This window comes from Labeo rohita, chromosome 19 (assembly GCF_022985175.1).
Source record: "Labeo rohita strain BAU-BD-2019 chromosome 19, IGBB_LRoh.1.0, whole genome shotgun sequence".
NCBI classification, from domain to species: domain Eukaryota; kingdom Metazoa; phylum Chordata; class Actinopteri; order Cypriniformes; family Cyprinidae; genus Labeo; species Labeo rohita.
The window spans coordinates 17,193,530-17,416,052 of NC_066887.1; the positions used below are offsets into that span (position 1 = coordinate 17,193,530).

The following is a 222,523-nucleotide window of genomic DNA, read 5'->3' on the forward strand; positions in this document are numbered from 1 at the left end:
TTTTATCTTTTGTTTATTCACAGGACAAGTCTAAGAAGAAAAAGAAAAAGAAGAAGCATAAGAAACACAGCAAAAAGAAAAAGAGGAAGACGTCCGGCTCGGAGTTGGACTGAAGGGCTAGTGAGTGTTGCGTCCTGCACAACAGGCAGCTGGAAATTGGACTGGGAATGGAGATGGAGCTCCTGCCAGACTGTGGGGGGGAAAACCCCATTAGATATTTGTCCAAGTGACTCTTAAAAGTGGGTGCTTCTTAGCACCGTGCGGCTTTGTGGCCGACTTGGATGAGAGGATCATGTGGCCGGGGAGTTGAAAGGGGTGTTGGGGGGTTCATTATGTCAGGTTTGTGTTTGTTTTTTAAGCTGATGATTCTCAGTCCAAATAAAGGTCATTTACACTAGAGGCGGCCCTGCGTACAGTATGTTTGTGCTGATGTGGATCTGCATGAGAAATGCTGGTTTACGGGTTGTAAAGGTGGCTGATTTGCATTAAATATTTTAAGAAAATTCACGCTTCTGTTTTTCCCAGTGAAGCTGACAATGGTCTTCTTTCTGTGATGTGAACCAGTGTTTCCTGCACTCTTCTTCAGCGCCATGGTAAAACAACATTTTACTTAAGTTCTGAATGTGAGTTCACAGTTTGTTGAATGTAATGGAAAAAAACCATAAAAAAGAAGGCAAAACTGCACAAAATTTAAATATACACTACTGTACAAACGTTTGGGTTGGTAAGATTTTTATTTAATCAAAAATACAGTAAAAACATTTGTGTAAAATGTTACAACCATTTAAAATCACTGTTTTCTGTTTTAATGTATTTAAAAAATATATATTTTTCAATTCAATTCAAGTACTCGATTTTGAAAAATCCTCGACCGTGTCCATTCAGTGGCAAAATACCGGAAGTGGCGAATTCCACCGCCCAGAATCCATGAAATTATTATTAGACCGTTTGCCAAGGCTGCATGATATAATAAACCAATTTAAAAACCATAAGCATAATGCTGTTGTGAATTCACAAACGTTACAATTAAATTAAACAAATATATGCGATGCAGGCATATATTGTAGGTTATGAACCAAACTGGTTCTTTTCGGACAGTTCGGCTCAATGAACCGGTTCAAAAAAAGCAGTCCCCATCGGATCGTTCCCTGATGTCAACATCAACGATTTCCCTATGCATTTCTTTTTCTTTTTCTTGTAGTTGGACGTGCTACCTCGGCTGTGCGTCTTGTGTCGTCAACCCAGAACTAAAGTTTGATTGGGTTCGTTTTTGTGAACCGACTCAAAAGAACGATTCTTTCAAGAATCGAACATCACTAGTACGTGCGTGTCAGAGCATCTCCCTTCATAGTAAATACTGCTCCACACGAACTGTTGTCATCATTTACATATGTGGAGCCCCTCAAACTCCATCTCTGCATATTATTTTGAGTTTTGGCTTATTTTAACATTAATCTGGGGACGCAACGTTCCCCATTTCATCAGATTAGTCAGGTAAATCATTTATAAACCTAAGCAAGCACAGGAGAATACAGTATTTTCCTCAGTATGCTTACTGTTCATTGCGATTTCAATATAAAGGTTCAAACCCTCACTCTGAGTTTACTCGTTTTGAAGAAATGGCAGTGGCTGCAGCATTTCTGTTGTAAAGAAATGGCCAAATATTAAAGATTAAGTAGACATATGAATTATGTGTTGTTTAGTCAATATTAAACAAGGTTTAGATCGCTCTGTAATGTGTAAAAACAATTGTCTGGCTGTTGATGTACATAAGCTCTATGGTTTATAATACATAATACATAAGATTCTCATATAATGTATTCACCCCTACGTCATCCAAGATGTTTAAGTCTTTCTTTCTTCAGTTGTAAAGAAATTATGTTTTTTGAGGAAAACATTTCAGCATTCTTCATATAATGGACTGATATGGTGCCCCGATTTTGAACTTCCAAAATGCAGTTTAAATGCAGCTTCAAGTAATTCCAAATGCGGTTGTAAATGATCCCAGCCGAAGAAGGGTCTTATCTAGCGAAATGATCAGCTATTTTAATAAAGATAATACAATATACTTTTTAATGCCAAACGCTTGTCTTGTCTTACTCTGCCTGAACTGTTTTTCTTCCCTGTTCATGACAGTTACGACAGTCATGACAGGGTATGTCGAAAAGCTTCTCATGTTCTCCCTCAACTTCAAAATTGTCCTATAATGCTGTTTTACCTTTCTTGTTAAGGGTGTTTGATCTTGTTTGCATGTTCACTTTGCAAAGACTGGGTCGGTACTTCTGCAGTGATGTAGGATGATTTTGAAATGATTTTTGAAGTTGAGGGAGAAAATACGATCAGAGTTTTTCAACATACCCTAACTGTTTTGAGTCATGATACACAGAGTTCAGGGAGGGAAAGACAAGCTGAGCATTTGAGATTAAAAAGTATTTAAATTGTATTTTTTTAATGAAAATAACCGATTGTTTCACTAGATAAGACCCTTCTTTTTCGGCTGAGATCATTTACAACCCATTTGGGATCGTTTGAAGCCGCATTTAAACTGAATTTAGGAAGTTCAAAATCGGGGGAACCACATCAGTCTATTATATGAAGAAAAATGCTGAAATGTTTTCCTCAAAAAACGTAATTTCTTTACAACTGACGAAAGAAAGACATGAACATCTTGGATGATAAGGGGGGTGAGTACATTATATGTGAATCTATGTTTTGGAAATGGACTCCTCCTTTAAGTAAAACCATATGATTACTTACGGTTTGAAGTAATTTTAAAGGCTATTGGGTCTGTTTTTATTACCACATTGTATAATTATCCAATTACTCGATTAATCGTCAGAATAATCAACCAATTACTTGATTAACAAAATAATCAAAAAAAAAGTGGCAGTGGTTTATGAACACCATTGTTAGTTCTTCTGTACATGACTTTTGGAAGTGCTATTTTAATACTAGCTTTGGAAAATTTTAACGTCAGTTCTGGCTATTTATCTCAAGCTTTGCTCCGAGTTTGTGTGTGATGATTCTTGAAAACATTGTTTTGTGTCCTAAGTCATGCATGGATTCAGGCGAAACTTTGCATGTTCGTGAATTGAATGACCCTGTGTCTGTCTGGGACTTAAATATCAGCTTGCACTGGTTTCACACCTGTAGCAGTGTGTGTGTGTGTGTGTGCGTACCACAACTGTTCAAGATAACTTTCCTTCTGTGATCTGTCACTGTGTGCTTAAGCGGTGTATATCTGCAGTGAATGTGTATCGGTGAGACTGCCTCTGGCCCTCAGGGTGACAGCAGTGTTTTGGAAGCTCGGCCAGGTGTATGTATCTAAATGGCACGTGGGAGGGGCCTCGACTAGCTTCTCTCATTTCCCTGGCAAATACTGTCACCAGTTCCCTTTTCTTGTCACACAGCTTCTAGAGATTATATAGCAGAAATGGAATGTGTTGGAGTCACCATGTTTCTGCTTATGTTCACCTTATTTCAAATAATTCCCGGTAAGATGCTTTTTATTTATTTGTGAATGAATTTCAGCAGTGATGTTACACACTAAAACTTTAAATAGAATTTTATTTATTTTTTGGCCAAAAATGTGTGGTTAAGCCAATGAGAGATAGGACGTCAGCTGTTTAAATACATTTCTAGCATTTAAAATTTACGGTAAAATAAATGTTTATTATTTAGTCAGAAATGTCATTCGAAGATATTTACATATGTAAGGAATAAAATGGAGGGATACTCTGGGAAAAAAACGTCAATTAAATGTTTTGGGTACATATTGTTTTTCCTGTTGACCACTATTGACTTTAAGCAAAAACAACCTTCTTTGCACATTAAGATTAATTTAAGTAGCAAAGTGGTTCAAAAATTGAAAGAGCAGAATTGTGGTTTGGTTTTAATTCTGTAACCCTACTTCCTATATTTGGACATTTTCACTTCCATTTTGAAGTTTTCAATAGAATATATTCCCACTGTAAAATTAGTTAGCAAACAAAAATATATATAGATATTTTAAAAACCTTAAAATGTAAAGAAATCATACATTATTATTTATTTTTAAATTAAATATTTTTATTATTTTTTTTAAATATATTTGTAATACTTCAATAAGCATTTTTTATATAAACGTGTGTGTGTGTGTGTGTGTATGTATATATATATATATATATATATATATATATATATATATATATATATATATGCATTTTTAATTTTTAAAACGTTTTTAAATAATACAAATATGTAAAACATTAATACATTTCGAGAATATATATATTTGCATTTTTATTTTTGAAACATTTTTAATTAATAGAATTATGAAAAATATATCGTAATATATATTGTATTAAATATGTAATTTTGCATTTTATGTATTTGTATTATATTAAATATATTGTATTGTATTAAATATATGTATTTGCATTTTTTTTTTATTGTTAAAACTTTTTTACTTAGTACAAATTTGTCATATACTTCATATATTTATATATTTTATGTATTTTAATATATATATGTATTATATTAATACATATATATATATATATATATATATATATAATATTTTTACCTTTTAAAATGTTAAGTCACTGTTGTTAAAACCTATTTAGCTAATACAAATATGTAATAAATTTCAAGATCAAGATCATGACAAGACATATATTACTCATAGTCTTATGGCAGACGCGTCCCACATTTAGCTTTCCGTGTCACATGATGCTTTAAAAATACACAAACAAACATTCAAGGCTTAGTGCATTATTCACGGTCAGGGTTTTGTTCATTTCCCAGTCCATACATTTGTATGTGCATTTAGGTTGCAGCATAAATGGCCGTAGTGGATTACCATGGGGTGTGAATAGTCTAATGTTTGTTTGTGTTTGGGGACGCATAAGGAGGTGATCGTTTGCTTGGTGGTATGAATAGCTCAATTCCTATTGTCGTGGGTGGTATGAGTGCACTGTTGCTATCTCTGCAATAATCCTTACCTTGTTTGGAGACAATAAGACCAGAACAGGCCAAGCACACTTACAAGTGATGCATTCACAGCTAAGTGTGGCGTAAACACAGGCACACTTTTAGCTTTCACCGAATCTGCCCTCTGGTCTTTTGTGCGTGCAATAGGGGTGTCTTTATTTATTATTTAGCGCACAACACGAGCCACGCAGTCATCTATTGTAATGCACAACACTGGCTGTCAGCAGGCCGGCAGAAGCGAGTAAAGGGGGTGGAGATGGCCGTGTCCGGGTAGTTAAGTTGCCTGAGAGCGATAAAGAGGGAGGAGTGTGTGACTGTTTACCTGCTTACTGCCTACCTGCCTTCTGCCACACGGCCTTGCCTAGCAACGTAATGCAGATTAACAGCTGTCAGTTAAAGCAGGGCCTCCACGGCCTACGTTCATTTCATCCATGCAAAAGAAATCTTATCCTTAAGTAAATGAGATACATCAAGAGTTCAGTTGAGTCCAGTATGTTATCTTCACAGCATTATTCTTGGGATCAGGTCTCCATGACTTCATGCAATACGTGCGATGCCTGAGTGTTTGCTCATGGACCTGTTCAGACAAATTAGAGAGAACTTGATGTTTGATTACTATCATTCTGAGAAGCTGGTCAATATTTGTTCAGGCAGGTATAGGATCAAGCAGCGAGGGCAAAGGCAGTGGTGATTAAACTGCAGATCTGTGTATGAACTTATTAATGATGCAGTGTCATGCTGGAATTGCACATTATGTGAGGGTAAGGGATGTCTTATTCTGCAAATTTCCTTTTGTACAGTTAAAAGAGAAGTCCACTTCCAGAACAAAAATTGACAGATGTAGTACTTAGCCCCTTGTCCTCCAAGATGTTCATGTCTTTGTTTCTTCAGTCGTAAAGAAAGTATGTTTTTTGAGGAAAGCATTTCAAGATTTTTTTCCATATAGTGGACTTATATGGTGCCCCGATTCTGAACTTCCAAAATGCAGTTTAAATGCGGCTTCAAACGATCCCAGATGCGGTTGTAAACAATCTAGCAAAACGATCAGTTATTTTCATAAAAATAATACAGTTATACTTTTTATTGTCAAACACTCATCTTGTCTCGCTCTGCCTGAACTGCTTTTTTTTTTTTTACAGTTCATGACAGTTAAGGTATGTCGAAAAATTCCCATCTCATGTTCTCCCTTCAAAATCGTCCTATATCCCTGTTTCACCTTTTTTTGTTAAGGATGTTTGATCTTCTTTGCATGTTCACTTTGCAAAGACTGGGTCGGTATTCCTGCAGCGATGTAGGATGATTTTGAAATGATTTTTGAAGGTGAGGGAGAAAATACAATTGGAGTTTTTTAACTATCTTGAATCATAATACACAGACTTTAGGGAGAGCAAGACGAGCATTTGAGATTAAAAAGTATTTAAATTGTATTTTTTAAATGAAAAAACTGATCGTTTTGCTAGATAATACCCTTCTTCTTGGCTGGGATCATTTATAACCACATTTGGGATCGTTTGAAGCCGCATTTAAACTGCATTTTGAAAGTTCAAAATCGGGGCACCATACCAGTCCATTATATGGAGCAAAAATCCTAAAATGTTTTCTTCAAAAACACAATTTCTTTATGACTGAAGAAAGAAAGACATGAACATCTTGGATGACAAGGGGGCGAGTACATTGTCAACTTTTGTTCTGGAAGTGTCCAAGTGAACCGGAGGAGAAGGAAAATTGTTCAGATTAGCAACGGCTTTAGATGAATGTTTTAATCAGCAATGTCACTGTTGATGAGAAACATTGCAGGTTCTTACACAGCACCGTTCTGCACAAATGACCAAAAACATTCATATTGAGCATTTGAGGCCTGGAATGGTTTGATGGTGCACATACACATGATCTTCCCTGCTTTATGGACAAGTCTGTGTGTGTAGTCCCTTGTGACAATGTAGTGTGCTTAATTGTATTGAAAGTGCACTTATAGTGTACTTCAAATATTAAATGTATATTTTTAAAAGCCTGTACTTGCAGATAATGTAATATTAAGGAAATGAAAGACTGTGTTTTCTACCACATAATATACTCACCCATTTTACATCCAAGATGTTCATATCTTTCTTTCTTCAGTCGTAAAGAAATTATGTTTTTTGAGGAAAACATTTCAGCATTTCCCTCCATACAATGGACTTCTATGGTGCCCCTGAGTTTGAATTTCCAAAATGCAGTTTAAATGCCGCTTCAAAGGACTGTAAATGATCACAGCTGAGAAAGAAGGGTCTTATCAAGTTAAACGATAAGTTATTTTCTAATAAAATGTACAATTTATATACCTTTTATTTTTGTAAATTAACTCTTCATATTTAATATAAAACTTTAGTAGTCATTTTGCATTTTTGTTAAAGTGTTTTTTTTTTTAAAAGGGGTGTGAATCTAATAAAAACTGCACCTCAAAAATAACTTTTTTTTTTTCAAGTTCACACAAGATCAAGTACAACACCAGAGACAATAGAGCTGTTTACTGTATTCCTAAAACCTAAATAATAGATATAATGGTGTGTCAACTTGTAGTTGTACTCCTTACATAGCAAATTTTTAGCATCAAGCATGTGTTAATCAGTTCAAATAAAAATGACAATTCTGTCATTAATCACTCACCCTCATGTCGTTACAAACCCGTAAGACCTTCGTTCACCTTTAGAAGACAAATTAAGGTATTTTTGATCAAATCTGCGTGCTTTCTGTCCCTGCATAGACAGCAACGCAACTGACACGTTCAAGACCCAGAAAGATAGTAAGGGCATCGTATGCGTCGGTACTCTCGTGAAAGAATGGCGAAGACTGACACGGAAGAGAAGAAATTGTTGAATAAAGTCGTTATTTTTGTTTTCTTTGCACACAAAAAGTATTCATGCAGCTTTGTAAAATTAAGGTTGAACCACTGATGTCACATGGACTAGTTTAACAATATCCTTACCACCTTTCTGGGCCTTGAACGTGTCAGTTGCATTGCTGTCTATGCAGGGTCAGAAAGCTTATCTTAATTTGTGTTTCCAAGAAGAATAAAGGTGATTAATGACAGAATTTTTATTTTTCGGATGAACTATCCCTTCAACTATGACTGAGTGCAAAGTCCAGTGACCTTTTTTAACCATAAATCAAAAAACACTATCCTAAAAAAAACATTTGAACTTGCTGAGAGAATCCATGGTGACTTTTGGCCGTTTGGCCTACAAATGGATGTCATGACTGAGTAGCTCTTTTAGCATTGTTTATATGTGTATATTTTATTTGTATTTTTTGAGAGTACGTTTTGAGAGTCATTAAACACATTTTTAACTCTCTTTTGAACAGGTACGGACTCTGAATGTACTGAATGTATTTCGCTGCAGCCCACACAGCATGGGAAAGTGGGGGACTCGATGCTCCTTAAAGTTGAGACTCATTTCAATGTCCGGAATGTGACGTTCCAGGGGTCCTGGTTAAAGACTAATCCTAATAACACTCTTTTGGTTACTTTCGACAACAACAATGCCATCCGAAATCTGCGCCTAAAGAACAGTCCGGAGCTCAGTTTGCCTGATGTCTCACTATATTTTAAGTATCTGGATGAAGACACACAGGGGGAATATGAGCTGCAGATTAACATCATCTTCCCAGGAATTCGCAGTCCAGTTGCTGTGACAAAAAGAGTGACAGTCACAGTCAGCGGTAAGAGTATTTGAGTGTTTTGAGTGATCTCAGCTATTGATGTAGTGTTAGTTACTAATGCATTTAACATCTTGTGAAACAGTCAACTGTTGCAAAGGTGAGCTATTTTCTGTGAATGTGCAAGACTTCTGATTAATTAATCATTATCAGTAAATAACTAGAAAAATAACAGCGAGCAGTTTAGTAAACAGCAAAACTATTTGTGCTATAACCAGTGCGTTTATGATTATGATAATATATTGAAAAAATTATGATAACAAATACCAGTTTCTAATATTAAGCAGCATAACTGACGGTTTTTACACAGCTAAATGTGAACCTGGACCACAAAACCAGTCTTAAGTAGCATGAGTATGTTTGTAGCTATAGCCATAAATACATTGCATGGCTCAAAATGATAGATTTTTATTTTATGCCAAAAATCTGTAGGATATTAAGTAAAGATCATGTTCCTATAAAGATATTTGATACATTTTCTACCATAAATATTTCAAACTTATTTTTTGATTAGTAATAAGCATTGCTAAAACTTTATTTGGACAATTTTAAAGGTGATTTTCTCAATATTTAGATTTTTTTTTTGCACCCTCAGATTCCAGATTTTCAAATAATTGTATCTCGGCCAAATATTGTCCTAATAAACCATACATCAATGGAAAGCTTATTTATCCAGCTTTCAGATAACGTATACATTTCGAATTAAAAAAAAATTGACCTTATGACTGGTTTTGTGGTCCAGGGTCACAAATTAACTAAAAGCGAATGACACAGTACATTCAAGTTACAAATGGCCGCTCCCACTCTTACTTTAAAAAATGTAAGAATGTTTTTTTTCTTCTTCTCTGAGACATAAGTGGGATTTACATACATCTCTTTTCTTGTAAGTACTTAATTTAATGTCTTTTCTGCTCCCAGTGCCTGTGTCCATCCCTGTTATTAGTAAGACCCCAGAATCAGAACTGGTGGAAGACAGGGACAATGTGACGCTGACTTGTTCTGTTGAACATGGGACAAATGTTCAGTTCAAGTGGCTAAGAAATAACATAATGGTCGGTCCAAGTGAGCGGCATACATTCTCGCAAGATTATGGGACGCTTGTTATAAGCCCTGTCAAGAAAGAAGACATTGGTCAATACATTTGTAAGGCCCAAAACCACATCAGCAGCAATCTAAGCAAACCGACTGAACTCATTGTGTTCTGTGAGTATCTATTGTACTTTTCTGACTTCAAGCTTGTTTATCATCTGTTATCATCCCTTGTGTAAATCATTGCAGCGTTATTGCACACTGTCTAGCCGGTTCCTCCTGCAGTCTGAGAATTACCTGCTGTTTGCATTGTAACTCAGATGTTAAACAAGATCTGTCCTGACGTATTATTTATATAAAAACAGAAGTCGATCTGAAATATGAATGTGGATTAAGCTATTATAAAGGTGCAGAATGTAATTTTCCCCCTCACTAAAAAAGCTGTAAAGAAATGAATAGTATTTTTTTAAAAAAGGTTTAAAATCATATACATTTAAAGGATTAGTTCACTTCCAGAATAAAAAAATCCTCATAATTTACTCACCCCCATGCCATCCAACATGTTCATATCTTTCTTTCTTCAGTCAAAAAGAAATTAAGGGTTTTTTTTTTATAGTGGACGTCAATGGGAACCAACGGGTTGAGCTAAATACACATGACCTTTTCAATGTGATTACGCAATGTGTGAAGTAGTAGACGTGCATCGCAGAGAATATCTGGGATCGTGTAGAGCCCTCTGGAGCTGCATTGAAACTGCAATTTGGACCTTTAACCCGTTGGTTCCCAATGAAGTCCACTATGTGAAGAAAAAAGGAATGTTTTTCTCAAAAAACTTAATCTCTTTTTGACTGAGTAAATTATGAAGAAATTTTAATTCTGAAAGTGAACTAATTCTCTAGCATGTTATCAGTAGCCTAATAGAAGCTGATTTATTTTATATAAAAATGGTTGTCTTATTGAGGCTGCAATTTTGAAATCACATGACCACCTGAAAAATCACTCCTTAACTTTTCTATTGTTGTACAATATCACTGACGTAATTTATAGTGATAAAACTATTTATAGTAATTAATAGTAATAAAACAAAAATAAAGCAATAGGAAATTGCAATGAAATTTAATTTAAATTTATGTTGAAAAAGAAACGACAAATAATGTTTTTTTAACATTACATTTTTCAGACGGGCCTTATAATTTGGCAGTAAATTCTGATCAAGGTCGAAAAACCGAAGGGATGTTCATAGTGAACCCAGAGGAACTGGTCTTTTTTGAGTGTATTGCAGACTCCAACCCTCCCAACACCTGCGTCTGGATCTCTAAGACAAAGAACGGCACAGAGGTTCTCATGACTGGACCACGGTTTGAAGTGAAACCCTATGAGTTACCCCAGGGTAAAGAGTTCTTGTGTAGGGCATTCAACAATATGACTAAGAAGCAGGACGAGACCAAATTCACTCTGGTGATGGCCAGGCTTGACACAGGTATGTTTGCGGTCACTCTTTTAGATCTGTATATTAGTACTCATGTCAAAATAATGACAGTAATTTTGTTCATTTCATTCAACTTTTCATGTTCAACACCACACCCTTCAGTGACAGCAGTTTAAATAGATTCTCATTTTTATGAACCAATATTGATTCATAAATGTCAATCAATTGGTCAATGCTGTTTTCAGTTGATGAATTAACAGAACATAGTGGGCCTCTCATTCAATAAATCGCAATATGCTGAACTTTGTGTTACTTTTGATATAAAACAAAGTCTCAGATTTGAAATTCTGTCAATTTCAGTAGAAAATTCCAGCAGTAAATACTGTTTCGGCACTCTTTAATGTGGCGTGAAAGATCATTGTAACTCCTGGGTACTCGCCTGTGTGTAATCAAATGCATAGTAAAACATTCGTGACAGTTTCATTTTTGTTCTGGATCCAGGGCTCTGTTGCTACACTGGTGCGCACTCGCCACCGACTGGACATGGGTGGGATTAAAGTTAGAAGTTACAATGGATCACCCTCAGGTTAATCTGTCAAAGTGATGGATGGCTTTCAGATTTTTCCGTCACTGATAAAAAAAAAAAATTCAGGTTAACGCGACCTCTGATCTTAAAATGACCAGTAGTTTTATTGTGCCATCTCAGGCAATGTAATTTATTATTTTGCGACTATTTTTCTACCTCATACTATATATTATAGTTCATTTTAGTCCTTTTACTCTTTTCACTGGGATTGTTTCACATTTTATATTTTATTTTATAGTTTTATATTTGTCATTAAGATGACCAAGAATATCTTAATTTTGGACGGCGACCACATGTCAATTAGGAAAAATATATATTTTTACAAGTGAGATATTAAAAAAGGGCTTACTCCAAATTAAAATACAGTTAAAGTTACAATGGAAAAACCTGGAAGACTGTATCAAATATCATTTGTACAATTTTTATGAAATTAATGACAGTAACAGGATTGATGTCATAGTCACAGGACTGACCAGAGTAACAGGCATGACAGAGGGCACACATTCTTCAGCAAACTGCACATGTTCATTTACATAATACTGTAAAGTTTTGCCATTTTAAATTGCATTATATTGTTTTGCAGTTACTTGGCATAGTTTTATTAGTCAAGTCAAGTCACCTTTATTTATTTAGTGCTTTATACAATACACAATGTGTTCAAGCAGATTTACAATGTTAAACAGGAAAATTGTGCAGATAATGTCGAAGGACATTAGTAAACAGTTAATTTCTCATTTAAATACAGTTCATTGTTGATTTAGCATATTGCATTTCTAAAAGATCTAATGTTTAAAGGTATTGTAATTAGATCATGCATCCATCTGTTTGTCCTTGTGAGTGTGTACCCTCAGAGAACTTAAAATACCCTCACAAAATTTAAAATATACTGTTCCGGTTCAATTATTAGGCAAGGAAGATGATCAGAACTTGGTCTTTCTGTGATTATCTGAAACTAGACGAAGATCTTGATTCTGAAATATGAACTTGAACATTGCAAGACTAGGGCGGGGGTCTGCAGTCACCTTGCTGCTCTTGTTTGTTATGGAAAACAATGTGTTTTATTGAGATTGATCATCTTATTCTGGTCATTAACAACAACAGTAATAGTAACAATACCAACAATATTAATTAAAAACGTAACTGATGCTCATATGCCAACCACACTGAATGATATAGGCATTAGCTCAATAATATACAGTGTGACCTGTAAAATGAAAAAAAAAAAAAAAAAACCCTGTTACTCTGAAAAGTAACAGGGCTGACAGTAACAGGTTTGATGATTTCAAACTAATTTGTTAATTACTAGCTAATAGTCAAGTTCACAAAAGCTCATGTTGTACACTTTAAAAGGATGTTACTTGTAGATATTGATTATATTAAATGTAATAAATAATTGTTTAAATTTACATGTTAAAAGTGGTAACAGTGTTGACATTGCATGATGTCATCAGTCAAGCTTCATAAATCATCAAAAACAAAACATTATAGAGGAGTGAGAGAAACACGTTTGTGTTTTAAGTGTTGGAATCCTGGTTGAGAGATGATGTAACCTCCTAGAAATTATGTCACTTGAATGTACCATTATTTTAAAAGGGTTTTTTGATGAAGGTAACAGGGCTGAAATTAAATCAGGGGACACCAATAAAATGATTTATATTTTATAGAAAAAATGTATACTTATGCCAAAAACACTGCTTAACAATATTTAGAACAATATGCAAAAGTGATTTTTGTATCATTTTGTCTTCTTTTGCAAATTAAAAGTCTTGCTAAAAAAGAAAAAAACATAGTGAGGGACAGGCCAAAAACCTTATCCTTATCAGTATAAATGCATTTTAAATTATTTTTAATAATATTTAATTGACTTTAATTTGATGTAATATTGGTAAAAGAATACACAGTATTGTTATGTTTTTAAATCACAATGTTATATTAATTCTATGTTTGACTATTTTTTAGAAATGCAAATGGCACAGATTTAATGGAATGACCCATTAAATCTTGGACCAACCATATATATATATATATATATATATATATATATATGTATATATGTGTGTGTATATATATATAAACGGCCAATTCTAGAGAAAACTTTAATTAGTTGAAGGACCCCATTCATTTTCATGTTACTGAAGCCCCCTGTCAAGCCCACGACATGTGCACTTGGTCAATTTTTTTTTCAGAATTGTTCAAATATTTCACTTATTTGGAACCACTTCAAAAGTGTTACGTTTTGTTGTCCTTTGGTGTGACACCCTTAAATTAAACCCTTTAATTAAAAACTGTATGTTAAACCACATAATCATGGAAAATTATGCAAATGTGTCTATCTAACCACTAATGACAGGTTAGCTTGGAATAGAAAGATCATTAATTGACACAAAAGGCTGAAACGTCCTATGGTGTGACAGAAAATGTCCTCCGGTGTAACGACTGTACTGTCATACCACAGGACAAAGATGTCACGTCAGAGGACAAGGTCTCTTTAAGAAGCATTTAAAATAATAATAATTATTAATTATTTAAATAATAATTAAATAAGACTTTAACTGATGTTTAACTGCCTTTTATTCTTTTTTGATCTAAGTGCAATAGTTACATTAATTAAACTATTTTCTGATTTTCCTTTTGCAGAAAACATGTACTGTTATAAATTGTCATGAAAATATGTATAAGATGTGATACTTTGTTTTTGAAACAGAAAGAACTGAGGGAGAGAAATTAGTGGAAGAGAGGACATGGAAATATAGACAAAAATGGTCCACCTGAAGGGAGAAGATCCTAAGAGAATTAAGCTAAAAGTAAAAAGAATCAAAATGCTGCCTTAAAAAGAGTAGACATTTAGTTTTAAAAAATTAATTCACATCTTAATGAATATAGTTTGAATATCAATCATATTTAGCTGTGCCTCACATGCAGCAGGGGGACTAGAAGAGTTTCGCTAACATACTGAGAGACTGAGTTTTGTTGATAAATATGATTCTGTTTTGTGTAAAAAAAAAAAAAAAACGTTAATATTGTCTGCATCAAAATTATTATTTTTTTTCTCGTTTGAAATGTTCCAGATTAAATAGAAATACTTTAATAACTACCATCTCTGTCCTTTAGTGTGACACAATGTCCTATGGTATGACGTTATGTCCTATGGTGTGACACATATAAAAGAACCACAGATTTGTTTTTATCTCAACATATCTTAAAAAACAGTTTAAATGGATGACAGTCTTGTTGTCAAAGTTTGCCTTGAAACTGTCCAACAAGTCATGGGGAAAAATGATGTTTATTATAATTTCATATTAAATAAAAAAAAAACTATATGAAAATAAGTGTCTAACAGTGAAGATAAATCTCTCTAATGCTATATTATTAAGAGTTTTTTTCTTACTTTTTGGTCACACCATAGGACAAACTTATGGTACATTTCAGTAAAAATAAAAAAAAAACAATGAAAGAACTGACGAAGCTAGTGACACTTTATATTTTCTCAAAGATCAGACTTTACAGTACATAAATATATGCATTTCTTCTTCAAAAACTGTCTTTTACAAAATACACATTTTTTTACTGCCTATTTGTCAACTACCCATATATATATATATATATATATATATATATATATATATATATATATATATACATATATATATATAATGACAAAACAGTAATAATAACAAAAACGGTTACTGGCTTTAGTATTTTAAGTTAATCTATCCCATTGTTATTCCTTTGTTCCATCCATTGTGAGTCTGCATGGTCATGGCAAGCTGTTTCTTTTTTTCTCATCAGTTGCTAAGTGCAAATCTGTCCCACCTGTGATTAAGTCTCGCTGTTCCACTGGAAAGTAAATAGGGGCTGGCACCTGTCCTTATTGTTTACGTTGTTACAGGCAGTGAATTTTGGTTTAGTGTGTATGCAGAATAAAAAAATGCAAGCATGTAGTGCAGGTTCTTGGTTGTTTAAAGATGAAGATCACATCAGAATTTTTTTTGTTTTAAAATATAACACGTACGTAACTGATATCGATCTGTTTCCAGGAAAAGCAAAATATAGCCAGGAAGGGAGTGCGCTATCTCCATTGACTTTCATTACAATCTCTTCAGTCGTCATCATAGCGTGTATGATGTTTGTGCTCCTAAGGAAGAGCTGCCATCCAAGAAGAAGTATGATATCATTTTGATTTTTAAATATAATCAGGCATCACAGTAATAATGTGTAATTTTAATAAAATCAGTGGTTTATTACATCATTTATTTAAAGACCCCAAAAATTTAAGATTTTAAGAATTTAAGAGATGTGGCTTTTAGTCTGTGAGTGCTTTGTGGATTTAACCAAAATCTGTTTGCTTTAAATAAATATTAATAAACACAGAATGCCGTTTAAAAGTTTGGGATCAGTAATTGCAAACATTATTGCAATTTAAAATAACACTTTTCTATATTAATATACTTTAAAATAGAATTTATTTCTGTGATGAAAAGCTGAATTTTCATCAGCCATTACTGCCCTTACGAAAACTAACCATGGTTTTACTACAAATAAAACCAAAAAACCATGGTTACTATAGTTAAACCATGATAACCACAAATTAACCATGGTCTTGCTACACTAAGTTGCTACATAGTTTAACCATGGTATTTCTAGTAAAACTATGGTTATACAAATGGTAATCAATGTGCTAAAAAACCATGGTTACTACACTTTTACTGTAATAAAACATGGTTAATTTTCGTAAGGGTGCAGAAATCATTCTGATATGCTGATTTATTATCAATGATTGAAATCAATGAGTTGTTTTACCTAATATTTTTGGAACCTGTGATACTTTTTTCAGGATTTTTGATGAATAAAGATTTAAAAAGAACAGATTTGAAAAAAAAAAAATGTTAAAAAAATCAATTTAACACATCCTTGCTGAATAAAAGTGTACATTTATTTCAAAGAAGAAAAAAAAAAAACTGACCACAAACTTTAAATAGTAGTGTATATTTCTACAAAATATTTCTGTTTTAAATAAATGCTGTTTTTTTAAACATTTTATTAATCAAAGAATCATGAAAAAATGTCACAGGTTCCAAAAAAATATTAAGCAGCACAACTTTCAACATTGATAATAAATCAGCATATTAGAATGATTTCAGAAGAATCATGTGACACTGAATACTGGATTAATGATGCTGAAAATTCAGCTTTATGTCACAGGAATGAATTCTATTTTAAAGTATATTAAAATAGAAAACCACTATTTTAAATTGCAATAATATTTCACAATATAACAGCTTTTCTGTACTTTGAATCAAATAAATACAGCCTTGATGAGCTGTAGTGTTGTGTTTATCAGGCCTTATTTAAATCAGTTTATATTTAAATTAATTCATTTCATTATCATCAGCGATAATTGTAATATATTTTCTATCTTTTTCCACAGTGATGAAGACAATCTACAGGCGGTAAGACGATATTTCTAATCTATACAAACATCTGAGAAATGTGACACGTTTATTTACTTAAGTGACATCATTGATGGATTGATCCTGTCTTCCAGGCCAATGACAGAGCAGAGAGGACTGCACCGCTCCGGTAGGTTTACTGCAAGTCTCGGACTATAATATACCTGTGTTGTTAAGCAGCAATGTGTACACTGCCTCTCTGTACAAACAAACTCCCCAACCCCATTAACATTACAACTACTATAATCATATCGGCTTGGTTTCTGTCAGCATACGCTATAAACATATTTTCCACCTTACTGGTGTGGCTTTAGTTGGCTACGCACACAATCACTCCCATTGGAAAATAAATAGGATAATACCAACGACTAACAGTCGAAAACAATCTACTTGGGTGCTACTTGTTCTCACTCCCAGCTCGTCACATATTGACGCTTGGTCAGGACCCTTTGGCGTCGCTTTTTGACGCTCAAGGTACCCCTTTAGCGTCACTTTTGTACGTGCAGGGTCCTCCATTGATTTCAGTTGTTTGCCTTAATTGAATGGCTTGCATGCATTTGTAAAAATATTAATAATTTTATACAAAATCATACCTTAATTGAAGCACCTAAACACACCCTTACCCTAAACTTACCCAATTCTGAACGATATAAAACACATAACAGGCAAATATAAGTGCAGTCACAGGTATTTATTGCAGAAACTGACCATAAACAAGCAGTATAAAAACATTACAAACAAGTCATGTTGCATTCCGAGTCTTCTGAAGCCATACAATATCTTTATGCGAAGAAGAAAGTAAAACACTAGGTTTTAAACGCTGAAAATGATCCTGCTCAGTTAAAGGAGAAGTCCACTTCCAGAACAACAATTTACAAATAATTTACTCACCCCCTCGTCATCCACAATGTTAATGTCTTTCTTTCTTTAGTTGTAAAGAAATTATGTTTTTTGAGGAAAACATTTCAGCATTTTTCCCCATATAATGGACTGATATGGTGCCCCGATTTTGAACTTCCAAAATTCAGTTTAAATGCGGCTTCAAACGATCCCAGCCGAGAAAGAAGGGTCTTATCTAGCGCAACGATTGGTTATTTTAATAAAAATAATACAATTTATACACTTTTTAATGCCAAACGCTCCTCTTGTCTTACTCTGCCTGGACTGTTATTGTGACTGTTCATGATGGTTATGGTATGTTGAAAAACTCCCATCTCATGTTCTCCCTCAACTTCAAAATCGTCCTACATCGCTGTATTACCTTTGTTCACTTTGCAAAGACTGGGTCGGTACTTCTGCAGCAATGTAAGATGATTTTGAAATGATTTTTGAAGTTGAGGGAGAAAATACGCTCAGAGTTTTTCGACATACCCTAACTGTCTTGAATCAGAATACACAGAGTTCAAGGACTGCAAGGCAAGATGAGTGTTTGAGAATAAAAAGTATTTAAATTGTATTTTTTTTTAATGTAAATAACTGATCATTTCGCTATAACCCATCCTCCTCGGCTGGGTTCGTTTACAACCGCATTTGGGATCGTTTGAAGCCGCATTAAACTGCATTTTGGAAGTTCAGAATTGGGGCACCATATCAGTCCATTATATGAAGAAAAATTTTCCTCAAAAAACATAATTTCTTTACGACTGAAGAAAGAAAGACATGAACATCTTGGATGACAAGGGGGTGAGTACATTACATGTGAATCTTTGGAAGTTTTGGAAGTGGACTTCTCTTTTAACGTGCTCAGATCTCATTCAAAAAAGATACTCCCAAACATTAGCATGATGCAATTGGTCACAAGACACACAAGAGCCATTATGACTGTAGCTGAATCTGCCGGTTATATCTTGTGTTTTATTGACGAATGGTAGGTTTAGGGGCAGGGGTTCGGTTACCTGCTGGTAAATGTGTAAATAATGAAACGTAAATAAAACTTGTGACTGTTTACATTCAAAAACCACACCCCAACATATATGCAACAATGGCAATATTATTACCCAATGTATAATTTAATCATGACGATAACATTCTCAGTGCCTTTTGCGTCAGCATTATGATGCCAAGGGTTTATTATTTAAAGCAATGACGGACCCTACACGTCGAAAAATGACTCTAAAGGGGTACCCTGTGCGTCAAAAAGGGACGTCAGTATATGACGAGTTGCTAGTGAACTAAAAAGGGTGGATTAAAATGATTCATACATTGTTTGATTATTAGCGTGGGAACAAATATGGATCTCAATAGTTGTTTTATTACAAATAAAATAAATAAATTGATAAAAATGCATACAGTAATCTGATTAATATACTTGCAGGTCATGAGGATGCAACTGAAGACTTTGGCATTTATGAATTTGTCTCTGTACCTGGGAAAATGGACTCAACACAGGTAAAAACATCATAAATAATAATTACTTACTCTTTTGCATGAGCAGTTTTGCCCCAGAACAGTTTGATATTTCTTCTCTGTGTTTTCCAGGCATCCTGCAGGTCTTTGGCACGGCTGGATTCAGTCAAAGATTTGCATACCACCATCTATGATGTCATCAGACATGTACCTGAAACTCCAACACTGAGTCTTTTGAAATGAGAGAGAGGAGAATAGTCATGTGTGCCCGGATGTAAAGATGAAAAACGTTTCACTGTTTTTTTTCTGCCAATTTTTCTCTCTACAATCACAGATTTAAGCACTTCTTTTGTTTTACAATTCTTCATTTTTATACTACTTATGGTCTCACACGTTTATAAACTTGTGCTGCGCACTGAAGTTTTTATTGTCTTAAAAAGAATATATGAGAGAGCTATGAGATTTTTTTTGTCTGTAGCAACATGCTTAAAATGAAAAGCTGAGAGTATTTATATACAAATACAGTCGTCATCTAATGTTGTTGTTGTTCCCGCATTATAAATGTAAATATGATGTATGCATTTTGTACTTTAAATGTATTTTTTTTGCACACTGCAGTGTATTCTGTAATATTGCTTATTACATTTTCAAGATGCCACATACCTGTTCCATACAATTCACGGGTAGCAGTTTGTTGAATGTAAAACAGACGTCTTCTGTCTGTTTTGTTTTCTATGTGTTGCACCTGCACCTGTTCACATTTTAAATACAGATGGATGCTCTGTAATTTGCAAATAAAGGTTTTAGAAATATTTTTGCATTCTTTTATTTTTTAATTAAATATAAGATGTAAGTTACAGTTGAGTTACTTTTTAGAGTTTAGCTTTCTGACTTTATTATATTGATAAAAATGCAGTCTCTTGTTTAAATATTTAGATTTTCTAAAAGGTAAATATTAGAATTTTGGTAAGTATTGCCTGATAATTTACACTTTTGGTAAGCACTGTTTGGTATTTCAACCAGAGGGATTCTTTGGTATAACCTGCAATAATGTTGGAACAAACACAGTGTTTACTGAAAGGAAGATTTATAATATGTCTATGTGTTTATTTTGTCTGTTTCAAAGGAAGAGCAGGAGCATTATATCAACAGCTGAGCTGCCTGGAGGGAGGCACCACTCCCTTATTTGACAGGGAAATTTTCAGTGATATCAGCGGCGCTTTATTGACGAGAAACACTTGCTCTCTTATGTGTGCTCACACCAGCATGAACAGCCAGTTGGAAGGGTTCTTCTTTAACACCCACGCTAGAATATTTTTGTCAGGTAGCAGATATTTTGCTGTAAACTTTTCTCTTAACTGTGAGGTTTTTTTGGGCCTTTTCCAAGAATCAATGAGTCATCTGTCTGTTGCACCTCAAGTGTGTGTTTTGTGTGTGTGTGTGTACTTGTTTTTGCTACATTGTGGGGAACAAATGTCCCCACACGGATAGTAAAACCTGAAATTTTTGACATTGTGGGGACCGGCCTGTTAAAAAATGATTAAAAATAGTGAATGATGTTTATCTGAAAGTGTAACGATGCAAACATGTTTTCTGTAAGGGGTATGTTTAGGGTTAGGGTTGGGTTAGGGGATAAACAATATCGTTTGGTCAGTATAAAAACTATAGAAGTCTATGGAAAGTCCCCACAATTCACAAAAACAAACAAATGCGTGTGTGTGTGTGTGTGTAGTCAGGGGTTGGCTAGGAATTGTTAGAAAAGTCAGGAGACAGCTTACAGCTTTCGTTTTTAATTATCTCTCAAAAAGCTAGGAGGAAAAATATGGAAATATTTAATAATGGTCTCTACACCCCATTATACAAATATAATTGCTTTCTCAGAGGCATGCCAGATTTTTAAGTTGCTTTAAATGTAAAAACAAATAAGCATGAGAACCATATATTTGTCTTCAGAGAGTGCCAAAAAAAAGTATATATATAGAAAAGTGGGGTTTTGGACAATATTGGCACGAATCCTTTTTAATTTGTGATCACTTTGCACTGATAAGGGACAACACAAACTACAAAAACATACTTTATTACATAAACAGTTTATACATAGAAAAAACATACATTTTCGATTAATCAAAATATCCACCATTAGCAGCTATTACAGCTCTGCATAATCTGGGCCTAAATTCATTGTATTCTAAACTTAATTGCCAATCAGTTGTTGAAGCTGTTAAGGTGTGCTGACCCAAAAATCTTTTAAAAACCTGGGCCAAGTTTAAACCAGTAACCAGGCATCACAGCTGGCAAAGAGGCATGTCTGACTTTGACATGTATATAATTGCATTATAATGAAATCAAAATGAAAATTATTATTGCTGGTCTTCAATGATAATGTCAAGTTACTTTAATGTATTTGCACCAAAAAATGATAAGGATTTATGCTGATATTGTCCAAAACCACACTTTGCCAGGGGTGTTTCCAAAGTTTCAGAGGGCAGTATATATATATATAAATATATATATATATATATATAGAAGGAATATTATACAGAAGGAATTAGTAAATTAATAAAAAGTTATAGCTAAGACTAATATTGTTAGAAAATATTTATATTTTGGATAAATGCTGTTCTTTTTTACTTTTTATTCATCAAAGCATCCCGAACAGGTTCCTAAAAAAACAAAAAACAAAAAAAAAATAGCAGCAGAATTGTTTTCAACACTGATAATTCTAAAAATAAATTAGCATATTAGAATGTATATATATGCGTATATGAAGTATATAAAACTGCGTATATAAAACTGTATATATAAAGCATATATGCGGACCAGTGGGAATTATGACATAAAAAACAGGTTTATGATCTTAAAGTCGAAATTATGAAAAAAAAAAAAAAAAATATATATATATATATATATATATATATATATATGGCATGAAAACAATTATGACAAAAAAGCGCTTTTCTGTAACCTAATGATTTTATGTCATCATTTTGATGGCGGAACAGGGCTTCAATGTTAATACATTTTTGTCTACTTCTCTTTACTAATTGTACCATATAACGAAAGCAGTATGCTGATATGCTATTCACAGGAACTACATATCCCATGTTGCACTGGCCGCCTGTCACGTGAGTCTTACAGTGAAACATGGCACCTGTCTAGCAGTGCAAGAACTGAATCGCTGTTTGACAGAAAAAGACCCTAGGATACATCGCGTTTACTGCTTAGTGTTTTCAACTATACGATGCAGAAAATCAAGTCTTTGATGGCCCGTCAGGTGGGTTATTTCTCATCTTACCTCAATCTGCTTGTTGATTTCATTGACGAATCCGGAAGCATTTTATTGGGCTAGCCTGCTAGCTAAAATAAAAATAAACAGAAAAACAGCTTATCTTTTCTAGTGCACTGGACATTTACATATGTATCCTAACGCATTTAATCAATGCATTTGGAACAATTAACGGACATATCTGAATGATAAATAAAAAGATAGTGAGCTGTTGGACAATTGCTGAAGATCATAATTCATACTTCATCATGCTGAGATGTACTTAATCAATGAAGAAACTCCCTTTTAAACCTGTTATAAATAGACTAAAGGCAGGCAATGTGTTGTTAACCATTATTTTTGTCGTTGGGCAATATAGTCCTCTGTATTGCCAGGTGGGTTATTGCACAATATTGTTATTTGTCAAAATACGAGTTATACACTCATTTCGTGGGTTGACGTTTTAAGACATTTTTGTTTTTTGTTTGTTTTTTGGGGTGTGATCTTTTAAAAGTTAATCTCTCACAGTGTAAATTGGCACCCCCGCCAAATGTGTTGTTTCATATAAACCTATAGTACAATGCAGTAGTAGTGTCGATTAATCACTGTTTTATATTTTCGATATTTTAAAGAACCTAAAAAAAAAGTGCACGAGCTGTTGCTATGGTTACATCTGCAAGGGAACGCGATTTTTTTCTTATTCTCGAAAGAGTCTGTTTTCAGCAAGGGAAGAATACGCCCTCTCTACTTGCTTGTAATCTAACTTTTGTGGTTGCTAAAACATTTGAACCCCTAATTGTAACATAATCTGCTCAAATGTAAAACGAATGTATTCCCTAGTAGTGGGTTACAACCAGGGGTCTGGGGACCCCCAGGGGGCAGCAAGGGAGTGCTATGGGATCTGTGTAAAAGTTTAAAGAAATAATGCTGTAAACTATAGAAATAAATAATTTAGGATTAAATTGATTAAAAAATCATTATAATTAATGCTTTTTTAAAATTGACGTTAAAATTGAAAATACATCTTACAGTATTATAGCAAAATAAAATAAAAGTAATATTTTTACACACATTTATAACAGAGAAATATATATATATATATACACACACATGCATGCATGCCTACACACTGCTGTTCAAAAGTTTGGGATCAGTCCAATTTTTTTGTATTTATTTAATCAAAAATGCAGAAAAAAAAAGTAATATTGTGAAATATTATCAAAGCTGGAAACAGCTGCTTTTGGATCCTGTGATACTTTTTTCAGGATTCTTTGTTTAATAAAACGTTAAAAAGAGCAGCATTTATTTAAAATAGAAATAATAAATTGGGACTTTATACTGTATATTGGGCCTCTGGCATTAGGAAAGTCATGTTTGGAGGTCTGATACATCTGAAAGATTGCAAACCCCTGGTTTAAGGATCCCAACATGCCCATCCCCAAATATTGCTGCTTAATATTAATAGTTTACTGTTTATTTTTCTCTGCCAGGGTCTGAAGAGTCCTCAGGAGAGTGTGGTTGACATGAGCCCTGTGGAGAGCTTCAGGACCCCCAGCAAGGTGACTAATGTATTAATTTATGTTCTCAAACCAAATCTGTACTGTTTCTGCCTTAAAATTTCAAGGATGTCATGTAGATTTTTTTTTATGCAACTTAGCACTCGCTTGAAGGTTGTCAAATGTTTTTATTGGCTAAATGAATCAATCCTCCTCATATAATACAGTCTAGGTCTGGATTACATGATAACTACAGTGATGTTTTTTCTGTGAAATTTTATGATGTGTCTGACTTGAAAACAGAAATGTGTCTTATGTTGAATTTAGTGAAATGTCATTTTAGCTATAAAACACACAATCAGACATGCCTTTATATTCACATGTCACATGTTTCTGAAATATTTAGAAATAAATTAGAGAGTATAAAAAGTCAATCCAACTTTAACTGAGCCTTTAACTGGGCACTGGGTGGTATTATGACCTTAATTCAGTGAGCTATGTAAGTTGTTCATGGTCCAGTGCATTGGTTCTAGCGCTACCTCACAGGTCCATTAAATCAGCAGGACCGTTTGTTATTAGGCCTCTTTCAGATGTTCTGTCTGCAGGTTTCTAAAGTAATTTTAGTGCTGGATGGACCCTGCTGACGCTTTTTACTTTTATTTTAATCCCTGCTTATTGCAGACATAAATAACCCAAATCAAGGAGACTCATTCCCACCGGCGGAGAGTGTTTGTTGCTATTCTGTATCATTTTTTATGTTACAAGCACTTCAGAACCATCTGGCCAGGATCCCCAGTGGGATTTGTTTCAGCACTTTTAAAAAATTTTCCTGAAACGACTGAGGTGGTGAGAAAGTGTTTGATCATTGAAACGAACTATCTGTCCATACCGTGTACAGGAAATTGATGGATTAGCCCTTTCAAATGGCAACCAAGTGCTTCTGTGCCATTAATGAGGACATTGTGCAGGAAAAATTGCTTTTGTTATAAAGTCTTTGTCTGCAAATGATCATTAAAGTTAAAGGGATAGTTCACCTGAAAATGAAAATTCTGTTATTAATTACTCACCCTCATGTCGTTCCAAACCCGTAAGCCCTTCATTCATCTTCAGAGCACAAATTATAATATTTTTGATGAAATCTGAGAGCTTTCTGACCTTGCATAGACAGCAACGCATCTGACACGTTCAAGGCCCAGAAAGGTAGTAAGCACGTCGGTTAAACAGTCCATGTGACATAAGTGGTTCAACCTTAATTTTATGAAGCTACTTTATAAATCTTAATTTTACGCTCAACGTGTCAGTTGCATTGCTCTCAGATTTCATCAAAAATATCTTTGTTTTCCAAAGATGAACAAGGTCTTATGGGTTTGGAACAACATGAGAGTGAGTAATAAATGACAGAATTTTCATTTTTGGGTGAACTGTCCCTTTAAATTTTAAAACATGAGAAGAGATGACATTTTTTGTGTGTTCCAGGCAGTGAGTTTTATTTAGTGTGTTTGAATTTGTCAGATAAAACAAATGAGGTTCAAGTATCACTTTTATATTGTGATTTAAACCATGTGCTTTATATTGTCACAAGCCAACTGGCCAATCACTTTTTCATTTTCTAAGGCCAGCTATTACTCTAATTTAGCTCTTGGCTAGTGTTCATTTTGGGGCTTGTGTACTAGACAAATGTTCTGTCATTTCCGCTGTATGGCTTTGTGATTTGCACTGCAGAAGTTTTGTCATTTTACCTTGTCAAACGTCAAATAACAAGATGAATATTAAATATGGAAAATATTCTTTTGGGATGTTTTGTGTCTCCAGAACTCCTGAAAGGACCCAATTTTCTTGCACGGTCTCATGTGTCCTCTGGATGGCACTATAAGCTCATAACTAAGATATTATTGAATGCCTCTTAAAAAATTAATGAATGTTTATACGGTTTATTTACATCATTAGATTAATGTTGTCATTGCCCACATCATATTATGCAGAACGTACATTGTAATATGTAATATATTTTATTAATAAGATGACTAATTCTTAAGCGTGGGTTTGTTTTTGGAGGCTACAACCACGTAAATTCATCAGCAACTTTTCTGTTTTCTCTCCCTCCTATATGATGCATATTGCAGCCTGAAAGAATTAGATTATTTTTAATGCAGTCTGTTATTTTTAAAGATCTCACAAATTATTACATAGTATTGCGAGTCTGGTTCACTCAGTCAGCAGCAGCTGTCCATCTATTCTTTCTCATCTCAGTCCTTGTGAACAATATGCTCATTGTTATTTTTAATCTAATTCTAAATCAGATTCTCTCCTGTTTTTGATCAGTATTATTCAGTAACACTTCAGTTCACTCATCCTAAGCTTTGATTGATGTATAGCACATCGAGTCACACTTTTATGTGCAAATAGGCTCACGTTCGTCTCCGTCTGCGCACAGGGAATAAAAGGACGAGAGGTGTTAATTTTGGTAAACATTGGCGGTCTACATGGGATGGAAAGATAATTGAACAAAGGCTTGGCGATCATTTTAATTAGAGTGGCAGAGTTTTTGCTTTATTTTTCGAGTGACCGTTTGGGTGGGAAATGATTGATGTTTTCTGTCTCCTCCAATCGAATCGTGGACTTCGCTCACACCTAATTTGTTGCAGTACTTTACATTCTCACCTAATTTGTTGCTATTTAAGAAAGCTGATTAAAGGGGCTGTTACCTGTACTTTTTCATTTCATTGACTTCCTTTCATATGCATACAAATGTTGGAGACCAGAAACGGAAACTCTTGTAAGGAAGTTTTGCGTTTTGCTGCATTACGGGATTCATATCACAAATTCATATCACGTGAAGATGTGTGACCAATAGAAGATTGATATGTAATAGCGTGACCTCCTAGCTGAATGAAAAGAACGCAAGCCTTTTATGTTCTTTGCATTATAAGTGCAGTGCTATTGTTGATTTTTTTTTTTTTAATAAGTAAAAAAAAATGGGGGAAGAAAGTAATAAAGGAACACAAACTTTAAAGCTTCACAATTGCAGTTTTGCAGGAAAGTGGAGTGAATTTAAAAGTAACAAGTGTAATAAACTACCAGTCAAAAGTTTTTGAACAGTAAGATTTTTAATGTTTTAAATGCAAGCCTGCATTTATTTGATCCAAAGTACAGCAAAAAAAAAATGTGAAATATTTTTACTGTTTAAAATAACTGTTTTCTATTTAAATATATTTCAAAATGTAATTTATTACTGTGATCAAATCAAAATTTTCAGCAACATTACACCTGATCCTTCAGAAATCATTCTAATATGCTGATTTGCTGTTCAAGAAACATTTATTAAATTACTCAATTTACTGTTTAAATATTAATAATATTATTAATATTTAAACAGTAAATTGAGTTTTTTTTTCAGGATTCTTTGATGAATAGAAAGATCCAAAGATCAGCATTTATCTGAAATAAGCTTTTTATACACTATATTATTCAAAAGCTTAGAGTCAGTATCATTTTTTGGGGGGTGGGGGAAGAAATTATAGAAATTAATACTTTCATTTAGCAGGGATGTTTTAACTGAATGATTGTGATGATAAAAACATTTATAATGTTACAAAAAATTCTATTTCTGATAAATGTAGTTCTTCTGAAGAGTAACCTAAAAATTTCTGCTCAGCTGTTTTCAACATAACAATAATGGTAAATGTTTTTTGAGCAGCAAATCAGAATATTAGAATGATTTCTGAAGGATCATGTGACTGGAGTGATGATGTTAAAAATTCAGCTTTGAAATGACAGGAATAAATGATATTTTAAAATATATTTCAAATAGAAAATGGTAAAAATATTTCAAAATTACTCTTTTAGCTGTACTTCGGATCAAATAAATGCAGGCTTGGTGAGCAGAAAAGACTTCTTTAAAAACATTACAAATCTTACTGTTCAAAAACTTTTTAATGATAGTGTAAGTGAAGCATTTAGTAGAAAAGTAGGCCTTTTTTATCGAGCATGTGGTAGAAAGTTGCAAAATCAATCAATCTGAGAAGTTGTTTTTTACTAGTACTCGAGTTACTTATGTTCATACCTAGATTTCAGTAAAGAAAATGTAATAAACGCCACATAGTTTATAGTTTTTGCATAAACTGTTTTACAGAAACACCCATTGAAAAAAAAAAAAAAAGTTAGACCTATATCTGTGAAACTGTATTTTTAGGACAAATTATGGTCTTTCACTTTTGGCCTTTCAGGATGTTATGCAGCTTTTAGTAAATCAATAAATCAAATTTGACCCAGAAATATGTGACATTTTTTAAGATTTAGCCCCTTACACATTCTGTTCCGCAACCCCCTGGGAACGATCTCTCCCACAGAGTGGATATTTTCCCTGTCAAGCAGGGTGCACACACACACATTCACATGCCCACACACTCCAAGACTATATAAATATATATGTAATCCCCGAGGTGGAAAAAAAAGGCCTAATAAAACCACTGCAGCACTTACTTAAACACCTGTAGTACTGTTTGCTATAACAAGGGTGAAATGGATTTTCTGTGATTATATGTGAAAATTATTTTATACTAAACTCTGATGTATACTGTTCTACAGAAGTAGATATGAAATAAGTTATTTTCAAGTGCAAAATTAGTAACAGTGATTAGTAAATGAGAAAAACTTTGGAGTAGTTGATATATTGAACTATCCCTTTAATGTTTTAATTTTTATTATTAGTTTTTTTTTTAATGAAATGATACTCTAAATAAGAAACCAAATCTGCCAGCAGATGGCGGTAAATGTCTTTGAGTCATTCATTCATTCATTTGATTCGTTCAAACAGCTGATTCCTTCAGGAATAAATTAAATGACTCTTTTTATGAATGGGCCTTTGAGTCACTGGTTCACAAGATTCGTTCAAAACGCGGATTCATTCAGAAACTAAACATTGTTTTGTTGCTCTGAGACACGTAACAATTCTGCTATGGCTTCAAAGGTAATATGTTCTCTGCAAAATTGATCAAATACATATAATATTGTGTTAAAAATAACACAATATCAACTTCTTATTTACTGAACTCTTGTATAAAATCACATTTAAGCACGTGAAGAGTGGGGCAAAACATTTTTTACACCAATATCATGAATTTTAGGGCATAACTGCATTAATGGAGTTGTTGCCCTGCATCATATTTGTCAGCAGTCAACTATATGAAATATAAGATGATGTACGGGTCTGGGGGCGGGGCTAGTGCGTTAACTGCGTTAAAATATTTTAACCACATTATTTTTTCATAACTAATTAAGTTAACGCATTAAACTGACAGCCCTAAAAATTACTTTAAGTGACAGAAAAGTTTCCCCAATTAAAGAATTAGTTCATTTTGTTCATTTTGTCACCGTTTACAAGCACACTTTATAATGTATTTATGACCCCAAGGTCATTAATTAAATTAGATAAAAAGCCTCAAAAGTCCGGATTTAATTTCAAGGTGTCTTTAGGGCCTAATGGTAACCAGTGAGCCCCAGGATTTTGCCTTTTGTTCTTGCTGCGCGTGTACCAGCGGAGAATGACTCATACCACCCCACCCCCATGCGGATGCTGATGCTGGTGCTGTCCCTCAACGAGTTCACCCACGCTCCCTCACACACTACTGCCTACATCAGACTGCACGGCGTACACGCCGCATCATGTGTCTTTGAGGAGATTGAAAGAAAGGCTTTCAGGCCAAAATCATTCCTTGGCTTCTATCTCAATGACATCAAATTGCAGCCTGTATAGGAAGATCCATCATATATTACCAAGTGTCCAACTCTGAGTTCTTTCAGTAGTGTCAAACATGAATAAGTGGTTTATTGATTTGGATCGCTTTCTGTGAATTTGGCTGATGGCTGTAATTAAAGAGTTTTTAAACGTTGCCTCCACATCTGTTCTTGTAATTCAGTATGACTTAGTAGGTTTATCTCGGTCTTGGTCACGAAGCTGTTTTAACCACATTGCATCACGTCATGTGAATCATGTGTAATGAGCCTCTCAGCACCCCTCTTCAAAGAAAAGAGGACGACTTTGTTTCTTTCTTCAAGTCGTTTTGAGTGAAATTGATGCTCCTGTGCTGATCCTCATTAAGGTTCATGAAGGGTGTTCCTCAGGGATGGGTGCTAAGACCACTTAATCTTTGCACTCGGCTTGGCTATGAGCCAGACGTGAGAAGTAATCGATGTTCAAACCCCGTTTTTAGGTGCGCGGCAAGCTTCCCCATGACGGTGTCCCAGAAGTAGTGAGATTTCCCTGTCAATAATCATTCTCATTTCTCTTTTTCTCCCCACAGGAGGAGCTGCGGGAATTGAGAGAACAACCCACGGATCCACAGGCAGAACAGGAAATCATTGATAGTATAGAGGAAGTGTACTTCTCCAGTGATTCCTTTGACATGGTGCAATACGAGCTTGAGGTGTGTGTTTGAGAAAGTCATAATGTGTTCTTATTATCTTACATGTCAACTTATATGCTAGTAATATGAATGCTTATAAGCAACTAGTTAATAGTGAAAATTGGTTCCTAAATTAAAGTGTTGCTTTTTTTTTTAGTTGTAGAAGATTTCTTTTAGAAACGTTAAAAAGGATGCCAAACTTTTGTGTCTTTTGTGTGTGTGTGTCAAAAGTTTACATACACCTTACAGAATCTGCAAAATGTTAATTATTTTACCAAAATAAGTAGGAACATACAAAATACATGTTATTTTTTTATTTAGTACTGACCTGAATAAGATATTTTACATAAAAGATGTTTACATATAGTCAACAAGGAAAAAAAAAAAATAGTTGAGTTTATAAAAACCCATTCAAAAGTTAAAATATGCTTAATTCTTAATACTGTGTTGTTACCTGAATGATCCACAGCTGTGTTTTTTTTAGTTAGTGATTGTTGTTCATGAGTCCCTTGTTTGTCCTGAGCAGTTAAACTGCCTGCAGAAAAATCCTTCAGGTCCCACAAATTCTTTGGTTTTTCAGCATCTTTGTGTGTTTGAAGATTTTGAGATCCATCTTTTCACAATGAGGACAACTGAGGGACTCACATGCAACTATTGCAGAAGGTTCAAATGCTCACTGATGCTCCAGAAGGAAAAACAATGTACACAAAGCCATGAAAGCCAGAAAAGCCAAAAAAACACAGAATTTGTGGGACCTGAAGGATTTTTCTAAAAAACAGTGGGCAGTTTAACTAACTCATGAACAACTATCACTAAACAGAAAAACACAGCTGTGGATCATTCAGGTAACAACACAGTATTAAGAATCAAGTGTATGTAAACCTTTGAACGGGGTCATTTTTATAAATTCAACTATTATTTACTCTTGTGGACTAATCAGGTCAGTGCTAAATAAAATGTAACATGCATTTTATATGATCCCTCTTATTTTGGTAAAATATTTAACATTTTGCTGATTCTACACTTCAGCTGTGCGTGTGTTTGAAAACTAGATATATATATACTTACACTACAGCCAGGGGTCTTTGCACAGGTTGCAGCCAACACCGATTGATGGATTATTCACATACTGCAAATGTGAAATCTCATTAGATGTGGTGGTGTTTTGCAAAATTTGCATGGAATAAGAATTTTAGCCAAGAGGAAAGCATCTACTCTTATTTGAGTCCGGGCTTCTGAGTTTTCGTTGTTTCTCTGTTTGGGCAAAGGGCATTGGGTCTTACTTGTTTATTCCTCTGTAATGAAATTGGGACTTCATCCCAAGTAAAAGTTTGTTCGAGCTTTTCAGCTGCTGTCGTTTAGAGAGTTTTTCAGAGCTGGAGATGATTTGGCCGTGACTGTGTGAGGACTATCTGTCACATTGTTAAAACTTGTGAACTTAAATATAGTACCATTAGAATAAAAGAAATTCTCAAATTTAAATTTTTTTCTGTATTTGTGCATGTTTGCTCAACAGAAACTCCCTCCGGATTTGAACCTTCTGGAGCTTGAGGAATACAGAGATAAGCTGAAGAGACAACAAGCAGCCGTAAGTAAAACATTTAGAGTAGTCTTTAAAAGAAACATTACTTCACTCCTCAAAGGCTGTTTGCTATGGAAATTGTGAGACATGAACTCGCAATTGTGAGTCACAAAGTCAGAACTCGCAAATCTGACTTTTTTCTCAGAATTGCATGATATGAACTCGCAGTTGCATGTTATAAAGTACATAAACTCAATTTTGAGAAATAAACTCACAATTCTGCAATTGTACATTTTTTTTTTTTTTGTTGTTTTTTTTTTTTTTTTTTTACAGAACTGCGAATTTATTGCTTGCAATTCTGACTTTATAACACACAATTGGGAATTAAGTCATAATTTTGAGATATAAACTCGCAATTCTGAGAACATATCAGTCTTTTTTTTTCCCCTCAAAGTTGGACTTTATAACTCGCAATTGACACGACGCAAACAGCTTGATTGACAGGCGATCTGACCAATCATAACGCCAAATCTGACATTTTGTTGACCAAACAAATCAAACAAATCAGACAGGATAGTAGATTAACTGTGGTGGACTTAAACTTGAAGAAATAGTGTTTTGACATCTTTCTGTGATTAAAATACAATACGTTCTGATGGTCATTCGTGTTTATTTTGTGCTTTAAGTAAATTAGATCGGTTCATTTTAATTGATCTAATAAGACAGTGATCTTTTAAGACACATTAAAGAGCCACAAAACAGTATTTATTGTTTGAATTTCTTAAAAAAAAAATTGCATTTTAAAGCTGAGACCTTGTTTCATACCAGAAGTAAACTGCTCTGTCTTGTCTGTCGGTGTGTTGTCAGTTTCATGTGTGAGAACATGATGTGTAGTGTGAGAGCGGCATTGTTTTTTCGGACATAGCAACAGTAACTAAGGAGGGCAGGTTTTTGCGAAGGGTCAATTGTGAGTTTATATCTCACAATTCTGAGAAAAAACATCAGAATTGCGGGAATACAGTCAGAATTGCAAAAGATAAAATAAACTGCAAGATATAAACTTTTTTTTTCAAAAAATTCCGACTTTTATTTCTCGCAATTTTGAGTTTAAGTAAAGACTTTATAACTGACAAGATCATGCAATTCTGACATTATAACTCACAATTGTGAGTTTATATTACACAATTCTGGGGGGAAAAAAGTCACAATTGTGAGATTTTAAAAAAATTAAATAACCTGTTTTTATTTTTTATTCAGTGGCAGAAATGGGCTTCCATAGTTTGCAGTACCCATCTGTGACATGATATCACTACTAGTTCTGTATCATAACTGATACTTTTGTTTATGGGTTATAGATAGATGAAATGCTTGACTTTGTGACTTGAAATGATGATTTGAATTCAGTTCAGTTAAATTTCCTCTCATAAAAGCTAATCATTAGTATATATCTTTGTTAGACATTGTTAGTAGTGAAGAAGCACAACTTTACTGGACAGTCTTTCTTTGTTTATTTTATTTTATGTGATATTCTCTTTCAAAAAAAAAAAATCTTTATCTCAAAACTTGTTAATCAGACTAAAATCAATAAACAGTACGGTTTTAATGAAACCCTTTAACATGAATTTGAACAGTAATGAAATGAAAGATAAATTAGAACTTTTTCGATGTGGTGAACAGTCTTATTTTTTTGCTGAACTTTGGAAATGGTTTTCAAAAACTTTTGTACTGTCAAAGTTCTCATTTTTAATATTGATAACACTATTGAAAGGAAATGAGGGGACAAAGGTTTATTTTTATTTTATTTTATTTTATTTTATTTTTGCATGTGTTAGACCAAGCAGTTACACTTTTAGAAAAAGACTAGAAAAAGACATAAATACATGTAAATGTCTTCAATTTTATGCTAGATGAAACTGTTAAGGGAATTTTCTGGCATTTCGCAAATTTAAATAATAATAGAAAACAGTGCAACAATATTCGAATCATGTCATATTATAGTTTATTACTTTTTAAAATCATTTATGTCTTTTATGTGGTATTTTAAAAACGATTTAATGTTTTCCATGACTGACAAGTCAAGGGAATTATTAATCCCATACTTTGACCCATTTCCAAGCTTGTCTCAGATCATCCTGCTGCGAACATCACGGTTTTATTAGTGTTTTTACCACTTTCCAGTGCATGGTGTAGCGTGCCTTTCAACGCGTGAGTACATTCTGTCTTGATCCGGGGTGATTCACAGTTCACTGCTGGCTGCAGCCTTAGTTAAAAAAATCATCATTCTCTGTCTTTGTTGTTTCTTGCTTAAGATGCTTGCTTATGCACAGCTGTCCTATCAGCTTTAGGGTGAAAGATGAGGTCCTTGGGATCCTTGGGGGTGCCCAATGACTCAGTCTGACGTTATCTGTTGTGGCCTGCCACGAGTAGACTCTTCGCTGGCAGCGCAGCAGCCCTGGAGTCACTGCAGGGGCCCTGTCCCCAAACGCTGATCCCGGGTCATGACAGACAGCTGCAGGCATCAGAGGAAGGAGTTGTGTGAGGCGAACTTCCTGCTGAATGCCATTAATTCTCACTAAGCACGCTCACATGGTGTGGTATTTTATTCATGATTTATGCTCCTCCAGTGTCATTTACATAAAAGAACGTGGCCTTATTGACAGTAATGATGCGCTTTCTCTCTCAGCCCATCTGAAATGATTTTGGAGATGGCTCTCTCTGGAATGCCCATATGCACAGTCTCTGAATGTGTCGCTGGCAGATGTAGGTTATTGTGGATTCGACGGGTCAGTGGGAGAGAAACCCATCTGGTCTATTGGAGGTGGCAGCGTATTCTTCTGCTAACACACAGTTCTGACACTTCTTTGGCAGGAACTCATCACTGGGCTAATTGCTTGTCTGCGGTGCAAGTGCGTTTCAGAATAAGCCTGTTTCTTTATCTCTTCTGGAGGGCGCAAGGAGGTTTTCAGTGCTGACAACATTCTCAGAAGGCATTTCCCACTAGGATTGGTTGCTGAATTGGGCGTGTTACCTTTTAAGCACTGTTTTTATACAAAAAGAGTTATGGATATGAAAATTGATTGATTTTGAGGTATTAGTTGGGGGCAGTAAGATTTTTTTTTTTTTAAATATATATACTTTTATTCAGTAAGTATGCATTAAAATGATCAAAAGTGACAGTAAAGACATTTGTAACAAAAAAGCTTTTCAAATTAATGCTGTTTTTTTTTTAGAATGTTCATCTGTTCATCAAAATATTCTGAAAATCAGTTTCCACAGAAATATTAAGCAGCACAACTGTTTTAAATATTGATGGTAATATGAAATCTTTCTTGAGAATCAGATCAGAATGTTTTCTGAAGGATCATGCGACGCTACTGCAGAGAATTCAGCATTGCCATCACAGAAATAAATTACATTTTAAAATGTATTCAAATAGAAAACAAATTGTTATTAAATTGTAATATTTTACAGTATTACAGTTTTGACTGTATTTTTGATCAACTAAATGCAGAAAAAGAGACTTATTTTTAAAAAGAAATCATACTAACCCTGTATGATGAAGTGTAAATGGTATTATTATTATTATTATTATTTTTCCTAAATGTCGAGATGTTTTCTGAATCAGTTTGCCTCCCCCAAAACACACTGCTGGTTGCTGCAAGGATGAAGTTACGTGAAAAAAATGTTTGAAATTGACAGTTTTTGCACTTTACTTCTGGAATTTATTCAGTGAATGACTTATGAACAGGAATTTTTTTTTTTTGTTTGTTTGTTTTTTTTAAACTTTGCACAAATTACCCCCATTTCACATAAACATAAACCTTGCAGACTCTGCATAATGTTCATTATGTTACCAAAATAAGAGGGATCATACAAAATGCATGTTATTTTTTGTTTAGTACAGACCTGAATAAGATATTTAACGTAAAAGACATTTTACATACAGTCCACAAGAGAAAATAATAGTTGAATTTATAAAAATGACCCCGTTCAAAAGTTTACATACACTTGATTCTTAATATTGTGTTGTTACCTGAATGATCCACAGCGTTTTTTTTGTTTGTTTGTTTGTTTTATTTTTACGAGTCCCCGGTTTGTCCTGAACAGTTAAACTGCCCGCTGTTCTTCAGAAAAATCCTTCAGGTCCAACATATTTCAGCATTTTTGTGTATTTAAACTCTTTCCAGCGACTGTATGATTTTGAGATCCATCTTTTCACACCGAGGACAACTGAGGGACTCACATGCAACTATTACAGAAGGTTCAAACACTCACTGATGCTTCAGAAGTAAACATTAAGAGCCGGGGTGTGAAAACTTTTGAACAGAATGAAGATGTGTACATTTTTCATATTTTTCCTAAATATCATATTTTTTTTTCAGAAGCTGCAGAAGATACTTGCATGTTTCCCTGACAAAATAAATCAAATTTACCTTGATCTTCAAATTCCAAAAGTTTTCACCCCCCGTCTTGTAATGCACAACATAGAGTTAAGAATCAAGTGTATGTAAACTTTTGAATGCGGTCATTTTAATAAATTCAACTATTATTTTCTCTTGTGGACTATATGTAAACGTCTTTTATGTGGAATATTTTATTCAGGTCAGTACTAAAAAAAACACAACAGGGATTTTGTATGAACCCCTTTTATTTTGGTAAAATAATTAAGATTTTGCAGATTATGCAAGGTGTATGTAAACTTTTGACTGTAACAACACAATATGGCACAAAAGCATCTTAAATGTGTTCTTTTAAATTAGCCTTTTTTTGGTTTGTTGTATGTAGCAATGAATGTCAGTCCATTTATTTGTAATATGAATAAAACCGTATTGACCAGAGCCTAACGGATATCGCATTTACTGCTGGCCTTTGTGTTCACTGTAGCCTAATGGAGTTTTTCTTTTCAGTCCTAATTAAATATATTGCTGTATTAGCTGATTAGATGAATAGGGAGAAGTCTTTGCTTGTAGTCATTAGCTGAAGTGAACAATGTTAACGCTGAATTTTATTAATTAAGTAGTATTCGTTTGTGTCCTTAGGAAAGATTGTCGTAATTGGAAAATAAGGTGGAATTATAAGTTATTCTGAATCTGAACGCAGGTCCTCCCTGCTGTAATTTGGATTTGTAGAACCAGTGGTAGAGAAAATTGCAGGCTGTTTACTGCTCTGGTGCAAGCACTGGTTAATAGATTTCTAATTAGAGTTATTACCCATGCAGGAATCACTCACAGTTGGCTGCCGGAAGGCATACAGAGTCTTGTGCCTCACTGACAGACAGCTTTGCCGTTTGCCATCGTGTTCGGCCTGTCGAAGTCAGAAAAGAGTGAATTGGCAACCTGTTTTTAAAGTCTCTGTCTTTTTAGTTTTTGGAAATAGTGCACCGGAAGGCTCCTCACAGGTTGTTTTCTTATTCTGGCGTCGATCCGTTCTGTGGGGTCTTTTATAAAAATTAATGACCAATAGGTGGAGCAATGAGCTTTGTGAAAATCACAGGCCTTCCTCCTGAGTCGAGGTCTCCTTTGGTCATCATGTGAAAAATGCCTTCAGTCATTCCGTAGGTAAATTGCAGGTTTGCTTGTCGTCAATAACAGTCTTTCGGTTTTTACAGCTGGTGATTTTAATAATCGGTTAGAAAATTGTGGCTTAAATGGGTAGTTCAACCAAAAATGGCAACTCTGTCTTTTACTCACACTCATATCTTTGTAAACCTGTATCAGTGTTATTTTAGTATCATTGTGATGCTGCTTAAATTTTTTATCAGTTTGAATTAGATTTTATTTTTATATTTTAACTGTAGTAAAAGTTGTAGTAATTTTGTTGTATTTTTGTCATTTTTTTGTATGTCTGTATAGTTTATATTCATTTTAATTCAGTTTTAGTTACTTTCTTACATTAATTTAAACAATAAAAATAAGAAATAAGCTGAAATAAATTAAGTTTAAGTTTCTAAATATATATTTTATTTCAGGTAACATTTATTTTATTTGAAGTAACAATTTTTATGTTTTGTATTATTTTTGTTAGCTTAAATAATCCTGACCTGTTTCTTTTTTCTATGGAAACACAAAAGAAAAAATAAATAAATAAAAAATGTGTTTTTGTTTGTTTGCTTGTTTTTTTGGTACAGTGAAAGTCAGGGGGGTCTAATGTAGTTTTGTACCTCATTAATTTTCATTAATGATAATATTTTGTTATTACATTTTTGTATTTTGAACAACATGAGGATGAGTAAATGGTGACAAAATTGTCATTTTTGGGTGAACTATTCCTTTAAGAGCCAAGAGCTGATGCATATGTAAGAGCAAGTTGAGGTGCTCTTGAAAATGTCTCTTTCAGTTGTGTTTATCACACATACACACACAAAACCCAGCGCTCTCCTGCCAGTCGGTCTCAGCTTTTCGCACAGTGAGATTTGCTAACATACGCCGCTGCTCAGCTGAGTCTGCCATCTGTTCAGCTCTCACCGACACGCCAACACTTCACATCCGTCCCGCCCTTTCGTTCCTGACAGCCCCACCATGTGACGCACATATCGATCGGAGCGTGCCACAGTTTGCCTTATATTTATGCCTTGACCTTCCATGGAGCCATTATTACCCACTGAATGTTTTAGTGCACCAAGAAAACATTTATTATGTTGTTACAGAGTCATTGTTGCAGGTGTGGAAGACACGAAAAGCCTAATATAGACTTCAATTCGATTTTAGAGTCTCAAGTTGTTCTTTTTTACTACTTTTAAAGCCTCAGCTAATGGCACAAATGATTAAAACAAGGTGTTAAATGCACAAACAGATTATGTAGTCTTGTAAAGCTTGGACATGTTGAACAGATGTTAACCTTTAGCTTGTGTTCTCATCTTACAGGTATCAAAAAGAGTGGCAGACCTCATTTTGGAGAAACAGCCTTCGTATGTTAAGGTAAGCAGTCTCACATCTGGGAAAATTGGGTCTGCAGGATAAATTCAATCAACACATAAGTGCCAGCTTGTTCCATTTTCATCAAGATCAGGGAAGCAATTTGAGATTTACAGTATTTATGATAGTTTTTTGTGATAATCAGCATTATATTTAGTAGAGGTCAACCGATGTATTGGTTTTGCCGATTAATCGGCACTGATGGTTAATTGGCGGAACTATCGGTTATCTACAAAAATCCATGCCAATAGTTTTTTCTGGGTTTGGTCCGTTGCTGGAGCAGCTGAGAAGGTCGTCATTATATAGTAAAGTCCCTATTGTCTTTGTTATACGGCACGAGAGCGGCTTCTTGTGGCGTAAATTACTGATAGCACATGCCGTTTGTTTAGACACGTGGCACCGCGTGCTGCACAGAGCGGGACACTTAAAAGGCAGACACAAAACGGGTGTACAGTATACTGTAGTGCTTGATTTCATGTCATTACTAAGCGATACATTTGTTGACTAGATGCTGCATTAGTGGAGAAAGGACAGCAGTATACTTTTGCCTGTTTGGTGATCAAATAAAGTCTTGTAGACCGCCGCTTGAATTAAACACGACGCATCCAGTGTGTGTGATACCGGATAGCTGCGATTTCTTCTAGACGTGGCGTGCACTTTTGCCCATTGTGAGACTAACATATTTTTATATTTTGATTAGATAACCTCAAATGTTGTAGAATAAAAGCAGTTAAATTGTGAAAGTACACAATATCCATATGTATGCAATTTCAATACTGTGGCCTTTGTGTATATATTTAAAGATGGCCATCTTTAGCTTGATTGTTGATGTAATTGTAGCACTTTACAATATGAGTCCATTTGTAACATTAAGATTGATAAAAGCTGTAGAATAGAAGTATTGTTCCTTGTTAGAGTGTGTTAATTTCAGCATTTACAGATATTTTAAAAAATTGTAGTTGCTTTTGTAAACATTAATGAACAATAAACTAACTGTGATGATCAATATATAATTAATATTAATACTTTTATTCATTTACAAAGTATGGTTCAGTAGGGTACTTTTTTAAAAAATAGTTTTTAAATAGTTTCTGTTCAGTATCCATTTTAAAAACTATCGGTTGATTAATCGGTATCGGCCACTGTGGTCCAGCCTAGTTATCGGTATCGGTAAAATCCGATATCAGTCGACCTCTAATATTTAGGGCCAGCGCACTGGTGGTGCAAGGACCCTGTTGGAATTGTTGAGATTCTTCTTCTTTTTTTTTTTGCATTTTTGAGGGCCTAAACATGCTTGAAAACTCATGAAATTTTGCACACGTGCCAGAAGTGGTGAAAATTTACATCTGAAATGGTTTTCAGAAGTTGGTGTGGCAAAATGGCTTGAGAGCACCATCTATAAAATTTCGAAAAAAGTGCCTCTTGAGCTATAACACATTTAACACCAATACCTACAAAAAAGTCCGGTATGACGTTCGAAACCCAACAGGAAGTCTCTTACTTTGAATTTTCTCAGCAAGTTTTATGTAGTTTTTGCCATTTTCATGCATTGTATGTAAATGAACTCCTCCTAGAGATTTACACAGATCAACACCAAGTGGTGAGTGTAATCTAAAGCCATTTGTGATGTTAAATTGTGAAAATCTAGAGTTTTCGTTTGGAGGGTGTGTCCTTGGCAGCCTGACAAACTTCGATGTTTTGCCATGACAAAGGAAGTTGTTATAATTCAGGCAATACACCAAAATTCACATGTTTGATAAGAGTCCTGTCTTGAACACATGCCCATGACCGTATTCACTTATAGCCATCTTGAGTTTTCGTTAAAGGGTGTGTCCCATGTTTCACCATGGGAATAGCAGTTTATTTACTGTAGTTTTAACTTAACCATACAATGTCTGATCTGCCCCAACTTCACACATTCAATAAGAGTCCTGTCTGAACACATCTAAAGGCCAATATTCAGATATTATCATAGCGCCACCTGCTGGCAACAGGAAATGACTTGTTTTACACTAACTTAAACATACAATGTCCGATCTGCACCATACTTCTCATGTTTGGTAAGAGTCCTGGCCTGAAGGCCAATATTCAGGTATAATAATAGCGCCATCTGTTGGCAACAGGAAATGTCATGCTTTACACTAAATCAAACTTGTTCAGTCTGCACCAAACTTCACGTTTGATGAAAGTCCTGGCCTGAGGACACCTGCATGCCAATTTTCAGGTACAGTCATAGCGCCACCAGCTGGCAGAAGGAAGTTTGGCAGATATTAATGACTTTGACATATTCCATGCTCGCAGTTTGCTGTTTAAATTAGAGCCCTGGTGCGAGAGCCCTTTCAACGTTGCTTGCAGCTTTAGTTTCAGTTGTTCCACCTTTTCATTAAAAAAAATGGGGTTACATTTACAATGTAACAGAATGGGACCAGTCTGTAAATGCCACAAGATGTAAAAACAATGTTTATGTTAATATGATTTTAGTTTGAAAAAAGAATCAAATCTTTTATGTGCAAAGTCTTTGTTGCCATGTCAAGGGAACACCATGAACCATAAACAGGGCTTCAGCAGATCCTAAAAGAGCCTTCATTTTCCCCTCCCACAAATAAAGCCTTAAATGATTAGTTCACTTCCAGAATAAAAATGTCTTGATAATTTACTCTCCCCCTACAAGTCATCCAAGATGTTTATGTCTTTCTTTCTCGCAAAGACATTAAGTTCTTGAGGAAAACATTCCTGGATTTTTCTCCATATAGTGGACTTCAGTGGGAGCCAGTGAGTTGAAGGTTTCAGTGCAGCTTCAAAGGGTGATCTCAGCCGAGGAATAAGGGTTTTGTCTAGCGAAACGGGCACTTTCTAAAAAAAAAAAGTTCTTTAAATGTACTTTTTGAACACAAATGCTCATCTTGCACTAGCTCTGCATTGTGCGTCTACAACTTCATGCATTACGTAATCATGTTGGAAAGGTCACGTGTAGGTAGGGTAGGACAAAAAACTCCACCTCATCTCATCTCTTTTCTCCTCCAACTTCAAAATCATCCAACATCGTTGTTTTACCTTTTTTTTGTAGAGGGTGTTTGACTGTCTTTGCTTGTTTACTTTGTAAACACTGGTTTGGTTTATCTACGTCACGCATGACCTTTCCAACGTAACTACGTAATGCATGAGATCGAGCTAGTGCAAGACGATCTGTCAGTGGAGGATAAAACTTTTCCTTTTGAATTAAGTTGATTTTTTTTTTTTTTTTTTTTTTCCTTCAAAAATGGTTCCCATTCAATTCCACTGAAAGTGCCTCATCATAACCTTGACATTTTTTTTTTTTTAATGACGACTGTAACTGCGTCCTAGTTACCTTGGTGATTAAACCGTTAAACTCTCTAAATATGTATTTGTTAAAATGAGATTTGTGCAGTGTGTTTTTAGATGAGGCTGACGTGTGATTTTTATCTCAAATGAGTATTTCCATGCAATTTGGGATCAAAGCAGAAGTAGAAGACTGAGCCAAGGCTCTGTGTCCTCTTGCCTCTGGTCTTATTTCTCTCACATCCTTAAAAATCACTGTGAATCCCTTTGAAAGTGGATCACTTTGGATCACTTTGAAATTGCTCTTAAAGAAATTCACAGCCTGAAATGCTTAGCTTTGATCCTGTGCCAGGGTTTTGACCTCTCAGTCGATGTGTGGAAGTGTTTGGTGTGTTCGATTCCCTCTCGATGAAGCCTGTTTGACTGAATGACGCATCATGTTCATTGATGGATGCAGTAGTCTGTTTTTGTCTTTATAATGTCTTGTTTTATTTTAACATCAGAGGGCCAAATGTCAGTGCCTTTTGTTGTTCAAAAGTTGTATTGGACAAAAGCCTTAAGAAAATAGGCTCCTTTCGTGATTTCCATGAAATCGTATTTTACAAAGGATGTTTTACTTTTTCTGAGTTGGTGGAAAAGAAGACTGTTGTTAAGGAAATCACAACTGTTGTCAAATGTGATGCGTCAATGTGTCAAATTCTGCATCCCATCTTGGATGCAGTCTGTTTAGGTTTTGTATCTCAAGCATTGCCTGAGTTTTCTTTTCTGTTCACTTTTACAGTTTAGCTGTATATGTCATACCAGACAACAGCTCAGCAAACGAACATGTTCTAATGTGCCCTCCCTAAAGAAACGCTGTCCATCTTACTTTGTGACGTGTGTGTATTGAGGGCTAGGATGGAAGAGATAGAAATACATTACAGCTATGGAACACCCCGGAGTGCCTTTAAATACACAATACCAAAAAAAAAAATCGTATCATAATTAAGGCTGCTTTTTTTGGTCAGTAATACAATAAAAACTAATATTCTGAAATGTTAATGCAATTTAAATTTAAATACATTATTTATTATTATATAATAAGATTATACATTTTTTTTGATGGGAAGCTGAATTTGCTCTGGTGTCTTAGGTGTCTCATAATCCTTTAAAAATCATATTTACCAGCTGATTTGGTGTTCAAGAAACATTTCTTTTCAACGTTGCACAAAAAGTTCTGCTGCTTGTAGAAACTGTAATTAATTTTATTTGGATTTTTTTGAATAGAAAGTTAAAAAAAAACAGCATTTATCCTTGCTGAATAAAAATATTAATAAAAAAACCTTCCTGACTTCTTTTAAATAGTAGTATGGTAGTACACATTTTGGTGTTGTCTTACATAATAAAGATAACGCATTGTACGAAATACAGTTGAAGTCAAAAGTTTACATACACCTTGCAGAATTTGCAAAATGTTAATTATTTTATCAAAATAAGAGGAGTCATACATAGATTGTACTGACTTGAATAAGATATTTCACATAAAATATATTTACATATAGTCCATAAAAGAAAATAAAATAATAATAAATAATAATAAAATATAATAAAAAATGGCCCTGTTCAAAAGTTTACATACACTTGATTCTTAATACTATGTTGGCTACTACCTGAATGGTCCACAGCTGTGGTCTTGTTTTGTTTAATGATAGTTGTTTATGAGTCCCTTGTTTTTCCTGAACAGTTAAACTGCCTGCTGTTCTTCATAAAAATCGTTCATGTCCCACAGATTCTTTGGTTTTTTAGCGTCTTTGTGTATTTGAACCCTTTTCAACAATGACTGTATGATTTTGAGATCCATCTTTTCGCACTGAGGACAACTGAGAAACTCATATGCAACTATTACAGAGGTTCAAAGGCTCACTGATGCTCCAGAAGGAAAAACGATGCATAAAGAGCTGGGGGGTGTAAACTTTTGAGATTAATGGAGATGTGTACATTTATCTTATTTTGCCTAAATATCATATTTTTTTCATTTAGTACTGCCGTTCAGAGGCTAGAAAAGTTATTTACGTGTTTCCTAGAAGACTAAATAAGTTAAATATCCCCCCGCCCCCCGGCTCTCAGTGCATGGTGTTTTCTCCTGGAGCATCAGTGAGCGTTTGAACCTTCTGTAATAGTTGTATATGAATCCATCAGTTGACCTTTGAAGAACTAAAAAAATCATTCAGGTAACAACACAGTATTAAGAATCATGCGTACAGTATATAAACTTTTGAACAGGGTCATTTTTTATTAATTATTTTCTCTTGTTGACTATAAGTAAACATCTTTATGTGAAATATCTTATTCAGGTCAGTACTAAAAAAAACCAAATAACATGCATTTTGTATGATCCCTGTTATTTTGGTAAAATAATTAACATTTTGCAGATTCTGCAAGGTGTATGTAAACTTTTGACTTCAACTGTATATTCAGAGATGAAGAATATATTTTTGGTAATGATAAAATAATGATTAAAAATGGCTTAAATTAAATGACCTATTTACAATATATTTACGAAAAATTAATTAAGAAAGAAATCAGAAATAGTTTATTGCCTATTGAATACCACAGAATTTGATACTGGTTCAACCCTCGTTTAATCACATAAAGTCAATATTGATGCTGATAAAGTCAAAATTGTCAGATAATGGCTAAATAATAAAACTTGCTGATATATCACTAAAGAACTGTTTATCAAGAATTGGCTAGTTTGTCCAAACAATGGGAGATATACAGTTATACAGTTCCATTTGGTGATGCTAGTGGCTTTGAAACGACTTGCTTTACCCATCACATGTCTTCATCCAAAACGGAATGAAGATATTCATCTTCTGACCCCAATCTCAGTCTTTGTAATGGACAGCGGAACAGAAAACATTTAGAGATTACTGCTACAGTCATGTCACAGCAAATTGCCCTTGAGTCATTGTAAACCAACACAAAAAGCATTGGGTATTCTTCTTGCATTAGTCACTGAGTAGCACAATACCATATTTCATGCCCTCTCAGATGCTTTTATACAATATCAAGAATGCACACTGAATAAAATACATTCACGTCACTAAAATAATTCCTTTTAGCTATTTATAGCTGAGGTTGATGCTTTGAAGTTCTAATTTTAGACCAGCCTTGTAACAAGAGAATGCTTCAGGAAAACCATAAAGTCATACATAGGCAAGTTTATGGGTCACCAAAGCACACGTGAATAGAAAAAGTGCTATTTTTAAACCCTTGCTGTCTTAAACATCTTAAACATTAACTCTTAAGAAGTGTTCGCCAAAAGGATGTATTTGTGTTCATCCATTTGAAGAGCTTTTAAGTCTGCTGGTGCTTTGCCACAAGCCATTTTACACCTCGGCAGCCTGCATTTGTCCCAAGCCTTTCAGAAGTAAGATGGGATTTCAGCCATGCTTTTGAGCTGTATTATAAGCCGCCCATGCTTTTAGATATCTTCTGATACATCACATAAATAGTCAAAGAGTGGTACATCATGTCACTTGGACACTTTTCCAAATGATTGCTGTGTACAGCATGCACAGACAGCTTATATCACCTTCTAAGACATTGTCCTGACTGCAGTGAAATCTCTGTATAGGCTGTAACTCTATTTACAAGAATTTCAGTAAAGTTTGACATCAGTGTGTTGGTAAGCTAAGAGTGCCATTCTGGTACATTAGACTTTGTACCAGATGCAATGCTTTTCTTAAAAGGTGGTCACATAGGATGTAGATTCCTGTGATTAAAAAAACATCAGGATAGACGCCTTATGTAATTTAATTTAATTAATAATATGTGGATGAAAATGAGGCTATGAAGGATAGACCTGAGGCGTGTTTACACCATGATAACTATATTAGCGTAGATAATGTTTTGTTTTTTATAAGTATGTTCTGCAGTTATATTGTTGGTCGCTTTAAGTGTATGGAGTTTTCAAAACTCACAACATAAAAACATTTTTGGTCATGTTTGTGTTTACTGAAATGTTATGTGGGAAGATATTTAGCTAACTAAATAAATAGGGATTTGTTGTTAAAGAACAGTGTGATCCAGTGAACACACTGAACTTCCCTCATAGCCTTGTTTTCTTTCCTGTCAAAAACGTACTGCTAACTTGGCTAAAAGTGTGGCCACATAAGTGACGTTTTTTTGGCAAAAGGTCCATTGTTTGTTAATAGTGTGGCAATGTATGAACCACAGCTCATACTGAAGTCTCTTTCAAAACAAGCAGCTTTCTGTTGGTCAATGCAGTGAGTTAGCATGACCAACTTGAACCTGTTGCATCAAAGGGTTCACCCAAAAACGAAAATTCTGTCATAAATTACTTTCAAGCCCGTAAGACCTTTGTTCATCTACAGAGCACAAATTAAGAAATGAGAATGTGCCCTTGAATATGAGAATACTGTTTGTGTGCAAAGAAAACAAAAATAATGACTTTATTTAATATATACAGTTGAAGACAAAAGTGTACATGCACCTTGCAGAATCTGCACAGTGTTAATTATTTTACCAAAATAAGAGGCATCATACAAAATGCATGATTTTATTTTATGTAGTACTGACCTGAAAAAGATATTTCACATAAAAGATGTTTACAAATAGTCCACAAGAGTGAATAATAGTTGAATTTATAAAAATGATCAAAAGTTCAAAAGTTTACATTTACATTTACATTACACTTGATTCTTAATACTGTGTTGTTACTTTGTTTGTTTGTTTGTTTGTTTGTTTTACTTATAGTTGTTCATGAGTCCCTTTCCTGAGCATTTAAACTGCCTGCTGTTCTTTAGAAAAGTCCTTCAGGTCCCACAAATTCTTTGGTTTTTCAGCATTTTTTGGTATTTGATCCCTTTCCACCAATGACTATAATTTTGAGATCCATCTTTTCACACTGAGGACAACTGAGGGACTCATATGCAATTATTACAGAAGGTTCAAACACTCACTGATGCTTCAGAAGAAAACACAATGCATTAAGAGCCTGAGGGTGAACTTTTGTTTTTGAGATCCATCCATGTTACCTGAATGATCCACAGCTGTTTTTTTTTTTTTTTTTTAAATATGTATTTTAATTTGATACTGCCCTTCAGAAGATACTTACATTTTTGTCAGAAGACAAAATAAGTTACATTTCAAATACACAAAAAGCTGAAACCCAAATTCGTAGGACCTGAAGGATTTTTCTGAAGAACAGTGGGCAGTTTAACTGACTCAAGAACAACTATCATTAAACAAAAAACACAGCTGTGGATCATTCAGGTAACAACACAGTATTAAGAATCAATTACATTTAAACTATTGAACGGGGTCTTTTTTATAAATTCAACTATTATTTTCTCTCGTGGACTATATGTAAATGCCTTTTATGTGAAATATCTTATTCATGCATTTTATTTTGGTAAAATAATTATTATTTTGCAGATTCTGCAAGGTGTATGTAAACGTTTGACTTTAATTGTATATTTATTTAGCTTCTTTGCATACATCAAGTATTTTCACAGCTTCACAACATTATGGTTGAACCACTCATGGACTATTTTATCAATGTCCTTACTACCTTTCTGGGTCATAAAGTGTTTCAGTTGTGTTGCTGTCTATGCAGGGTCAGAAAGCTTTCGGATTTCATCAAAAATGTGTGTTCTGAAAATGAACGAAGGTCTTACGGGTTTGGAATGACATGAGGGTGAGTCATTAATGACAGAATTTTCATTTAAGAAATCTTTCATCCTCAGGAATCTAATGAATTTTGCAGATCAACAGGAAATGTGTCTGTGGACTAAGGTTTATGAAACCCAATATAGGAGTCACACGACATGTTTTTTTAAAAGTTTAACTATTTTTAAATTGACATGCATGACACTTAAAACCATGGAACCTGAAATCTGCTTAAAAAAAACAAGACAAATTCAGTTGAAATTACTTGTGTAATTCTGGGAAGCTAAATACTGATTACCAAGATGGTGTTTTGCAGTGGTTAAATTATTACATTGATCGTCATTGGCAGTTATATGTCTTGGTTATATTTAAGAGTGAATTCAGTTGTAGAATGTGTTTTGAATAAACAAATTTTTGTGTACCGAATAGGATTTAGCTCTCAAAACAGGAGTGGCAACCATTTTTTTTGGCTACGGTGTGTATGTGGAAGTAGTGAGTCACTCTTGCTTGAGCTCCGAAGCCCACTGGATCCCTTAAGGACCCTATGACTCAGCGGGGCTATGGCTCGGTTCAGCTTCCTTTTCTAGAGAGGGCAAATCCAAGGGCACTTCAAAAGCTCTGTGTCGCACAGAGAAATAGATTTCGCCGAATAAATCGCACAGATTTATTCTACAGATGCCGGGCTAAACGAGTAGCCTGTGTTCCCTAAGCAAAGACACTCTGTTAACCTCACGCCCTCCATGTGTTTGTCAGTAGACTGAACGGCAGAACAAATCAAACACTACACTTTTTGTTTTATTCCTATTTGTACAGTCATCTATTAGACGGTACTTTAGAGTCTTCAGGATGTTCTCCAGGCACCCAACTTTAAGCTCAATACGGTCTGTTCATCTCCCAGAAGCCTTCTAGGATTCTTCCGGGTATTTGCTACTGATGGCCTTCTGAAGAATGAACGGTTTTCCTTGTGATGCTTCGCATAAGGAGCCTCTGTTTCTTCTGCCCCTCTCTGTGGAATCAATTTTTTCCACCTCGTATTCTTTGGCCAAATAATTATCTTTAACGTGACACTGGGATGATGTTTCGGCGCTGAAGGCTGGCTCTGTGTTGGCCAGACCTAATGTGCATTGAAAGACTGGGTCACTCAGTGTGAGCTCACCTCAGGCTGTGACAGCTGCGCTCTTCAAAACCGAGAATGCTGTGAAGGGGGGCCTCGCATAGGAAAAACCTCGCAAAAAGCCCTGAACTTTAACTGTCTATTAGTTAGTGGACGTGTCTGTGTGGGCTAAGGGTGTGTGTTCTTTTTCATTGTGCTGCTTTTCTCATTCCTATAATGTAAGCTTGTCACCATTATCATCTCTCTCACTTTATTGTTCATAACGGGCCTGAAAAAATTGCCTAATAGAAGAGAACATCTCTGGTCTGAACCCATTAAGCATAGAGGTTAGAATCGCAGTTATCCGTGAGAGGTAATATCCTGCTATATGGAAGGAAGGTCATAGCCATTGTCTCATTTGTCTTGTCTACTTCAAAGGATACCAAAGCTGTGCTTGCCTAATGTTTTGAATAAACTCTTGTCATAAAACTTGAAAATCATTGTTGTGTTGCAGGAGCTGGAGAGAGTGACGTCTCTGCAGACCAACTTGCAGCTGGCTGCGGTCATCTGCACTAATGCACGAAGGTCAGAGAGCTTTTATCACTGTCACATTTTGAAAATCGGGTTTAAAGAAATAGCACAGCTAATAAATGAAAGCTGTGTTATCATTTTTCACCCATATGTTGTTCCAAGCTCACAAAAAAAAGAGAACATTGATATGTGGAAAGTTCGCTTGTTTCAAAAAGAATACAGAAGATCATAAAAGTATAAAAAAATGGTCTGGATGCCTTTTATACTGCACTCTAAAAAATGTTGGGTTAAAAATAACCCAACTTGGGTTATTTGGCAACCCAGCGCTGGGTAAATATTGTACAGAACACATGCTGGGTTGTTTTATTTAAGGCAACTATTGTTTAAAAATGATTATATTGCTGGCTTAAAATGGGGTGGAAATTAAAAATCACACACAGAATTATATAGGCAACAGCAATGAAAGATGAACATTTATTATTAAGCATGAACACCCATATGGACAAAAATATTGAAGACAAATTGAACTTATTTGGGTGAATACAGCATAGTTTACAACATACATTTAAACTCCTTTAACAAGCATTTTTGGAAAGAAAAAAACGTTTACACTTCAACGTAATTTAAGTGTATTCAACCATCCTCTGTCATCACTTTTCACCGAAATAGTGCTGTTTGCCGGGGGAACTACGAGCCTCAGACCGCCACCTTGCGTTTCACTCATAGCTGAAAGATCCTGTGACATACTCCATAACCTGGCCATAAACAGTGCTGAGTTTAGAGAACATATTTTAACATCAAATTAAATTAAATTTAGTTTTATAATGGATAAAATTAATTTATGTTATGCAAGACAAAAGGCGTTTCTGTCATGCGAAATGACCGCTGCTGACGCAGATAAGTGAAGTCTTGTCCTTGTATGTTGCGTTGTGTAAAATAATGTAATTTACAGCACAGTAAAGACTTTCTAAATTAAATAAAATGTATGCATACATTTATTTAGCTTAAGAAGCGCACCAAATCATCTGCGCTGAGAACGCAAAAAGCCTGCGCTCTGACTGTAACTCAGCAGCAAATAGCCCAATATTTAATAACCCATTAAAAGTGGGCCAGCAGCTAAGTTACAGAAAAACTACCCAACACCTGGGTAAAAAATATTACAAAACCCCAATTAAATGACCCAACAAGCTGAACCCAGAATTTGGGTTAAAAAAATAACCCAGCATTTTTTCGAGTGCAGAAAAACTACCCAGGACCTGGGTAAAAATATTAAAAACAACCCAATAAATGACACACCATTTGGGTTAAAAAAAAATACAAATAAATAACCCAGCATTTTTAAGAGGGTAAGTTCTAAGGCTTCTGAAGTCGCATTTTAGCTTTGTGTGAGAAACAGACATGCAAGAGATTTACAGCATTATTCATTCCAGTCAGCTGTTTTATCAGTGAGCTGAACTTTTGAACTAGATCAATCAGGACAAATCTTTTGGACAAGTTCCATAAAAGAATCAAATGAATCATTTCTTCAAGAAGTTAACATCTTCCCTGCCCTCATAAACTCTCAAGAATCTGCCAAAGAACTGCATTTTTGTAGTGTATGAAAATTGAGAGGAAATTAAGCAAAAATTAAATCTTGAGAAAGTGTCCCACAACAGGGCAAAGCAATATTTACGCTTAAGATATTTAAAGCTTCAGGAACTCATTACTAAAATTTAGTTGTATTATACTAGAATGTTATGTTTACTATATGTAATAATATGTATGATATACTATAATACAATTAGTTCTGACTGACAGTTATTAGAAATATGAAGAAAGAAAGAGTTTGCTACTACCACAATTTGCTATGGGAGAATACTGTACTGTAGAGATGGTGTTAAATGTGTCATGAACTGAAAAATGAAAAATTCCCTTGATCTTTTGCCATCTTTTGTCCTTTTGTACTATAAAAAAAACTTCTTGTAAGTTTCAGAACTCAAAACTTTCTTGTCAGTCTAAAAACAGCTTATGTTGAAGCAAATCTGCCAAAACGACAGGTTGTGGAATGTGCCAATTTATGATGTAATAGTGTGGCTAAACTCTGCCTCCACAGAAGATCAACGCCTGCTTCTACATCACTGCCTGTTTAGCCCCACCTACATTTCACACATGTAGTGTAGATTAACTATAGAGGTAAATGCAGGTCTACGCAGAAACTAAACTAACAAAAGTCATCTCTAATGTAATCACGCCCACAAGTGTCTCTGCTTTTAAAATTTTAAACATCCACGTAAGACCAATGTTGGGGAAAGTTACTTTTAAAAGTAATCCATTACAATATTGAGTTACTCCCTAAAAAAGTAACTAATTACATTACTTAGTTACTTTTTATGGAAAGTAATGCATTACTTTACTTTTGCGTTACTTTTTAAATCTGGGCAGGGCTTGCTTGTTTGTTTTTAATATAAAAAGTTTTATTTTTGGCAAATGTAAAAGGCTTTTCACAGCAAAAACCTCAGGCTTTGAGAAAAGTACATTCATGTATGTACAGTGGAACGCAGAAGAAAAAAATGTCAACTCTTCAGCAATAAAAAGAGGAAAACAAATGTTAGATTATCTTTAGCAATTTTTGCTTATGAGTATGGTTGAATTGGATCGGCAGCAAAGAGATAATTTAATAAAACAGGATTAAATGCATATATTTGTATTATTTAACATATTTAATTATTGCAGGTTTGCATTATATTCTGAGTTGAATTTCACTGCTTTTATGCATTTTGAGGAATACTGAATCTGTTTTTAGTGAGTGAGATGAATTAATGCATGTTCACATTTATTGTAGAACTAACATCTTACTCCCGATTTCTCTCAACATGGGGACAGGAAAGCTTTAATTAATAAATGGGGGGGAAAGTAACTGGCGTTACTTATTTTTAAAAAAGTAACTCAGATATTTTCTTGTCAATTAAAAAGTAATGCGTTACTTTACTAGTTACTTGAAAAAAGTAATAATATTACGTAACTTGCATTACTTGTAATGCGTTACCCCCAACACTGCGTAAGACGTGTGGACACGTAGGTAAACACCCACATTACCTCCATAAACAAACGTGAACATTCATCAAGTTCATCTCGACTATTTTTTTCATTTCTGGAAGAAGACGCACTGAAAGGAATAAGCCAGAATTTACCTCAGAAGAATGCAACACAAAACTTATAGTAACGGCACATTTTATTGTCAGTAATGTTAACGGCATTGTAACGGGGGTAACAGTAATTCATTTGATTACTTGTTAATGAAAAAAGTAACGTCGTTAGTAACGCCGTTTATTATAACGCCGTTATTCCCATCACTGCTCAGAAGATAACGAGATGCTAATCAGTGCCAAGTTGTGGAAAAGCAGTCTTTGCATTGCCTTCCTTCTCATCCCAATGATAGGAAAGAGTGGATGAACTTTACTTTTTATAGAAGTTCCAGATCACGTCAGTAAGAACTTGGTCCTTTGTTCACTTATAATACCATGAGTTTGTTTAAAAACAAGACACAATTCAGTGGAGACTGAAACTAATAGACAATGCTATTTGGACTATATACTAATGTCAAACCATAAAAGTGTGAGTAACTGTTTTTATTATATGGTCACTGTTGCTTTGTCTGTGATTATAGATCGTTTGATATGTACTGCTATTTATTAGTTTTTGACCTAAATCACAACATTGACCATCAGTGAAGGATGTATGCTGTCAAACATACACAAGTGTTAACCAATCATACCAGTGGTTGTTTACTTCCAAGTCTACAGTCCTCCACAAACAGAGTGTTCTGATGAGGGGTTAAAACAGGACAGAAAATAGCCTATTACTTCTAAATTATGATGTTTTTTAATTTAAAATAATGATCGCATTAAAAGTGGACCTCAAAGAACAGTACAAAATAATAAAAAAAGGCAGTTCATAACCCCTTTAAGGTTTTTTTGTGAATAACAACTTGCATCTCTCCTGTTTATTTTTCTCTCAAAAGCTATCATATGACGTCAGACGAACTAGAATACAGCACACAAGTTGTATGGACTATGTTAAATATACTAATGTTGATTGTCCTTTGGATGCTTCAATCCCTACACATTGTAATTCTTTGAAAAAGAACAGAACAGTCCTTTTGTTTTTGTATTCATTGAAAGAATAAGTCAAATAGGTTTAAAACAACATGAGTAAATGAATGTTTTCATTTTCATTTAAGGCCAGCTATTGCTGAAAGTTTTGATAAGCAGTATAATAGGCACAAATGCTGTAATTCTGCTTTCAGACAGCTTCGTTCTGCTAAAGAAGGCTTCACCGAAGCCAGTCTGGGGCTGTTAGCCAATCAGAAACGACGACAGCTGTTGACAGGATTGTTGAAATCTTTGAGGACCATAAAAACGCTGGTAATCACTTCATTAACATTGTTAATAGCTAAACAGAAAGTTTCTGTCCTCTGTTCATGTTAATTTCCTTCAGCCCAGTTTCACAGACACTCTGTCCTTCTTTCTTTTGCTTCTTCCACAGCAAAGAACTGATGTTCGACTGAGTGAAATGCTGGAGGTAAGTTGGCAGAGAAATCTGCCCTAATGTGCAATACACAAACACGCCATATTTGAAAGATAGCCAAAAGACAACTTACAAACAATCGAACAGATATTAGCTGGATGAAGATGCTTTGGACTGAGATTGTCTCTCACACCCTCTAACTGTGGTGTTTAATCTGTTTACGTCTTCTAAATATAAACTTCACCTGTAACACGAGATTGTTCTGTCATTGCGAGGGTAATGATAGAAATCTAACATCATTCTTTAAACTATTAGCTCAGATGTTCTAGTTGGGTTCTATAAAAACATCTACTGAGATTCAGGTAAAACTGAGCATTTAAATTTACAGGAGGAAGACTATCCAGGCGCCATCCAGCTGTGTTTAGAATGCCAGAAGGCTGCCAGCACTTTTAAACACTACAACTGTATAAGGTGGGTGGAAAACCGCTAACTGGATTGGTGAGACGTCAAGATCCCAAAGTTCAATATAAAAAGAATATTGAATTTCTAAACTGCGTTTTTAAATCTCTTTAGTCTTTTCACAAGCTGATTACATTTGTAACATAGCCATTAATTTAAATTAGTGTCTTTAGGGTTGTATATAGTCCATATCCATACAGCATCTTTCTTTGCTGACAGCCGTTCAGGTGTTGCTTGCAAAAATGCTTTGTCCTATTTTCACAAGTAAGTTTTTTTAAAACATTTAATTTGTGCAAATTCTGACACTGTGAGAATGTAAAATCTGTTACTGTAAGAATTGTAAAGTAGGTACTTACTGCACTAATGTATACAGTAATGCCATTTTCTGGTATTGTTGTACTAAATATCCAACAGATTTAGCCTCTGGGAAAAATGCTGTTCATGTTCAATATACTGTAACTGAATTTATTCTATAGTTGACCTTTTCAGATTTGCTGAGTTACATTTAATTTGACAGGCTCTGCCAAGGTAAGGCCACTGTTTATCACATGGCATACTGTATAATGATGTCCGAGACTTTATTTGATACAGCAGCAGGCATTACTTAAATTATGTAAGATGAAAAGTATGTGTAGATGTAAAACTTATGAGGTGCCGTGAAAAAACTTTTGGAGCCTTTTATAAATAGCAGTTGTTTAAAAAAATAGGCATTTTTGTGAGATTTGAAAAATCCCCACTGGTAAAATATCAAATACCAAATCATTGATAAATCTGTTTTGCAAGCCACATCTGAATGCCTTTCAATAAAGAAAGGTTCTTTTACAGCAAGTTATCTTAACATCTACTAATGCACTCGTTTTTCTTTCCTCTGGCAAAGTTTTTTCACTTCGACTCAGTGGGAACATAAACTATAGCAAGTTCTAAAAATAGCAGTATGAATTTGTACTCATGTTGCCTCTTAATGACATTACGTCGCTTTTATTACTCAAGATGTTCTCAGTCTGGCGTAAAACAATCTGCAATCTGTGTTGAAGGATATGGTACTTAAGCTGTGAAGTTTCATCAGAGAGTATGTTGGTGAGGAACAAATGCACCTGTTTGCTGTCCTGTGATCAATATGTCACGACCCGCTCTAATGGAATGTCTTTATTTCATTAGGATGTGGCCTAACAGACAGGGAAAATGCCGTCAGAGTGGTTCATGTAAAGGCTACTAGCGATTGTTCAGCAGTCTTTAGCTCTTTCTCTCTTTTTGTGACTCTGTTTAAGCTGGCACAGAAAGTTTTTGCTATCTGATCAGCCTTCAGTCAGCCTGCTCTGCATGGAGTGCATGGAAACCTGACCAATGTGATTTCCTTCTGTTTAAAGTCTCAGTCTTTGAAGGAGAAATGGAATGAAAATTCATTTTTCAAATTTTCTGAACAGCTATTTGAGGTACTGAGGTCAGTTTGGATAGTAAGGTCCTGTTGGTAGGTGCCGTAACTACATTTATTAGGGGTTCAGTCGCGTAGCACTGAAACTCTATTGTAATTATTAGAGTGGCCAAGTATCAGCAAATTCCACGTAAAACTGATCAGGCAGACCAGACCGTAAGTCGTAGAGACTTGAAACTTGGAGGGATGTGACCAAGGCTCGCCCCAATTGGCCTGGCGGGGGCGCTACAGCCATCAAAAGTATGAAATTGCTCATAAGTCCTTAACCGTTTGGCTCAAGTATATAATGTCGTTGGAATACTTGGCTCATGACAGACAAAACGCACACCTCGGATTCGTCTGTCACTCTGGGTGATTTTGCATCTTTTGAAAAATGTACTTTGGTGAACTAGTCCTAGATTTTTCACCTGATTGGAACCAAGCCAATGCAGGAAGATTCTCTGGAGAGTGAATATTAATAATTATTTAAAAAAAATGTAATTTTCGACTCTCTGTTGCAAAGGGATGCCAAAATGTTCAAAAGTGGCAGGCTATAACTTTTGAATGAGATATATTTGCCAAACTCACAGTGCGTACATAAGAGCTGAATCTCAGGTCATGTGAAAAAGTTGCTGAGCTTGGCCACTTGGTGGTGCTATAAGGGGGAAAAAAACATAAAAATGGCCATAACTATGCAGCTGTTTGTCGTATTGATATAAAAATCCATGTGCACAGTCTTGGTCCAAAGTGCCACAAGCATCAATAAGGGCATTTGCGTATCTAAAAAAAACATGGCCACCATTGACCAATGAACTTTGAGCACCTATTAGACAAAGTTAACAGAGGCTGATCAGAACAAAACTCGGGGTCCTGTTTGACTCACGGCCCTAAACGTCTGTGAGAAATTTGAAAGAAACCAGCCACTGGGGGGCAATATTTTTTTTCTAGTTTACAGCTTAAATTTTGCATTGTAGTATAATAAAGTTAATAAAGGAGAGTAGCTCTAATTTATTAACTCGCAAAAAAGTTTACTCCCGTTTAGCCATTGGCGAGTGTTATTTTTGGACGCTGCCTCTGTTTGAGCATTTCAGAATGCTGCGCAGCCACAAAAGCCTGCAATGAAGGAGATGTAATTTAAAAAAGGAATCAGCCCCATTTTCCCTGTCGAATTTTACACTCTGGCACCTTACAATTATTAGGGGGTGAGATTGGATAGATCGATTGATAGATAGAGAGACAGACCTCGCTCCATAAGGCACTGTCATTTCTGCAGCAGAAGTAATAAGACCTGCAGCGGGAACATTTGCGAAGCCAGGCTGTCTTGATAAAGGCATAGCTGTGATATATGTGAGCCGGAGACAATATGGAGCTGATTGGCCGCTTGCTCTCCCTCCTCATTTACTTGTTTATGTAACGATGCATAATGTGGTCTCATATGTTTGTGAGTTACTCTGATACCCAGTGAATATCAAAGGCATTTTAGGCTTTGCCTACTGGGGTTTTAACACGCTGGCAGTGATGTATTCTACAGGATGTAACAGCTATGTGTTTTGTCATGTTGTTTTTCCACCTTGCCTTATGTTTTTTTCAAGCAATTAGTCTCCAACAAGCAGTGAGGTAGTTGACAACGGCTGTCTGTGGGAAGTGTGACGTCAGCCTCTGCATTACTCACGAGTCAGGTTGAATGGTGCTTGAAATTTGGACAGAGGTGTGAGAAATAAGGGCTGTAATTTTCCCCCTAATTTGCCAACATCTGCTTAGCATCATGGGCTGGGATGCAAATAGAATTGAACAGTGTTTTACAGATGCAGCACTAGTTTTAGATCACGTGTCAGTCTTTGACGCCCATTCAGAAGAGTGCCGTGATGTATGTCACGAACTGACACGGAAGAGCAGAAGTTATTAAATGAAGTCGTTATTTTTGTTTTCTTTGCACGCAAAAAGTATTCTCATAGCTTCGTAACATTACAGTTGAACCACTGATGTCACGTTGACTATTTTAACAATATCCTTACTAGCTTTCTGGGCCTTGAACGTGGTAGTTGCATTGCTGTCTAAGCAGGGTCAGAAAGCTCTTGGATTTCATCAAAAATATCTTAATTTGTGCTCTGAAGATGATTGAAGGTCTAACAGAATTGTGAATTTTTTTTTTTTTTTTTTTTTTTTTTTTTTTTTTTTTTTTTTGGGGGGGGGTGGACTATCCCTTTAAAAACGTATGTGCCCAAAATTACATAAAGCCGATAACGGTCTTCAGGTGTTGTAGACCTCTTTGGTCAGGATTCAACTGCAAACCATTATCTTTCCACTTGAACTTTGTTGCTGGTTTTGTCCCTTGACTTTAATAAGGCTGTGTGCATCTGGATCGAGCCACTGCCAGTTGAACCGCTAAAACTTTCCTTTTGACTGCAAATTCATCCACCTGTTTTACAATTCAGCACACTCTTTCCGGAGAGTGAAGTACTATTCAAGAGTCACAACCCTTGTTAATAAAAGCATGTTTGATGGAATCTCACGATTTTTATAGTGATAGCACTGCGGTTTGCTCATTTCGATCCCTGCAGGGAAAAGTGATAAGATGTATAATTGGATGCATTGAGATTCTAAGCTATGAGGCGTTTGTGTGGCAGGTATTGATGTCACTGTGGGGGAATGTTGCTTGAATCTGAGCATCGGGGTTTCAGCAGAGACGTACTCCTTGTCTGAGTTTAGGGAGTCTAGGAATACCTGCGGTCAATATCACGGAGTGAAGTGTCACTTGGTTATTTCCTTGCTTCTGAAGGAAATGCCTTTGAGATAGAAATTTTTAAGGTTTTATTATACTCCGATTTCAGATCTGTCTCTCTCTGTGCTTTTTTAAATGCAAACGCTTTTAACACACCTACAGAGAATGAGAATTGACAGGGATGCCGTAAAGAAGCATACCCACTGATTTGTGAACGCAGGCAATTGCAAAGTGACTCATACTGTCTGTGGGGAGACTGTCAAAAGCTGGATTGCTGTTGGTGTGCTTGTCAAAGTGACTGCTAACTGACCTTCAAAACAGGTATTTCTGAAGTTTGAGAGTAGAAAATGTAAAGAAAGTCTTATATTTTTATCGTTTTTTGAGGTACACTTACAATACATTGCATTCAAAGCTTGGGATAAGGCTTTTTTTTTTAAATAAAAATAATAATATTAATAATAAGCCATGGCCTAATGGTTAGGGAGTTGGGCTTGTAACCGATAGGTTGCGGGTTCAAGTCCCAGGTCCGGCAGGGATTCTCCGAGTATGTGTTCACTACTGTGTGTGTGCACTTGGATGGGTTAAATGCAGAGCACAAATTCCGAGTATGGGTCACCATACTTGGCCACACGTCACGTCCTTTCCTTTCCTTTCTTTTCCTTTTCAAAGAATCCTGAAAAATGTAAAAAGTAGCAGTATTTCCACAGCTGTTTTCAGCATTGATAATAAGTTTCTTGAGCACCAAATCAGAATATTTGTATGATTTCTGAAGTATCATGCGACACTGAGGCCGCCATCACAGAAATGAATTACATTTTAAAATGTATTCAAATTTGTGATTGTAATAATATTTTTTACTGTATTTTTGGCTACATAAATGCAGCCTTGCATAAGAGAATTTTTTTCAAAAATGTTTTTCAAATAAATGACAAATGAAAAACAGATTTCTCACAAAAAACCTGAAATAAGCACACTGCATAAATATTTAGTCCTTAGCTGAAACACATTTTTGGCTTTTCGGTATAATGCCCAGTTTTGCATCTGCATTTGGCAATTTTCTGCCATTCTTCTCCTCACCTCTTCACCTCTTAAGCTCTGTCAGGTTGGATGGGGGCAGATGCACATTTTCAGGTTTCTTCAAAAATGTTTAATTGGGTTCAAGTCCAGGCTCTGGCTGGATCACTCAAGGACATACATTTGTCTTTAAGCCATTGCTATGTGCCTAGGGTCATTGTCCTGTTGGAAGTTCAACCTTCAGCCCAGTTTGAGGTTTTGAATGCTCTGGACTGGGTTTTCATTAAGGCTATCTCTATATTTTGGTGCATTAACCATTAACCTTTTTTTTTCTACTCTGACAAGTCTCTTAGTCCCTGCTGTTGAAAAACAGCCCCACAGCGTGAGGCTGCTACCAGCATACTATTCTTTTGGGATGGTACTCTTCTGGTGATGAGCAGTGCCTGGTTTCCTTCAAACATGATGCTTGGAATTGAGGATCATCAGACCAGAGAATCTTGTTTTTTTCATTTTTTTCAGAATCATTTTTTTTTTTTTTTGCAAATTCTAGGTGTGTTTTTATGTGTCTTTACTGAGAAGAGGATTAAGTTTGGCCACACTGCCATAAAGCCCAGATTGGTGGATGTTTGTCCGTCTGGAGGTTTCTCCTATCTCCTCTTATGATCAACTAGAGTGACCATCACCACTCTAACCAAAGCCCTTCTCCATCAATTGCTCAGGAAGATTCCTGGTTGTTTCAGAGTTCTCCCATTTTGGATAATGGAGGTTACATGCTTCTGTGAATCTTCAATGCAGCAGATTTTTCTGAACTCTTCCCAAGATGTGAGGCTTGATGCAGTCCTGTTTCTGAGTTCTACAAGCATTTTTTTTTTTTTTACCTCAAGGCTTGGTTTTTGCTCTGATATGCAGACCTTATATTAAGACGTGTGCCTTTCCAAATCATACCCGTTCAATTGAATTTGCCACAGGTTAACTCCACTCGAAGTGTAATAACGTCTACAATCAGTATGAATGCTCCTGAGCAAAATTTCAAATGTCCCAGATAAGGGTATGAATAGTTATGCAATGGAATCATTTAACCTTTTTTATTTTAATAAATTTGCGAAGATGTTAAAAACTTGTCATTTGCTTTGCCGTTACGGTGTATGGAATGTGGATTGATGTGGAAAAAATTAAATTTAAAGCAGTTTAACATAAGGCAGCAACATCATAAAATGTGAAAAAGGGGTATGAATACTTTCGCAAGGCACCGTATCTATTGCTAGAGAGTTGCAGAAGTTCAAAACCAGTCGCTCTTTTTGAATGGGAAGTTTCACGTTTAAGCTTTCTAGTACGTCAAACTCCTATCTCAAAAGATCAAAGGAAATTTGGTTTCTCATGATATGTCAACTTTAAAATCAAAGCAGATGTCTGTCAGTCACTTTCTTGGCATGAACTATGTGCTGTTGCAACATAAAGAAATTGTGATTCACATGTTGCTTCATCCCAAAAACTTTCACAGATACACCTGTTCTGGATTATGAGGACATCTTCGAAACTTTTTCAAGTAATTGTTTTTCCTTCAGCTAGTTATAGACTATATATCAGCACTTATTCTACCAGTAATGAATACTTCAGTTGTCTGCTTGCTCAGGTGCAAGAAAGCTGACTTAATTGGAGAGAGATGTAAGCCGTGAAAGTGCCCAGCGGTGTGGTTTTACATCCTGGCACACTCAACTTTTAAAAACACTGTGCACAAATCCAGCTACATCCTTTAATTTAATTACATCTAACACCATTGGCCCCATGCTATTAGCAAAGGATTTTATTTTTCGAAACTGAAATGGGGGAAAAAAAAAGAAAGTCTTGGTCTTTCCTCTCTGCACTTTCTTGCCTAATGGCATCATAATGATAAGAGACCGTTTCAATGGAAATGTTTTTATTGTGCGACAGATCCTGTCGTGAAAGCTCATTAAAATGTGATTTCGTGTGGGCTTCCCGAAGGAAACGGCGAGGCTCCGAGAGGCAAAGTGGTGACGAGCTGTGAGTCGGAAGTAATTGATCAGCTCAACGTGATGCTGGGTTTCCTCTAAGGGCCCTGAAGCAAAAGGGGGGGACCCACATTGAGTCAAAGCCCATTGTGATGGATTGAGGCAGACTAAAGGACTTCTGCATCCTCCCATCAGCCTTTGCAAGAACCCGTCCAGGACACCAGCACTCAGAATCATTTGTCTGAAGGAATCAGCTTTTTCCTGAAAGGTCACATCCTCTCCTGCTGTTTTTTTACAACAAAATAGAACGTTGCATATTAAAACACCTCCTGTTTTTGCACACCAGCTGGGCGGTGGTATACATACGCAGATCCTCGTGACAAGAATCATGCATTGTGGCAGAATTAGAGCATTGATAGGAACAGTTTTCTGGAAAACCTTTTTTTTGCATCCAGTGCCTTCAAGGAGAAGGAAAAAGGGAAGGATGAGGAAAAGGAATAAGCAGTTTAATTAAAGTTTTATGCATTCCGTCTAATCTTTCAACAACACTGGCCCACAGGGACCGGGCAATCCCTCATGTCAAGTTGAGTTAGCTTGTGAAATGAAATACAGTTGTTCTTAATTGTCAGATCATGATTATGTGTGGCCACCGGCAAAGTTGCTGCTAGTATCATGTTGCTTCAAGTCTCAGCTGGCTCCTCATAGCAGCCCCTAAGGTTTGCTTTTCTAAAGACTAATGGGATCAGATGGGTCAGTTTTTTTTTTTTGTACTCTAATTTTTGTTTTGCTTCAGTGTTTTTACTGGCAGGTCTTTAAAGGAATACATTTAGAGATGCTGCTTGCCCATTCCATTTAAAGCACTACTATTAAAGCCATCAAAGCAGCACTTGTATAACAAATCCACTGTAACATTTCAACATTTGCTGTCAGATCCTCCTCTGTGAGCGATATTATTATTATTATATATATACACAAGGTTACTTTTTTGTGTATGCTTTTCAATTTGACATTTAAACTGAGTTAAAGGAGGAGTCCACTTCCAAAGCAAAGATTTACTTATAATGTACTCACCCCCTTGTCATCCAAGATGTTCATGTCTTTCTTCCTTCAGTCGTAAAGAAATTGTTTTTTGAGAAAAAAAACAAGCCGAGAAAGGGGTCTTATCTAGTGAAACGATCGGTTATTTTCATAAAAATAATACAATTTATATACTTTTTAATGTCAAACGCTCGTCTTGTCTTACTCTGCCTGGACTGTTTTTTTCGGGTTCATGACAGTTAGGGTATGCCGAAAAATCTGTGTCAGTACTTCTGCAGCGATGTAGGACGATTTTTAAATGATTTTTACAGTTGAGGGAGAAAATACGATTGGAGTTTTTTGACATACCCTAACTGTCTTGAGTCAGAAAACACAGAGTTCAGGGAGAGCAAGACAAGTCGAGCGTTTGAGATTAAAAGTATTTAAATTGTATTTTTAAAATGAAAATAACTGATCGTTTCACTAGATAAGACCCTTCTTCCTCGGCTAGGATTGTTTACAACTGCATTTGGGAACCTTTGCATGGTTGAAGTTTTGAGTTTTCCTTTAGGCTTTATAGGATTTTGGGTAAATTTTTCTAAATGACCCCGTTATATCTTCCCAAAGTTTAAATTTCAACATTTTATTGATAATCATTGGCCTAGGGAGTCTAGAGAATTGTACTGCAGTGTTTTTTTTTTTTTTTTTTTTTTTTTTTTTCCAGACTGAGCGAAAAGGACTAGTTCACAAAAGTAGTTTTTTTACATCATCTCAATCATTTAATAAAAGTTTGATTGACAGCATCTATCGTATGGATATGAATATTGCGCACATGTGAAAAAAAAAAACAAAGTGCAACGTACAACCGTTTACACCAGGGGTGCTCAACCCTGGTCCTGGAGGTTGACTTTCCTGCAGCGTTCAGCTCTAACCCTGACCAAACACACCTGAACCAGCTAATTAGGATCTCAAGGAGCACTTGAAAATTACAGACAGGTGTGTTTGATTGGGTTGGAACTAAACTCTGCATGAAAGTCGATCTCCAGGAACAGGGTTGGGCACCCCTGGTTTACACCCTTTAGAAATGTGGTATCGCCCCTAGTGGCCATTTTCTTTCAAATTTCTATCAGACCTTTGGCACCGTGAGGAAGGCCCACCGGGTTTCATTCTGATCGGCCTCTGTTAACCTTGTCAGTCAGGTGTTTGTGGCACTTTGGACCAAGACCATGCACACTGATTTTCATGTTGATAGGAAATGGTTAAACAATTATAGCCATTTTAATGTTTTTCTTTCCCAAGAAAGAAAATTTTTTATGTTTTTCTTTTGGCCAAGCTCCGTGATTTTTGTGATTTGACCTCAGATAGAGTTCCTACATAAGTGTTCTGACTTTGGAGATATCTATTTCACTAGATTTGGTTCAGGAGTTATAAGCATTTTACAATGCTTATAAAATTTTAGTGATATTTGGGCATCCGCCATGACGCTCGCTGTGAGAAATACCGCGAACAGAGTGATACAAACAATGAAACGATTCATATATACATTATTCATTTTATCATGGTGAAGAATTTGAGAGTAACATCTGCTCCAGATTCAAAAATTCTGTGTGGCTGCCATTAGGGCCGAAACAGTGGAAAGCCAGCCTTACAATTGAGCTTCACACGTCTGATTGGTTTGTGATTGACATGACCCTATCAGCCTTATTATTCATGGCTTCGTAAGACAGACTAGTCTTTTTATTCCCCCTCCCTCCTTGAGAAAACCGACTGACTAGGTTAGCACACCCCTCTCGACACTAACAACACACATCAGTCTTGTTCCAGCTGCATAAGATAAGCAAGAAGGCACGCTTGGTAAAAATACATCCCTGTTTTTCAAATGTCAGTGCCTGTTTTTCTTCCACAGAAATGTCACAGTCTATGAGGCTGGTTTTGTGTTATTTAATGCTCTCTCTCCCTCCGACGGCCCATTTCTCAGTGAATTCTAGCTGTTTTTCCTCCAACAGGTTACTGTAATGTTTTTGGTGGTTTGTGTTACTCTGCAAACAGAATACAATGCTTACTTATGCTTCACAGTGAACCAGCATTTTTGTTGTTTAGCACTCTCTTTCACCATCCTTGTCTCTTTTTTTTTTTTTTCCTCAGCGAGTTGAATTCCAAACTGCAAGACACTCTGGAGCAAATCGAGGTATGTGACTTTTAGAAATCTTTTTTTGTTTTCATTTTTGTCCATAGGCAAGAATCTAGTATGGTGACCTTCTTCTTCATTGAATCAGACATTCAATCTTAGATCACCCTATTCCCTTCAGAAACACTCATGCACCCTTGACAGATTTAACAACAGGAGTTGCCCTGATGTAGTGCATCAACATTATATGAATTAAACAGATCGGAAGGAACACTTGACCATGCGTTTGTACGTCTAACAGTGGAGCCCAGGGTGTCAGTCTGCCAGCATTTGGTCTCTCAGGCCCCGAGGCAGATGGACTGTGTTTTATTAAATAAATTGCTGTCTTTCAGGACTTGGTAGCTTCGTTCAAGCTTATAGCACCACAAAACACGCATAGCCACACACACAGTTTCCCATGTCATCTACAATATTACGCGGAGATCTCTATGTGGCAAATGTAGTTGGATGGCATCCAACCTTGCATAAAACTCCTTTACTCATTGACTTGCTTTTTTTTCCCCCTGTTCTTTCATGGTTCTCTTTTAATATCTGTCTCTCGCTTTTTCTTCTCCCTTCCTCCCCGTCTTTTTATCTCGTTCGCTGTCTCATCACACGCATTAGCGAAAAGCACGGTGCCTGTGCCAACGCAGAGCGCTGCTACCAAAATTACACTGATTCATCCCACTTTTCTATTTCTGTAGCAGCGCACGTCCCAACTCATTAAGAATGTGAACGCTTATCTTTGAGCTCAAAATGAAGTTGTGCGTTCAGTATCATCAGTGATTTAAACCATTGATTATTATGGCCCTCGTTCATTTGTGGTAATTGTAGATTTCAGCAGCATAAAATGAGGCTTCTAAGTTCTCCTTGCCTGTTTTACTTTCGATATGCACTCAAATTATGCCATTGAACTTCCTTTGCTGATTTTGCTGATTTCATGCTCGTCTTTGCAGGAACAGCTAGATGTGGCGCTGTCCAAAACCTGCAAGCACTTTGATGTTTCTCACTACACCAAAGTTCAACTGGCATATAAGCTGCTGGGAAAGACACAGGTGAGTCATCGCTGCTAGAGCTGTCACGATCTTGACATTTTGGCTGATGATGAATTGTCATTCAAATAACTGTGATTAACCTTTTTTCTATTTGTTTTGTTACGTAGTGTAAGCTTAATACACATACATCTTAGTGGTGTTCTGAAATGAAGAGGGAAAGTCCTCAAAATGTAATAAATTCTTGTCCTAGTTTCATTTTCATGGTTACATAAACATTGGGTGTGGGATTGGGAAAGGGGCGGGATTCGATCTTGGGACACCCGAGGTGCTGACATATTTTATATTTTTACATTAACAGTATAATCAATATTCTATTTATTAAAGCCAAGTATGAATCTCATCAAGTTACACAAGTACACAAGAGAATGCGCATGTAAGCAGGAGGTGGGATTTATCGCAATAACCAATCACAGCCAATCATAACCAGTCATATCCAATCATATCGCAGTGGACACATTGCCTCATTACACGTGGCTTTCCCCAATTATTTCTCAGTTACCCTCCACTAAACTCACTGCATGCATTAGTGGGTCTGTTAAAACTCAGTGGGCTCAGGGGAGGCGAGAGAGATGTGGACTCCCCACTGTAACATTACCTGCTAGTGTCAGTATTGGACAATGTTTTTTTTTTAGAGTTTTATGCACTTTTTAATGTTATATTTTGTAACATTCAAGTTTTATTTTTGTACTGTGAATTTTTTTCTCATCCAATATTTTGACACTGCCTCCCTTGGCTCCTCAAAGGAAATGCCCATGATACACCTCATGAAGCAGTCATTTATTTCTCCAGAATGCATCGGAGACATTTGTACTTTTTATTTTTACCAGTATTAAACAATATTCTGTTTATTAAAGCCAAGTATGAATCTCATCAAGTTAGTGTTTCAAAATAACAACTTAAGGCAGTAACAGTTTAAACTAGGGATACACTAGAGTATTGGAATTTTGCCCGATATTTTTCAGTTCATTTTGGCTGGTAGCTGATGCAGATACGGATGTATTTCCTTTTGTTTGGAAACAATGCCACGTCTCTCCTGTGCGGAAATTATAAGCAAATTATTTTTAATCTTGGTTAGTTTTTAACAAGAACTGTCTTGTTAGAATTAAATAAACAATAATGACTTTCTTTTATAATGACAGTACATTGAAACTATATATATACAAACTATATATCAGTGCTGCCACTGCACGTGCTAATATTGTTTACTCTATCACACACCAAACGCATCATTCTGTATGTGAATTCTCAGATTACATGCAGCGACTCAAAACAGTGAATCTTATCGCTAGCACACTCTGAGCACATGTGAGCTATTCCTCTTATCGGCAAGGCATATCGGCTTAATTTTTCATATCGGGCCAACGCCGATATTTGCATTTAAAGCTATTATCGGCCAATTCCAATATTGGTCTGATAATATTGTGGATCCCTTTATAATAGTTAACTTCTTTCCGATTTCATGACGAAAATGTACCTGTGATGTACCTACCTTTTCGCAATTTATTGCAATAACGGTATCGATGACGATAATTCAGGGAATCCTGTTTCTTTAGAGAAAATGATTATCTTTGCTATTTTTACCCAAAATAGAGCATAACTGAGTACACATGTACAATGTAATGACTGTTTAATTTACTGGAAGCCAGAGGGTGCCTTTGCGCAGAAACTCCACATATGCTTTATAGCAGAAGTAATGTTAATAGTACTGACAACGCTCCAGGAAATCAACAATCCAGTTATCGCTGTAGCTGAATAAAACGCAGATAGAGACATTTTAACTAAGGAAACTTGACAATAAATGTACGATTGCTACAATGTGGTTTGTCTGTGTTCTTCAAGCAATCTTAGGATAAAGTATATTTATAATGCAATGCTAATCGACATAGCTTTTATAATACTATAAAATTGTGTGATTTCTGCCTCATTCTGTAATATGAAGCCACGTCTGATCAGAAAAGGTTATTTCAAACACTCGACTGTGTTATGAAGTTGATTTAGAGAAAAAGCAGGTCAATAAATGATATCTTTATTGGACAACAGGTTTGTAAACAGGTTTATACACATGCAAAACTGTATCGCACACATGCTACTGTGCACTTTATCATTATTTTCTGGAAGACTAATTCTTATAATGAGGATTTTTTTTTTTGCGATATATCGCAAAAGATCAGATATTGCCCATCCCTACTTTCCAGGTGTAACAAGCTTGCTTGATAGCTCAGCCGGCACGGAATTGGACTTAAGATGTGGAATCCTTGGGTACGAATCCTGTAAAAAACATGACTCACGATGAAGGAGCTAAAAGTTGAGAGATCGTAAAACACGCTAAAACGGCACGCTTGTGATTGCGTTTTTATGTCACACTCACTTTTGTTCATACTATCGGGTAGGTTTATGTGTAGTGCAGATGGTATATTACTTTAAAACATCACAGAGCATTAGAGTTATAGCGCCACTCAATGGACATTTCAAGTCAGAACTGCGGTGACACATACATATAAAACTGACGTCACAAATAAAATGTACCATATGTATCAATCTGTTCATTCTGTTCAAAAACCAAACACTCCAAACACATTGAATATGTCATGAAATGTACGTGGTGGAACGTAAGTACCATTAAATTAAATTAGTCTTCCCATTAACACCTTTATATTGTACATTTAGAATGATTTGTGAACGCGGAACGCGCATGCACGCAAGAGGTGGGATTTATCACATAAACCAATCACATCCCTCGGAGGAAATGCCCCGTGACACCTTATGAAGTCATTTATTCACCCCAGAGCGCTTCAGAGACGTTTGTGCTTTGTTCATTTATTTCAAGTGCTTTTCATGGCTTTTTTGTATTCATGCGAAATTGCTGGATTTGAATTTCAAGTGCACAATAATCACAGTTATCAAATATTTGCCTAGATAAAATCATAGGTGTAGTCATCACAGCTTCATCCAGTGTTTCTTGACTGTCTCTCCTCTCCGTGCCACTTTTCTACTTTTTTTTTTTTTTTCCCCAAAATGGGATGATGATTTATACCTGGCACAGGATTTGCCAGAAGGAAACTGCACATTCTGTTGTATTCCACTTTTCGTTTCCAGAAGAAAGCAAAGCTGTGATTGAAAGCAGAATCTAGGAAAAATATCTCATTGTTGGTTTTATTATAAGCCGACTCCTACTCCATCCCCTTAAAAAACGTTCTTCAGGTAGAAATCTCCTGCTGTTGTTGCTCTGCCATTGATCTCAGGATTAAAGATCCACTTTTTCCCCTAGTATTAGACACGCGTGGTTGCATGTGTTGGTGAGATGACTGGATAAAGGGAGAAAAATAAGAGTGGAAGAAACAGTTAGAAAATAAATAAAACATTGTTCACATGGAGACCTCCAAGCATCAGCTCACAGCACTCAAGGTTATACTGTAACTCTTTCAGGCATCTGAAATTTGGTCTGTATTTATACAATAGTTGATATGATTGTTTTAATGATGGTATATGTGTTGGTAGGACTAGCTTTTCCAAGAAGATGTTTCACAGATGTACTTTGTGATTTATTTCTCATCTGCATTGAACATGTCTGTGTGTTTCTCACACAACCTCAGGAAACAATGTATGGAGCAAATCACCTACTGTTTTTCAGCTAACTCGGGTCCTCAGAGAAATCCTGTCTGGATATAAATATCTGGGATTGCGGCCTATTATTTTTTCACAGTGTTTTTCATCATTTATTTTGACCTTGAAAACTGTAACGAAAGCAAAATTTCTTCTTGTGCTGCCTGGTGCACCGTCATTATGAATTTAGACCTTTTTGCCAGTGTTCTGGATAAAATAACAGTTGGTGGTTTAAATATTGCTGGCATCCCATCCATTGTTAAAAAAATAAAAGGTAGCGCAATCATAGACTGCTCAGAACGGTGACTGTGGCAGTACATATAGACACTACCAGTCAGAAGTTTATGAACAGTAAGTACAGCAAAAAGTAAAAAAAAAACTTTTTAAACTATTTATTTTGAATACATTTTCAAATGTAATTTATTCCTGTGATTTCAAAGCTAAATTTTTATCATCATTACATTACAGAAATCATTCTAATATTTTGATTTGCTGCTCAAAATACATTTATTATTTAGTTATTATTATGGTGAAAACACAATAATAACAGTAGAATTCAGATTTCTTTGATGAATAGAAAGTTCAGAAGAACAGCATTTATCTAAAACAGAAATTTTTGTAACATTATAAATGACTTTATCATCACTTTTGATCAGTTTAAAGCATCCTTGCTAAATAAAAGTATTAATTTCTAATAATAATTCCCCCCATTCCTCAATACTGACTCCAAGCTTTTTTATAGTGTTTAATGTTACAAAATCTTGTTATTTCAGATTATTATCTTTGGATCTTTCTGTTCATTAAAGAAAACATTAAAATGTTTCTTTGAACAGCAAATCAGAATATTAGAATGATTTCTGAAGGATCATGTGACACTGAAGACTGGAGTAATGATATTGAAAATTTAGCTTTGAAATCACAGGAATACATTTTACATTTTAATTATTATTTTTTTTAATTTAAAATTAATTTTAAAATATATTCAAATAGAAAGCAGTTATTTTAAATAGTAAAAATATTTCACAGTATTACTGCTTTTTGCTGTATTTTGGATCAAATAAATGCAGGCTCGGTGAGCAAAAGATAAAGATTCTTTAAAAAACATTTAAAAAATTTGACTGGTAGTGTATGCATAATATAATTTTATATGTATAGTATGTGTTAAAGAATATAAATGCTTATTTTTATAAAACACCCTGCCTTTCAAAAATGTGGGGTTAGTAAGAATTTTTTTAAACATTAATATTTTAAGGACACGTTAAATTGATCAGCAGTGACTACATACAGTAGTTCTAAAAACTTCTAATATTTTAAATATTAAATATTAATTTCTATTCATCAAAGAATTCTTAAAAAAAAATGTATCATTGATAATAAAAATGTCTCTTGAGCATCAAATCAACATAATAGTGATTTAGAGCTGAAAATTTACATTTTTTATTTTAATGTAATTTTAAATCAGAATTAGTTAATTAAAATATTTTAATTGTATAAATAGGTCTATCCAAACATTATTTATGTATTTAACATAGAGGTCTTTTCTTGTGTACAGTGAATTCCGTGTTTCAAAGTTATTTGGAAAATGACTCCTATCCAAATAGTGTGTTCTTTGTGTGTCTGTGAACATCTCTTTTTGTACGTGTTTGTCCGTCAGCCCTACTGTGTATAAGTATGCAAGTGTGTGCGTCATGAGATGTCCCTTGTCTCATCTGAAAGAGCCTTCCTCGTGTCACTTTGATCACTAAAGCCTCTCGGGTAGATGGCAGCTGCGCTGTGTTTATTCATTCATATGTTCGCCTGCTCACGCTCACACACACACCTCTGAGAACTTAATTTATTTGCCTTCTCCAGTCCAGACTATGGCAGTTTCATCAGTGGTTACTGAGCAAGGGTGTTTAAGCCGATCAGCCCGTAATTACTGAAGGACCGAGTCCAAGATGTGTGATTCATGCGTAACCCTTGAAACAGATTCTGATTTTAAGAGTCGGCTCTCTGGAGACCCCCTGAGAGGGTCATTCCCTGGCTGAAGAGATTATTAGGTGATTCAGGACACTTAACTGGGATGCATGATCAAATCCATACAGGGAGTAAGTATGAAAAACAAGCTTTTGAGAACAGTACCACTGCAACAAGCACTTAATAAAAATTAGTTATGAAAATAATTTATTTAGTATTGAATCTCATGTGGTTGCTGGCAGATTCAGGCGCTTTGACGGATTGCTTATACGGTTTAATGTATTTGAGAAGTTTCTTCGGTGCATAACTTAACTTTTTTGTCTTATTAATTCAGAGTCATTTAAGTATTTCCATTTTGCAGAACAGAACCTGACCGCGAGTTGCAATTAAACTTTAAATACACGGCAGTGCCAAAAAGCTTGCACATGCCAGCCAAATGAAAGCAAGTGCAATCATTTTGACTTAAGTATTACTTTTAATGAAATATTAATTGATGGACTTTGTAGGTTTTGGTGTAGAAATGTAGGTTTTAAATTCTTATTAAAATAAAAAGTTCCTTTAATATAAATGGCAAAGGCATGTGATCTGTGAAGGACAAAACACCTCCTACTAAATAATTAAAAAGATTACTACTATTCTTAATAATAATACTCTTGGCAGTGTTTACTGTGAAACAAGCTGCTCCGAAAAAATCAGATCACAAGCTGTTTGCGTGTAAAACAACACAGCTTCACTCTGAAACAGGGCTGTCACTAACAATTATTTTTGGTAGTCGAGTAATCTGTCAGTTATTCTAACGATTAATCAAGTAATCGGATAATTATAATACATTTTTCGTAGTCATAAAAAATGACCTAAGTGAACAATAGCCTTTAAATGACTTAAAATACATATATAATAGAAATTAGGCAATAATAATTAGCTCAAATGAAGTATCAAAAGCAAGAAATCATGTTCTTTTTTTTTTTTTTTTTAACAAAACTGTTAAAATTCATAATGTATTATAAACAATAGAGATAATGCGATCTAATCCTTGTTAGGGGTGTAACGTTACATGTATTTGTACCGAACTGTCAAATAGCACGTTGCGTACCCAGATCAACGTTATAGTAATCCCAAACTCACAACAACATGCAGAGATGGAGTTTAAGACGTTAGTGTGGAGCAGCATTTACTGTAAACGAAGCCACTCTGATACATATGTACTGTGCATATTAAATCGTAGCATTTGTGCATTCTTAATAGCATTATGCTTTATTATGATTTTGAAATGGGTTTATGTGGAATGCGCCACTTCCAGTATTTTGCCGATTACCGGACACAGAAAAAAATGCAGTCGAGGATTATTTTAAATTGAATTCTAGGAATCAAGGAATCGCTGCAGCCCTACTCTAAAACATGCAGCATGTCAGATAATGTATGTATATAATTAAATTGCAGCCTTTGAGATGCGAGAACCAACTGGTGTATTACACCGTTTCACATTCTTGCCAGTATTGATTTTTACTCTCGTTTGGCACTTGGCGAGTGTTAATTTTGGACCATGGCTTAGATACGAAGTATGTCCCTTATGTTGTCAGGAACAGTCCGTGCTTTCAAATGCATAAACGTGTTTGGAAATGCATCATTTTGCAGTTCGTTGAGTAAGTTTTTAGGCAGTTTCACATGGTTTCATCAGATTCATGTGGGTCATACTTCTCAGGTCGGATAATACAGAAATTTATACAGATATGGAAAAAAACATCCCTGAAGACAGCAATGTTAAAGGGATAGTTCAGCCAAAAATGAAAATTCAGTCATTAATGACGGTCACGTCGTTCCAAACACATAAGACTTTCGTTCATCTTCAGAAAACAAATGAAGATGGTTTTGATGAAATCAGAGAGCTTTCTGACCCTCCATACATAACTATTATTATTATTATTATTATTTTTTTTTTTGTTTAGCAAAAATTATTAAGCTAAAACACTAGCATTAATTGCGGCCCTATAGGTTGAATCTTTCCAACTTTTTCCCTGCTTTGTATAACTTGGGGTATGCACTTTTTTTTGCCGTAGCTCACTCTATGGCCATTATTTCAAATGCGTTCTATCATAGAAATCCATTTTTTTTCCCCATCTCTAGAGACGTCACTGATGGATATTTCGTCATGGATCTGACCGAGATGTTCCAACATGCTTTTAGCTAGATATTTCCTGACCATCTAGCTTCAAAGTTTAAAACAAATCAAACGTAAATGTTGTTTCATTTTGTACGTCATTCGTTAAAACTGTTGTTTGTGCCTCTAAAGAGGTTCTGTTCTTTCAGGTTGTATTCCATGAACTTAGCAATTAGCCTAATGACTGCACATCTAATTCTCCATCTTTTCATCTTCTCTATTTTTCTTGTTTTTAAATCTGTCTAATGGATGTAATTGCTCGTTTTCCTCAGCACAATTAATTTTTCCGTCACATTTGTCTTTTAGATATGTTATTACGGTTTGATGTTTTCAGGTTTATTTTTTGAAATCTCTTCCCTCACAAAACAAATGTAGAAGAAGTTGATGACTCTGTCAGTGCCTTAATTATTTAATTAAATATTTTTATTATTTCTGCTTTTGAACACACTGACCTGCAGTTATTCTGATAGCCATTTTGATTGATTGAATTCAGCCATAGCTGAGGGAGGGATGCGCTCATGGGTGAAGGAAGAAGGAAAGCAGTGGAAGTGAGAGGGGAAAAGCGTAATTAAGTTGTAGCAAAGCTGTTTCTTTTCCCATTGGGAGCATACTGAGCTTCAGTAGTGTAGTTCAGTAATGATTCATCTCCTGAGAGAGTGTGAGCTAAGCCCACTGTTATCCAGAGTAACACCCAAGTTTTACCTTCAAACAGATTTCGTTTGGCAGGGAAATTATATTATCTTGTAATTAAGGTTTCCATTAAAAATAACTGAACATCCATAGAACAAAGTACACTTTTAAGACTTGATTTCAGAGAATGTCTATTATTCTTTTCCATACTCTATAGTTGTTTTTACCTCCCTTGTTTTAAGACATAAATATAGGAATATTTTGTCCAGTATGGGTATTATTTATTTATCACACACTCCTAAAAAGTTTGGAGTAAGTTCTTTCTAATATTCTGATTTGGTGCTCAAACACACACACAAACACATATATAGTGAGAGTGAGAGGGGAGAGAGAGAGAGAGAGAATTATTTATACATCATCTGCAAGATGAATAGATGAATAAGTAAGCTTATTACTTATAAATAATGCATATTACTGATCAAAATTAAGTTTTAATATATTTACGGTAAGAAATTGACAAAATATCTTAATGGAACATGATCTTTACTTAATATCTTAATGATTTTTGGCATATTATTGGGTGTTGCTACAAATATACCTGTGCTACCTACGACTGGTTTTGTGGTCCAGGGTCACACAGCATTTATTTGATATTGAAACATTTATAGAAAAATATTTTTTTTTATATATTTTCGATTATACAGTATACAGTGGCATGCGAAAGTTTGGGAACCCCTTGCAGAATCTGTGAAAATGTGAAAAGTTAACAAAATAAGAGAGGTCATATAAAAAGCATGTTGTTTTTTATTTAGTACTGTCCTGAGTAAGATATTTTAAATAACAGATGTTTACATATAGTCCACAAGACCAAAAAATAGTTGAAATGATTAAAATAACCCCCTTCAAAAGTTTGGGAACCCTTGGTTCTTAATACTGTGTGCGGTTACCTGGATGATCTACGACTGTTTTTTTTTTATTATTTGTTTTTGTAATGGTTGTTCATGAGTCCGTTGTTTGTTCTGAACAGTTAAACTGAGCACTGTTCTTTAGAAAAATCCTCCAGGTCTATGCAGTTTCATAAGTTTTGTAGCATCTTTTCCATATCTGAACCTTTTCCAGCAGTGACTGTATGATTTTGAGATCCATCTTTTCACACTGAGGACAACTGAGGGACTCAAACACAACTACTGAAAAAGGTTCAAACATTCACGGATGCTTGCATGTTTCCCGGAAGACAAATTAAGTACCATTTACCTTGATCTTCAAATTCAAAAAGTTTTCACCCCTCGGCTCTTAATGTATTGTGTTTTCTTCTGGACCATCAGTAAATGTTTAAACCTTTTTTTAATAGTTATGTTTGAGTCCCTCAGTTGTCCTGAGTGTGAAAAGATGGATCTCAAAACCATACAATCACTGCTGTAAAGGATTCAAATATACTAAAGATGCTGGAAAACTGGAGAATCTGCAGGATGGAGGATTTTTCTGAAGAACAGTGCTCAGTTTAACTGTTCAGAACAAACAAGGAACTCATGAACAACCATCACAAAACAAAAAAACAGTCGTAGATCATCCAAGTAACCACCAAGGGTTTCCGAACTTTTGAAGCCGATTATTTTAATCATTTCAGCTATTTTTGGTCTTCTGGACTATAAGTAAACATCTTTTATGTAATATATCTTACTCAGGACAGTACTAAATAAAAAATGACATGCATTTTGTATGATCTCTCTTATTTTATTAAAACTTTTCACATTTTCACAGAATCTGCAAGGGGTTCTACTTTTATATGAAACTGTATATAAAGTATACACGCATATAATTACAATATACACGCACACACACACATAAAATCAGTTTACTTAAAGCAAGTTAATATATAATTTTACATCTTAAGTAAATTTATCTAGTTCTAAGAATATTAACTATAAATATTTTTGGTGGAAACAAGACAAAAATAGTAATTAGGAAAGAAATCAGGATGTTTAAAAGTCATTTCACAGAAAAATGTGCATGGACAGTCTTTTTTTTTAAAGTTTGTAGATTTTATTGTATTTAATTCATTAATTTATGTATATATGTATTTTTATGTATGTATGTATTTATTATTATTATTTAACATTTTGCAGACACTGATATTGTACCTTTGTTTCCGAGATGGGTTTATTTGGAGCTTTGACTGTTTGTAATTGTTGTCACGTGATATGAAAGCTTTTATTGTTTTTTTTTTTTCTCATTTGAGAGTGTTGGTTTGTAGGATACAGCCCAATTGCTTGATGGTGAAAGCATCTAATGGTTGTGAGAAGAAAAGCTGATAGCTTCAAAGTAGTTCTTTGAAGGAAGGGTTATGTTAAAGGCAACTTACTAATGAATACAGCAGATTTTATATATACAGAGATGTCCACTTTAAAAATATCGTTTTGAGCAATGCAAAAAGGATTGGAGGACATCTAAGGGCAGGGCCTCTTTCGTATGTATACGCGTCGGCTGAAATTATGACGGATGTTTGGCCCAAGCCCCCCTTTTGCACTTAGTCATGCATTGAGCAATGCAAAAAAGATCGGAAGGTTGTAATATTGATTGCCTTTGTGAATATGCTATATAAAAATATTCTTCTTACAAACGATCCAGTGTTACTTTCTCATTCCTGTTTTTCCTCTTTCTCCCCAGACGGCTATGGATCAGCTGCACATGCACTTCACCCAGGCCATCCACAACACTGTCTTCCAGGTGGTGCTGGGATATGTAGAGCTGTGCGCCGGAAACGCCGACACCAAGTTCCAGAAAATGCAGTACAAGGACCTTTGCACGGTATGCCTGTTCTCCATCCATTCTCCTATACCTCCAATATCTGGAAATATCAGATAAACTTGGTGAACAAACACTGAGATCACTTCCAAAGTCACTGTGAACCAAATTCATCGCTTGAGCATGAAATCATTCATTGATTTCGTTTGCATTGTGCTCTAGACATGCGTAAAATCGGTTACATTCCTGCCTTTGGAAATGACGTTTATTTATCTAGCTGTGGCGAAGGAAACATATTGCGCAGTGAACGGAGCAGGCGATCTCATTCATGACCAAGTCATGAAGCAATTAATTTGAGTTAACAAAAAAAAGTGGAGTCTCTGCCAAACACCTTGTAGCTGCTCACCACAAAATGCAGTCTCACTACATCTTCAGCCTGGATACTAAAATTCTCATTTGCATTTGTATAAAAGCACTGAACCTTTAGAACACAAACAAAATTGCACTCATCTTTTCTGGGTCATTTTATTACCTATGTTATTGCAAATGGGAGATTGATATATAATTGATAAGCAATATTAAGCACCTCTGGTAGATGAAGAACTACTGATAATGGTTATTTAATTTTTCTTTGGCTCACAATAACTATTCTTATATTAAACTGAAAGATTGTAGCTATTTGTTTATGTAAAATTGTATTTTATTTACTTTTCTTTTTTAAATATTGTAATGGGTCAATGACAGAAAACTCTTTGAATCTGAATTGAGTCTGAATTTATTACTTTATTCAAAAGTAAATTTAAAATACTTAAATTCACCCATTTTATGATGAAAATCTATTCCTACTACAGTCACATGATCCTTCAGAAATCATGGTAATATGCTGATTTGGTGCTCATGTAACATCTATTATATTATCAATGCTGTAAATACTTTTTTGTGGGAAAAGAACAGCGTTTATTCAAAACAGAAAGCTTTTGTAATCAATTTAGTGCTTGCTACTGAATAAAAGTATTAATATCTTTTAAAAAACAACATAAAAATATTACTGACCCCACTAGAACTTAAAATATTTTCTCTTTTCTTTATCATGGACATTTCTATTTGTCGTTAACCTGTTAACAGGTTTTTGCTATGTATTTTATGTAATATTGATTTTTTTCCCACTCCATTTTTCCTGTTTGTTTAACATTTTGTCTACTTACTCTCAAACCATTTTAAGAGTAATAGCCCTGGTTTCATTTCCCTATAATTAAAATGCAAGTCGTATTCCAAGTCTAGATTTGAAGTGTGTGGAGTCTTTCTACAACTTACCTTTGGCACAGACCTCAAATAGTTGGCGTAGGCTTCGCTGCACCTGGCTGTACTATATTTGAGTGTTAGGAGGGAATATTGTTATCTGCTGATCTGAGGTAAAACATAGCCCTTATGTTCAAGTTCAGCTGGTACGATCAACAGATGTTTGCACAGAACTAAATGGGCTTAGACATTAACACCAAGTAAGTGAATGATTTGGAAAGGAAGCTTTGTTTTGCCCCACTTGAGTGTTTAGACACTACTGTTCCAAATTTTAGAGTCGCTAAGAATTATTTATTTTTTTAAAGTAATTATTTGTTTATTCAGCAATGATCCTTTACAGGGCACCTATTATGCCCCTTTTTACAAAATGTAATATAAGTCTCAAGTGTTCTTAGAATGAAGTTTCAGCCTCAAAATATCCCACAGATCATTTATTACATAATTTTGAAAATGCCTATTTTGAGTGGAAGCAGAATCATGCTGTTTTCGTGCATGTGTCTTTAAATTCAAATGAGCTGCTGCTCCCCGCCCCCTTTTCCAGAACAGGGATGTGCCTTTACAACTCGTACCTCAGATGCTCTGCCAAAAACGTCTGGTTTTGATTATTATGTCTATTTTGCTGAAATCATGCGTTTTAAAACCATATCAGTTTAAACTTCTGATAAAGGGTTTTCTGAGTGCACACATCCGAAACATGCACACAGAAAGCGGCTGTCACGTGGCATGTAAGTACTAAACTAAGTACTAAGTTCTCTTTCATGTCTTATTGCGTTTAAACTGTCAACCACACAAGTTTATGTTAAACACACGTAAGTTATAAAAACACAGTTGGTTATGTCTGTGAAGGTAAACAGGTGGGAAAGAAATCACAAAAACAAGATTGCGGCGTCGTGGGTGGAAACATGGAAGTTAAGGGGCGGTAATATTATAATAAGATCCCCTTCCTACATCACTAAATCTGAGTGGCTCATTTTTTTTTTACATGCTTGCAGAGAAAGGCTTACCAAAACAAAGTTTCTGGATTGAACTTTTTCATGTGTTCTGGGTCGGTAGATGCACCAGGAACCCGATTATTACGCTTAAACACATAAAAAGTGAGATTTTCATGATGTGAAATTATCTGAAGGATCATGTGACACTGAAGACTGGAGTAATGGCTGCTGAAAATTTAGCTTTGATATATTAAAATAGAAAACAGTAGGGTACAATGGGGCTAAAGGCACACCTTAAGAAAAAAATTACTGTTCACTGAGCCTAAAATGTATAATTGCAAACAAAAATATTGTTTATTTTGTTTTATAATCTTATAAATGTATGAGGTGGCAAGGGGGGCCTTTTACCTCGTGCCAGCATAGGGCAAAAGGCACACAGTATTGATATCAATACTTTAGTTAAAATAATGTTGTTTTTTTAAATAATGTCTAAGTTAATACTTGTTCAAAACAACCACTTTACCAAAGTTTGTACTATTTTCTGCTTATTTTGAAAAATAAAAGAATTAATATTTGTTCATTATATATTGTCATTAAAATATGTTAATATAAAAAATATATTTTAAATGAATGAGATCCCATAATGATTTAATATGGATTTACAGTAGTAACAACAAATTATATTTTATTATGTTATGATTAATATCATGTTATTAAATATGATGGTTTCATTCTAAACATGGTGATTATCTGTAAGATGGATACCCAACATAATATATGATATTTACTATCTGAATCTAACCATGTTATGTCAACAAATGGAAAAGTCAGTCATCTATTATCATGTTAATTATTGTACCTTTTAGCCCCAACAGCAGGGGTGCTTTTTACCCCAAATACCATACTTTTACATATTCTTTCATTATTTAAAGGTTTATTTAAGGTTGTTTTAATTATCTTAAACAAAAATGAAAATTATTAAGAAGGCTTTTCTCTCAAAATATATAGATCAAGTAAGCACAGAATCAACTTTGCGCTGCTGCCCGTGATCGTGTCAAGGATCAGACAAATTTGCATGTGCATCTTAAAAAGCGAATGTTTTGGAAAGTGCTGTGCCACATTTTTGTGCCATTTAGTGGTTTAGAGGAAAATAATATCAAAGAAACCTTTTACCCCAGGACGCCTTTAGCCCTATTGTACCCTATATTTTATAATATAGACTGTGCCCTTTCAAAAACATAAAACCCTTTCTCCCAAACTTTGTTTTTGATCTTATAAGTTGCAAACTGACAGATCATGCTGTAATGTGATTGCTTGTGTGGGTCATACACATATTTTAGCACTGGGAAATTTAGCAACATGTCTTTAACGCTATGCCTTTAACACTCAGACACGGGTTGTCTGTGCCTGAGGTGTTAGCTCAGCTGATAAAATCTTTTGATTTTCCTTCTCCGAGACGTTGCTTTGAAACATATGCTAAAAACGACAACAGTATTTTCTCAATCAGATGCAGTGTTATTCATTTCAGTTTCCGTTCTGCATACGGTGCCCCTTTGAACCTCCGAAGGGAAAAGAAAATGAATCCTGTATCTGGGTTTTGCCCCAAGTCAGATTTTCCTAGATTTTGTCAGTCTTCTTATCTCACAGCAAGGCAAATATTGCAGATGAATTTGTCTTGAGCACCGTGGACAATGCGTCATCCTTCCGGCTCTTGAACTCTCCTGAGCACCTAGTCGTCCTAAAGTAAACACGACGAGAGGTATGCTAATGACAATCACTTCAGTCCTGAACTTTGAACTGCAGCGTGGGAATTAAAATGCAGCGTAACTGGAATGCTCCAAAGGTCACATCATAATGCAGAGTGCTACATGAATTTTACATGAAACTATCATTATCCCATCCCTTCAGAGATCTCTTGCACTCTCTGTACTCAGCTTTGGGCAATGAGTGAGGTAGATGAACAGAAGCAAGGAAAGGCCCTGTTTGTGAACATCAACAAAAGTAAAACCAATGTAAAAAAGTGTTACATCATAGCTGAATGTCAGTGTTATTTACCATCAGTGTGGTTAAATGAATTCCTCAAACTTGTGTTTTTGAGAGCTCTCGATGGGGCCTAGTGGTTATTGACCTTGCATCTGAACATGAGCACTTCATGAGAGTGTGCCAATCATATCAACTTCTCTTTAGCTTTCTCTCCACACCTAACTCTGCTGTTCATCTCTACAAAAGGTTATTCTTCTGTATTTAAGTGCTGTAAATCATGTACTCTCATTTATTATTGTTTAACAGGATGTGTTATAGTATAGTTCAAGGTGTTTTTTATAGGGTTGACTCCTCTTGTTCTGATTTCTTTTTGAGTAAAACATGACTGAAAACTTAGTGTTTTTGATTCGCTAAAACAAACCAGCTCATAATAGTTGTTCATTTGGGAATCAGACTGCACTGTTAGCACTAAATATTTTGGTCCGCTAACAAGAACTGTAAGAGTCATTTGTAGGAAATCTGGCTATTCTAGGGGTGTAACGGTACACTGAAGTCACGGTTCGGTACGTACCTCAGTTTTGGGGTCACAGTTCGATATAAGTTTGGTAAAACAGGAAATGTGTTTTTTCATTTATTTTGAATAGACAGTAGTGCTACATTTATGTAACAGGAACAGTTGTTTTGATTTAAATTAGATTGTATAATTTCAAAATTTAAAGCAAAAACAGAACCGTCTGACTTTAGATTTGTGAAATTATGCTATATAAGACACCTGCACAAAACAAAACCAGTAGGCATGCTGAATCAAACTGCAGATTTATTCTCTGACAGAAGGTGGCGTTAAAAAAATTTAGGGAGGGACGATTTGGGAATTTTTTTTAACAAAATCTGCTGCGTGGTTGGGAGGATAGATGTGTACATTTGAACTGTATCATAGCCTATTGTTCTATCCGGCAGGACATAAGCTGGCATACAATTGGTGCACTTCTCATAAGATGTTCAAAAATGTCAATATCTTGGAGTAAGAGAAGAGCAGGCATATGGATAAAATTTGGCGACGCAAGAGAGAACATAACCAAAAGCACAAACCAAAGCGGCGCCTCTCACACAGTGCACTTGTACTGTTTCGCATTGCATGAACAGAGAAATACATACAAATTTTTTTACGAGTATTCACGTAACAAACGTGGTTACATCTGTGGTAAACATTTGGGAGAATATCGGATGTGTATCAGTACATTCTGTCTGTGCGTTCGGTTTTAAACGGACAGCAGCATAATTTAGTTGCTTTTGTGGCATTGATGTTAATCAAGAAACAAAAGAAGGACAAAAAAAATCAGTCACTGCTCTTGAATGAATCAGTTTAGATGATTAAATTAAGTTTATTTATATAAATAAATGTGTCTGCTTTAAAGAATGAAGAATGTGTTAAACAAGTTGTTATAAAGAATGCGTAATTAGCCTATACAGCCATTGGTATTTCACTGAAAAGACGATGTTGTTGTTTCTTTATGAGAAGTGGTTTCATTTAATCTTAGTATAAAGGCATGTTGCGTGTCACAGCAATTAAATCTGTCTATCATTGTAAAACTTTAATATTAAACCTATATAATGAGTTTGAAAATTTTAGAGAAATGTTTAATAAATGCATTGCTCTGTAACTAAACCCATTCGATTTTAGGCGACTAAATCTACTGTAGACTAAAATCTAGACTAAAACTAGGCTAAAACTAAGTGGCTTTTTAGTTAAAAAGACTATGACTAAGACTTAATCAAAATTTGCTGTCAAAATTAACACTGGCGCCCCCTTCTGGATACCTACGCCATCAGCGAATCAGTCTATGTGCAATATATTAGGGATCCACTGAAAGATGCAGCTTTCAAACACGCCCGGGTGCTTTTGTATGAGCGTTTGGTGAAGAGTGTGAAGCGATGATCATTGTAGCCAATCACAGTCATATCTGTTGAGCACGTGAACACAATGGCCAATCAGCTTAAAGGAGCAGTTCACTTCCAGAACAAAAATGTATAGATTTTTACAATGTACTCACCCCCTTGTCATCCAAGATGTTCATCTCTTTCTTTCTCCAGTCGTAAAGAAATAGTTTTTTTGAGGAAAACATTTCAGGATTTTTCTCCATATAATGGATTTTTATGGTGCCCCCAAGTTCAAAATCATCCTACATCGCTGTTTTACAGAGTGAACATGCAAAGAAGGTCAAATGCCCTTTACAAAAAAAAAAAAGGTAAAACAGTGATGTAGGATGATGTTGAAGTTGGAGGAGAAAATGATATGGGATTTTTTCAACATACCCTAACTGTCATGAACTGTAATACACAGAGTTCACACACAAGACGAGCATTTGAGGTTAAAAATTGTATAAATTGTACCTTTTTTAAAAAAAGAACATATTGTTTTGCTAGATAAGACTTCTTCTTCGGCTGAGATCGTTTAGAGACCTTTTGAAGCTGCATTTAAACTGCATTTTGGAAGTTCAAACTCAGGGGCACCATAGAGGTCCATTATATGGAGAGAAATCCTGAAATGTTTTCCTCAAAAAACAATTTCATTACAACAGAAGAAAAAAAAGGACATGAACATCTTGGATGACAAACGAATAAGTACATTATTTGTAAATTTTAGTTTGGAAGTGAACTACTCCTTTAAGAATCCTCTCAACAGTGCTCAAATGTTGTCGAGAAATGGACATTTTTTTTTTTTAAATTTCACCGACTAGCATTTGACAGCACTACTAAGTGTCACGTGATTGAAAATCAGATGGCAGTGCTTGTACTGTATGTTTTTGATTCGATAAAAAGAATCAGTACTGTTTCTGATTTATTAAAAATAACCAGTTCGTAAGATTCATATATTTGAAAATCATACTATGCTGTTGGTGCTGTGTGATTTAAATAGGAGTCCCTGTGGTCTGGAATTTCGCTTGAGGACTAAAGCATTCCCCATGCAGATTTTGCAACAGGTTCAAGTTGGTCATGCAGTGGGTCTTTTTTTTGCCCGCATAGTTTCAGAAAAATTCATCACACAAACACATTGTTAAGGAATTGCACTGTAAAAGTCATGCTGTGTGTATTTAAACTATAGATTCAGTGCAGTGTTGTACACTGTACAATAACAGTGTTATTAGAACCGAACATCATGAAAACCCTTTGAATCCTATTTTTTTTTGCTTTTCACTTCCCACCCCTAGTTATATTAATAGCTTTAGAAATGATCTTCTAAGCTGTCTTGCTGTCTTTCTTATTCTGTGCTATCAAGCTGTCATTTTCTGAACTGTCAGCCTCCTGAATAGTAAATATGCGCAAACTGCTATCTGTGACATCTTTGATGATGCCAGATTTTGAGCGCTGACTCTCACGCAAGGACTGCATGTGGAGTTTTGTCGGTGGAAGTTCTAAACGTGGGAACGTTTGATTGATTCTGTTCATTAAGACGGCGGGGGAACTACATTGATGTAGCTAATAAGGAAGGCCGCCCATACAGCAGTTTTCAGACTCATTGAGGATGAGACCTGACACAAAGTAGGCCTTTTTGGTGTAATCTAAAGGATAAATGAATGTTACAAATGTCAGGAAAAAGCTGGACATTAATTGTTAGAGGCATGACATGTCCTGTTTGTCTAAGAAATGTGTTGTTTCATAAGGTTCCCCTAAGGAGCAGTGTTGGAATTAAAGCTCAGGTAAGGGCAAGAAATTGACTTGCATTTCATTAAACACTTGTAAAGAATCGGGTCAGCACAGTTTTTTTTTTCACAGGCGTTTTCCCTCTCTGGAGGGTGTCAGAGATCACATTTGGGTAGAAAGTGCCTCATTGACTTCTGACTCTTAGTGAAGCAGTTGCAGTCTGAGTAGAAAGATTTCCAGAGCTGATTTTAGGTCTGTCCTGAGCGGCAGACTAATTACTCTCCCTTTGTTTGATAATCATGTGGGAAGATGAACCTTCATTACTGTATTAATCGGATGAATATATAATTGTGCATGTGATTCATCCAACCCAGGCTTGTTCACTAAAAAAAATGATGTAGAAACACTTCTCACTTAGAAATTGCAAAGTAATTTTGAAAGTAAATTGAAAGTCATTTTAATTTAAAAAAACGGCAAGTTACACATTAAATTAAACATGACATTTTGAAGTAGAAAATCTGAAATAGTATTTTCTTTTTTTTTTAACAGAGTTAAAAATGTATGACTCAGCTCAACCAACTGCTTATATTTCTTTGCTCACAAATTATAATTGCAGGGAAAATTATTAAAAATAATGACATTTTCATGCAGTTCCTTGCACAGTACTGCATTCTGACCCGAAAATACGTCTACCATAATGCATAATGCAAAATAATACATATTGACATTTGCATCACATGTAATATTAGTTGGGTGCATATAAATATAAACGGATGTTGTTCTTTCTTATGAAACTTTAAAGGATTTGAGATGTAGCTCTGAAATGTGTGTGGGTGTATGTAATAAAGGACTAGTGATAAAAAGAACACATCTAAAAAAATAAATAAATAAATAAAATAAAAAGTAGATCCCAACGCCCTGTTCCTGAGGAACTAGAAAACCCTTTATCCTGGCTGAGTCTCTCCAGCTCTGCCATCTGTGGTGTGACTTCTTGAGCTTGGTTATGATCGAGAAGACGCCACAGAGATTTGCTGACTTCACATTTACAGCCTGCTGACGGCAGCAGCGCATTTTCCCTCACTTTGTTTTCCCTCTTCTGCACATTTAAGAAATTTACTACAATCATATTTAAAAATTGCCACGATTCGCTTGTATTTAGGAAGGTGGTCACCTCAGCCGCAATGTTTGTCTGACCAAAATCTTATATGACGATATGAGTAATTTTATTTCACAGTGACTGTATATCACAGTCTGGGTATTTTTGCTTTAAATAAGGTATTCATGAAAATAAAATTTGATGCCATAGAAATTTCATAATTTATGTGACCAGTGTCAGTAAAAACTGTCACAAAAAATGAATATTTAGCCTATTTAACACCGTTGTTTGTTGTTTAAGCCATGACGTGGCAAAAATAGAAACCATTTCTAAAATAGAAATTTTGCGTGTTGCTGTCACGGCAAGTTCCATTTGCATGGAACCTTTTATCGTGTGTCGTGGTAATGTAAAAAAACAAACAAACAAAAACCTCAGCTCACTGAAGACAAGTAAACAGTCAGCAATTAAATAACAATAAGAAACTAATTAAAAGCAATAGGAGAAAAAAACCTACAGTAGAACAAATAAATAAGAAATCCTACATAGATTGTACAAAGTAGTCAAATTTAGAAAAAACTGCATATTCTTCACTGTGTGAATTAAATATACATTTCTTCTTATTAAACTTCCAAAATTATAGAAATTATGGGAAAAAATTTTTTTATCATGAATTTATCTCACAATTTTGCCTTTTTTCCCCCAGAATTGTGAGATATAAAATTGCAATTGCGAGTTATAAAGTCAGAATTGCAAGAGACAAGTCTGACTTTTTTTCTCAGAATTGCATGACATAAACAATTGTGACAAATAAATGTTATGGCCCGTCTAGGGCCAGGCCGCAGCAGAAACAACTCTTAGACATGGGCTTAGTTTACGGGAGTTTATTACAATAAAGAAAATTGAAAGAAATTAAACCGGGCAAGATTCAGGTTCCAACAAGGCCAAAACAATAAACAAAGCCCAAATCTCAACCACCCCTCCTTCTAACCTTGCCAAAAGAAAAGAAAATACACAATTATTTTCCCTAACTAGCTAACGCTTAAACAACGACAAAGAAAATAACAAACAAAATGAATGGCATCGGAACCCTACAACCCAATAAAGCAGTAGTTAAACTTTTTACAAAATGTAAGCAAATACAACGAAAAATAGAATGTCAACACAAAGCAAAACCAAAATAATCAAAAAGAAACAAAAGGGCAACTAAGCCTGATGTCTAAGAGTGAGTGTTCAAAGAAGCTTCTGAAGAAGGTGAATGGAAGCCTATTAAACACTCATAGTGTTGGCAGCACCAATAGGAGGCAGTCTCCAATAATGACAACAGCCAATCGTGGAGCAGCCACCTCTGCAAGACAAAACGCATACATAAATATAACAAAAGAAAAACAAAAACAACTGAGGTTTTAACGTAAAGTTAGACTTGTAAGACAAACTTTTTTCTTGCAAGTGAGAGTTTGTATCTCGCAATTCTGTGAGTTTATTTCTCAGAATCTACATAATTCTGATAAAAAGTCAGAATTGCATAATGTGAACTCGCAATTGCAAGAAAGTGGGAATATTAGACTGCTGTCACTTTAACAGCTGCCTGGATCCAATATACTGTTACACATGTTTTCTTTTTAGCTGTTTGCTTTCCCTTAAGACCTTAATTACTGTGTTTACAAGGATACTTGCAAAGACAGGCATTTTGACACATACAAGTATGTGTATTTAACCGTTCAAGGCACATACACTCTTAAAAATAAAAGTGCTTCACGATGCCATGGAAGAACCTTTTTTGTTTAAATGGTTCTATAAAGAATCTTTAAAGGGGTCATCGGATGCTAAGTTCACTTTTACATGTTGTTTGAACATTAATGTGTGTTGGCAGTGTATGTACAAATCTACCCTATAATGATAAAAATCCATGCAGTGGTTTTTAATTAATCTGTAAATATAATATCCCGAAGATGCCACCCACAGCGGTCGCTCCCATGATAGTTGATTAACATGAGCGTTTTACATCAGATCAGTTGTAGTAGTCAAACTTCTATGTTTTGATGCTGGAGCAGGGATGTAAGTTAGACAAGAATTTTTTCTGTTTCACAAAAGGTTCTTTGTGGCAAAAGAAGGTTCTTCAGATTATAAAAAGGTAAGAAAGAGATGGTTCTTTAAAGAACCTTTGACTGAATGGTTCTTTGTGGAACTAAAAATGGTTCTTCTATGGCATCGCTTTGAAGAACCTTTTAAAGCACTTTATTTTTAAGGGTGTATAGCAAAATGAGTTCTCTTTCCCTGTTGATTGCGCTTCAGCGACATAAAATCACTTGTTTTTAAACTACAAAGCGTAAAAACACATGCAAACGAGAAGTTTTTTGTGAGCGTGTTACCTTGATAGAGATGATCAAAAAGTTCAAAATCTCTACCGGTGCACAAATTTCTACTGGTTAATTGTGTCTATATATCGCCCACCCTGAAGCACAGAAAGAACCACAGTGAGACTATAGAGAGAAAAAAAGCGAGCAAACTTTCTCATGTTTTTGGATGGAATTCCCGCCTCGCCGTTGAATGAAGTCACTGACCTGAATCGGTTTCAGTGCACCTGCCTGAATCCCATACATCGTCTCGGAGCGTGAAACGTTCTTATCAAAATATCAGCTATGAGTGTCCATCTGTCTGTCTAATATGACTCCTTTGAGATTAGAAAGACATTTATCATCCTTTCTCTCCACCAACGCTCAGTTGCCAGGCAACAATGCCTCGATCCTCACAGCAGGAAGTCATCTAGAGAGGTTGGGGGATTGATTGTTTGAATGAGATGGCTGACTTCTCCCTCTGCTCACCTACAGGAATCATTAGGCATCAATTAGAATACTATACTTCCTGTGCAGTAATCACTGGATCAGTGCTAATCCAGCTGAGCGTCCATGTGTATCCTCACACTCAGTGATGACTGCGATACAACTTTGTTTAAAGAAGGGATGAAGCCGTCCAAAACAATTAATCAACTTCAGATGAGACGAACGGCTCGGATGATTATTGCTTTCGGCCTTCAGTATCACATTTTGGCAGCTTTGGCAATGTTACGCATTTCCTTTGGTATAATACTTGAGCCACAGTTCATTACATTAGTCTGAGACGCTCTTGTGTAATGAGTTGTGTGGGATGGTTTCATATGAGCTTGTTTATCTGTTACTGCAGAATTACCGTAAGTGATGAATCACCTCTAAATGCCCAAAGCTTTTTCTGCATGCAGCACAGGCCTAATTAGATTTATTGCAACCACTCAGATCAGGTCGCATTGTGTCTCGGCTTGTGAATACAAAAGTGAATGAGTGTTTTAGTCATTTGATTGTTTGTTTTAAAGTCTAAAGATGATCACTCATCTACAGTATGTGCATGACAATATTAGCACCCTACCAGTCAGAAATAAGCCGGTCTGTTGACTGGTGTGATAAAAATAATTTAATAATAAATAGAAAGAAAACAGAAGAAATTGTATTTGACCCAAAATGTGTAGGTGACCATTGTCAATTGGTTATACATGATCATCATATTATCCAGTTATAGACCTATAAGTATTTGGGCGTTTATGTTGACAGTTCACTTACATGAAAAACATACATCGAATGGGTTTGCACTCGTTTTTGCTTCTATTAAAAGTAACTGAATAACTCTTTCAGATTTTCGTTTGACTGATATTGTTTTTCAGCTCATCCATGATTTTTTTTTTTTTGTTTGTTTTAAAAGAAATACTTTTATTTAGCAAGGACACATTACACAAGTTTCTATTCATCAAAAAATCCGGAAAAAAATGCATTGTGGTTTCAACAGAAATATAATTAGCATAACAGCTGTTTTCAACATTGAGAATGGCTTCTTAAGCACCAAACCAGCATATTAGAATGATGTCTGAAGACTGAATTTATGGCTTCTGACAACTTACAGGAATAATTTATATTTAATTTTTTTTTTTTTTTTGGTTTTCCTATGTCTCAAGATTTAGTGGAAAATAGGACCCTGTAAAATCAGTTTTATTTTTTTACCCAAATTCTTTTATTTTTCTTCCAAATTATTTTTTTCTGGATTAAGTTTTGTTGTTGTTGTTGTTGTTTAAGTTTTTCTAGACTAAATTTTTTAATGGTTGAATTAAATTTCAACGCATGTCTAATTAATCATGAAACTTACAGTATTTATTTAAGAGCAATTTCTTAAAAGTTTAACAAAAACAAACCAATTTTTAAGGCACTATGAAATGTTTTTTCCCCCTCTAATTCAGTTTTATTTTTACCAAATTCTGTGTTCTCAAAAAATTAAAAATATTAATTTCTATTAATTAATTAAAAATGAAAATATATTATTTATTTAATTATTTATTTTTTAGAAATGCTGTGTTGTGTAGCCTATTTACATTTTTATGCTAAATAGATTTTGGTAATTAATTATTCTGGCACATTTTAATTTAAAAATAATGTTTTAATAATAATTTTATTAGCAGCAGTAGTAGTACTGCCATTACATGTGTTCTCCATTAGTTTTCTAGATTCCATTTTAATGAATTCATTCATTTTTAATAATCAAAAGCATCTCTAATTGATTTTACATTGAAAAATATGTGTTATTTATTTATTTTTTTTTTTTTCAGAAATACTGTGTTGTGTAGCCTATTTACATTTTTCTGCTAAAACAATTCTGGTAAATAATTTTTCTGGCAATTTAAATTTCGTTTTAGTGTATTCTATTGTTCTCTGTAATCGCTTTTACTTTGTCCATCAAAAATGTGGCAAATTCTGTGACATTGCGCGTTACACAGCAAATTACGTTTGTATGACTGGATTCTGTGAATCCATCCCCATTCTTCTGCTAAAATCAGGGCCCTAGGAAAATTACATTTGATAGTTTTAAGATTAAAATTAGTTTCATATTATGTCTTTTCTCATGGACCATAAACATGAACTGGCAACATGCCTACGCTGTCTGTTTTATAAATGTTGTTCACATATTTGAAATTCTTACACAGTGACCTCAGTCGTATCCTAAATAAAGCTTCAGTAGAGTTGATTAGGTCAGTTTTTGCAAATAGACAAACAGCAGCTAAAAGGCTGCTATGGTGAGGCCTAATTTACAGAGTCCATTGGTAAACTTACATATAAGCCTTGCATCAACACTGGCCCTTTAGTTAAAAGCGATGACGGTATTACATAAATTCTAACTTAAGTGCAAAAACTGTTAGCTTTTCCACAGCTGGAGGCTGTGTTGCTATGTGCCGTTCCCTTGCCTTCGAAAACAGCTTCGGCGAGCCTCAGGCCGATCGTAATTTACCAGGCTCCAGCAGTTTGCAGAGCTTCCAAGCTTGGTTAGGAAGAAAAGGCAGAGACAGAGCTCCAGCATCTCACTGCTGACAGCATTGATGAATATGTGTATGGATGAGTCGGCAATGCAGCGGTTGTAGACATGGCAAAGTTTATGTCAGCTTTCCCCGGCCACAAATCGCACTGACCAAAGGAAGTATGTCAGCTCCTCTGAGAAACGCCAGTGTCACCGGAGTCAAAGTTGATTCAAACTGTATTTTACTTTGTACACAGCCCACCTCACGATTTGATATACGGTCTCTCATCCCGGACAGGAGCTTGTTTTGTTGTCTCTATGGTATTATTTCTAATTATAGCGTTCCAAGGAATGCTAGAGATTCTCAGAGGTTTTGAAGGATTGATCGCATGGTAAATATTCATTAAGGTCCACAGCAGGTCAATCATTATCTCTGGTGTATTCATGTTCCCTCAATGTCAGATTTACTGTTTTCCAAATGTCTCTTCAGCTTGATTTAAGGATACACACACATCTGAGACGCACAATGTCACGCTAAACTGGGTTCCTCGCCAGATCTTTAGTGTGTCTTGTTTCTCATATGTGAATTTTTAGGGTGTCTGTGAATCCTTATAAAGTATGTCTTAAATTAAATTCTCCAAATTCAAGTTTGTAAAAAATTCTGATTCAGGAATCAGGGGCTTTTTTGTCATTAATTTACTTATGTTAGTGTATGTACACTACCGTTACTGGAGTAAAAACAGTAATATTCTGAAATATTGTAACTGTTTAAACAACTGTTTTGTACTTTAATGGATTTTAAAGTGTAACTTATTCCTGTGATGGCAAAGCTGAATTTTCAGGAGCTATTTCTCCATCTTCAGTGTCACATGTATCTTGCTATTATTAATGTTAAAAACATTTTAATATTGTGCAGGTTTTTAGAAAGTAAAAAAATGCGTTTTTTGAAGAGATTTTGTTTGAAATCTTTGAAAAGCAGGTCATAAGTTCCTATGTATCTTTGTTGACTTAGCTTTTTGAAAATAGCTTTTGTTTTGATGGTAAAACTGTAGGGGATTTTAGAAACAACGAAAAATGAGAACAAAGCTCTTTGCTTTTATCTTTCTCATCCCAGCACATTACCACAGACAGCTACATCCCCTGCTTGACCGACCTCTGCAAGGCCTTGTGGGAGGTGATGCTCAGTTACCATCTAACCATGCAGTGGCACGATGAGCACTACAAAGAAGAAGAGACGACTCCTGGAGTGGGTAAGAAAAATGAGTCACTCTTGGCTCTAAAGAGTCATGGGTGGTTCTTTTTTTTTTTTTTTTTTTTTTTTTTAAATTTTGAATATGATAAGTGTGTGTTAAACAAAACATAACCTAACTTAACTCCTAACTAATTTTTTTTTAAACGAGCGGATAATATTATAATTAGGGCTGCCCTCGACTAAAGATTTTTCTGGTTTACTAATACATTGTCGTACATTTTAAGAGATTAGTCAACTATCGTACGTTTATCCATAAATATTTTAAATCATATTAATGAGCTTTTAATTGCGTACATAACCTAATAAGTGTTTAAGCACACACATAAAGCTTTCCACAACACACCGGTCGGTGGAAGTATTGATTATGAATGTTTCAGGGAAAACAGTAAGGGTAAACATTAACGCTTAAATAATTTATTAATTAACTAGTGCTTTCTTTGTTTTGGGCTTAAGAGATGAAGTCGGCGACACTGACTCGTCATTTCCACAGTAGTGGATGCCCCTGTATGCATGTTTCATACAAATTACATGATTTGAGAATATTTGTTTTCCATTTGAATTGGTTTGTTTGAAAGTAGACATTTCACTCTCTATAGATATATTTTTCATGTCTGTAAGGCAAGTACACACAGAGTTTCGGTTCTTTGACGCGCTTATGTTCACAGAGACCGAGACGGCAGAAAGTGCATCCTGTTTCCTTTCATTATTTTACAAACGTGCAATGTCTTGTTGGTGAGTGCACACAAAAAAAGTAGTCTTTATAGATTCAAAAGATGTATTACTTTTATCTGTATGACCAAAAATGACAGAGTATTTTAAGAGCAAGTGACCGCGCCTTCATCTGTCATGCAGTATAGAGGGTTTCAGGGCTTAAAGTTCTCCAGCACCGTGCCAGATCTCCGGCGTACAGCGTTTGGCTGCCAAAAAATGTAGTCCTATATTACAAAAAGATTTGTGTTAATATCACGTTCGCAGCGCTGATGAATGGAAAAGCCTTCCAGGTCTCCAGTGCGACACGTTGAAAAATAGGCTGCGAGGCGCAATAGTCAAAGATGTCAGTCTAGCGCATATTTACATAGAAAAACTTTTTACAAAAACTTTTTTGTAAACAGCATGTGCTGTGCTTTATTTGTACCATTTTGTTTTATTAGTTTATTAATTAGAATTTGAAAGATAATAATATTAGTTGATAAATGGGATCTCTGATTTTAGTCCTTGAAAACCAAAAAAAGTAGTGCTTGAAAAGTCCTTGAAGGTCCTGGAATTTCATTTTGCAGTATGTGTACGAACCCTGTTTAAGTTACCAGTTCTTGGAGCATTTCAGTGTTGAACTAAACAGCAGTTTTCTGTAGTAAACTGTCTTTGGATATTTCCTATTTTATATTCATTTCCTATTATTTAATGTACCATTATTTGTTTTAAACAAAACCTTTTCAATCTGAGCCTGTCAAGGGCTAATGGCAATCGCAGATACGTTACTGGTTAGTTTCAAGGAAAATCATTCAAATAATGTTCCTTTTTTTGTTTGCCAAATAGCCCTGTGTATGTGCCCCCTCACCCCACAGGAAAAAAGTTCAGGCTCAGGATTTTTTTTTGCTTTAACCCCTGGTGTTTGCATTTACGTCACGATTTGATCAGTTACTCGGATGAGCGGCCATACTGGAGATACTCAGATGTAAACAACAGCATGGATTGTGTGGTTAATGTACAAAACATAACAATAATTGACCATTTTCAGGAGCAATAATCAGCAAAATATGTAAGTTTTGTTCAGTTCAGTGGCATTGTTTAGAGTCAGTGCCACCAATATGGCTGATTAATGACGTTGCGTAAAAATGCTAATTTTACTAGGTTAACATTTTACTGATTGGACATTTCAAGTTGGTAGTACTTACATATTTGAGGTTGATAAATGATAGGCCAATGATTGGATGTCCTGCTGGATGTACTGTTTTAGAACATAGACCAGCCATTAATGATCTGTCCGTCTTTGCTACATCCTTGGTCGACCAAGCCTCTTCTTGTTGACTAACGGTAACGGTCGACTATTAGGGGGCAGCCCTAATTAAAATCATGTACACCTTCCTATTTGATTTCTCCTGTGGTAAGTGAACTTGGTCGACCCTTTTGATAAGACTTGCTTATTTATTTCGGTCTTACCAATGGTGCTATTCAAAAGATTCAAAATGAAATGTGTGCCAGTAATATACTTTTTGGCTGGCAATCAAGGCAAAATTACAAATGCTAGGCCCGAGCTGTCATGCGGTGATAGTCAGCAAAAGCAAAATAATAACAACAATGGCACCAAGCAGCGCATCAAAACGACTTCCCATGATACAATCAGAAGCTCTGATCAGATATTAGCTTCAAGCAGGCTGAAATATTACCACTTCATATTCCCCATCATAATGCCTCTTGTACATTTGACATTTAGAAAAAAAAAATCCTTCAGCAGTATCTTCCAGGAAAAACATCCTTTAAACAAGATAAAATGCTTTAGGCAAACTGTATATAATTTTAATGTTGTACCTTAAATATAATATTACTTTGATTTAATTTAAGACAAAATACAGTTATAATAAATAATATTATATATATATATATATATATATATATTTTTTAATTTTTATTTTTTCATACACCAAGTTAAACTACATGAAAATTACATAATTTCTTGCAACTAGCTAAAATACAAATAAGTTTTAAATAATCAATGTTAATGTTAACATTTATTTTAGGAGCTTTTTTGTGGTTTTAGCTTGTTTTAATTAATTATAATAACCCTAAAGGGGTCATTGGATGCCCATTTTCTAGTTTATATTATTCCTTAGGGTCTTAATGAAAAGTCTATAATATACTTTGGTTAAAAATCCTGAATGGTTGTGTAAAACAACACCATTTTTACCTTGTCAAAATGAGCTCTGCAAAATCAACCCATTCTGATGGATTGTTCCTTTAAATGCAAATGAGCTCTGCTCACCCCGCCCCTCTCTTCTCTCTGTGGAGTGACGAGCCTGTTTACTTTCGCCGCATTTAGCTCGTTTAGCCACAAAACTTGCTAATTAGCCTGTTATTAGGAAAGATGATTGCAGAGATTCACTAAAAACCCCTTACACTCACTTCTGCTGTAGGTGAAGCTGGATCACGAATGATTTGCGCAAACATAGACGCATTTATGTAGATCGGGAGGCGCATTCCATTAACAAACAAACTTAATCCACTGCATCTTCAGTGCGACCACTATGTTCATTATTACATCCAGCAACACAACACCTCAATCGCTCAGTCTGAGATATTCTTGTCTAAATTACATCCCTGCTCCGGCATTAAAACAATGGAGGTCGGACTGTTACAGCTGATGTAAGGTGGGTCTGAGGTAAGACGCTCATGTCAATCAAGTATCTTGAGAGCAGCCTCTGTGGGTGTGACACCACACCGACAGGCATCTGAGAATAGCTTGATTTGAAAAAGGGGATATTATTTTTACAGATTAATTAAAAACCACTGCATGGATAGGGTAGATTTGTACATGCACTGTCAACACACATTAATGTTCAAACAACATGTAAAAGTGAACTTTGCATGCGATGACCCCTTTAAAATTTTATGAAATTTGATATATAGGCAAAGATATTGGGTGAGGATGCTTTTTTTTAGTTAATTTAATTTCTTAATGGGACTTTTAATGGGATAGGTAGAAGTAGGTAAAGATAAGACAAAATCGGAGGCGTAGGATCTGTAAATGTCCCGAGCCAGATTTTCAACTCTGGTGTAACGTGTCATGTGGACTACTTGCTATGCTTCATCTCTGACAGTAATAGTATTTTTCAGTGTTCTTTGGCACCTGTAGTTCATCTTTCTGGTGATGCAACTCTCTGAGTCCTCTTGTGTTTTTCCAAACTGACTGGAGGTCGACCCGTTCTGTATTTGGCTCCTTTATATGTAACTCTAAATCAGTTTTAGTAGAAGGAGTTAGGGATTCATTAGGGTGCTTACTACCCGTGATGGTTAGATTTATAAGCATTACATCTGTGCTTTTATAGCATAAGGTCCTTCCTTGTGTATTTAGAGGTAATGGCTTTCTGTGTGTGTTGCAATCGCTAAAGCAGTGGCCGAGGAGACTGAGCGGGTAATTGAAAAGAGCACTGCGTCGTTAGCCAGCTGCAGTGCAGTTTGTAACATTTGCCTTTCTGTCTTGCCTCTGCTTCGATTTCTAAGGTCACTGAGCGGTGCTGAAACAGATTGGTGCTTGTTCTCGGTTAGGTCTGTCATTGGAAATTCATTGAACCTTTTTAAAGTACTCTAATGACCCCTGCAAAGAGAAGCATACAAAATGTTATTGACTGAACAGGCATTGTTGTTGTAGGTAATGATGGTTTTGTGGTTATTCTCAATAAATATTAAATGAGGGAAATGCATTTTAATGTAAATATTTATTTTCTTCAAAACAGTGGTATTTTCTTATGGGTTTTAACACACTCAGCTCTGTAAGATTTCAACATTTTACAGTTGTGTGTACTTACATTGTCTTTTTATGGTCTCTCTATTCTTGTGCTATTCATCTTATTTATCTTTCAGGTTTGCAAAAGCACCCAAATTAAATAATATAAGCTCAGCAATATGCACATTTTTTTGAGCTTTTCTCAACATCAGTCCTCTAAAGAACAATTAGTTCCAACGTAGTTGTAATTTTTCAACTATGTTCTGCCAAAATGGCTTTTAGAAAATAGCGTCAAATTTTATTTATTAATATAAAATACATTTAGTGAGCTGAAACAGGTAGAAAGTCTGCCAATGGGAACAAAACAAAATACATTCAAGATCTGATTCATCTTAATGTATAATTTAGCCTTGTCTACACTGCGAATAAATAAATACAAAAAATAAAATAATAATTTTCATAATTAGTATTGTTGTCTAATTTTGCCATAACATGTAAACATCTTTTAAACAAGCAGAATTTACAGAAAATACACTACCAGTCAAATGTTTTTTAAAGAAGTCTCTTCTGCTCACCAAGCCTGCATTAATTTGATCAAAAGTACAGCAAAATTAGTAATATAGTGAAATATGTTTACTATTTAAAATGAATATATTTTAAAATGTAATTTATTCCTGTGATCAAAGCTAAATTTTCAGCATCATTACTCCAGTCTTCAGTGTCACATGATCCTTCAGAAATCATTCCAATATGCTGATTTGCTGTTCAAGAAAGATTTCTTTATTATTATTATTAGCAATATTTAAAACAGTTGAGTACTTTTTTTTTTAGGATTCTTTGATGAATATAAAGATCCAAAGATCAGCATTTATCTGAAATAAAAAGCGTTTGAAACATTATACACTATACCATTCAAAAGCTTGGGGTCAGTGTGTGTATATATATATATATATATATATGTGTGTGTGTATATATATACAGTGCCCTCCACTAATATTGGCACCCTTGGTAAATATGAGCAAAGACGGCTACGAAAATAAATCTGCTTTGTTTATGTTTATGATCTTACATTCAAAAAATTCACAAAATGCTAACCTTTCATTGAAGTAAAACAATTAAAAGTGGGGGGAAACTTACGTTATGAAATAAATGTTTTTCTCATATGCATGTTGGGCACAATTATTGGCACCCTTAGAAATTATAATGAGTAAAATATCTCTGAAGTATATTCCCATTCATATTTGCATTTATTTAGCACACTAGAATGATATTGTCCAGCAATAACTTCCTGTTTCACATTATAAATATGAGGAGCACAAAGGCCAAATTCCCTTAATCATCCATCACAAGGAATAAAACCAAATAATATAGTTCTGATGTGCAGAACAAGATTGTTGAGCTTCACAAAATAGAAAATGGCTGTAAGAAAGAGCTAAAGCATTAAAAGTCCCAATTTCCATCATTAGGACAATAATTAAGAATTCTAGTCATCTAAAGTGTTACAAATCTGCCTGGAAAAGGATGTGTTTCTATATCGTCCTAATGCATGGTGAGGAGGAGAGTTTAAGTGTCCAAAGACTCTCCAAGGATCACAGTAGGAGAACTGCAGAGATAAGTTGAGTCTTGGGGTCAAAAGACTAAAAAAAAAATTCAAACAACCCCTACGTCACCAAATGTTGTTCAGGAGGGTTTCAAGAAAAATCCTCCTTGCTCATCCAAAAACAAACTGCAGCATATTCAGTTGTCAGACACAACTTGAATTTCAAACGGGACTGGCATCTGTGGTCAGATGAAACAAAAAAAAAGAGCTTTCTGGCAGCAAACACTCAATATAGGTTTGGTACAAAAAGTACCCCATGCTCACGGTTAAATATACTGCTGGATCTTTAATGTTGTGGGCTTATTTTCCTGCCAGAGGTCCTGGACATCTTCTTCAGATACATGGCATCATGGATTCTAGCAAATACCAACAGATAAAAAATGTAAACCTGACTGCATCTGTTAGAAGTTCTATAATGAGCTGTGGGTTGGATCTTCCATCAGGACAGTGATCCAAATCAAACATCAAAATCAACACAAAAAATGCATCACTGAGCATAAAATGAAGCTTTTGCCATGGCCCTCCCAGTTGCCTAACCTCAACCCTATAGAAAATGCATGAGGTGAACTGAAGAGAAGAAGCACTAGCATGGAGCTGGGAAACTAAAGGATCTGAAGAGTTTCTGTATGAAGGAATAGTCTCTGATCTCTTGTCAGGTGTTCTCCAAACTCTTCAGGCGTTAAAGGCGAAACTCAGAGCTGTCATCCTGAATAAAGGGCGTTGCAATAATTGGCTGCCAATAATTGTTGGCTGCCAACATGAACTAAAGAAAAACATTTATTTCATAATAAGATTTCCCCCCTGATTTCCACAGTTTTACTTAAATGAGAGGTTAGAATATTGTGAATTTGAATTAAATATTAAAAAGATAAACAATGCAGATTTATTCTCACAGCCACCTTTGCTCATATTTACCAAGGGTGCCAATATTAGTGGAGGGCACGGTATATATATAAACTGATCAAATATGATAAAGAAATTTATATTGTTAAAAAAGATTCTATTTTAGATAAATGCTGTTCTTCTGAACTTTCTATTCACCTAAAAAAAAAAAATCTGCTCAGCTGTTTTCAAAATAATAACAATAATAAATGCTTTTGAGTAGCAAATTATAATATTAAAATGATTTCTGAAGGATCATATGACTGGAGTAATGATGCTAAAAATTCAGCCTTGAAATCACAGGAATAAATTACGTTTTAAAATACATTCAAATAGAGAACAGTTATTGTAAATAGTGAAAATATTTCAAATTTTTTTCTGTTTTTGCTGTACTTTAGATCAAATAAATGCAGGCTTGGTGAGCAGAAAAGACTTCTTTAAAAACATTACAAATCTTACTGTTCAAAAACTTTTGACTGGTAATGTATATCTTGAATTATATTGAAAAAAAAGACACTATGCAATTGTGTTTAAAGTAAATATATCTTATTTTAAGGTTATTTGAATAATTTACTGGGAAATAATTTTTTTTTCTGCACTCTAATTTTCATCCTTTTTCTCTCTCACTGTCATATGCTAGCCATCAGTTGTTGTATATTTTGCAGCCCTGATGGATGGTTTATATTCTTAAGGTGTTCTCTCATCTCCTGCCAGTTTCTTTTAGGTTTTTTTTTTTTCTTCTCTCTCTCCCACATTTAATAGCTTCTTTTTCGACTAAGTGACTGCACTAATCTGCAGGCCTGTAGGCTATAGAAAGGCAGAGAACACTGTGACAGTGCAGCAGTGTCAGTGTCTGGGTTTATTGAGGATAAGCACAGAATTTTTGCTTGTGTCATCAGTTAGGTATATTTTTACTTAGGAAGATGCTATGAGGTGCTTTAAATTATTCCTTTTTCACCCACGAAGCATAAAGTGTAAATTATTAAATTCTTTGAAAGAAGTCTTGTACACTTACCAGGGCTGCATTTATTTGATCAAAATTCTATAGAAACTGCAATATTGTGAAATATTATTGTGAACTGTTTTCTATTGTAATATTTTTCTCAATAATTTGGTAATATGCTGTTAAATTTTACATCCTCACATACTCTTGCAGTGTCCTTGACTAATCTTATGCCTGAGGGAACGCTTTAACCTTCCATCAGTGGTGAAACGGATGAATGCGTGTACTAGGACAAGTTGATGGCTGAAACTTGTCAGTTTTGTATTAATGCCACCTACTCCTAAGCAGGCGTTGTTCTTTAACATGGAATATGCAAAATTTGTTAACCACTGATTCTCAAGGGCTGTCTGCCCAACAAGTCAAACCAGCTTTCCAAATGAGGATGAATGATTATTCATGGGAGACTGGGAAAGTGATACACTGCAACCTAACTGTCATTCATCTTGTTACTGACAGAACAAAGTGGGGAAAGGTGAAGGCCAATCTATGCTATGCTGACACACTCGTTTTTAAAATACCCATTTGGTATTTGGTATTTATTGTTATTTAAGTTTGGGAACCCCTTGCAGAGTCTGTGAAAATGTGAATAATTTTAACAAAATAAGAGATCATACAAAATACATGTTATTTTTTATTTAGCACTGTCCTGAGTAAGATATTTCACATAAAAGATGTTTACATATAGTCCACAAAACAAACAAAAAAAAAACTCCCTTCAAAAGTTTGGTGTGTGTGGTTACCTGTTTTGTGATGGTTGTTCATGAGTCCCTTGTTTGTTCTGAACAGTTAAACTGAGCAAAATCCTCCAGGTCCTTCAGATTCTATTGTTTTCCAGCATCTTTTGCAAATTTGAACCCTTTCCAGCAGTGACTGTATGATTTTGAGATCCATTTTTACACACTGAGGACAACTGAAGGACTCATAACATAAGTATTAAAAACATAACTATTAAAAAAAGATTCAAACATGCACTGATGCTCCAGAAAGAAACACGATTCATTAATAGCAGGGGGCTGTACTTAATTGGTCTTCCAGGAACATGCAAGTATTTTCTGTTGCTTCTGAAGGACAGTAGTAAATGGTAAAAAAAGATATTTCAACAAAATAAAAAAAATTTGGACATCTTCATTCTGTTGAAAAGTTTTCACCCCCGGCTCTTAATGCATCGTGTTTCCTTCTGGAGCATCAGTGAATGTTTAAACCTTTTTTAATAGTTGCAAATTAATTTAATTTAAACATGCAAAAGATGCTGGAAAACTGAAGAATCTGTGGGACCTGGAGGATTTTTCTGAAGAACAGTGCTCAATTTAACTGTTCAGGACAAACAAGGGACTCATGAACAACATCACAAAACAAAACAAAACAAAACAAAACAAAAAAACAGTCATAGATCATCCAGGTAACCCCACACAGTATTAAGAACCAAGGACTCTTGTGGACTATATGTCAACATCTTTTATGTAAAATATCTTACTCAGGAAAGTACTAAATAAAAAATAAGATGCGTTTTGTGTGATCTCTCTTATTTTGTTAAAAACATTTTTACGGATTCTGGGATATATTACGGGCTCCCAAACTTTCGCATGCCACTGTATCTTACAGTAATGTCCTGAATTTTCAATTACATGTTGACCTCTATTGACAATGTTTGATTACCACAGAAAATAGCCTAATTCTGTAAATTAAAAAATGGTTAGTTCACCCGAAAATGAAAATTCTGTCATTAATTGCTCATTCTCGTGTCGACCTTTGTTTGTCTTTGGTACACGATTAAGATATTTTTGATGAAATCTAAGAACTTTCTGCATAGACAGCAATGTAAGCGACACATTCAAGACCTAGAAACGATGTAGAGATAGTCCATGTGACATCAGTGGTTCAACCGTAATGTTATGAAGTTATGAAAGATACTTTTTGTGCGCAAAGAAAACTAAAATAACAACTTCATTAAACAATTTCTTCTCTTCGGTGTCAGTTGAAACACTGATGTCACATGGACTATTTTAACGATGTCATTACTACCTTTCTGGGCCTTAAACGTGGTAGTTACGTTGCTGTCTATGCAGGGTCAGAAAGCTCTCAGATTTCATCAAAAATATCTTCATTTGTGTTCCGAAGATGAACAGAGGTCTTACAGGTTTGGAACGACATGAGCGTGAGTAATAATGACAGAATGTTAATTTTTGGGTGAACTATCCCTTTAAGCTTATTTCAAAGCTTAATGGTATTAAATGCTAGATTGCGTTTCCTCAACATAGTTCATCAGGGTGGTTAGTAATGATCTTGGGGAAAATTCAAGCATCTAATATATTTATGTGTATCTAGTTGATATTCTGTTCTGCAGTAAGCGCAGTATATCAGGAGACCGTTATGCTTTACTTCATACGTGTGTCCGTAACATTGAATAAAGCACCAATCCCTGTGTGAAATTGTCAATTACGCCTCTTGTTGCGTGCCGCTGCGTACGGCATTCATCACGGCACATGTCAAGATGACTTTACTTTCTTCTTCTTAGTTGCCAGAGCTATCAACAGGTAAATTGCCTCCGCTGGCCTGTGACTTGCTTTGCTATCTAATTTCACAAGGTGTATAATCACTGACAACCATGTGTGGAAAAACCGGTCGAAAGTAATTCATTAGAATGCAAGTTAGACCTTGATTTGGCGGGGTCTTTCTCAGGATCACTTTTGGGGTTCATTTTGCAGTTTAGATTGATTGTGTCTGTGTCATTGGGAAAGCACAGCTGCTCGCCTTTGGTCATACCTATGTGCTTGAGCAAGAAGGGACAAAGATGTTGTAACTTCTGTTGAAGGTCGTGCTTTAGAGGTTTGGCTCTGTTGAGTGGGAATGGAGCAACTGGGAACTTTGGGAGAGATGCTTTCTCTGAACAAGGCAGTAAATCAGATTTTGCTTATGTTCTTAAACATTTCAGCCATTTGTCTTTATTAGGAGACTGTCAAGTGTGAACGAGGACATTCAAAGTGAGGATTTCAGCAGTTTTTTGTATTTAATGCCTCCCTTATGTCACAGACCAATAACAGATTTACTGGGTGGTTTAAGAAAGACTGACCATATGATTTTTGCTTTTTTGGATGATTCTTTCTAAGCACAAAATCACAGCTTATAGTCTAAAGTACACAGGGATGCATTTGTGCATTTCTGAGCTGTAAAAAAGTGGTTTTTGGGTTCTTTAGGTATGTTTTTAGTTTGGAAGTCAAAGATGTCCTGATACTTGATTTCCTAAAATCAAAGGTCTCCCTAAAGTCAAAGCTGTTGTTTGCACGCAGAGTGAGGAGGTCAGGTTTTCTTGCGGTCTCCTATCAGTGTGTTTACACCACTGGGAAAATATGTGGTTTTCTCTTCTCCAACTGTACAGTAAATCCTGAATCATTAAAGAGAGCAGAACAGTGACCTGAAAACAGTCGTAGCTCTGAGTTTAGACCTGCGGAGATACGTTTGGAACAATGGCACAGTGGTCTTGATATGATCAAGATGTTTGTGATTATATCATGGAGATGTAATGTGGCATTAATGGTGTTGTACTTGTGACGTATAACGTTCCCCATCCTGCTGAACCAAATTAGCTCTAATTCTAGTTGACGAATTAGCCCTCCAGTGTCAGACCGTCCTGTCAGTTTGGGTCACAGATTTTCTGGTTGTTTTTTTGCCACTCATTTTTTGTGCTTCTCCTCATCATATTCTTTCAAATTGAATTTGCTTTTAATAAGAAACCTTGCAGTCTAATGACCATCTTTTAATAGAAGCCTATTTCCTGCTGTTCATAGTGAATTACAGTTGTACACCTGTATCCGCTCAGATTTAGCAGGAAGATAGGTTATGTGTAATCAATGTCACTTTACCCTTCATGTGCCTCCTGAATAAGCTGTAAATAAAGAGCTGCCAGAGAAGATGAGCCTCGGTGAGGAGTTGCACATGACATATTATTAGAATTATCAGTCAGCTAAAACTTTAATTGAATTAATTGCATACGTTTGTTAATTACATGATTTAAATATTTTATGAGAAAAGTTCATGCTACTGTGGGGATAAATCAGAGGTGACATATTACCTGGTAGTGTAATGCATATATTAGCGTACACTGCCATTCAAAATTAAGTTAGGTTTTTTTTTTGTATATATATGATTCACAGTGTTAAACTAATTGGCTTAAGCTAAATGGTTCATGTTGCATAAACAGCCAATGAGCTTGCTGCTTTACATGGTTAGCATTTCACAGCACACTTTCAGAGTTCTTCTAAAACCCTTCACCTTTAAAACCCTTCACCTTCCCCAGCTCCACCTGTATAGATCTGCTACGGGTTATAATATATGCTATTTGTGCAGTAGCAGTATGTTTTAAATACTTACACCGCTGTATCGGCGTATGTATTGGCAGTAGCAATTTCCTGTACTTGCTTTGCAGCTGCAATAATCTACAACAACAGCAAAAGCCAACTGCAGCAGCATACATAGCAACATAGCAGATCTATTCATTATGCATTATACAGGTCAAATACATTAAAGGGGTCATTGGATGCAAAGTTCACTTTTACACGCTGTTTGAACATTAATGTGTGTTGGCAGTGTATGTACAAATCTACCCTATAATGATAAAAATCCATGCAGTGGTTTTTAATTAATCTGTAAATAATATCCCCTTTTTCAAATCGAGCCATTATTAGATGCCTCAGGCATCACACAGACAGAGGCCACTCCCACGATAGTTGATTGACATGAGCATTTTACCTCAGACCCACCTTACATCAGCTGTAACAGTCCGACCTCCATTGTTTAGATGCCGGAGCAGGGATGTAAGTTAGACAAGAATATCTCAGATTGAGCGATTGAGGTGTTGTGTTGCTGGATGTAACAATAAACATAGTGGTCGTCATTTACTCCCGACATCTGAGCCACTGAAGATGCAGTGGATTACATTTGTTTGTGAAGGCAGTGCTCCTCCTAATCTACATAAATGCGTCTATGTTTGTGCAAATCATTCGTGATCCAGCTTCACCTACGACAGAAGTGAGTATAAGGTTTTTTTTTTTATGAATCTCTGCAATCAACTTTCCTAATAACGTGCCAGTAAACAATCTCTTTGAGCACAGCTCGTCACTCCACAGAGAGAAGAGAGGGGCGGGGCGAGCAGAGCTCATTTGCATATAAAGGAACAATCCATCAAAGTGGGTTGATTTTTGCAGAGCTCATTTTGACAAGGTAAAAGGGTGTTTTACACTACCATTGAGAATTTTTAACCAAAGTATATTGTAAACTTTTCATTAAGACCTTAAAGAATCATATTGACTTGTGGAAAATGGGCATCCGATGACCCCTTTAAGTTTGTCAGACTCATATCTATTAGCATGCTAAAATCTTCCAAATGTTGTCATGATAGAAATATTTTTATTATATTTCTGTAAAGTAAGAATGCAATAAATGTATCAAAACTGATAGTAACTATTCTTTACAAAACAAAGTCATTTTCCACAAAATTTTTAAGTAGCTCAAATGTTTTGTAATAATACATATTTAATAAATTAAAATTTCAACTAAAGAAATTATAGAAAGGAATACTTTTATTTAGCAAGGACACTTTCAATTGATCCAGTGTGAAGATAAAGACATTTATAATGTTACAAAAGATTTGTATTTCGGATAAATGCTGTTCTGAACTGAAAAAAAAAATCAGACTGGACTTAATGAAAAATTGATTGGTGGACTTACTGTATAAAGAAACACCTTGAGAGGTTCTTTCATTGCATTGCAGCAAATCCAAATATTAGAATGATTTCTGAATCATATGACTGGAGTAATGATGCTAAAAAAAGCTTTGAAATCACAGGAATAAATCATATTTTAAATTATATTCAAATAGATAACAGTTATTTTAAATAATAAAATATTTCCAAATTTCACTGTTTTTGCTGTACTTTGGATCAAATAAATGCAGGCTTAGTAAGCAGAAGACACTTCTTTAAAAAAAAACATTAAAAATGTAACTGTTCAAAAACTTTTGACTGGTAGTGTGTATATTTATTTATTTAATTTTTTTCATGATAACATTTCTTGCATAATTATTTATGAATAAAATCATTGCCTAATGCTCTCCTCCATTTTCTGATATAACCAGACGTGTCAAACTGGATGCGTCAATAAGCTCTTCGCTGATTGGCTTGCGCGATAACGTGTCATAAATGTTTTTTTTTCCACGAGTTGAAATTTTTAAACTTACGCAGAAAATGTGATTTAGACATATATTGTGCATTCGTGGCAATCGTGTCACCCAATTCGCATTGGCCGACTTGAATTTGTGTCTGTTCACGTCTTTGCATTGACTTTATATGAAATCTACTCACACGCATAAATAAATTTCTTTAAAGATAGTTATCAACATAACTGATATTCAAAAAAGCAAGCAAGTGCTGCTTTGTTTACATTTTTATATCTGCGTATATCTTGTACATCCTTGTTTTGGGTTTCTCCTTTTGAATGACGAATATATACTATTAAAAGCTGCTGATATAGACAGCTAATTCTTCTTACACAGGCACAGAACGCACATGTTAGTTTGCAGTCGGCTGTAGTCTGTGTGGTGTGTGTTCAAGTGCAGATTTTTGGTCCAGGCGCTGCCGAAATGTGGCGACAAAACTGTCGGCTTTCGTTGCTGCACATTTTTTTTTAAGTTGGCTTAGTGTGTCCCAGCCTTAAAAGGTCTTTTATTTAATTATAAGGTGCTTTGGAACAAAATTTTAATTTAAATGTAAAATTATATATATATATATATATATGTGTGTGTGTGTGTATATATATATATATATTGTAAAGCATTTTTGATTTTTAATGTTCTTTTTTTCTTTCTTTCTTTCTTTTTAGGTTGCTTTATACTGCAATAGTCCACATTTGAAGTGGATCAAAAAAGTTCATCAAAGTTATCCTAAGACAAAAACGGGTATTGTTTTGGTTTTAGGGCAACTTTGATAAAAGGTTTTGATCCACTTCAAATGTTACCTCATGAATTTTTATTGATAGCAAAGTAAAGAAATGAAAAGAAACGTTAAGTAGAAAGGATTTGGACACAGTGCTGCCTGGATTCGAACCCAGGAATCTCTTACATGAGCTTCATGCTTTAACATCTTTGACCTGCACGTTAACCACTTGGCCATAACTCCAAAAAGCTTGTTTATTTTAAGTTGCAATGTTTTAAAATGTAGATCTTGATGTCTGATTTTTCTTTGTTTATTTATTTATTTACTTATTTGTATGTTTTGTTAATTATAGTGTGTATATAAACAAATAGAAGCCATTTATTACCGATGGTGATTCCAATCATTCAGATAAGCTAAGTAAAGCAAACATGTTTCTCTTCCACAGTCCTGGTTCAGTTAGATGTAAGGGAGTATATGCTGATGGCAGCATGTCAAACCAAAGATACTTTTAGACTCAGTCGGCTTCCAGTGTAAATTCATTACTTGTGCTCTAAAGAACTCCTGCGTGTTAGCGATCATTAGTAAGAGGACTCTGGCTTGTTGTGTTGCTTGGTTCCTGTTCTGTATTTTCCTCACCTCATTGATTTTTCCTCGAACGGTCTGTCCGGTTAGTCTGCCCCGTTTCGTTCCCAAGAATTCCCTAGGATGCTGAAATCTCTACAGTGTGCTGTTGCCTGATTTTGTGGGAGCGAATGTGCGCTCATTCCACTTTGGTTTGTGTGTATGTGTGAGGAGCTGCTGCCAGGGAGATGATATTTTTCTTGTCCTCTCCAGCAGTTGGCTTGCAGTGATTTACGCTGTGGCTCTGCATAGCTGCACTCCTCATGGACTGAAATGATTGGGGAAAAGTCCAACTCTATTGTCAGGAGCCAAGGAGCTCTTTGATTCGGCTCCAGAAGCTCAGATCCTGCAGGTTTAATGAAAGGAGCTTAGAAAAGAACTTCATTTTCAGCAACTGAACATTGTTGGATGTATAAAGAAACACCTTGAGAGGTTCTTTCATTACATTTAAATGGAGAGGTTCAAATGGGATGTGTTTAAGATTTCAGACTGTATCCCAATGTTGGAGACCAATTTTGGGGGAAAAAAAAAAAAAGTAAAATATTTTTATTATTTTTAATGTTTACTTCTTAATTTTTAATTTTAATTTACTTAAAAAATAATATACACACTACCAGTCAAAAGTTTTTGAACGCTAAGATTTTTAATGCTTTTAAAGAAGTCTCTTCTGCTTACCAAGCCTGCATTTATTTGATCCAAAATACAGCAAAAACTGTACAATTTTGAAATATTTGTACTATAACTGTTATCTATTTGAATTTATTTTCAAATTTAATTTATTCCTGTGATTTCAAAGCTAATTTTGAATCATTACTCCAGTCACATGATGCACGAAAGCTGAATGATCCTTCAGAAATCATTCTAATTTTCTGATTTGTTGCTCAAAAAATGTTAATCATTATTATTATCAATATTTAAAACAGTTTTTATAATATTAAAAAGATTTATATTTCAGATAAATGCTGTTCTTCTGAACCTGAAAAATTCTACTCAGCTGTTTTCAAAATAATAATAATAATAATAATAATGTTTTTAAGCACCAAATCAGAATATAAAATGATTTCTGAAGGATCATTCAGCTTTGAAATCACAGGAATAAATTACATTTTAAAATACAAAAGTTATGTTGAATAGTAAAAATATTTGAAAATGTTACTGTTTTTGCTATACTTTGGATTAAATAAATGTAGGCTTGGTGAGCAGAAGAGACTAAAAACCTTACTGTTCAAAAACTTTTGACTGGAAGTGTATATTCATTTATTTATTTTTCATAATAACATTTCTTGCGTTATTATTATTGTTATTATTATTTTATTTAATTCTTTATTTATTTTACGAATATGACCATCAGATTTTTTACTTCATAGTTTTTGTGGTGTTCAGTTTTCTGGAATTCAGTTGATTTGCTATGCTAGTAATGGATGTAGTAATTATGTTTTATTAATATTAGTAATATGCAACTAGTCACTAGTAGTCTCAGACTTTTAAACCCAATTGTATAGGTCAAGGTCTGGGTTCAAAAATGATTTTTCTGTCATGAGACTGTCATTCTTTAAATTGCATGTTATTGATCCTGCTGCTATATTTTCCTGACAACTGCATAGCTGTAATCATGAGCAGAATGAAATTGTCTGTTCTCTTCATTGCTTCAAGGTCAGAATTTCTTTTGAACTTCTTAATACAGCTTCTACAGCTCATATGTAGAGCATCATTGATTAAAAACCACCACACGTTTGCTAGGCAGTGAACATCGCTTACAGATATTCCAGTCATTCCAGGAACTATCTCTTATATTCTTATCAATGAGTCCATTTACATGACCAGCAACATCTCAGATCATCTCAAGAAAATCTTGTTTACTGAAATTGAAAGCATTAGGTTTTTTTTTTGTTTTGTTTTGCATTAAAATCTACACAGATATGTGTATAATGCACATATTTCAACCTTTAATTAATAATTCAACACAAATTAAAATGCCTTATACAAGGTTGTGCATTTAAGCGCACTTAGTATTCCCTACCTGAATCTTTTACACTTCACTGAGTGTAAGCGTTTGAGCTGACACTGTTATCGTAATTGTATGAGCCAGGTCTCACAGGAAGGTGTTTTGTTTTTTTGTTTTTTTTCAACCCAGGTTTAATATCTGCCGCCTTCTTTTTCCCCCATCTTTGTTCAGTGTGAAGATATTACACTTTGGAGGTTAAAAATAACTATTTGGGTGCTGGATTGTCATGTGATATTCTGAGGTGTTAGTTGCTCACACACCAGCCGTTTTTTCCACCTTATTTATTTCCTGATACGTGGTTTGGATGTGCTTTCCCCTTGGGGTTCAGGAAGGTTCCCATCAGCGATAGGGACTTCATAAAATCTGTCATGTTATGAGTAAAGAAAAGGGTAAAGGCGGCCTGGAGCTTTGTGGATTTAACCTTGTGAAATATCAATGTTTTGCGTGTTCTGCAGCTGAAGTCGTGATCTGCGCAACTAAACCTGGATGGGATTTGTGAGCATATGAAGCGTGATGCAAATATACATGAGAGAAAATGTTTTACTGTAAAATCTAAACCTGGCTTGCCTTTTACTATGGGAGTTATTTGCTTCTCTCCTGTGGTACAAAGATGACGTGAAGCCTGAACAGATACCACTCTTGAGTGATGACTGTCTCTCTGGGCTTTAAGCAAGTGCTGTTATATAAAAACACTCTTCTCCTATATAAAAGTTCTCTTTTTGCAAGAGCCAAACATCCGTCTGCTGGCTGCGCTGAGCATCCGGTGGAATCCCATCAATCACTGAGGCTGAGGTCTTCTCTGAAGCTGTCTTCAACAGTGCCAATATACTTGTTCCTTGTTTCATTTACCCGTTTTCCACCAATAGTGTGCCAAAGCTGGTGCCCGATCAGGAACTGTGTTTGCTAAAAATGTCAGAACTGATGATCTCACTTGACTTCACAATGCTCCTTGTTAATGCCACACTGCCAATTTTACATGACAGAAAAGTTGGATCCTGGCTGAAATATTGTGCCAGCCGCTAAAACCAAGATCGGTTAGCGTCATATGTCAGGGGGTGGTGTAATGCTCACAATTAAGTTTTCAGAACAGGGTGACGCAAAACAATTTAGCTGATGAATGTCCCACTCCTTCACCACACAGTGACTTCAGCCACTCAGTTTTCCCTTTTTAGATCCTAGGATTTTCAGTCACCTCTCAGTGCCTTTTTGTTTCATTTTTGTTTTGATTTTTGATGTGTTGTTTAGGTTTTTTTTGCTGTGTGTTTTGTGTTTGTTGTTTGTATTGTTCCATTTCATGTTTGTTTGTTTGTTTTGTATTGTTTTTGTTTGGCTATGAATCAGTCACCTTTTGCTATTTTGTTTTGTTTTTGTTTGGATATGGCATGTTTTTTGTTTTGTTTTTGTTTTGTTTTGCTTTGTTTTTTGCTATGTATTGTTCCATGTTTGTTTGTTTTTTTTGTATTGTTTTGTTTTATGTTTGCTTAATTTTTTTGTTTTTGTTGGTCTAAGATTCTTAGTCACCTTGTGCTCTTTTGTATAGTTTTTGTATTATTTTTGTTTAGTTTTGCATTGTTGTTGCTATGTATTGTTTTATGTTTGTTTGTTTATATGTTTTGTATTGTTTTTGTTTGGCTAAGATTCTTAGTCTCCTTGTGTCTTTTTGATTCATTTTGTTCACTTTGTTTAGTTTTTTTTATTGTTTTGATGTGTGTTTGTTTTTGTTTTGTATTGTTTTTATTTGGCTAAGAAGCTCAGTCACTTTGTGCTTTTTATTGATGTTTTGTTTTGTTTTGTTTTTTTTTTGTTTAGTTTTGCTTTGTTGTTTGGTTTATTGTTTTGTGTTTGTTTTTTGTATTGTTTTGTTTCGTTTCATGCTTGTTTGTTTTGTATTGTCTTTGTCTGGCTAAGATTTTCAGTCACCTTGTGCCTTTTTGTTTAGTTTTTGTTTGATTTTTATTTTATTTTGATTTTATGTTTTTGTTTAGTTTTTTTTGTTTTGTTTTGTATGCTTTGTATTGCTTTGTGATTTTTATTTTTATTTATTGTTTTGTTTCATGTTTGTTTTTTTTGTTTTGTATTGTTTTTGTTTGGCTAAGATTCTCAGTCATTTTGTGCCTTTTTGTTTTGATGTTTTTTTTCTTGTTTGGTTTTGCTTTGTATTGTTTCATGTTTGTTTTTTATTGTTTTGTTTCATGTTTGTTTTTTGTATTGTATTGTTTTTGTTTGGCTGTGATTGTCAGTCACCTTGTGCCTTTTGTTTTTTTTTTTTTTTGATGTTTTGTTTAGTTTTGCTTTGTTGTTTGCTTTGTATTGTTTTTTGTTTGTTTTTTGTTTATTATTGTTTTGTTTCATGTTTGTTTGCTTTCTGTTGTTTTTGTTTGGCTAAGATTCTCAGTCACCTTGTGCCGTTTTGTTTAATTTTTGTTTTAATTTTTGTTTTAATTTTTGATGCTTATTATTTTGTTTGCATCGTATTGTTTCGTGTTTGTTTTTTTTGCGTTGTTTCGTGGTTTTTTTGTTTGTTTTGTTTTGTATTGTTTTTGTTTAGCTAAGATTCTCAATCACCTTGTACCTTTTTTGTTTTGTTTTTTTTGTTTAGTTATGCTTTGTTATTTGTTTTGTATTGTTTTTGTTTTTTGTATAGTTTTGTTTCATATTTGTTTATTTTTTATTTTGTGTTGTGTGCTTTTTTATTGTTATATTTTATGTTGTTATGTTTTGATTTTGCAAAAGTTTTGGCTTTGGCAAGCCAGCTCCATTTCAGTATGAAGGGTTTAGTGGCCTTTGGCAAATAAAGGCAGACAGGTGGAGTGTTTCTTTAGAGCATTTGGCTTTTTGTACGGGAGGTTTGTGTGTAAATGCTTGTTTGTTTTCTCTAGCGATGACTTACAGCGAGAGTGGAACTGTTTGTATAAACTGCACATCAGTGACACGATAATTATGTTGTATCACTAAGAGCCTGCTGGAGTATCAGTCCAGAATAAATCCCACCTGAAGGGCTTTTGTATTTAGTCACTCTCAGTCACGCTGTGCGCATATAGACATTAAGATCAGTCGCCCACATTCACGCTCCTAATACACTCATCTCGTGCTGCGCTCATCTCCGCAGGTCATATCGTAATTCTCATTGTAAGTATCCTTCTCTTTACATTAGAGCGGATGCATAATGGCCAAAGCAATGAAAAGCAGCACTATGAATTCATAATGAACTGACGCAGAAGTTTTTTGAGGTTCCTGTTTCAGATTAGTTTGGTGCACATTACATAACAGGTGCAGCTTCTGTCAAGATAGATGATGCCCATCTAGGTGGTAAATTTTGATGACTCTGATAGTTGTCCTCTTTGATTAAACTCACTTTGGTATGTCAGGATGAACACTTCCCCTGATGAGGAGCGACAGCTGCTTTGTTGCAGGAAGAGCTGTTATCAGTCTGATTGTTGTAAGACAGGAATGTCAAACTCATTGTAGGTTGAGGATCAAGACACCATATGCAGGCCAAATTTGAATCTAATTTTAATTAAATTTTTATTTAATTTGTTTTATTAATTTGTTAAACCTTAGTGTAATACATTACAGGATTTTTCTTCGTATAGTGGACTTCAGTGGGGATCAGTTGCCAAATTGCAGTTTTAGTGCAGCTTCAAAGGGCTACACGAGAAATAACGGTCTTATCTAGTGAAACGATCTGTCATTTTCTAAAAAAATTAAAAATGTCAATATTTTTTAACCACAAATGCTCGTCTTGCACTTGCTATGTGATGCACGTCTGCGACTTCACACATTACATAATCACGCATGGTTGGTTCTTCATCTGTGTGTTTTTTGTTTTTTTTTTAAAAAAAAAAGGTAGGCTATGGTAAAAGACTCCATCTCATTTTATCTTCCGGCTTCAAAATTTTCCGACATCGTTGTTTTACCTTTTTTTGTAAAGGGCGTTTGACTTTCTTTGCACATACACTTCGTAAACGCTTGGTCAGTACTTCTGCCTACGTCACGGGTGACTTTTCCATGACTTTTTCCATATAAATTTGTTTCACTATATAATACCCTTGTTCCTCATCTGGGATCATGAAAAACCTTTTTGAAGCTGCATTGAAACTGCAATTTGGTCCTTCAACCTGTTGATCTCCACTGAAGTCCACTACATGGAGAAAAATCCTGGAATGTTTTCCTCAAAAACCTTAATTTCTTTTTGATTAACTTTTTTCTTTTTTTTAACTTTGTTAAATCATTTTTAAACACATCATTTGTTTTCAAACCAATATTTTGTCTGAGTGTTAAAGGGTTACTCCACCCCAAAATAAAAAATTTGCCATTAATCACTCACCCCCTTGTAGTTCCAAACCCGTAAAAGCTTCATTCGTCTTCGGGAACACAATTTAAGATATTTTGGATGAAAACCAGGAAGATTTTGACTGTCCCATTGACTGCCAGGTAAATACCACTGTCAAGACCCAAAAAAGTATGAAAGACATTGTCAAAATTGTCCATCTGCCATCCGTGTCATCGTAGCGGATGGCAGTATCCCTTGTACGCAAACAGCAAAACGTTACGCTGTTCTCTGTCAGCTGCGAAAACAATGCTGTTTTCTTTTAAATCAAAGCGTAAATAAACAGAGAAAACGTATCCGGGTGACGCAGCGGACAGAAAACAGCATACGCAGTTTGCGTCCAGTGGATATTCTCCAAAATGGCACTACAGTGATGCAGATGAGACGAATTGTTAAATAAAGAATTTTTATTTTCTCTGCATACAAAAAGTATTCTCATCGCTTGATAAAATTCAGATTGAACCACTGATGACAGATGGACTGTTTTGACGATGTCTTCATACTTTTTTGGGTCTTGACAGTGCTATTTACCTGGCAGTCAATGGGACAGTCAAAATCTTCCCAGTTTTCATCCATAATATCTTAAATTGTTCCGAAGACGAATAAAGCTTTCACGGGTTTGTTGCACATCAGTGGGGGTAAGTGATTAATTGCAAAATTTTCATTTTGGGGTGAGTAACCCTTTGATAAAACAACAAATTTAGAGAAACTACTCTCTTTTCCTGACTGAATACATTTAGTAGCATTAATACTGAACACAGTCAGGCTGATTGTGTCATAGTGTATCTGTCCTTCAGCAGAGTTGAAAACAGTTGTGAAATGTATCTATTATTGGTACCTGGTTCCATGTGAACCACTTGCACAAAAAAATTAACCATCTTCGGTACCCCATTGTAAGAGCATGTCATTGTTAATGTTTTAGCATAGCACTGTGAAAATTCAGGGTCAAGGTCCTTGTAATCGTGACTGTCACTGCTGCAGCTGCCAAAGAGTTGGGAGCATTTGGTGGGATTTTGCAAAAACAATCTGTTCCGATCTACTTTCGTGGGTGGGAATGTTTTGAATGCGATTTGTAACATCTTTAGCTGATGACAGAATGGAGCAATTTGTGATGGTTATTGTTTCCAGCGGTTTTGGCCTCAAAAAATCTCAGTTGCAATGAAGGAGTTATGGCTTATATTCTGTATTAGTCAATTTTAATGCTTTTGATGAAAATGTTTTTTACATTCAGTCAGTATTTCATCATTTCAGTAAGTTTTTATGAGAAAATAAGATCCTGGTTGAACTTCATAATGTGCGACTTGATGAAATCATGTGCTAGACTGACTTACCTGAGCTTCTGTCATAATAGCATATAATAATTATACTGGAGTATTTGCTACATTTAAAAATAACTGTGCTGTGAATCCTTTGTTTGTAGATGATTCCAGCGCAGAGGGCTCAGATGAATCCACCGTGGGCCGCAGTTATGTGAAAAAGAAGCTGGAGCACGGCTTAACGCGGATCTGGCAGGTAGGGAGTGCGTTCATTTACTCGTTTCTTTCTCTGTTTGTTCTCCGGTCCTTCATTAGCTTCATGACTCGCCCTCCCACCTCTCGTCCTCCTCTTTCTGCCCCCAGGACGTCCAATTGAAAGTGAAAGCCTATTTGCTGGGAACAGACGTGTCCAACTTCAAGTACGACGACTTCATTGTGGTTCTGGATGTTATCAGCAGGTAGGGACCCACTTCCTCATTAGTGCTAATTGGATTGGCCTGCAGGGACCAACTTCACCGTTTCCCCCACCATCCCTTCTGCCTCATGAGAAACTCCCCTAAAGAGCAAACGGGGCCAGGGGGCATCAATGAAACTGCTTGTTCCTCAACAAGAGCGGTGGTGTGGTCATCCCCATTAACAAGGCTCAATTAAAAGGCCATTTTGTGTGTGAAACCGCAGCCCTCTGTATTGATCCTGCCTTGGGGTCACTGACTTGTGTGAATAGAGGCACCATTTTCTGCCCTCGCTGGTATGATGTGAAGTAACTCTTTGGGGTTAATTAGAAGAGTGAACCGCTTTCTACTTCATGTTTCTTTTATTTTTCTCTTGTCAGTTTTTTTGTTTTTTCTCCCTGGCTGACAGGTTGATGCAAGTGGGAGAGGAATTCTGCGGCAGCAAGTCTGAGGTGTTGCAAGAGTCCATTAAGAGGCAGAGTGTAAACTACTTTAAGAACTATCACAGGTGAGATAAACAGTTTGTGACCAACTTGAACCTCACTATCAGTTACAGGAGAGATGCTTTAAAATGTATTTTTGTAAGATCATTGCAGACAGTAAGCTCTGTGACTGATGGAAGTTTAATATTCTTGCATGTTTTGTTCATAAACAAATCAATCACAAAATGAACACAACATTTTAAATTAATTTCCGAGCATATATACAATTGCCAGAAGTACAAAGCTAAAGGTTGGCTATAAACAAACTACGTCACAGTTGCATGACTTAAATGTCACCGCCATCAAGCATCGAATAACTCTTTTAATATTTGTTTAAAATCTACAGTTTGGCAAGTGGACTTGATGAATTTGCCTGTTTGGCATGTTGGCGCTCCAAAAATGAGTTAACTTTCAGAATAAAAAAATTACTGATTTACTGTCATTTACTGTCATTTACTGTCAAATTTACTGTCATCCAAGATGTTCATGTCTGTCTGTCTTCAGTCGAAAAAAAAAATTAAGGTTTAGGAAAATATTCCAGGACATTTCTCCAAATATTGAACTTCAGTGGGAGCTGACGGGTTGAAGGTCCAAATTGCAGTTTCAATGCAGCTTCAAGAGGCCCTACAAGATCCCAGCTGAGGAATAAAGGTCTTGTCTAGTGAAACGATCAGTCATTTTCAAAAAAAAAAAAATAAATAAATAAAAAAAAAAAAAAAAAATATATATATATATATATATATATATATATATATATATATATATATATATATATATATATATATATACTTTTTATCCACAAATGCTCATCTTGCACTAGCTTGACCTCACACACTACGTAGACACGTTGGAAAGGTCACACGTGACATAGGCAGGAGTACCGACTTAGTGTTTACAAAGCGAATGTGCAAAGAAAGTCAAACACCCTTTACAAAAAGGTGAAATTAGGGTTGGGTATCAAGAACCGGTTCCATTTTAGAACCGGTTTCAAATTTCTACCGAGTATTCGATAAGACATATGCATTTTGATTCCACTTAACGATTTCTTTGTTCGCATTTTAATGTTATTTTAAACTATTTAAGTGTGTGACGGGTAAGAACTTGCACACTGTTTGCGTGTAGTGCACTCATCTGAAGCATGAGGACTGAGAACAGCGGTCCCGGTTTGGGTTCCCTGCCTGTATCCGTTCTCAAACTGTTCTGTGCATTTCCACTCCAAAAAAGTTTGTTCCGGGCCGGAACTGATTTCTGTTTTACATTTACTGACCAATATGCACAAAAATATGCCAATAGGCTGTAATATAAACACAGCTGTTTTTTTGTCTTGAATGTAAACAGTCTTGAAAGAAAACGTATGTGTAACAGTATTTTTACATCCACGTGTGTTCGGTGTTAAAGTGACAGCAGCCTAATAAATTTTCTGCCTGTCATTAATGTTAATCAAAGAGCGAAAGAAAATCATTCACTGATCTTGAAACCATAGGCATCATATTTTTTAGCTGAAACAGAACACTTTGTAAAAAGACAGAATAAATGTTTGACATCTAAATGTTTGGCTTAAATTTTTTTTTATCTTATTGGAATCGAAACTAGGAATTGATAAGAACGGGAATCGAAAGCGGAATCAGAATCTAAATTGATAAAATACAAACAATACCCAACCCTAGATAAAACAACAATGTCGGAGTTGAAGTTATTATGTAATGGGTGAAGTCACCCATGCACATTGCAGAGTTAGTGCAAGATGAGCATTTGAGATTAAAAAGTATTTAAATTTTATTTTAATTCTAATTTTAATTCTAATTTTAATTTTTTTGTTTGTTTTTTTTTTGGAAAATGACTAACTGTTTCACTAGATAAGACACTTATTCCTCAGATGGGATTGTGCAGAGCCCTTTGAAGGTGCATTAAAGGAGAAGTCCACTTCAAGAACAACAATTTACAAATAATTTTCTCACCCCCTTGTCATCCAAGATGTTCATATCTTTCTGTCTTCAGTCGTAAAGAAATTATGGTTTTTAAGGAAAACATCTCAGGATTTTTCTTCATATAATGGACTTCAATTGTGCCACCAATTTTGAACTTCCAAAATGTAGTTTTAATGCATCTTCAAAGAGCTCTAAATGATCCCAGCCGAAGGAGGAGGATCTATCTAGCGAAATGATCTGTCATTTTTTTTGTTTGTAAACAGCGTTTGACTTACTTGCGCTTTGTTAGTCTTTGCGCGTTCGCTTTGTAAACACTGGGTCTGTAGTTCCGTGTGATCCTTCAACGTGATTCAATAGTACATAGTGTCGTGAACGTGCATCCCAGAGCCTGTGCTACACCAGCTTTTGTGCTTAAAAAGTATACAAATTTTTATTTTTCAAAGAAAATGATCAGCCGTTTCGCTAGATAAGACCCTTCTTCCTCGGCTGGGATCGTTTAGAGCCTTTTGAAGCTGCATTTAAACTACATTTTGGAAGTTCACAATCGGGGGCACAATTGAAGTCCATTATATTAAGAAAAATCATGAAATGTTTTCCTCAAAAAGCATAATTTCTTTACGACTGAAGACAGAAGGACATTGGTTGACAAGGGGGTGAGTAAATTATTTGTAAATTGTTGTTCTGGAAGTGGACTTCTCCTTTAAAACAGCAGTTTGGACCTTCAGCCCGTTGATCCCCATTGAAGTCCACTATATGGAGAAAAATCCTGGAATGTTTTCCTCAAAAACCCTTAATTTCTTTTCGAATGAATGACATTAACATCTTGTTAATCAAGATTAACATCTTGATGACATGGGGGTGAGTAAATTATCAGGACATTTGTATTCTGAAAGTGAACTAATCTTCTAACGTCCCCAGCCAACTCACTCACTTGTTAGTGACTGCCTATTTCAAGACACATAAAAGTTTAAAAAAACATGATTGGTTTTATGTTGTATAATAAAATGTGAAAATCTCATTTAACCAAAAACCCATTTAAAAAAAAAACCATTGATGTCTGGATGATGGAAGTGGAATTCCAAAAATGTGAGTTTTCAGGTTTTAAGCATTCATTCCTACAGGACTATATTGTGGCCACTGATAGTATTGTTTATTTGTTCAAGCTGTTTTAGTGCTCAGTTGACTAATTAAACATGCAAATGATTTTTATACTGCAAACATGCCTGAAATATATAGATGTTTTCAATGTCACAGTGTTCCTCTAGCTCAAAATGTAGCATTGTACTAGCAACACCAAGGCCATATGGGACCACAAAACCAGTCATAAGTGTCAGTTTTTTTAAAATTGAGATTTATATCATTTGAAAGCTGGCTGAAGAAATTAGCTTTCCATTGATGTATGGTTTGATAGGATAGGACAGTATTTGGCCAAGACACAACTGTTTGAATATTTAGAATCTGAGGGTGCAAAAAAACAAAATATTGAGAAAATCACCTTTAAAGTTGTCCAAAGTTCTTAGCAATGCATATTACTAATCAGAAATTCAGTTTTGATATATTTATGGAAGGAAATGTACAATATATATTTATGAAATATGATCTTTGCTTAATATCCTATTGATTTTTAACATAAAAGGTAACTCGATAATTTTGACCCATACAGTGTATTTTTGACAATTCCTACAAATATACACCTGCTACTTAAGACTGGTTTTGTGGTCCAGGGTCACATATTGGATAAATTCCCAGGAAATGCAAGAAATGATAAAAAAGTGATGTAGATTAATGTAGTAACTACATAACACCCACATTTGTACATTATGACAATATCTCATATTACAGCTTTGTGCTTGAATATATCTACAATGCTGGGTTGTAAAAAGCAATTATGTGTTTAAGTGCCTCTCACATACTCAAGCCTGAAAATGTTTTCAGATCTCTGCATTGTAACTCGTAAGAGAGGATAGCCAACTGGGGCTTTGTTCACACTGCTGGCAAATTGCTTTGATTTTCAAATCTAATCTACAGGACTGATTCTCCATATTGTCCTTGTGCAAGTGTTGAAATCTGATTTTGTGGTCTGTATCCAGTGCATCTGCATCAGTTGCTGTAGTAATGATATATCTTAAACCAGTGCCTAGAGACAGCAACTGTACGTTGCTGTCATGGAGAGGTTGGAAAACTGGTTAATTTGCCTCAATTTGCTCATGTCTCTCACAACATCTTATTGTGGATTCAAGCATACACTGTCTAAAACTGCTGACTCATTCACTAAGCATTGAATGTTGTGTAGTTCACTAGGAAAGAATGAGTGCGAGAGTATATTCAGACTATGTTCTGAATTCTGAACAAACACTTGAAATGAATTACAAAAAAATGAATGTGCTTTTTGGATGATCACGCTACAAACAACTACAGTATAGTGATTTTCAATTACACCAAACAATCAGATTGTTGCTGTCTGTCTGAACAAAGCAGAAATATCCACCCCTGCTGCTGTAGTTAACATTATAAAGAGCGTTTCTGCTTAATGAGATGGAGGACGTCTTACCAAAGAGGGCATCTTTCCATTATTTCTGAATATTCAAGCAGTTGGATAGCATCCATAAAGCGATTATCTGTCAGGCCTCTGAATGCTTAATCTCTGCTGTCACTGCGTTGCCATTAACACATTGTGCCATTACAATGTATATTGTGCCCTCTGGCTTAGAGGACAAAATGGACTTGTTTTTCCTTCTAGTGGTGCAAATTTGAACCAGTTAAAAATATCATGGACTGAAGACATGACTAGAGGTGGTATTTAAAGGAGTAGTTCACTTCCAGAACAAAAATTTACAGATAATGTACTCACCCCCTTGTCATCCAATATGTTCATATCTTTCTTTCTTCAGTCGTAAAGAAATTGTTTTTTTGAGGAAAACATTTCAGGATTGCTATGGTACCCCGAGTTTGAACGTCCAAAATTCAGTTTATACAGCTTCAAATGATCCCAAATGCGGTTGGGTATTTTTATTAAAAAAATACAATTTAAATACTTTTTAATCTCAAATGCTTGTCTTGTCTTGCTCTGCCTGAACTCTGTGTATTCTGGTTCAAGACAGTTGGGGTATGTCGAAAAATTGTATTGTATCCAATCATATTTTCTCCCTCAACTTCAAAAATCATTTCAATATCATCTTACATCGCTGCAGAAGTACCGACCCAGTCTTTGCAAAGTGAACGTGCAAAAAAAAAAAAGATCAGTCATCCTTAACGAAACAGGTAAAACAGTGATGTAGGACGATTTTGAAGTTGAGGGAGAAAATGAGATGGGAGTTTTTCGACATACCCTGACTGTCACAAACCAGAAAAAAAACATTAAAAAGTATATAAACTGTATTATTTTCATTAAAATAACCAATCATTTCGCTAGATAAGACCCTTCTTCTTCGGCTGGGATCATTTAGAGCGTTTTGAAGCTGCATTTAAAATACATTTTGGAAGTTCAAAATCGGGGGGCACAATAGAAGTCCTCAGCTGGGATTGTTTACAACCGCGTTTGGGATCGTTTGAAGCTGCATTTAAACTGCATTTTGGAGGTTCAAACACGGGGCACCATAGCAGTCCATTATATGGAGAAAAATGCTAAAATGTTTACCTCAGAAAACATAATTTCTTTACAACTGAAGAAAGAAAGACATGAACAACATTATCTGTAAATTTTTGTTCTGGAAATGGACTTCTCCTTTAAAATGTCAAATCTAGAGAGCTCATCCCAACTTATGATCTGAACTGAACTACCGATATGTTCTTTGGAGATTAGTCCTTTTGTAAGTTTACACATAGCATTCATCGTGAATTATAATTTTTGATGTTGACATTTTATACGAGGCTGCTGGCACTGACCTTGTCTGGCAGCGGGCCACTTTGACACTCATTGTAGCATGACTTGCTCTAACCTCCTTCACTGATCGACTTTTTCTTGAACCGTTTTTGCCAGCCCATTTCATTTTCAGTGAGTTGAATGGCAAAGGGTCTTCAGTTGACAAAAGCCAACCTCTTGTCATTTCTCCTTGTACCCCTGCAGAACTCGCCTGGAGGAGCTGCGAATGTTTCTTGAAAATGAAACATGGGAGCTGTGCCCTGTGAAGTCCAACTTCAGTATTGCCCAGCTTCACGTAAGTCCTAATGCCGCAGAGAAGACATTGAAATGCAGCAATGTGTCTTTTATTCATGACTGATCTCGACCAACTGGCATCGCTGGCAGTCTTTTGGGATTTAGCATTTGCATATGAAGATGAGGTGGAGAGTTTTTGTTTTGTGCGTGCTTCGCAATGACAATCAACACATGGCTACAAGCCAAAAGCATACGAACATGGTTTCTTACATAACAAGCACTGTTTATAGACAAATTCTTGTGATTACTGGGTCAAAAAGTGCCTTTCCTGGAAATGAGATCAGTCCACGGTGGGTGGTTTCGTAAGCAAATAGAAGGCGTTTTTGTAGATCATCTTCCTTCAGTTTTCCCATCTCGCTGTAATGGAGCACTTTTATATGCATTTTAAATCTCAGGAAAGGCTTGACAACTTGATAAATGAGGGTAAGCATCATCACTGATTGTATTCCAACATAAGCTGTTTTCTCTTCTAGTCAGGGTGTCACCCGTCTCAAAACAAATTACACCCTGGAAGGCAAGTATATTCATCCGAGAGTATCCGACAAATAAACCGAAATGCATTTCTTTCAATTAATATATGCTAAACAGGGTCTTTCACTCGATAAACTGTTTTCTCATAGGCCTTTTACTCCGTTTTGTGTGGAATATTTACAGGTATTTTCTCAAAAGAAGCGCCGCTGGTTTTGTGTGGTACAGAAAGATGAAAAGCACATCAGTGAATGGCATAATCAGTTGTGCTCTTTAATGAGCTGTATTTGCATAACGACGTCTTGCTGGAGCTTTAATGTGCAAAGCGGTTTAACTGTGAGAAGCTTTAGGTCACTTAGCGCTGCAGCTCAGCTTTTGCACTTTCACCCTTGCAGCTTAATTGTTCATTTTGTAATAATTTCTTATTATTTTAAACTGCAGAATGAGTTTCTTTTTAAAAGTGTATTTTCAAACCTAAATGCCCCCTAATATTCAGCAGAAAAGTTAAGGCCCTGATATACTTAAAATACTCTTCATTGAGGGTTAAAATAAGTTTGAAATACCTGAAGAGTATGTAAATATATGCCACATGCTTTTCTCTCAATAATGACACAGAAATACAACAGAATTGACTGTGGTGAGAAAAAAGCAGTTAAGAAAGCATCCAGTCATAACAATGTGCATATACAGTTGAGGTCAAAAGTTTACGTACACCTTGCAGAATCTGTGAAATGTTAATTAGTTAAATTAAAATAAGAGGGATTATTTATTTTATTTAGTACTGACTTGAATACGATATTTCAGATAAAAGACGTTTACATATAGTCTACAAGAGAAAATAATAGTTGAATTGATAAAAATGAGCCTGTTCAAAAGTTTACATACACTTGATTCTTAATCCTGTGTTGTTACATGAATGATCCTCAAAAGTGTTTTTTGTGTTAGTTGTTCACGAGTCCCTTGTTTGTCCTGAGCATTTAAACTGCGCTCTGTTCTTTAGAAAAGTCTTTCAGGTCACACAAATTCTTTGGCTTTTCAGCATTTTTGCATATTTGAGCCCCCCGGGCTTTAAATGCATTGTGTTTTCTTCGGAAGCATCAGTGAGTGTTTGAATCTTCTGTAATAGTTGCATATGAGTTGCTCAGTTGTCCTCAGTGTGAAAAGATGGATCTCAAAATCATACAGTCATTGCTGGAAAGCGTGAGGATCGTTCAAGTAACAGAAAAGTGTTAAGAATAAAGTGTATGTAAACTTTCGAACAGGGTCATTTTTATAGCCTCAGCTATTATTGTGCACTGTATGTAAATGCCTTTTATGTGAAATATCGTATTCAGGTCAGTACTAAATAAAAAGTAACATGCATTGTATGATCTCTGTTATTTTGGTAAAATAATTAACATTTTGGAGATTCTGCAAGGTTTATGTAAACTTTTGACTTCAACTGTACTTGCACCAGCTCTGCAGTTCAGCACTTCAGTCAAGTCATGTCACATCACCTTTATTTATAAAGCACTTTATAACGCATGTTGCTTTTAGTGTCAGTCTAACCTTCAAAGACTAAACAGAAGATATAAACCAGAGAAGAGCACACTATAGCTATTACATATCACCAGGGACCAATATAAGTTGTTTACCAGACAGAGTGAACTTTTCCAGAAAGTTTGCATTGGCAAGCTGTTTCAAAATTCCCGAAACAAACTCCAAGCAAACTTCATTTTGACTTGATTTTGTTCAAATTAATGTCACACTAATTCATTCTTAAATTTCATTCGAAGTATATTGGAGCCTTTAGAGCTACTTTTTTTTTGTCTCCTCGTTGGACATTCAACCAGTTCCATTAAACCTAACCCACTTAATCTCCAGCTAGCCTACTTTTTTAAAAAACTTTTTTTTATCTGTATGATATGAAGTCTGATAAATGTGTTTTGTTTTTCCCTCTTTTTCAGGAGTTTAAATTTATGGGTCAGTGTCGTTCTCCCTCAGTATCTCCCAGCAGGCAGCCGGAATCCACAGAGCCGGTGGAGCTTTCTCTATTTGAACAGTACCTGCAGGGTGGAAATCCTTTTGAGATGCAGATAGACAATAAGGAAGAGGAGACCGAGGACGTTCTGGCTTCAAATGGGGTAAGTAATAGTTTAATGAACATTAGTGTCAGTCAACAGAGCAACATATGTGACCCTGGACCACAAAACCAGTCATAAGTAGCATGGGTATATTTGTAGCAGTAGCCAAAAATACACTGTAGGGGAAAAAAATTATAGATTTTTCTTTTATGCCAAAAATCACATAGGATATTAAGTAAATGTCATGTTCCATGAAGATATTTTGTAAGTTTCCTACCTTAAAATTTTAAAACTTATTTTTTGATTATAAATATGTATTGCTAAGGACTTTCTTTGGACAACTTTAAAGGTGCTTTTCCCCATTATTTTTATTTTTTATTTTGTTTATTTATTTATTTATTTTTTTGCACCCTCAGATTCCAGATTTTCAAATTGTTGTATATGTCCTATAAAACCAAACACCAATGAACAGCTTATTTATTCAGCTTAAAAAAATTCACACTTATGACTGGTTTTGTGGTTCAGGGTCACATATAGGTTCTAGCAATATGATTTTAAGGTATGTCATATTTTCAGCTTGCTTTGTCTTTAAAAAAAAAACAAATTTTCATTTAATATCTTTTAGTCTTTTATGATGTTTTCATCCAGTTTTGTACTTGGATAAATTCCACTCAATTCTAGACCATCTAAACTCTTGATTCCTCTTTATTTCAATATTATCCTACAATATTCAACAGATTTCAACAATGTTTATCCTCTACTATTTGGCATCAGGCTTTAGCAGACAAGCCTTTTGTGATTGTTTACAGTTACATTTATATTCTTATTATTTGCTTGCCAAACCGTCTGCTGCAAAGGAGAAAATAAATGACAGTGAAAATTTGATGCGTAAATATTTTGCAACGTTAAGTGGCTCATTGTCCTTATAACTATTGACAGAGGCCATTACTACTATGTGGAGAGAATACTCATCATTATTAAAGCTCTGATGGGCTTGGCATCTCTGATGATGCTCCAGTAATGAAAACAAACGCTGTATGTTGATGACTGAGAGTATGAGCCCTTGTTACAAGTTCTTTTACCCTGAGAGAACAAAGTGTTTTGCGTTGTAAAGCTCACCATTTTAAAAGAGACATATTATGCCCCTTTTTACAATAAGTAACATAAGTCTTAGATGTTTTTAGAATGTGTCTGTTAAGTTTCAGCTTAAAATACCCCACAGATCATTTATTATATAATTTTGTAAAGGCCCATTTGGAGTGGAAGCAGAAACACGCTGTTTTCTTGCATGTCTCTTTAAATGCAAATGAGCTGCTGCTCCCTGCCCCCTTTTCCAGAATAGAGTTGTGTCTTTACAGCTCCTACCTCACATACTCTGGCAAAAAAAATGTCTGTTTGGTTTAGATTATCATGTATATCAAGCTGAAATCAAGCATTTTTAACCAAATTATTTTAATCTTCCGAAATATGGTTTTCTGAGCGCACACATGCAAAGCATGTGCACAGAAAGCGGCTGTCACACGTCATGTGAGTACTAAACTAAGTTCTCTTTCATGTCTTATTGCGCTTGTCTAGTACACACAAGTTTATGTTAAAAACACAAAACAGTCGGTTATGTGTGTGAAGGTAAACAGCTGGGAAAGGGATCTGTGTGGCAGCAGCGTAATATACGGTAAATAAATCAATAAATCCACTGCTCTCTTGTCTCTAAGGCTGGGACTCTAAATAGTGTTCTGTGCTCATCTGTGCAGCCAATGACGGAACAGTTAGCATGCTGTGCTTAAACTTCTTCCATGGCGTTAGAACTGGTATCCGTTGTCATTTGCGAAAACAAAATGACGGCGCCATGTCACGGGGGAGCGAAATCTGACATGCTTGTTTTTTGACGTGCTTGCAGAAAAGGCTTGTCAAAACATTTACTGGGATGTCCTTTTTCACGTTTTCTGGTTTGGTAGACGCACTAGGGACCTGATCATGATGCGGAAAAAGTCAGATTTTAAGTATTCCATGCTGTTTTGTTAGTAACTAGATACAGTGTAATGCATCTGTCAGCTTTACATTCACTGTTTAAGGTTACATTTATCTACGTTGAGCCTGCAGCACGTTTTTGACACTGAATCTCAGAGAATTAAGGCTGAATCATTGTGCTATTTTTGAGATATGCTTAGTTTAGTTTCTCATTTTACACATCAGTTGTCTTCCCTTTTGGCTGGTTTGCTGGCCTTAGATGGCTTTAGCTGGTCTCCCAGGATTTTTTAAATGTTTTTGGAATTTGTAATACTTTTTCTTTGTTAGAGAAAAGCGTTTATTTGAAGTAGAAATCTTTTGTAATATTATAAAAGTCTTCGCTTTGAAATCAATTTAATGGATTTTTTTTTTCTGAATAAAAGAGTATTATAAAAACACGTTTGAGCAGTAGTGTTTGTTTACTTTTTTTTTGGTCAGTTTTTGGCTTTAATGACTCATTCTGATTTTCCGTTCTGTTTCCTCACTCGGCAGTATGAGTCAGATGAGCTGGAGAAGAGCGTGTATCAGGACTACGACAGTGACAGTGATGTACCTGAGGAGCTGAAACAAGACTATGTAGATGAACAGACAGGAGACGCTCCAGTGAAGAGGTCAGTACTGAGTCACCATCTACATTAGGTGCTCACGTCACACAGCACCACCTCTCGGTTCTGTATACTAAGTAATTGGCCACCAACTGGTGGCATGTCGACATTCAGCCTTACATGTGCATGGTATAATTGCCGACCCTTCTTCAAGTGTAAAATGGCATGTTTTTATAAATTGGCATGCTGTAGATCCAGGTCGCTCATGAACCGGTTCATTAACCCGAGACAAGGTCAGAAGGCAGCAAAATTCTCATTTACGGACTCATGTTCGCTCTCAGGCTGCAGAAATAGTTGAAATTCACACTGTGTACAGTGAACACACAAGCTATCATTAGCCTCTTATCAGCAAGAAAGGCTTTAATTATTTTATAAAGAATAGGACTTTTAAGTCCACAAGGCCCCCGTTTAGAGCCATTCAGGGCTTTGAAGTGAAATAAAACAGTCTCAAGGAGATCGTTAAAATGGCTCCTTTTGGAATTACATCACGTGGTTTTTTGCCAACTATGAGTATGCAAACCGGCATTTTTTTTTTTCTGCTTTTCAGAATTGCTCTTGGCTCGGTCTCCGTGTGTAAGTGTGATAGAAATATCATAAATCAAGGAAATGATTAGGAATGTGATTAAGCAGTGAACCCTGATGAATATTTAATGCCTGTTTGTTCCTCACGAAGATGACTGACAGTTCTCCCGGCAGTAAATCAGCTGGCACTTTCTATGTTGTGACACTTCTTTGTTAGAGACTGCCACACTTTAAAGGGCTCTAATGTGTTGCATATTTAAAATGTCATAAGTTTTCTTAAACGCAGTATCGTGACTCTTGCACACAATCTGTGACTTCAGTTCTTGTTTAAAATACATCTGGAATATTCCAGTTTCAAGCCTGGCTCAATACAATTTAAGCTCAGTCAACAGAATTTGTGTTGATAATGATAATTACCGCAGAAATAATTTGAACATAACCCTTTTTTCTTTAAAAACGCAAATTGGAGGTTATAGTAAGGCACTTGAAATGTTTAAAACTTGTTTATTATTTGAACTGTAAGCTGTTTCAGACATAATTTTTAGGGTTTGTTTTTGGCTGTGTATTTTAATAGCTACAAAGTCACAAAATTAGATATAACTTTACACAGAAATGGTTAACAAATCAATTTATTCATGTTAAAGTTAATTTCCAGAACAAAAATTTACAGATAATGTGCTCACCTCCTTGTCATCCAAGATGTTTGTTTTTCTTTCTTCAGTCGTAAAGAAATTATGTTTTTTGAAGAAAACATTTCAGGATTTTTCTCCATAATGTGGACATCAATGCATTGAACTTCCAAAATGCAGTTTAAATGCAGTTTCAGGGGGGTTCTTAACAATCCCAGCCGAGGAAGATGGGTCGTATTTAGCAAAACGATCTGTAGTTTTCTAAAAAAAAAAAATTACGATTTATATACTTTTTAACCTCAAACTCTCGTCTTGTCTAGATGTGCCTGAACTCTCTTTTTTCCGGTTCCATCTCACTTTCTTCTCCAACTTCAAAAAAAAAAGAGTTCGTGCAGAGCTAGACGAGACAAGCACTTTCCAGGTTAAAAAGTATATAAATTGTAATTTGTTCATTTTGCTAGATAAGACCCTTCTTTCTTGGCTGGGATCATTTAGAGCCCTTTGAAGCTGCATTTAAACTGCATTTTGGAAGTTCAAACTTGGGGGCACCATTGAAGTCCACTATATGGAGAAAAATCCTCAAGAAACATAATTTCTTTATGACTGTAGAAAGAAAGACATGAACATCTTGGATGACAAAGGGGTAAGTACATTATCTGTAATTTTTTATTCTGGAAGTGGACTTCTCCTTTAAAGTCATGTTAACCCATATAATCTATCGTAAAGATCAAACATGCATCTGTTCTTCAAAACACCCACATCAGTTAAATCTGAGCCCAGGTTGACGAAGGAAATGTGTGAATGAGACTCTTCACTTTTAAAGGTCATTGAACTATAATGCTCCTAATAATCCTGGTTCTGTGTGTCCCTGCTCTGTCCTCCTTTAATTAGCGTGTCCAGAGAGACACTTCGCAGCCGGAAGAGGTCTGACTACAATCTGAACCGAGCCAATGCCCCCATCCTTACCAACACCACCCTCAACGTGATTCGCCTGGTCGGTGAGTAATTGACCTTTGAGCTTCCACCCGTGCAAGACTGATGGTGCATGATAAAGTTGACCCTAAGCAGAAGACCACAGTTTGCCCTCTAATTAACAGGCTAATAGCTCAATTACTATGAAAGAGGTGCATCCTTAGAGTCAGCTGTGTTTTGTTTCAGCTTCCGGTCATTAACTCCATTCTGAGCAGTGCCTGCTCATCTCTTCAGGTTCATTTGAACGCATGTTTGACGTGTTGAACGAGATAAAGGCTGCGACACCATTCATCTTTAAATGTTCTGTTTAGGCTAAACAGAATATGATTGCAGAAAGATGCGGTCATGAACTCAAGGGTGTGAATTTTCTTTTTGATAAAAGTGCTGATGTTGTGAAAAGGACAATTTAGGTGGTCCATAATGTTTTGTTGAGATCGGATGGAATTCTTTTTACATCCAGATGTTAAAATGTATTAAACACCATCTGGTAGCTTTTGAGTTTTTTAAAAGACATCCAATTTGATTGACTAGTGAGAATCTTAATTTTTTTTTAAATATTGAGCTTTTTAAATAGTTGTAAGGTGGAGGAGAGAAAATGTCCCCTTTCTGTCATCATTTACTCACTCCTATAAGTCATGAAAATCCTGTATGATTACTTTTCTTCCACAGAATACAAAAAAGACACTTTGAAGAGCTGTTTTGTCCACATAATTAAAATCAGTGGGCTCCAAAACAACCCTTTTTTTTTTTTTTTTTTTTTTATAAATACAACATAAGGGCTTTGAATGGGACATTTGCCAAAGTATTGCATTCCAGCTCCTTATATCTACATTCATATTTCTCTTTGCTAAATCCAACCCAGGCTCATTAAAGGAGAAGTCCACTTCTAGAACAACAATTTACAAATAATTTACTCACCCCCTTGTCATCCAAGATGTTCATGTCTTTCTGTCTTCAGTCGTGAAGAAATTATGGTTTTTGAGGAAAACATTTCAGGATTTTTCTCCATATAATGGACTTCATTGGTGCCCCGATTTTAAACTTCCAAAATGTAGTTTAAATGCAGCTTCAAAAGGCTCTAAACCGAGGTAGAAGGGTCTTATCTAGCGAAACGATCAGTCATTGCGCGTCAACGACACTACATATAAATAAGAGAAAATAAGATGGAGTTTTTCACGATTCTCTACCTTTTCGAGTTGGAGTACACAGACGATGAACTACGTGATCCGTAGCGTGGTGGACGCGCATCCCAGAGCCTGTGCTACGCAAGCTTTTGTGCTTAAAGTATACAAATTTTTATTTTTTGAATAAAATGACAGATTATTTCGCTAGATAAGACCCTTCTTCCTCAGCGGGGATCGTTTAGAGCCCTTTTGAAGCTGTTTAAACTGCATTTTGGAAGTTCAAAATCGGGGCACCAATGAAGTCTATTATATGGAGAAAAATCCTGAAATGCTTTCCTCAAAAAACATAATTTCTTTAAGACTGAAGACAGAAAGACATGAACATCTTGGATGACAAGGGGGTGAGTAAATAATTTGTAAATTGTTGTTCTGGAAGTGGAGTTCTCCTTTAAAATGTGTGCCTCTATATACATTTCTGCAACACTGTAATTACGTACCTTACTGCACGTTTCGCAGCGGTTTCAATGTGAAATGTCCAGTGAGTGGGGCTAAAATGCACGTTTAATGTGTAATCGTGGCACGTTTTTATTAAATTGGAACAGGCAGGTATTGCTGCGTTTTTATTATGCTGCTTGAGGTACATATTGCAGCTGTTCAGAATTCAAATATCCGGGGAGTGCTGCTAAAGGTTAATCATTTTGGAAATATACCCTACACCAAACCCAACCCTAAACCTAAACGACAGTCTTAACAAATGCTAAAGTTAAATAAAAATGCATGCAGATTTGAGCTGTTTGTACTGAAGTTCTTAATCACTCAAGTGTAATGCTGTATCACGTGAGCTACCGAGCAAATCTACTCAATTGGAAAACTCATGCATATGAAGCAATAAATGTGACGACAACATTTAAAAGTATCAGTTTTAAAATTTTGTGTGAAAAGGAATGAAAGTTTTACTGCCTCTAGTGTTCATTTCAACTGGAAACTGCAGTGATTCGTACATACATTTTTTCAGTTTTGCATAAATGTATATAGAGACACGTATTTCCAATGAGCCTAGGTAGGGTAAATCTGGTTTTATATTTTGTGTGTGAACCTTATTGGATCGCCTTTAATATATATTTCACATTTTCTTCTGATTGATTTTGCTTTCATAGGAAAATACATGCAGATGATGAACATTTTGAAGCCCATCGCCTTTGATGTCATCCACTGTGTGTCTCAGCTCTTTGATTATTACCTGTATGCCGTCTACACCTTCTTTGGGCGCAATGACATGGTATGCATTTCAAAGCATTGTTGCTTTCCTCTATGTTTAGTTCTAATACTTAACATTATGCAATATTTATAATATACAATTGGTTCCTTGCTGTGCTGTGCTGTATATTTTCTCTGGATGGTACATGCTCATTAAGAAAAGCCTGCCAGTACACTTATTGTTTTCCTCTCTAGTGTCTGCAAGCCATTTGGGCACTGCTCTATAATTACTTCCATTATCATGTGAGCAAGTGTTTAGGCTTCGAGTTTGCCTCAGGAGGCTGGACTCTGACCATCAAAGAAAGGTGTAAATGTCTGAAAGAATTCTCAGTCGCTTATTTCGCTACTAACAATTATGTTTGTAGTAGTAATTTAACTCTACTGTAACTTGAAATTTAACTTCAATGCATAAATGGATAGATGTACTTCAGTGACCCTTGAGAGACAAAGCATTGAGAGTTTTGGATAAAGAAAATCCCGCCTGCAGAAGTTGATGTCTAGAAGCTTTAATAAGTACAGCTTTAGGCTCGATCGGTCAGTTTCGAGAGCCAGGCCGTCCTAAATAAAATTAGACAGCAGCTCAGTTATTCTCATAATTGTCACTGTTTGAGACTGAATAAGCCATCTTAAGAGTCTTCGATGCCTTCGCTACAACAGCAATATCTCTGCACTTTAGCAGCTCTATAGAAAGCAGCTTGTCTCTTGCTCCCCAGAGTGCTCTGGTTATTTTCTCTGCACTGTCCCAAATGACCTTACAACTTAAGCCACCTCATCTGCCCAAACGTTACTGGAATAATGAAACTTACACGCAGTTGCCTTGTTTGCTTTGATTTCCCAGAAGTCTGTCTCAAGCCGTTGCAGGTAATCTGGTGAAGTCCATTTCAGCTCCCTATGACTTTGGTACCTTCCTTTTCTTCCATACAGCTGAAATGTTCAAGACCCTGAATTTGCACCAAGATTTCGACTTTTAACTTGCCCTTAAAGGATTAGTTCATTTCCAGAATACAATTTTCCTGATTATTTACTCACCCCCATGTAATCCAAGATGTTCATGCCTTTCTTTCTTGAGTCGAAAAGAAATGAAGGTTTTTGAGGAAAATATTCCAGGATTTTTTTTCCATATGGTGGGCTTCAGTGGGGATCAATGCGTTGAAGGTCCAAATTGGAGTTTCAATGCAGCTTCAAAAGGCACTACACAATCCCAGCCGAGGAATAACGGTCTTATTTAGCAAAGCGATCAGTCTTTTAAAAAAAAAAACACATACACTTTTTAACCACAGATGATCGTCTTGCACTAGCTCGACCTTACGCATTACGTAAACACATTGTTAAAATCACTCGCGGTTGTCTGTGTACTTTAGTTCAAAAAGGTAGAGTAAGGCGAAAATCTCCATCTCATTTTGTCCTCCAACTTCAAAATGGTCCGACATCGTTGTTTTACCTTTTTTGTAAATGCCGTTTGACTTTCTTTGCACGTTCACTTTGTAAACACTTCATGTCACAAGTGACCCGTCCAACATGACCATGTATTGTGTAAAGACGAACTAATGCAAGACAGGAATTTGTGGTTAAAAAGGTAAATCAATCTTTGCTGATTATTGATTATTGATTGATTTTTGCTACAATGTGAAAGTTGTAAAAACCAGATGGTTAAATGTGGCTTTAAAATATTCTTTATGATCAGAACATGATAAACACTTCATGTTTTTTAAATTCTTCACACTTTTTCCAGTCATTTTTTCTTAACAAAATAAATATCTTAATAGAAAAAAATATCTTTTCTTAGTTTTGCATGTTTTAATGAGGGTTTGTGTTACCTGAAAATATTAATAATATAAAAAATCTCTTAGAAATACACATTTTTGAGAGTAGCGTGAGTTAGGATGCAGATGTAGATTTATGTAAAAATTGTAGCAACCTCATTTTTATATGGAGAAATTTAATTATTCTGACTTTTTTTTTAAATTGGCATTGCTCTTCCATAGTATCATCCACAGATCATGATAATAACAGGTAAAACCACAAATATAGCACCTCAATACTATGATGAAACTGTAATATGGTTTCTAGGTATTTGTATGAAAAACAGTAGTCGAAATACATTTAGTATAAATGCATATACGATATAGCTTAATCAAAAAAAAAAATACTGTAATTATATTCCATTACTCCTCCTTCAATACATTTAATACATGTCTACATTAATAATATAATAAAATTCAACACAAATATACCCACATTTCTGACACAAAACCACTGTGCAGTTAGTGCTACTACAGTAAATCTGTTGTAAATGATGGCGATTTGTAGATTAAAAAGCCTTCTGACTGTATCGTTGCCGCCGTTTAGTCCTTCAACCCGCTGATCCCCATTGAAGTCCACTATATGGAGAATGTCCTGTAATGTTTTCCTCAAAAACCTTCATTTACTTAGATTAAATAACTAATCCTTTAATGTTTGAGGCTTTCAGTTATCCTAACTTGAAATTTAAGGGATGCCTCTGCATAAGGCCTTTTAAACGCTATTGCAGGTGTAAATGAATTTCTAAGTGCAGAGGGAGTGACATTGAAGAGTCCCTGAAATATTTTTCACCTATGTGTTTGGAGAATCTGTTGAGGAACGCAAGTTTGTTGAACAGCAATGGGTACCATAATAAAGCTCTTGGTTGAGGTATTGGTTTGTCAGTGGCAGCTCAAGGGCATCTGACTGAACCTGTTAAAGACAAGAACTACCTGCTGTTCTTGGACTTCCCAGACTGCCCTGCAACCACACTGAGAGTCAAAGACAAAAAAGAAGTGAGATTTTCAGACCTCTACTGCCTTACATACAGACCTCAACACAAGCACCACCTCAAAAATATATTCGTTCAAGCCATGAACTTCAACTCTGGGAAGAAGAAACTGAGCAGTCAGATTCTGAGTGTGCCAGAATCATTATTCACTTCCATGCTTTCGTTGTTAATATTCTAACATTCTTATGAGAATTATACAGCAAGACTAAACCTATCAATAATACCAGTCTGTCAGTCTAGGCTTTGATTGGCGTGACCAATGATGTGCTGTTTTCTAAATGGAGTCTTTGGCTTTCGTCAACTCTGAAATATTGTTTGTGTCATGGTATTTGACAGTAGTCTTTAATCCTATCACACAAGCTGGGTGGGGTTGAAACATCTGTCTTGCGAAACAAAAAGATCTCCACACGTCTTTCATGCACTGAATTCTGGTCAAAATGATTCTTACATGGCCAAAGTTTCAGCACCTTACATGTTTTTTTTTTCTTCACACATTTTATTTTCATGTTATCACAGAAGTGTGCCATTTGCACTCTGTATACTTTGCAAATAACAGTTTGTTTGCCATGTTAAGCCAGTGCTAAATCAAAAGTAAATGCTTTCATGCTGGTGGATTGAGGCCAGTGCCCTTGCACACTATAAAGCAGGACTAAAGTCTTTGCACTCAATTTGGCCTTCGCATGTGGTTTAGCATCATTATAAGTCATGATTTAATTTCTAGAGAAGATGAGCAGACATGGGCCATATACAAGAGAATTTTAAAACCCAAACTGAAGGAATGAAGGGCCCTGAAAAGAATTGAACTGCTAGACGCATTAATCAGGACAGTGCTTCAAGTGTGATCTGGATTTCTGATAACCTGACTTTTAGTTCCACATTTTTATACATTTATATTTGAACAAGGCTTTGCTGGTGTGCAGGTTTTCACTTTAGGTTTTGGCTTTTTACACTTTAAAAAACAATTTGTTGAGTTAACCTAAAATAATTTGTTATGGGCTTAATTTTAAGTTCATTCATCTCAATAAAAAGTTTAGTCAACTTGAAATTTGAAGTTTTACTAAGTGACAACTTAGAAATTTGAGTGGATTCAACTTACAATTTGCAGCCGGGTAACAAACACAGCTGTTAAAGGTGAAGTTTCAGAACAACAATTGACAGATAATGTACTCACTCCCTTGTCATCCAAGATGTTCATGTCTTTCTTTCTTCAGTCGTAAAGAAATAGTTTTTTGAGGAAAACATTTCAGGATTTTTCTCCATATAATGGACTTCTATGGTGCCCAGAGTCTGAACTTTCAAAAGTGCAGTTTAAATGTATCTTCAAACAATTGCGATTGTAAACGACCCCAGCCGAGGAAGGCGTAGGGTCTTATCTAGTGAAACGATTGGTTATTTTTACAATCTATATATTTTTCAGTGTCAAACACTCGTTTTGTCTTGCTCTTCCTGACCTCTGTTTTTTTTCTGGGTCATGACAGTTAGGGTATGTCGAAAAAACTTCCATCTCATGTTCTCGTTCAACTTTAAAATCGTCCTATATCGCTGTTTTACCTTTTTTGTTAAAGGTGTTTGATCTTCTTTGCATCCTCACTTTGCAAAGACTGGGTTGGTACTTCTGCAGTGATGTAGAATGATTTTAAAATGATTATGAAGTTAAGGGAGAAAATACAATCAGAGTTTTTTGACATACCCTAACTGTCTTGAGTCAGAAACACAGAGTTCAGGGAGAGTAAGACAAGACAAGTGTTAAATTGTATTTTTTAAATTAAAATAACCAATTGTTTCGCTAAATAAGACCCTTCTTCCTCAGCTGGGATCGTTTACAACCACATTTGGGATCGTTTGAAGCTGCATTTTGGAAGTTAAAACTCGGGGCACCATATCAGTTCATTATATGGAAAAAAATCCTAAAATGTTTTCCTCAAAAAACACAATTTCTTTACAGCTGAAGAAAGACAGACATGAACATCTTGGATGACAAGGGGGTGAGTACATTATCTGTAAATTATTGTTCTGGAAGTGAACTACTCCTTTAAGTTTAACAAACCAGTTTTTTTAGTTTAGTCAACATGAATATCTACGTTAGTACAGCTTAACATTTCAAGCTGACTAAACATTTTGTCTTGACTGAACTTCAAATTTTAAGGCGGCAGGGGAACAAATTATTTTAAGTTGACTCAACAAATAGTTTTTTTTTTTTTTTTTTTTTTTACAGTGTACACCACTGCTGTTCATGGGAACTAATACAAACAAGTGAGATAATTCAGTGTTCTCCAGCTTTTAAGGTTTTTTTTTTTCTGAGTGACAGTGCAGTATATTTTCTTTGATATTTAAGTGCTGACCAGAGAACTTTTCGCTTTAGCTGTCCTGACCAAATCCTGCAGCAAATCTGAGAGAGACTGGATACAGCCGCCACAAGATCAGCTGTCAAATGCAAGCGAGGTTGAGCTCTTTGCTTTTAACCCACCTGACAGGTTTTGAAGGCACATTAAATAAAACAGCACATCTCATCTTTCTTATCTTCTTGCTCTCATTCTGGTTTTTGCATTCACCTCTTCTGCCGAGTGGACAGCGAGAGAAAGAGTGTGCGAGCGGTTTCTGTCATTAATAGAAACTTTTCAAACTCAGTATCAGAGTCAGCCGGTCTTGAAGAAAAGCCTATGGAGACGAAAGAAAGTAAATATCATTACTTATAAAAAAAAAAAATATTTACAAAGCGGCTGAATTGATATGCTCATTTGGATTCACTTTCACCCACGACTAACTCCAAACACACAAAACATTCAATCTTGTATGGAGATGGAGATTATGTATTGCGCCATTTCATTTAGTAATGAACAACATTAGGATCTGAAAGGTCTGTACGCCATTGTATACTGCCGGAGTATCAACTCTGCCATGCACATAATTTAAGATGCATTGGTCTTGGCATTTATTGCTCTTTGCCTCAAGTTAATAACTTAGCTTAAAGGCAGTGAATGGAAAGAACGGGGAATGATATGCAAGTGGCTTATCTGAAAATGGATCACCTTCAGGATGATGAAGCGTTTGAGTGTAGGGAAAGGCCTGAGCAGTGCTTATTAAGTGTTGCAGATAGTTAGTAATGGATGGGAAGATGCGACTGCCACACTAACAGATGGGTCTTTTGGAAACTTTGCAAAAATTTTGAAGTCAGAGAGAGACTGCAGTTTTATTGTCCCCCTGGCCGCCATTTGTTCACTAAGTAAATGAAAATGTTAAATTGCACAATGCTGTGCTTGCTGTAATGCAATGGAAGTCATAATGTAACGTAATTACGTTTATTGTCTTAAATGATTACATGTGTTATTTTTTAATGTATATAGTCATTTTTTTAAATCATTAATAGTACTAAATTAATGCTTGCCAGTAATAACCATATATTCAAAAATCTTCAAGAAGCAGGCTTTTTTGCTATGTCATTATTTGCTTTGTATCGATTGTATTTTCCTTTTTGTTTCTCAATGCAAAGCACTTCCAAACTGCATCTCTGCCTTCACAAGGCTCTCAACCTGGTGTGTCCAGACAGACAGTCCCTGTCTATTGGGTAAGACTGCCGTGTGGAGCCTGTTGGCAGTAGAAGTGCCTGCCACTGTGTGCTGTGTTTCCATCCCCCAACTCATATTTTATATATATAGACTGCAATGTCCTGTATTTTCCTAGTATTATCTGATATAGATTAGTTTCCATGCTATTTTGTTTGCAAGATTTTGGAGTTTAGAGAGCTTTTTTCAACCCAGCTTTAAAAAAAAATTTTTGCTTTGAAATCACAGAAATAAATTGCTATATAAAATATATTCAAACTTATTTTAAATAGTAAAAATATTCAGAATTTAGCTGTTTTTGCTGTACTTTGGATCAAATAAATGCAGGCTTGGTGAGCAGAAGAGACTTCTTTAAAGACTTGACTGGTAGAGAATATATATAAAAATGACTTACAAAAATTTACAATTTGTAGTTCTTTGATTACATGATAAAAACTGTAGTTAGTAATGTAATCTAAGTTACTAACTACTATAAATTTTATTTATAAAAAAAAATTTAAAAAACAATTAAACATAACATATTAGTATAAAAAAGCAAAAAGAAAGAAAATATATTCCATGATATCAGCATCTTAAAGGGAATTAAACACTACATTAGTGAGTTAAGAGTGAATAGTTAATAAAAAAAAACCTACCTAATAATTAAATAATAAAAATGTAAAATAAAAGAAATTTAAACACTTGAATGTTTTATTTCTTTACCTGCATGTCAATGCAGCCATTAACCAGAGAACTGTAAACATGCAAATGTGTTGTTAAATTATTAAAATGTTAACTTCATCAGCAATATTTCAAGCAAATATTATATTTTAAGGGGTTTGGCTGACAAAAATGTTTGCAAATCCCTGCACTGCATGAACAAACATTAATAAACATGAAAACAATGACATCACATGCTCAAAGTCTTCCAGATTGAAAATATTTCTCTCCAAACTTCCAGAATTAAAAAATTATGCTTAATTTACTGGCATTGCATGAATAATATGTAATCATGTGATCCAAAAACAACTGTAATCTCATTATAATCATTTTAAAATGTAATGTAGTCTAATTACAAGTACTTAAAGGGTTATTTCACCCAAAAATGAAAATTCTGTCATTAATTACTCAGCCTCATGTCATTTCAAACCCCACAAATTAAGATATTTTTGATTAAATCCGGGAGCTCTCTGACCCTCCATAAACAGTGAGGGTCCTACCATGTTCAAGATCCAGAAAGGTACCGAGAACATCGACAGAATAGTCCATGTGACATCGGTGGTTCAACCGTAATTTTATGAAGCTTCGAGAATACTTTTTGTTGCGCCAAAAAACTGAAATAACTGCTTTATTCAACGATTTTATTTCAACAATTCTCTTCCCTGTCTGTCTTTTAAACAAGCATTCGCATTAGTACCACGTTTGCATGTGGTATTATCGTAGTTTCATGAAATTACGATTGAACCACTGATGTCACGTGGACTATTGTAACAATATTCTTGGTACCTTTCTGGACCTTGAACTTAGGAGGACCCTTGCAGTCTATGGAGGGTCAGAGAGTTCTCGGATTTTATCAAAAATATCTTAATTTGTGTTCCGAAGACGAACAAAGGTCTTATGGGTTTGGAACAACATGAGGGTGAGTAATTAAGGACAGAATTTTACTTTTGGGGTAAACTATCCCTTTAATTGTCAGAATCCAGATTATATATGCATGTATATTCTTAGCTTGCAAGTGCTGATGAGACATTTATAATTAATTGTAGTCAGCTCAGTGTGCTAAAAAAAGATCTGTTTAACTATTTATTGATTCTACAACTTGAACTGGATTACACAAAAATGTTTGAAAGGGATTTTAGGATCATACTTTTAATCCTTAAATCTGTTATGAAGTCACATACAGTATTATCCTTTGTTATTTCTACTGTAAATTCACTGCGACTTTATAAATGTTTTTACTGCAGTCTGTTTAGAGATTTAGTGCTCTGCTCCACCAGTAAAGTTGATCTAATGTTTGCCGTTCTGCCATTGATTTCAGATCTATTGCATATTAATGACACGTTGGCTTGCTTGCATACGTTTCTGCATTTGTGAATACATTTCCAGTGAACGTTCACAAGAGGATTTGCCAGCCCCATTCATCCTCCCCCTTTAATAAAAAAACTAAATTGCAATTAATGAACATAAGTCATGAACCACACTTGTGGGAGCAGTGTGTATGAAGTGCAGTTTCCTGGAGATGATCGGTGGTGTGTACACTGCACTCTGGAGCTTTAGGGATTGCACTTTGTGTGTGTGTGTGTGTGTGTGTGTGAGTATATGACTGAAAAACAACTGAGTCTCTTTCTCATGGGTTGTGTTTTGCTGTCTCCTATAGTATGAATCATCTGGGCTGGGTTTAATCAGCAGCAGACTGAGGACTACGCTCAGCCGAATCCAGGAGAGCCTAATAGACATGGTGAGTTAAAACAAGGCACTTTCAGTGCACTTCTGTCTCTTTCTGTCTCACTCCTATAGTTCATCTCCTCTCTTGGCCTCTCTTATATAATCATTATGAATCCGAGCGAAAATGGTAGTGTGCATTTATCCGAGTTCCCTATAGCCTCTCATCAGGCCTGTCATCTCTTACCCCCTCTTACTTTCAGCTATAGCAGCCACAGGTGAGTTAATCACCATCAGTACACTTAGATAGCCCTGCACTCTTGTAATAAATGTCCTTTGGTTTCCATGGTTGCACCCATTAAGGCTTTCTAGGCCAAAGGCCTGATACCCACAATGCACCATATACCACTTTCTCCTGCACAAATAAGCAGTCATTATATAGGATCCATTCCCCCAGATGTCTGAATGTCAGAGAGCAAGGAAAGATAGTAGTTTGCATAAAATAATGAAACATGATTGTTTTTATGCTGTCAGACTTGCAAGTTATGGTGCTCGGCGGAGTCTGGGAGTATGGCTCTGTCTCCAATACTAAATCTAACCTACAGAGACATCGTAGAAGCATTCCCAGCTTGAAATTTCAAATGATTAAGCTGTCTTCCAAACAGATTTCATTTTTTTTTCTGCAGCTATACAGGTACCTTTTGTGGATAAGGCAATCCCACTTCTATTTTATGATTAGCTCAGCAAGAAATTTCCATTCCAATATAGCAAACAGAGCCAAGGGAGCTTGTTTTTCTTTTCTTTTTTTTTTTTTTTTTTGAGTCGTAGTAGACATGATGTGTCAAGCAGTGACAGCAGTGTCCTGCAGCTTGACATGTTATGTTTGACAATGTATGCATGACATACTATTTTTGACATCATTTTGTGTATCATTTGTTGTCAAGTTCTTGCGTAATTATATACTGTAGTATGTAATTTATACTAATGTATAAAGTATTTTTGTACCTTTATAACTTATATAAAGATAAATGAATATATAATGTGTGTGTATTTTTTTAGGGGACATTTTGCCTTTATTAGGATAGGATAGTGTAGAGTAGACAGGAAGCAAAGTGGGAGAGAGACAAGGGGGTGAGATCGGGAAAGATCCTCGAACCGGATTTCGAACTCAGGGTGCCTGCAACACAACAGCGTTAAATCTTTTTAATTCTAAAGTGTATCATAGTTTCGTCTACTCTCTTTTACTGTTTCTACTGTATTTGATCAAAATGCAGCATTGTTGAGCATGAGAGACATATTTTAAAAACATATCGACCCCAAGCTTTGAAAAAAGTAGTTTTAACTATTTTATATACAGTTGAGGTCAAAAGTTTACATACAATCTGCTAAATTTTTGAATTTATTTTACCAAAATAAGACGGACCATACAAAATGCATGTTATTTTTTATTCAGTATTTACCTGAATAAGGTATTTTTTACATTAAAAGAGGTTTACATATAGTCCACAAGAGAAAATAATAGTTGAATTCATAAAAATGACCCAGTTCAAAAGTTTACATACACTTGATTCTTAATACTGTGTTGTTGCCTGAATGATCCACAGCTGATTTTTGTTGTTGTTGTTGTTGTTGTTTGTTTAGTGATAGTTGTTCATAAGTCATTTGTTTGTCCTGAAGAGTTAAACTGCCAATTTTTCTTCAGAAAATAATTCAGGTCTCACATATATTTTTTATTTTTCAGCATTTTTGTGTATTTGAATAATTCCCAACACTGACTGTTTGATTTTGAGATCCATCTTTTGACAATGAGGACAACTGAGGGACTCACATGCAACTATTACAGAAGGTTTAAATGCTCACTTATGCTCCAGCAGGAAAAATGATGCATTAAAAGCCAGGGTTGTAAACTTTTGAACAGAATGAAGATGTGTACATTTTTCTTATTTTGCCTAAATATCATATTTTTGCATTTAGTACTGCCCTTCAGTAGCTAAAGAAGATACTTACATGTTTCCTAGAACACAAAATAAGTTACATATACGCTGATCTTCAAATTCAGAAAGTTTTCACCTTAATGCATCATTTTTCTTTCTGAAGCAAAAATGCAAAACAACTGTCTCTAAACAAAACAAAACAAAAAAAACAAATGTGGATCATTCTGGTAACAACACAGTATTAAGAATGAAGTGTATGTAAACGTTTGAACGGGGTCATATTTATAAATTCAACTGTTTTCTCTTGTGGACTGTATGTAGACATTTTTCACGTGAAATATCCCTGTTGATCCCTGTAAATTAATTACAATTTTGGAGATTCTGCAAGGTGTATGTAAACTTTTGACCTCAAATGTATTTGCAACAGCTCTGCAGTTCAGCACTTCAGTCAAGTCATGTCACATCACCTAAATTTACATAGCACTTTATAACGCATGTAAAAACAGTGTGAGTGTTGCTTTTAGTGTCAATCTAACCTTCAAAGACTAAACAGAAATTATAAACCAGAGAAGAGCACACTATAACTATTACATATCACCAGGGACCAATAGAATTTGTTTACCAGCCAGAGTGAATTTTTCTGGAAAGTTTGCATTGGTAGGCAACTTTCAAAATTCGTTTCAAAATTCCTGAAACAAACTCCAAACTTCATTTTGACCTGGTTTTGTTCAAATTAATGTCACGCTAATTCATTCTTAAATTTCGTTTGAAGTATATAGAAGTAGATATATCGGTCAGCACTAAATAAAAAATAACAAGCATTTTGTATGATCCCTCTTATTTTGGTAAAATAATTAACATTTTGCAGATTCTGCAAGGTGCATGTAAACTTTTGGCTTAAACTGTATTTTAAAGGGGAGATTGGATGCCCATTTTTCACAAGTTGGTGTAATTCTTTAGGGTCTTAATGAAATGTCTGCAACATATTTTCTTTAAAATTCCTCAACGGTCATGTAAAACAACACCTTTCTACCTTTTGAAAAACAGCTCTGTTTACAGCGAGCCATTTTAGTTTATGTCTCTTTAAATAATAATGAGCTAATGCCCATCTTGCCCCTCTCTTCCATTTTTGAGTATCTGGTGGCTCATTACCATCAAAACCTCAAAGTGGGAGAAAATGTCAGAAATATGTTAATACGGGACAGTCCGTCAGCAGTTGTGGGTGGGGCTTGAGCAGTGTGACGTCATACTGCTCAGGATATCAAAATGGTTTGAAAATTGATAATTTGATAACTGCTAAGACACATTTTTTTGCAAATACCATGTAAAAGTGAATTTTCCATCCGATGTCCCTTTAAGTTTAACTTTTAAAAATATTACTGTATTTCACATTAAATAGTGTAGATGCAAAGTCATTATGATGCATTGTACATGAAGTTTATGTGTGCCATGTTTTTGTTCTCATTATTAACATACAGTATTTGTTTTGCTAGCTACAATTAGATGTGAGCATTTAATGGCTCACTTGTGCAGAGCAGTGGCTTTTAACAAGGTTGCAGACCAGTTACTAATGAGGTTTCAGGAAATAGATGGCAAGTTCCCTTTATAGAAAATAGACAGCAAGTCATGTCTCTAAAAACAGTTACGTTGTCATCTGTTTATGCCATGTGAATGATAGGCCATTCTTTGCCCATCAACTGTTTCACAAAAAAATGAACTATGAAGACTATAGATTATTGTGCCACTGACAAAGACATACACCACTGACATACGCCCCCATTATTTATTGGGTGATCGGTGGCGAGTGGCCCTCCTACGTTTCTGCCATGTCCCCTTAGGCTGTCAGGAGATATCAGAGATCAGCTCCCAGACTTTTGGCACCTCTTGCATCACATATCAAGCGGCTACATCACTTATTCCAAAGTGCCTGGCGGGGGCCTCAGGTGTCTGAGATAGTGTTGAGAATTGATGGCCTGAAGAGTCTTGTGAGCAATCGTTTATTGGCTGGAGGTACAGGCAGGTTTTTAAGATTATACTAGCTTTATGATGCTGATTTATTATGGCTACACACTTTATATTCCCAAAGCACTGCTTTAAGCTTTAATATAAGTCTCTTATGTTCACAGAGTCTGCATTCATTTGATCAAAAGACAGTGAAATCAGTGTGATTTGTGAAATATTACAATTTAAAAGAACAGTTTTGTCTTTAATATAATGTATATTTAATATATTTATTGAAAATAAAATGTAATTTATTCCTGTGATGGCAAAGCTGAATTTTCAGCAGCCACTTCATATACGCTGTGCCCATACTACATACAACAAATTTCCAAAAGCAATCAATTTTTTTTCTCACCAGACTGACTGCGAAACTGCTGCTCGACATGACATAATCACAGCCAATCAGAACTTGTCTGAACATTTGTACTTTACCCTAAAGGGTGCCTATTAGTAATTAAGCTATTAATATTGAGCCTTTAGGGGTTGATAAGGTACAAAGCTTTAGTTTTGATGATACTACCCCAGTGAGCAGCTCAGATTAAATTTTTTAACACTTTTTTTTCTCCTGACAGTGTGCCTTAATGGTATAGTTCACACAAAAATTAAAATCACCTCTTGATTTACTCGCCCTCAAGCCATGCAAGGTGTATATGGCTTTTATCTTTCAGATGAATACAATCAGAGTTATATTAAAAAAATGTCCTGGCTCTTCCAAGCTTTATAATGGTAGCGAATAGGTGTTAAGATTTTGAAGCCCAGTAAAGTGCATCCATCTATCATAAAAAGTGCTCCACATGTCTCCAGGCGGATTATAAAGGCCTTCTGAAGTGAATCACTGCGTTTGTGTAAGAAAAACATCTATATTTAAAACTTTAAAATCTCTAACTTCCGCTAACTATCGTACGCATGTTCACGAGAGAATGCCGTGTGGAGTACTTTTGATGATGGATGGATGCACTTTTTTGGTTCAAAATCTCAACAGCCATTCACTGAAAGAGCCAGGACATTTTTTAATATAACCCCAATTTTGTTTGTCTGAAAGAAGAAGGACCTATAGACCTAGGATGGCTTGAGGCTGAGTAAATCATAGGTAATTTTCGTTTTTGGGTGAACTATCCCTTTAAAGGAATAGTTCATCCAAAAAAATGAACATTCTGTCATTATTTACTCACCCTCATCTTGTTCCAATCCTGTATTACTTTGTTGTGGAAGATATTTTGAGAACTGTTCATTTTTCATTGTATGGAGCAAAACAGTTATTCACAATATCTTCTTTTGTGTTCCACAGAAACATTTATCGTAGGGTGGATAAATGATGACAGGAAGTTAATTCTTGGTTGAAATATCCCTTTAAGGTCCTGGGAGATGCATGATGTTTACACGCTGTGATTGCTGGAGTTTTTCTACTAGAAGGGTTTTTTTGGGCTACACCATCAATATCTTCTGTTTCTTAAAGCTTCATATTGTTTATGTCATCTTTAATTTAATGTCTCTTCTTAATAAGGTCTCAGTGCTTTGTATATAACCTCGTCAGCAATCAGAGGCAGAGCTGGAAATTCGCTTTCATAGATCAGTTAGCACCACAGATGGGGGAAGACAACTTGCCAGCTTCTATATTGCATGAGACGCTCATCTGACATGCTGAGAACTTGGAGAATTGAAATAGTAAAGCACACTGTAGCAGAAAGCCATTTCTCTGCACTGGGATTGGAGGGTATTTCCCATGGGTATGTACACCTACTGTGGCCTGCTTTCCAGCGCAGATATAATGATATCACACTGCGGCTGGAGCAGAATTAAAAGCTCTTTAAACATTATCGCCTCTTTGGCAAGACAAGACCTCCTGTGAGATCCGATCTCTGCTTTTCTTGGATAGCACAGATTAAATAAAAAAACTAAATGCTTAGAGGGAAAAGCCTTTAGGTGGAGGCTTTTCCCTCTAAGCATTTAGTTTTTTTTATTTAATCTGTGCTATCCAAGAAAAGCACATACACAGTGCATGCACACTGCTATTTTTGTGTGACTTGATAAATCTCTTATTAACCTTTAAGATTCATCCTCTGTAAAAGTTTAGCCTCATTTTTATAATTCTAAGACGTCCTGAGATCTTTTCACTATGTGCAGTTTATTTTTATAATCATGAGCATTTTTGTTTAAATGTATTGCCTTATTTGGTCAAATCTAGGTTGTTTTTATCTACCTTTTTTTAGAAAATAACACTCCCTGTTTAGTCACTGGCATCTTTGCTATTTTTGTCAAAGGTATGCTGTTTTCCGAATGTGTGATTCATGCCGCACACATGAACAAGGTGGGCGAGACCTCATTTATAATCCCATTATTGCTGCTTGTTTATAAACTCTTTCTGTTCATTGGATGATTCAGTGGGAATCAGTGAACGTTGACCATGTCCGTTCTCAAGAGACTTGTGTCACTCAAAGCGAAATGTCTTTTCTTGTCATCTCTTTTCATTTTAGTCCTTCAGCTATCTCTATCTAACAGTTGAGGTCAAAAGTTTACATACACTTTTCAGAATCTGCAAAATGTTAATTATTTTACCAGAATAAGAGGGATCATACAAAATGCATGTCAAGGGGGGGCATTTGTGGTCCTTGCCACCCTGACTCCGGACCTTGCTGAACGTGTTCGTTCGAAAGTGAAAGTAAAATTGCAAAAAAATAGCGCGCATACAATAGCCATTGCACGCTTTTGCCTTCTGCACGCGATCGCAGATTGCATTAACCCACACAGCTTTTTGTTTTTGATATGTTTTATTTTGTTAAAGACTCATTTAAAGCTTTCTATAGATATATTTATCATGTCTGTAAGGCATGGATTCGCTAAGTTTCGGTTGATTTTTGTGAAGCGTTCCTGTTGATAAAACAGGCTATGATCAGCTCACTGTCTGCTGCTGGCTGCTTGGTCATTGCCTTAAAAAACAAAAACTTATATTAATGAACAAAAAATGCTCCAAATGTTTTTCGAAGTAATTTAATAAATAAACGAAATGAAATATAATCACTTTGCTATTACAAAACTGAATGGCTGAAAACAGTAGTATAAGCTGTTTTAGGAGGGAGCGGGGTGTTGGAAGACGGGCTCGGGCCAGTAATTCTGATAACCTGTCGGACACGGGCCGGGCAAGGGCCTGAGCATCTCGGGCCAGTGCTGGACTAGGGCCTAAATTTGAGGCCCGTGCAGGGCTTTAGCGGCTAAACGACGTCAACTCGACTTTAATTACATACAAGTTGACTTCAAAAAATGTAAAGTCGTTCAGCCCCTACCATATAACATATTCATTGTAATTTTTACTGTTCGTCAATGTTTAATTTACATTTGAATGAATTTGTCAAACTTTTATGGCAGCCACCATTTACATGTGTATATTTAAAAAACTAATTGGAATATAAATATAATTATGTAATTGTAACTTTATTATTATGAAAACTGAAGTGTAATTTAAGCGTTTATATACAAATCAGTTCATTTTAACCTTCGGTATTATAGTAATGTAGTGCCAGCTGACTCTCATCTATTTTACAGCAGTTTTACAATTCTAATTTTACAGCAGTAGTTGAGAGATTTTTTTTTTTCCTTGAAAATTTGTCATCTACTGTACCTGATATATAAACAATATCGAATAGATTCATAAACCATATAGAATCACAAGCTTGTGAATCAGAATCTATCTGTCTATCTATCTATCTATCTATCTATCTATCTATCTATCTATCTATCTATCTATCTATCTATCTATCTATCGCTCTATCTATCGCTCTATCTATCGTTCTATCTATCGTTCTAGCGTTCTATTGTTCTATCTGTCGTTCTGTCATTCTATCTATCCTTCTATTTATCTATTGATCTGTCTATGTATCGTTCTATCTTTCGATCTGTCTATCTATCTATCTACCTATCTAGCTATCTTTCTGTTGTTCTATCTATTGTTCTAGCACTCTATTGTTCTATCTGTCGTTCTATCATTCTGTCTATCCTTCTATCTATCATCTATCTATCTGTCTGTCTATCATTCTATCATTCTGTCGTTCTATCTATCGTTCTATCTATCTGTCGTTCTATCATTCTATCTATCGTTCTATCTTTGTCATTCTATCATTCTATCTATCCTTCTATCTATCTATCTATCTATCTATCGTACTATCGTACTATCGTACTATCGTACTATCATTCTATCGTTCTATCTATCTATCATTCTATCGTTCTGTCAATCTGTCTATCTATCTATCATCTATCTATCATTCTATCTATCGTTCTATCTATCTGTCAATCTGTCTATTTATCTGTCGTTCTCTTTCTATCTGTCTATTATTTATCTGTCTAGCTTTCTATCGTTCTATCTATCGTTCTAACTGTCTGTCATTCTATTATTCTATCTATCGTTCTATCATTCTATCGTTCTGTCGCTCTAGCGCTCTATTGTTCTATCTGTCGTTCTATCATTCTATCTATCCTTCTGTCTATCATCTATCTATCATTCTGTCTATCTATCTATCTATCTATCATTCTATTGTTCCATCCTTCTATCTGTCTATCTATCATCTATCTATCTATATATCATCTATCTATCTATATATCTATCTATCGTTCTGTCTGTTGTTCTGTCGTTCTATCTATCTGTCTATCTATCTATCTGTCTATCTATCGTTCTGTCATCTATCTGTCTGTCTATCCATCTATATGTCTGTCTGTTGTATTATCGTTCTATCTTTAGTACTGTGAAATGTCTTATGGACAGCCCATGAAGCTTGGGGAATGATGTAACTGAATAAAAATTATGTTACAGTATGAAGTTATTGATATATAATCATTAATTATAAGTGTAAATTACAAGAAGATCTCTGCTGAGCTTTTCTGGTGCGGTTCTCATTTACATGGTAACAGGGGCTTCACTTCAGAATCTCAGGTTTTTCCTTCCAGAAACCTGCTGTGGAGCTCAATTTGTAGAGAGGCTAAAACAGAGAGTGTGTATTTATCTGTCTTTATTTGCACACAGATGCTTCTGTCTGTATGTGTGTGTGTGTGTGTGTGTGTGTGTGTGTGTGTGTGTGTGTGTGTGTGAAGAAGTGTCCACTGGGCAGTGCTGAAGGCTTGTGTTTCAGATCTGATAGTGAGTTCTCCCTCAGGCCAGCTGCAGTTCTGTGATTAGCTCTCTCCAGCGATGCCATCCAGTCCCCTTGGTGTGCTGTTCTGTGAAGCACTCTGTAAACACTGTATTTTAGCTTTTTTTTTACCCCACATGTTTGTTTTCAGGTGTGTGAGCATCTGTTTGTGGGTGTTACCACATCAACAAAACCCTTGTGTGTATCAGTGTCGGTAACTGCTTTTGTGTTCAGAAAGGTTGTATGTAGCATGGAACAAACAAAGGTTTTATTTGAATCCTTGCCATCTTTTTTCCATTTCAGTAAGATCAATTTCTCTGTTTTCTGAAGAAAAAAGTGGGTTTTACTTGAACTCCAGCCATAGATCCTCCTACAGAGATCAATTTCAGTTTTGGTTGTACAAATCCAGCAGTCTTAGCATGCATGCAGACAAGATGATACTAAAAATCTGATTTCTCTTGAGCTACTGTAGATTTGAAAATTTTGCATTGTGGCATCAGTCCTGATCCGGTTCATTTTGCAATCAGATAAAAATGGTCACTTGAGGTGCAGTCCTCCTCAGGTCACAGAGGTTCTGGCAGTCAGCCGCCCGTTTCTGCCACGGCTCCGTTTCATTCAACAGCTTGGCGATTAACCTTAAGCTTGTGGTTGGATTGTGGGAGCCGGCACACTGTGACTTGGCTCATATCACAGACTGGCATGATGGCTGCTCAGGGTGAAGCGTCAATTATTTCCTCCCACATTCTGTCTCCCCTGTGTTTATGGCAGTCCACAAGGACATCTGCCTCCATGTTTTTCCCACAAGATTAGATCCGGCAGACTTAGGGTATCCTCAGTGTATGTGTTCATGTTGTTTATTTGATGTCTGGCCAGTCTGTAAGATACACCGTTGTAAAAAAAAGAAAAAAACAACACTAACACTTGACACATTCAACATTTGAAAACATCTGCCCATCTCTCAGAGCAGTGTTGCTTTGTTGAACTGACCAGTATGCAAAGTCTTGTCCCTGCAATTAATACTTATCATTAACAACATTTTATTTTATTTTATTTTATTTTATTTTAAGCAGTATTGCTGTGTTAAGATGCTGACCAAGATGCAAACTCTTGTCCCTGAAATTAATTTAATTATTAACATTTTATTTTATTTTATTTTATTTTATTTTATTTTATTTTATTTTATTTTATTTTATTTTATTTATTTTAGATGCAAAATCGTGTCCGTGCAATTAATTTCTAATTATTTTATTTTATTTTATTTTATTTTATTTATTTTAGACGCAAAGTCGTGTCCGTGCAATTAATTTCTAATGATTTTATTTTATTTTATTTTATTTTATTTTATTTTATTTTATTTTAAACTGTGTTGCTGTGTTGAGCTGCTAACCAAGATGCAAAGTTGTGTCCCTGCAATTAATTTCTAATTATTTAATTTAATTTAATTTTATTTTATTTTATTTTAAACTGTTGCTGTGTTGAACTGCTGACCAAGATGCAAAGTCATGTCCCTGCAATTATTTTGTGTCCATGCAATTAATTTGTAATTATTTTATTTTATTTTATTTTATTTTATTTTATTTTATTTTATTTTATTTTATTTTATTTTATTTTATTTTAAACAGTGTTGCTGTGTTGAGCTGACCAAGATACAGAGTCTTGTCCCTGCAGTTAATTTCTAATTATTTTATTTTATTTTATTTTAAGCAGTGTTGCTGTGTTGAGCTGACCAAGATAGAGTCTTGTCCCTGCAGTTCATTTCTAATTATTTTATTTTATTTTATTATTTTTAATAATTGATTTTATTATGTTATTTTGTTTTATTTTTTTAAATTAGCAATAAAGTTATTGGAAAAAAAATAATGGGAGTGCCATGCTCAACCACTTTTTATATTATTATTTATTTTCCATTTTAATTTAATGAAATATTTTGCAAAAAGCTTTTGAGCTTTTTTCCTGGAGTATCAGTCGAGAGCCAAAAGTAAGGTATATCAGCTTGTGCTCAAATTCCTAAATCGACAGCAAATTGCCTGTGACTTTCTCACAATTGATATGTGACGATTTCAATTTATCTTTGCTATTTCAAAGAACCACCTTTATGAGCTCCATAAGCTGTTGATTTGATTTCCTCCATCCCAATGAAGCAACAGAGCCTCTTCTTCCAAATCCCATGCTGTAAATTCAAAAAACACTTAAGAAATGGATATTTAAGAGGATGTAACGAAGACCCGCAGACTGACACAACACATGAAAATGAGGCCTCTGATTCAGTTTGACACCCGTCTAATGAGAAACAAATTTGGAAAATTAGGAGAGGAAGAAGAAATGAGCAGAGAAGTGCATTTGACAGTAATTGCCAACTGACATTTCTGCCCCGTTTCTCACAGAAACCCTTGAGAGTGAAGAATCAAAGTAACATTGAAGCCAGTGCATTGTAAACGTACTTACAAGAGAAAGAGCCCATTATCAACGATGCGTCTTGGGAAAACCATCTGTTTAATTTGACATTACACAGCCAAGATGGTTTTCATTACCGCAAACGCTGCATGTGTATGACTAGAAAGGTTGTTTAAAGATAAGTGGTATTATTATAGATACATCAATGCATTGATACTTGAAATTATTGTTAATGCATAAAACATTTCCTAACATGTTTCTCTCTGTGCCAAGGTGGATGTTCTGTAACCTCGTTATAAATAATGAATCCAAAGTTGTCATCAGATTATTTGAGACCCGAGCAGGTCATACCGCAGCTAATTACTCTATTTGCAGCATATCAGCTTTTACAATACAGGCGAATCCCAACAACAATAGGTTGCGCCTCCAGCAGATCCTCGTGTGAAGTACACAATATTTTTCCAGATGATACCGTTATGATGTTCAACCTCAAAGCCAATAGGATTAAGAACAGTTTTGTGGGTATAAAGCCTTGAATGCCATCGTAGCCACAGAAAATATTACTTCCAAAGCCAAGGCTTTGAGGATGTACCGCAGAAGTATGTAGTACAGTGTTGGCAGTATCTACCATATGTTCTTGTTTTGTAGAGAGACTAGTGCCCTGAAAAGAAGGGATTTGTCTCTGTATTTGTAAATCTCTGTTACTTCTAAAACAAGCACAGAATGTCGCTGAAAGAGCAAAGGACGGAAATGTTATCAGCTCGAGAAAATGAGAATGTCGCAGACCTAACATTTCCAGACATTTCTTCAGTTTTGGAACTTGGGTAATTACATACCAGTACAGCTATGTTTGCTTTAGATACCAGTAGCTGCTATTGCAAGAGCTTTTTTTATTAAGTAATATGTGAGCTGTTAGCCTGAAAATTTTCTTCTATCAGCACTGCCTTATCAGTGCTTCAGAAAGTTTATTTGGAAGATTAATCATAAAATTACAGTGTTTGTGGCACAGATGTCTTCCTACTTGAGTAAAGTGGTGTTTCTGCAGATTTTTTACAATGACCCAACCCTGCATCTTGAATTTATGAACAGTAATTACCAAAACAGCTTTTCACACTACATTAACACTGAAGTTAGGCAGTCATTGCTGCAAAATAAACCCGTACGGGGTGATCGAGATGGAAAGTGGCTACTTGCAAAATAAGTAAATAAAGACACTCAATATTGATTTGAGGAGACCGCAGAATGAGTCATGACTTTAAACTCTTTTTGGTGCCAAGTACTCTAAAGCAGGTGGTACACATTTATATATATATATATTTATATATATATATATATATTTTTTTTTTTTCTCATGTATAGATCAGCTCTGTCAAAATTAGTGCATTAATGCAGGGGATTCATTTTTTCCAGTTTAACTGCGTTAAAAATATTTAATGCAGTTAACGCTGGGTGGGGCTAGGGTTGGCCACCCCACTCACAACTGCTGATTCTGTCTCTTTTTTCTTGACTAGAAGTGTGTTTATTTAGTCACAGAACATCTTTATGACCACATCAAACAAGACTTTTCAGACACGCACTCCAACTTAACTTTAGCGCCAGGCGCTAGTCAAACGATGGTGCGAGGTACAGGTGATGAGGGTACAGGTCAGATGCGGTCAGATGAGATGTTGTCAGGACTTATGTTAGTAAAAAGGAATTCACCTGTCCTGTCAGCCGTTATACTGTGCTCGTAGCACGCACAAATGCAGCATGCGCTGTAGCCTGTATCGTATTAAATCTCTAATGAAACTACGAGCATGCATTTCCAATCCACGTCACATTCCGCAGCGGCAGCTCCTAAAGTAATAGCAGATAAATATTATAATAACCTGGCTGCTAAGTCTGTTAATTAAAGAACAAAATAAAAAGCGAAAATCCATCATTTTTGTAGCTTTCAGGATTCATCTATATTTGTGACCCTGGACCACAAAACCAGTCTTAAGTCGCTGGGGTTTATTTGTAGCCATAGTCAAAAATACATTGTATGGGTCAAAATTATAGATTTTTCTTTTATGGCAAAAATCATTAGGAAATTAAGTAAATATCATGTTCCATGAAGATATTTTGTAAAATTCCTACTGTAAATGTATGAATAATTAACATTATTAACTTAATTTTTGATTAGTCATATACATTAAGAACATTATTTGAAGAATTTTAAAGGCGATTTTCTCAATATTTCGATTTTTTTGCACCTTCAGATTCCTAATATTTAAATAGTTGTATCTCTGCCAGGTATTGTCCTATACTAACAAACCATACATCAATGGAAAGCTTATTTATTCAGCTTATTCAGCAGATAATAGGTTGATGTGAAGATTGTTTTAAGTTCACTTAAAGTAGAAGTTGTTCTCTTTTTAAAGTCTAATAATGTTAAAATTAATAGCTCTCAATTATACTGTAATGCTGAATGGCTATAGTCAATGCTTAAATGTTAGGAAAAAAGAACAATTTCCTAGAGACATCAGTGATATTGGTATCAGTGATACTTGCCTTCAGGCATATAAAATATTTAACAAATATTATAAATATACTGTCTTTGTTGTTTCTGCATTAAAGGAGAATTCACTTTCAAAACAAAAATTATTGCAGATAAAAAACTATTGCAGATAATTTACTCTACCCCTTGTCATCCAAGATGTTCAAGCCTTTCTTTCTTCAGTCGGTAAGAAATTTTTTTTTTTAGGAAAACATTTCAGGATTTCTATCCATATAGTGGACTTCTATGGTGCCCCGTGAGTTTAAACTTCCAAAATGCAATTTAAATGCAGCTTCAAAGGGCTCTAAGTCGAGGAAGAAGGGTCTTATCTAGCGGAACGATTTGACAATTTATATACTTTTTAACCTCAAATGCTCGTTACGCAGAGCTAATCATTTCCTAAAAAAAATGACAATTTACATACATTTTAACCTCAAATTTTCAAATGAGATGTCTCGAACTGTAGTGCAGGAGCTAGAGTACACGCAGAGCTAGACAAGACGAGCATTTGAGGGTAAAAAGTATATCAATTGTCTTTTTTAAAAAAAAAACAAAAAAAAACCAAAAAAAAAACAGATTGTTTCACTAGATAAGACCCTTCTTTCTCTGCTGGGACCGTTCAGAAACCTTTGAAGCTGCATTTAATTATTATTGAGTAAATAGTAATTTTAAAAAATAAATTAAGTGAACTTGATAGTTAATTAGTTTAATTATTATTTACTTAATAATTTTAAAGCAATGGATTTCCTCAATTTATTTTAATTTAAGTCAACTTATCACTTTTTACAGTGTGGGAAGATTAACAATGCGATGCAAGAATGATTTATTTATATATAATTTCTAGTGGATGTGCTATACTTTTATTTTTACTTGTTTAGAAATTGACCAATAATCTGTAACCAATATTTTTTTCCTCTCTAAACGGTTTCTCAAGCATGTTCTCTCATTACTGCTGCTGCGTGAATATGACCTATCACACACTACGGAGACTGAGGAAAAGCCGTAATTAGTAGTCCAAAACCTGACTTGAAATAACTTACCAAATCAATCGGGGCTAAAGCGGTTCCATGAACGACAAATTAAGTTCACACAATCTCACTAATTTGTGGACTCTTATTCTTTAGCAGCCCTTAATGTCGATGGATCAAATCGATCCACCATGGCAAAAAGTGAATATATTTGTGCTGTTTAATACATTTGAGTAATGTGTTTTTATATCAGTTAAAAATCTTTTTCTTTATTATATATTTTTTACATATTTATTATTTATATATTTTTAAAGTAGTGATTTTAACTATTTAATTTAGTGATTTTAATGCTTTAAAGAGCAATTTTTAGATAGTAATGTTCTAATGTTTTGCTCCCTGTTCTGCTATCCATAAAAGGTACAGCTGTCATAAAACCAGGCTGCATGGCTATATATGTATGTGAGAGAGTCAGTGGTAATATCATTGCGTTTCCTATTGGTCAGTGTTAGAGGAACTTAGTGTTGCCTGACAGTTAGCCTGCCCTGAACCAGGTTAGTTTCCCAGAATAAGCTGCCATAGTGACCGAGGTTGATCTATGTTAAATTTGCTTTATGGAACCAAATCGTTCAAATAAACAAAACTGAAATAAGCCTGGCTTATTTGGTAAACTTAGGCATTAGAAGTCAGAAGACACTTAAAGGAGAAGTCCACTTCCAGAACAACAATTTACAGATAATGTACTCGTCTTGTCTTACTCTTCCTGAACTCTGTGTGTTCTAGCTCAAGACAGTTAGGGTATGTCGAAAAACTCAGACCGTATTTTCTCCCTCAACTGCAAAATCGTCATTCAAACTCGGGGCACCATATCAATCCATTATATGAAGAAAAATCCTGAAATGTTTTCCTCAAAAAACATAATTTCTTTAAGACTGAAGAAAGACAGACATGAACATCTTGGATGACAAGGGGGTGAGTACATTATTTGTAAATTGTTGTTATGGAAGTGGACTTCTCCTTTAAGCTAATTTATAATTTGCTGTCTGTCTCAACCAAAGAAATAAAAGCGGTCATATTTTTTCCATTGCATCAAATCGCATTGTGTTGAATCAAATCGAATCGAATAGAATAGGGGTGATTCGTATCATATCGCATCGGTAGCTGCTTCATATACACCTTTGTATTGTACCATTGCCTATGCATCGAGCGTACATCGGCCTCAGTTATGAGTTGAACATCTTTAGTATAGACACATTGTACTATATGAGAAAAAAAAGTAAACATGAAGACTGTTTGCAAATTAAATGATTGGTTATTTAATTATGGTTACTGAAAAAGATATTAATTCATTTACAAAATCCATGGTTATTAGAATTTTTTTTTTTTTTTTTTTTTTTTTTTTTTTTACCTCTCAAATTTTCTGTGAACAGTCTGATGGTATTTACACAAAAATATTTGAGCACTAAATGCTTTCGCATATAAGGATTATTATTCCTCATACAGTGCATGCTGATCTTAGTAAATGCATAATATGTAACCGTTTGTTTGTGTGATGAAAAGAGAAATTCTTTCACACTACTGTAGCCGGCAAGAAATGCAATATTTATCAAGATTTTCGTTCATGTAACCTTTCTCAGACATTTCGAAGGTTACATGACCATCTCAGTAAATACTGGATTTCTTGGAAACTGGATATTTTGTGGTTTGTTTGTATTCATGCAACCTTTTAAATATGTGAAGGTTGTTGTTTTTTCCTATACTCTTGGTGTGAGAAAGTGCTTCAGGCATACCTGCAGACGCCTTATAAAATGTCTAATACAAAGACGTGACTGTTAGTACTGTTTTTCCCCAGTCAAGTGTCTAAAACTGACAAAATCAGTCCATCCTGTAAGTTTTTGTGTTCAAATACCACCTGTTTGGAGCAAGCTCTAGTTAATCAAGCAAATAACAGCCGTTTGGGCCTCTTGCTAAACCGAAGTGACAGCCAGACACAGTGATGGGGACCTACTGGGCTGAGCTCTCTGTTCTTTCAGTGTTACCAGCCGAGAGTAGGGCACACACACAAAGACAGAGAGTTAATTTGTGTGACAATCTCCTGGCGTACACCCACACGGGTGTGAAGATGCTAGCTCAACACTGATGGACTTACATGAAAAGTACAGAAGAGGGTCGGCTGGTGCCAAAGGAAACATAGCGCTCTGTGTGAGAAACTGTGGGAGGGAGGTGTAAAGAAATTCTGGAAGAAAGTCAGATTTAGACTGATTTTGTCTTGGGTAAAGGCTGTAATGTGCAGACTGAATCCATGGACTTTAACAGTGACTGGATATGAATGGAGTTGCAGGTTCCTGTCCCGAATGTCCAGTTTAGAAGCTTAATAGCATAAATGCATATGGAAATGTGATCAAATGTGCCTGCTTTTGTCAAGGGATTTCATTTGTTTTGATGCACATTAATGTCTATTCCCTCGCCAGGTTTGTCAGTCAATATTTTGAATATGTTCATGTCAAAAGCCTGATGCTTTGAGCTTTGCATAATGCTTAATTGAATATGTATTTTGTGTGAATGATTTTGTTGGCGCACTTGACGAAGTGTGTCAATTAAATCACTATGCTCTGAATTATTATGAGTGCGCTTGGGTCAGGAGTTGACTTTCAGTTGATTACCAATAAATGATTGCACAAAACATTTTAAATGCGGCGGATTGTAATTAGACATGCATTACCTAGCCTCATTTACACATGATTGTTAATAAGTAGATTGGAATTTTATCAACAATTTTCACGCAACGCTGAAGTATCTCTTTATCTTCCAGGATCTCATGAAATTTTTAGAAAGAGAGCAATATAAGTTCATCAGTGTGCCTTTCTCTTTCTTTTTCAGATATTTTGTGCATGGTTGAGATATATTAAAAAAAAGCCAGAGCGATTCATTACATTTGGGGCCACTCATATTCAGCTGTGAGGGCTTTGTAATTAAATTCAGCTATGTTCACAATGAAATGGATTATTCCTTGCCTTATTCCCACTCACGGTCTAGAAGCAGATTAGATTTAAGCATTCTGAGGCTGTGGCGAATACTAGACCATTGCGGGTATTTCACTTGTGCGTTATCAGATTCCATTTCTCTCTCTCTTTTCTTGTTATTTTTAATAAACCCCAAGCCTGAGCTCTGGATATAGAAGCGCCTTAGCCTTCAGTTTATTCGCAGTGAACCGAAATTCACGAAAGAGAGTCACCATTTCGAGATGAGGTATTGATTTTTTTTTTCTTTGAATATTTCTTTGATGGCCCCTTTCCCCTTTATATTTTAGCTCACGGTAGCTTTAGCACCTGATAAGAAGACAATTATAAAGCCTGGCTCATTGTAACGCATTCATATATATGGGCCGATAAATCACGGTAGGATTCCTTCTGGTCCAGCTTACGGAGGTTAGATTTTCCATCAGCTATTAACCGCCAGCGTTGTTGGCTCTGAGATGTAGTGCTAAATTCCTTTTTTCTGGTTTCACTACTGAGGTCTTTTAACATCTAATACTTTTGACAGATTGATTTGAAGTGTTGAGTTTTTAAAATAATGTTTATCGGCAGTGACGTGGTCAGTTACAACAGAAAATAATTTAACAGTTTGTTAAAGAAAACAAAATCTGCGCTTTCGTGGGCAAAAATGTGTAGCTTATGTATTTGTATGTGCCAAGACAAAGTATTTGGCCCATGTTTCCTCATATTACTCTAACTAAATGGTTTAACCATGGTTCAAAATAAGAGAATTCCAAAACAACGGAGGAAAAATATTTAATATCTCTTTAGAAAGGTGCTTTCATCAAAGTCCTTTTACACAACGTGGACTCTTAAAAGAGAATAAATAGACATGATAATTTACTAACCCCCATGTGATCCAAGATTTTCACATCTGTCTTTCTTCGGTCACAAAAAAATTAAGGTTTTTGAGAAAAACATTATAGGATTTTTCTTGATATGGTGGACTTTAATAGTGACCAAGGGGTTATAGGCCCAAATTGCAGTTTCAGTGCAGCTTCAAAGGGCTCTACACAATCCCAGTCGAGGAATAAGGGTCTTATCTAGCAACACGTTTGGTCATTTTCTTAAAACGATAAAAATGTATATACTTTTTAAACACAAATGCTCATCTTGCACCAGCCCGACTTTACACGTTATGTAGTCACGTTGGAAAGATCACGTGTGACTTAACGTGTAATTAAGTCATAAGTAATTTGTTAGTGGTTCTGACAAAATGTTCATTGCTTAGGTCTTTAAAAAATATATTTGAACAATATTTTAAAACAAAAATAAAGTCGGTGTCTCAATAAAGACTTGTTTCCCTATTGGAATCTCCTAATGAATGATTCAATGATAAATACTTTTTTAAACTGGAAGAGAATAAGCGTTGAAATACATTCTAGTGTTAAGATACTTTAGTTTTGATCGCTACTGTAGACAATAAACTTTCATCCCTGTACTTCTGTTATTTAAATGTCTGAAACACAGAAATAATGATCACTATGTGGTTGAAAAGACTCTTTGTTTTGCTCTTTCTGGATCAGCAGCAGCATGAATGCAGATTTGAATGTCTTTAACCACCTGTTTGACGTCGAGCGTGAAAAGTGCAATATGAAACAGTCGTAATAGACACTGCTGAAACGTTGTCATTCGGGAGTAAGATCGTGTGGGTGTTTGAATAGAGAATGCAATCTTTTAACGATTAATCGTGCAGCTATTAGTAAACACTGCAAAATGTTTTGGGAGGATATCGTCAAGTTCTCGCTAGACCAGTCAGATCTTGCAAGATCTCGTCACATCCCTGTTAAAAAGTATATAAATTTAATTTTTTTTAGAATCGTTTTGCCACCTAAGACCTTTATTCCTCTGCTAGGATTGTGTAGAGCTCTTTGAAACTGCAGTTTGGGCCTTCAACCCGTTGATTCCACATTGAAGTCCACTATATAAAGAAAAATCCTGGAATGTTTCCATCAAAAACCTTAATTTCTTTGCGACTGAAGAAAGAAAGACATGAACATTTTGGATCACATGGGGCAGAGTAAATTATCAGGACATATTTATTCTGGAAGTGAACTTTTCTTTTAATGATGATGAATATTCACAAGAAGTGTCCAATTTACCGAAATTCTCAAAGGGTTGACTAAATGTTGACAGAATATTCAGACTATCCCTTTCTGTGTAATTAAGTAATGCAGCAGTAGTCTAAAACACTCAAGTAATTCTGAAACAGCAGAAAAGAGCTAAACTGAAAGAGTGGCCTAGTCACAGTGCTATCTTGAACCATGTAGAGTTGATGTGGCAGGACCTGAATAGAGCACCTTATGCTTGAAGAGCTACCAATCTGTCAAAGTTAAAGAAGTTTTGTAAAGAAAAATGAGATTCCTTCACAGTGAGCAGGGCTCATATCAAATCACAAGTGGTGATGCTGACTGCAAATATTACATTTTAGCAACCGTGCAGTAATGATGTTCTCCAAATAGCCAGTAATGGGGACACATGTGTGAGTTGTTTACTTACTTTTTTATTAGTCTTGCCATTAACACCATTATATTGTTCATTTAAACTGATTCACGAACACGGAACGCACATAAACACAAGAGGCAGGATTTATCGCATCAACCAATCACAGCCAATCATAACCAGTCATATCCAACCATGTCACAGTGGAAGCAGTGCCTCCTCTCATGTGACTTTCCTCCATTCATTCTTAATTACCTCTCACCAACTCACCGCATGCTTTAGGAGGGTCTGTTAAAACTCAATCGGCTTTAGGGTAGCTGAGAGAGAGACAGTAACTTTACCTGCTTAGTGTCGCTGTTGGACAGTTTTATTTGAGAAAAACAAGTGATTTATACGCTTATATTTTGTAAAACTTCTTTTTTTTTTTTTTTGAGGAGGCACTGACTCAGTTTTCTCCTCAGAGGAAACGTCCCTGATTATTTCTTATGTGTGTGTTATCAGACTTGCAAAGTTGTTTAACAAGACTGATTTTGTATTCCTTGTCTAAGATGTTGAGCCTGTGGTATTTTGGCAGGCGAAAAGTAGATGCAGTCTTATTTAAAGTCTGCAGATGGTGCATGGGATTTTATTGCTTTTCTGTAGGTTATGATTTAAAGATGAGGCTAAAATGACAATAGGTGAATAGGGATTATGGGTATCGTGCACTGATCTATAAAAGAGAACTGGATAGCTCATGACGTCATAGAAGTGAATCTACAGCGCCGCCATATTGCGATTCCCTAGTATTCGCAAACATTCTATTGAATGAATAGGAAATTATACGACTTTATGAGAAAACATCACCTAACAAGTCAGCGTTTTCATATCTGACGTCTCACTGGACATTCTCACAATGCAAACGTACTAAGCATGTAAACGGTTATTCGGTTAAATGGGAATTCCCTACGTTACCATAGCGAACATCAGATGAACATGATAAACATTGGACGTTCGCCATGTTTACAAATGACAAAATGCTCATTCTGAAATCTGAATAAAGATTTATGCTTTGTAGACATATAATTTGCCTTGTATGATTTATCATTGTTTATGCTGTTTTGTTATAGTGTTTTTATTCGTACAGGCTTAATGCACGTTTTAACAATGATTTCGTTAACATCATTTTGAAGCAGGTAATGATTTAAACGATTGTTAATTCAGCCTACATAACATTTATGTTGAAATAAATATTAAATAATAAACGTTAATAATGCAAAAATGTCAAAGATAACATTTTGAATATAGAAATAACAAATTATTTAAATAACTAAACTAAAAAGAAAGTGAAACTTTAAAAATGAAACTGAAACTGTCAGCAGATGGTGGTGAGTCGCTGATTTTATGACTGAATCATTCATTCAGGAACTCTTTCCGACTGGGTTGTTGAATCGACTCGTTTAAAAACGCACGTTCATTCATAAACAAAACACAGCGGTGTTTGAATAAAGATGCGGCTCAGCTGTGACTTTGCTTCAGACTATTTTTATTGACAAATTTGAGCAAAATCAGGTAGTGTTATAGTCAGGTAATGTAATTTAAGGCACTTAATATAATAGAATTTGCGCAATCTTTAAGAGCTTGAAGTAGATGTTGCTCAATTAGGGACATTAAAATATACACATCATGAACAGAGTTAAAGCTGACTAATTACATATGGTGCGGATTTAAAGTCATTAAGCTTTATTTCCAAGATTTGAATGTCAATACAACATAGAGAAATATAGTAACAGAGGCTTGTATTGTATTATTTATTGTAAATTCGAATCAATTTCAGATACTAGTACCAGATATATGTTCATGTTTAATATTTCCTTCCTAATTTTAGGTAAAGAAATATATATTTTGTGTTGGATCAGTTAACTGTGTCGGTCAGCATGTGCGCAGCTGACACACCCACCTGAACGATTTCAAAACATCCGTTATCCAGATCAAAGAGAAGATAAACATTGCAGATAACATCTTAAGTAAAAATTAATTTACATACACATATCCTGAAACTAGTCCTGTGTGACTGATAAGCTTAAAATCGGGAGATTTTAGATCATCGGTTTAGCTGTGAGTCAATGGTGCTCTCTGCCTGTAGCGAATCGTAAGATGGCGGATCGAACACGTCCGGTGGCTTCACTGCCTAACGGCAGTTTAAAACGCAATGAGATCCAGTCATTATGTAAAAATCAGTGGTATGGTGTCCATAAACTGCAGACCTCCTGTCTCACATTCATAGTGTACACTAACGTTATTTCACAGTTTGTCCTGCAAACTATTTTTATGATTTAGCTCTGACCTGCAGTTTTTGTGGTATCTTTATACTGTCTTTCATAATTTGATTAGCAGTAAATACTTGTTTTCAGAGTTAATGCTCAGACTAAAAGAAGGAGGCATGCTTAATGGGATTCTAAGCCACCGAAGTCTACACAGTTATATTCATATGTAGATAATTAGCATTTGAATGTAGCCCCATCTGCCAGATGTATTTCCTGGTTTGTCATAGCTTTATTTTAAGCCACGTACCTCTGCAGATCCTTGTGGTTACTCATCCATAGCTCTGCCAAAAGAAAGAAAACTTTGCATGCTATAATGTTAACTTTCCAAAGACAGATATTCTGGGGAACTGCTAAAACGGTGAACTGTGAAATTTCTTATCAGCCTTATTTTAATAGGATGATCGTGAAGTGTGAATGATTGCACCAAACCTTACTTTTTTTAAAACTTGTGAAGACTCAATACAGTAATCAGTGAATGCACCCTGTCTGAATAAATACGAATTTTCTTATCACTAATACAATTCATTGAAATATGGCAAAATTGAAATGTATTAAATACATACTTAAAAACATAGCAATACATGTCATTACTATCTGTGAAATAAGTAGATTAGCCAATTTTGTTTAAATAAAGGATTGCAAAAAATTAGTACACCCTAGATGTAATTCAGCTAATGCATTCAGTTCTACTACTTAGTATGTCCTACAAAATGTTTAGTATATGGCTCTGATCCTTCTTGGCACTGAGCTTTTGTATTATATCACGGAGTGGTGTGGGAAGTCATGACAGCACTGATAAAGCACTACTCCGGCACACGTTCAGAAGAGCTTTACTTCCACTGAACTTCACTGTGGGAACCAGGCATTTCTCACTGTACTTCTCTTCTACTGTAGCAACACCATAACATTCTGGATGCTGTTAGATCTGAAATGATTGACTTGGCCTCATGAGACTAGAGTATAGATTGCCAGAAGTCTATATTTTGTAAATGCGGGGCTTGGGAAAAGGTTAAATGAGTTTATTATGCTTTGGCTACTGTAGGTAGTTCCAGTGCCATGCATGGCACTTGTGCAGACTAGATCTTTGTGAGATAAACAGTCACTCTTTTCATGCGTTTTGCTGACTCTGAGACACTTACTTGGTATTTCTCCTGCTCTTTTTCTAGCAAAAATCACTCATCACTAAATTAGAGCTTAAAGTGAAGGCCTGATTATTTCAGGGGCCTTGTCACAAGACCATTGTTTTTGAATCAAAGTTACTTTTGCTATATTTTCTCACTTAAAACAATGATTTGCTATTCTTTTCGTACCATTGTCCTCTTTTGTGCTAAAATATAAGTCTCCTGACAGTTCTCTCCCTGCAAGTGGTTCCATTGTTGTCAGCATTAAGTCTGAGAATGATTCAGTGAGCTATATAATGCTTTTAATTGTCAAGAAATTACTTCTCTTTAAAAGTTTTTGTTCAACTTCAACTGCCTTAAAAGGGTTATCGGATGCAAAGTTCGCTTTTGCATGTTGTTTGAACATTAATGTGTGTTATGAGTGTATGTACACATCTGCCCTATCAGCAGATGCAGTGGTTTTTAATTAATTTGTAAAAAATAATGTCCCCTTTTTCAAATCGAGCCATTCTCAGATGCCTGTCCGTGTGGCATCAGAGGCCGCTCCCACGATAGTTGATTGACATGAGCGTCTTACCTCAGACCCGCCTGAAATCAGCTGTAACTGTCCGACCTCCATTGTTTCGATGCCGGAGCAGGGATGTAAGTTAGACAAGAATATCTCAGATTGAGCGATCTGAGGTGTTGTGTTGCTGGATGTAATCATGAACGTAGTGGTCGTCATTTACTCCCGACATCTGAGCCGCTGAAGATACAGTAGATTACGTTTGTTTGTGAAGGGAATGCGCCTCCCGATCTACATAAATGTGTCTGTGTTCATGCAAATCATTTGTAATCCAGCTTCACTTACAGCAGAAGTGAGTATAAGGTTTTTTTTTATGAATCTCTGTGATCGCCTTTCCTAATAACGTGCTAGTTAGCAAGTTTAGCGGCTAAACACGGCTAAATGCGGCTAAAGTAAACAGGCTCGTCACTCCACAGAGAGAAGAGAGGGGCAGGCTGAGCAGAGCTCATTAACATTTAAAGCAACCTCGACCAGAACAGGATGATTTTTGCAGAGCTGATTTTGGCAAGGTAATTATTTTACCTTCTATTGCAATCTATTTTAATACACTTTAAAATATAATTTATTCCTGTGATGCAAAGCTGAATTTTCAGCATCATAACTCCAGTTCTCAGTGTCACATGATCCTTCAGAAATCATTCTAATATGCTGATTTATTATTATTAACATTGGAAACTGCCTAATATTTGTTGTTTTGGAACCTGTGATACTTTTTTCAGTATTTCTTGATGAATAAGATGTTGAAAAGAACAGAATTTATTTAAAATTGATTTTTTTTTAACAATGTAAGTCACTATCACTTTTTATCAATTTAACACATCTTTGTTGAATAAAAGTATTAATTTCTTTCAAACAAAGAATAACAAAATAAAAAAAATAACTGACCCCAGATTTTATACAGTAGTGTATATTGTTAGACAATGTTTCTATTTTGAATAAATGCTGTTCTTTTTAACGTTTTATTAATCAGAGAATCCTAAAAAAAAAAAAAAAAAAAAGTAACACAGGTTCCAAAAATATATATATTAAGCAGCACAACTGTTTCCAACATTGATAATACTGAAGACTGAAGACAGTAGTGATGGTGAAAATTCAGCTTTGCTCCACAGGAATAAATTCTATTTAAAGTATATTAAAATAGCAAACCACTATTTTTAATTGCAATAATATTTCACAATACTGTTGTTTTTTCTGTATTTTTTAATCAAATAAACGCAGCCTTGATGAGTAGAAATCTTTAAAAAAACATTAAAAGCCTTACAGGTCCAAAACTTTTGAACAGGAGTATTTACTAAGGATCTGTTAAATTGATCAAAAGCGACAGCAAAGACATGTAATATTAGAAAAAATTCTAATAGATTTCTAAAAGTATCACAGTTTCCACAAAAATATTAAGCAGCATGTTTTCAACATTGATGATAATAAATGTTTATTGAGCACCAAATCAGCATGTTACAATGATTTCTGAAGAATCATGTGACACTGAAAATTGGAGTAATGACTGCCAAATATTCAGCTTTGATTACAGCAATGAATCACATTATAAAATGGAAAACAGTTAATTTAAATTGTAATAATATTTTATAATATTACTATTTTTTTCTATATGTGTGCTCCAATCAGTCCAGCCTTGTTGAGTATAAGAGACTCTTACAGACCCCAGACTTTGAGTGGTAGTGTAGACACTATCCTGACTCCCAATAGGGGTGGGAATCATCAGGCACTTCACGATCTGATCCAATTCCGATTCTAGGAGTCATGATCCGATTCCAAAACAATTATTGATCTACATTTTTTCCCCAATTAATTCTTCTCCTGTGCAAATACATCTTTACAACCTCACATTTTAACCAAAATTGCAGTTTCTTTGCTTTTTGTTTATAGTTGGAATCTCTGTATGTCAGTACTGCCATCTCAAAAGTAGGGGTGCGAATCTTCACTGGTTTCATGATTCAATTCAATTACAATTTTCATTATCAATCAATATCACTATGCATCACATTATTACTGCACATGGCTACATTTTCATATAAATGTTATATCAAATTTATTTTGTGCAAATTTTATTTTTTTATTATATAAACAGGCTACTTTTTAAAACAATCACTTATTTAAAATAAGTAATAAGTGTTACTTAAGAATCCAAAAGTTTTCAGATAATAGTTTTTTTTTGTTTTTTTTCCCTCTGCATTATTACAGTTTGATTATTACTGATGAGAACATTGACAGCTTTAACAGACTGCTTTCACACTAATGCACAGATCTGTTTCGATATATCAGATGTTTTGTCCTGCTCTGAATCAGGTATCAGTTTCGTATAAAAGTATTTGAAAATGGAAGTGCATTTAACTGCAGCCGCAGTCGATCTTCAGAACAACAAACACAAAGCGCGTGTATAAGTCTGTCAGTGCCCGAGAATTGTGCATCTAACAGTACTGCATTCCAAAACGGCATTAATGAAAGCATATCTTCATATTCAGAATCGATTCAGAATCGTTGAAGAATGAATCGCGATGCATCAGAGAATCAATTTTTTTCTCCCACCCCTGACTCCTAATACTTAGTCTCCCATGTCATATTATGACTAAGGTACACCAGCGTCACCATCAGATTTTAGGGTCCTGCACCTGCAGAATCTCTAATTTAACCTCAACAGAGACTGTTCTGACTTTGTGCCTTGGCATGCAGTCGTGACTGTTCACACAGTCGTTTAGGGAATTTGTTTTCTATTAGCTTTCTCACATAGCTGATTATCCTATGGGTCATTATCTGCACAACACCTATGATGTTCAGTGAATTTTACAGCTGAAATGGTGTTTTAAGCACATTTCAGGGAAATGCATCTGCATCGTCAGAGAAGTTTTGCAGTGGAATTCGAAAGGGAAGTTATTCATCTTTGATCTCCAATTTATGCGTGGTATTAAGCCTTGTAATCCCATTATCCTCTTTCATGTTTATTCTAACAGCAGCAGAATGTTAATGTTAACCTCATTACAGCTGATCTCAGTGGATAGCGTTAACCTCAGATACCATTCAGCAATTGTTTGATGCGTACTGTTTCCTTAATACATATTCAGAATGCCCTGAAAGCTTGCATAATTACATAACTGCATTTACATTTAGTCATTTATCCAATGCAACTTAAGGAGGAGTAGTATGCAAACGTTTTTTTTTGTTTTTTTTTTTTAAATCAGTCAGTGCTCAGTCAGGTTGCATTGAGATTGACAAGCCTTTTATTTCAAAGATCCAGAGATCCAGACCCTGACTTGGATTCTCTTGAATGTTAATATTGTTATATGGCGTTGGCTGGATGCTTGGGGGTATTGTCTTATTGATACATCTTTTTCCAAGCAGGTGCCTCCATCAGGTTTTCCTCTGGGGTTTCTTCAGGTTTTCCCAGGATTTTGCATTAATTTTATCTTCTACTAGGGCTGGGTTGCATGAAGGTATGTGTCAGCCAGTATCTTTTACACTTTCAGCAGGCGAGACAGAATTATTGCAGTCACGTGTAAGTAATTTATAGTAGCATGGAGGAATGTCAATATGCAGAGCAGGATATGCTGGTTATTAAAAGGTGCAACTTCTATCCTGTAAGCATTTCTAAGTAGGCAGTTTTAATAAATCTAAAATCCTTTTATAATGTTTTTCTTTTACTGCTTCTTGTGTTACTTTTCTGTCTTTTTTTTCTAGGCTGTTCAATGTGAAGCAGCTGTTTTTGCACTGATGCCAAACTTAACATTTGTTATGAATAATCTTATCTTTTGGTCTCAAATTGTAAAAGAAAACAATTAAATGAGACCTTTCATTTAAAAAGTATGTAATTCAGTATATTATTCAAAAAATACAAATTACTACATGGTTGTTTAAAAACAGAACAATTTCTTTGTTGAGTTTCCAGCGTAAACTGAATTGCTCATCCACACTCAACCTTCACAAGTCGTCCAGGTCCTGCCACAGAGAAATATCCTCACAGCGTGATGCTGCCATCACAGCAGGGATGGCATGTTTCTGATGTGTTTGGCATACATCAAACGTCATTTACTCTGATTGCCAAAAAACTGAATCTTTGATCTTCCAGCTGGCTTTGGAATCTCTCACGTGCCTTTAGGGAAAAAAAATGCAGTGAAAAAGTGCACTAGAATTGCGTTAAAGGTTAATATATCATAGAGCTCAAATTAAATAAACTTCTACAAGGCACTGTGGTATATTACAACTCATATCATCTAATATTGTTGTAGTCTATTATTAGGTGAGCTATAAAACACTCAACATCAATCATACACACAGCAGAGCTCATCAGTAATCATTTCGAGTCCTACAGTGTAACACAAGTTACACATTTCAAAGACACTAGACACCCTGTAGCAGACAGGTGGGAGATTGAAAAGGCTCTTTAAAGAAGAAACTGTAAAGGTCAGGGCCATAAATACTGGGATGAAACTGACCTGTGAGTAGAACTGCTGAAGGAAGGGCTTCTTGGCTGAAGGTGTCGAAATGAGGCTGAAGGAACTCGTACTGCTCTGCCAGAAAAACTCTGCGGGGGAAAAAAGACCCAAATCAGAGAACGTTTTCTGTAGGTTTGCAGTGGCACGCTTGCTCACAGTTGCTACATTTTTGTAACCCGCAGGGAACTGGATTTGCTGAAAACTAATTACGTTGGAGGAAAAAAAGGTGTGATGGGACTACGAAGTTTGAGGGTTACATTTGTCTGCTTTTATATTATTTTCAGACACTGACAACAGACAAAGACTGAGTGGTGGATATAAGAGCTTCTATTTTAGGAATATACAGCGACTAAAAAAAATGATCGTTTTTTTGTTTCACACATTTTGTTTTAATCACACATGATGTAGTTTGTCTTTTGTGGCACCGGATCAATAGAAAATATTCTTTCATGTCAAAGTGAAAAATTTCTAGTCTGTATTTAGCAGATGCAGTATTTACACTGCAGTTTCTCATTCTTTTGTGCAGAACTGCTCAAGCTTAACAGGTTTCATGAAGATCCAGAGTCCATCTATAAATTCTCAATTGGATTGAGACCTGGATTATGACTTGGCCACTTTTGAACATTAACATTTTTGTTTTTAAGTAGCTTTGGCTTTCACACTTTGGCTCGCTGGAAGACAAATTGTCTCCCAAGTTGCAGGTGTCTTGGAGACTCTATCAAGTTTTCCAGTAGGATTTCCCTGTTATTCAGACTTTTCATAAGTTTATGCTGTCAAACAGAGGAAAATAGCCAAATTAACCCTTAAATGCATGACTGTTTTCCTACTCCTTATTACATATCCGGGTCTTTAGCGACCCAGACTTATATGTCCAGCATGGATGGACCTCTAACTTCTGCAATAGCCAAAATCTCTCTTGATATTTTAAGAAGAATTACAGAAGAATAAAATAAAGCCTATTTCGTTACCTTTTGAAACTGATTGTACCATAGCTGTCATCGTCAGAGCTCACTTCCATAGTACATTCAGCATCTGGCTCAAATTTGCGATTTCAGCCATATTCACAAAACTAACTTTTTCACTGACTTCAAAATCAATAGTTTGATCGCTGGCAGCTTATTCACCACATCCACCATCAAATAACATTGACATGTATATTTTATTGCATACAGTAATTGTTCTGCAGCAAGACTATTCAAACCAGTTAAATTTTGGCTGATGATTTTCTATTGTTTTATGCCAGCGGTAATTGCGTGTGAAACATCACGTCATTATTGTCTATCAAACAGTGCCACCTTGAGGAATAAAGGTGAATTGCATGTATTTAGTCCTCAGATATTTACATATTTTTGCACACAAAAATATACTTACACTCTTACAAACCTCGGGTCTCTAGCGACCATATACACTTTTTACAAAAAATGTATCAAAAAACAGATATTCATTTATATTAGATTATATTTTCTAATTTTATTGTTTTTAATAACTTTTATAATAAAAGGATGGAATACTACAAAAACTTTAAAAAAAGGAGGGAGAGGGTAGTAAATGACGTCCCAGGTCCCAAAAGACCCGAGGTATGCATTTAAGGGTTTAAAGAGACCTATTATGCCCCTTTTTACAAGATGTAATATAAGTCTCAGGTGTCCCCAGAATGTGTATGTGAAGCTTCAGCTCAAAATACCCCACAGATCATTTATCATATCATTATGAAAACGCCCATTTTGAGTGGAAAACATTTTTTTTTCCTGCATGTGTCTTTAAATGCAAATGAGCTGCTGCTCCCCCTCCTTTTTCCCCTTTTTGTGCTTTTACAGCTCATACCTCATAAGTTACAAAATTAGTCAACAAAATAGTGGCAGCAGCCTGATATACAGTTAAACAAATCAATAAATCCACTGCTCTTGTCTCTGAGACTGGGACTTTAAATAGTTTTCTGTGCTTGTCTGTGCAGCCAATGACAGAACAGTTAGCGCACTTTGCTTAAAATTTTGCCGTGGCTTTAGAACTGGTTCACCGTTGTCACTTGCGAAAATAAAATGGTGGTGCCATGGGTGGGAACGTGCAGGTTAAGGGTCTGTAATATTATAATAAGATCCCCTTTCTACATCACGGGGGATGCAAATCTGAGCAGCTTGTTTTTTTTCATATGCTTGAAAGGAAGGCTTATCAAAACAAAATTACTGGATTGTCCTTTTTCACATTTTCTACGTTGGTACATGCACCAGGGACCCAATTATAGCACTTAAACATGGAAAAAGTCAGATTTTCATTATATGTCCCCTTTAAGTCCATTGTGATTTAATGATGTGAACAAAAGGCATAGTGAGTGCTTTTTCCTTTCTAGGCATTTGTAAGTTTTATGCGTGTCATTTGTAAGAGCTCTCTGTCGTTGGCATTTCACTTCACATTTCATCAAACATCGGTACTGCACATATCTTTGGGTTATAGTCTTTTAAAGGTCATTTTCTAGACAGATTGATTACCATGGACAGTGTTTTTATATGTCGTAGAATTAAATGAAAGATTTGTCTTGCGTCCTTGAAAATACATATACTTTAGGAAGATATTTGTTCTGACCTTATTGGAAGGATGAATGTCTTTTAGTGCCCATATACTGTAATTATGTTGTTTTGAATATATTACTCTGGACAAACGATCAATATTGCTTTGTGCATTGCACATGGTGAAACTGATGGCCAGAAAATGAGCTCAGAATATATTTTTTCATCAGATCTTTTTATATTTAGACTAAAGTGTGGAGACAGTTTATGGAGCCTCTACTCAGAATTCGCTGATACTGAATTGCTTGCAATTCACTCTCTAAGTATTTGTATTATTAGCTAGAAAGAATGGTGGACAATTTAGTACTTTAGATTTTATTAATGTTTTTGTTAGCAAAAGTCTATTATGCTTATCATGGCTACAGTTATTTTAATCAAAACATAGTTGTGAACAAGGTTGTGAAATATTATTACAATTCACAATAATCTGTGATGGAAACACTGAATTTTACAGTGTTGCTTAATATTCTTGTGGTGCATTTTTTTCAGGATTCTTTGAATAGAAAGTTTAAAAAACAGCATTTAATTAACATATTTTTTGTAACAATATAACTGTCACTTTTGATCAATTTAATGCATCCTTGCTGAATTTTACTGAGAACACAGATGCGTTCCTAAGATCTTACACTGCTGAACTGACAGTGCTAAATTGGTGTTACTAATAGGTCAGAATATGTCTGTGATAACAATGTTATTGTTCCCCCCCACCCGCTCATATATTAATTAACGTTAAATGCTCTTTTAAGTCTGCAAACAATGCATGCTGAGCTTTTAAATTCTGCAGGGAGTTGTCTGCACATATACCAAATCAAGTTGTATGATTAATTCATGTAGAACGTAATGCACGTATCCGCAAAGGCAGCACTTCAGCTGTAATCACATATGAGCTGAATAGGTTTGTGTAAGGATATTGGGAAATAAGGCTTTGAATATTAATGGAGAGGCAAAGATCAAATTGCATTGTAGTGTTGTGATATCCCAAACCAATTTTCATGTTTTGCAAGATGATTCCTCATGGCCATGTGAGCTGTTTTCACAACACCCAAATATTTGAAACTGATTGTTTGGGTTTTTTTTTTTTGCCTTCTCTGAATTGTCTGCAATTTTAGATTGAAGAGATACAGTAGTTCGCCTGAAAATGAAAATCCTGTCATCATTTGCTCACCCTCCTGTTGTTCCAAAACTATTTTATTTTCTTCTTTCCATCATTTACATAAGGGGATGTTCACAATAAAAGTCAGGACGTTCTTTCCGTAGTGATTGTGAAGAATACAGGCTTTTCAAATGTAAATGATGATTGAATTTTAATTTTTGAGTGAACTTTTCCTTGGCATGCAATTTACAGTTTGATTATATGGTGTTTATGTTAATGTGACATCTTAATTGGATTTCAGTTTAAGTAAATGTGAATAAATACACAGCAGGGTTTGCTCATTTCGTGAGTCATTCTGTTCCATTGTGGTTTTCTTTGGTGAACATGTAGAACAGCACCATTTGGCGCAAAAGACTCTTGAATATGTTTATTGTGGACAGCAAGGACGTTTTACCTTACCACCACATTTTGCACAGGATGATGGTAAAGCAGAAACGTGTGCATCCCTCTTTTACATATGGACGAAGCTTTAGCATTTGCTGGTAGAATGCACAGTTCCTCATTAAATTCAATTTGTTGTTTTATGCTGTATTTGTTCTCCTTTTACAGCTCATTTACTCATTATTATAACTCTAAACTTCTGAGGTAGTTATCCACTTTGTAGTAACAGAAAGTAGCTTAGACGTACGTAATAGTGTTGGCAAAACATTTTGTTTGTTTCTTTTTAACAAGCTCTTTTTCTTTGAATAATTACATTGAGGGCTTTTGTGATAATTGGTTGGAAAAGCAGCTAGTAGATTCCAACTGACAGTTTCTGAGTTTAAAACCGATGACCAATTGTATTCTTTAAAGCTCTGTTCATTTTGTTTGTTAAATGAATTCACTAATCACTGGAATATTGACAGTGTTTTACTGGACTTTGTATGTATTTGTGGAATACTTTGCAGTTCTATTACCTTAATTTGGACAGGATCAAGTGTCTAAATGTTTGTTGTTGTTTCTGTAGGAGGCTGGAGGGGAAAACGCAGGTCCTCATGCGTCTCCTGAGGAAAGGAAGGAGAAGGTCCCCAGTCCTCATCTCAGTCAGCTAGTGATCCTGACAGCTAGTGATACGCTCTATGGCTTGGCTGAGAGAGTCGTCGCCACTGAATCACTGTGAGCTCCTTTTAACTATCTTAAATTATTCAGTGAAAAATAAAAATTGTTTGTGTTATTTATTTACCCACCCTTGATTCATATAGAAGTCTCTTACGGTGTGTCGCATTGTGTTATCACTTTAGATTACTTGTGCAACAACATGTCATGCAAATTTCCCACTATAATAGAAATTGTTCAACTTGCTCGGGAGACACGACTAACCCGGAAGGCAAATCTCGCACCCAGTTCACGTCATTTATGATTTCACATCTTTGCGACCCTTAACGTTTTTTAACTAATCAACTTGAAAATGTAACTACAACATGATTCAAGTAACTTTCTTTATTAACCCTCTAGTTAAAGAAAAGTTCATTCCAAGTGCACCACACATGAAGGTCTCAACATGATGTAAATGTTAAACAATCACTGCATGAACTACAACTACATATTGTACAAGCTTGCCTTATACATATTGTATGTTAAGAAATAATATGAGCAAAAATCCTTAAATAAAAAAACGTAAAAGTCAAAGTAGTTCAAATTCAAAATGACTCGAGGTATAACACCAGTAGACCATTACAAATGTTCTGTAAAAACAATGAACAGCAGTTGTCTTGATGCGAACGTGAAATATTATGCAGTAGTTCTTCACAGGTTTTTTATTAGATTGCGCTGCTTTTCCATTGTTGTTCTATATAGACATGGACGTGTTTAACTGTTGCACTCTCGTCTCTTGCAGCGTTTCATGCATGAAACGGCATTGTAAAAACACTGTGCTCAAGTTAAAAAAAGTTTAGCATGTTTTTCCTATTCCACTGCCCGCTTCACATCTTTGTCAACACAAAAGCACGTTCTGTGTTTACGGCGCCAAGCAATATGAGCATGTCACACGTGAGCGACATGCAGTTGGATTGTTCTTTTCTCTTTACTGTTATCATTGGCATATTGTCAGTGTGTCTAATTCTAACGTTTAGTAATATTTCTATTCAAAATTGTGATTCTTCTAAAAAATAAAATCGTAACAAAACATTAAATTCAAATTAATCAATAAAATCTAAAAAAAAAAAAATGTCCCAGCACTAGTGTGCACACACCATTATGTTCACCAAGGCTATGCTTTATTTGGGCAAGGATGCAGTAAAAACAATAATTTTGTGAAAAATAAATTTAGTTTGATTTTATTTTAAATAACTGTTTTCTGTTTTCACATACATTTTAAAATGCAATGTTATGTGATGGCAAAGCTAAATTTTCAGCAGTCATTACTCCAGTCTTTAGTGTCACATGAATGCTTAAGAAATCATTCTAATTTGCTAATTTGATGCTCAAGAAATATTTCGTATGATTCATTTTAAGAAGAGTTGTGCTGCTTAAGATTTTTTAATATTTAAATTAAATTAAATATTAAAATTGCAGTTTCAGTGCAGCTTCAAAGGGCTCTACACAATCACAGCCAAGGAAAAAAAAATTTCTAGTGAAACAATCAGTCATTTTCTTTAAAAAAAAAACAAAAAAAAAAAACAAAAAAAAGATAAAAATGTATATACTTTTTAACCATAAATGCTCATCTTGCACTAGCTCGACCTCAGGAGTTACATAGTCTCATCGTGTGAAATAGGTGGAAGTGCCAACCCAGTGTTTACAAAATGAACGTGCAAAGTCAAACACCCTTTACGACAAAAAAAGGGGAAAACAACGTTGGAAGAGAAAATGAGGTGGAGTTTTTCACCCTACCCTACCTTTTTGAACCGGAGTACACAGACGAAGAACCTTTCCAACGTGATTACGCAATGCGTGAAGACACGCATGAACATTGCGAGGTGCAACGTGATCAATTTCGTATAGGATCTTGTAGAGCATTTTGAAGCTACATTGAAACTGCAGTTAGGACCTTTAACCCGTTGGTCCCCATTGAAGTCCACTATATAGAGAAAAACCTGGAATGTTTTCCTCAAAAACTTTAATTTTTTTTCGACTGAGGAAAGAAAGACATAAACATCTTGGATGACATGAGGGTGATTCTAATCCTTTAATGTATGCTTGTAATAAAGGATCATTTTAATAAACAAAAAAATCTTACTAACTTTTAAATAGTAGTGTGCATATACATAATGGATGAATAGAATTTTCATTTTGGGTGGCTATTTCTTTAACCAGCGTAAGAAATCAGTGTTTTAACACAGTTGCTTCACTTAAAAAGAGAAGGGAGCCAGATGGTATCAGCATCATATATCCAGCTGTGTGACGTCTTTGTAGCAAAAGTGGAATAAGACTTGCAAATGAACACATTTACATTAAAAAGCTGGTTGACTCTTGTCTTGTGATCAAGCTTACTGTTGCTAGGTGATGAATGTCTAACCCCAGCAGCCCCTTTCAACCAAGCCTGTCTAACCCAATCAGTCATATCACTGTGGTTGTTATCTAATCAGCGAACCCCATTAAGCCTTGCTTTCCTCCTGATGAGTCTACAGAGGTGGGCTGAACCAGCTTCGGCAATAGCCAGGGGAGTTAATTTCATTAAGCGATGTGATGCCGCACGGGCTGATGAGAGCTACCTGAATTTCCACCGCAATCCAGAGAAGGAAGTCATCAGGCCTCCAAACCATGTCTTACCTTTCAGTCTCCCCATCCTGACCTTTATCCCGCTCAACTGATTGTTCAGCAAGACGTTAAGCCTTCGTGCAACAGCAGGGAATCCTCCCTTGCAAATTCGCAAAGAGATTTTGATCCTCCCTGTAGTTGCTTTGGATGCTTCCAGATGGTGTTCGATTCGTGCCAAGCTTAGAACGTTTTCAAAGTCTCAGATTGAAGACGGATCAGAAGATCCAAGGTTTAAGCCTGGAAAAGGATCTTCTCAGGGAAGAATGACTCTCTGCTTTAAACTAATGCACAGAAACTCCACTATATTGAGTCATCAAAGTAGTGAAAGTCTCTGCTCTCCTCATGGAGCATGTACATGTTCTGAATGCACTATACTCGAAACCACCATTGTTGGTTTTTTTTTTGAAGGTTAGTGACAGTGCAACCTCTTATTTGCCCCATCCTCCCCCTGCACTTCCTTTCTTAATGGAATAATCAATGAAGGCTGCGAAGTCTGAGCAGAGAGCAGGCATGAGGGTGTGAACGATAAGCTACAAAACAGGGTCTCTTGTTGCTTTCTGAGTGCTGTGTTTATACCAGCATAATCATGCAAACCTTAGATTATACCCTGTTCCATCATCACCACGTGTCTGTTGATAAAACAGACCTATTTTTCCTCTTTCAAGGTCAAGCATTTTGAATATTAAAATGTCAAACAATCAGACAAAACAAGTGACCTCTTACTCAGTTAAAAATAATGTTTTGATTCTTTTTCCACGTACCTCCCACGTAAATGCTGCATATTTAGATGTAATTTGCTTCTGCCTTGATCGTGATGCACTTGATTCACTGATTACTTTCAAATTTATTTTGCCTGTTTTAATTAAATCTTCTTGGGAATACTTTGTTAGAGGTTTCTCAGGGATAATAATATGGATTTTTTTTTTAAATAATACACATTTTTTGACAAAAGAAATTTAACCTCGGTGAGCATAGGAGTCTTCTTTTATAGAGATTAAAAACATTTTACCAATCTGGTAGCAAATAAAAAAAAAAGTAAGTATAAAAAAGTTATATGTCATTAGGGGTGACGTATCACAATCACAATAAAGATATAAATCATTAATTAATTGTCAATATTAAAATAAATTTGACAGTGAAAATACCCACAAAAGATTATTTAAAGCTATTTTTGTGTTAAATGACAAAGTATCAAGTAGAAATTATAAACTGTAGCTTTAGAAAGAAATATTTTATTTGATTCAACAAAATTTATTACACATAAACATTTAGGCTACAACAGCCTAACGTAAACTATAGAACATAATCTTTTAATTTAAGAAATATCTCTTACATTTTTTTTTGTTCATACAATGAAAATCATTGGTAACAAAAACAGCTTTGTTACCAACAGTCTTCAAAATATCTTCTTTTTATGTTCCACAAAAAAACACGAGGGTGAATAAATGATGACTTTTAATGTTTAATGTTTTTATATTTTTTTATTATTATTATTATTTTTTTTTTTAATGAAATGATACTCTAAATAAGAAATTAATTCAGGAATGAAGTAAACGGGTCACTTTATGAATGGGCCTTTGAATCATTGGTTCACACGATTTGTTCAAAATGCAGATTCATTCAGAAACTGAATGTGCTGTGTTGCTCTGAGACACACAACAATTCCGCTATGGCTTCAAAGGTAATATGTTCTCTGTAGAATTGAGCAAAAACACATAGTATTGTGTTTAAAATTTAACACAACATCAGCTTATTTTACTGACCACATAACACGTGTCTCGTGAGCTTGTAACAGTGATACAGACAATAAAAAATCTGTACTGGCTGACAAATTTCTATCTGTTAATCGTGTTTGCCGGTGTATCGCCCACCCCTATTTGACATTATGAACTTTATATCTTTTTTGAGAAAACGTTAATTTAGTACATCACAGAAATTGAAAGTGTAATTTTGAAAAGTAAACACACTGAGTAATTGTTGTTTAGTGCTGCTTGTTTCATGCACGTCTCGGCAGTCTCCTACATATAGCTTTACGTATTCTGCTTTCAAATGAACCGTAGTCTTCATAAGGTGTGATATGCAAATATTTTGGCTCTTATTGCTCAATGAACTCTTATCTCAGTATGTGGGCTGTCATTAGCATAAATTATCTGCCGCCTTTTGCTTTGTGTTGAAGGGTGGGTACTGACTTTATGAAGTTTCCGGTTGTGCACAGCCATTGGCAGCAGAAGGAATCAATGATTTGTAATTACCTCTTCCTTCAGTTAAAGAGCCTGTTTTTTCTTGCATGCAGAATTTTGTTTCATTTTCTGGATGCTGTTGATTTCCTCAGACAGTATAAATGAATTTTATGACTGTGAGCTAACTTTGTTTTCAAATGATAAAACTTTGGTTTGTAAGACAAAACAGGAGGGGGAAAAAAAATCAATTCAGCAGTTAGAAAATTATTCTAATGAATGGTAATTTCCAATCTTTTATTACAGGGCCTATAAAAAGTATTCACCCCATGGACTTTTTCCTGTTTTGTTGTTTTAAAGGACTGAATCACAGTGAACCTAAGTTTTGGCACCAGAAGATACATTTCAAAGGTGTTTAAAATGAGTGTAAAAATAAATTCTGACTTGAAGGGGGGAAAACAGTTACTTTGTGTTTAATAACTGTAGTAAATTGTGACAGCTAAAAATAAAGAGGGTGAATACTTTTTATAGTTACAGCAGCTCTTAATATAGAAACTTTCATATCCAGCAGTCAGTCTCTGTCTGAAAATAAAATGAAAGCAGACAAATTTAAGGCTGACAAATGTAACCCTGAAACTTTGTAGTCACATCATACCTATTATTCACCAAAGTAACTAGCTTTCAGCACAGCTAGTTCCCTGTGGGTAACCGATATGTAGCGTTTGTGTGCCGCTAGGAACATGCAGAAAGTGTTCTCTTATTTGTGCCTTTTTTCCCCTGCAGAGTTTTTCTGGCAGAGCAGTTTGAGTTCCTTCAGCCTCATCTCGACACCATGATGCCTTCAGCCAAGAAGCCCTTCCTTCAGCAGTTCTACTCACAGGTTAGTTTTATCTCACTGTTTGCGGCTCTGACCTTTACAGTTTCTCATTTAAAGAGCCTTTTCAATCTGCTGCCTGTCTGAGTGTCTAGTGTCTTTGAAAAAGTGTAGTTTTTGCTATAGGACTCAAAATGACTATTGATGAGCTCTGCTGTGTGTATGATTGGTGTGGAGTGTTTTATGACATAAATCACCTAATAATGGGCTGTAACAATGTTAGGTGATATGAGGTGTAATATACTACAGTGCCTTGAAGAAATTTATTCAATTTGTGCTATGTGAGATGTTAACCTTCAAAACAACTTAAACGTGTATACTTGTTCTGTGTTTTTTTTCCCCACTTTTTGCTGGATTTAAAACATTTTACCAGTATTACGAGCTTTTGTTTATCCATCTGTCTGTCTATCTATCTATCTATCTATCTATCTATCTATCTATCTATCTGTCTATCTATTTCTCATGTCATTCCAAACACGTAAGATCTTTGTTCATCTTCGGAACACAAATTAAGATATTTTTGATGAAATCCAAGAGTTTTCTGACCTTGCATAGACAGAAAAAGGTATTCTCGTAGCTTCATAAAATTACAGTTGAACCACTGATGTCACATGGACTATTTTAACAATGTCCTTACAACCTTTCTGGGCCTTGAACGTGTCAGTTGTGTTGTTGTCTACATTTGAGGTCGAAAGTTTACATACAGTTTACAGAATCTGCAAAATATTAATTATTTTACCAAAATAAGAGGGATCATATAAAAATACTTGTTATTTTTTATATTTAGTACTGACCTAAATAAGTTATTTCACGTAAACGATGTTCACATATAGTCCACAAGAGAAAATAATAGTTGAATTTATAAAAATGACCCCCTTCAAAAGTTTACGTATGTTTGATTCTGAATACTGTGTTGTTACCTGAATGATCCACAGATGTGTTTTTGTTTAGTGATAGTTGTTCATGAGTCCCTTGTTTGTCCTGAACAGTTAAACTGCCTGCTGTTCTGCAAAAAAAATCCTTCAGGTCCCACAAATTCTTTGGTTTTTCAGCATTTTTGTGTATTTAAACCCTTTCCAACAATGACTGTATGTTTTTGAGATCCATCTTTTTGAACTGAGGACAACTGAGGGACTCATATGCAACTATTACAGAAGGTTCAAACACTCACTGATGCTCCATGAACAACTATCACTAAACAAAACAAAAAAACAAACACAGCTGTGGATCATTCAGGTAACAACACAGTATTAAGAATCAAGTGTATGTAAACTTTTAAATGGGGTCATTTTTATAAATTCAACTATTATTTACTCTTGTAGACTATATGTGAACTTCTTTTATGTGATATATCTTATGCATTTTGTATGATCCCTCTTATTTTGGTAAAATAGTCACAATTTTGCAGATTCTCAAAGTATGTGTAAACTTTTGACCTCAACTGTATTTCATCAAAAATATCTTAATTTGTTTTCTGAAGTTGAACGAAAGTGTTACGGGTTTGTAATGACATGAGGATGAGTAATTAATGACAGAATTTTCATTTTGAGTTAAACTAACCGTTTAAAATGTTAGTCGAAATTTGGATATTCGACAGACACTAAACTTTGTTTTTTCCACTGTTTGGCTGATGGTTATGTAAAGGTACTCTTTAATTTTGACCTTATCTGTGCTGTTTTCTCTATAGACTGTATCTACGGCCAGCGAGCTTCGCAAACCCATTTACTGGATTGTGGCGGCCAAAGCCATAGATTACGAACAGATGCTGTTACTGATGGCGGGAGTGAAATGGGACATTAAAGAGATAATGTCACAGCACAACGTCTATGTGGATGTCCTTTTAAAGGTAATGTGTTTGTGAGACTGTGCGATGGATTTTATGTGCGAGAATAATGCGTTGCCTCCTCTCTGTTCATTTTCACGCTGGAGAAGAGCGGGTGGAAGTTCACTTAGACGTGCATCAGTAAAGACCAGCCAACCTTTTCTTCATCTATAGTTCATTCTTGCCAATTTCTTTCCTTCTCTGTAGTCATTTACAACATGGTTTGTTGAGTTTTGAGAACATTGTCGTGCCACAGTAGGAGGTCATTGCTGACATGTCCTATCCACCAATCTGCTGTACTCACCTGACAGGAAGCAGGATGATCGAAATGTGTGGTGTCAGAATGTGTGTGTCAGAAGGTTATCCAGAGGTCTAAAGTTAAGGTTGACATGCTGCGTTTAACTGAGAGAGACAGGCAACTCCTCAAACAGTGTACAAACACTCAGTCAAGTGACGGATGTGATTATGCGTTGACTTTACTGATGAGGTGACAGAATATCAGCTCCTGGATGTTAGAGTCTGTTATTATTTCTTATTTATTTGTAGTTTACATGACAAACAGTCGCAGAGGAGCATTACATCTAAAAAGAAAAAGTAATAATGTTTCTTAAAGTTCTATTGTTATTTTACATAGTTCATTAAAGATGTATTTTTCTTAAAGAATTCTTGATCAAAAAGGCTGCATTTACTTGATCAAAAATACAGAAAAAACAGTAATATTGTAAAATGCTATCACAGTTTAAAATAATGATTTTCTATTTTAATATATTTTTAAAATATTCTTTATTATTCCTGTGATGCAAAGCTGAATTTTCAGCATCATTACTCCAGTCTTCAGTGTCACATGATCCTTCAGAAATCACTCTAATATGCTGATTTATTACTTTTATTATCAATGTTGGAAACAGTTGTGCTGCTTAATATTTTTTTGGAATTCAAAATAAGTCTTTGCTATCAGTTTCTATCAATTTAACACATCCTTGGTGAATAAAAGTATTATTTTCTCTCTCTCTCAAAAAAGAAAATAATAATAATACAAATTTACTGACCACTTTTAAATGGTAGTTTATATTGATTTCTGTTTTAAATAAATGCTTTTCTTTTTTAACTTTTTATTATTATTTAAATAATCCTGAAATAAAGTATTATAGGCTAAATATTAATCAGCAGCTGTTTTTAACATTGATGATGAATCATTACAATGTTTTCTGAAGGATTTTTTATTTATTTATTTTTTTCCAATACGGTTCAAAACTTTGGGGGCAAATATGAATGTTTTTTAAGAAATCAAATTTACAAAAAAAAAATTACCAAAAAAAAAAAAATTAAAATAATTTGTAACCTGCCTGCCTTAAAATTTTAAGTTCAGTCAACTCAAAAAAAGTTTATTCAACTGGAAATGTTAAGTCACACTAAGTGACAACTTAGATATTTGAGTTGATTCAACTTAAAATTTTAAGGCAGCTGGGTTACTTACCCATCTGTTAAGTTTAGCAAACACAAATATCTAAGTTGTTACATAGTACAACTTATTTCAAGTTGACTAAACTTATTTTAGTTGACTGAACTTAAAATTTTAAGGCAGCAAGGTAACAAATTATTTTAAGCTGACTCAACAAATCGTATTTTTTATTTTTACAGTGTGTATATATATATATATATATATATATATATACACTCATATATATACACACATATATACATATATACACACACACACACACACATACACATACACACACACACATATATATATATATATATATATATATATATATGTATATGTATATGTATATGTGTGTATATATATCAAATCAAATCAACTCACCTTTATTTATGTACCGCCTTTAACAATACAGAATTGTGACAAGGCGGCTTTACAGTATTAAATAGGAAATAGTACATCAACAATGCCAAGGGCTACAGTAAACACTCAATTTTCAGATAAAGGTAGTTAATCAAATACAATAAAATAAAATACAATATTGTGTGAAGATAAAGTGAAGATAAAGTGTCCCCAACTAAGCAAGCCAGAGGCGACAGCGGCACGGAACCAAAACTCCATCGGTGACAAATGGAGAAAAAAAACCTTGGGAGAAACCAGGCTCAGTCAGGGGGCCAGTTCTCCTCTGGCCAGACACAGAGGACTCACCAGGTCCCGCGGTTCTGTGCCGACAGCCGTCTAGGTGACAAGGTCTTCACTGGGGATCCGTCTCTGGGGCTCATCTAGTCGATGTGGTCTCCGCTGACATTCAGTGCTGTAGAGGTCGTCTCTAGGTGCTGATCCACCGTCTGGGCTGGTATGGACTGGATCCGGAGGACTGCAGTGACCATCTGATCTGGATACGGACTGGATCTGGTGGTTAAGGTGACCTCGGAATAAGAAAGAAACAGACTAATATTAGCGTAGATGCCATTTTTCTGACGATGCACTGAGTACATATATATATATGGTAATGCATGTTATTAAAAAGGTTGCAAATATGAGTGTTTATGAAATCAAATTCACTATACATATATATATATATATATATATATATATATGGGAAAAAAATATATATATATATATATATATATATATATTCAGCTGAAAGTTCAGCTTTGCCACCACAGGGATAAATTACATTTTTAATTATTTAATTATTAAAATAGAATACAGTTATTTTAAATTGTAGTTATATTTCACACTACTGTGTTTTAATCGAATAAATGCAGCCTTGATGAGCATAAGAGACTTAAAAAAAACCTATATCTTTTATATTCAACTTTTAAATGGTAGTTTATATATTGCATAATATTAATAATGATATGTAAAAATAATAATATAATATATAATTAAATATAATGTATGTATAAATGCATGTATAAAATATCTATAATTTAGCAACTTTGCATTATCAGTATTTGATATCTGAAAGAATTGCAGCTCTGGCACAGCAGATCAATTCTCATTAACCGAAATAAAGTCCAAGTGCGTAGTCATGTGCAGCGGACCTTGTGTTGTTGAACCCTTGCCCACTCACACAGCTGCATGTTTAAAGTGAGATAATTCAGGTTAAGTGCTGCTCCTCTGGGTGCTGTTGTGGAGAGACTTGTGGGATTTGAACTCTTGAATGAAAGCCCAGTACAGCTGTCACTGTCCCCTGTCACCGTTGCTATTTCGCAAGCAGCGCATTACGAATGCATGGAAATGCTGAAATGTCTAGGTTATAATTTACCAGCCCAATTGTGACTTCCACTGAAGCAAACAAACATGTTTATGCCCACGACGAGCAGACTTGATTGATATGTTTACCCTAAGGTTGCTAGTTAGCTTTCTTCATGCAGATTTTTATTCTTCCTCCAATTTTTTTTCCTCTCGCCTAATGACTGTGCCTCATGAATTCCCCTAGATTGAAAGATCACGGTATCAATTATTTGTCAGGATGTGAATTATTTAAACGGTCAGGCTTTGCGAGTCACATGCAGAATTTGAGGGGCAAGTTTAAAAGGGAAAAGTTATCCCGTGTCTCAGCTAAGTATAAGTGAGGGTGTCTCATTCCTTTGCATGTCCACATCTCTTCTATAACCTCTGCTCATTAGCCTATATGAATTTTGCATGGAGTTAGGGAGAGATTTGAATGGCTGACGCATATATTGAGACAAAAAAGGCTCCGGGAGCAGATGGGGTTTCACAATTGAATTATCTCTTTGGCTTATTTGCTGAGGAAGCTCGATGAATCCCGAAATATGCATAATCATGTGGATTTACATAAGTTCCTGATCTGAGCTGCAAAGTTTTAGCGGGGAATGTAATGGAGCTTGGCTGCTAATGAAGAAATGAGGCTCACCTTTGTACGCCTACTATGCTGAGTGAAGCCACCGTGGCCGTTTCTCCCGGTGCCATCGTTGTAACCCTGCGCCAAGTCTGTTTGTTGAAGCCAATTTGTCTGGGTTTGCCAAGTTGACTGAATTAATTACGTAACTGTGGAAATACTGCAGTGACTCACATTGACTCTTGCTTTATTTAAAATTACCACGAAAATGGTCCATAAAGGACATTCCCTATATGTGTTAGTAAATGTCACAATTAGTTGCCTGTATTGTAGACTGTTATTTGTCTCTAACTGCTATGCACTCAGTAAACCGGTTCTTATTTCTATAGGTTAAAGTAAGCTGTTCTTTTTTTTTTTTTTTTCTTCAAAAATGAAAATTGTCATCATTTAAAAGCCATTCTCAATCTTTTTGAAATAATTTTTCAGCTGTTTTATCCAAACAATGCAAGTCAATCTGGATGAAACAACATTGGACCCCTTTGACTTATGTTGTAAAGGGGGAAAATATTCAAAATGTTTTCTTTTCCCAAGTTATTCCAGTTTGAAACAAACAACAATGTACTATTGCACAATGTCTGCCGTATGTTCCCATTCCAAAGTCTTGTATTGCTTCACATTGTTTCCATAAACCAGAAAATGTTTAATATTCAAAATATTTGAGAGACGTGAAATACATTTTAACATTTTGTAATAGACAAGTTAAAAACACTATTAGTTAAGCCACAGTTTATCTGACACGGCTAACAGTTTAGCTAATCTATTGACAAATGATTTACATGATTTACTGAAATAAATGTTGATGCATTTATAAATGCATTCACCAAGGATGTATTAAGTTAATAATTAAAAGTTTATTAAAAGTTAATAATAAATAATTTACATTGTTATAAAATATTTATATTTTGAATAAACACTGTACTTTTTAAACTTGTTATTCATGAAAGAATCCTGAAAAAAAAAAAATCACAGGTTCCAAAAAATATTTGGCAGCACAGCTGTTGATATTATCCAACATTGATCATTCTAATAATAAATCCGCAAATTAGAATGATTTCTGAAGGATCATGTGACACTTAAGACTGGAGTAACAGCTGTGGAACTGTGGAACCCCGTTTCCACTACCGAATAAAACATACAAAAAGGTACTTGCGACTTTTTATCTCTCAGTTATGACTTTTTTTTCTCCCAATTTTCCCTCCTAATTGAGTTTGCATCTTGCAATTATGACTTTTTTTCCTCATAATTGTGAGATCACAATTGCATGAAAAAAAAAAACAAGATAAAAACTCAAAAACTTTCAGTTTTGTCACATACTAACATACTAATAAAATCAAGATCATTTAAAATATAATGGAATTCCCAAAGTTGTATGATCAATCAAAAACAGAGATAGACTATAAATAAATAAAATCCAGAGCATGCATGTATACGAGTTGGTTTAACTTACCAGGTAAAAATACAATTATGTGTAAAATGTCATAGTTAACTGTGTCTGACATGAAAACTATGCTAGTCATTGTCCCATAAAATGATAAATAGCAAATAACACATATGCTATTTTTGTTGTGTTTTATTTCGTTTTTAGTAAAATCAAATGTGACCTTGTTGTTTGCCACTACGCTTTCACTATGAGAGGAAGCAGAAGCTGCACAGCGATTCCACCACTCTTCAACGGTCTTCAGACAGAGCATGAACACAAGCACAGGACCATTTCTTTCATTAATCATCTTTTCAACATTGTTTTCGAAACATTTTTGTGTAGTAACGCGTTGTTTTAAGCCTTGCCCGATGTGGCCTTGCAATATAGCGGCTCCCTCTTATTTACGTCCCAGAATGCACTGCGCAGTGACATCGGTTGCCAAGCTCTGTGCAGATGACAGCTCAGAAGTGACATTTCAGTTCTTTAGGATGTAAGGGGGTTAAGCTTTTGTGTAGTTTTTCATCAGACACCACAAAGGCAAACCAAGGTTGTTTTTTTAACTCAAGACTTGCTAGAAAGAATTTTTTTCCAAGGACTTGCTAGAAATCAAAAACCTTTCAGTTTGCATTGCTTTAATGCTTATCAACATGACTGAGAGTGGATAATCTTATCTGTGTTTGCTGTGATTAGTTTCTTGGTATGAATTCTTGCAGAAACTATAAATTATATTTAGATACTCAGAAACCGTAAATTTGAGACCAGCACTTTTGTGTTCTTTTTTTTAAAACCATATTTCAAAGTTGTAAAATAAAAGGATATCTTAAAATTAATTCAGGAAGATTAAAGGTAGCAGAATAACTCCGACATCTTGCACAGCAGTTTTAGTGCTCTTGGCTTTGTATCAACATTCAAGGTGTGAGCCCACGGTACATGTAGTCCTTGGCTCTCAAATGAGCCATATGTCATTGTGTTAAGAAAGTTATGGGCGGGTTTTCCTGTCACAAGTGAAAGAGAAATGGGCTCGAGCACAGCTGAATCAACACCTCCATAAGCAGCCGGCTTATACAGTGCAGGTTTTTGTACGTGGCATGGCTTTATCGAGACATCTGCACCGCAGAGACAGTTTCTTCGAATAGCCTGAATCCTGTAGGTTTGACAAACTTGTCTGCCAGTACGGCTCCAAAGAACATTTATAGACTGCTGTTTCCACTTCTCTGATTCTGTGATTAATTTACACCATTGTTGGGATTTCTGGACTTGTACGGCATGCTGAAATAAAACCGCTCTAGCCCGTTCGTGACCCCTCATCCAGATGGTTCCGACACCACCCAATAAGAATGCTGTGACAGTTAAGGTCAACGATTAACAGCAACTGTAAGACTTTGTTTATCTTCGGAACACAAATTAAGAATTTTTAATGAAATCTGAAAGCTTAAACAGCAATCAGTGGTTCAACCACAATGATTACAAATAGTACACAGAGCAAAAACTGACACAGAAGAGAAGAAATTGTTGAATAAAGTTGTTATTTTTGTTTTGTTTGCACACAGAAAGTATTCTAATAGCTTTATTAAATTAAGGTTGAACCTTCGATGTCACATGGACTATTTTAATGATGTCCTTACTACCTTTCTGGATCTTCAATGTGTCAGTTGCTGTTTATTCAGGGTCAGAAAGCTCTAGGAGTCCATCAAAAATATCTTTATTTGTGTTATGAAGATGAACGAAGGTCTTACAGGTTTGGAACGACAGTAATTAATGACAGAAATTTCATTCTTGGATGAACTGTCCCTCAACTAACAGTGTTCCCAATAAAGCAATCTTTTAGCAAAGGTTAAAACACACATTCAAAGTTTTTAGAAATGTACTTTTTTTGTGGGTTTCATGTAGTTTTGAAAAATGTTCATGCCATGACTTTTTGAGGCTTTATATTCAGTGTGGTATCAGGAGAGTTTTATAACCCTGAGTTTTATAACCCTGACTTATCTATATATATATATATATGACATATATATATTATTATCATGACATTGACCCATCATCAACTGTTTTTTTTTTTGCAGGAGTTTGAGAAGTTCAACCAGAGACTTGGAGATGTGTCGAAAATAGTTCGGATTCCTCTGCCCGTGTCCAATGTCTTATGGGAGCACTGCATCCGTCTGGCCAACAGGACATTAGTGGAGGGGTAAGTGCACTACCAAGCTGAACCAAATGGGTGTGGATGTATATGAGACCACCTGCTCTCAGATAAATCTCCTACCACAGAGTGTTTTCATTGGAAAACTGGCCATCACAAACCACTCAGCCCTTTCCCAAACAAAGAAAATAGCTTGCAGGATACAGCTTCAGTGAGTTCAGCAGTGGCCAGAGACCTCCTGTACTGTGTCAATACAGCTTCACATTGGTAGTATTGATGGAACTAGGTTTTACAGTGCTTTGTGTTTGTATTTTATTTTTTAAATCCCCTAGTGAATTAAACACATTTACCTTTAGCCATGTATTTCTTCTCTTACATTTCTCCTTTACAAACAGTATTTACCTCTCAGCTTCTCCTCAAGGATTTGCCTATATTTGGCTATGATATGTTGTCGCAAAGTTTTTAGTTTCTACTATTGAAAAGCAACCACAGAATATGGCGATGTCATGGTCTTGTTTAGTATTTTTGGTATTGTACTGTATTTGGTGTGCCAAACATAGCACATCACTTTCAGGCCAAAGAGCTCATGTTTAGTCTCATCAGACCACAAAATATTCTTCCAATAGATTTCATGTTTTGTGACAAGGCTTCTAGCAAATTCCAGGCTGACTTCATGTTGGCTTGTCTCAAAAGTGACTTACTTCTGGCTGATCTTCCCAAGGAGACATAAGTTGTCAAAAGCTCAAACACTTGCTGTCGTCTAGACAGTTTTTCCCCTTTCAGTCAGAAAGCTCTGGAATTCCGTGTAGTCCATCTGGCATCTTGGTCATTTTTCTTACAAATGCCTTTTTTATCCCGTTGCTCGGTTTTGTAAGATGGGCTGACCTTAGAAGTGTTTGGGTTGTGCCATGCTCTTTCTGTTTTGCTTTAATGGACGTAGAAGGTTAAAAGCTTTGCCAGGCTTTTTATAACCATCTGCTTTGCTCCTAACAACTTCTTCTTGAAGTTGCTCCTCAGGCGGATCTCAGTTGATTAAATCTTCTCACAAAGTCAGTGATATTGATGCTACCAGCAACCACAAGTGATCACAAGTGGATGAGCACGAAGCTGCTACCCTGATCACTGAATAACTGAATATCTCACCCAGTATAATTGAAATGTATTTAACAGAAAGGATGAATATAGTAAAACAGTAATACTGTGAAATATTACCAGGGGTGCATGAAGTTTTTCAGTCTGGTTTTCATGAGAGCAACTGGAAATTTGGTGCTCACACTGCACATATTGTGACCTATTAAATCAAACTATAAATTAATAATGTTTTTTTATTAAAAAAATAAAATAATAAACAAAATAATAAATGTGACCCTGAACCACAAAACCAGTCAATAAGGGTCAGTTTTTGGAAATTTAGATTTATACATCAGCTGAATAAATAATCTTTCAATTGATTTATGGTTTGTTAGGATAGGACAATATTTGGCCAAGATGCAACTATTAAATATCTGGAATCTGAGAGTGCAAAAAAAATCAGAATATTGAGAAAATCACCTTTAAAGTTGTCCAAATGAAGTTCTTAGCAATGCATATTACTAATCAAAAATAAAGTGTTGATATATTTACGGTAGGACATTTACAAAATATCTTCATGGAACATGATCTTTACTTAATATCCTAATGATTTTTGGCATAAAGGAAAAATGGATCATTTTGACCCATATAATGTATTTTTGGCTGATGCTACTTATGGTTGGTTTTGTGGTCCATGGTCACAAATAAAGTGTGATAATAACACTATATTTTTCTGCTTTTTATATGAATTTTCAAGATATTCAAACCTAAAAGTACTGTTTGATTTTTTTGATAAAACCCTGATACATTTTTCAGGATTCTTTAATAAATAGAATAAACATTATATTGATTAAAAAGAATAGCTTTTAATGAATTTAATGCAAACTTGTTAAATAAAGCTATTTATTCCTTTCCTACACATATATTTCCTATATTATGCTCTAAAAGCAGAATTGTTTGATTTTCTAGGACTTCCTCCAATAATATATAAACTTTAAAGTAAATGTCTGACAAAAGGCAAATGCGCTGTTGGCGAGATGCTTTTAAACCACTTTTTCTCCTCTTCTTTATTCCTCTGCCTAAATTGTGTTTTTACTAGCAAGAAGAGCTTTGGGCTTTTTCAATTATGGCTTGGCTGGCAGTGATTGTTTTGAGTGATGCAAACCCTTTATCACTGGGGATTCGTGGGTGTGCAAAAACTTGTGCTACGTGTTGATGATATTTGATTTAAAGCAAGAAACAGTGAGATTTTCAGCTACCTCATCGATCTTGTGTTTGGAACAACGCTCGTCTTTGTATTTATGTGAAGGAGTGTTTTTCCCCCCATTTTTAACTTTTTTCCTGAGGCGTGCTCATACTGTAGATATTGTAAAAATGCATTACTTCTGTGAGGATTCATCAAATGTCTGTAATGACTTTGTGCCATGAGCAGAATGGCTTTGTTGCTCTCAAATAGCTGCATATACAAATCCATCAATGTTGTTTGATTTCTTCATATTTATTATTCCTTCTTGTTTCCTCTTCTTGCACCATCCTTCTTGCACGCATCTGCTTACCATTAGCCGAGAGCCAGATTATTGTAAATGAACCTCAGGGAAGTTTGTGTGGCACGGTGCGACAAGCAACTTAGAAGCCATGTCTTCTCCGGAGAGCTGTTGTCGACCTGTCTTCCATCACTCTTTCTTTACCCCAGTATATTATCTTCAGTGTGTTGGCAATCTTGCAGCTCACAGACTTCCAGAGAAGCTCTTACTGGGAGCACATTTGACATGACTTGACAGGCACCTCTTGACTTCAGAGAGGTTCTTCATAGTAAAGCTTCACTGTAGACATCAGGATTTAGTCAAAAGTAGGAATAAAATGTATCAGAATAATGCATTTCTCTAGCCATGTAATCCATTGATAATTCATTCCTGTAGCTCGGGAGCAATCACACACTGTCCAGAGATGAACAGGCTTTTTTTTTAGACAACTAAAAAGCCCAGTGCTGGCGGTCGATAGAGTGCCTTGGTTAAAATCACAGTTTGGTGCCTTCCTTAGTAGCTGGTCCTCTACAGTCTGCGTACTCCATGTGTACAAAAGTGGTGCACATTGAGACTGAAACACCCTGAGAACCTTAAATCCAAAAACTGAAAGTTCTGTCATAAATTACTCACCCTCATGTCGTTTTAAACCTGTAAGACCATCGTTCATCTTCATAACACCAATTTAAGATATTTTTGAAGTCCTATAGCTTTCTGACCCTGCATAGACAGCAACACAACTACCATGTTTAATTCCCAGAAAGGTAGTAAGGATATGGTTAAAATAGTCCATGTGACATCAGTGGTTCAACCTTAATTTTATAAATCTATTAGAATACTTTTTGTGCGCAAAGAAAACAATAATAACAACTTCATTAAACAATTTCTTCTCTTCGTGTCAGTCTCCACCACATGTTCATGAGAGTACCATGATGCATCAAAAAGTACAGTTTTATTCAAAATGATTCAACCCCCTTGACCTGCAAGACATTTTGCTGCAGAGAACGATATTTAGGAAACCAATTCAACAAAGGCATTAGTAAACTATTAGAGAAAGTTTATTAATACACATTTGAGTAATTTTGAGAATGTAAGCTGGTGAATAATGAAAAAAAAACAAATTGGCTCTAAACGTTCATGTTCAAAATTATTCAACCCCCAAAAGTAAAATTTGGTGCAGAATCTTTTATTCTTTAAAACCACCAATAAACGCTGCTTGGAAGTGCTTAGAAGCTTTTGTCACCTCTCTGCTGCAATTTTGGCCCATTCCCTGCCTGAATAAGCTTTCAGATCACTGGCAATCCTTGGTTTTCCATTGCCATTGCCACTGCTTTCTTTAAATGCAACCAAATATTTTCAATGAGAGTTAAATCTGGAGACTGAACAGGCCACTCAAGAACTTTCTATGGCTGATCCCTGAACCAAGCAAGTAGATTTGGATGTATACTTTGCGATGATTGTCCTACTGGAGAGTCCATCGATCATTAGTTTCAGTCTTTGCACCAAAGGCATCAAAATTCTTGCCAATATGGCCCGATACTTCAAAGAATCCATGATATCCTTCATACGGTCATGTTTTCCACTTTTTGCTACAGTAAAACAACCCCATAACATGACTAGCCCACCTCTTATAAGCTTTGCCTTTTTTTTACACCAGACATACCGTTAGGTCCATAGGCCCAAAAAGTTCCAGTTTGTTTACAAAACTCCATAAATCATTCTTCCAGAACTCCACAGGTCTATCCAAACAAATTTTAGTGGTTTCAAGTCTGCCTTTTTGTTGTTCTTGGTCAAGAGTTGTATTCGGCAAGATGCTCTGCATTGAAATGTTGTTCCCTCCTGTGGTCGGGTCATCTTGCAAGTCTTTGGCTGTACATTGCATGTTTTTCTCAGTTGCTCTGATCAAACATTTTATGATATTGTGCTTTTTTTTGTTGAACACCCTTAAAGGTTTTCTGGTACAACACACTTTAAACTAAGGAATAAGGCTGCCAGCTGTGTCTCTAGGAACTTGCAATTTCTATAAAGTCCTGGATCTTCAGAAAAGCTTGTATTTGTAAAGTACTGCAGTCTTTGGGGGGTTGAACCACTATTCAACCACAATTAAGGTTGAACCACTATTTTAATATGGTCCTTGCTACCTTTCTAGGCCTTGAATGTTTCAGTTGCATTGCTGTCTATGCAGGTTCAGAAAGCTCTCAGAATTCATCAAAAATATCTTAATTTGTGTTGTGAAGATGAACGAAGGTCATATGAGGGTGAGTAATTAATGACAGAATTTTCATTTTTAGGTAAACTATCCCTTTAAGTGAGCTTTAGAAGTGTAAAAATGTAACATATGATAAAAATAGGGGACGTAAACATGCATAATTTAAAATCTATTATCGACCGATACTAATAAATTAATGGTAATGATGTATTTCATCAAATAATCAATTAGATATTAAGGCTAGGTTTAGGGTTGCAGCAACATCAACCTTTGATTTTAGAGGTAGCTGTTCAAAAGGATGTTTTTTGTTAAGACAAAATATATCGTTGATAAGAGCATGCCCTAGCATAGATTGGCAAGCACCTCCTGGCAGGAATCAGCTGTACACCTGCATCATAAGGTCAAGGGCCACTTGTTTGAAAATGGCAGAGCACAATCTTTGAGGGCAGGTTGTTTGAAAGAGGTGATAAAGAGGCTGTCTGTGTGCAGCTGGAGCAGTCTGTATCTGCTAGCTTCGCCGTTTTTTCTGCCTGTGCAGTTTCTTTCAAAACTGAACAGTGATTGTAATCGCAGAGAGGAACTACTCTCTGTAATCATCAGATGTTCAGGTAGACAGCATCCACAGTGTTTTGTAAGATGAGAAAATTACCATCATCCTATATGTGATTTAAAGGCTGGGATAATTCCTGAAACATTAATAATAAAAATGAAATGCCGGAAAAAGTCCGTTTTGAGCGAATGAACTCTACCTGACCGTTTTTGCCTCTAGCTATAGACCTACTGTCAGTATGTGTTCACACAGCATCACATGGGTCAACAGCATGGGTAGACCTGTGGTGGGCAGTGCCCTATCTCAAGGCAAAATGTTTTTTTTTTACTTTAAAATGTGTTTTACTTTGTTTAATGTTTTGTGTTTTCTTTAGAAAATAAATATAAAGTGAATGCATTTTTGCTGTGGTACAGTATATTAAAAATAGTTTGTAAAAAAAAAAGCTCTCATGAATAATTATTACATATTTTACAAGATTGCTAATTTGTACGACCTCAGGGGTAGGTTTAGGGGTGGTTATTCATACGAATTCCTATGAATTTGCCACCTCGTAAAATACGTACGATTTTTTATAAAACATACAAATTCGTACAAGCCAAGTCGTACAAATTCATACGAATTAGCCACTTTCTAAAATATGTCAAATTACCGTGAGATCAGATTGAAATTTTAGACCTTTTTTACTCACCCACAATGTTTATCACTATACCAGCAAGCAATGAGGAATAGTTTTCTGTTTATAGTTTAGCGTCATTTATTAGGGGCCAAACACCGAAGGTGCGATGGCACCTATTGTATCCGTTAGCGTATCCTTCTGCTCTGGAAGTCTATGGCAGCCTTGCATGCGGGAAAGTTGTGAAATTTGGCACACTGATAGAGGACAGTCTCAACATTAACCACAGCAAATTTGGAGCCTCTAACTCAAACTCTCTAGCACCACCAATTGTCCAAAGTTTTACTTGTTTATGCTAAGAACTTTTGAACCGTAAGGCACAGAAGCAAAATTCTTTTTTCCTCTGATTCCTTGGCTCATGCCGAGTCGATCAATACTTTAAGTCTTTGCACCAAAGGCATCACAGTTCTTGCCAATGTGGCCTGATACTTCAAAGAATCCATGATATCCTTCATACGGTCATGTTTTCCACTTCCTGCTACAGTAAAACAACCCCTTAACAGGACTAGCCCACTTCCATGTTTGGCAATGGAGATCGTGTTCTTCTGCTTATAAGCTTTGCCTTTTTTTTGCACCAGACATACCGTTGATCCATAGGCCCAAAAAGTTCCAGTTTGTTCACATCACTCCATAAAACATACTTCCAGAACTCCACAGGTCTATCCAAACTAATTTTAGTAGTTTCAAGTCAGACTTTTTGTTGTTCTTGGTCGAGTTGTATTCGGCAAGATGCTCTGCATTGAAATGTTGTTTCCTCATTTGGTCGGGTCCACTTTTCCAAAGCTTCACTCTTGTTTATGCTAATAACTTTTGAACCGTAAGGCACAGAAGCAAAATTCTTTTTTTCCTCTAATTCTTTGGCTCATGCCAAGTCAAATTAACTCAATCATTAGTCTTTGCACCAAAGGCATCACAGTTCTTGCCAAAATGGCCTGATACTTCAAAGAATCCAAGAACACCAGAATTACAAAAAATCGTTTAGGTTTAGTTTTTTGTGCTATTTTTAATTGTTAGAAAGAACTATTTTTCCAGACTCGTCCTAGACGGTTTGTCTGATTTTCACAAAAATTGGCTCAGATTATCATCAGACCATGCTGGCAAAAAGTTATGGAATTCAAGTTGATTAGTCCAACCGTTTTCGAATAATGCCCATACGAATTTGACGAAAAGCACGCAAAAAGTCTAACCATACCCTATTTTCCCATGTCAGCCATTTTTAGTTGGGTCAAAAGTTATAATAAAATTTTGAAAAATGCTAATAACTTTTGTTTAAATTAGCCTACTCTAATGAAACTGGTCTTGATATATTCCTTGGATTATGCAGAGAACATCGATACCAATTATGCCATAACTGGATGAGCTGGATGTTGATAAACTAAACTATTTTTGTAAAACGCCGCAACAAATTTGAGGCATGATGCAAAAATAACTCTGAGGCTGTATCTGTGCAAAGTTTTGACATATTGACACCAAACTATGTGTGTGTCATTGTCACCTCACGCAGAACACACCACATCGATTTGACAACAGTGCCACCTATTGGTCAAAAGTGATGACCCATTAAATCATATTACTAGTGGTTGTTTTTGATTTTTCATCCGTTTTGACTAAAATTATCTTAAAGTAGCTTCAATTACTCATTGCTTTAGTTGCTCTGATGTTTGCTGCTTGCATGCATAGCATGCCTAGTGCCTGGTCCCGTAATTGCTGCTTGCAGCTATATTTTCTTTTTCTTTTTTTTTCAATTATTTTTGATACATTTTTTATTTTATTTAGCATTACTTTCATACACATACTATGCATATCAAAAACATTTAACCTTTAAAGGTACCATTACAAGTAATTATGGTAAAAAGGCCCATTTCCAACCATCTTCCAAAACTTTAGCTATTTCATCCTAGCATCAAGTCTAATGATTTTCAGCCACCGTTTTTGCAAGTAGACTCCGCCAGCGCAGTCCCGAGTTGTATTTCAAATCGTTGCCGGCCATCAAGCAGAACGTGACAGGAAGAAGAAAGGAGACTGGGAAACAGAGGGATATATTGGCAGACTGGATATACTCGATAGGCCCAGCAATATCTTTCCCCTCACAGAAAGTAATTACACCGCTGTCAGCCAAAAAGTAAACAGGGGTCTCAACAGCACTGAACTCTGCATGGATGCTTGTTTACTTTGGATGCAGCTACACTGTAAATCGATGCTTTGGTTGTTTTGGATGCTTAAAGCTCAGGTCTGCTTGCGAGAGCCACAAGCTGTACAAATCAAAAGGTGGCAAAATGAACAAATGGCAAATTTGACCAAAAATGGCCCTTAGCGTTTTGTGTCTCTCACCAGTCAAAGGCTGAGTTGTCTTTTGGCTCAAATGCCATATCCCACCGTTTGTCTCTATTAATATTATTTGAGCTGAAAACCAGAAGTGTGGAGCATCTGTGCTGAATTATTATTTTATGAGTATACACCCCTACATTTTATCATTCCTAACATGCCTTTACATTTAGAGGGGGACCTAGAAACAGAAATAATGATTTCGGCTATTATAAATCTTGTTAATGGCTCTCTGGAAGACTGAATTTTAATTGGTCAATCACTGCATTGTTGCTCTATTTATTGATGTATTCTTAATGACATCCCATTTACATTATGGTGACCTAGTGGTTAGCAAAGTTCCAGGTTCAGTCAGTAGTCTGGCGTAAGGTTACGTGTAAACCAGAGAGTCGTGCTAATGAGTGAGACACCTGAGCTTACTGTAGGGGACTGTCTCAACAATTAATGTAGCATAAACTGTCGACAGTTAATGAATGTCCTTTATCTGTCTGATGCACACTCACCTCTGCTCTCCTTCTCTCCTGCTGTCTTCCAGCTATGCAAATGTGAAGAAATGCAGTAATGAGGGACGTGCACTGATGCAGCTGGACTTCCAGCAGTTCCTGATGAAGCTGGAGAAGCTCACCGACCTCAGACCAATTCCAGACAAGGAGTTCGTAGAGACCTACATCAAGGCATACTACCTTACTGAGAATGACATGGAGCAGTTCATCAAGAACCACAGGGTAAGATGGATGACACCTGACAACACAATGTAGGCAGTAGGGGTGTAACGGTACATGTATTAATCCCGAACGTCACAGTATGGATGTCACAGTTCGGTTCATGCAGTCAGATGACAAATCAGTCACAGTGAGTCAATCCGAAAGGGGGCGTGCATGGTAATGTATCGCTAACCGTCACAACAGAAAAGAGCAGAAGAAGAGGCAATCTACGCACCAACCCAAAACTAGAAAGACGAGTTCAGATGGCATGCAAGGGTTCGAAGAACCACCTGCTTGTTTTAAATCAGCAGTGTGGAAAAGTTTCAGGTTCTAGAGAATTTATATTAAGTCTCTAAAGAGGAGAAAGTACTGTACCAGGCAAATCAATCTCACTGTTGGCAAAGCATATAGGAAGACAAACATGTGGGGGTTTATATGAAAGTATCTCTAAGAGGAACTGACCATCTTTAGAATTGTTTTGATGGCATCTTCTTTTCCTTTCATCTCCATATAATGCATATTAAAGTAGTGTTTATAAGCGCAGATGCTTTGTTTACAACGTTAACAAAGAAAACACTGTACATTGCTGCTGTTCCATAAGCGCCACCTGCTGTCAAAGAGTGAATTTGCAGTTTCATTCAGTCCGTCTGCTATTTTTGTTTTGTGTATGCATCTTATGCGTCTACACTAATTCAAATAAAAAACAACCGCTCATGCTACAAAACCGAGGTACGTACCGAACGGTGGCTTCTGTGTACCGTTACACCCCTAGTAGGCAGGTTGTTAAAAGGTGCTAAATAGATTTTACATATTGCTAAATGCTTTGAAATTGCTAAAAAGTGTTTATCCCTACAATCAAGTAAAAGCACATCAATGGTAATCAAATCAATAGCAATCAAGGCTAAATAAAGTCAACAATATAAAATATTATGTTATATATATTAGTGGTGTCAAAATTAGCACATTAACGCAGGCGATTAATTCTTTTAATTTTAACACGTTAAAAATATTTAACGCAATTAACGCAGGGGCGGGGCTAGGTTTGGCCATCCCACTCAGTGTTGCCAAGTCTGTTAATTATAACCTTTATCTCTATATCTCTTTCATTTAGAATTTAGTGTTAGATAACTTTATTAAATTAGGTTGTATTTTCTTGCTGAAGGGCACAGGTAGCTATATGACAATTATTATAATGGGTTTATGTGAAGATTGTTTTAAGTTCACTTAAATTAGATGTTATTTTTTAAAGTCTAATAAATGTTAAAGTGATAGCTCTCAATTATTCTGTAATGTTGAATGGCTATAGTCAATGGTTGAATATTAGGAAACCAATTCATAGAGACCTCATTTGGAATCAGTGATACTTGCCTTCAGTCATAAAAAAGATGACATTAAACAAATATTAAAAATATACTTTCTTTGTTGTCTCTACATTAATTTAATGATTGAATGTGAAATTATTGAAATATAAAAGTATAATTAAAAACTCTGATGTCAGGTGGGATTAATTGCAACTAAGAGAGAGAGAGAGAAGAGAGAGAGAACCGAATTTTAAATTGATTTATCTGAATTGTAAAATTAAAATATTAATTCGTAAAGAGCGAATACAGGTAATGTACTAAAATACTACAAATCTTGGATCAAAAATAGTAAAGCATTGATGACAAATTATCAGAATGTCTACCGTTTTACCTGTATTCATCTTATTTAATATTATATTTAATAAATGTTTATATTTAAAATGTAGCATACATTGTATTTTATAATAATATAACTGTATAATAATGAACATTGCGTCTCCCGGTATATACTTTACTAAAAGTGAACAGTTGGAAGTGATTGTGCAAATTAATCATAGTTTTGATTTAATTAATACATATGTTTGATTTTAATATCTGAAAGGAATCAAACTTAACAAATCTGGCAGCATGTGCTGCTAACATTTAAATCAGAGATGTTTTCAAAACATCCTGAAATTCAAATTATAAAATGAATTTAATTTGAAGCTAATTTAATTTAAAGGGATAGTTCACCCAAAAATCCTGTAAGACCTTTGTTCATCTTTGGAACACAAATTAAGATATTTCTGATGAATTCGAAAGCTTTCTGACCCTGCATAGACATCAACACAACTGATACATTGAAGGCCCGGAAAGGTAATAAAGACATTGTTAAAATAGTCCATGTGACATCAGTGATTCAACCGTAATTTTATGAAACTACGAGAATACTTTTTGTGGCCTTACAAAGGTCTTGCAGGTTTAGGACGACATGAAGGTGAATAATAATGACAGAAAATTCATTTTTGAGTGAACTGTCCTTTTAATATCATTGTGAATATTCCATAAATCAGGCATGTTTTAATTCCCATCTCCTGTAGAGATTTATCACAAGTTTGTTTTGTGTTTGACCAGGAGTACTCTATGAAGCAGCTGACTAACCTGGTCAACGTCTGCCTGGGATCCCACATCAACAAGAAAGCAAGACAGAAACTCCTTGCAGCTATCGATGACATTGACCGGCCGAAAAGATAAATAAATATCACTGAACTACCCCACCATACTCAGCAGAACCACAAAAATCACACACACACTTACACTGTTACTTGTCCAGTATCGTGCGCGGCCAGCTTTTTTTGTTTTTAACCATGTAAACGTCCGCTGTTTCGGTTTACGTTTTATTACGAATGTAAGCAGGACGTGGTCTGACTACAAGCTATGACTATGAAGTGGTCATTTGAAGGGCTGTAAAGAATAATGGGTAATGAAGGTGTTATCAGTATCCCTCGAATCACAACACGAATGACTGAGTCATGCGCTATCAAACAGTAATTTAAACATAGCTGTGGCTAAGCAACCATGTTCTCCTGTCACATTTGACGAATTTGTGCTGGTTCTGTAGCATGGGGCGTTTTAAAATGATACCAAGATATAACACACTGAGGCTCCGTCGCTGATATATTACACAAAAAAGCATGTGCGTTCCTTGTCTGGTTTTGACAGGTCACTGTCATTTTGCTAGCTGTGCGTCACTGGTCTCGCCCTGTTACACAAACGCCTCAACTTCTCTCTTTGATATTGATTTTATGACCAGATTCCAGAGACGTATTGTAGTATTGTTGTCATTTTTCATGAATGTTAATAGTAATAATAGAGGAAGACCCTAAAAAAAAAAGACCTAAAACCTTCCTGTTAGAAAGTGATAAAACTATTTATTTCAGATGCTGTACATCTGAAATGCAGAGATACTGTATTTCGCTCGCTGAAATGTGTTGCTTTGTTTGTGGTTACTAAATATTCAGCTGTACCAAGTTGAAGGCAAGATCGTACAATAAATACGCTAACATTTTTATCATGTGAATGATGTTTTAGAATTGTTTCATCCTTTTCTCCTTTTTGGTAACTTATCACAATGCATTCAGTTCACTAGTTGACATTTTGATGTTCAAGTGTACTGAATCCTCACATTAAAAAACATATTGGATGAACACAAGCTGTGTGCTCAGTGAAATTGAAAAATTAAGTCGCTGATCTGAATCCCTGAACATGCCTCTATTTGCCGTTCTAGTCTAGCCGTTAGATGTTAATGTAGGCCCGGACCCTCCCTCTGGACCTTTCGTAGTGCAGTCAGCAGCAGAAAAAGAAACCCGCCGCCATTTATAGAACCTGCCTGGATATTTTTAGAACAGTACACCACCCACTCAACCTTAACAGAAACCCAGTGATCAACAGTTGGCTTATCAGCACACATTACAGATCCTGAATTTAAATTTTTTTAAAAAGTTCTTTTCACAATGACATCTTACCCTTCAGGTATGTTTTTTTTCTCCCCGTGCATTGTGCCGTTCCCTTTAATCCTCTATAGGAAGTGAAGCTTTAGCACTAATTAATTGGCTTTTCCTCCTCCTGTTGTGCTGCACTTTAAATAGCCTGCTTGGGATGGAGAGTATGTATTGATTTGGCCATGACTCATGGAGAGTGGGAGGCATTTTTATGGTTTTTTAATGGCCAGCAGGGGGGCCGTCTGGAAACTATTGTGTTCTAAAACATCAGAGGACCACCTGAGAGAACATCCTCTCTCACACCTTCATAACCATGCATAGCAGTTTATCATTTACTGAAGTATGGAAATACAGTGCCGGGCATTTCTCTATGAACTTGAAACTTTTAGTGTTATTTTATAAAAGACAATTTTTGAAGAAGAAATGCCTATACAGGTGCATCTCAGTAAATTAGAATATTTGTGGAAAAGTTCATTTATTTCAGTAATTCAACTCAAATTGTGAAACTCGTGTATTAAATAAATTCAGTGCACACAGACTGAAGTAGTTTAAGTATCTGATTCTTTTAATTGTGATGATTTTGGCTCACATTTATCAAAAACTCACCTTTTCATCTCAACAAATTAGAATACTTCATAAGACCAATAAAAAAAACAGTGAAATGGCCTTCTGGAAAGTGTGTTCATTTACTGTATATGTACTCAATACTTGGTAGGAGCTCCTTTTGCTTTAATTACTGCCTCAATTCAGCGTGGCATGGAGGTGATCAGTCTGTGGCACAGCTGAGGTGGTATCGAAGCCCAGGTTTTCCTTGACATTGGCCTTCAGCTCATCTGCATTTTTTTGGTTTCTTATTTCTCATTTTCCTCTTGACAATCCCCCATAGATTCTCTATGGGGTTCAGGTCTGGTGAGTTTGCTGGCCAGTCAAGCACACCAACACCATGGTCATTTAACCAACTTTTGGTGCTTTTGACAGTGTGGCCAGGTGCCAAATCCTGCTAGAAAATGAAATCAGTATCTTTAAAAAGCTGGTCAGCAGAAGGAAGCATGAAGTGCTCTAAAATTTCTTAGTAAACGGGTGCAGTGACTTTGGTTTTCAAAAAACACAGTGGACCAACACCAGCAGATGACATTGCACCCCAAATCATCACAGACATTGGAAACTTAAGACTAGACTTCAAGCAACTTCAGGCTATGAGCTTCTCCACCCTTCCTCCAGACTCTAGGACCTTGGATTCCAAATGAAATACAAAACTTGCTCTCATCTGAAAAGAGGACTTTGGACCACTGGGCAACAGTCCATTTCTTCTCCTTAGCCCAGGTAAGACACCTCTGACGTTGTCTGTGGTTCAGGAGTGGCTTAACAAGAGGAATACGACAACTGTAGCCAAATTCCATGACACGTCTGTGTGTGGTGGCTCTTGATGCCTTGACCCCAGCCTCAGTCCACTCCTTGTGAAGTTCACCCAAATTCTTGAATCGATTTTGCTTGACAAGCCTCTCAAGGCTGCTGTTCTCTCGGTTGATTGTGCATCTTTTTCTTCCACACTTTTTCCTTCCACTCAACTTTCTGTTAACATGCTTGGATACAGCACTCTGTGAACAGCCAGCTTCTTTGCAATGAATGATTATGGCTTACCCTCCATGTGAAGGGTGTCAATGATTTTCTTCTGGACAACTGTCAGATCAGCAGTCTTCCCCATGATGTGTAGCCTAGTAAACCAAACTGAGAGACCATTTTGAAGGTGTTATTTACTTAATATGAAATTATAATCAACAATTTAAATGATCATTTTTTTCCCCATGACTTGTTGGACAATTTTAAGACAAACTTTGACAACAAGACAAATTTGGTTGTCATCCGTTCAAAACTGATGAAAATTAAAACTATTTTAAGATGAGTGATATTTCTGTCTCCCCTATTGCAAAACTCAACAGTTTTTTTGTAAGATATTTAGAGATAAAAACAAATCTGTGTTTGTTTTTTTGTTGTTGTTGTTTGTTTTTTTTAAATGTGTCACACCATAGAACGTTACGTCACACCATAGGACAGAAATGGTAGTTATTAAAGTATTTCTATTTAATTTTGAACATGTCAAAGGAGAAAGTAACTTTAATTTACTTTTTTAAACAAAACAAAATAATTTTCATCAATAAAATTCAGTCTCTTAATCAATTAGTATGTTACTGAATCTCTTCTAGCCCCCTGCTGCATGTGCAGCACAGCTAAATATGATTGATATTCAAACTATATTCATTAAGATGTAAATGAATTATTTTAAAACTACATGGCTTCTCTTTTTAAGGCATCATTCTGATTCTATTTACTTTCTGCATCGTTCTCTTAGGATCTCCTCCCTTGTGTGGATTCCTGTTATTTTTCTGTCTACATTTCTGTGTCCTCTCTCTTCCACTAATTTCTCTCCCTCAATTCTTTCTGCTTCAAAAACAAACAAAAAGTATCACATTTTATACTTGTTTCATGACACTTTATAACAGTACAAGTTTTCTGCAAAAACAATGGAAAATAGTTTAATTAATGTAATTATTGCATTTAGGAACACTGGAAATGGTCAAAAAAGAATAAAAAGAAGTTAAATAAACTGTACTTGTCCAGAGGACATTTTCTGTCACACCGAAGGACATTTCAGCGCTTTGTGTCAATTAATGACCTTGCTATTCCGAGCTAAACTGTTATTAGCAGTTATCAAGACACATTTGCATATTTTTTTCATGATTATGTCGTTTACCATAGTTTTTAATTAAAAAATATAATTTAGGGGTGTCACACCAAAGGACAGCAAAATGTAACACTTTTGTAGTGGTTCCAAAAAAATTAATTAAAAATTTTAACAATTCTTAGACAGAAATTTACCATGTGGACATGTCATGGGCTTGACATTGGGCTTTAGTAACATGATCATAATCAAAGTATTCTCTAGAATTGGCCAATTTAAAATCAGGATATGGTGTCACACCAGAGGAATGCCATTTACTAAAACAGACACTTGTACAATTATGCCAGAGGTATTTAGAAACATTTTATGTTTTTTTTTTTTTTTTTTTTTTTGTTGTTTTTTTTTTAATTTATAAAAGTTGTAATTTATTGAACCATGCTTGAGACAGTCACACCACAGGACAATTTTGTTATTTTAAATAACAATGACAATATTCATTATATTATTTTTTTTTTTTTTTTTTTTGGGACAATGTCATGTCATGTTAACAACGCATATAATATTTGTAATTTAAATTTAAATACTTCTTTCTAACATGTTTCCAACATTTTCTTCTAGCTGCCAGAACTTCTAAAACCTAATTTAACCTAAAAAGCAAGTACTATTTTTTTTCTGCCTTACAAGCCCAGGGAATGCAAATGTAGTTATATCTTTTGCACGTACTCAAATGAATGGAATAGATTCGGACACATTTTGCACAGCTGTCTCTGTTAATTGATGTCATAATGTAAGTATGCTGTCTGCTTTGCTTAAAACAGAGTTTGGACTTTGTGCTGGTTTATCAGAGGAAATTTATCACAGAGTTCTGGCTATATTCTGAAGCGTTTCATTACTGTCATGGCTGGTGTGCTGCAGTTCCTCCACGGTGAACCTGCTTGAATCACACCACACGCTCGAGCATGTGCTCCTGATCAAGGTTAACTTTTTTCACGCTTGCTTATTTTAGATATCTGTGCTTCACTGGTTGTTGATAACCTCCATCAGCACAGTCTATTTTTGTCTACATCACCAAATATTGGTGTTGGAGATGAATATGAATATTTTCATCAGGTTATATATTGGTTTGGAAATCATGTAAAGGATTAGTTCACTTCCAGAATAAAAATTTCCTTTTAATTTACTCACCCCCATGCCATCCAAGATGTTCATGTCTTTCTTTATTTGAGGAAAACATTCCAGGGTTTTTCTCCATATAGTGGACTTCAACAGGGATCAGCAGGTTAAAGGTCCAAATTGCAGTTTCAATGTAGCTTCAAAGGGCTCTACACGATCCCAGTCGAGTAATAAGGGTCTTATCTAGCGAAACAATCAGTCGTTTTCTATTAAAAAAAAAATAATAATAAAAAGGAATATTTAGGATGGATGGTATGCAAATGTTAGCAAATATTTTTAGACACTAAAAATGATTCTGCCGTGTTTAAACCCATTCTTCAGAATTTTTTCACAGATTTCTCCTCACAATTTGCAGAAAATACACACATAACAAAGTGATCTCTAGTAAATGTTTGTTGGTGATTTGCCAGTTTTCTTGAATAGCAGTGCTCTGAGAATCTCAAATCTGTCTATACTTTGTCCAATGCTGTGAAAGGTTAATTGGGGAAAAACAGGACCATCAGTAAGGATCAACAGGCTTAATATTAATTAGCACACAGGTCCCTTTTAAAGTCACATGAACTAATTACGCTGAAGCCTTGTCATTTTTTCTGATTGTCTTGTTTTTCCTAATTGACCTTTACAGATCAACAGCTTCATAGCGTTGAACCCAATCTCGGCTGACATTGTAAATGATTTCATAGCGCAGAGTTACTCAATTATTAGCGGTGACATTTTGTTGATGGTCACATCAGCCGTTCTTCAGCTCTAGTGGTGCTGCACTGTCGCTCAGCGAAGCATTTCTTTGTTGTATTGAGACATCTGAGCCGACAGATTCAGTTATATACGGTATGATCGCTTCCGTTTACATGAGCGGTCTGGGAATTCGTGCCAGGACTCATTGGATCTTATTGTTCCCGTGGTGAAATCCTCATTCTTACTTAGCTGGATTTATATCCAATGCGCAGGTGTAGTGAGACATTTTCCAAGCTTTGTCTTCCTTCTCAATCCATCTTTCTGTAAACAAAGAACATGGGGAAATGTGAGCACTGAATGCCCTAAAGGCTCTGCACAGGTTGCCCTGACAACACCCCCATCATTCAGTTTCAGGAGCATCTCACCATGGTAGCGGGATTACCGACTAGACACTTGTTTTTAGACTTTTGTGGGTCAATGAATTAGTTTGCTTCTGTTTACATGCTCATTTGTACTTCCCCGATACAGTCACGTCTTGGAAAAAGCATCTGCACTCTTCAAAATAAAGGTTCTAGAATGTTTTTTTTCTGCAGTGCTATAGAAGACTGATTTGGGTTTCTCTAAGAACCTTTCATTGAAAAGGTCTTAAAAGAAAAGAAAATTGAGAATGAAACTGGCCTATTTGGTGATCATTGCTGCTGAAAATGGTTTGTTGTCATGTTTTGGGCTGTACTAATTGTTTTGGACCGGGAAAAACAATAGACAATAGACTGCCAAAAGTTAATAACAAATCAAGGAAAACAGTGCCAAAAAAAACCAAAAAAACTGAGGAACAAAAGGTGTTTGTGGTTGGCCAAACTGAACCAGGATTTCCAGGGAAGGATTCTTGACAACATTCATGTTTGTGCTTCATTGTGTTCATCATTTACGATCAGGTAGGTGAAATGTTAAGCTAATATCTACTGCTAATTAATACTGCTCTGTATCTTTACCACCTATTAACCTTAGTTTGTCAAAATATTGCACACCTTCGTGCTTCCCTCTACGGTACGCAATATGATATCAATGAGGAAAAAAATATTTGTGATGTTTTTCCTGCTTAAAATTGGACACTATAACAATATCAATAAGCATTTTTATTATTTTTTTTATTTATTTAGTTTTTAAAAGTTTGCTGCCTCAAGGCAACATTGTACCACAACTGACAAAATGAAACATTTGATATTTTCATGCAGAAAGAATTAATAAATGTATTTAAAACATCAATTTCTTTAATCAAACATTTGAACAAACAGATTTATCACACTTTTGATGTTTTGCACATCTCATATTTAACAAAAAGTAAGATTTCATACCCACATGTTGCTTTCAGGCAACACTGTACCATCGTGGATCACAAGTATAACCAAACTATCATGTCTGTTATCATACCAAAACATAATTAGAGTTGTTTCAAAGTAAAAAAAAAAAATAAATTATCATAACCTTATGCTAATATATAACTTATCCTTACAAGCATGCACATACACACACAAGCACATGCATGTAAAATCTCCTTCCTCACTAATGACTTCTCACTGCTTGTGAAAGCTGAGAAAGCACTTCCTCTCAACAGAATATGTGCAAATATTGTATATGAATTAAAATTTTTATAAATGCATTACTATATCATGCAAAAATGCAAATACATTTAGACAATTCTCTTTTTCTTACAAATATCATATACACATATGCTATGCTATATGCCTGGTATGGCCATATGTGATTCCATTACGGTACAATGTTGCCTTGAGGCAACATGCAGTTTTTTGTAATTTCTTATGATACATTTGATTATATATTATGAAAAGTTTTTGAAAATACTTCTTTACTAACTAGTGAAGGTGATTCAGAGTTTTGGTTGGCAATTATATGAATAAAAAATTTATGAAAAATGCATCTTTCTCTGGACAAAATATGGAGTCATGTGACATGTGCACATGTCCTGAAAGAGGAAGCAAAATAGACCCCTATGGGTCATGTGACCACTTTTTTGCTATTTTATTTAGTTAGTATTTGAATTCTTCTTTACTAAGATAGCATTGATTCCTTAAATGGGTGGCTCATTTTATTTAAAAACCCAAAAATACCAAATCATCAGATACCATAGAGGGTTAAGTCCTTCTCTTTATGATTTAGCAGCTACCACACTTTATCCCCCCCCCGCCCCGCCCCCCCGGGGATACAATCACATCTTGGAAAAAGCATCTGCACTGTTTAATATACCAATGTAACTGGGTACCGGGTAACTGACCAAATCCTGACAGAAATGCAAAACTTCAATAGATGTCTGTGTTTATACCATTATGTTCCTATTGTGTGCTGATATGGGCATTTAAAAATAAAGGTCATGTAATGGTGTTGGTTCCAAGGAGAACCTTCACATCCATGGAATCTTTCCATTTCACAAAATGTTCTTTGTAGTAGAAAAACTCTTCAAATTCTTCACATTTTTAAAATACTTTTTATTCCCCTTTTTCCTGAGTAACCGATGAGCGCCGCCATGATGGATTCAAACTTTGTTTGGATGCTACCGTGATCCGGTCTCCATAATCCATGTTAAAACGGGGTAAAAAAAAAAAAATGAAGCTAATACTTTTTCAGTATGACTGAATATTAAAATGTTCGCAGGGTTAAGTTGTGCTGTTGTTGGCTGCCACAGTAGCAGCTAACAGCAATAAGCTTAAGGAATTCCTGTAAGGTTGTTGTTTTGCATACCAGCAAATCTGTCCACGTATGTCTTGCATAAACAACGACAAAAGGATTAAATAGGTTAAATACTGTGTGTGGTATTATAAAAATTAGTTATTTAATGGCATCTTTGTGAAAACACTCTTTTGGAACCTTTATTTCAAAGTTCAAAATACATTTCTACAAAGTTTACAGAATATTTGTTGTACTTGCGTTTTAGACCAGAATTGGAATGCCTATTGAGAGCTTTATTATAACTGGTCTCAGTGTGCTTGTTATGATTTACGCATGGCTAAGTAAAATAACTAAGGCTATCCAATAATTTGTGGACCAGAAACTTGAAAAACACAAACACCATGTTTTGAAATAATTTTCAAATGTATTCAGATTAATGTAGACATGGCCTTAAGAATCTTTTTCCACTACAAAGAGCATTTTCCACAATGGAAAGGTTCCATGGATGTTTGTTGTTCTTCATGGAATCATCAGAGCCAGTAAAGTTTTTTGTGAAGAAACTGTTAAACTTTTTATGTGATGTTCATTTGCTGATGCGTGCAGGGACGGGTGTTCTGACAGGCAGATGTATTTGATATCATTTTATCATTAATCATAAGTCTTGCATTTTTATGTTGACTATGCAGGAGGCTGTAATAAATCTGTCTCTGGACTTTGAACGGTACATTGGCAGCATATGAGGACAGCTCAATATTTTGAGCAACGTCAGATCTGCCAGTTCTGCAGGTAACCAGCAATATCTAGAATTCAGACCCTGAGCGTAATACGAGATGGCAGGTTGAAAGTGTATTTATTGTGCAGTCAGTTTGTCTTATTGATTCAGCGCTGGCTTTAATTGGACTGTCCATGGGAATAGAAGTGCTTGGTCGATAGAAGTGAAAGAGCAGCAAAACATTTGTTTACATGGATGTTCATAAAAAAATACCATACAAATGCTACAATATCACAAGTTTGTGCATGATCTGATGGTTTTTCAAAAGTAGGCAGGCAAGCTTAATTTTAACAGAAGTCAGCAGTTTATAGCTGCAGCTCTTGCTTCCTTTTAAAAGGGTGTTTAATTGAAATACATTATTTTTTATGGACACTTTTTGCGCACACTAAACCCCTATTTAGGATTCAATTATGTGTTTTGATTTTTATGAGGACATTTTTTAGTATTATTCTGATCATACTGTGAGTCTTAAGCTTTATGAGGCCGAAGGAATGGATATGATTGTTCTGGTCCATAAAGTCTGAGCTCTGTAATGTAAGTGAGTAACAAATCTCACAGCCAGCAGTCTTCCTGCCAGATTAATGCCGTTTGGATGCAACACATTTTTGGATTTGTCTTCAGTATGAGTTGTAGCTTTAGTTGAAAAGAAATTACATGAGTCATTCCATGAAAGGTGATCCATTTGTATCCACAACATAAACAAAACACAGAAATCTGCTGTTATTTTGGAAGCTGAAACAGAATTCAAAATTAAGTGTCTGTGTGTGCATATATATATACTTTCCAACTTTTAAATAGTATTTTTAATTGTAATTAATGAAGATGCAAATAAATTATCATAGTGTCACCAAGGAAATATTCTATAATAATTCAACTATTAAAGGGTTAGTTCACCCAAAAATGAAAATTCTGTCATTAATTACTCACCCTCATGTTGTTCCAAACTCGTAAGACCTTTGTTCATCTTCTGAACACAAATTACTGAATAAATTGTTGAATAAAGTCGTTATTTTTGTTTTCTTTGAACGTGGTACTTGCTGTTTATGCAGGGTCAGAAAGCTCTTGGATTTCATCCAAAATATCTTAATTTGTGTTCTAAAGATGAACGAAGGTTTTACGAGTTTGGAACAACATGAGTGTGAGTAATTAAAGACAGAATTTTCATTTTGGGTAAACAACCCCCTTAAATAATAATAATAAAAAAAAAAGAATAGTATAATCTGACAAAGTGTTTCACGAGTTTCAAAAGTCTAGAGTTTGCTGACAGAAGTGTGCAGTGAGGATCAGTTGAACAGATGAGTTCAGTTTGTGAGACATACGTTGACTGATTCATGGCAGTGGTGATGAGGCCCAGTGAACCTCAGGTGCACCTCATCCTGAGCTGAACTCTGTTCTCACGTCCCTCCTGTTGGCCACGCACTCTGTTTCTGTGACTGGACGTGGGCCGAGGTGACGACGATTGAAGGATTGGCAGATCCCCAGTCGCTACGAGTCAACTGCAACTTGATAATGATGCACATGATTTGGAAACTAAATTTTCAATTTCCTGAAGGAAAGTAATTGTTTTGCAGCAAAGGTATAGTGTTAAAGTTTTAGATGAATGTCCATTGACTGCTGTATTGAATGTATTTGGCTGTTGTCATGACACTGAACGTGCATCTTGTTTTCAATCGACTGCATGCTCATCAACATACAGTCTGCGTCTGAAACCAAAAGCAGTCAGTGGGATTCAGACATGCTTTCAAATCATCGTAATGACATGCCTAATAATCTAGAACAAATTCAAGAGCGCTTTACGATGCAAAAAATATTATGTTCTGATGTGCAGACTTCTTACCTCATTTAGCATCTGTCAAAAATACCAATTGTATAGTGAGTGCAATGCTTATTTCTTAGGAAAAAAAATGCATTTGTGAATTTAAAATTAAAGGATTAGTCCACTTCCAGAACAAAATTTACAATTTACTCACCCCCTTGTCTTCCAAGATGTTCATGTCTTTCTTTCTTCACTCGTAAAGAACTTATGTTCTTTGGGGAAAACATTTCAGGAATGTTCTCCATATAGTGGACTTCCATGGTACCCCCGAGTTTGATTTTCCAAAATGCAGTTTAAATGCCACTTCAAACGGCTCTAAAACCAAGGAAGAAGGGTCTTATCTAGTAAAACAATCTGTTATTTTCTTTAAAAAAAAAAAAGGGTACAATACTATTATATACTTTTTAACCTCGAATGCTCATCTTGTCAACTCTACGCATCCTGTTTCAGTATAGTTAAGGTATGTTGAAAAACTCTCATCTCATTCAAAATCGCCCTACATCGCTGCAGAAGTACCGTACGTGCAAAGAAGGTCAAATGCCCTTTACAAAAAAAAAAAAAAAAAGATAAAACTGCGATGTAGGATGTTTTTGAAGTTGGAGGAGAAAATTAGATGGGAGTTTTTAGACCTACCCTAACTTTCTTGAACCAGAATGCAGTTCACGCAGAGCTAGACAAGATGAGCATTTGCAGTTAAAAAGTATAGAAATTGTCAATTTTTTTTTTTTTTTTTTTTTTTTTTTTTTTTTTTTTTAAGAAAATAACCGATTGTTTCGCTAGATCAGACCCTTCATCCTTCAGAGCCCTTTGAAGCTGCATTTAAACTGCATTTTGGAAGTTTAAACTCGAAGGCAACATAGAAGTCCACTATATGGAGAAAAATCCTGAAATGTTTTCCTCAAAAAACATAATTTCTTTACAACTGAAGAAAGACATGAACATCATGGAAATCATAAAAGTAGCAATCGGTTCCCCATCTACTGTAGTTTTCGCTGTGTTCACCCCTCATCACACCACAGCTGACTTTATAAAACAATCATGTTTCCATTTTCATTTGAAAATTTAACATCCAATATAATGCATATTCCAGTGCATGTGCAATAAAGTTTGCATACTTAAGGAAATAGGGTTGTACTAGAAATGCAAACCAAAAATATATATAATATATATATATATATATATATATATATTATAATACCCTCATTGGGGGCTGAGCCCCCCTAAAATAAAAATCCTAGAATCGCCCCTAATGAACATCTTGGATGACAAGGGGGTCAGTAAACTATCTGTCAATTTTTGTTCTGGAAGTGAACTTATCCTTTAATTTGCCTGCTTAATTTTTTATTTATTGAACCACACACTGGACTGTGAGATATCATACATGTTGCCTACAAAAACTGACCAGATGCAGGCCACTGTCTCAGTACAGTACACAATATAATGTTTTGATTATGGGATCACGTTTTTGCCTGTACCCAGTGTTTGAGAGAAAGGCTGTGTTGTTTTACATTAAGACTGAATGTTGTGATATCTGAATTTTAGAGCTCTATTATCAATGTTCAAGTGAGCAACATTGTGATTTTATTATTATTCATATTATTCATGTATTCTGTAACCACTTAGCTCGCCGTTAAATCAAGAACCCGTTCATGAGTTGGCATTAAACGTTTTTTTTGGCGGTAAAATGAACATCCCAGAAATTCATTCAGTGGAAGAAAAAAAACAAACAGACAGCTGTTTTGTATCTGACATAGCTAAAAACCTAATTCATAATGCACTTTGTTTTCATAAAATGTATGACATGACCAAAGTTCAATGATTATTTGTCAAAATTAAACTTTTTTTTTCTTGGCTAGAGTCAGTCGACTGTGTGTTTGTTTTTCAAATGTATTTTCATGACAGATGAAGATCTCTGATGAATGTAACAGACGCATGAACACATGCATCTGTTCTGCCAGACAGCTGATGCTACAAAACCTTCACTTCAGGATCTCCGCTTCTAAAATTCACTTCTTATAAACAAAATCTCTACATAAAATAGCTATACACTTTTAATAAAGGTTACATAAGGGGTTTTTCACAGCAATGCCATTGAAGAGTTATTTTTTCTTTCCTAAAAAACCTGTTAGAGAGCAGTTCTTGAAATAACAACTTTTTAAAGATTTTAATAATCTGACAAACGTTTTTCCACTATAAAGCAGCTGTTATGCCACGGAAAGATTGGATGTTAATGGTTCTTCTTGGATTTGTAGGTGCCAGTAAAAAAACTTTCTTTTTAAGAGCATATGTTTTAAAAATATGTAATGTTTAATATGTGTAAATCACATTAGTACAACTGACTTTGTTGTCAAAGGTGCTGGCATGATCAGAGGTCACATGTGTTACTGAACGAGGCTCTTGGGAATGACGTGCTGATTCCTGTTCTGAGCAAGAGGTCACTTGGATCTTCTCCAGGGCCACGGCCAAGACATTTGGCATTTGTGTGTATCCTTTTCCACCCATCAGCTATTTATCCTTCTCCATTCTTCTTTCCCACTGTCCTGTGTGTGATTTCTTACACAGTGACCTCTGCTGAAAGAAAGAGGAGGCAGATGCGGGGCGAAAATAAAGGTCGGGTTTTGTGGGATTTTCTGTGAAGTGCCAATAGAGAGTTTCCTTCTATTTGTATAATCATGATTATGCTTTTTTTTCCTGCTTAATGGGTTTTCATCAAAGCCGATGCAAGCGATGCTTTGTGCTCCCAGCAGACGTGATCAAAGCGCAGGGGCTTAGGCCAATTTACAAAAAGAGCTCTAGACCTCAGACAGACATTAATCTGTTTAAACTCTCACTCTTAGCTTCAGCACCATTACACCTCATTATTAAAAAAAAAATCATTTTATCGTTATTGAAGCTTCTATATAAAATACATGATGTGTATGCATGTGTGTGTGTAAAAATGAAGAGTTAATTTGCAAATAACTCAGATAAAAACAAAACAGATAAATCATGTTTTTCATTGTGCATTCCAGTTAATCTCAGTCAAACTGCAGTTGGGCTGTTTTGATTAGTTAAAAATAACTAAAAAATACAGTTAACAAACACCATAAAACACCATAAAAACATTATAACATAATAAAAAATGTGATTTTTGAAATTTTTAAAAAACAGTTATCTGTTTTTGCAAATAATCCCTACTTTATAAAATATATAATATATTAAAATATTCTGTATATTTTATAATTCTACAGTAATATTTAATATTTACTTGTGATGGCCTTATTTTCAGCAACTGTTGCAAAGTTTTTTTTTAAAAAAAGTGCTGCACATGGATGGTTCTTTGATGAACAGAGTTTGAATAAGCATTTATTTGAAATAGAAATAGTCATTTGTAATATTAGAATTTGGAATTTTTTGATGAATTTGATACTTCTATTTAATAAAAGGATCAATTTCTTTAAAACAAATTCACAGTGAATCCAGATTAATGTATACTGATTATCCATTAAAATCCCAAATTAAAACTGTTTCACTTACAGTTCTGACTTGTACTCAGAAAAAAATGTTACATTTCTGATCAGTTTCCAAAATTTATAAGTAAATAAAATAAAAATCCTGTTCAATGTGAAGCCAGTCAGTATTATCAACGTTTATGTTAAATAATTCCAGATTTAGAGAATATGACTAATTATTCACCAATATTTGATTATTTTATTGTCCATTTCATGGTATGTCTTTGTTGCACTTTTATGGATTTTTTAAGATAAAAAATAGAATATAATTACATAAAAATTAGTGCTGTTAATCAATTTTTAACAAATTAACTAATTATTTTTTTCTGAAATTAATTACAATTAATCCCACCTAACCTAGTTTTTAAATGTTTTATATAGCAATAATTTTACATTCAATCTTCAAATTAATGTAGAAACAACATAAAAAACTGTACATTTTTATATTTGAGTATCACTGATACCAGCATTACTGATGTCTCTCTACACTGTAAAAAAAAAAAAAAAAAAAAAACACAATTTGTTGAGTCAGCTTAAAATAATTTGTAACCCTGCTGCCTTAAAATTTTAAATTCAGTCAACTAAAATAAGTTTATTCAGCTTGAAATGTTAAGTTGTACTAAGTAACAACTTAGATATTTGTGTTTGCTAAACTTAACAGATGGGTAAGTAACCCAGCTGCCTTAAAATTTGAAGTTGATTTAACTCAAAATCAACTTAAGCTGTCACTTAGTATAATTTAACATTTCAAGTTGAATAAACTTTTTTTGAGTTGACTGAACTTAAAACTTTAAGGCAGCCAGGTTACAAATTATTTTAAGTTGACTCAACAAATTGTTTTTTACAGTGTAGAAAACATTTTTTTCCCCTAACATTTAACCATTGACTACAGCTATTCAACATTACAGTATAACTGAGAGTTATCAATTTTACCATATATTAGACTTCACAGAGTTCAGGGAGAGCAAGACAAGATGAGCGTTTGAGATTAAAAAGTATTTAAATTGTATTTTTTAAATGAAAATAACTGATCGTTTCACTATAAGACCCTTTTTCCTCGGCTGGGATCGTTTACAACCGCATTTGGGATTGTTTGAAGCCACATTTAAACTGCATTTTGAAAGTTCAAAATATTAGCACCATATCAGTCCATTATATGGAGAAAAATCCTGAAATGTTTTCCTCAAAAAACAGAATTTCTTTACGGCTGAAGAAAAAAAGGCATGAACATATTGGATGACAAGGGGGTGAGTACATTATCTGTAAATTTATGTTCTGGAAGTGGACTTTACCTTTAAGAGCTGCCGCTGCTGAACGTAACACGGATCTGAATTGCATACTCATAGTTTTATTCACGCTTTGATATGAAATGATACAGGCTCCCATTTGATGTGGTCATAAAGATGTTCTGCGGCTACATAAACGCACTTCTTGCCAAAAAAAAAAGAAGAAAGAAACAGAAGCAGCCCTGCCTTTGCGTTAACTGCGTTAAATATTTTTTATGTCGTTAATCTGGAAAAATTAACTTACTACAGGACTTACAGAACAGTTTGTTCAGTAAGTCCCACAGTCATAGTCAATGGAGTCTGCATTTAGAAAATTACTGTACTTACTAATGGCACAGAGAGATGTTTTGTGGGGAAAAAAACTAATAGTTTCTTCTCAAACTTGTCTTAGCCATTGTTTCCGTTTTGCTTGCATATTAATAGAAGTAGACGTGGGTGATAATTGATACTTCACGAAGAGCTTTACTATGCATAATGGATGCAGAGACCTGACAGCCTGCATTCAGATTAAGTCTTAGGGCTCTGAGGAACTCATCCTGGAGATAAATGAAAATTTACCTCACACGCTGTTTAAATATATTCATATTCGCCGTTTGTATTTCTGGTACTCAAAGAACACTACTGGAAACATTTATAGTGGTTCTGGTCTGCGTATGTTTGTGTGCGTGTTACCAGACTGATTGTTTTTAATGAATCTGTCACTCTGACTTTATAGAGCTGAAGATCTTCCCGTCATGCCTCCAGGCTGTAATGGCCTCAGGCTGAGACTTAAAACAAAGCTAAAAGTCTCCCTCAGTAAGATACCAGAGGTAACCAGCAAAAACTAACTCCCTAAAATGTTTACATATCCTATTTGCAGAACAAACTGAGAATTAGCCTGGTTTAGCCACGGTTAATCACCTGAGAACTCAGTAAACACAAATTACCAGCAGCACCTTCAAGACCGACTCCAGTTTAATCCTTTTTGACACAAACATCATTAAACTTTTACATTAATGGCAAGTTTTTGGCAGAAGAAAATTGACATTCACAAATGTTCTCAGCCCATTTTCCACTAATATACATAATTTTTAAACTCTTGTTGAACTTTACAAAAATAATTAGTTTAACTCCTAAAGAACTCTTGTAGGAGTCAAATAGAGATAGTGCTCTTGTCATTAACCAGACAATCTACTGAACTCTAATAGAGCAGGTCGTAATCACATTATGGTAATAGCACAAAATTTTGTCCAGATTTCACAGTGACAAATATTTATTTTCATGCAAAATAAACCGTCAGCAAAACTGCAAGATACTTGTATCTTCTCGATGCAGCAGGACCACTGGGGGTATCCTCTCTTAACTGTTGCACAAATGGCTTATGGAAATCAATTATTGAGAATGATAATTGTGTATCTGTGTTCATACAGCTGTACCGAGTGAATCTCTTTCATATATCCCGTTGGGCTCGCAGATTGCACAGTTGTTATGTCATGATACAATCAGCTGTGTTTGTGATGAATTCGAATCCACCGTCATTGTCTTCAGTACAAAGAGATGAAAGAGATTCAAACGCCTGGAGAAAAGCAGAATCAAACGCTCACGATCGGCATGTTATGTACTGTTTCGGGTATGCCTGTTATTATGTACTACTTGCTCCGACACGACTAAATATTAATCTCACAGTGGCGCGTGAAGTGACATCAGCAGAGTTGTGCTGAATACAAATGATGTATTGCTGTTTGTTCAGTTTAAATTTTTCAAAACTGAATGCTTGTGATGTGTGACTCAAAGAAGAGTCAGCGGGAATGCCATAGGAATATTACAAGCTGCCCTGGTGAAATAACCAGCATATGCTGGTAGGTATGTTTTGATGCTGGAATGCTGGTTAAGTAGGTTTTGATGCTGGTTTAAGCTGGTCCTTTGCTGGTTTATGCTGGTCCTCAGCTGGTTCATGCTGGTCCTTGACCAGCAACATGACCAGCAAAAACCAGAAAAGGACCATCTTAAACCAGCTAAGGATCAGCATAAACCAGCATCAAAACCTACCTAACCAGCATTCCAGCATCAAAACATACCTACCAGCATATGCTGGTTTTTTCACCAGGGTGAACTTAGCATAATGTTGATTACCACAAAAAAATAAAATAAAAATAATAATAATAATCTCGACTTGTGTCTCCTTTTTTTTAAAAAAATTAAGCAGTAAATGGGGCTGGTATAAACATTAAAATAATCACTGTTTCAGCAGTTTAGTCTAGTCACGTAAACAATATTTGTATGAACATGATTTAAAAGTAAAAAAATCACTTGCTTTACTTTTCTGTGTAAATTTACAGTGTAACCAATTTTACTATTGATTTTACCATCACATCAGAATGTATAAAACCGTTAGGGATGCAGTGGTAAAGGCTAGAAGGGACTCTGGCTACTGGGCATGCGTACATCAGTCTAACATTAATTTTGTCACAATGTACAACAATAATATATTTAGGGTTGGGGTAGGTGTATAGACGTTAAAAACACACAATTTAATAGGCAGAACAATCCATTTCATTGTTAGTTTCCGATCGGAGCTGTATCCTTTCTAGCCACAACCGGATGGAACCGAATCCGAATACCACAGATATAAATATGTATAGATGCCCCGTTCAACTAGATGAGTCCGCCATTGGAACGGTGAACTTGACGTCATTCACCATAATATAGGTTCGCAGACCAATGGCTGTGCAGCCTTTCTGTTTTTATTAGTAGATAACTCAAAATTTCTCAGTTGGCAGATGACACATTTTTATTTTTGGAAAATAAAAAGTAAATAAAATAGCCTTGTACTGTATTTCCAATTTGACTAAATCTTCTGGTTTAAAGCTTTATCTTCATAAATGTGAAATTTTATTCATACACAATTCTATAGACTTTGAAAACTCTCAACTGAAAATATACCTGTAAAAGACTCCGTTAAATATCTGGGAATCTGTGTTTCTAAAAATAGAACTGCCTGTGAACAACTGAATTTTATGTCAAAAATCAAGAAAACTAAGCATATTTTGGATAACTGGCTACAAAGGGATCTTACCATTTTTGGGAGAGTATTACTGTCCAAAGCTGAGGGCCTCTCTAGATTTGTTTACCCTGCTCTTTCTATACATGTTAGTGATGAAATTTCCAAAGATATCAATAAATCCTTCTTAGATTTGATATGGAAAAATAAACCTTACCAATTAAAAAAGGACATTATATCAGGCAAAAGAGCAGAAGGTGGATTAGAGATTATCAATTTTTTTTGTCATTAACAATACTTTTAAACTTAGTTGGTTAAGAAATTGTCTAAAAAATTACAATTCTATGTGTTTTTTTTATCCCACAATGTATCTTTCAAAAACTTGGAGGGTTGTCCTTTCTTTTGAGATGTAACTTTCTTCCAGGAAAGTTACCAGTTAAATTATCTAAATTTCACCAGCAAGTATTATTGGCTTGGAAAATTAGGAATAATGTTTTTATGGAACAATTGTCTCATTACTTCTGTGAATAACCGTTATTTTTGCATAGGTGGTTTGAAAGGAATATTTATTTTGTTATGGATATGTTCTATGAGAGTGGAAACATTTTGTCTTATGAAGACTTTATGCATGTTTACAATTTCCCATCCCCTTTAAAGAATTTAAACAAATGGTTAATGCTAATCCAAATGGGTTGATACAATCAATAATAATCATCTCTCTTATGGAAGCAATGAAAGAATATTTCCAGAATTAAAAGTTGATGGTATTGCAGTACTTTCTTCCTCTTGTAATAATAAAAATATTAGAAAAATGTTACATTTTGCAATCAAAACATAAAATCTCACCTAGAGGAAAATTCTTTTGGAATGCAAAAATTTCTAATATGAATTGGTCCCTGACCTGGTCAAATCCTTATACATTTTGTATTTTAAATAAAGTTAAAGAGGTGCATTTCAAAATACTTCACAAAATGTACCCATGTAAATTAGCTCTTTCTTAATTCATGGACATTGACAATACTTGTAGTTTCTGTAATGGACGTGAGGAAGATTTGTGTCATTTGTTTTATAATTGTGATTTGTCTCTTAGATTTTGGTCTGTTGTTAGTGCCTTTCTATTTCTGCACAATAGAAACATCTTTAAAAGATGTTATTTGCAGTTATTCACACAAAAGTAAAACATTTTACATTTTACAAGGTAAATATTACATTCATAAACAGAAATTTGCGAAATGCATACCAAAGTGTAATTTATTTTGATCAGAAATGGAAATTGTGAAAAAGTCTCTAATGCCAATTAATAACAAAAAGAATGTCATATTGTTAGATTTCATGGAGAAATTATTTTCTGATACAGCTCCCCCAACAAACATGAGACGTCCACCCGACGTGCAGATCATGTCTATATTCCGACAAAGACGTTGAAATGACGTCGTTTGAGCGTCGTTTGCTCAGTGGGCCCCCGCTGCAACCTTTGAATATGTCCTAAGGAAAAAGGAAGAAAATGTGAACTATTGTTTAGTTGTTTCTATATTTTTTATTTTATTTTAGATTTGTTTGTTTATTTATTTATTGTATTGATATGTTTACAGAATTGCGAGTTTATATCACGCAATTGTGCCTTTTTTCTTAGAATTGCGTCATATAAACTCGCAGTTCTGACATTTTTTTCTCAGAACTGTGAAATATAAACGCACAATTGCAAGTTATAAAGTCAGAATTGCTAGATATAAAGTCAGAACTGTGGGATATAAACTCACAATTCGGACTGTTTTTATCAGAATTATGAGACAAACTCGCAATTGCGAGTTATAAAGTCCAGTTCTGAGAAGAAAAAAAGACTATTCACAGAATTGCGAGTTTGTATCTCACAATTCTGACTTAATTCGCAGTTATGAGTTTATATCTCACAATTCTGAGAAAAAAAAGTCCGAATTGCGAGTTTGTATCACGCAATTCTGAGAAAAAAAGTGTTGAACTGTGAGATAAGTCGCAATAACCTTTTTTTAAAAAAATGTATTCGGGTGCGGAAACAGGATTCCACAGAAATCTGACAAGAACTGCCTCATAAATACTGTTCCTCATGCACCAGTACCGTTAAAAATGCTTATTTTTCAGGCGAGATGAGCCAGTGCGCATGCGCAATAGGGCACATCTCAGAACGCTGAGTGTAGTAGCAACCGGGATTTCTAACGGCAGCTAGTGACGCCTGACTTTACCGATTAGCGACTGGCTCCTTTATTCCGAAGGCAGGGTTTCGCGGCCGTGATGAGCCTTTTCCCCATTCAAAACTATAAAAGTGACAGGTCTTGGGTGTAGTCTTTGGCCGAATACCGTGTTTGGAAAGGAAATTACGTATACGGAACCCCTCACGGAAATAAAACAAGCTGAGAGAAAAAATATATATTTCAGTGATTTCTCGCAAAATCACGTCGTTGGGTAAGTACACTGTTTACACTGCAGGCATCAGGGACCCGCTATTAATATGTGGGATTTAAATAATTTTTTACTTTCACTTTAGACGATCGCGATCACACTCACTCTGTGTTTACTACGGAGCGGCAGTACTTATC

The 222,523-nt window shown here is 35.3% G+C and overlaps 3 protein-coding genes across 7 annotated transcripts in view; all 3 read left to right on the plus strand.

Moving 5' to 3' along the window:
• Nucleotides 1-503, plus strand: part of fam133b (family with sequence similarity 133 member B) — a 5,318-nt gene extending 4,815 nt beyond the window's left edge. The window contains exon 11 of the mRNA XM_051137720.1: nucleotides 24-503. Coding sequence (XP_050993677.1) covers nucleotides 24-113 — 90 coding nt within the window. The 3' untranslated portion in view covers nucleotides 114-503. The remainder of the gene's footprint in view (nucleotides 1-23) is intronic.
• A 2,206-nt stretch (nucleotides 504-2,709) lies between these two features.
• hepacam2 (HEPACAM family member 2) lies at nucleotides 2,710-20,319 on the plus strand. 3 transcript variants are annotated; one of them, XM_051137527.1, is made up of 9 exons: nucleotides 2,715-3,494; nucleotides 8,314-8,670; nucleotides 9,586-9,870; nucleotides 10,979-11,176; nucleotides 15,749-15,874; nucleotides 17,140-17,161; nucleotides 17,257-17,291; nucleotides 19,476-19,549; nucleotides 19,640-20,319. In XM_051137527.1, the coding sequence occupies exons 1-9, from the start codon at nucleotides 3,434-3,436 to the stop codon at nucleotides 19,748-19,750; spliced, it is 1,269 nt and encodes a 422-aa protein (XP_050993484.1). In that variant the 5' UTR covers nucleotides 2,715-3,433; the 3' UTR covers nucleotides 19,751-20,319. The 3 variants fall into 3 exon arrangements, with proteins under 3 accessions (XP_050993486.1, XP_050993484.1, XP_050993483.1); XM_051137526.1 differs by having other exon boundaries at nucleotides 2,717-3,494; nucleotides 10,877-11,176; XM_051137529.1 differs by lacking the exon at nucleotides 15,749-15,874 and having other exon boundaries at nucleotides 2,710-3,494; nucleotides 10,877-11,176.
• Nucleotides 20,320-22,638: 2,319 nt separating this feature from the next.
• Nucleotides 22,639-201,971, plus strand: vps50 (VPS50 EARP/GARPII complex subunit). Of its 3 annotated transcripts, XM_051137549.1 has the most exons (29): nucleotides 22,639-22,781; nucleotides 24,263-24,331; nucleotides 30,571-30,693; nucleotides 32,189-32,260; nucleotides 39,058-39,111; nucleotides 49,692-49,762; nucleotides 53,994-54,111; nucleotides 54,233-54,268; nucleotides 54,603-54,685; nucleotides 64,953-64,995; nucleotides 65,931-66,029; nucleotides 77,044-77,184; nucleotides 92,495-92,630; nucleotides 115,861-115,952; nucleotides 116,060-116,154; nucleotides 116,558-116,656; nucleotides 122,625-122,715; nucleotides 125,129-125,305; nucleotides 127,745-127,863; nucleotides 129,900-130,006; nucleotides 132,262-132,383; nucleotides 138,643-138,717; nucleotides 141,072-141,152; nucleotides 174,580-174,728; nucleotides 180,272-180,368; nucleotides 182,050-182,208; nucleotides 189,483-189,604; nucleotides 198,443-198,632; nucleotides 201,026-201,971. In XM_051137549.1, exons 1-29 carry the CDS (start codon nucleotides 22,749-22,751, stop codon nucleotides 201,143-201,145), a joined length of 2,973 nt encoding a protein of 990 aa, XP_050993506.1. In that variant the 5' UTR covers nucleotides 22,639-22,748; the 3' UTR covers nucleotides 201,146-201,971. The 3 variants fall into 3 exon arrangements, with proteins under 3 accessions (XP_050993506.1, XP_050993507.1, XP_050993508.1); XM_051137550.1 differs by lacking the exon at nucleotides 138,643-138,717 and having other exon boundaries at nucleotides 22,645-22,781; XM_051137551.1 differs by lacking the exons at nucleotides 22,639-22,781; nucleotides 24,263-24,331; nucleotides 30,571-30,693; nucleotides 32,189-32,260 and adding an exon at nucleotides 38,740-38,854.
• The last annotated feature ends 20,552 nt before the right edge of the window (nucleotides 201,972-222,523 follow it).

What these genes read in the sequence shown, in the direction of transcription:
- hepacam2 (XM_051137526.1), top strand. Translation starts at nt 3,434, where the DNA reads ATGGAATGTGTTGGAGTCACCATGTTTCTGCTTATGTTCACCTTATTT. An exon ending in GATGGCCAGGCTTGACACAG is followed by an intron (nt 11,177 to 15,748) that starts GTATGTTTGCGG and finishes ATCTGTTTCCAG; the next exon opens with GAAAAGCAAAATATAGCCAG. An exon ending in GAGCTGCCATCCAAGAAGAA is followed by an intron (nt 15,875 to 17,139) that starts GTATGATATCAT and finishes CTTTTTCCACAG; the next exon opens with TGATGAAGACAATCTACAGG.
- vps50 (XM_051137549.1), top strand. Translation starts at nt 22,749, where the DNA reads ATGCAGAAAATCAAGTCTTTGATGGCCCGTCAG. An exon ending in GACTGAGTGAAATGCTGGAG is followed by an intron (nt 54,269 to 54,602) that starts GTAAGTTGGCAG and finishes TTAAATTTACAG; the next exon opens with GAGGAAGACTATCCAGGCGC. An exon ending in CAACGTGATTCGCCTGGTCG is followed by an intron (nt 130,007 to 132,261) that starts GTGAGTAATTGA and finishes TTGCTTTCATAG; the next exon opens with GAAAATACATGCAGATGATG.